We start from the raw sequence: 288,358 nt of genomic DNA, 5'->3' as shown, positions 1-288,358 counted from the left end.
GTAACTCTGCCGCCAGCGTTGTCTGAGGGTGATGTTTTCATCAGCTGATCTACAACGACCTTCTTGAAGGATTCCATTGTGCAACCCTTTGGTGACTCCAAAAGGAGAGAAGGAAATTTTTCCTTGTACCGTGGGTCCAGAAAGGTGGCCCACCAGTATAGGTTGTTGAATAAAATGTGTATCACGCCAGGGTCTTGCCACAGACACTTACACATGAACTGTGCCATGTGGGCCAAGCTGCAAACAGGGAAAGGCTCTGTGTCCCCACCAGGAGCAACAATACCCATCCTCTCCTCATGCTGACTCGTCTCCTCCTCCTCCACCTCCTCTTCTCCAGCTCATCCATGCTGGACAGACATGACGCTGGGGTTGAGAGTCCCCTGTGTAGCGTTGGGAGTCCCCTGAGTAGCACAGAAAAGCAAGTCTTCTTCCTCTTCATCCTCCTCATCATCACCCAATGTTGCCTCAGAATATTGACTGGGCTGTATAGTATCCCCCATTGGGAAATCTGGCTCCATTGCCTCATGCAGAGCACTCAAAGCTTCCTGCCTTTGAGATTATGCAGTGATTGTTTCAAGACACAGTAGTGGGATGGTTAAGCTGATAATAGCCTGATTACCGCTCACAAGGAGCTTGGTGCAGTACTCAAAGTTCTCAAGAACTTCACAAATGTCAGCAATCCACACCTACTCAACAGTTGTTATGTGTGGTGGCTCTCAGTGAGATGGGCATGTTGAAGCTGGTATTCAGCTATTGCCCTCTGCTGCTCATTAATCGTTGCTAACATATAGAATGTAGAGTTCCACCGTGTAGGCAGGTCGCACATGACTCGGTGACCTGGTGAATTAAAGCACTTTTGCAGAGCTGTAAGACCAGCAAAAGCAGAGGAATGTTTTTTGTTTTTTTTTTACCCTGTCAAGTAGATACAGCACGTCAGGGTATGTTTTCATACATTTCTAAACAACTAGGTTCAGCACGTGAGCCATGCATGGCATGTGTACCAGCTTGCCGACCTTTAAAGCCGCCACCAGGTTACGCCCATTGTTGCAAATGACCAGGCCGGGTTGGAGGTGCAGTGGGGAAAGCCACTGATCGGTCTACTCTTTTATACCTTGCCACAGCTCTGCTGTAGTGTGTGGTTTGTGACCTAAACAGATCAGCTTCTGCAGAGCGTGTTGCTGCTTTTGCAATGCACTTCTGCACAGATCCCAGCTTGGCAGTGATGAGGAGGGTAATTCAGCAGAGGATGAGGAGCAGGAGGAGGAGGGGAGAAGCTGGTAAAGGTTGTGCCCACTATTCTTGGCGTGGGTAGGATGTGTGATGTTACAGTTTGCGACTTTGTTCCAGCCTCCACCAGGTTCACCTAGTGTGCCGTGACAGATAAGTATCATCCCTGTCCGCAACTTGGCCACCTGTCTGTTGTTGTTGTGGACCTTTCTGGTTATGGTGCTGGTCAAAGCAAGGTTGAGATTGTTTAACACGTGCTTGTGTAACGCGGTGACGGCACAACAAGCAAAATAGTGGTGGCTGGGGACACTGTATCGTGGGGCAGCCACAGCCAAGAGATAACGGAAACACTGTGTTCCCACAAGCCTAAACGGCAACATCTCCACGGCTAGCAATTTGGCAATGTGCAAGTTTAGGTTTTGTGCTTGTGGGCGCATGGCTTGGTATTTACACTGCCTTTTCAAGATCTCAGGCACGGACGACTGGACACTTCCCCGGGACAAGGAAGTGGATGTGGTTGATGTTTGCTGTGTATGTCCAATTGCACCTTGTGGGCAGGATGTATGAGCACCTGCTTCCTGGACAGCAGATTGTGAAGGACGTAGCACAGGCTTCATGGCAGTGGTTTTACCCGCAGATACAAATTTGGTACCCTGGTGTTCTGCCCACCTACTGGGGTGCTTGGCTGCCATGTGGTTCCGCATACCGGGGGTGCTCGGGTTGCTTTTGCCCTGGCCTCTGCTCAACTTGGTATGGCAGATGCTACAGATTACAATGTTTTTCTCTGAAGGAATTTCAGAAAAAAACTTCCAGACAGCAGCTGAATGCCCCCTTGCCATGACTTGGGCAACAGTGGGGGTGTTCTTGGGAACAGTTGACCCAGTTCTCATTCTAGGCAAACCACTACCCCATGGTGCCTGTGTTGGTGCTACATATCTATCTTCTTCTGTGTTGCTGTTCTGGCTATGCATGTCAACAGTCCAGGTCGGATCAATGTACTCATCATCGATTACTTTGTCTTCCATCTCTTCCTCCTTCCCACTTAAGATTGTAGGCTGAACTGATGGCAACTGTGTCTCATCGACATCAGCCTCCACCTCTGGGGACAGTAAATTATGTTCCTCAAAGTGGCTTTCTTCTGGCCATAGGTCCTCAATTACTTGCGCATCAACGCTTGCCACCTCTTCATGTCCCTCTTCAATGCTGCACAGCGAGAGGCCAGAGCCAACCCAAGGATACGTACAAAACAAATCCTCAGAGTGGCCAAGCTTGGGGTCATATGTCTCCTCTGACTGATGAGGGGGGAGGAAGGAGGACAATGTGATGTGGCTGATCTGGACACTACAAAGCAGGCTGTGAACCCCTAAATATTATGGAAACAGGACTGTTGCTTTACTGCATCAGGCAGCACTGATTGCTACAGTACTGCTTTGTAATTATTTGTAAAAGCTACTAGCAACGTATTAATGTGGCTGATGTGGACAGATGGCACAAGTCAGGCTGTGAACCCTTAAATATTTTGGAAACAGGACCAGTGCTTTACTGTATGAGGCAGCTGTAAATGCTAGAGTACTCCTTTGTAACTATTTGCAAAAGCCACAAGCAACAAGGCAGGCTGTGTTCCCCTAAATATTTATGAATCAGGACCAGTGCATTTACTATATCAGGCAGCACTGATTGCCAGAGTACTGCTTTGTAATTATTTGCAAAACCCACTAGCAACTTATTAATATGGCTGATCTGGACACCACAAGGCAGGCTGTGAACCCCTAAATATTGTGGATAAAGGTCCCAATTCCCTACCTAATCCACAATCTCTCCCTCCCTTTTGTGACTTTGTTCAGTGTTATCAGCTCTTAAAAGAGCTCTTATATTCTGGTTTCTGGACGGTACTATGAAGGTGGTGACACACACTGCTTTAAACACTGTCCCTGTTTATAAATCTGATTTCTCAGGGAGGTTCGTGTCACTGTTCAGGTTTGGCCACCCGGATAAAAATAAAAACGTTTAAAGGAAGCGAAGTGGGGGTTAGAGAAGGACACTTATACTTAAGGAGTTTTTGTGCAGCTGTCACACTGTTTCCAGGTCCGATTAATTCTTAGGGTACTGTCACACTTTAGCGACGCTCCAGCGATCCCACCAGCGATCTGACCTGGTCAGGATTGCTGGTGTGTCGCTACATGGGCTTTATATATCTTTATAGATATATTTATCTTTATATGGGTTTTATAACTTTGCTTGGTTACCCGATATTTACATTGGTTACAGCTTACCGCAGGCTGCCAGACGCCGGCTCCCTGCTCCCTGCAAATTCAGATCGTTGTCAAAAACAGCGATGTGTGCTTCACAGCAGGAGAGCAACGTCCAAAATATGAACCAGAGCAGTGTTTAACGAGCAGCGATTTCACAGCAGGGGCAGGTCGCTGCTCAATGTCACACACAGCGAGATCGCTAATGAGTTCACTGGTGCATCACAAAAACCATGACTCAGCAGCACTAGCGATCTCGCTATGTGAGAAGTACCCCTTATACATAAGCACTGCTCACCCTACCCACCCTCATACTCACCCCATCACCTGACAGCATCTGTGATTGGTTGTGGAGTGTAAAAATAAACAAATAATTTTAAAAAATGGAGTAGGGATCCCTGTATATTAATACCCAGCTCAGGTAAAGCAGGCTGAAGTCCCCAGCTGTGTGTGTTATCTTGGCTGTGTATCAAAATATGAGGGACCTCATGCGGCTTTTTTAAATTATTTAAATAATTTAAAAAAAAAAACAAACAACAGCGTGCGTTCAACCCCAATTTTGATACCCAGCCAAGCGGACAGTTGGGAGTTGGTATTGTCATGCTGGGGAGGCCCATGGCTATTGGGTCCCCAATCTAAAAATAGCAGCCTGCAGCTGTCCCACAACTGTCGCATCCATTAGATGCGCTAATTCCAGTGCTTTACCTGGCTCATCCAGATTGCCCTGGTGCTCTGGCAATCAGGGTAATATAAGAGGTCAATGACAACCGTGATTTCTCAAAAAAAAAAATCACAGCTATCATCGAGTCCTAAGTTAGTAATGGGTAGGTGTCTATGAGATCCTCCATTACTAACCCTGTAAGTAAAAAAAAAATAAACACAAAATATACACACACAAATCTTTTATTAAAAAAACAAAACAAAAAGCACTCTCTCTCTCTCCAATTTTCCAACCCCAATACACCTGTATAGGTCAGACATTATCCACATGAAGTTTCATGACAATCCCGGGTCTCCTGCATCTGAGGTTGCAGTGTGCGGTTACATTAGAAAATGGGACTGAGCACTGCGGCGTCTGGGACACATTGATGGAGCCGCAGCTGTGAGCAGTGATGTCATGTGTTAACCTGATGTCACAGCTGAGGTTCCCACGGTACCCCAGCTGTGACCTTAGGTGAACAAAGCTGTGGTGAATGCACTGAAGTCAGTGACCTCACCTCAGGTGAAGTCATAGAACTCCATGCCGGATTAGGCAATGTATACCCATTGAGTATTTGGTTGCAGACATTTCTGCACCAAATCTGCATATCGTGGCAGAAAAGTGCACCGAAAAAGCATCAAAATCCATGCAGTTTCAGTGCCTTTTTTGACAGGAGATGCAGATTTGGTGCAGAAATCTCTGAACTCAAATACTCAATGTGCACACATTGCCTAACCAAGTAATCCAGCATTCAGTTCACTTGAGGTAACAGCTCGGGTTCCAATGGTACCTCAGCTGAGACCTCAGCTGAACTGACCTCTGATGAACTCAATGACCTCACCTCAGGTGAAGTAATTGAACTCAATGTCAGATTTCCAGATTAGGCAATGTGTGCACATTCAGTATTTGTTTGCAGACATTTCTGCACCAAATCTTCATTTCCAGACGGAAAAACACACTGTTAACGCATGAAAACCGCATTGCATTTTTGCTACTTTTTTTGCCAGGAGATGCAGATTTGGTGCAGAAATGTCTGCAAACAAATACTCAATGAGCACACATTGGCTAATCTGGTAAATATCTTTTGAGGCCTTTCTGTCGGTGTTACAAATACTCAATACATAGCCTAATCCGGAATTGACTTCAATACCTTCACCTGAGGTGAGGTCACGGAGTTCAATGACTTCACCATAGGTCAGTTCACCTGAAGTCACAGCTGGGGTACCGTAGGACAGCAAGTGAACTCACTAACATCATCGCTCGCAGCTGCAGCTGTCAGTGTGTCACTGACGCCACAGTGAGAGGTCATGTTTTCTAATGTGACTGCACACTGCGACCTCAGATGTAGCAGGGCTGGGATAGTTATGGGACCTCGTGTGAATTACATTGGACCTGCAGGGGTATTTTGGGGGTTAATAAATTGAAGAACGAGGGTTTGTTGCTTTTAAAGGATTTTTCTCTTTTTTGGTGTTTCTTTTGATTTACAGGTTTAATAATTAGGGGTCTCATAGACCTCTCCCTATTATTAATATTGGGCTTGATAACAGCTGTGATTTTTTTTTTGACAAATCAACTGTCATTAAGTCCTTCTATTACCCTAATTGCCAATGCACTAGGGCAATTGGGATGAGCAGCAGAAGCAATCACAATGTATGAGCTTCACGTTCCCTAGGGACACTACTAAAATCAACAAAGTAAAAAAAAGTTTTAAAAAATATGAAAAAAAGGATAAAATCACCCCCCCTTTTGCCCCATTGAAAAATAAACAATAATAAAAATATACATATTTAGTATTGCTGTGTTTAGAAATTCCCATTCTATCAAAATCTAAAATCAATTAATGTCATCAGTAAAAGGCAAAGCAAGAAAAGCCAAAACACCAGAATTGCACTGATTTTGGTCACCGCAACATAGCATTAAAATGCAATAAGAGGCGATCAAGACATCGCATCTTATCAAAATTGGTAAATATAAAAATGACAGCTCAAGACATCAACACACAAAAAATAAACCCCATATAGCTGCAGATCCCAAAAAATTAAAAAGCAACGGGTCACGAAAAATAGCGACAAAACAGCACATTTTTTTTTATTTTTTTTTACAAACTACTGATTTTTTTTACCACTTAAAAAAAGTAAAAACTACACGTATGGTATCTACGAACTCGTACTGATCTGGGGAAATAAATTACTAGGTCAGTTTTGCCATATAGTGAACATTGTAAGTGAAAAATCCAAAACACAATTGTGTAATTGAACTTTTCTTGCAATTTTGACGCACTTTGAATTTTTTTTCCTGTTTTCCAAAACAACATCCCAGCAATACTGAAGACAGTCACCTAATTTGCTAATTATGTATATTTGACAAAAAGGCCTATAATTGCAAAATGACATCTACTGTTATTTTTTAACCTTTGTTTTAATAACCGATAGGTTACTCATAAAGGAATTGAATTACAAACCAAGAAAATGCTTCTCATCCGCATAATTCAATGTTCTATTGAAAGAAGCAGATGACAATCTAGTAGGAATAAGCTCACAAGTATGCAAATCGCACATGTGCTCATGTAACTGCCTACTCATCCTGGGATTACAGGGGATTCATGACAGAATTGCATTGCACACTGTCACAATTCTCCTACTTGCAGTCACATGGAGTGGCTGCAGAAATTTATCCATAGCATTTTATACTATACAGTTAGGTCCAGAAATATTTGGACAGTGACACAATTTTCGCGAGTTGGGCTCTGCATGCCACCACATTGGATTTGAAATGAAACCTCTACAACAGAATTCAAGTGCAGATTGTAACGTTTAATTTGAAGGTTTGAACAAAAATATCTGATAGAAATTGTAGGAATTGTACACATTTCTTTACAAACACTCCACATTTTAGGAGGTCAAAAGTAATTGGACAAATAAACCAAACCCAAACAAAATATTTTTATTTTCAATATTTTGTTGCGAATCCTTTGGAGGCAATCACTACCTTAAGTCTGGAACCCATGGACATCACCAAACGCTGGGTTTCCTCCTTCTTAATGCTTTGCCAGGCCTTTACAGCCGCAGCCTTCAGGTCTTGCTTGTTTGTGGGTCTTTCCGTCTTAAGTCTGGATTTGAGCAAGTGAAATGCATGCTCAATTGGGTTAAGATCTGGTGATTGAGTTGGCCATTGCAGAATGTTCCACTTTTTTGCACTCATGAACTCCTGGGTAGCTTTGGCTGTATGCTTGGGGTCATTGTCCATCTGTACTATGAAGCGCCGTCCGATCAACTTTGCGGCATTTGGCTGAATCTGGGCTGAAAGTATATCCCGGTACACTTCAGAATTCATCCGGCTACTCTTGTCTGCTGTTATGTCATCAATAAACACAAGTGACCCAGTGCCATTGAAAGCCATGCATGCCCATGCCATCACGTTGCCTCCACCATGTTTTACAGAGGATGTGGTATGCCTTGGATCATGTGCCGTTCCCTTTCTTCTCCAAACTTTTTTCTTCCCATCATTCTGGTACAGGTTGATCTTTGTCTCATCTGTCCATAGAATACTTTTCCAGAACTGAGCTGGCTTCATGAGGTGTTTTTCAGCAAATTTAACTCTGGCCTGTCTATTTTTGGAATTGATGAATGGTTTGCATCTAGATGTGAACCCTTTGTATTTACTTTCATGGAGTCTTCTCTTTACTGTTGACTTAGAGACAGATACACCTACTTCACTGAGAGTGTTCTGGACTTCAGTTGATGTTGTGAACGGGTTCTACTTCACCAAAGAAAGTATGTGGCAATCATCCACCACTGTTGTCATCCGTGGACGCCCAGGCCTTTTTGAGTTCCCAAGCTCACCAGTCAATTCCTTTTTTCTCAGAATGTACCCGACTGTTGATTTTGCTACTCCAAGCATGTCTGCTATCTCTCTGATGGATTTTTTTTTTTTCAGCCTCAGGATGTTCTGCTTCACCTCAATTGAGAGTTCCTTAGACCGCATGTTGTCTGGTCACAGCAACAGCTTCCAAATGCAAAACCACACACCTTTAATCAACCCCAGACCTTTTAACTACTTCATTGATTACAGGTTAACGAGAGAGACGCCTTCAGAGTTAATTGCAGCCCTTAGAGTCCCTTGTCCAATTACTTTTGGTCCCTTGAAAAAGAGGAGGCTATGCATTACAGAGCTATGATTCCTAAACCCTTTCTCCGATTTGGATGTGAAAACTCTCATATTGCAGCTGGGAGTGTGCACTTTCAGCCCATATTATATATATAATTGTATTTCTGAACATGTTTTTGTAAACAGCTAAAATAACAAAACTTGTGTCACTGTCCAAATATTTCTGGCCCTGACTGTATGTATAAATATTTCAATAATCTAACCACTTTTGTAATGTACTTCAACTAAAAATTCCATACTATTCGCTCTACTCTAACCTCCTGTGTGTTTTTCTTTCTTACTTCAAATATCTATTAATTTGAATCTCCCAGCTTGTACTGGGGAATCACAAGCGAATAATCATGAGGATGCTAGGGTTGCTAGCTTGCGCACTGCTTTCTTTTCCCCCCTGAAATCAGGAGTCATCAAGGGTCGGTGTTGTTGTCACTTGCTATAGCTTCTGATGATATCCTGTTCCAGTGGCAATGATGCAAAAGTGACTGCAACTTGTTTTATACCACCCTACATCCTCTGTCCACACTGTCTCTGTCCCTGGACCAAGACATTATCTGGAGGTGGTGATAGCATCAATGTGACTAATGGTATAATGGGTAGAAAAAGAGCCGGGTTAGACCCGTCGAAGCACTACTATAGAGAACGAAACGGCCGTCATCTAAACGTGCTGTCCTGTCTCACCCCCTCCCCACTTGCCACATGTAACTTCCATGCATGATTAAAGGTCCATTGATTCACACACCAAAAACCGGTGAGTGCTTGCTCTTTTTCTACCCAGTATACCATTGGAATTTGTGTCGGCTTTTTTGAGCGTGCACCTCGGAGCTGTACTATCGTTTTCCACTGGCCAAATTCGTGGTGCTTCATTTACCTTGAACATGCCGGTTCAACACTTCATGTGAATATTAACTAAACCAGTAATAGAAGTAGTGCCCTGCTCACCTTCTCCTCCATCACTGTCGCATCAATGTGACTGACAGCAGGCGATGCTGCTCTCACTCACCCTGCTGCTATCACAGACCCCAGATGACACTCTGTACCTACATGTATGAATGGCACCCTATACAAGTCTATTTGTGTGCAATTTTAATACTAAGCAGTCACCTCCTTCATGGATTGGTAGTTTTGTGACTAGTGGCTACATCATACCTCCAACCATCTCGGATTCAGCGGAACTGTCCCAAATTGAGGGCTTTCCCGCAGTCCCACTGTTCACAGCTCCTCCCGGGACAAGAGCTGTGCATAAATTAAATTCTCATTTGTGCTGGATAACATGGACATATTTGTTGTCCCTGTAATCATAACGACCTGAACAACACAGCGATCAGATTATTTATGGGGATCGGTAAATGGCAAAAAAATGGCGCAATTATTTTTTTTTCTATTAAAACCCATAAAAAAATGTAATAAAAATATAAAAAAAGGAATCACTGAGGCCGTGTTCACACAAGCGTAAATGCTGTGTTTTTTCTGCACGTGTCTGCAGCACGCAATGCAATAACAATTTTCTCTGATTATTGCATGTTTGCTGCGTTTTTCATTCGTTTTCCCTGATGATTGATACATGTTTGGTGCAGATGTGAATCCGGGTTTTTAATGCATTTTAATATTTCAGAAAAGCTTTAATTCTGCGTTTATAAATGAAACAGCATTTTTTTTCACTTCCATTTTTTTCAGACTCCACAAAGAAACCTATAGAGCAGGGGTCAGGAACCTTTTTGGCTAAGAGAGCCATAAACGCCACATATTTTGAAATATAATTCCGCGAGAGCCGTACAATATGTTTTTAAAGGGCCATTGACAGATCAATCGCTCCAATGTTCACTTAGTACAGCAAGGAATGCTCCTCCCTGCTGTATAAAGCCACAACTGGACTGAAACAATGGTACTACACTCTGCTACAAACAGACACACACAACTCTGCTACAAACAGACAAACACACACAACTCTGCTACAAACAGACAAACACACACAACTCTGCTACAAACAGACAAACACACACAACTCTGCTACATACAGACAAACACACACAACTCTGCTACATACAGACAAACACACACACAACTCTGCTACATACAGACAAACACACACAACTCTGCTACATACAAACACACACAACTCTGCTACATACAGACAAACACACACAACTCTGCTACATACAGACAAACACACACAACTCTCCTACATACAGACAAACACATACAACTCTGCTACATACAGACAAATACACACAACTCTGCTACATACAGACAAACACACACAACTCTGCTACATACAAACACACACAACTCTGCTACATACAGACAAATACACACAACTCTGCTACATACAGACAAACACACACAACTCTGCTACATACAAACACACACAACTCTGCTACATACAGACAAACACACACAACTCTGCTACATACAGACAAACACACACAACTCTGCTACATACAAACACACACAACTCTGCTACATACAGACAAACACACACAACTCTGCTACATACAGACAAACACACACAACTCTGCTACATACAAACACACACAACTCTGCTACATACAGACAAACACACACAACTCTGCTACATAGACAAACACACACAACTCTGCTACATACAGACAAACACATACAACTCTGCTACATACAGACAAATACACACAACTCTGCTACATACAGACAAACACACACAACTCTGCTACATACAGACAAACACACACAACTCTGCTACATACAGACAAACACACACAACTCTGCTACATACAGACAAACACATACAACTCTGCTACATACAGACAAACACATACAACTCTGCTACATACAGACAAACACATACAACTCTGCTACATACAGACAAACACATACAACTCTGCTACATACAGACAAACACATACAACTCTGCTACATACAGACAAACACACACAACTCTGCTACATACAGACAAACACATACAACTCTGCTACATACAGACAAACACATACAACTCTGCTACATACAGACAAACACATACAACTCTGCTACATACAGACAAACACATACAACTCTGCTACATACAGACAAACACATACAACTCTGCTACATACAGACAAATACACACAACTCTGCTGCTCTGTGGGGCCTGCACCCGCGGCTCGGCGGGTACAGCACCCGCGGCATCGGCGGGGCCAGCACCCGCGGAATCGGCGTGGGGGGGATTGGCAGGGCATACATCTGGGGGGTTAGAAGCAGCTCACCGGGGCCCATAATGGGGAGGCGGGGAGGGCATTTACCCGATTAGGTCACGGTGGGGAGGGGGCCCACACAGCGCCGGACAGAAGCTCGCCTCCTTCATCTGTGGGACTGAGAAGGCGGTAGCTCCGCCCACAGATGAAATTCAAAACAGGATGTCTGCGCGCCTTAAAGTGACGGCGCCGCAGATTGCTGCCGAGGACTGCGGTCCCCGGAACTCGGCCGGGGGCAGCAGAACTATAAAGGCGAGTGGGCCCCGGCCAAGGGACAGGAGAACTGACGAGGCCGAGTGGGCCCCCCCGGCTCTCCAGGGCCCCGGCATTTGCCCATAGACAGGTAGGAGCCCTGTCTGCGAGCCAGATACGGCCATCAAAAGAGCCATATCTGGCTCGCGAGCCATAGGTTCCCGACCCCTGCTATAGAGTAAAAACCCAACAAAAACCGCACTGTTCAGCGGTGTCTTTAGACGCACCTAGAGCGGAGATTTTATGACGTCACATCCATCTTGTACATTTAGTCTCTGTTTATATGTAGCGCAAATGTCGGGTTTTTTTTGCTGCTTTTTATGCACATAAATTCTGATGTGTTTAATTGTCCAAGGAAAGTGGATCTAATTTCATGAAAAGACGCTGCTGAAATCTGCGGTTTTGGTGCATTTTTTTTAGAGGTTTCTATGTGGAGCTTAAAAAAACACATGGAAAAAACTAAAGTTACTTTTATAAGTGCAGAATTAAAGCTTTTTTGTACTATAAAAATACTTAAAAACGTGGCTTCAAACGCAATAAATAATGGGGAAAAGGCATAGGAAATGCAGCAAAAATGCAATAATCAGAGATTATAATTGTATAATTTGGAGCAGACAACTGCAGAAAAAAAAAACAACACAGGATTTATGCAACATGTGAACACGGCCTTACAGAAACAAAAAAGCAATGTCATAAAGTGACGCTTATATGACGATGAGAAGGTTCTGGCTACTATGCATGAATGAACAATCCGGGGCGTCTGCTGAACATCCCTCACTGCCAAATGGGTGTGGTTTGGGGTGTGGCTAGGAGCGTGGCCAAAATGTGCAGCATGCTTTGTCACCTGCTTTCTGTTCTTCAAAAGTTAGGAGGTATGGCTACATTAGTGTAGCCTCCATCTTTATTAAAGGGTTTTTGCTGTATCCTGTTCATGCATTAGATTTTGTGGCCTGGGCAGGTAAATACTGTTCCCCTTTTATTGCTGTGAATAATTCTTCGATTTTGGGGGGGGATTTTAAATTCCTCTTTTTGTGGTTTAGCTTTTATCTACCTCATACATGAATGTGACTTGCAATTATTTCACGTATGATTAGTTATACAGATTCTTGCCATGTCACTACATTGTTATTGTTTTGCTCCTAAAAATCTAAATTTTTATGATTTTGTCAGTATTTTGTAAATCCACTTTTGGTATTCAACACTGCCTAAATCCCTCTGGGCATGCTCTCAATCAGATTCAAGCATGTCTCAAACAAAATCTGATCTCAGGTCTCTTCTACATGGTCTCAAGGTTGGTGCATACTGGTCAACTCACTGGGGTATGAATACAGCTTTTTTCTTCAACTCTACCCAAAAGTGTTTGATTTGGTTGAGGTCTGGGGATTGTGTGGACCAATCTAACATATCTAATTCATTGTCATTGAATCATTTTTTCATCACTCTTGATGTATCTTTGAGACGTTGTCCTGCTGGAACACTATGTTGTCCTTTTCATACCCATAGTACTAGAGTGTACAATGTAAATCACCTACTAGGATAATCAGATATCGCTCAGCATTGAGATCACCATCGATCCTGGTCAAATATCGAACAGTTTTAGCTGAGAAACAACTCCATATCATCAGGCTTCCTCTACCAAACTTAACAATCCCTTCAATTTCTCGATCTGTTAGCCCCTTTTTTCCTTGTTTCTTTCAGATGCATTTGCACCTATCACAGCCTAATCTATTGACTTTCATCTCATCACTCCAAATCACCCGTTTTGAACTGTCTACTTTTCTTACTTCTTTACAAACTCGAGCTGATGCTTCTTATGATGATGTTGACGTTGAGGCTTCTTCATAATTTTTGGGCCACCATTCCAGACTTCTGTAACATGTGTCGCACGGTGCTTGCATGGATGTCTGTGATCTCACTATTACAAATCATACGAGCCACCTCCACTGTTGTTTGTCGACCCAAATGTAATAGACCTTGTTATGACTTATTGATTCCGATATTTTTCCTTTATGTTCACCTCTTGGCTTTTGAATGGATGGACAGACTTCATTTTGTATTCTTCCAACTTTCATTTCACGTACATGATGCAGTTTGTCAATTTTCTTGGTCGAGAGACCACTATCGATGAGCTGGATGATACTGTTTCTCGGGAAATCTCTTTCATGGCTGCTCCTTCATTTGAACCAGTGACCTTTTGCTTGGGAATCAACCTAATAAAACACTGAGCTACTAGGGAATGTGCAAGATGTTATAATTTGTAATATACAGGAAGAAAAACAAATTCAAACACTAGGAACAAAACAGTAACAAGTGACATGACAAGAATCTGCATAACTAATCATATGTTAAATAGTTGTAAATCAAATTTATGTATGAGATGAAAGTAAATAAAATGAAGGTAGTCTTATGCTCAAATATGTAGTGGATGGTGAAATATGGAGTCTGAAAGTCAAAAGTTCAAAACATTGTTACCCTTTTGTTCATCCCTGTATATATACAGCAAACAGCCTGTATCCTCTATATTATATATAGAGTGTGTCCACCCATATCCTGTCCACCGCCATTAAAAAGTGAATAAAAAAATTGTAGGGCATCATCAATTCAATACGAATCGACACCTTGCATACAGAAATGCTATGATTAGAACGTGTAAAACAAGGCTGCGGACATGAAGCGATACCTCATGGAGACCTTCCTACAAGTCATTGGGTATGGTGGCTGCGTGGAGTGGCCTCCACACTCACCTGACTTGACCCCATTGGACATCTTTCTGTGAGGTCACATCAAACAGCAGGTGTACGTGACTCCTCCACCAACATTGCAGAACCTACGAAGAGGTAGGTAGTGATGGCGCAGCTGAGGTAATCTTGCTCCCCACAGGTGGAGCGAGACCCCGGGGTGACCGTTAAATATGAAAAGATTAAATATGAAATATGAAAAGTCTATGAGGGCAGGCTGTGACGCAAAAGGAATGGAGACGACACCAAGGCTTTGCAATAAGTCTTTTACACACTGTACTGGTTCTCCGTTAACAGCCAGATTAGTCCACGGTATGTTGGGATCCCCAGTGATGGGCATCCGCTAATCCTGAGTATGTCGGAGACCAGTACCGGTTCTCCTTTGTTTGCCTTCCTGGTTATCTCGTCTCCCCTGACTCTCTTTTGCCGGTTCTGCGGCTCCACACACAGTGCCCTGAGCCAGGGGTCGTGGACCCTCAAAGGGAATTCTGCCTGCTTGGCTCCCTGATCCTCTGATACCCCCTTCCAGCAGATTTGTGTGCTGCTTGTGGCCCAAAGGTGCGTACAGCCACCCTGGCCTCCAATGTTACTAGAAAGTCCTGAAGTTTCTTCCTAGCCTAGGGACCGGGACCCCGTTTGTGACAAAATCCCTCCACCGGGAGATGTTTCTTGTGGAACAAGACTTTAGGGGAGTCTGACACCCCTCCCCTAATTCTCTAGGATTCTCTCCTCAACGTCACCAGGGTTGAGGAAAACCCTCAGGGTCTGGACCCCTAGTCGGTCTCCTCCCCGCACCTGACTGACTGACTTTGTCAATGGTCAACTGTCAACTTTCAAACTTAGCTCCGCCCATTTTACCTCAGTCAACTCACTCACCAAGCTCCACCCCCTGGCCGGCTCTAGAGACAGTGCACGGGGCTTAAGTGCCACAACCAGACTACTGGTCGCTAAGCATTAATAGGACCTGCCCCGGTCCTGATCTAATGTGTGAGCTAACAATTGGGTGTCTGCAGGTTTTTGGTGCGTGAACCCATAGATGGCCTCTTTCTTACCCAGGATGGGGCACCACACCAGGTACCAGATCCTCTTTGCACTGAATGGTCACATACAGGGTGTACCACCCACGTTCTCCCCAGTATAGGGTATATTCCACTACATCACCCGGGTACACGTCCCGTCCTGGGTGAGCCTCCTGCAGATAGGATTCAATATCCCACATAGGACTCAAAAATATCTTTACTCAGGGTGGGTTCCCGAATGAATCCCCAACCTTTGTTCAAATTGAAAGTGACAATTTACCCCTGCCTCCGTAGACCTCGTTCGGCAGGTTGGGACTTCCGGAGCACTTTCTTAAAGGCTAGGTTTCGTGACTCCATTTCTGCCCACTGCGCCTTCCACCGTTCCTGCTCCAACCGGTACTGGGTCAACTGCCGCCTGCAGTGAATAGCTATAGCAGTCTGCGTGGGAACGGGTTGCAATAGGGTGGCCAGTTTTCTCCCGCTGACCGGTAGATCGTCCCAATTTAAGTGAGGCAGTGTCTTCTCAGGTGTGCGGGTTGGTGGACTGGGAAGGGGCCCCACCAGGGTGTCTTCCTCTAGTGTGGGGACTGGGAACATTAGCTCACCGGTATCTGCCGCCGCTTCTCCTGTGATGCTGAACTCCTCCTTGTCTCCTGGTGCGTGTCCCGTTTCCACCGCCTCCTTCACCACACTGGTTTGCAGTCCCAGTAACTGCTGCCCCAGCAGCCTCACCTCCTTTCCCAGGAAGTCGAGGTCCAGCACCAGCAGTGGTGCCGGCGTGTTCTATGGTCGTTCGGGGGAACTCGGTGCCACTTCTCCATGGTCCAGTTCACTGCTCCCCATGGCCTTTCCTCCTCCCCAGAGTTCTCCTGACCAGCCATCTTGCTTGACGGAACTCCAGGCCGCACACCTAAGTTTCATTTTTCTTTCTTTAGGGCGGGCACAGGTCTTTGACGTCCAGCTGTGTTCCCGCTCACGAAGGGCGTACGCCTTCCGACCTCCAGCCTGCACATGGCTTCTTTTGTTTTTCAATGGCTGCCACTGTGCAAAGTTTTACATGTTCAGTGCATTAGCACTCAGTATCTAGGCACACAGTGCCTAGTGATGCCGGGCATGATCATCCTGTTCGTGATGCCAAAGTTGACACGCCCAACTCCAGGGGCCGGGGGTACTCGGAACCGGGCCGGACTAGTCCGGAGATGTCAGCGGTGGCGGGGTCCAGCTCTGTGACCCTGGTGGTGTCTTTAAATATTAAGGGGGATGATGATGGGAGTTGTATTTTTAGAGATTTTTAAAGTTCTTGATGCCACATGTGGTTTTGCAGCTATGTGGATCGCCGCTGCGCAGCGTGTTCCCCAGGGTAGGTAGTGACACCAAGGAGCGACGTTCAACGATCGCAAAAACGTCAAAAATCGTGGATCGTTCACACGTCGCTCCTTTACCAAATATCGTTGCTGCAGCAGGTACGATGTTGTCCATCATTTTTGCGGCACCACACATCGCTATGTGTGACACCGCAGGAATGATGAACATCTCCTTACCTGCGTCCACCGGAAATGAGGAAGGAAGGAGGTGGGTGGCATGTTCCGGCCGCTCATCTCCGCCCCTCCTCTTCTATTGGACGGCTGCCATGTGACGTCCACACGAACCCCCCCCCCTTAGAAAGGAGATGGTTCGCTGGCCAGAGCGACGTCGCAGGGAAGGTAAGTCCATGTGACAGGTGTAAGCGATGTTGTGCGCCACGGGCCGCGATTTACTCGTGACGCACAACCAACGGGGGCAGGCACGCTTGCTAGCGCTATCGATACAGATATCGCAGCGTGTAAAGTACCCTTTAGTCTGAGGCCAGTACCGGTTCTCCTTTGTTTGCCTTTCCTGGTTGTTTCGTCTCCGCTGACTCTCTCCTGCCGGACCTGGAGGCATGTGATTGGTATTTAACCTGAATAGATCCATTGCAGACAGCCTATGCAATTATATACAGACTGCCCATGTTATAGTGTTATGATATATGATTAGTGATTGGAATGACATGCAGCACACTTGGATTATACTATCTTGTAAAACTTTAATATACATATTCATTGAAGATGTGTAGCATGTAATCCCTACTATGTATGTAAAACAAACAACTGGATGTTATATGTAATTTTATTAACATTGTGCCAGTGTCTAAGGCACCTATGCCTTTTCCCTGGTATCCGTGTATTTTACCACTGAATGAACAATTGTAAAAATCCTCCTTTTCACGTACTAGATATTTTAATAAAGTTTTTTTATTGCACTTTGCAAAAACTAACTAGGTGTAATGAATCGATCCTGTTTCATATTTACATAACTTTATTTTCATAACCTAAACCAAATTTGGGAGGGTTTCAGCTTTCAAAAGTGTAATTTATAAAACCAATGGATGAATTTAAAGTCAGGTTATAAGCTTTTATGTACATAACATGGATAAGCGACAGAACTTCTGTCAGGGAGTGTGTATATATATATATATATATATATATATATACAGTATATATACACACAGTCATCGGCCTGTATACTGTATGTTATGTATATACGCAAGTGGCTGACAATTTTGTTCAGGGCCTGTCGTTTTGACAGCCTGAAAATGGTGCATGCAGTTTTGTTTAGAGCTGGCAAAAGGACAACTGTGCTGAATAGCGGAGCTGAAAACGGGATGTTTGATTGGTAAGGACGTTTTGCAGAAGTGGAGTTTTTCCAAGCATGGCGGTAAGACTGTGGAAAGTTCGAGGGGTGGAGGAGAAGCTGGGGTGGAGTTTGAGCGGAGTCCCAAGGGGGACCGAAAATGTTGCTCGTATGGGGCCCTGTGATTCGTGGTGGCAGCCCTGCGCAGACCAACTGCTTGTTTGAATGAGCTGTGAAATATTCGGGGCTATATCCACTACAAGACTATGTGCTTTGTTTACACTTACAGTTTGGGCTGATAGAATCCCTTTAATATGTTAATTCAAAACAGATGTTTCATAATCTATAATTCATGATGCAAAAAAAAAATCTTTTTTTTTTTTTCTTCAGCAAATCAAGGTCATTACTGAGTGCACATTTAAAGCAAACTATCAGTGAAATGCCTACTAGAATTCATACATGCATTAATTTACTTCCTTGCCCTACAGACACACCAGTGCATAAATTCATTAGTACTGGCATATGTATACATTTCCTACTGTTGTTCTCAGGAAAACAATGCATTAATTCCCTATCAGAAACCTAAAAAGGAAGCAATTTAATAGAAAAAACTCACTGCTGCCATCAGGTGGCAGATCCTAGACTACACAGAAAACTGGATGACTACTCAGAGCTTTTAATTTACTGTATGGTAAAAAACAAACAAACCTTTTTCATATATAACTGATACATTTTACCTTGAACATTATAGATCTCAATACCATGGTCAGTGTTGCTTTATGTTTTCACTCCAATTCTTTTGACATACAGTGTGTTGCACAAGTGAGTACATCCCCCTTTGAAAAGTAACATCTTGACAAGACTGAGTTTCAGAGAACATTTTTTTTTTAATAAATAATTTTTATTGCCAACTTCGTAGACAATACAAATAATATAACAATAGTGAGAAAATCCAGTACGCAGACTGGGAAAATGGTGAATTAAATTGTTGATCTTACAAACTATACAAAATACCACGAAAATATAATAGCTAAATAAAACAGTGCAATCTTATAACACATATAAATTGTTGGGGAGAAAATCCCAGCATTAACCCCTTCACGACCTTAAACCCACCCATACGTCCTGGCAATCGTTTGGACATCGTGACTGCAGCGATAGTGATTGCATGAAGGTGCTGGCTGTTTATGACAGCATAGCACCGGGATTCATGGCCCCGGGGGACATGACACCACCCCCGCAACTATGATCACTGTGATTGGCTGTTTAATTCTGAACAGCCAATGAAATTGCCTAAAACAATGAGGTCCAGTTATGATTGAGGCAAAAACATTGGTGATGTTAGCAGCCGGACAATGGTGGCGTCACGAAACCCAGCACTGATGGGAGCACAATTGTTCCAATCAGTGAGCATACGTGGTCTGATCTGTCAGTGATCCCACTGCATCACCTCATTCCTGCTTAGAGATGTGAAGAGAACAGTCACTGTTTCCTTTTACCATGTAACTACTGAGTTTTGTGGTGCCACAAGCATTTTTAGGCCTGTGCCACCACTGCTAGTGCTGCTTTGTGAAGATTTTGTTTTTCCCTCTTCCTGACCTGCTTATGTTCCCTTCTTTTTTCTAATCTACTCTGATCCCTCTCCCCCTTTCCATATCCTCTTCCACATCTTCCTCTTCTGCCTCGATCGCTGATCAGTACTTGATTGCTCGTTTTTTTGTAGGTTTTTTTTTTGCACCACATCCGTGCATGCGACCTGCAGTCATGCACTGATCACTGACGCACCTAACTGATGGGCATCCATGCTCGCTTTTGGCTAGGACTTTTTTTCTTGTCCATTTTTCCTTTGTTTTGCACCACCTCCATGCCTGTGTTGTGCAGCTACTGAACCACTGACCAGTGATGCACATCATTGATCGTATCTGTGCTCACTTCGGCTTTGGACTTTTTATTTTCCTGTGCTTTTTTCCCCGTTTTGCATCACACCCGTGTCTGCTTCCTGTTGTCGTTGAATGCTGACCAGTGACGTACATCAATGATCGACATCCAGTTGTTATATTAGGGACAGTAAAAATATACTGTAGTAATCATCGTCTACTACAGTATTTTTTACTGAATAAAGCCACGGTTAAGGCTGCTTTACACCAGACAATCTATCGTGCGATAGATCGTCGGGGTCACGGTTTTTGTGACGCACATCCGGCATCGCTGGCGATGCCGGCCTGTATGACACCTCCTAGCGACGCAGTATCGCTCACAAATCGTGAGTCGGGTACTGCTCGCTAGGTTCCATAATATCGTTTGATTTAGTTGACCATCGTTTCCGTGGTAGCACACGCCGCTCCGTGTGACACCACGGGAACGATGAGCAGCTCACCTGCCTCCCGCGGCCGCCGCCGGCTCTATGTGGAAGGAAGGAGGTGGGCGGGATGTTTACGTCCCGCTCATCTCCGCCCCTCCGCTTCTATTGGCCGGCAGCCGTGTGACGTCGCTGTGACGCCGAACGTCCCTCCCACTCCAGGAAGTGGACGTTCGCCGCCCACAGCGAGGTCGCACGAGAGGTAAGTATGTGTGACGGGGGTTACTGACTTTGTGCGACACGGGCAGCGATTTGCCCGTGACGCAAAAAGGACGGGGGCGGGTACGATCGATTGTGAAATCGCACAATCGGTCGTACCGTGTAAAGCAGGCTTTAGTGTCAGAAAATGTTCCCCCGCATTAATATACTCTGCTGTGCCCCACTCTTAGGACATAAAACAGATGTGTAACATCCCACCTTCCTACAAAGGTCAGTTCTAAATAAGCTTAAACACGGAGTTAGTCTGGATTTTTCCCATGAAGACAAGTTGAAACTATTACACACCATTCTGGTTTGATAAATAATGTCGGTCTTCTTCAAGCAATAATTGACTTCTTATGCTGAAAATGTTTTAATAGAATACAGTGAACCCTGAATTGTGAAGATATCTAACTGCTATTTTCGAATTGTTTTTCATGTTTATGATAAAAAATAAAAAGAATATTGAAAGAAAGAAAATGATTTACATCAGTTGAGGGACAGTAAAAATATACTGTAATAATCGTCTACTGCAGTATTTTTTTACTGAATATAGTCAGGGGTAGCGTCAGTTGTGTGCTCATACACACACACCTGAATAAAATGTGGTTATTTTAAATACAGGCACGGAAAATAGTAACACCCCCTTTGGCAAGTATCACAGCTTGTAAATGCTTTTTGAAGCCAGGCAGGAATATTTCAATTCTTCTTTGAGGGATTTTCATCCATCCTTGGAAAAGTATTCCAGTACTGTGAGATTCCTGTCTTATCTTGCATGCACTGCTCTTTTAAAGTCTAGCCACAGATTTTCAAAGATGTCCAAATCAAGGGACCATGAGGGCCATTGTAAAATCTTCAGCTTGCACCTTTTGAGATAGTTTATTGTAGACTTTGACATGTGTTTAGGATCATTATCCATTTGTAGAAGCGATTCTCTCTTCAACTTCAGCTTTTCTACAGGAAAATTTATGTGAGAGCTGCTTGTAGGATTGCTAGAGGCAAATCAGAAACTGTTATTTTAAAAATTGACTTTTCAAAAATTGACAAAAATTGTCCAGATGAAGGCCAAAGGAGTGACCCTATCAGCCATAGCAAGAGAAGTTGGTATTTCCAAGTCTGTGATTCGAGAATGTTGCATCTTTACAACATCACAAAGTCTTTCAAGTTCCCTAAGAAGGCTTGCTGCCCTTGATAGACAAATGAGGATAGGATAATGTGGAGAATCTCCAAGGGGAATCGTTTCATCACTGCAGCTGGAATTGCTCACCAGTTCAGCACTGAGCAGGGTAAGGATCTGTCTCGTCATACAGTCTCACAACGTTTAAGAGCATTTGGACTGAAAGCCCACTCTGCAACGACCAAACTTCTCATTAGCAGAAAGAATCAAAAGGCTAGACCTTTGGTGAGGAGCATGTTGTGTTGGACAGAGGAGAAGTGGTCCACAGTTCATTTTAGTGATGTAAGCAAGTTTCAAATTGGAGAAAGACTGAACCCAATATGTGTTACGAAGTCAGTGAAAGGTGATAGAGGAAGTGTCATGGTTTGGGAAATGTTTTCTGCAGGAGGAGTGGACCTCTCATACATGGCAGAGTGAATGCAAGTGTTTCAGAACCTTCTTTAACATGTGGTTCCTTGCTTGCACTCATCACTCAATCTGCCAGCAATTTTCATGCAGGACAATGCACCCTGTCACACAGCAAAATCGGTAAAGCAGTTCCTTGAAACAGAAAACATTGAAACAATGAAATGGTCAGCCCAGAGTCCTGATCAACAATAGACAATAGAAAACCTCTGAAAAAACTTTGATATCAAAGTTATGGCCAAGAAATCCACAACAGTCAAAGAATTGTGGAAGAGATTTGAAAATGAGTGGACCAAAATCACACCAGAGCAGAGTGAGAGACTAGTGATGTCCTGTGACCGCAGATATGTTGAAGTCATTCAAAGCAAAGGCCTGTATACTTCCTACTGATTGGTGGCTGTTGTTACCTGCAGAATATTTACTTACTTTTCTCTGTGATACAGTAATTGTTTTTCTCTAATTATGATCACACGTTTTGGGCAAAATAAAGTATTTATGTTGATAAACTTTGGATCTTTTGTAAAACACTGTTCTAGTGGCATGGTGTAGCCCTTACAAAAAAACCTTAAAATGTTGATCAATATAGATTACATTATTTTTGAAAAAAGCAAGTGATCATACATTGTTCTCTAATTTTGATCTCCAGTGTACAAAGCAAATGTCATCTTTAACATTATGCCTTTCAGAGATCATTTAATCTTCAACTTGCTTATCTGTTCACAATAACAGTAAGGGCTCATTCACATGACCGTTCCATCTGTCCTGGTCAGTTCCTGTTTTTTCGTGGACCCACGGACAGGACCATCTTTTCAATGTCTTTTGTGTAGGATCGGATGGCACACGGAAGCACTTCCGTGTGCATCGGATTCTACAAAAAACACATCAGATGCCGTATGTCCGTTCCGTTATTATGGAACATGTCCTATTCTGTTCTGTAATAATGGACCATGACTCAAAACAAGTCAATGGGCCCGCAAAATCCCCGGAAGCCGCACGGAAGCACTTCCGTGTGACCTCCGTCGGGTGCCCGTGCAGTCTGTGTCCCTCTCCCGCACCAGCCCCAAAGCTGCCATCACTGCAGTGTGTCAGCATGTGCCCACACTGCAGTGTCAGCATATGCTGGCACTGCAACGTCAGCATATGCCAGCACTGCAATGTAAGCATATGCCGGCACTGCAGTGCGAGCAGCTGCAGGGATGATGAGCGTTGCCGTCAGGAGGTAAGTAAAGTTCATTACATGTGGTGATGAAGTCCTGCCCTCCTGATGTCAGCATTCGTCACTGACAGCCGCATTCTCACATCACCTCTCGTGGCCAGCCCGAGACTGTGACTAGTAGTGACGTCACGGGCCGCTCGCGATACTTGTGAACGCGGGAGGCATAAAACTCAGTGACCAGCCCTGATGTCAGGAGTGCAGCGGTTTCCATCACCGCAGGTAATGTACCTCGCTAACCTCCTGAAGTCAGCGATGGTCATGCCCTGCAGTGACCTGGGCTGACCTCATGATGTTAGCTCAGGTCACTGCACTGCTCTCCCAGTCAATGGGGAACATTCTGTTCTTCATTGACTGGGGCAGTGAGTATAGATCGTCGTGGGACCCCCTTATTGGATTACGCCGGACCCGGATTTGTTTTTTCTTTTCAATAAATTGGTGAAAGAAGGAATGTGTTGGGGAGTTTTTCTTCAAATAAAAATTTGTTTGTCGTTTATTTTTTTTTTAATTACTGACTGGGTTACTGATGTCGGGTATCCGATAGACGCCGTGACATCAGTAACCTCAGGGCTTGATGCCAGGTGACATTACACATATGGTATCAACCCCATATATTACCCCGTTTGCCACCGCACCAGGGCATCGGGATGAGCTGGGGAAAAAGCACCAGGATTGGCACATCTAATTGATGCGTCACTTCTGGGGCAGCTGCGGCCTGCTATTCTTAGGCTGGGGACGGTCCAAGAACCACGGACCTCCCTAGTCTGAGAATACCAGACCACAGCTGTCTGCTTTACCTTGGCTGGCGATCCAATTTGGGGGGGGCCCCAAGTTTTTTGTTTTAAATTATTTATTTAATTTAAAATAACAGCGTGGGGTGCCCTCTGCGCTGGACGTTCTTCTTTTCTTCATTTCTGAATATTGGCAGCCAAGCCTTCCGTGCGCTGGGTCCAGGCAGAGAGCGGTGATCAGCAGGATCGGTGAGCTGAATTTTTTCTCTTTTTTCAAGTCTCTGAAAATGTTATGCATTTGTCTGATCCAGAATTTAGGGATTCAAATTGGGGAGTTGTGTAGTATGTATAACATACTAGGCATGAGGCACATTTTAATAAGATTCATCCTCCCCAAAGTTGGTAAAGGGAGCTTCGACCATCCCTCTACTTTATCCTTGATTTTACTCATTGGGGGAAAGATTTTGTGCTATATAGTCAGCCGGGTTAGAGAAATTTATGCCCAGGTATTTAAGTTCGTGAACCACTGAAAAATTAAAAAAAGCAGAGGAGGCCCAAGCAGCATCCTGACTCAGAGGCATCATTGCAGATTTTCCCCAATTTATCCTTAGACCTGAATAGACCCCAAACTCCTCAATTATATTTGGGCACACGATAGTAAACTCTCAGCCTTCCCAAGAAATATCAATATGTCATCTGCATAAAGCGCTATTCTTTCTTCTTCTCTTTTGTATCGAAACCCCTCTAGACCTAGATGGGCTCTCACTATACAGGCCAGTGACTCAATAGCTATCACAAATATTTGAGGAGACAGCGGGCAGCCCTGTCTGGTGCCCCTAAAAAAACTCCAATCTATAAGTCAGCCCACCATTTGCTCTCACTCTTGCCATGGGGGCTCTGTAGAACAACTGAACTCAAACTATAATTTTTGGCCCAAATTCCATCTTCTGCAATACCGCCCATATACAGTGAGTACGGAAAGTATTCAGACCCCTTTAAATTTGTCACTGTTTGTTTCATGGCAGCCATTTGGTAAAATCATGGAATATTGCAACCCCAGAGCTCTCAAATGCCATTTGATATCCATAAGGGTGTCTCTCTTTTGTTGCACATCAGCCGAAAAATCTGGAAACTTTTTAGCCTCCCAAGCTGATATCCTGTCACTCTCTAGCCATCTGTACAATTTTATCCCGATCCTTATAGTGAAAGATTTTTATGAGTATAGGATGGGGGCCTATTGGAACTCTATGTGCCCGTTCTACTGCAAACAGTGGAGAAAAGAAGTGCTTGCTAAATGTATCCAGCAGCCGTGTCTCAAAGAAAGTGTCCGGGTTTCTCCCCCATCCACCTTTTCCGGAACTCCTACTAGTCAGATATTACTTCTTCTTTTGCGATTTCCCATGTTGTCAACTTTAACAAAAAGAGCCTGCATTGATTGGGAGTGGGTTTGGATGGTCTTTTTAATCAGTGGTATAGCGCCTTCCATTTCACTGACCCTCCCCTCCACTGCTGTAGTTCTTTCTGCCACCTTCTGGACATCATGACGGGTGATCAAGACTGTTTTCTGAATATGTCCAACTTGAGTGGTCAGGGTGGAAAGGGTAGAGTTGCAGATATTCACAGTGTTCAAGACATCTTGCAAAGATGGAGAGTCGTCCTGAGTGTCCCCACTGCTAGCACGGGGTACTCCCTCCATCCGCTGAGCAGAGGGTGTCCCATCCATTTATTCGCTTAGTGATTGGCTGTGATTGGTTGCAGTCAGACAGCTGTCATTCAGTGTGGGGGTGTGTCTGACTGCAACCAATCATAGGCGCCGGTGGGCGGGGGAAGCAGGGAATACGTGATGGATTAATGAGCGTCCGGCATTTTCAAATGAGAAGCCACCACAGTGTGTACGCTGTGCAGCGCCGCGCCAGAGATCGTGGATCGGTGAGTATGAGAGAGGGGGTGGGAGGGAGAGACCGACATGGACAGAAAGAGAGATAGAGACAGAGACAGAGAGAGAGACCAACTGACAGACCGACCGACAGATGGAAAGAGACCGAAAGACCTGCGTTTATGTCAAAAACACATGCAGAAAGCTAGTAAAAAGCAAGTGAAACGCAATATTTCTTGAAAAATATGCGTTTAGACATTTCTCATTGACTGCAATTTTATTAAAACGCTGCCATAATGGCAAAAACAATTGACATGTTGCTTCTTCAAACGCAGGGATTTTGACAACTTTTCCGCAACTAAAATGCAGCGTTTGTAAATGCATCGTGTGCACAAGAAAGCCATATTTTCCATAGACTTTGCCTGGAAATCAAAACGCATGCAATTTTGCATTAAAACGCTGCAGCTCAAAACGCTGCTGAAACGCATGAAAAAAAGCAAAGTGTGCACATAGCGTAAAGCCTGGCAATAATTGGGCGCAGGGCTTGTGTAATAACGTCACATGAGCCCTGGGAACACAAACGTGTGCACCACTAGAACGACATCAGCTGAGGAGGGGAGTATAAGTTTTGTTTTTTTAACTGGGACAAACATGGAAAAAAAAAGAAGGGATTGTCCAAGTAGTAGACAACCCCTTTTAATGTAGGAGACACAGCTAGCATGTGGAAGAAGGTGCTCTGATCAGATGAGACCAAAGTAGAACTTTTTGAGCTAAATGAAAAACGCTATGGCTGGGGGAAAACTAACTGCCCATCTCCATGGAAGCATCATCCCAACTGTCAAAAGATGTGGCAGCTTCAGCTCTGAGTTTTTTTTAACTCAGTATTTGTAAGTAAAAATCAGGAGACACTTTAAGAAATGGTGCTCATGTTTCTAATATACTTTTCCTCTGATTGTTCTACTTGTGATTTTGGCTTACAAATACTGAGATAAAAAAAAACCCTCACCAAATACTCAATGTGCGTATGTGGCCTCAAAATTTGTGAGTGGAATGTGAAAAAATGTGGAGACGTTCAAAGGATATACATTATTTTTCAACTGCTATACAAACCTGGGTGCTTCCATGGTTAAAGACCACAAAAAAGCAGAAGGCAGAGACAGTGGTGTAAGAAATGTCTGAAGGATCAGCATAAATATAGGGTTTGTTTGGAGTCTTTAAAGGTAATTTATCAGCAGGTTTTGCTACCTTATCTGAGAGAAGCATGAAGTCAGCAGAGACCCTGAATCCAATGATAGATCACTTAGTTTACTGGGTGCAGCGATTGTGACTAGAGATGAATGAACTCGAACAGTAAAGTTCGGTGTTCGTACTGAACAAAAAAAAAAAATCTGTGTTCGAGTTCAGAGTTCAGGTGCTTTACGTATGAAAACCACTTGAACGAGCATCGCTACGCTAAGGTACGCTCATTTCTCGGCCATTGCTAGCTACATGCAGTGTTTGAACGGCTCACATTGGGCGTTCTCGGATGTAGTTTGTACAAAAAACAAACAAACCTGGACCTCACTCCTATGGAAGTGCTTTTTTTACGTCTGCTTGGGTGGAGACTAGAGATGAGTGAACCTGAGGTTTGATGTTCAGAGCTCAGAAATTGACTACTAAAAAACAAAGTTCAAGTGAGTTACGAGTGCAGACAACTCAAGCGAGCAGCACTGTGCATATGGGTGGTGCCACAAACTGCCCAATTACTGACTGCCATTGAGGTTTGGATCAAGTCGGGGTCACAAACTGAACTTCTGTAAGATTTTGGCTGTACCTGCCGAATCGAACTTCCAAAGCTTCGCTCATCTCTAGTTATGACACAATCAGGGGTTTTAGATATAGCAATGCAGCATAGCTGAGAAAGCTAACCCTGCCCACATTAGGCTCTCTATATACAGGGTCTATAGACAGTGAGCTTCTATTTTCAGCAGGGGGCATGCTTGACTAGCTAACCTCTAGTATGGCAAAGTAATCTCCTGAAGCTAAAGCAAACATTGCAGTTAAATAACACAACACAGTGTGATAAGAGACGCAATGCTGAAATCTGTGGGTTAACCATTACATCATACTGACTTCAGATTACATAGCATAAACCTGCCGACAGATTCTCTTTAATAATTGTAACACTTGAGTCAACATAGAATCTGATAACAAAAATATTTGGATACATCTTATCAATATTGTTTGCTTTACCTTGATGGCATCTTATCCAGCTAAAAGTGGTTCTCACAAAAATATCTTGAAGATTTATAAAACTGCCATCATTCACTATATAATGTTGAACCTGTCATTCCGTCTTAGGCCTGATTGCAAGAGGACACGCCCCAGCTACTGATTGGTTTCAGCAGTGCATGAGAGACAAATCACAGGCCATGCCTCTTTACTACTGCAGAACTAAAACTGAGAGAAAGACAAAGGGCCCATTTTTTAAAAAAAAAAAAGAAGATTTCAGTCCCCTGATATACAGTATATTAATTCCCTCAGTATGTAGCACATTACATATATTATTATATCAGTCCCCTCAGTACAACATACATGTGCATTTCAATAACTTAGAATATCCTCAAAAAGTCAATTTATTTCAATAATTCAATACAAAAAGGGAAATGCATATATGTAGAATCATTACTAGGGCTGAGTGGACTCGGACTGTAAAAGTCCGGATCCACACGGTTTCAAAGATGCCTGGGTGCCGGACCCGGTCCCAGGATTTCGTGTTTGATCCAGATTCAGCAATCAAGAAATTAAAAAAAAAGAAAAATAAATAAAACAAGACTGAAGCAAGCGCTTCATACTCACCGAGGCTCGGTGTCATGGCGGCACACTGCTTCCAGGTCGCACATTCACTTCCTGTGCCACGATCGCATACACACACCTTTCCCCGCCCACCGGCCATCCTGTCATCTGTGATTGGTTCCAGTCAGACGCGCCCCCAGTCTATGACAGTGTCTGACTGCAATCACTGGCAGACACTGTAAGCGTGTAAGTACCAAGGTATAGAAATAAATAAAGCAATTGGTGCAGGGTCCCCTGGTATTCTGAGGTATTCTGATACGCAGCACAGATAAAACCTATGGATATAACCCCCCCTTATCTTGGCTGTGTGTCAAAAGAAGAGGAACTGCATGCGGCTTTTTTTAATTATTAATAATAATAATAAATCATTTAAAAAAAAAAAAAAAACTACGTGCGGTCCCCCCAATTTTGATAGCTAGCCATGATAAAGCCAGCTGGGGGCTGGTGTTCTCAGGCTGGTGAGACCCAGCCTAAAAATATCAGCCTCCAGCCGCCTGGCATTGTCTCATCCATTAGAAGTGACAAGCCTGGCGCTTTACCGGCTCTTCCCGAATGCCCTGAATTGGTGGCAATCATGGTAACAAGGAGTTAATAACGCACAGCTGCTAAGCCCTAGATTATTGATGGCACAGGCGTCTATGAGACACCGGCATAATTAATCTGTAAATGAAAGTAAATAAACACAGACTATACAAAGCTGAACGCATCCTGCTACGTTCACTTTGTAGTTGAATTCTTCAGTATAATGGCGTCGGAGTCAACGTGTACATATACCTCCAATTCTGGTGCTGTTTTATTGAAGAGACTGTCTCTGTGAATATCACCAGTCAGCAGTTTGTTTCAGATGATATTTGCAGACACAGTGTCTTCAATAAAATGGCGTAGGAGTTGGAGGTATATGCATGCACTGACTCCAGCCCCTTATTAGTGAAGAATTAATCTACACTGTAATGTAGAACGGCTCACTCACCGGCCGCAAAATTTAAATGAAGGGGAGAAAAACAGTCAGAGGAGGAATGGAAAATAAAAGACCCCACCCACAAAGTCCCTCCCCGTGCTAAATCATCGACACCCGTGCATAGAACAGGTTCAATATTTAGTTGATAACGTGAACTTGTCAGGTTCAATATGCACCCAGAACCACGAGCAGTTCTAGGTGCGCATTTCTAATCCCTGCCAAACTGTCCCTGTATCTAGTAGCATATGTGGCACCCCAGGGTTCAGTTGCCACAAATATACCTGTACCTGGGGCAGGTAAGGATCTTCACATCAGGTAATCCCACAAAACACTTCCACTCCAAGCCTGGAGGGGGAGCTCTACAAGCCGAGTTCAAGTGAAGTCCTCTTTAAATCCAGGTTTGAAGGCGGAGTCAGAGAGACAGTTATTAGTGGGAGGTGAGCTCGAGCGAGGAGAGGGAAGACATCAAAATGGAGAGGGCTGTGCTTAGCCCACATGAGTAGCTGTGTGACAGACTTAGAGATCCAGAAGTGAGGCAAAAGAGGAGTGACCGGGGAGGTGGAGCCAGATAGGTTCATCCCCAAGGAACAGCGCTGATTACCGGACACCGGCGTCTGAGATTTTGAGGGATCTAATCTGCCCAGCAATAAAGACCGGAGGCCAGGGTGACTGCAGATCTCCTGGCCGCAGCAGCACCTGAAGGCAAAGCCGCAACACAGAGCTTAGGGACCGCAGTGAGTACAGCAGTGCCCCTTAGAGAAGCTCCTGCCATCTGCCATACAGAAGAAGACAGTGAGAGAGGGTCAAGGTATAGCTACAGGCAGCCTAGTACCAAGGAGAGATACAACGCAGCAGGGAGGCCTCACAACTAACCTTGCGTAGAGATCCTGAACTGTTCTCAGATTACCCAAAAACTGTCACATCAGAAACTGAACCCCTTTTTAATAACTCCTGCAAGTCAAACCTGGTCAGAGTTAATGAATTGGTGTGATATACTTTATTTCTTTCATCTGAGGAGCCATAGGCAAAGTGGCAGTTGAAAAGGCTGTGAAGAAAAACTGCCATATTTGTGTAAGGCTACAAAAACTGCCCTGGGGATCCCGCTTCACCTACGGGAAGCATAAACAACTGGCTGCCTAACCATCACCCCAGAGGTCTGACCTGCAGCCCCAGTAACCATACTGGAACCGTAAGTGGCGTCACGAAATACTTTTATTTTTTTTTATTATTATTTTTTTATTATTATTATTATTATTTACTGTCTTTTAGCGACCACCAGAGCCACAGGACCGGGCACAGGCCCCCGTGACATAATCCCATTATCCAACACCCGAAACAGAGTACGCCACGGCCCTGGGGCGGGTCACATACATAAAGAGATCTTTAGAAAAAGTATTTCTAAAGATCCCTTATGAGATGCTAATGAGCGCAGGGACTAGTCACAAGAGCATTAGTTCCTGCGTTTATTCCGGCCTCTTAACATGTTAGCACGCCCACAAGGGTGTGCTGACATGCTATTTAATGCCCATTTCCTTGTGTCATCATCGGTGACGCACGTATCTGTGTCCGTTGTCACCGCTTCAGAATGCTGGGTTTATGGTCAGTGCGCAAGATCAGAATTCCCGGCATTTCCGGTCATGCGCAGTTGCGCACTAGACCTTTCTGAAGCCGGCTTCATAGTGCGCATGACCGGAAGTACCAGGTATTCTGATCATGTGCACTGACCCTAAACCTGGCGTTCTGAAGTGGTGACAACTGACACAGGTATGCGCAGTACTGTTAGGCAAGGATTAGAAATATGCATCAAGAACTGCTCGTGGTTTTGGGTACATATTGGACCTGGAACCAAAAGTCCTAATATGTTCAAAAGTGACAAAAAGTCACTACATAAAAACATGAATCTACCTTAAAAAGTGATTCGCTACATATTGATTACACATTGGACCTGACAGGTTCATTTTAATGTGTGAGACAATTTGTAACATACAGATGGAAGAATACAATTTACTGTTTTTACGGCTTCCACGATTGTCATAGAAAATACGTGAGAAGTGAGATATAAATAAAAAGGCAGAGCTGCTACATTGTTTACCCTGTTACATAATAAAACTGTTACAATTACATGTCACACAATCACACTGTGACAATTGCTATAGTTGTATCTTCTCTGGCTGCTAGCCAAATTTTGTGGAGACAGTCATGCATATGACAGTCTATTATACCTATAATGTAATGTCATCAGCAGACACATGTACAACTGTTCTTACATATGTCTTCTTCAGTACATTAATCTGTACATCACAACTATAAATATGTAGTTCAACAAATCCTGACTATAGTCTGGCAGCCATTATAGAACTTTGTAGGGAAAGGCAAAAAGAAGTCCCAGCAATGTGACCCACACCAATCTGACAATTATAACCTATCCAGAGGAAAGGTGATAATTTATGCAGACCTGAATACCCCTTTAAACAATGCTACAAGCACACAACCTATTACTACAAAAATTCCTATATAAGGCTATGTCCCCGCACAAAACTGCATCTCTTGGCAGGAAAAATGCTGTGCCAAAAACAAGTGTTTTTTTGCAGTTTTTTTCATGTTTTTTGTTATGCGTTGAGATAGGGAACACACAGAAACAATTGATACCTCAATTGTTTGATGCAGTTTTTTTCTGCACCAAAATCTGCAAGGAAAAAATCTGCAACTGGGGTACAGCATCATAGACTTTGCTGTGATGCGTTTTTACTTGCTGTATTGATTAAAATCTGGAAGAAAAAAATGCAAGAAAAAAAGCATGAAAAAATTGTGAAAAAAAACGCAGCATGGGCACACGGCTTTATACAGGCAAATAACACCTTACACTAGTAATAGCAAAAGATGTGGCGTAAATGCCACCTGACAAAGAAGAAAGAAAACATGCATCGGGGATACTGCAAAAAAGCAGCGTTTACACTTGTAAGTACATACAAATCGTTTTTATGTCATAGACCAACACTTTTTCTTCTTTTATATTAGAAAGACCAAGGTTCTATTTATCTCTTACCCACTGGGGCTATTTAAAAAGGCTTTGCTTTTTGTGTGCACCAAAAAAGCCGCTTTATTAAGCATTGAATGCCCCAGCCTACGCAGTATCCTTTGTATTTTTACCTATTTTCAGTCAATTATATTGTTTTTTAATATGTTTAAATAAAATGTTTTTTTTTTTTTTTTTTTTAAATTTGGCAAAATATACTTGTTTTTGGCATTTTTTTCTCCATATCTTTTGATATTACAAGCCTAAAACTTGCAGCTAATGATGCCATTTTATGAAACCCCCAACCATCTGGAGGCACCTATACATGAAACAACAGCCATACTCCTGCTGTAAAGAACCAAGTGTAATAATAAGGCGACGATTCTGCTTCTTCTTTCCTGCAATGATCATAGAAATCTAATTTTTTAATGGATGTTTGAGTTGCGAAAGACTTGTGTGTTCCTGCAATTGCCATACACTACAATGGAGATTGCTGCATGCATGACCACCTGATCTCATTGTTTCTGACAGGTTCCCTTTAAGTGCTGATCTCTGTATGACTGAATTCGTATAAAACAAACCTACAGGCATACAGTGCAATGTGAGAAAAAAAAAAAACGCATTGTACTTGGACCAATGTTAGTCAATGAGGCAGACAAGATATGTTAGTTTTTCCTCAGCTTAAATCAGACTGAGTAAAAACTTGCAGCATGCTATGATTGCATATGTCTATTGGACACGACTCGTCAATACAAGACAATGGGTGTAATTAAAAAAATCGGACACCACACACATTTCCATGTGGCACCCGTTTTTCATTGATACATTACCATTCTGTAGCATAGAACAATGTAAATGGTCCTGTAAATGATTGTACTTTAGAGTTATAGGTGTTGAAAAAAAAAACGCATGCCATACAGATGCTAGGTGAGAAAAAAAATTGCACACTCGCATTACACATGGAATAGCTAACAGATTTCATTTGTTCCACATTTCTGGATGAGCATGGGATGATTTTTTTTATATGCCCGTGTGAGAGAACCATTTGGGTGCGTGCCCACGATCAGTGTTACAAACAATGGAAGGAAGAAAAGAATTAATCTCCCGCGCCGCCAAACCAGTCCAAATGATGTAGATAAAATGTGATTTATTGATCAACGTGTTTCAAAGCCCTCAGAGGCTTCTTCATCAGGTCCTGATGAAGAAGCCTCTGAGGGCTTTGAAACGCGTTGACCAATAAATCACATTTTATCTACATCATTTGGACTGGTTTGGCGGTGCGGGAGATTAACCCTTTTCTTCCTTCCATTGTTTGTATCTCCACGTGGGTTCTGCAGCGGCCTCAGGCATTTTATGGTGGTTGTGACTTGCACAACCCCACAAGGTGAGCCTTTCTGACTTGTTTCACCTTTGATTTCAATTGGATAAGACCCTATTTTGTACGATTTCTCTTTCCAGCTCCTATTCATGATCAGTGTTGGCAGTGTTTTAAATGCAGCATGTTTCAGCTGCATCCAAAACGCTGCGAGGTACAGTACAAGAACAGTGGATTGAATTTTTAGAAATCCCATGCCCACTGTGGGTCTACAGCCCACAGCAAAAACTGACCTGCGGTGCGGCTTTCCAAGCCGCAAGCATGTCAATTCTTTGCTGTGGTGTCGCAGGCGTCCTCCACAGGGAGAACATAAGAGAGACACCACAGCCGCCCGAACTCCGATTGTGGGCACGGACAGCAGCGGTCTCCTGTGGAGGAGACTCGCAGCCTAGCAGGTCACGACCCGCCACATCCAAGACGCAGCAGATCCTAATCGTGTGCACATACCCTTAGACTAATTTACATGGGACGATCTCAGCCCATTCATGAGTGTCGATAAGCTAGCTACAAGATAAGCAGAATTTATTAAGGTTACGTGCACATGTTGACTATTTGGGGAGTTTTTTACCTCAGTATTTATAAGCCAAAACCAAGAGTGGGTAATAAATACAGAAGTGGTGCCCGTGTTTCTATTATACTTTTCCTCTGATTTTTCCAGTTCTGATTTTGGATTACAAATACTGAGGTAAAAAACTCACCAAATACTGAATGTGGCCTTATTCTGCAGTTCACACAGGTCAACTGTACAGTTTGTACAGTGAAAAGCAGTTGTTAAAACATGGATTGAAAAAGTGCTGCCTTTATGAATGATTTTTATGCAGGCTTTTCACCTGTCCTTTTATCACCATTATACCTCAAAACCTTACTCCTTCATGTAACAGTTTCCACCACAATGCTCGAGTGGCTGCTTACAAACCTGTGCTCAACCTTATCAAACACTTTTTAAATTAGGCTGCTTTCACACTTGCGTTGTTTTGCATCCGTCACAATCAGTTGTGTGACTGATGCAACCGATGTGTTGCAGATAGTGGCACAACTGATGTGACTGATGCTGCAAAACAACAATCCATTTTGGTTTTTGTTTTTTTTTTACAGTTAGACTATTGCAGACTATTGTGAACGATCAGCTGATCACCTGGCGGCCGGACGATCAGCTGATCGCTCTCAAAAGCCGGCCACCGGCTGATCAGCTGATCACTCTCAAAAGCCGGGCGATAAGCTGATCGTTCAGCCACCAAGAGAGAGTAAATCAATGTTTCTGTGATTAAAAAAAGAAAAGCTGAGCATGCGCAGTGAAAAAATAAAGGATTCCGCCACTCAAAAAACGCTACATGCTGCGTTCCCTCCGCCCGATGGTCACTGACGGTCACCAACAAAACAACTGATGTGCGGGGCGGATGCAACGCAAGACTATCCATTGCAATACACCCTTAATAGAAGCCTATGAGGAATAAACGGTTTCCTGCAATGGATACCGTAATTCCTCAAGGCGTCGGATTGCAACGGATGCCGCACAACGCAAGTGTGAAAGCAGCCTTAAATGGCACATTGACTACAAGCCAGATTTTTCTCATCCAACATCAGTGTCTGACTAGTGGAGGTTATTATTTACCGCAGTAGCGAACCAATTAATACCCAAGGTTTCAGAGTGGGCTTCAAGCTCATATCAGTGTGTTAATAGTGTTCACATACTTTACCATATAGTGAAAGTTAGAACATTTTAATACTTTTGCAAATACATGGCAGTACATACTAATTTGTCCTGGCCCTCGTTCCTGTTATTAAAATTGTGAATTAGGTTTTTAGGGCTCATTCAGAAATAAGCAATTTTTCTAATACACAAATAACAGTCCAAGTTTCATCAGTGTTTGATGTAAGTTTTTACCATCAGAGTTTCATATGTTTTTCTCCTATGAAAAAAAATAAAACTAATGCGGGCTTCTGAAGCTTATTTCTTTAACCTTCACAACCAAGGATATACTGTATATATACGTACTTGGCCGTGTCTGTCCCTTCAATTCAGGCTCAAGTGGTGAACTCGCATTATTCCTCTCATATGTCTGCTGATCTGATCAGCAGATATGTGCAGCTAAGGGCCGTTTCACACATCCGGCATTTCGCCGGATCTGTCATACTCCAGTACAGTGTTAATACTGTACAATGGCATCGCAGCAAGCTCTGGTCACATGCTCTGGTCACATGACAGCATGTGACCGGAGGTTGCCGCGATGCCATTGTACTGTATACACTGTCCTGGAGTGCGCTGTATCCGGCGAAATGCCGGATGTGTGAAACAGCCCTAACAGGTGCGGGTGGATCTCTAATCCACATGTGTCTGTTAACTGCTTAGATGGCACTATTAAACTGTGATAGTGCGATCTAAAGTTCTCCGATGAGATTGCAGCCCTATGACTACCGCTGTCGCTGCCATGATGTGTTTCCTGAGAATGCTGGCATTCACTGGAGATCAGCATTTTCTGCTGATCAGAGCGGTACTGAAGCATCGATCTGATCAGCAGAAGCCATCGGATAGTACAGGCATAAAGTCCCTAAAGGAACTAGTAAAATCAATAACCAAAAAAATGTAAAAAAAAGTTTTAAAAATATGAAAAAAAGAAAAGAAAAACTTAAAGTTCAAATCGGCCCCTTTTACCCTATTGAAAATAAAACAATGATAAAAAAGAAACACATATTTGGTACATCAACATGTTCAGAAATGCCCGATCCCTCAAAATATTGAAACAATTAATCTGATCGGTAAAGGACATAATGAGAAATAATCAAAACTCCAGGATTACGCTTTTTGGTCTCTGCAACATTACATTAAAATGCCATAACAGATGATCAAAACATCGTATCTACCCAAAAATGGCATAAATAAAAATGTCAGCTGAAGACCCAAAAAATAAGCCATCATTGAACCCCAGATCACGAAAAATGAGAACGCTACGGGTCTCTGAAAGTGAAGACGAGACTTTTTTTTAAAAAAAAAACAACAAACAAATAATTGTGGAATTGCACTTTTTTTTTTTACAATTTCACAGCACTTGGAATTTTTTTTCTGTTTTCCGGTACAATATGGGGCAGAATGAATGGTGTCATTCAAAAGTACAACTTGTCCTAGAAAAAAACAAGCCCTCATATGGGTATAGTGATGTAAAAATAAAAAAGTTATGGCTCTTGGAAGAAGGGGAGAAAAATAGCCCCACAGACTATAAAGGTACAAGTTCTGCATGTCTGCCGGGTGATCGGCATGTTTGCACCCTACAGATAATCCAGACTTGGCTTTCCTACAAACACTTGTTCGCTGATTATTGACTTGTGGAACAGGGTCTTTATTTTACGACATTTTCACCTTCCCACTGGCAAGTTTCTAAAATATCATCACTCAGGTCCAGAATAATATCCAGAACAAATATTGTTGTACTAAACAAAGTGTGAAACATTTCTGTTCAACCACATTCTACAGCTGGACTAAGATTTCAATATATGGAATATGACATGGAAATGTCGTAAATAAAGACCATTACACAAGGCAATAATCAGTGAACAAGGGTCCGTAGGAAAGTAAGGTCTAATCTGCTGATTGAGGGCACTGTATTAGCTTCTACACAGCCCTCCCCTAGTGCACAGCTATCACCTAGCACACTGTCTGTATATGCATTTTTGTAATGATTATGAGCACACTGTTGCTTGAAACGTGACGATGTTAGTCATGCCTTGACATTGCATGATGTTTTACATTACATTTTTCTTTAAAGTAGTTTTTTTTTTTTTAATCTACTGCAGATGCTGGACTAATTGCTCTAATCCTTTCTGATGTTCACCTTGGAGCCGGACCAGGTTACCCGAGCACTGCATTTCATCTTAGACCACTGTCACATTGCGTTTTCACCTACGTTCGGGTCTCCGCCTGCAGAAAACGTATATGCCCGAAAATGGTGCAAGACAGAGCACACGCTGACTCCATCTGCTCCATTATAGTCAAAGGCCCCGTCGGCGTATGCGTCTAAAACACGTTTTGCAGGGGGGAGGGGGACTCAGACAGATATCCCAACGGGACCAGTGAACATAGGTGAAAACGCAATGTGAAAGTGGCCTTGCATTCTCCGGTGAGCTGTGTTCTCCATTTGTTTGATACTGTCCTAATCTACACTTCCCTTACCCAGTAGATTGCCCCCACTCTGTATAACGTTCTCACCCAGTATAATCTCCTAATTTAGTACACTGCTCTCAACTAGCACACTATCTTTTCCCAGTACATTGTCCTCATCCTGTAAATTGCCCTCACCCAGCATGCTGCCCTGACCCACAATATTGCCCTCATCCTATATGTTACCCTCACCCAGTATATTGCCCTTACCCAGTACACTGCCTTCATCCTGTACACAGCCCTCGCGCAGTATGCTGCCCTGACCCAGTACATTGCCTCCAACCTGTACATTGCCCTCACCCAGTATCAGGCCCGGAGTTAGAGGGGGGGCCCAAGGGGCCCGGGCCCTGGGCCACCCACCAAGCGGGGGCCTCCCACCAACATAGGGATAAATATCTTAAAACATGGAAAATACACATCTCTTTGCGGTGAACAGTTTCTAATGATAAGGAACATTTAACAAAAGAGAAAGTATTGAAAGAGTAGGGACCTGTCTACGGTCCTAGATGTCAGTGGCTGGCGCAGTCATGACACCTGCGGCAGCATCCACTGACCTGGCTAGCCAGACTTCCTTAGTACCTGTAGCTGTACCTAATCCTTAGCTTATGGCATGCAGCAGCCTACTCCGATCCCAATAGAAGCTTCTAGGCCAGTGATGGCGAACCTATGGCACGCGTGCCAGACAGGGCACGCAGAGCCCTTTCTGTCAGCATGTGCGCTATCGCCTCATTCAGCCACTTTGAACTGTCGGTGTGATTGAGTTGGCAGTTCAAAGCTGTTTTGGAGCAGAGCCAGAGGAGACATTTCTCCTTGCTCTGACACTCCTCCTCTCCTAGGCCGCAGGCCTGTTGCCTAGGAGACGGTGGGAGCGTCAGTAAGTGGCACCGGCGTAATGACGACTGATGGCAGTGCGGGAACTGAGGACCTGACCCAGCGGTGCGCAGCGGTGCTGGAAGGTGAGGGGTTGTTTTTTTTAAACTATGTGCGGCAGCGGCTGTGTCAAGGTGGGGGGGAAACATGGCAGCATGGGAAAAACATGGAAGGATGGGGGAAAACATGGCAGCAAGGGGGAAAACATGGAAGGATGAGGGAAAACATGGAAGGATGGGGGAAAACATGGAAGGATGGGGAAAACATGCAAGGATGGGGGAAACATGGCAGCATGGGGAAAATATGGAAGGATGAGGGAAAACATGGCAGCAAGGGGGAAAACATGGAAGGATGGGGGAAAACATGGAAGGATGCGGAAAACATGCAAGGATGGGGAAAACATGCAAGGATGGGGAAAACATGCAAGGATGGGGGAAAGATGCAAGGATGGGGAAACATGCAAGGATGGGGGAAACATGGAAGGATGAGGGAAAACATGGCAGCAAGGGGGAAAACATGGAAGGATGGGGGAAAATATGGAAGGATGGGGGAAACATGCAAGGATGGGGGAAACATGCAAGGATGGGGGGAAACATGGCAGCATGGGGGAAAATATGGAAGGATGAGAGAAAACATGGCAGCAAGGGGGAAAACATGGAAGGATGGGGGAAAACATGGAAGGATGGGGGAAAACATGGAAGGATGGGAAAACATGCAAGGATGGGGAAAACATGCAAGGATGGGGAAAACATGCAAGGATGGGGAAAACATGGAAGGATGGGGGAAAACATGGAAGGATGGGGGAAAACATGCAAGGATGGGGAAAACATGCAAGGATGGGGGAAACATGGTAGCATGGGGGAAACATGGTAGCATGGGGGAAACATGGAAGGATGGGGAAAACATGGCAGCAAGGGGAAAAACATGGAAGGATAGGGGAAAACATGGAAGGATGGGGGAAAACATGGCAGCATGGGGGAAAACATGGAAGGATGGGGAAAACATGCAAGAATGGGGGAAACATGGTAGCATGAGGGAAACATGGAAAGATGGGGAAATCATGGCAGCATGGGGGAAAATATGGAAGGATGAGGAAACACATGGAAAGATCGGGGAAACATGGAAGGATCGGGGAAACATGGAAGGATCAGGGAAACATGGAAGGATGGGGACAGCATGCAAGGAAGGGGAAAAACATTGCAGGATAGGAGAAACATGCAAGGATGGATGGGGGAAAATATGACAGGATGGGGAAAATATGGCAGGATGAGGGAAAACATGCTAGGATGGGGGGAAACATGCCAGGATGAGGGTACATTTACCAGGAGGGGGGACATTTACCAGGATGGGGTACATTACCAGGAAGGGGGATATTTACCAGGATGGGGGAACATGCCAGAATGGGGTACATTTTCCAGGATGGTGAACATTTACCAGGAATGGGGTACATGGGGTTCAGACGATAACTAACTCAACACAGGTGCTGAAACGTGTGTCCTAATTCATTGGATTATGGCCATACGGAAGTACAACTCAGCCCTTCTGAAAAATACAGAATAGAAACTTTCTTGACTATCATTGATTAGTTAATCGCTTCTCTTGACCGACGTGTTCAAGCATATAAAGATATATCAAACATATTTAGCTTTTTTAAACATCTGAAAGAACTGTCTTCAGACAAGCTTAAGGCCACAGCAGAGCAACTCGTCAGGTCTTATTCAGATGACTTGGACATTACATTTATTGATGAACTGTGTTAGGCCTCTTTCACACGTCCGTGCCTCCGGTACGTGTTTGGTCAGTTTCCTCACGTACCGGAGACACGTACACAAGTAGACCTTGGTTTTTTAATGGACTTGGATACACGTATGTATTTATGCACGGAATGTGTGTCCGTACCGTACATACGTGTGTCCGTGTGTTCCTCACGGCAACATGTCCGTTTTCTCTCCGGCATCACGGGTGTCACACGGAACGCAAACGGGTCACACGTAACGCAAACGGACCACACGGATGTGTTCCGTGTGACACTCACCGGTGAAATCACATGTGTCTGCGAGAAAAAAACCCAAAACATTACTCACCTTCTCCAGCCCTGCCGCTGCTGTCACTTGTTTCCGACCGCCGCTCATTATGCTCATTGAATATTCACTTCACTGCGGCCGGAAGCAGCAGCAGCGGGGAGTCGGCAGGACCGGAGACCGAAGATCAGCACCACGGACAACGAAGCCAGGGACAGGTGAGTAGAAAGTTTCCGTTCTCCTTGTGTTATCATGGATAACACATGGAGAACACACGTGTGCCATAAACACGGCTCACGGAAGGCGAAATGCACCTTTGACACGTCCGTGAAAAACGTGCGTGGTTTTTCACGGACGTGTGAAAGAGGCCTTAGTTTGTAGCATTTGCCAATGTAATCACAGACGAGGAGCCAAAAGTAATCAGCACTGAACTCTTCATGTACAAGCTTATCATGGAAAAGGGTGTGCAGGACACTTTCCTACATATCGAGATAGCTCTAAGGATATATCTAATTTTGATGGTAACATACTGCAGTGGAGAGCGTTCCTTCTAAAAACTCAAATTAATTGAAAACCGATTAAAGACATCCATGAAGGAGGAACGACTTGTAAATTTGGCTATCATGAGCATCGAGTCAAATATACTGCGTGAATTGGACTTTAGTGACATCATTAGTGATTTTGCAGCACAAAAATCAAGGAAAGTGCCTGGATTGTAAAAAATGAATGATTTCTCCTGACTTACGCTGTGTAAATGATTTTTGTAAATAAACTTGCATTCGCTTAATTTTGTGTTACATATTGCAACACCTTGGCCTCCCTCCAAAATAGGCCCTGGGCCACCCACCTCTTAAATCTGGCCCTGCCCAGTATGTTGCACAGACCCTGTACATTGCCCTCATCCTGTACAGTCATGGCCAAAAGTTTTGAGAATGCTACAAATATTAATTTTTACAAAGTCTACTGCTTAAAGTTTTTCTAATGGCAATTTGCATATACTCCAGAATGTCATAAAGAGTGATCAGCTTAACAGCAATTACTTGCAAAGTCAATATTGGCTAAGAAAATGAACTTTAACCCCCAAAACACATTTCAACATCATTACATTCCTGCCTTAAAAGGAGCAGCTAACATTGTTTTAGTGATTGTTCCATTAACACAGGTGTGGGTGTTGATGAGGACAGGGCTGGCGATCAATCAGTCATGATTAAGTAAGAATGACACCACTGGACACTTTAAAAGGAGGCTGGTGCTTGGTATCATTGTTTCTCTTCAGTTAACCATGGTTTTCGCTAAAGAAACACGTGCAGCCATCATTGCTCTGCACAAAAATGGCCTAACAGGGAAGAGTATCGCAGCTACAAAGATTGCACCTCAGTCAACAATCTATCGCATCATCAAGAACTTCAAGGAGGGAGCTTCCATTGTTGCCAAAAAGGCTTCAGGGCGCCCAAGAAGGACCAGCAAACGCCAGGACCGTATCTTAAAACTGTTTCAGCTGCGGGATCGGACTACCAGCAGTGCCGAGCTAGCTCAGCAATGACAGCAGGCTGGTGTGAGTGCTTCTGCACGCACTGTGAGGCGGAGACTGCTTGAGCAAGGCCTGGTTTCAAGGAGGGCAGCAAAGAAGCCACTTCTCTCCAGAAAAAACATCAGGGACCGACTGATATTCTGCAAAAGGTACAGGGAGTGGACTGCTGAGGACTGGGGTAAAGTCATTTTCTCAAATGAATCCCCTTTTCGATTGTTTGGGACATCTGGAAGAAGGGAATTTTGTTACTTACCGTAAATTCCTTTTCTTCTAGCTCCTATTGGGAGACCCAGACGATTGGTGTATAGCTACTGCCTCCGGAGGCCACACAAAGCATTACACTAAAAAGTGTAAGGCCCCTCCCCTTCTGGCTATACACCCCCAGTGGGATCACTGGCTCACCAGTTTTAGTGCAAAAGCAAGAAGGAGGAAAGCCAATAACTGGTTTAAACAAATTCACTCCGAGTAACATCGGAGAACTGAAAAACCGTTCAACATGAGCAACATGTGTACCCGAAACAACCCAAAAATCCCGAAGGACAACAGGGCGGGTGCTGGGTCTCCCAATAGGAGCTAGAAGAAAAGGAATTTACGGTAAGTAACAAAATTCCCTTCTTCTTCGTCGCTCCATTGGGAGACCCAGACGATTGGGACGTCCAAAAGCTGTCCCTGGGTGGGTAAAGAAATACCTCATGTTAGAGCTGCAAGACAGCCCTCCCCTACGAGGAGGCAACTGCCGCCTGCAGGACTCTTCTACCTAGGCTGGCGTCCGCCGAAGCATAGGCATGCACCTGATAATGTTTGGTGAAAGTGTGCAGACTCGACCAGGTAGCTGCCTGGCACACCTGTTGAGCCGTAGCCTGGTGTCGTAATGCCCAGGATGCACCCACGGCTCTGGTAGAATGGGCCTTCAGCCCTGAAGGAACCGGAAGCCCAGCAGAACGGTAGGCTTCAAGAATTGGTTCTTTGATCCATCGAGCCAGGGTGGCCTTAGAAGCCTGCGACCCTTTGCGCTGACCAGCGACAAGGACAAAGAGTGCATCCGAACGGCGCAAGGGCGCCGTGCGGGAAATGTAGATTCTGAGTGCTCTCACCAGATCTAACAAATGTAAATCCTTCTCATACCGATGAACTGCATGAGGACAAAACGAAGGCAAGGAGATATCCTGATTAAGATGAAAAGAGGATACCACCTTCGGGAGAAACTCCTGAATGGGGCGCAGCACTACCTTGTCCTGGTGGAAGACCAGGAAGGGAGTCTTGGATGACAGCGCTGCCAGCTCAGACACTCTCCGAAGAGATGTTATCGCTACCAGAAAAGCCACGTTCTGGGATAGTCTAGAAAGTGAAACCTCCCTCAGAGGCTCGAAGGGCGGCTTCTGGAGGGCAACTAGTACCCTGTTCAGATCCCATGGATCTAACGGCCGCTTGCACGGGGGAACGATATGGCAAACCCCCTGTAGGAACGTGCGCACCATAGGAAGGCGTGCCAAACGCCTCTGAAAAAAGACGGATAGCGCCGATACCTGACCTTTAAGGGAGCCAAGCGCCAAACCTTTTTCTAACCCAGATAGCAGGAAAGAAAGAAAGGTAGGCAATGCAAATGGCCAGGGAGACACTCCCTGAGCAGAGCACCAGGATAAGAATATCCTCCACGTTCTGTGGTTCTTAGCGGACGTGGGCTTCCTAGCCTGTCTCATGGTGGCAACGACCCCGTGGAATAATCCTGAAGACGCTAGGATCCAGGACTCAATGGCCACACAGTCAGGTTCAGGGCCGCAGAATTCCGATGGAAAAAACGGCCCTTGGGACAGTAAGTCTGGTCGGTCTGGTAGTGCCCACGGTTGGCCGACCGTGAGCTGCCACAGATCCGGATACCACGCCCTCCTCGGCCAGTCTGGGGCGACGAGTATGACGCGGCTGCAATCGGATCTGATCTTGCGTAGCACTCTGGGCAAGGGTGCCAGAGGTGGAAACACATAAGGGAGCCGGAACTGCGACCAATCTTGCGCTAGGGCGTCTGCCGCCAGCGCTCTTTGATCGCGAGACCGTGCCATGAAGGTTGGGACCTTGTTGTTGTGCCGGGGCGCCATTAGGTCGACGTCCGGCCTTCCCCAGCGGCGACAGATTTCCTGAAACACGTCCGGGTGAAGGGACCATTCCCCTGCGTCCATGCCCTGGCGACTGAGGAAGTCTGCCTCCCAGTTTTCTACGCCGGGGATGTGAACTGCGGATATGGTGGAGGCCGTGGCATCCACCCACATCAGAATCCGCCGGACTTCCTGGAAGGCTTGCCGACTGCGTGTCCCCCCTTGGTGATTGATGTATGCCACCGCTGTGGAGTTGTCCGATTGAATTCGGATCTGCTTTCTTTCCAGCCACTGCTGGAAGGCTAGTAGGGCAAGATACACTGCTCTGATTACCAGAACATTGATCTGAAGGGTGGACTCCTGCTGAGTCCACGGACCCTGAGCCCTGTGGTGGAGAAAAACGCTCCCCACCCTGACAGACTCGCGTCTGTCGTGACCACCGCCCAAGACGGTGGTAGGAAGGATCTTCCCTGTGAAAATGAGGTGGGATGAAGCCACCATTGCAGAGAGTCCTTGCCGTCTGTGAAAGGGATACTTTCCTGTACAGGGATGTTGACTTCTCGTCTCATTGGCGGAGAATGTCCCATTGAAGTGAACGCAGATGAAACTGCGCAAACGGAACCGCCTCCATTGCCGCCACTATCTTCCCGAGGAAGTGCATGAGGCGTCTTAAGAAGTGCGACTGACCTTGAAGGAGAGTCTGCACCCCAGTCTGTAGTGACCGCTGCTTGTCCAGCGGAAGCCTCACTACCACTGAGAGGGTATGAAACTCCATGCCAAGATACGTTAGTGATTGGGTCGTGACCGGTTTGACTTTGAGAAGTTGATGATCCACCCGAACGTCTGGAGAGTCTCCAGCGCAACATTCAGGCTGAGTTGGCCTGCCTTTTGAGAGGGTGCCTTGACAAGTATATCGTCCAAGTAAGGGATCACAGAGTGTCCCTGTGAGTGCAAGACTGCTACCACTGCCGTCATGACCTTGGCGAACACCCGTGGGGCTGTCGCCAGCCCGAATGGCAGAGCTACGAACTGAAGCTGGTCGTTTCCTATCACGAAATGTAGAAAAACATTGGTGCTCTGTAGCAATCGGCACGTGGAGATAAGCATCTTAGATGTCTATTGAAGCTAGGAAATTTCCTTGAGACATTGAGGCAATGACGGAGCGGAGGGTATCATCCGGAACCGCCTGGCCTCCACGTGCTTGTTGAGCAGTTTTAGGTCCAGAACGGAACGGAAAGAGCCATCCTTGTTTGGCACCACAACCAGATTGGAGGAAAACCGTGTCTTGTTCCTGAAGAGGAACCGGGATTACCACTCCTTCTGCCTGCAGAAGAGCATCTGCTCGGTGGGGAGGTGGGGACGTTCTGAAGAATCGAGTCGGAGGACGAGAACAGAACTCTGTCCTGTGCACGTGGGCACACTGTCCCTCACCCACCGGTCTGTGACCTGTGGCAGCTAAATGTCGCCAAAGGCGAGCGAGTCTGCCATCAACCGCGGATGCGGAAAGATGAGAGAGCTGAGAGTCATGAGGAGACCGCCTTGGTAGCGGTTTCTCCGGCTGCCTTCCTTGGGCGTGATTGAGCCCGGCCGGCAGCTGAGCCCCTCTGAGGCTTTTCAGCCCTTTTGGACGAGGACAATTGGGACCTGCCCGAGCCTGGGAAGGACCGAAACCTCGGCTGTCCTTCCAGGACAGCATTAATAGGGTAAGTCGCAATGCAGACATTGCGAGGTTACGGACGCCCCTGCGGCACAGATGTACTTGTGCTCAAGACCAGCTGCACAAGAACAGCTGAAAAGCTTAGGGTGCCCATACGGCTGTGAATGCCGGAGCAACCGACACGCCGATAGCTTCACAGACAGATTTCAACCAGAGTCCATCTGTCTGTCAATGGCATCTGTAAGTGAAGTCCCCTCTCCACTGCAACTATGGCTCTAGCCGCAAGCCTGGAGATTGGAGAATCCACCTTTGGACCCTGGGTCCAACGCCTGACCACGTCAGGGGGAAAGTGATAACGTGTATCCTTAATACGTTTGGAGAAAACGCTTATCTGGGAAGCGTGGTGTTCCTGGACTGCTTCTCTGCAGTCAGCGTGGCCAGAACAATACTCTGAAGCTGACTCCTCCGCTGGGGGAGCTGAGGGAGAAAAGATCCAACATTCCATTGATGGACGCTATAGGATCATTCCTTATGGCGTCACCATCCGGTGTATCCGGAGTGAGAGCGGTGTCAGGATCAAAGTCCTGATGAGCTACGTCTACCTCATCATACAGAGAGCCTCCTGGGACCCCCCCGGAGCACCGATTTTTAATCCAAGTGAGGGTGGCCAGGGAGCAATGATCCAGATTGCCCATGGCCTGTCCGGACTGCAAGTCTCTATCCCATTGCAACTCCGTCCCTGTCCTTGGACAGGGTTGAGAGGTGGTTCTTTTGGCCACGTCAAGTAGAGACCCCGGCTGACCAAGTGCTACAGGGGAGCATTGCACCCAATGGGGAGCAGTGCCGTGGAACAGTATCACATGCAGCAAAAACAGCATCGAAAGCCTGTGTTGCTTATATGCTGCTGCCGACTTATAGAGCCAAGAATGGCGACCGTACAGTGCAATGTATATCATACAAGCATAAAGTACAAATGAACACTGCAGCACATGCAATACAAGCAGCATAGAAAGCCTGCTTTTCTGCTGCTGTAGACTAGCCATCTAGGGGAATATAGCCCAGAATAGCGACCATACAGTGCAATGTATAGCATACAAGCATAAGTACAAATGAACAACTGCAACACCTGCAATACAAGCAGCATAGAAAAAAACCTGTGCCTCAGCACCCTTGCTTTTCTGCTGCTGTAGTCTAGCCATTCTATGGCGAATATAGCCAAGACTAGTGACCGTACAGTGCAGTGTATAGCATACAAGCATAAATACACATGAACACTTCAGTACGTGCAATACAAGCAGCATAGAAAGCCTGTGCCGTAGCACTCATGCTTTCCTGCTGCTGGTGTGTCGCCATCTAAGAGGGCATATAGCCCGAAATAGCGACCTATGCAGTGTACTTAACTACAAATAGACAAACTGCGGTATTTAGTGTCAGCACCCCAGGTGCCGCTTACCGCCCGCCAATAAGCGGGTGTGTGGTCGCCCTGGTTGCCCAGAGTCCGTTCTCTCAGCTCGGGCTGCAGGAATGGCTGCCGGCGTCCTTCCCCAGCTCGTGTGAGTAGGGGCGGGCCGTGGGCGTGCCCCAAGTCAGAGCGGGAAACCGGCGTCCCACAGTGTCTAGTGAGAGGGCTGGAGCATGTAAATAAGGCTCCAGCCCTCGGCGCTGCTGATTGTACAGCGTCTCTCCCCTACCCTGATTGACAGGGTGGGGGCGGGAACGAAGCTGAGTTAGGCCGCAAAAGCCGGGGACTGGATTTATGAGCGCCGCCGCCGTAAAAGCGCGGTCGGCGCCAAGTCCCCGGCGCACTACAAGTCCCAGCCGCGCCGCCGCTCCCGGAGCGTCCGGCGCGGTAGTTCCCAATAAATAAAGTCACTCAGCTAGGCTGCAGTGACTGTAACCCTTTACTGTCCCCGGCGCACTAGCACACCCAGCAAGTCTGGAGTGTGCTGTGCCTGTGTGTACGGGGACACAGAGTACCTGAATGGTGCAGGGCCATGTCCCTGAACGGCACTCCCGCTCCACATCCAGCAGGTTCAATGGGTCTGTGGATGGAGCCCGGCCTCAGGGCTTTGGGGCCGGTAAGATCCCACTTCCTCAGAGCCCCTCAGGGGGATGGGGAAGGAAAACAGCATGTGGGCTCCAGCCGCCGTACCAGCAATAGGTACCTCAACCTTACAAACCACCGGTGGGGTGAGAAGGGAGCATGCTGGGGGCCCCATATGGGCCCTCTTTTCTTCCATCCGATATAGTCAGCAGCTACTGCTGACTAAACAGTGGAGCTATGCGTGGATGTCTGACCTCCTTCGCACAAAGCCGAAAACTGGTGAGCCAGTGATCCCACTGGGGGTGTATAGCCAGAAGGGGAGGGGCCTTACACTTTTTAGTGTAATGCTTTGTGTGGCCTCCGGAGGCAGTAGCTATACACCAATCGTCTGGGTCTCCCAATGGAGCGACGAAGAAAACAGCTTATTAGGAGAAGAGGTGAGCGCTACCACCAGTCTTGTCTCATGCCAACTGTTAAGCATCCTGAAACGATTCATGTGTGGGGTTGCTTCTCAGCCAAGGGAATCGGCTCACTCACAGTCTTGCCTAAAAACACAGCCATGAATAAAGAATGGTACCAGGATGTCCTCCAAGAGCAACTTCTCCCAACTGTCCAAGAGCAGTTTGGCGCCCAACAATGCCTTTTCCAGCATGATGGAGCACCTTGCCATAAAGCAAAGGTGATCACTAAATGGCTCATGGAACAAAACATAGAGATTTTGGGTCCATGGCCTGGAAACTCCCCAGATCTTAATCCCATTGAGAACTTGTGGGCAATCATCAAGAGACGGGTGGACAAACAAAAACCAACAAATTCTGGCAAAATGCAAGCATTGCTTATGCAAGTATGGACAGCTATCAGTCAGGATTTGATCCAGAAGTTGATTGAGAGCATGGCAGGAAGAATTGCAGAGGTCCTGAAGAAGAAGGGTCAACACTGCAAATATTGACTTGCTGCATTAACTCATTCTAACTGTCAATATAACCTGTTGGTACTCATAATATGATTGCAATTATATTTCTGTATGTGATGTAAACATCAGACAAACACAATTAAAAACCAGAGGGCAACAGATCATGTGAAAATATAATTTTGGTGTCAGTCTCAAAACTTTTGGCCATGACTGTATGTTACCCTCACCCAGTACACTGCCCTCATTGTGTACACAGCTCTCGCTCAGTATGTTGCCCTGACCCAGTACATTGCCCTTATCCTGTACACTGCCCTTGCTCAGTATGCTGCCCTGACCCAGTACATTGCCCTTATCCTGTACACTGCTCTCGCCCAGTATGCTGCCCTGACCCGGTACATTGCCCTCCCCCTGTACACTGCCCTCATCTATTACATTGCCCTCATTGTGTACTCAACCATCGCTCAGTATGCTGCCCTGACCCAGTACATTGCCCTCACCCAGTACATTGCTCTCGCCCCAGTATGCTGCCCTGACCCGGTACATCGCCCTCCCCCTGTACACTGCCCTCATCTATTACATTGCCCTCATTGTGTACACAACTATCGCTCAGTATGCTGCCCTCACCCAGTACATTGCCCTCATTGTGTACACAGCATTCGCTCAGTATGTTGCCCTCCCCCTGTACATTGCCCTCACCCAGTACACTGCTCTCGCCCAGTATGCTGCCCTCACCCAGTCAGTACATTGCCCTCCCCTGTACGCTGCTCTGACCCAGTGCATTGCCCTCCCCTGTACACTGCCCTCACCCAGTACATTGCCCTCCCCTGTACACTGCTCTCGCCCAGTACATTGCCCTCACCCAGTACACTGCTCTCGCCCAGTATGCTGCCCTGACCCAGCGCATTGCCCTCCCCTGTACGCTGCTCTGACCCAGTGCATTGCCCTCCCCTGTACACTGCCCTCACCCAGTACATTGCCCTCCCCTGTACACTGCCCTCACCCAGTACATTGCCCTCACCCAGTACACTGCTCTCGCCCAGTATGCTGCCCTGACCCAGCGCATTGCCCTCCCCTGTACGCTGCTCTGACCCAGTACATTGCCCTCTCCTGTACGCTGCTCTGACCCAGTGCATTGCCCTCCCCTGTACGCTGCTCTGACCCAGTGCATTGCCCTCCCCTGTACACTGCCCTCACCCAGTACATTGCCCTCACCCAGTACACTGCTCTCGCCCAGTATGCTGCCCTGACCCAGTACATTGCCCTCCCCTGTACGCTGCTCTGACCCAGTGCATTGCCCTCCCCTGTACACTGCCCTCACCCAGTACATTGCCCTCCCCTGTACGCTGCTCTGACCCAGTGCATTGCCCTCCCCTGTACACTGCCCTCACCCAGTACATTGCCCTCCCCTGTACACTGCTCTCGCCCAGTGCATTGCCCTCCCCTGTACATTGCCCTCACCCAGTACATTGCCCTCACCCAGTACACTGCTCTCGCCCCGTATGCTGCCCTGACCCAGAGCATTGCCCTCCCCTGTACGCTGCTCTGACCCAGTGTATTATTATTGACTTCACCGCTCGGCTCGCGGCGCGGCGCAGACAGAACACACGTGCACACATAGTAAGATGCGAGGCGCCAATGAGAAGCGGGGACACAGTAGCCAATCAGTGAGTGACAGGGGACCGCCAATAGCCGCGCTCGGTGTATGCGCAGATGTGCCGGGTGGAGGGGCCGCGCTATAGGTGCGCGCTGTCTTCCTGTTGTGTTGTGGGCGGCAGTCGCAGCCCTTCCCTCCCTGGTGATGGCAGCACCGGACCCGGCACCGGGCAGCAGGCGGAGGACACAAAGGCACTAGTACAGCAGCCTCCTCAGTGAGTGTCCTACCTGGTGCACACAGCGCTGCGGTGCACTGCGTCTAGTGGGCACCACCCTGGTGATGGAGAACAATGCAGTGCCATTGTATTGTTCTTCTGGTCACTGCATGTGTTAGTGGTGCTCAGGTACAGGGCACTGATCACAGGACTGGGCCAGGTGAAAAGTGCTGAAGTCTGGATGTGTTATATAGGGCAGTATATAGAACCCACCACAAGGCGCTGTATGGGACATCTGCCTGGAGAAAGTCCATACCTATCGATAAAGGGAAGCCTATTAATCCCGTAACCCTGCGTCCAATAGCCAATATCGCCCCCTGCCACAGAAGCCGCCCTCATTCCAGCCTGAAGGGATGCCTATAGCCCATCAGTCAGGTCTCCAGGGATGTGTCCTATGGGGACAGTGGACGTGCAGCTGGAAAGTTTCAGCTGTGAATATGGTCAGCAATGTTGTGGTGAAGTTATTACAGATTTTTGTCCCAGATTCCAAAAAACCTGTGCCCATTGACATTGCAGTGTGTCTGAATGGGGTTTTAAAAACGTATTTACTTTTATCAAATTTCTGAATATTCTGTGGATTTCCACAAATACAGAGATTTCGGATCTCTCTGTGTATTTGTGACAAAGTTCCAATGCATCTGATCTCATTTTATTAGGTTTCTCGAAAAGCTGTTTCTTCACACAAGATCCTATTTTTTTTTTTTTTTATCATTGCACACTTTGTATTGTATCCCTATTCCAAAGTCAGTCCTGTCTGTTCCCGTGGGCCCCGCGTGGCTCTGTGACTGCTTCTGTGTACAGCAGAGATCGAGAGCCGTCCATCTGACCCTTGAGCCTCCAGCATGCCCTACTGGTATTGTATGCAACATACGTGCTATAAGACATCCACAGCTCCTTATTAGAACCAATGATACCATTGGACTGCTCCTAGGTTACTAAGCGTACGAACGACAAGGGTCCAGCTAGACACAGCCCACAATTTAAAAAGTATATTTCCCCTTAAAGGTGCTGTCCTATCTCTGAGAATTCTGCTATACCCACAGGATATCCCATAAATAGATGCTGATCCCACACCTATCTCAGGAATGGGATCCCATCACCAACTGTCCAGAATGGAGGGGTGGGCACACATGCGCCGCTCTTCATATGTTCTAAAGACTGCATAGCGACTTGTCATCCTCCCATATAAACGGACAGAGAAGTGCACATGCGTTGCCACTTCTCTCCTGACCTCCGCACTCCATGGGGCGCCATTCTCTACATAGATGTGGGCTTCACAGGTATCACGAACTTGTGGCATGCCCTGTGGATTGGTGATTTCTGCTGTGCTACTTTTAAAGCATCCTGTTGTCTAATGGAGGCAACATGAATTTTGTTATTGTCCATACCAACCAATCAGCTTATTGACGCGGTTTTTGGGGGTTTGTTTTAAAAGAGGCAGTGCACACATTGGGATAATGTATGAAGCTCTATGCTTCAGATTTTTTGCTATAAACGTGCCTTTTGCCAGATCTATGATGCGTTTGATATTATTTTTGTACCTCATGAGACAGCGTCTACAAAGGAGCATGGCCCAGAGGTATGAGGAATAGCGTCAAACATGTCTAGCGAGATACACCAAATTTTATTATATCTCTGCGCTCTATATGGTTATAGAGGATAAAACTGATAGAAATAGCTGTTCTCGCCCATCACTGCTCCAGTGCTTACTTAGTGCACTACCCTTGCTCTTTGTAGACAGGCTGAAGCTGTCATATCACAACTCCATACATCGGCATGACCACAGGGTCCATTGATTGACTGCAGTAGTCAAGCACTATGGCAAGGCCCTCACCGCTGCAACCTGTCAAAGACCAAGGCAGTAGCAGAGAGGCAGTGCTGGAGCAGTATAGCAAATGTTGTTTTAGGCTGTGTGCCCACAATGAAGTTTTGGCGCTGCGTCAAGAACGCAGCATATTACAGTTCCAGCTAAATGGATGGGATTTATAGAAATTTCAGCCCACTGTGCTTTTTCACTAAGTGTGAACCGACCTGTGGTGCCTGTTTCAAATCCGCAACATGTCGTCTTCTCTTGCTGGTACTCTGAATTTTATGTGCAGATTTTTTTTTCTCATATACTTGCGTTAAATCAAAGTTAAAATGCACATGCATGGAAGCGCATCACAACCACATAAGTACATAAAAAAAAAAAACGGTTTTTTTTTTCAACCTAAATGCCAGGCTCTATCAGAAACAAAGAGCTTTGTTTAAAACATGAAATATCAACGAGAGGAAAAAAATTGCTTCAAAAACGCAATAAAACACATGTAAAAAAACCTCATGTATCCTAATTTACATAAAATAAAAACTATTGCGGAAACCTCAGTGGTCAGCTCACCCGGAAGGAAGGTCCACGCCACTGCACAGAGGCTGCGGTGTGTCAAAGGGTCAGGAATGAACACGGTTCCTGCAGCAGGAAGTATGTCCTTATGAGTTGCATTGATTAAGGACGTTTGTCCGAAATGCGTTTGACCCTCATTTTTAAATGGTGGTGGTTGGTTGCTTCTGTGTGATTGGATTTAGTTTTTTTTATAAATAAAATATTGGACGTTTTGGAATCTCCTGCTGATGGAACCTCGTTCTTTGCAGAAATTCTGCAACATCAAAAACTCACCAAAAGGGTAGACTAAACCTCTACAACCCCATAGAGTTCCGAACCTCAATAATGGAAAACCCCTTTAATTGTGGAACAACCCGATTAACATAATAGCCTTAGAGCCGTCTTTTTTTCGAGTTTTTGTCTCAGACTGATTATTGCATAGATCGGCAGAGAATAGATGTTAGTATGTAAGGTTACGGATAATATATAATTTGGCTTTTGTTCCCTTGGCAATTTTGTATTTAGATGGTAACTTTTTTTAATGAAAAAAAAATAAAAAAATATATCATAAACAAATGTCACGTTTTCATCTTGTGTTCATCCCACTATCTTTGACTTTCTAGGGTTGTGACATACAGGATGCTGAAGTGCACAGTTTGGTATGAACATACACCATGGCTGCCGCGGATGGTTTGGATCAAGACATTCCATTGTTTTACCTTCCTAAGTTCTGGGCTAAGTGTCTAGTTGGATTCTTGTCATTTGTATGCTTTGCAAATAGCTATAATGGCAGTTTTGTCTTTGATGACTCTGAAGCCATCATTAACAATAAGGTGAGTGATACATGTGTAATTCCCGCTCTTGGAACACTGATGAATTATGAGACCTTGCACTCTGTAATCTCCATAAAAACACATCATAAGAAACTTACCGTAGCTTTTTTTTTTTTTTTTCTGCTCGGCTTTCAATGGGATCTCATGTGAATAACAGAACATTGTAATGTCACCACACAGCTATTTCCTACAGCATTGTGTTTCCAATCAATTTTAGGGATGAAATTTGTCAGTGACCCTGGGGACAATGGTGAGGTGCATTAATTACTGCTTAAATTAGTTTGAAAGCTATTAACTTGCTATAGGGAGCCTTAGGCTGGAGTCACACTTGTGTGTATGAATCACATAGAGGATCACATCGGCTGGTGGCTCTCCTGACAGGAGTGTGTCAGCTTCATTTATTTCTATGCAGCTGATCCGCTCCTCTCAGGAGAGCCGAAGCCAGTCCGAGCAGCGTGATGTATTCCTTGTGCAAGTCACACGCAAATGAGACTCCAGCCTTAAAGGGAACCTGTCACGTGTAAAAACACTGTTAATCTGCAGGTTAATAGCATTTGAAACCTGCCCTACGCCTGCACATTGAACCTTGCTGTCAGGAGGAAGTGAACTTTATTCCCCTCAGTAGTGTTCAGGTTTCAGTCACAGGGGTGGCAATGACGCGGGTTCAGTCACCGCACCCCCAGTACTGACTGACAGCCACTCTGCATTAGAACCAGCAGTCAGTCAGTATAAAGGACGCAATTACAGCCACTGTTCATCATACACAGACGGGTGACTAAACCCGCGGAGGGGGTGTCCCTGTGACTGAAATCTAAACTCTGCTGGAGGGAATAAAGTTCATTTTGTACCGCGGCAGGGTTCAATATGCAGGAGCTGGGCAGGATTCCAACTCTATTAACCTGCAGGTTAATAGCGTTTTTGTATGTGACAGGTTAGTGATAGTTATTCGATTCTAGTGAAACCAATTCTTTAAACTTGATTAAAAATTATCGCTTATTGGCATAAAATTTCAGCCTGTAGTAAGTTGCTACCACCTCGTCAGCACATCACACTAGAGAAGTGGATTTGTCTTTGTGGGTCTAATCTTAAGGTGTAATTCATGCTTTTATGAGCTATTAGCGACTTTCATAGTTACATAGGTTAAAAAAAGACCTAGGTCCATCTAGTTCAACTTTCCTCCACCAATTATACATTTTGTCATTAAGTCATTTATAACCAACAATATTATGTTTACAAGCTGTTATAGTATCTGCCATTACTACCTCTTGTTTTAGGGCATTCCACAGTCTGACTGCTCTAACTGTAAAGAACCCTTTCATATTTACCTACCTCACCGCAACAGTGATCTCTCAAGCAAATATTTGCTTGTGCAATAATGAGCTTGTCCGCATGATAACAATGCAATAACTATTTGCTCATAAATTGCTATCATAAAAAAGATCCTGTCTAATAGGGCTTTAAGTTGCATAGCTAGTTGATTGGTTTTCCAAGGACACTGCGGCTCTAGCTCCCTTCCTACACCTAGTGAACAGGAGGAATTACTGTTCGTACTTCCTAGTCCTGTATACACATTGCTTGTTTTGTGTTGTGTACACAGCCAACAGAAAGGTAAAGATGATAATAAACAATCTGTGCATTCCCCTTGGGAAATCCAGCTGTGTCTGACAGCCGGCTCCCCGCAGCGGCACAATTACATGCATCTGTATTAACCCCTTCACCCCCAAGCCTATTTTGACCCTAAAGACCAGGCTATTTTTTTGCAATTTTGACCAGTCACTTTATGAGGTTATAACTCTGGAACGCTTCATCGGATCCCGGTGATTCTGAGATTGTTTTTTTCGTGACATATTGGGCTTCATGTTAGTGGTGCTTACCCATTTTAGGTGATTCCACGGCAAGTGCTGTCCTAGGGGCCCCGAAGCTGCGTTTCGCGTAGGGCTTCCTCGGGGGGCCATACGTTAGTTCTGTGTGCGGGGCTATATATAGCCCAGTCTAACTGCGGGGCGATTTGTCATTCATTGCGCATGCGCAGCGCGAGCAGACGCCACGAGCCCGTCACTTCCGGTCTCACAATGATGCAGCGGGTCAGGGAAATCCCTAGTGACGTCAAACAGTTCCGCCCACATCATTCACAGAGGCCTTCCGAGACGCGCCACGGCCGCCAGCCAGCGCCACGCATGCAATCACCACACAGACAGACACAGTGCAGAAAGGTAACCAACGTAAGTATAGGTACAGGGAGCATATACAGGAATATATAACAGCCATATCACAAGTTACAACATATTGTCACATATGGAAATAAGGCCATATTGTAGCGGTATGCCAGCAGCATATAGGGGCTTGTTTTCATTCGTTAGAAATGATGACCTCAATTGAAAGAACTGATTCCCAAATTACCTATACAATGAGAATGAAAGAAATAAGAATAAAAGCTAAAAAACACACAGATTAAAACTAAGGACTCAAGATAGCAATAATCTACAAAAGCGGAGCAAAGCTCTGTTGCTCATTCAGACCATAGGGGTTTAATGTACCCAGGATATGGATCCAACGACACTCCCTCTGAGCCAAAATGCGCTTCTTATCACCGCCTCTGGACCCCATCCTAATCTGTCTAATAGGGCTTTAAGTTGCATAGCTAGTTGATTGGTTTTCCAAGGACACTGCAGCTCTAGCTCCCTTCCTACACCTAGTGATCAACAGGAGGAATTACTGTTAGCACTTCCTAGTCCTGTATACACATTGCTTGTTTTGTGTTGTGTACACAGCCAACAGGAAGGTAAAGATGATAATAAACAATCTGTGCATTCCCCTTGGGAAATCCAGCTGTGTCTGACAGCCGGCTCCCCGCAGCGGCACAATTACATGCATCTGTATTAACCCCTTCAGCCCCAAGCCTATTTTGACCCTAAAGACCAGGCCATTTTTTGCAATTTTGACCAGTCACTTTGAGGTTATAACTCTGGAATGCTTCATCGGATCCCGGTGATTCTGAGATTGTTTTTTCGTGACATATTGGGCTTCATGTTAGTGGTAAATTTAGGCCAATATTTTTTGCGTTTCTTTGTGAAAAAAAGCGAAAATTTTGAAAATTTTGTAATTTTCAAACTTTGAATTTTTATGCTCTAAAACCAACGAGACATATGACACAAAATAATGAATAAATAACATTTCCCACATGTCTACTTTACCTCAGAACAATTTTGGGGAAAAAAAAAATTAAGGAAGTTATAGGGGTTCAAAGTTTCTGATCAAGTTCTCATTTTTACAACAAAATTTACAAAGCCACTTTTTTTAGGGACCACATCACATTTGAAGCGATTTTGAAAGGTCTACATGACCCAAAACACCCACAAGTGACACCATTCCAAAAACGGCACCCCTCAGGCTACTCCAAAACTACATTCAAGAAGGTTATTAACCCTTCAGGTGCTTCACAGTAACTAAAGCAATGTGGAAGGAAAAAATGAACATTTAACTTTTTGCAACAAAAATGTTAATTTAGCCTCAAATATTGCATTTCACAAGGGTAGCAGGATTAAATGAACCCCCAAAATTTGTTGGGCAATTTCTTCTGAGCACGCAGATACCTCATATGTGGCGAAAAACCACTGTTTGGGCGCATGGCAGGACTCGGAAGGGAAGGAGCGTCATTTGACTTTTTGAACAGAAAATTAGCTGGAATCGTTAGCCGCACCATGTTGCGTGTGGAGAGCCCCTGAGGTGCCGAAACAGGGGAGCTCCCCCACATGTGACCCCATTTTGGAAACTAGACCCCTCATGGAATTTATCTAGATGTTTATTAACTTTTGTGAAGCCTCCAGGGGATCAAAGTGCTCAATAGAGTTGAGCCGTGAAAATAATAAAAAAAAATTGTTACCACAAAATTGTTACTTCAACCAGGTAGCTTTTTTTTCACAAGGGTATCAGGAAAAATTGCACCATAAAATGTATGGTGCAATTTCTCGTGAGTACACAGATACCTCATATGTGGTGGAAATCAAATGTTTGGGCGCACAGCAGGGCTCGGAATGCAAGGAGCGTCATTCGACTTTTCAAACGCAAAATTGTCTAGGATAATTAGCGTATTCCATGTTGTGTTTGGAAACCCCCTGAGGTGCCGAAACAGTGGAGCTCCCCCACATGTGACCCCATTTTGGAAACTAGACCTCCCATGGCATAGAAAAAAAATCAGGGCGCACGCACGAATGTTCTGCAAAAAAGGGGGGGGGGGGGACTAGGTGGGATGGAAAAAAGAAGTCCTGTCCAAAGTCGAGTACGACTGCAGGACGATTGCTGATCAGGTACCTAATTGTTCAAGTTTTTTTTTTTTTTTTTTTATTTGGGGTGCACAAAAAAAAGCAAAAACTAGAGCAACAATTACGTACCTGATCAGCCAATCACGTAGCTGATCAGCACTTGGCGGCAAGCAGGTGGGGAAGGAGGGGGGGGAGAGGGAGTGGGAGATGCGATTGGGGATAGTTAGAAAAGAGCCACGAACAATACTTACAGGATGGATCAGAACAGCGGCAGATGGGGGGCAGCGGCATATAAAGGGAGCATCTGTGATTGTGAGACGGAGGCGGCTGGGATAGGGTGGGGGCGGATGGGAGAGGGCGCAGTGGATGCAGGAGCGGCAGAGGATGGGGGGATGGGAGGGAAGGGGAGTGGGAGGTGAGATTGGGGATAGTTACCCTACATGATGGATCTAGGCAGCAGGATCACAGGAGATGAAGGAGGCAGCAGCTCGGGGAGGGTGAGAGGTGGGGAGGGAGCGCAGCGCAGATCACGGGGGAGACAGGTGAGCAGAGCACAGATCACGGGGGTGAGAGGTGAGGGAGCACAGATCACGGGGGTGAGAGGTGAGGGAGCACAGATCACGGGGGTGAGAGGTGAGGGAGCACAGATCACAGGGGAGACAGGTGAGGGAGCACAGATCACGGGGGTGAGAGGTGAGGGAGCACAGATCACGGGGGTGAGAGGTGAGGGAGCACAGATCACGGGGGTGAGAGGTGAGGGAGCACAGATCACGGGGGTGAGAGGTGAGGGAGCACAGATCACGGGGGTGAGAGGTGAGGGAGCACAGATCACGGGGGTGAGAGGTGAGGGAGCACAGATCACGGGGGTGAGAGGTGAGGGAGCACAGATCACGGGGGTGAGAGGTGAGGGAGCACAGATCACGGGGGTGAGAGGTGAGGGAGCACAGATCACGGGGGTGAGAGGTGAGGGAGCACAGATCACGGGGGTGAGAGGTGAGGGAGCACAGATCACGGGGGTGAGAGGTGAGGGAGCACAGATCACGGGGGTGAGAGGTGAGGGAGCACAGATCACGGGGGTGAGAGGTGAGGGAGCACAGATCACGGGGGTGAGAGGTGAGGGAGCACAGATCACGGGGGTGAGAGGTGAGGGAGCACAGATCACGGGGGTGAGAGGTGAGGGAGCACAGATCACGGGGGTGAGAGGTGAGGGAGCACAGATCACGGGGGTGAGAGGTGAGGGAGCACAGATCACGGGGGTGAGAGGTGAGGGAGCACAGGTCACGGGGGTGAGAGGTGAGGGAGCACAGGTCACGGGGGTGAGAGGTGAGGGAGCACAGGTCACGGGGGTGAGAGGTGAGGGAGCACAGATCACGGGGGTGAGAGGTGAGGGAGCACAGATCACGGGGGTGAGAGGTGAGGGAGCACAGATCACGGGGGTGAGAGGTGAGGGAGCACAGATCACGGGGGTGAGAGGTGAGGGAGCACAGATCACGGGGGTGAGAGGTGAGGGAGCACAGATCACGGGGGTGAGAGGTGAGGGAGCACAGATCACGGGGGTGAGAGGTGAGGGAGCACAGATCACGGGGGTGAGAGGTGAGGGAGCACAGATCACGGGGGTGAGAGGTGAGGGAGCACAGATCACGGGGGTGAGAGGTGAGGGAGCACAGAGCACGGGGGTGAGAGGTGAGGGAGCACAGAGCACGGGGGTGAGAGGTGAGGGAGCACAGAGCACGGGGGTGAGAGGTGAGGAAGCACAGAGCACGGGGGTGAGAGGTGAGGGAGCACAGAGCACGGGGGTGAGAGGTGAGGGAGCACAGAGCACGGGGGTGAGAGGTGAGGGAGCACAGATCACGGGGGTGAGAGGTGAGGGAGCACAGATCACGGGGGTGAGAGGTGAGGGAGCACAGATCACGGGGGTGAGAGGTGAGGGAGCACAGATCACGGGGGTGAGAGGTGAGGGAGCACAGAGCACGGGGGTGAGAGGTGAGGGAGCACAGAGCACGGGGGTGAGAGGTGGGGGTGCGCGCAGAGCACGGGGGTGAGAGGTGGGGGGCGCGCAGAGCACGGGGGTGAGAGGTGGGGGGCGCGCAGCACATAACGGAGGAGAGGGGGCGCGCGCGCAGCACATAACGGAGGAGAGGGGGCGGGCAGCCGATTGGGGAGAGTGGTGACACTGTGGCAGACGGAGGAGGGCAGCGGCGGATCGGGAGGGGTGGGGGTGCGGCCAGCAGATCACGAGGGGTGGGGGTGCGGGCAGCAGATCGGGGAGACAGGGGTGGCAGATCGCGGAGGGCAGCGGCGGCGGATTGGAAGGTTTGAGGGTGCGGGCAGCAGATCACGAGGGGTGGGGGTGCGGGCAGCAGATCGGGGAGACAGGGGTGGCAGATCGCGGAGGGCAGCGGCGGCGGCGGATCGGGAGGCTTTTCGCCGGTTTCATACAGTGCAATGGCAGCGCGGCAACTTCCGGGTCCCATGCTCCGGTCACATAACAGCATGGGACCGGAGCTTGTCGCCTTGCCATTGCACTGTATACACTCACTGTGCTGGCGTGCTGCAGGGACGACAAGTGACGGGGGCGGTCACCGGCAACAGGTCCATGGTGATTGGAGAGATCGGTCACAAGGCCGATCTCTCCAATCAGAGCTGCTGGAACTGGGGGAGGGTGATCCAGTGAGGTCACCCAGCTCCAGCCAATGGCCAGTGCTACAGCTGCACTGGTCAGGGTTGGATTTCAATGTTTCAGTCATTTTAAATGACTGGAACATTACAGGGGCTGTGATTGGTTGAGCGGCATTCGTCAGCCAATCACAGCCTCCGTAGGTCCGGGGAGGAGGCACCACCCCTCCTGAGGTCAGGTACAGGTCCCCTCCTCCCCGAATCTGCGGTTTATGTTAACCAATCGCAGTCATCGGAGGCTCCGGTGCCGCGATTACGCCATGACGGAAAGATCCGTTCTTGGTCGTTAAGGCCCAGGGCACCATGACTGAAAGATCCGTCCATGGTCGTGAAGGGGTTAAAATAGAAATCTTGCAATTCTCACACTGGCCACTAGAGGGTTTTTTTTTGTTTTGCAAACAGAAACTTCCCATTGCTTCAGGAAATCTACATGTACATTAGCAGCAATAAACTGACTCTGACCACATCTTTTTTTTTTTTTTTTTTTTTATTTATGTATCTAATGAGCTTGTGGAGTTTATTGTGAAGAGTGGGAGAGGACCATAACATAACGTATTGTGACTGATGGATCCTAAGCTCTAAGCTGTGTATAGAGCTGTTACCTGTCATTATAATGCTGCCTCTTAATACATATTGTGATATGGAAAAATGTATTGCCAAAATAAAAAGGGACGTCTAGAGAGCACATAGAGCTGCTGCTTTCCTCTCTGGGAGACCATGAATGAGCAACTGTACTATATTCTCAGAAAGAAGTTGTTTAAAAGCTTTTTTTTTTCCTCAACTGTACAAACCCTCTCTATTTATTTATTTATGTATTTATTTATTTTTTCCATGTTTAGTCTCTAAGACAAAACAAGTATTTTTTTTACTAAAACCTTAAAAAAAAGTTTGTTCTACGCCTGCAGGATATGAATACCTTCTTTTCCTAAAATGGCATTAAAAACTTTTGGTAGCTTTTTGTTTTCCACTGAGCTCTCGCTAATGCTGTCCGGATGCTATTGTTTCCATCCATGGTAATGCTTAGTGACTTTGGTACTTCAGTGACATGAATTATTTATGTGTTGTTTACCCCAACCAAGTTCATGTTTTGTAAACAGCTGGAACATTTTGGCACATGCTTTATCCCTGTATAAATGATGTGTCTTCAAGCAAACAGTATCATTGAGATAAATACGCATAATTTTTAAAGCAAATTGTCACTTTATTTTTAGTATTTGTATTTCTCCCTTAAATTCGTACAGCAGTGAAATAGTTTATGTAGATGACTATACATGTATGGCTGGTTTCAGACGTCCGTGTTTTAGGTACGTGTGACATCCGTTTTTAACACGGATGTCACACGTACCAATGTTACCCTATTGTGCACTCTCACACGGCCGTGTTTTCACACGGACCATGTGGCCTCGCTATTTCACACGGAGTCGTGCCCTTTTCTCCAGCAGCACGGGTGTCACACGGACCGCACACTGATGTGATCCGTGTGACATCAGTGTGGCACGGACCGGAGAAAACACGGGTTTTTAAATAAAAAGATTTTCTATATTTGCCTGTTCCATTGATGCTGGCTCTGCTGCCTCCCACTCCTGACCCCCGCTCATTATTTTCATTGATTATTCACCGCAGTGAGCAGCTGGGAGCAGGGACATCGCGGTGACAGCACTGGAGACAGCACCGCTGAGGACAGCATCGCTGGGGACATCGCTAGTGACAGGTGAGTATCCTGCCAGCAGTGTGTGCAGGCACGTCCAGGAGGTCATCGGATTTCCCAATGAACTCTGATGACCTCCTGATGACACCCCTGCAGCAACTGCACTACAGCGAGTGTCACAACGGTGACTTCCAGAAGTTCATGAGTTCATTGGGAACCCTGATGAGTCCCTGGATATCACTGCACAAACTGCTGTATACTCACCTGTCACCGGCGATGTCCCCGGCGGTGCTGTCTTCGGCTGTGCTGTACCCAGCCTGTCCCCGCGATGCTCCGGCTTCCAGATCCTCCGGCAGTGAATAATCAATGAAAATAATGAGCGGGGGTCAGGAGCGGGACACAGCAGAGCCGGAGACAGCATCGCTGGGTACACGTAAATATAGAACATCTTTTCATTACAGAGACACGTGTTTTACCCGGTACGTGTCACACATATGCAAACATGGATGTCACACGTATGACCATAACCATGCGTGTGACTGGTACCTGATTAAACAAGGACGTCTGAAACCAGCCTTAGAAGTAGAGCATTCTCGGCTATAATGACTAATTCAATTACATAACGGCCTATAGAACTTTGCATACAGCATTTCGATCGCCATTGAAGTCACATCATGATCAGTTTTTGTGTGTTATGTTTAGGATCTCCGAGGAGAGACTACAATTGGGGATCTTTGGCTTCATGATTTTTGGGGCACCAAACTCAGTAGCAATGCAAGTCATAAATCCTACAGACCGCTCACAGTCTTAACATTCAGGTAAGGTATAAGCTTAGCTTTAAAGCAGGGGTGTCCAACCTTTTGGCATCTCCGGGATGGAAGAGAAAAGTTGTCTTGGGCTGCATATTAAATACACAAAACTAACGAATCAGTATGTTCATTGTGGCCAAAGTTGACTCTACCCTGTCCTCCTTCCACCATCGCAGCTCTCTAGCACCAACGCTTTTCATGTACAAAGTCTGTGTCTCCTATGTGACATGTACATAGCAGTCTTATGTCTCCTATATGATGTATATACAGCAGTCATGATGTCTCCTATGTGATATATGAACAGCAGTCTCACATAATACAAAAAGTCTGCTACCCAGCATGACAACTTGGTATGATTATGCACTTTTATATGAATTTTTCTTATTTGTTAAGTTATTCAATGATTAGCCAAATGATTCATGATATACATTTGCTAGCATTATTGTTAGGCTCATCATGACTTCTTATGTACCCATTCTCCCTATATCCATTTATTTGTGCTTACTAGTTCCCTGGGAAAAAAAATATGTGTGTGTGTGTGTGTGTGTGTGTGTGTGTGTGTGTGTGTGTGTGTGTTGTACAGTGCCTTGCGAAAGTATTCGGCTCCCTTGAATTTTTCAACCTTTTCCCACATTTCAGGCTTCAAACATAAAGATAAGTGTTAATGTTATGGTGAAGAATCAACAACAAGTGGGACACAAATTTCGTTCAACTTCACAATTATGGACAGAAATTGTAACGAACCAATCCAAGTCTACGGGTCCGTGAACAACGTGTAACGCTACGGTTCACAAATAAACGTATCCAGGTGTTAGAATGGCCAAGTCAAAGTCCAGACCTGAATCCAATCAAGACTCTGTGGAAAGAGCTGAAAACTGTTGTTCACAAACGTTCTCCACCCAACCTCACTCAGCTCGAGCTGTTTGCAAAGGAAGAATGGGCAAGAATTTCAGTCTCTCGATGTGCAAAACTGATAGACACATACGACTTGCAGCTGTAATTGCAGCAAAAGGTGGTGCTAAAAAGTATTAACTTAAAGGGGACGAATAATATTGCACGCCCCAATTTTCAGTTTATTATTTTTTTTTAAAGTTTAAAATAAGCAATAAATTTCGTTCAACTTCACAATCGTGTCCCACTTGTTGTTGATTCTTCACTATAACATTAAAATTTTTATCTTTTATGTTTGAAGCCTGAAATGTGGGAGAAGGTTAAAAAATTCAAAGGGGCCGAATAGGTTAGATTATATAATATGTCATTGCCGAATTGTTGTCACTCTTGAAATTATTTCAGAAAAGGAAGTAAACATAACCATGCAATATACTGCAACATTGTTCCCATATAATGGTAGTAAGATGAGAGTACCAGCCCCGCAGCCTGGCTTCTCCACACCGGACACACCTTTCCCATTGCTTCTTACAAGGGGTCTTGGGGAGGTGCCAGGCTGTGGTTTGGTACTCTTTTTCTTACTACATTACATATTGACCTGTTTTGGTGACCTCCATTGACGGTGCCATCAAGAGTACACTGCATCCTGAACTCTGCTCGGTCATCCTTATCTAAGAGTTTTTCCACCTAGGTAAATGTGTGCACAGTAATACCAAGTGCTATCATCATTGCCTTGTCAATATAAAACATGTATTATGTGAAATCATGTGATGCAGTAATGTATGGTTAATTCTCCGTTCCTTGTAATGTTTTGCAGGGTCAGTTATGCCCTTGCTGGAGGTTTGCACCCAGTTGGGTTTCATGTAATCAACATTATATTGCATTGCATGGTGTCTGTCCTGATGCTTGATGTATTTTCACTACTGTTCGGTGACAAAACATGTGACAAGGGGAAAAAAATAATATATGCCCCCAAGGCAGCATTACTTAGTGCTTTGTTGTTTGCCGTGCATCCAGTACATACGGAATGTGTAAGTATAATATCCTTCTCTTATAGTTACATAGTGTGGTTGAAAAAAGACTTCTGTCCATCAAGTTCATCAGAGGGTTAGGAAAGGATAAAGGGAATGAGATATGGGTGCATCCATAATGCATGAGCCAGTCTGCCCTAAAGAGCAGGATTTTCCATCATGATTCTCAGTGTCGAGCGACTGGGTCAAGACTCGGCACAAGAATTTTATACCTGTACATAAGTATTTTGTATTATTTTTCTCCTTTAAAAGCATCTAAGCCCTTTATGGAGACCATTAACTGTTCCAGCTGTGACCAGCTTTTGCAGTAGGCTGTTCTATAAGATATATTAATAGTTCTTGGGGTAGAGAAGGCCTGCAACCTATGCAGATTGAACCTTTTTTTTTTTTCTTCTCCAGATAGAGGCAGTGTCCCCTTGTCTTTTGTGGTTTTAGAACAATAATTCAGACGCATACTTTCCTTCCAGCACCGCTGCGGATCTACTGCAGGCCGTTCAGAAGGTCTGTGCCAGCTCTGGAAGCGGTGAGTGCTCAGTTCAGAAGTCACAAGCCCGCTTCAGCCTGTGATTGACTGCAGCAGTCAGCTGACTAGAAGAGCGACATCAGTTGTTTTTCTGCCCACCTAATTTCTAGTTACATTCAGGGCTGTGGAGTCGGAGTCGTGGAGTCAAAGCTCATTTTGGTGGAGTCTGTATAAAATGCTCCGACTCCTAAAATATATAATAAATTGGGGACAGTAGTGCAATGCAGAGTGTGATGAAAATGTTTTCATAGGAATTTGGGAAACTTATGAAATGTCCTATAAATGTCAGTTCTATTCCTGATCTAAGGCTACATTCACACACATCGTTTTTGCTGCGTTTTTTGAGGATACGTTTTTCAGCTGCAAAAGCAGATCCGCTTTTTAAAAAAACGTATCACCTGAAAGGTTGTAGAGCTCATAAATTAATGCTTTCAATAGCAAAAGCAGATTAGAAAACCGCCACACACTGACATGCTCATTCTTTGTGAGGATCCTCACAAAACGCTGTGTCTGAATGTCCTATCTTTTCACCCATTGCCTTTGCTGGGTGCCAGAGTCACTGCATTTCACTGAATTATTTTGCCATCATTGTTCGATATGTTTGTGACAAGAAAGAAATTGTTAGCAAGACACTGGAAGTAAAAGATACTAAAGCTCATCACACCGGCCAGTTTCTCCAGGCCTTAGCGGAAAAAGTTCTGCAAGACTACCAACTCAAAAAAGAACAGGTTCTTTCTATTGTAACGGACAATGCTTCAAGCATAAGTACAATTAAACTGATGACTGAGAGTAATGAACAACAGCTAGAAGAAAATTTAGGATTCAGTATGTGTGAGATGGAGCCACAGTTCTGCTCATGTAACTGAGGAACAAGCAGATATTGCAACAGAAGAACAGCAAAATGATACTTTAGGATTAGATGATCTTGTTGAAGCTGCTTCAAAACACTTTCATATTCATCACATGCGCTGTGTTGTGCACACGCTGCAGCTGGCAATAAGAGAGGGTCTGCAACAGGGACCCCGGTTTCACACATCCGTCTTTTCGCCTATTTGGCAGATGCAGTGCACGCAAGTACAGTGTATATAGTACAGTGGCAGCGCGACAAACAACGGTCACATGCTTGCATGTGACCAGGAAGTTGTGGTGCTGCCACTCTACTGTATCATACTGTACTGGCGTGCGCCACATTCGCCAAACCGGCGAAAAGCTGGATGTGTGAAACTGGGCGGACATGATGGAAATCTGATTGGAAAAGGGAGGAAGTTGGTTATTGCCGCCAGAACCCCTAAGGCTATGTTCACACGTTGCGTTTTTTACCGCGTTTCTGCAGCGTTTTTGGCAGCAGCGTTTTTGGGCAAAAAGGCATGCGTTTTTGTTTTCCAGCAAAGTCTATGGGAAAAGCAGAAATCCTGTCTGCACTTTGCTTTTTTTTCTGCAGCGTTTAATTTGCATATTTGTGGTCAAAAACCATGCTGAAAAAGAAGCAGCATGTCAGTTGTTTTTGCCATTTCTGCAGCGTTTCCTTAACATTGGAGTCAATGAGAAATGGCAAAAAGCAACCAAAATCACAATTCCTGCGTTTTACATGCTTTTTACCTGCTTTTCAACTGCGTTTTTGGCTCCAAAAACGCATGCTTTTCTGGCCAAAAAGTAATGGGTTCTAATGTTCCTTTACACACACACAATAACCGAAAATTTAAATGTAAAAAAATAATAAACTTTAGCTATTTTTCTGTTAAAATCTGCATAACCACTATTATTACATTTAAATTGATAATTTACCATATAATTTTATTAAAAGTTAATTTTATACTTTTTTTCTCTTTTTTTCATTCTTTTTGACTAATTCAACTTTATTTCTCAGTGTCTTGATCTCAAAAACGCATCTGCAGAAACGCAGGTGAAAATGCAGGTAAAAAGCGCTAAAAACGCACCAAAAACGCGGTAAAAACGCATGCGTTTTTAGCGCTAAAAAATGGTCAAAAGCCATTTGGTCAAAAACCAAGGGAAGGAAAACGTGCAGAATAAACTGCAGGTACACCGACGCAACGTGCGGACATAGCCTAAAATTGATTCCATCTTGAAGAGACGTGCTGGGAAAGGGGCAATTGTTGATCAATCCACTCGGTGAGGCAGCACTTATTTAATGACTGAGCGATTGCTTGAACTAAAATCGTTTCTTATAGATATGGTGAACCCTCAAGTTACCTTAAATGAAGGTCAATGGACACAGGTGGCTGAATTGAAGGAATTGCTTAATCACCCATTTTTCGTAACTAAAAAATTACAAGCTGAGGATTTAACTCCTGGCATTTTCATAAGGGAGTGGAGGAACTTGCTATTTTGCCTGTCCCAAAGAGGAGGTTTAATCGCAGATGGCATTTCTGCTTCAATGAAACGGAGAGAGACACAGCTATTGGAAAATAAAATTCTTCTGGCAGCTGTTTATGTGGACCCAAGTCATCATATACTGCTTGATGATCAACCGCTTACTAAAGGAAAAGAAGCTTTGAGTGAGGTAGCAGTTAGGATGAGCGGCTACAGGACTGCCAGGCGCAAGAGGACTTGGGACCTGACAGTGCTACTGCTGCCATATCTTCATCCTCATCAGATGAGGAGTTTAACTTTGACAAGTATTTGGAAGACATGGAGCAGCAAAGTGTTGCCGCAAGGAAAAAGATTTCACTTCGTCTCCTATAGCAGCAGATTGACCAGATTTCAGTAAAATTTTTCACTTGCTCTCAAAGAAATAGAAAAATTCAACCGTTCATCAACTGACTGTGCATGAGGCAATTCCTTTATACCTGGAAATTGTTAGAGATGTTGCCCATGTGGTTACGGCTTTGCCTCCAACCCAAGTTACTGTAGAGAGGTTGTTCTCTAGCCTTATCATTAATAGGTCAGATTTGAGGTAATCTGCGAAGGAGGATCTGATGGAGGCAATTTTATTTCTTAGAACAAATTCATAGACTGCACAAATGTTATTTAGTATGTTTTTGTTGAAAACTGTTTTTTGCCACTTACATAGTGTATTACATAGTGTTATATATAACACACAATATATACTGTATATATAACACTATGTAATGCACTGTAATGTAAGTGGCAAAAAAACAGTTTTCAACAAAAACATACTAAATAATATTTAGTACATCGCTTATATTTAAGTGAAAAATTTATTGTAGTACATTGTGAATATCAGACATTTAATTTTTGTTATGATACAACAATCAAGATATTTAGATAGAACATAAAATATATGTTCATCTAAATATCTTGATTATTGTATCATAAAAAAAATTTAAATGTCTGATCACATTGTGCTACAATACATTTTTCACTTAAATATAAGCAATATATGTGGGAGTCTGAGTCGGAGTCGAAGGTTTGGCTTACCGACTCCACAGCCCTGGTTACATGACTTCTGCAGTGGTGCCAAGACTTTTGAACAGTGTACACCGTTTCCAAAGCTGGTGCAGACGTCCGTAGCAGCTCTCAGGTGAGCATATCTCAATTTATTATTTTAAAAACGTCCCTAAAGATAAAATGTACTTCACTGTCGGACAACCACATTAACCCCTTCAGCCCCGGGGCACTTTCCGTTTTTGCGTTTTTGTTTTTTGCTCCCCTTCTTCCGAGAGCCGTAACTTTTTTATTTTTCCGTCAATCTTGCCATATGAGGGCTTGTTTTTTGCGGGACAAGTTGTACTTTTAAATGAAACCATAAGTTTTACCATATGGTGTACTGGAAAGCAGCAAAAAAATTCCAAGTGTGGAAAAATTGCAAAAAAAGTGTGATGGCACAATAGTTTTTGGGATGTTTTATTCACGGTTTTCACTATATGGTAAAACTGATGTGTGGGTATGATACCTGAGGTCGGTGCGAGTTTGTAGACACCAAACATGTATAGGTTTACTTGTATCTAAGGGGTTAAAAAAAATTCACAAGTTTGTCCAACAAAAGTGGCGCACGTTTTGCGCCATTTTCCGAAACACGTAGCGTTCTTATTTTTTGGGATCTATGGCTCAGTGACTGCTTATTTTTTGCGTCTCGAGCTGATGTTTCTAATGGTAGCATTTTTGCGCAGATGCTACGTTTTGATCGCCTGTTATTACATTTTGCGTAAAACTTGCGGCGACCAAAAAACGTAATTTTGGCGTTTGGAATTTTTTTGCCACTACGCAGTTTACCAATCAGATTAATTGATTTTATATTTTGATAGATCGGGCATTTCTGAACGCGGCGATACCAAATATGTGTATATTTATTTATTTTTTAACCCTTTAATTTTCAATGGGGGGAAAGGGGGGTGATTTGAACTTTTAGGTTTTTTGTTTTTTTTTTTTAATTTTTTAAAACTTTTTTTTTACTTTTTTATTTTATTTTACTAGTCCCCCTAGGGGGCTATAGCGATCAGCAATCCGATTGCTGATCGCTATCTGCTGATCACAGCTATACCGCTGTAAACAGCAGAAATAGTCACTTTCTTTCTTCCTCTGCTCCGTGCCGAGGAAGAATGAAAGTGAAACTTCGTAGCACCAGGCGTCATCACATGACCCTGTGCTACGATGGCAACCACCGAACGTCACGTGATCACTCACGTGACGTCCGGAGGGGGCGGCGGTAAGTAAAAAAGATGGCCGCGCGCATATAGATCTCGCTGCCAGACTTTGGCAGCGAGATCTAAGGGGTTAATGTTCCGGGTGGAATGCGATTCCACTCGGAACATGTAGGCACACATGTCAGCTGTTGAAAACAGCTGATATGTGTGCCGATCCACGCCGCCTGCCCGCGGCAGGGGGCGGGGCTTACCGGGACACGATCCATGACGGATATATCCGTCCATGGTCGTGAAGGGGTTAAAGGGAATCTGTCAACAGGATTATCCCCCGAACTATATGCGCAGGTACCTCTTTCAAAGACTAGTCCAGCAATACCCTTTCGTAGCCAGTCTATTCCTCTGCTATTGAGAAACTAGTTTGATTTGACATGCAAATGATAGGGTAGTGAAGCCTCTCTCACTCCAGCTCTATTCTCTGCCCAGTGTTGCCTACTCCTGCTTGTCTGACACCCTTTATGCTTTGTAACTTCAGGCAGAGGAGCTGTCAGACAAGCAGGAGGAGGCAGCGCTGGGCAGGGAATAGAGCTGGAGTGGCAGAGGCTTCAGGTTTACCTCTTAATTTTCTTAGCAATTAAAACACTGATTTCTTGGTAACTTAAGAACAGACTGGCCATGTAAAGGTATTACTGAACTGGTCTTTGAAAGAGCTACAAATGCATATGAATAGATTGGGGAAGAGAGAAATCCTGCTGGCACGTTCCCTTTAAGTTTAAATAAAACGTTTTTACATTTTTTTTGTTCAATGTGCATCTGTTTATAGATTTCTTCTTTTAGCATGTCTTGTGGCAGTTTTATACATGCCACTGTGTGGTATTAAGGTTTTCCTTTGCTTTCCATGCTTGGTTATCTGTAAATGTATTACTTTTTTCTTTGTAGGTTGCAGGAATTGTTGGCAGGGCAGATCTACTCTGTGCATTATTTGTTGTTTTATCTTTTCTTGGATATAGCAAAGCCCAAATAAGAAGTAAGTATTCATCTTTTATAATAAAATAACTTACGTCGTGAAAGTAACAGTATAAAAATTCATATATTAAGCATGTACTAAAAGCATTGCTAGCAGATAAAACATGTAGAAAGAAATATAGTGGCTTAAGTTGGAAAAATCTGCCATTCACTTGTATTATACTGAGTATTGTAGCGGATTTACTGTGCCAGTCTGCAACAAATGTGTATGTATTTACTTAGCTGATTCTTCCTCCCTGTGGGTTTAGTTGCTTGTTCTTTCTAATTATGTTTTCCTTGCTGTAATATAAATTTGCTGTCACGCAATGATTTCATGATGAGCTTGTAAAGTACTTGTTCTTCTATATGGCAGTCAGTTTGGACATCATGGACATTGCATCTTAATAACATATCTGATATACTTTGAAATTCAGTTTTCATATTAGGTTTATGCTTGTTAAAAATACTTTTCTGTAGTGTAAAGTTATGATGGATGTTTGTTATAAAGGGCCCCATACTTCGACATGGAGTACTGATATACTGTACATATTTTCCTATATTTTATTATTATTATTATTATTATTATTATTATTATTATTATTATTATGTAAAGCTCTTACATGAACAGGGCTGGAGATTGCAGCTGGTGCTTAATACATACTAAAGGGAACCAATCACCAGAATTTTTGTATATAAGCTAAAGCCAGTGCTATACTGGCACTATCAGGCTGATGCTCTACATACAGTGCTATACTGGCACTATCAGGCTAATTCTATACATACAGTGCTATACTGGCACTATCAGGCTGATTCTATACATACAGTGCTATGCTGGCACTATCAGGCTGATTCTATACATACAGTGCTATACTGGCACTATCAGGCTGATTCTATACATACCTGTAGTGGTGAGCTCGGATGTTTAGGTTTTGAAATCCAAGAAAGTAAAATTTATAAAATTTAGTTTTTTGTTGAGTGACAGCAGCAAAGGTGCAGATAATATATTCATCGTTATCCACTCCCCCTGTTAGAATTAGCATAAGTATTATACAAACGATTTACTTTATTAATCTATTTAATTGCCTTATTCTGTCTGTCTGTCTTGCTCTAAAATTATGTCGTTACAGTGACAATCGTCGTATTGGCCGCTCGCCTCGCCTCTGCTCCGCCCCCCACACGGATTGGCGGCTCGACCAGGCTCCGCCCCCCGCACGGATTGGCCGCTCGCCGGCCCCCCTGCACGCATTGGCCGCTCGGCCAGGCCCCTCCCCCTCACACATTGGACGCTCGCCCTGGCCCCGCCCCCTGCATGCATTCCCCGAACCCACATGGAGCCCCGACTCCCAGGTGACTGCTGCACCCCCGGAAGCCCACACCAGCAAGAGAAAGTGGAGAAAAGCCGGATGTGTGAAACCACTAGCTTACCCCGGCTCCCGGCACATGTGTGGCAGAGCCGGTGTAGGCTGGTAATCATGGTACACATCGGGTAACTATAGAAACCGCTTTCCTTAGTTACCCGATGTGTAACATGGTTACTAGCTTACCCCGACTCCCGGCACACGTCAGCACTGTCGCTTTGAATAGTTACTTACCTTTTCTCCACTTTGTCGGATCCGGCGCGCTCCTGTGCACTGTGTACACTACAGTGGCCGCACGACAAGCTCCGATCACGTGTTGTCATGTGACCGGAGCATGTGACCAGGAAATTGCGGCGCGGCCACTGTACTGTACACATACACAGTGTATGGCTGCTTTCAGACGTCCGTGTTTAATCAGGTACCAGTCACACGCATGGGTACGGTCATACGTGTGACATCCGTGTTTGCATGCGTGTGACAGGTACCGGAGAAAACACGGGTCTGTGAAATAAAAATATTTTTTCATATTTACCTGCTTTCTCCGGCTCTGCTGCCTCCCGCTCCTGACCGCCTATCAACACACACTGAGCACACACACTGAGCACACACACTGAGCACACACACACACACATAGCAGCCACACATGGATAAACCGAGCGCATACACACATAGCGCACATGCATGTATACACACAGCACACATGCATGTACACACACACACACACACACACACACACACTGAGCGCACACACATAGCAGACACATGTGGGTACACCAAGCGCATACACACAGCGCACATGCATGTATACACACACACACTGAGCACATATACACACATAGCAGATACACCGAGCGCATACACACATAGCGCACATGCATGTATATATACACAGACACACACACTGAGCACATATATACACATAGCAGACACACATGGATACACCGAGCGCATACACACTACACACATAGCGCACATGCATGTACACACACACACACACACTCTGCTGTGTACTAACCCAGCGATGCGGTCCCCGGCACTGAAGTCCCCAACGCTGTTCCCGCTTCCAGCTCCACAGGGCACTGAATATTCAGTGAGTATAATGAGCGGGGGTCAGGAGCAGGAGGCAGCAGAGCTGGAGACAGCATCGCTGGAGAGAAGTAAATATAGAAAATATTTTTTATTAAAAAGACCCATATTTTCTCCGGTATGTTTTACACTGATGTCTCACGGATCACATCAGTGTGCGATCCGTGTGACATCCGTGATGCCGGAGATGCCTGCATATGCGCGTGCGGGGTCATGAAAAGTCACACGGTCCGTGTGCAAACACGGATGTGTGAGGCACATCATAGAATAACATGGGTACGTGTGACATCCGTGTTAAAAACGGATGTCACACGTACCTAAAACACGGACGTCTGAAACCAGCCTACGGCAGCGCGCCGGATCCGACAAAGTGGAGAAAAGCCGGATGTGTGAAACCACTAGCTTACCCCGGCTCACGGCACACGTGTGCCGGAGCTGGCGTATGCTGGTAACCATGGTACACATCGGGTAACTATAGAAACCGCTTTGCTTAGTTACCCAATGTGTAACATGCTTACTAGCTTACCCCGGCTCTCGGCACACGTGTGGCGGAGCTGGCGTACGCTGTTAACCAGCGTACACATCGGATAACTGGAAACCGGTTTGCATAGTTACCCGATGTGTACCATGGTTACTAGCTTACCCCGGCTCCCTGCCCATTCAGATCGTTGGTCTCCCACTGTCAAACACGCCGATGCGTGCTGCACAGCAGGAGACCAACGAGCAAAAAATGAACCATCATTATTCAAGACTTACTGATTATATTATTATTCAATCTGCTAACCTACATACACATTCTAGACTACCCGATACGTTAGAATCGGGCCGCCTTCTAGTACTAATAATAATAATAATAATAATACTTTGTAGCAGGACCTGTGTGAGGTCATACCCATGTGACATGGTATACAGCTTTGTTGGCTGAGGCCCCGCCCCTTCTGGTCACATGAGTATGACCTCACACAGGTCCTGCAACATACAAAGTGAATCGTTTGTATAATACTTATGCTAATTATAACAGGGGGAGGGGAAAACTATAAATATATTATCTGCTCCTTTTTTGCTGTCACTCAACAAGCAGCTAATTTTATAAACTTTACTTTTCTTGGATTTCAAAACCTAAACATCCGAGCTGACCACTACAGGTATGTAAAGAATCAGCACTGGCTTTAACTTATATATATGAAAATCCTGGTCATTGATTCCCTTTAACATCTCATATGATGCTCAGTAAGAAATTACAACACAATGCAAGGGTAAAAAAGCCATTCAGCATCTGTGAAACACATTGGCACTGATTCATTATTGCTTTGTTCTTTTAGTGACTTTTATATTTACTGTTCATTCAGTATTGACTTTGCGCTTAGTTATGTTAACTTTACTTTGTTTTGGCTGTTTTTTTATATATATATATATACATATATATATATATATATATAGATAGATAGATAGAGATATATATATATATTATAATTTTATTTTATTTTTTTGGGGGGGGAGGGGGGGTTATGATTTTAATTACCCAGATGCTTTTGTGCCATGCGTAATCCAGTACTGCATTGGACTACAACAAAAACCTGTTGGTTTTATATTTGCACAGTTAACGCACCACTCCAGCATGTCTTTGCTTTTTCTCCATCATTGAAGTGGTGTTTAAATTGAAGTCCCCTACCCCCAGCCTTATTCTCAACGTTTTGGCTTCTGCGCCTTCTTCAACAACATTATCTTGTGACCGTAACTTCTGACTGTTCCCAATGCAATTTTATGAGGGCCAGAGTGAGGTTCTCATAGGCTTGCATTGAATTGTGACCTCAGGCTGGCTCCATGAAACACTGGAGGAGTCGGCAGGTCACAATTTGCTGGCTAAGCATTAAAAACAAAAATTTAACACAAAGTTAACTTGTGTGTGCCATTTTTATGAATTGGGAGCAAAGAAAGTAACAAATCATAAGACAGAAAAGTCACTTAAAAAAAAATAATAAAAAAAAGCCCAAGGACATGCAAATGATGAATCTGCCACATTGTTTTTAAAAAACTGGTGCTATCAATATTTTGTAGTTCCACAATCTTGGCTAAAGGCTGCTTTCCATGCTTCAATTAATCGCATTTGCGATCGCACCCGCCCCCATCGTTTGTGCGGCACGGGCAATTTCTTGCCTGCGTCGCACAATGCTGTAACCGCCGTCACACGTACTTACCTTCCAAGCGACCTCGCTGTGGGCGGCGAACATCCACTTCCTGAAGGGAGAGGGACGTTCGTCGTCACAGCGATGTCACACAGTGGCCGGCCAATAGAAGCGGAGGGGCGGAGATGTGTGGGACGTAAACATCCCGCCCACCTCCTTCCTTCCGCATTGCCGGCGGCCGCAGGTAAACTGCAGTTCATGGTTCCCGGGGTGTCACATGGAGCGATGTGTGCTGCCCTGGGTACAATGAACAACAGGACGTTAGATTTTTAGAAAATGAGCAACAAGTCAGCGATGAACGAGAAGGTGAGTATTTCTGCTCGTTCATAGCTGTCACACGCTACGATATCACTAACTATGCCGGATGTGCGTCACTTACGACGTGACCCCGCCGACATCTCGTTAGATATATCGTAGCGTGTATCGTAGTGTGTAAAGCCTGCTTAAAGCTTTTCTGTTTGTCCGATGGTCAATATATTCCACAAATCTAATTTCCAAAATGTGGGCTTTTTATTTGCCAAACAACATCACCATTTCTGAAAACGTGAAACATGTTCCCTAAGATTTCTGCTTTAAAAAGTTTGACTATTGCAGAATATATTTTTAGTGCTGTCAATTTGTTTTCTTTTTTAACCAAATCAAAAGTAAGTTTTGCACAAGATACCTTAAGTGCATGCCGGCTACTTATTCATAGGAAGAACATCTTTCTGACCTTTTTAAATTTTATCATAAAATTCCCGCTGTTACATGAGAACAAAAGATTCATGAGCACCTCTGATAAAAGCCTTGAGACATCCCTAAATATCCACTGCTATTCTTCCAGAAAGACTGACGGGAAAATAAGTTTGTTTATGACGAATAAATGTTTCAGTTAAATGTTACAAGGCGAATATTATGTAAAGTCTCCTGCTGGAGCTTCAATAAAGAGACTTTTTTTTTTTTTTTTTTTCAATCAGACAGAAAATGTTAGAAATGAACTTTTTTTTTTTTTTTTTTTAAAGTGTGATCTTTTAATGTATTTAATTAAATTCAGTTCCATTTTTGTAGGTTTTTCACATAATGTAAAAAAAATAGTTTTTAAAGATACTACTAGGTCTCTATTGGCTACTTATCATCTGGACTTATTGTTTTTGTAAATAATGTAAGCTTCTAAGCTATACAATACTAATAAAAAGGATATGCTTCTGCAATAGTTTGTATACCCAAGGGGTACCGTATTTTTCGGATTATAAGACGCACCCAGGTTTTAGAAGTGTATAATAGGGAAAAAAACATTTTGAAGCAAAAAATGTGGTAAAATATTTAATAACCTAAATAACACTGTAATATTTCACTAATGTAACTGTAAACAACTCAACAGCAGCATTGACAACCATTATTTCTGACTTTGAGCTTTAAGTCCAGAAATTCCTCTAATTATCAGGGAAATCCCAAGAACTCCTCATCACTACTATCCGAATGATACTGTTATGGGGGGGATCTGCTGCTGACGCTGTTATGGGGGGGATCTGCTGCTGACACTGTTATGGGGGGATCTGCTGCTGACGCTGTTATGGGGGGATCTGCTGCTGACGCTGTTATGGGGGGATCTGCTGCTGACGCTGTTATGGGGGGATCTGCTGCTGACGCTGTTATGGGGGGATCTGCTGCTGACGCTGTTATGGGGGGATCTGCTGCTGACGCTGTTATGGGGGATCTGCTGCTGACACTGTTATGGGGGTTCTATTCATGTCAAGTGGTTTATTATTACAATATCTTCTTGCCTATAAGTAGAACTATAACTCCAAGCATGTCCTGTATGGCATGCTTGGAGTTCTAGTTCAGCACAGTAATGTGATTTTTACTATAATATACGGTACTTTATTAGGGGGAGGGGGTACTTATACTTTATTGTACTGTAACGGTTAACCTCTTACCGGAGCAGACTCCAGCTATGATAATGATGTCAATTAAGCCTGGCCCTGTCGCCGCATCAGAAACCAGGAAGTACGGTAACAGTGATGAAGAGGCAGTGCCAGTGGGGAGGAGGGAGGGCTGTGCTGTCCTGGAGGAGGAGACTGTCCACCGTACTGAGCGCAGGTAACGTGCAGCGGCAGTCATTTCATCACCATTCCGTGATGATGATACACTAGCCGCCGCCAGCACCGCTCCCGCCGCCAGCACCGCTCCCGCCGCCAGTACCACTCCCACCGCCAGCACCGCTCCCGCCGCCAGCGCTGATCCTGCTCTGGAATAGCAAGTAGACATCTCTACAGCAGCTGCTGGATGCCGGCGGTTGCGGAGAGACCATGTGTGCCGGCTATTACAGAGCAGGAACTACCGTAAATAATGCAGTGTCTGCTCCCCATGTCCACTCTCAGCGCCATCCCTTTGCCACTCAAGCCCCATATAATCCACATATAATACACTATTCAGACCATAAGACGCACCCCCCACTTTTCTCCAAAATTTGGAGGAAAAAAAGTGCGTCTTATGGTCCGAAAAATACGGTAATAAACAAAACCTAAGCCTAGTGTTCAGCAGTGTTTTATTGCTTGGCATCTCTTAAAGGTGGCCCCTCCAGTGGCGTAGCAAAGGAGGGGGCGGTCCGTGTCAGGGGGCGGCATTTTGGGGGTAAAAAATAGAAAATAGCTTTTTTTTTTCTTCTATGTTTTTCTAAGTAATAAAAGGCTGAGTAAGATTTGCCGCCCCCGCTTGACCTTGGGCTGCATATAATTTACATATTAGCTTATAGAAAAGGGCCATCCGCAGCTGCATTCCTGAATATCTTTAAATTCCATTCATAGTAACGAGGTTAAGCACGCCCAATGCAGCCCCACTACGCTGCCAGCTTCCTCTCTGATTGGCTGCACGTGCTAGCGAGCTGGGTTCGCGCCGCACAAAGAAATCCAACTTTGATTGTAGTTCCATGAAAAATAACTATTTTGATGGCTTTCCAGATTTTTGAATGTTTCTGGATTATCAACAGCCAAGGAGGGGGGCGGCAAATTTGATGACCGCCCCGGGCGGCAAAAGCCATTGCTACGCCACTGGGCCCCTCGCTTCTATATCTCCTATGTGGTGGGTATCCCTCCCACCAATGCCACCGCCATTATAATTCGCCTCCTATACAGTGAAATAGGCAGCAATTTTTGTCATTAAATATTTTAAGTAGGTGCATGACAACTGAATCTGTACCACAGATGTGCGTTTTTCTATCACTTTTTTAATTTCATACAAAAGTTCCTGGCAAATTTAGCCAAACCTTTTGACATATAGTTGCGTCCGCTTCTCTTTTTTTTTTTTTTTTTCAACTGAAAGACAAAGGAAAAGCAATAGAATTGCAATTACCTGCCATTTATTTTTACATACTTGGTGACCCCAGTACTACAGTTAAACTTCCACAAAGAGTTTTTTTGGTAGGTTCTTGTCACTATATATTTTCACTGCACTAAAAATCCAGCGTCTTACAATTCCAGCAAAATAGATGGGATTTATAGAATTGTTTGGGTTTTTTTTCTGACCAGTGGTACAGTTTTTCAAGGGAACCAATCAGGATTTTCGTATATAAGTTAGTGCCAGTACTGCACTGGCTTTATCAGGCACATTATCTACATACCATTAGTGGTCAGCTCGGATGTTTAGGCTTTCAAATCCAAGAAAGTGAAGTTTAAAAATTTGTCAGCTTTTTGAGTGACAGTTTCACCGCAGCAGATAATAACAGGGTGGGTTATGCACATGGATTCCCACCTACCTGCTTGTTGTTCCTCCCTCTCTCTGTGGGTCTATGCTAATTTTTCTAGTCAGTAAGATGGCGTCGGAGTTGGCGCCTGCGCATAGCGCTTATCTCCGGCGCCATCTTTCTGAAGCCCATGTTGCCTCTTGTTACCAGGTGTCCTGGGGTGGCACGGTATCTGGGGGCGGCAAGATGTCCTATTCTGCAGGTAATCGCTAAGATCATCTGATCTCCACTCCTGTTGTGACCGCGCGTGCTGCCGCGGTCACAACGAGAGCTGAAGAAGCAAGGTCGCATGCGCCACCCTCTCAGCCACAAGAATATAATAAAGGGGTAAGGCTGCTTTCACACTTGTGTTGAACGGCATCTGTTGCTATCTGCCGCCTTGAGGAATTACGGTAACCGTTGCAGGAAACTGTTTTATTCCTCATACTCTTCTATTGGCTACGGATAGCAACGGATGGTCTTGCGTTGCATCCGCCCCTCGGCGCATCAGTTGTTTTGTCGCTGATCGTCGGGCGGAGGGAACGCTGAATGTAGCGTTTTTTGTTGCTGTAAAAACAACGCTATCCGCAGGATTCCGTTGGGATGGTATTCTCAGGATGGGGAGCCGCATGTTATGGGGAGCCCTCCAGCCTAAAAATATCAGCCAGTAGCCGCCCGGAATTGCCGCATCCATTAGATGCGACAGTCCCTGGACTCTACCCGTCTCATCCCGAATTGCCCTGGTGCGGTGGCAATCGGGGTAATAAGGAGTTAATGGCAGCAGCCCATAGCTGCCACTAAGTCCTAGGTTAATCATGGCAGGCGTCTATGAGACACCCACAATGATTAACCTGTAAGTGAAAGTAAGTAAACACATACACCCGAAAAAATACTTTATTTGGAATAAAAGATGAAAAAAACCCTCTTCAACCACTTTATTAATCCCCAAATACCCCTCCAGGTCCGGAATATTCCACACGAGGTCCTGCGACGCATCCAGCTCTGCTACATGAAGCTGACAGGAGCGGCTGTAGAACACCGCCACCGTCAGCTCCAGGCAGCAACTGAAGGGAGTTGCGCTGTCAGCGGGGACGTCACTGAGGTAGTGTGTGCGGTGATGATGGGAGTGGTAGTGCCGGTGTGTGTGCAGTGATGATGGGGGGGCTCTATCGGCTTAACGCAACGCGTTATTTCACAGGAATCCGTTGCCTTTATATCACACTATTTACAACGCATGCGTCACACAACGCATTGTGACAGATGACATTCAACGCAAGTGTGAAAGTACCCTAACATGGGCTTCAGAAAGATGGTGCCGAAGATAAGCGCTATGCGCAGGCGCCAACTCCGACGCCATCTTACTGAATAGAAAAATTAGCATAGACCCACAGAGAGAGGGAGGAACAACAAGCAGCTAGGTGGGAATCCATGTGCATAACCCACCCTGTTATTATCTGCTGCGGTGAAACTGTCACTCAAAAAGCTGACAAATTTTTAAACTTCACTTTCTCGGATTTGAAAGCCTAAACATCCAAGTAGACCACTATGTCAATTTCTCTTGGCGGTATGCTCTTTTATGTGCAGATTTTCCCCATAGAATTGGATTATATACAGGAAACATGCCAGTAAAGAAAAAACAAAATGCTTGTGCATCTTGAAAGCATTTTTGCTGCAGAAAAGCACTAAAAATAGCATGTAATCCACACATGACTGTATCAAAATTTTGTGAAAAGCAAATAACAGGAAAGCCGCCTAGTTTAAAACATACAGTATACCACAAAGTGAGTACACCCCTCACATTTTTGTAAATATTTTCTTATATCTTTTCATGGGATAACACTGAAGATATGACACTTTGATACAATGTAAAGTAGTCAGTGTGCAGCATATATTATAGTGTAAATTTGATGTGTCTTCTAAATAATCCAAAACACGGCCATTAATGTTTAAAGAACTAGAAACTAAAGTGAGTATACCCAAAGTGTCAATTCTTTGTGTGGTCACCAGTATTTTCAAGCACTGCCTTAACTCACTCTTGGGCATGAGGTTCACTAGAGCTTCACAGGAGCCACTGGAATCCTCTTCCTCTCCTCCATGACGACATAACGTAACTGATGTATGTTCGAGACCTTGCGCTCTTCCACCTTCTTCAGTTGGAGGATGCCGCACAGACGCTCTGGAAGATGCCGCACAGATGCTAATTAGGGTTTAGATCAGGAGACTTGCTTGGCCAGACTAGCACCTTTAGGCCGGAGTCACGCTTGAGTGCCTCACGTGTAACTCGTGTGAGTCTCTCATTGTATCACCCGTCACGGCCGCACACTCTCCGGACATGAGCGTGTCACCTGCATAGAGATATTTGCAACCAACCTGCTCCTGTCAGGAGAGTGTGAGTCTGTGTCGGGTGATTCAATGAGGGACTCGCGTGAGTTACACGCAAGGCACTTGCAAGTGTGGCTCCGTCCTTACCCTCAGTTTCATTAGCAAGGCAGTGATCGTCTTGAAGGTGTTTTTTTTTTTGGGTCGTTATCACTGCCCTGCTGCCCAGTTTCCGAACGGAGGGGATCATCCTTGATAAGGTGACCCCTGGATGGGTCACAACTGTTGCCAGTGATAACCGAATGCGAAGAAGTGCCCGGTCACCCCCTCGGCTTCTCTTAACCTTAATGAGATACAGACAAAGACTGGTATCTGCACATAAGGCAAGAGTGTGCGCTCTGAACTAACGTTTATTGTACATACAGGTTTTTATCAAGCTAATAGGGGCGTAGCTATGTCGTGTACAAAGGCATAACTTTCGTTTCTCGGCAAAGCATAAGTAAGTTTCACTTCTCAGCAAGGCATAAGTAAGTTTCATTTCTCCTTGGCTAAGTACAAGTCTTATCTGTCCTTGGCAGAATATAAGTTTATCTGGCCTTGGTTCTTCTCAGCGTCTGAAGCATAAATGGGTCAGTCTGTGCTCTTTGCAAGCGGCGTGGGTGTCTGTCCATTCAATTTTAGTTAACTCTTTCCTCACAATCCCCTCTTTGGCGTGCGTGATGGGACTGGATCCTATCGAGAAGCTGGAATAGCAGGCTGGTCACCGGATGCTGTCCAAGCCGCGGGTTGCCTGGGGATGTGAAGTCTTCAAATCCACATCCGGGTACTGAGCCTGCATACCTCCCGACAAGAGTCACATCATATTACGCCAAGGTGATTCTATGGGAAATAGCAGAAAAAAGTATGTGTTAGTAATTATTCAGCACCAATATGAAATTTCTATCTTTGCATTCCTTCACGCAGCAGGAAAACAAATCCATTAACAATTTAAACACCACATAGGCCACTAATAGACAGAGTAGTACTTGGAATACTGATTGCAGTATTCCCATTGGAACGCCTCCTATTCCCTTAAACCAGTTTGCGGTGTTGAACATTAGGCCCTAGAAAGGAGGTACACATAGAAATACTTATCAGCAGTATTAGGCCTTCCTGCAGTGACTGGCGTGGACCCATGTCGATCTTCCCTCTAATTTGACGGAGGTCGGTGTGGTCAGCTGGACAGTCAAAGGCCCTTCGAATCGTGGCTCGAGGGTCTTTCTCACGTGCTTCTTCAGGTAGACCCGGTCACCAGGTTTTAGAGAGTGGGTTCCTGAAACTGCATCAGGATCGGGTAGAGAAGAATAAACCCTTTGGTGGGTTTCAGTTAGTTTCTGCTGCAGGGAGATAACATAAGAGGTTAGGCTATCACATTGCAGGTGTAATTCCTGCGGGAAGTAGCATCCTAATCTAGGTGCACCTCCAAAAAGTATTTTGAATGGTGAGAGCCTGTGCTTTCCCTGCAAGTGTGACTCCGGCCTTACCCTCCGTTTCATTAGCAAGGCAGTGATCGTCTTGAAGGGGTTTTTTTGGGTCATTATCACTGCCCTGCTGCCCAGTTTCCGAATGGAGGGGATCATCCTCTACTTCAGTATGTCACAGGACATGGTTCCAGTAATCCATGTCCTTAGTCTGCTTGTCTTCGGAAAATTGTTTGCAGGCTTTTTTTTTTATCATCTTTAGAAGAGGTTTCCTTCTGGGAAAATAGCCAAGCAGACCAATTTGATGCAGTGTAATGTCTTAGCACTGACAAGCTGAACCCCCCCACCACACACACACACACACACACACACACACACACACACACACACACACACACACACACATACTTCTGGATATGACGCTGAGCACGCGCACTCAATTTCTTTGGTCAACCATGGCGAGGCCTGCTATGTGTGGAACCTGCCTAGTTAAACCGCTGAATGAGCTGCAGCACGGTGGCCAAGAGCAGTTTCAGGATGTTGGCTATCTTCTTAGCCTAGGCTATTTTTATATAAGGCAACAATTCTTTTTTTTTTTTTTTCAGATCCTCAGAGAATTCTTTGCCATGAGATGCCATGTTGAACTTTCAGTGAAAAGTATGAGAGAGCGATAACACCAAATATGACATTCACACCCTAGACGTTGTAACAATAATTAGTCGTATGACACCAGGGAGGGAAAATGGCCAACTGGGCCCAGTTTAACCGTCTTCACGTACAGGTGTACTCCCTTTTATGTATTGCATTATTTAGAGGACACACCAAATTTACAGTTATATAAGCTGTACACTGACTACTGGACATTTCATCAAAGTGTCATATCTTCAGTGTTGTCCCATGAAACGGTATAATAAAACATTTACAAAAAATTGAGGTGTTTATTCACTTTAGTTATATAATGGAACAAAAATACATAAAGAAACTGTAGGAACATAAACGAGTTTATTTGTACCACAGTACCTTGATTTAGCTAATGGGTACAGAAACTGACCAAATAATCATCGTTGGAGCTTGGCCTGATGTTTTCTGTCCATCCATAGAGAAATTGCATGTGAAGTTTAGGCTGCAGTATGAAGTTTGCCTATATTATCATCACTATCGCTTCTCATTACTGGACTAGAAGACTGTAAAAAGGTTTCCTTGTAATAACTTTTCCTTCCCCATCGGTGTACACATTTGCTTTAAATAATGAACTCTGATGTTGCTAATCTTCCTTAGATCCAGCTGTGACGCTGATGCTATAGCTAATCGCTGGGCTCGGTGGCTCGTATTGTCTACATTGATATCATTATTTTAGGTTACCAAAAGCTGATATATGAGGGAACAGTTATTCCCAGAAAACCCCTTCAAACTGGGGAATACTAGGGTTCAAGTTTACTATTGAGGACTTTACCTTTTAGATACAAAATTGTCATTTTAGCTATTTGTGTAATTACATACATGAGGCAACTGTTCCGATAACTGGTTACTATTATTTTCACATAACTGAACCATATAGATTTGAAGAACAAAGCTGTCTTCAGGGCCAAGGTGCGGAGCGTTCTGCTTTTTCTCTCCGTTTGTCTCGTCCTATGAGCTTGTTTATTGATCTGTTATAGCATGAGGCAATCTAATTCTCTACATTAGTGGGTGAGATCTATGCTACTTACTTCCAAAACATTTCACTTAATAACAGCATGTTTTGCCTGTTTTTGAAGCGATTGATTCTTCATACAGGTGTACATCAAAGATATATGTAGTCACACGTGTAATTTCCAGCGTCGTGCTGAGAACATGTGAGTGTATCTCTGCGGAGCGCTCTAATGTAGGACTACAAAGCCAGCCAGCCTGCCACAGTAACATTACAGCTGCTAGATTTATTTTTTTTTCACAAATAATTTTCTAAACTTACTGATGTGTGATTATTGTTCAAAAATGAGATTTTACAACTAATTAAGGTTTGTTCTTTCTACAGTTAATAAAGAAGAACATACCTCTGTGTTCTGGGTGCTGTGTAGCATTGTGCTTGCCGCGATTGCCATGTTGTGTAAAGAACAAGGAATAACGGTTTTGGTAAGGAAAAGTACATTTGGTAAACTTACTGCCCAAAACCAAAACTGCGGTAAAATGATATAGAAAATTGTCATTCGTTAGTCACAAAAACCCTTGTTCCTGTTGAAGATCTATGAACCCATTCTCACTATGCAGCCTCATACAGTCATAATAACACCAAAAATTGTTTGATTTATTAATGTCGAATTTAAATATTTTAGATTCTTTATTTTTCCATTCAGGCTGATGGTCTCTGGAAGTAACAAAAGATTATTGTCTTTCCTAGGGCCTGAATGCTGTTTTTGATGTCTTTGTAATCTGCAAGTTAAACATGCTGGAATGTATCCAGAAGGTACGGCACAGGGACAAAACCCCAGAGGTGAGTGTATTCAATTTCCCATTCCCTATTCAGAGCAGATTCTGGGCTCCTCAGTTACTGCACAGTGTGATCTCATGTCTGTCGCTCAGTTTCATTCTTGAAAGAAGTCCTTTTATTGTAGGAAAAAAAATCCCTTCTGCCCTTTGATTTTGATGTTATTGTGGGAATACATAGTCAATCTCATTTTGCTAGGAAGTAGCAAAAGCCATATTTGCAAGGTGTGGTTTACGAAGTTACTTGCAATAAAACACTATTTTTATTTGAACATGGCACAAGAATAACCATATTTCAAGAATAGAAAGGAAACTAGTTCATGGTGACCCAGTATATGTAAACCCGTGCAGAGGCGGCTGCTGATTGTCATGTATCTCAGGTATCCGCTGTGGAAGAATAGGACAGAGATCTTTGTAGGATGATGCAGATGTAACATGCTATGAATACTGATATGTTCTGTACTTTCTCTCCTTTCTGTAACAGAATTTTTTATTCTTAAAAAAAGGCTTACTTTCACGAATTAGTCTTCTGGCTGCTGGGGGTGTATGCATGCTATATGTACGATGGAGTATCATGGGCACAGGACCTCCTGCCTTTACTGATGTTGACAACCCAGCATCTTTTGCTGAGACCCTTCTAGTAAGAGTAAGTACTAAGCTTCAGTTATTCTCCATGGGAATTAGTCCAGAAGGTGTTGTTTTATTTTGTTTTTGTTTTTTTTTTTTCTTATTTTGTAATCAAAAGTATTATATAAAATTAGATATAGAACAACCAAAGTACAGATTTGCCAAAGGAGAAAACCATTTTGATGGTTTTCATCCCCCCCTCCACAATCCCCTGCAGGGCATCAAACTTTATTAATCATAAATCGCGGACATATAAAGTGAATAATGTATAAGCTAACAGGACTAAACAAGAAAACTGAGCAAGAATAATCCGCCTCCTTCCCTACTCCACTAACCTGGGCTAATGAGCTAGGGGCCTTACCAGTGAGCTGCACTTTCATGACCTAGGCTGTGAGCTCCAGTAGGTTACTAAAATCCACTTATTTCACATTAATCAAGTTCATTCAACACTCATTCCTATACATATCCTTCTAGCAATGCTAGAGTTCATACTTTGTATTAAAGAACCATACCGAGGTTAGATCAATAATAAAGCCCTATAAAAACAAAAAAACAAACCCAATTGATTAGAATAGTTTATTATCATAGCAGAAAGTATTCTTACGCTCCAGTTTATAAATTAAGAGGTCATCACTAATAGGGGTTCTGGATATTACTCTATTTTATTTTATCAAAATCATTCCCGAAGTTTTTGTTCTTTTTTTGCTCCTGCCAAAATTGAATTCTATATAATTTTATCAATAAAGAACTGTAGCATTATAGGAGTTATCCTGTTTAGAACCCAAATTAAAATAAAATCCGTGTATACTGACCTTCTGATTGACGCTATGCCAGCGACGTCTGCGCTGCTGTTCCCTGCGGTGACCTGACTTTTGTCACAAGGCGACTGCAGAAAATGAGCAGTCACTCGACAGTTGCACCTTTTACGATTTCATGAGACTGCATCGTCCACCCGATGGAATATTAATGGGCTGCAGCCAAACAGCGACCACTCATAGACTGCACTCAGCATGTGACAAAACAATGTCACATCACCAACGCCGATATAGCTGGAACCGGGCCACTGCAGGAGGGGAGTATACATTTTTGTTTGTGTTTTTTTTTTTGTTTTTTTATTCAGATCATGAATTGATTTACTGTACAATCCCTTTAAGAGAGTATTAATAGATGTGAGTTTTGCCTCAAGTTTGTAAAGAGTAGCCAAACTAGCTCTACACTCCTGCCTCCAGGGAGGGGGCACACTTTCCAAAGCTCTGTTGAGCATCCATGCCTTATGTCCCAGACCCCAATAATCTGTGGGCAATTAAATGGCCTAAAAATAGGGCAAAAGTTTGGTGATTCTTTAATGTTGCAGCTGCATTACCTTTTATTTTAAATTAGTTTAAATCTGGTATGTAATATGGCTGCCAAATGAATTCAAGAAAAAAAAAATACAATGGCACAATTTGGACAGAAGTGATCAAAGACTTAGAACAAACAAGCCTCACAATTTTTATATTAAAATTATCAAATCCACATTGAAATCTGCAATGTAAAGCAATAATACAGATCTATTTAAAGGGAACCAGTCACCAAGATTTTTGTATAGAATGTAAAGCCAGTGCTGTACTGGCACTATCAGGCTGATTCTCTAGATACCTGTAATGGACAGCTTGGATGTTTTAGGTTTTGAAATCCAAGAAAGTAAAGTTTATAAAATCAGCAGCTTTTTGAGTGACAGCAGCTGAGGATCAGATAATATCTGAGGAGGTATTTATCTCCTCCCCTTGTTAGAATTCGCATAAGTATTATACGACCAACCTAGCAGGACCTGTGGTTAAGTCATACTCATGTGGCCAAAAGGGTTGGGTCCTCAGCCAACAAAGCTGATATCAGGGAGCAACATTTTTCTGTTGGTCGAGGCCCTGCCTCTTCTGGTCACATGGGTATCACCTCACACAGGTCCTGCTAGGTATGGTTCCCAGTTTCTTTGGTCTTCTCTGGTGTCGGGACATGACACCCTAGCATTTAGATGATCTCTACATAAAGAGAAAACTTATTGTATTGTCTAGTAATGGGCATGTTTGGTGCCACTTGTATATGAATTGGCAATGTTAAGGATGCGGTTATGTGAATACTTGTTTCTTTTTTGCATGTATATTTGTGTGGCTTTGTGATCAATAGAAGGATACAGGTATAAGACTACTTTGAGTGGGGATGTAATATTGATTTATGCTAGGATGCCAACCTCTGAGGGTAGGAAGGGCACTTATTTATGTTATAAAAGGGACATCTTTATATTTTTTACCTTTTTGCTCAGTCTTCTTATCCCAAATGGTACATTCTCTAAACGGTCTAATGTTAGCAGTGGGGTACTGCAGGCATCTGTGTTAGGAATGATTCTTTTTAATCTCTTTATTAATTACTGTGTGGATGGGATTGAGAGTAAAGTGTCAGTCTTTGCTGGTGACACCAAACTATGTAGGATATTAAAAACTGACCTTGATAGTACAATATTACAAAAAGATCTGGATAAGATGTCAGAAAGGGCAGACACTTGGCAAATGAGATTTAATCTTTGATAAATGTAAAGTAATGCACCTAGGACGGAGTAATCCTATAGCTGCGTATACATTAAATGGAAGTAAACTCGGGACTACAGAAAAAGAGAAGGACTTGAGTATTCTCACTACAAATAAGCTACAAATAAGCTGAGCAGCAGTACTCAATGTCAGGCAGCAGCTACTAAAGTGAACAAGATTATAGTGTGTATAAAAAGAGAGATTAGATCCCGTGATCCCAATGTATTGTTACCCCTCTATAAATCACTTGTAAACAACACCTAGAATATGGGATCCAGTTTGGGGCTCCAAATTTTACAAAGGATATTGAGATGTTAGTCAGTTTAAAGACGGGAAACTAAATTATTACAGGGAATGGAAGGCCTGTCATATGATGAGAGGTTGCAAAAGTTGGGCTTGTTTAGCTTGGAAAAAAGAAGTTTCAGATATGATAGCATTTATATGTATAAGTACATGTGTGGTCAATACAAAGGACTCGTGCATGACTTATTCCTGCTAAAGACAATACTAAGACCCAGGGGACACTCACTCTGGGTGGAAGAAAGGCAATTCCGGCAGCTAAAGAGGAAAGGTTCTTTACGGTTAGAGCAGTCAGACTTTGGAATGCCCTACCTCAAGAGGTTGTAATGGCAGATACTATAACAGCTTTTAAAAAAGGGCTGGTTGATTTCCTCAGTACACAACCTTGTCGGTTATAGATGATTTAGTGACAAAAAATGTATAATTGGTGGCGAAAGGTTGAACTAGATGAACCTAGGGTTTTTTTTTCCAGCTTATGTAACTATACCTATTAATACTGTTTATCACAGACATTTTTACACCTAACTTTTGTATGTTGCAATCAGTTGATCCCTGGTATCTGGTCCTATGTTTTACTCTGTTACCTTACAATTTTAGATTGCTATATCTGTGTTACTTCTTTTTATGGCGGGGTCCATTGTGGATTTGTAAAATTTTAATATAAATCTAAATGTTAATATTTTCATATACTTTGGTATCTCTGTTTTTACCAGTGATTTTCGTAGCGTCCTATTAAAGTATGAGTAATTTGTATTCTAATAGGTAGACCATGAAATGAAAATAATATAGAAGGATATAAATGTACTTAATAAAATAACCACAGCCCAGTGTCTACTGCTTATTGTCCATAAGTCGCACTCATGTGATACAGATTGTGAAAATATCAGCAGACACATAAAATATATTAATAACCGAGGCCTAGGGGCCGTGTGTGCTGGGCCATCACCAGCCTAGTGTGGTAGAGACTCTATGTGGCTGTGCACTATGCTGTGAAGAAGGTTCTATATCAGATGTATATTACAGTGATAATGTGAAGGCCAGTCCGACCAATCATGTAGCACAGTTTTACATTTCTACAGGTATTTTGCAGCTGTTCCTCCACCATATCATTTGTGGTCATTATTCTTTAGAAACAGCACATTTCTGTAGTTAACCTTGACTGTCTGTTTTTATCTGAATCATTACATTCTGTTTATTTGCGGTAAATGATGAAAATCTAGCACAAACCAAACCGTTTTGTCTGATATTTTGAGAATGAATTGTGTAATTGCCCAATTTATTCTAATGACTGTATTCAGGGGAATATTTACATTATGCTTAAATATTGCACAAAACAAAGTACAATTTTTCATAAAATATGTAAAATAAGTTTTAGAAAATCACACATTTCTCAATAGACTGAAAAGATCGGGATTTAGTAAATGGCACTTTTTCCAATTTCATTTCCATTAGACTTTGATTTTGTGTAATAAAAGGTGGTACTGTACATTGATTTTTCTTGTTCACGTATGCAGGAGAGTGCACCTGTACTGATAATTCTGTTAACACTGTATATGAGACATGGAATGATTTTTCTCTTAATGACAGGTAATAAACTATAATTACTATTATTCCTTAAATGGATGGCTACTGCTGTGCCCATGGTGGCTCTGCTTTGATTGGTCAATGGGCTGTATACCTCTTATTAAATCTCTCAGCGATTCTCGGATAATGGCACCAGCAGCACTTTGGTTCTGCTTGTTTGGCTTAATGTACCAGGCATTATTCTCCAGTAATGGCCAAACGAGAAGGTGAGTTTTCCGTATATTTGGAATAATGGAAGCATGTCTTTTTTTTGATCAGTAGGGAGCCTGTAACTCCTGAAACTCACATTTCTAGACACAGCTAATAAATGATAGCATAATTTTATTGCTTCATATTATAAAGTCTCCTGTCGTCTGGCTCATCCACTGCTTGCAGAAATGAACAGTCTACCATATTATGACTTGACAGTGTAATGCTCCTCTTTTCTTGTCTTCCGATTCTTCAAGGATGTTTCCTAAAATCAAATATGAAGCAAATGCATCTGTTCTGCTTTAGAAAATGTAATAGAACTTAATGAAGGAATAGATATAAGCATAAAACTTTAGTTTGTGTTTAGCACATAGCATTGTAAGTATATGCTACTGTTAGTAGAAAGTGTAGGAAAGAACAGATACTTCTGCTCCATAGTTGACCTCAGAAGACAAGCCTAATCATTACCACAGCACATTCAAGTCTTTATATACTGTCTTATGCTCTTTCTAAGTGTCCTTACTTTTTTGTCATAACAGAATCCTCACCATGGGCTTGGGATTTCTCATAATACCTTTCCTTCCTGCAAGTAACTTGTTCTTTCGTGTTGGATTTGTTGTTGCTGAAAGGGTCCTCTACTTGCCTAGTGTAGGATATTGCATATTACTCACTTATGGCTACTGTAAAATCTGTAAACACTTGAACAAAAAGGTAAGATTTATACAACATGGTAAGATTTGTTAAGTTTTGTGACACGCACATGTGCGCATAGAATGTAATGCGCGGTGATCTTTAGCAATCATGGAATGTCTCCACAATCTGTAATTAGCGGTAGTAGATGAGTATAAGGGCTCTTTTCCACTTGCGTACCGCTTCCGATGAGAGCACATGCTAATGACCCTCTACTGCGTGCGTCAGCCGAGGGTCATGCGACTGTGATGCAATCTTGGGATCGTATCACAGCTGTGGAGAAGAGGGAGGGAACACTTTCTCCCCGTCTCCTCCGTTGTCTGTCTCTGCCTATATCGCACTGCAGTCACAATTCATGCGAGTGCAGTGCGATGTTTGACACGCTTCCATAGGCTTATATGGGGGTGCGTGAGCGGAGACTCCCTGCCAAACGCAGCATGCTGCAATTGCACCGAGAGCACGTTTTGTGACGAGAAATAAAAGGCAAGAGGACACTGTCCAATAGTTTTGCACTGGTGCGAGTGCAATTCAATGTTTTATCGGATTGCACTCGCACATGAAAATCGCTCTAAGGCTACATTCCCTTGAATATTTGAGTTTTTGATGTTGCAGATTTTTTTGTATCAAATAGCTAAATTAGGTTACTTGTGTTTTTCATTGTGTTTTTTTGTTGTGTAAATTTTACATGCGTTATCTTATTTTTTCTTTTTTTAGCTGCGGTTCTTTACCTCTTCTTCGTATGTCCTGCTGTAACTAAAACTGATTTTGTTTTGCAATCTTTCTGTTACTGAGCTTTGAAAATTCTTTTATTGATCATAATATGCAAATTATATCTGTTTCTATTGCATTTTGATTGCGGAAATACAATAAAATGCATAGGTATTTTTATCTTTAATTTTAAAATTCCTATGTTCACCGCAAGTAAAATATATCTTTGTACCGTGTTAGCCAGTAGAGATAAAAAAAATTGTTTAAAAGAACTGAGAGTCCTCAGTGGTTGATACCTTTTAATGGCTAACTGAAAAGATGCAGCAAAATTTATGGCCACAACAGTTTGCCCCCTGCCATAGAGATCGTTCTGTTTTATATAACTTGTTTTTGTTTTGTTTTTTTTTGTTTTTTTGTGTTTTTTGTTTTTTTTTTGCACTATTCTAAGTCCTGTTGTGTATAAATATGTGACTCTTCAGATTGTGTGTTATACCATGCCTGATGAAGAGACCTGAGTAGTCTCGAAAGCTTGCAATTATTACCATCTTTTCAGTTAGCCATTAAAAGGTATCAACCACTGAGGACTCTCAGTTCTTTTAAACAATTTTTTTATGTTCACCGCAAAAGAAATTGAGATGTTGAAAATTTCAAAATTGCACTGCAGGTCAATGCACAGTGGGCACGACATTTTTATAAATCCCATCCACTTTGCAGGAACTGTAATACGCTACATTTCTTCACACAAAAATACACTACAGATTTCAAATACCAGTGTATTTGGTATAAAATTAAACTTTACCTGTCAGTTCATATCGGTGACTAGTCTTTGCTTGGACTTGTCATATTCACTGTCTTGATACTGATTTCTGCTTTCTGTAGTAAAGTATTATTCCAGTTGCAATGTGTGTGTGTCAGGTATGTGTTGTCCTGGATAACTTTCTACTGCAGCATTAAAACATTTTTTTTTTATTTTTTATTTTTTTAAGAAACTTGTTACTATGTTTGTTCTTGGGCTGCTCACCCTCTATCCTCTGCGCTGCATGTATCGAAGTAACCAATGGAAAACTGAGGAGCTTCTATTCCAAAGTGCACTTGACGTGTGTCCTCTAAATGCTAAAGTAAGTCAGTACAGCTCCTTCGATGCCGTAAACACATTTTCATCAAAACATAAAAGCCAACTTTTTATGCTGCGCTCACATAGACCTGGATTATTGTGTTTGTGCATTTCTTTAAATGTTTTTTTAACTCTCTGGATTTGCAGATCTTACATGTTAGATATTTACATGAAAAAGCATGCATTCTCATTGTGTTGCATTTTGATTTGTTCTTTTTGAAGCATTTTTCTTTAGAAGTGAAGGTTTTAATTTGGGGAAATACAGAAAAAGCCAGAGTGGGGAAAACCACAGAAACCATTCAAAAGTGATAGGAAACACCCAAATGGGTATGTACGTTATAAAACATACTGTATATTACCAAAATTGAGTACACCACACAGTTTTGTAAGTATTTTATTATGTCTTTTTATCTTCTCATGGGATAACACTGAAGATATGACCTTTTGATACAATGTAAAGTAGTCAGTGTGCAGCTTGTTTAACAGAGAAGGCATGGTGTGCCCTCTAAATTACTCAACACACAACCATTAATGTCTAATGTCTAAAACACTTGCAACAAAAAAGTAAGTACACCCCATAAGTGAAAATGGCTAAATTATGCCCAATTATCCATTTTCCCTCCCTGGTGTCATACTACAAGTTCTTAGGTTTGAATGGGGAGCAGGGGGTTAAATTTGGTGTTATTGCTCACACACTCACTCATACAGGTCACTGGTAGTTCAACATGGCGCCTCATATTAAAGAATTATCCGTGGATTTTAAAATAAGAATTGTTACTCTGTATAAAGATGGCCTAGGCTATAAGGATATTGCCAACACCCTGGAACTGAGCTGCAGCCCGGTGGACCAGAGCATACAGCCGTCAAGCAGGACAGGTTGCACTTAGAACAGGCCTCACCTTGGGTGAACAAAGAGGTTGAGTGCACGTGCTCAGCGTGAGATCCAGGGGCTGTTTTTTCAGAATAGATGTATGAGTACTGAGAGCATTGCTGCAGCGTTTAAAGGACTTCGGGGGGGACTTAGGACGGGGGGGGCAGCCTCCCAATGCTCAGACCATACACCGCACACTGCATAAAATTGGTCTGCATGCTTGTCATCCCAAAAGAAAGCCTCTTCTAAAGAAAATGCACAAGAAAGCCTGGAAATAATTTGCTGAAGACTAGCTGACTAAGGATATGGATTTCTTGAACGGTGTTTCCTATGGTCTGATAAAACCAAGATAAACTTCTTTGGTTCAGATTGTGTCACGCATATATGGTGGCAACCAGGTGAGGGCTACAAAGACAAATGTGTCTTGCCTACAGTCAAGCATGGTGGGGGGAGTGGGAGTGTCGTGGTTTGGGAGTGTATGAGTACTGCCGGTTCTTTGAGTGAACCATGAATGTCAACATGTACTTGGACATACTGAAGCAGGGCAGTATTTCAACATAACTCTAAGACACCTGCAAGACTACCGCTGTCTTGCTAAAGAAACTGAGGGTAAAGGTTCTGGATTGGCTAATCATGTCTCCAGACCTAAATTCTATTATTTGTGGGGTATCCTCAAACTGAAGATGGAGTGCAAAGGTCTCTAACATCCACCAGCTCCGTGATGTTGTCATGGAGGAGAGGAAGAGGATTCCAGTGTCTCCTGTGACACTCTAGAAAACTCCATGCCCAAGAGCATTAAGGCAGTGCTTGAAAATAATGGTGGCCACACAAAATGTTGACACTTTGTACACAATTTGGCCATTTTCCCTTAGGGGTGTACTCACTTTTGTTGCCAGCTGTTTAGACATTAATGGCTGTGTTTAGTTATTTAGAGGGCACACCAAATTAACACCAGTATACAAATATCTTTAGTATACATATCTTCAGTGTTGTTCCATGAAAAGATATAATCAAGTATTTACAAAAATGTGAGGCATGTAATTTTGGGATATAGTGTATCTAAAAAACCTAATCAGTTTATTGATAAAGGAAAAACAAAATGTAATTTACAAATAACATATCTTCAACTTCCACAAGTGGGGCAGCTGTCGAAGAGTAGTCTGTTTTAGGCCGTGTGCACACCGTGTGTTTTTTCTCACGTTTTTTAGTGCAGTTTTGTCACAAAACTGCATGCAAAGTCGATGAGAAACCTTAAGTGCAGTGCACGTGTGGTTTTTATTCTTGCCTATTTGGTGCAAAAAATTATAGCGTGTCAATTATTTCAGCGGTGTTTACCATTGAAAGCAATGATATAACATTGCAAACATGAGTTACTGCTCTGCGTTTTTCCTGACGAGAGATGCAGAAAGGATGCAGAAATCTCTGCAACCAAATACGCAATGTGTGCACATAGCCTAAAGGCCAATTTACACACAACGATATCACTAACGAGATATCGTCGGGGTCACGGTGTTTGTGACGCACATCCGGCCTCGTTAGTGATGTCGTTGTGTGTGACACCTTTTTGCGATCGTCGTCGTGTACACGTCGTTCATTTTTAAAAAATCTTTCCTCGTTTGGAACACAGGTTGTTTGTCGTTCCTGTGGCAGCACACATCGCTATGTGTGACACTGCAGGGACGAGGAACAACATCGTACCTGCGGCTGCCAGCAATGAGGAAGGAAGGAAGTGGGCGGGATGTTCCGGCCGCTCATCTCCGCCCCTCCACTTCTATTGGGCGGCCGCTTAGTGATGCCGCTGTGACGCCGAACGAACCTCCCCCTTAAAGGAGAGCTTGTTCGGCGGCCACAGCGACGTCTGTGAACAGGTAATTGCATGTGACGCTGCCGTAGCAATATTGTTCGCTACGGCAACGATCATCCTGTGACGCGCCACCGACGTGGGCGGGAGCTATCGCTCACGACATCGCTAGCGATGTAACAGGGTGTAAAGCCCGCTTTAACGTGTTTTTAATTAGGTTGTTCTTGTGAGGTGTTATCTTTTTGTGTTTTTTTTTTTCATGAATAACTTTATTAGCTTTTTGGATGTTTTGTATGGTCTGCTTAGCTTTTTTGTGTAGTGGGTGAAACCTAGGCTGGAAAAACTGCACAAATTCATACAGTTTTGATCCTTTTTCACGTTACATATTCAAAAATGGCTCAAAATAATGAAAATTGAAACACAACTACACACAGAACAACATATACAGCCCTTTACACAGTATTTCAGTTAACACGTCCATTTTATAAACTCAATGAAATTTATTGTGTTACCAAAAGATGATTGTTAAAATTGATTTATTTTCCGTTAGGGGTCATGTTAAAGCAGATCTGTCAGCAAATTTCACAATACAAACTGTATACCTTTATTGAATAGGTATCTTAGACCAGATGGGACTGATGCATATAATTTGAAAATCCATGTCAAAAAGGTTATATAATTCTGATATTAAAATGACCATTTTATGGATACAGCTAAAGAGTGGGAGAGCTCATGAGTTCAACTGTAATCAGTATCTGCTCAGTGATCCTGACTGACAGCTGCAGCCTGTACTGTGAGCAGTGTGAGATAGCAGCAGGAGGGATACAGACAAGCGGTCAATCAGTCAAGGTGGGTGGAGATTATGAAAGTTTAAACGGAAGGTATCGTAAAAAAAAAAAAAATAATAATAATGTTTAAATGTTTTGTTTAAATATTATTATTTTTTTTTTTAAATTGTGCAAAATATAAAAAAAAAAAATTAAAAAGTTTGATATTTTCCACTGTTAAACACTAGGGGGAGCAGCTTCTGAAATCCTACTGAATTTCCACTGTATAAAAAACTCAGATTACAGCCTGCCGTAAAGTGGAAGGAGTCTGCTCTCCTGTGTGTGATGTCGCCTCCCCCCTCCTAATCTGAGTGTTTACAACAGATAACAGAGAATGACATGTAGGGACACAGTGCACAGCCATTTTCATGGTGACCAGAAATGCCTAAAGTGTCACCAAGGACAGCAGGAGTATCACACAGGATAGGATTAGATACACGGCTCAGCAGACAGCATCACCCAGGACAGGATTAGATACACTGCTCAGCAGACAGTAGCACACAGGATAGGATTAGATACACGGCTCAGCAGACAGCATCACCCAGGACAGGATTAGATACACGGCTCAGCAGACAGAATCACAAAGGATAGGATTAGATACACAGCCCTGCATACAGTATCACCGGTACACACACAGGTACTCACATGCAGTGGCGCGCGTACACACACACACACACACACACACACACACACACACACACACACACACACACACACACACACACACAATCACCCCTGATTGCGACCTTGTGCCACACACACACACACACACACACACACACACACCTTTCACATCATTCCTCCCTGTGACCTCCGGTGGGCGCGCCAGGCAGCTGTGCTGCATGCCATCCTCCCCTGCGTCCGGCCGACATTTCACACATCCGATCGCATACACTCACACATCCGATCGCATACACTCACACATCCGATCGCATACACTCACGATATCGCACATACCTGTACAATCGCGCGCGCACACACACACACACCAGCGGCGGGCAGAGGTGGGGGAGCTGCGACAGCGGGGACTTGGGAGAACGGAGGGAGGGGGGTGTCATTGGAGACGGTAACAGCGGCAGTAGTAGCTGGGGCAGAGCAGGGGCTGGGGAGAACGGAAGGATGGGATGTCATCGGAGACAGTAAGTAGGGGAGGGGAGGCGGCCCGTACTCACACATCCCGGCGGTTGACAGGGGTAAAGTGGAGCAAACAGCACACGCTGTGAGCTCCACAATAATGGCGCTGAACTCCTCCCTCTTGTGTTCTGGACAGTCCAGGGGGCGCGTCCACGTCACAGCACACGCCCACTGTAACGTATGGCAAGGGGTCGGAGTCCGACTATCAGAGTCTATGCACAGGGGCTGCCATAAAGGAAGGAGTTACTGTCGTTACACACAAGGCAAATCCAGCATGGCAGCCCCCAGTGCCTCCAGTAAAATAAGAATTACATAAAAACTAAAGCTGCGATTTTCATTTTGTATTAGAAATACTTGATTTCATAATCACTATTTTTAATACAAAAATAAAAAACCGCGATACCTTCCCTTTAATTCAGTCTTAAAGGATTATACAACCATTCTGACATTCTCAAAGGAATTACTGCATTCTTATCAGTTTTAAAACTTCTATTCAATACTGTATGCAGTTTGTATAGTGTAATCTGGTAACAAATCCGCTTTAATAAAAACCTAGCTGTAGTACCCGGGATAGTCACTATCTCTCTTCGAGTTTCTGTCTGTCTCTGTCTGTATCAGTTTCTCTGTTTGTCTTTGTATCAGTCTTTCTGTCTGTGTCTCTCTCTTTCTCTGTGTCTGTCTTTCCCCCGTCTGTCTGTTTGCCCGGACTGTCTGCCGGGCTGTCTCTGTCTGCCTTTTTCTGTCTCTCTCTCTATCCGTCTCCCCACCGACCGACATTTTATTACCTCACACATAAGCTTCTTTTACTAACAGTCTATTTTGTTCCTATAGCAACCACTGACAGTTGCTATTAAGGGTAAGAACGCTCTTTGCTTTTTACCTGCTTTTTACCTGATTTTTGAACTGCAGCGTTTAATGCCAAAATGGATGTGTTCTGCTTTTCAAGCAAAGTCTATGGGAATTTGGTTTTCTAAACCGCTCTATGCAGTTCAAACTGCAGCCTTTTTGTGGCAGAACTTTGGTCAAAAACTCAGCTTTGCAGTGCAAAACCCAAATGGCAAAAACAATTGTTTTTGCCATTTGGGTTTTGCACTGCAAAGCTAAGTTTTTGACCAAAGTTCTGCCACAAAAAGGCTGCAGTTTGAACTGCATAGAGCGGTTTAGAAAACCAAATTCCCATAGACTTTGCTTGAAAAGCAGAACACATCCATTTTGGCATTAAACGCTGCAGTTCAAAAAGCAGGTAAAAAGCAAAGTGCGTTCTTACCCTAATAGCCCGTATCTCCCACCTCCATTCAGATTAATGGAGGCAGGATTTTGGAGACTAATTGTAAAGCGCGGGGTTACATTTTCCCGTCCAAACATAGTCTATGACGTTTCCTGAGTCACATGGAGTGTCTGCAAAATGTCATGATTGTAAATGCGACGGTGTGTATTCCTTCAGCGGACACACACACACACACACACACACACACACACACACACACACCACACACCATACATGCATGCATATACACACACACACTCAGCTTTATATATTAGATATTCTAGTATGCTTTATTTGTCTTGTATGCTGCCTAACACATTAGCATTGGTTATTTTTTTGCAGACCTGCCAACAACAGTATGTGGCTTAAGCTGCATTTACACAGCAAGATAATGGTGAAACGAGCAATTTTAACACTTGTTAACTATTTTCTTTCAGTGTAAACATGTTGCTTAGCTCCTGCTGAACAAACCAAACACTTGATCATCTGGTGAAATGATGTTTGCGCACCACAAAAGATCCGCAGTGCACTGTTCTGTGTAAACGGAATTTGCTATGTTATCCATGAGTTCTATGACAGATCGATCAATGCAAAAACAAGAATGAAAATAATGAGCATAAAAGCCATCCAACAAGGTGTACACAATCAGGATGGTCCATAACTCTAGTGACTCAACTGGCTATGTGCCATCAGGCCTCACAATAGATGAGGGGGTATTGCAAAATGTGGACCTGACTATATTTTATCCCTGCCTATAGAAAGTTAAATAGACAAGATGCACAGACCGAAGGGGAGTGGCCTCTCCCATAAATGTACCAACTACAAGAGATTACAACAAAACCGAAAAACTGGGCCAGCATATCTGTTAGTATAAGTGCATTGTACAGATGCACATCAATACTCTGGCGATTAACAGACAAAACCTAGAATAAAAACACTGAATATATACTATGCAGCAAGTGAATAAGTACCATATTTTGCCCTTCCGACAGCACCAGCAGAGAGGGGTTCTCCCACCTAGGACCGGAAACCCACTAAAAGTGCTGCACCCCTCCCCCGCATCAGCTCAGTTTCCTGTTCTAGATTCGAGATCTCACAAGCTGGTGGCTTTGCATGTCCCAGGGCTTAATCGGCGCTGGAAGTACGGCTTACCTGCCGTAGCGCCGGAGATCGGACTTGGAAGCAGCTCGCCAGGCCAGTGTGCCTCTGTAGTGGTGGGCGCAGGCATGGAAGGGTCGAACAAGATCCTCTTCCTGACGTCGCCCCAGGCCTGCATACATGCACGGCTTTCATTGTCCTGCGAGTTGCCCTGTCGCAAAGCGCGCTGGGGCGAAGAACTGAAAGTGAAGTGTCGGCGTTGCGTCCTGATGACATAGTAAGGTGCCAGATGTGGCCTCCAATGCATGCACAGTAGCCGCAGGATGGCGCGGCTAATCGCTAAATGCCTCCACATGGCGAACCGGTGCCTTTTTTTTTAAAGGGACCCTGCAGGGGTAACTATTCATGCCTCATCCTATGATGGAGGATCAGCAGGGCCAGGAAGAGCAGCATCAGTGACAGCAGCAGGCTCTGCCAGAAGGCAGTGGAGGTAGTCCCGCTAACAGCACCAGCAAGAGAACCAGGGAGTCCTGGAAGGTTCAACCCTGTGAGCTCGTCCAGTTCCATTGAGGATTAGTGATCTCAGATGTATTCCTTTTTAATAGGGTCCCCTTGTCTTATGTTTCCCTTAGGAGAGGCCTAGGAAACGGATGGAGAAATTAAGGAACAAGGAGTATGCCATATGTAAGAGCCCACTTCCCCATGGGGTATAGAAGGATTTGTGTATGTTATATACAGTGCCTACAAGTAGTATTCAAACCCCTGCAGATTTAGCAGGTTTACACATTCAGAATGAACTTGGCATTGTGACATTTGGACTGTAGATCAGCCTGGAAGTGTGAAATGCACTGCAGCAAAATTGTTTTTTTAAATTGTGAAAAGTTTATTCAGAGGGTCATTTATTATTCAACCCCTCAAACCACAAGAATTCTGTTTGGTTCCCCTAAAGTATTAAGAAGTATTTCATTCACAAAGAACAATGAGCTTCACATGTTTGGATTAATTATCTTTTTCCAGCCTTTTCTGACTAATTAAGACCCTCCCCAAACTTGTGAACAGCACTCATACTTGGTCAACATGGGAAAGACAAAGGAGCATTCCAAAGCCATCAGAGACAAGATCGTGGAGGGTCACAAGGCTGGCAAGGGGTACAAAACCCTTTCTAAGGAGTTGGGCCTACCTGTCTCCGCTGTTGGGAGCATCATCCGGAAGTGGAAGGCTTATGGAACTACTGTTAGCCTTCCACGGCCTGGACAGCCTTTGAAAGTTTCCACCCGTGCCGAGGCCAGGCTTGTCCGAAGAGTCAAGGCTAACCCAAGGACAACAAGGAAGGAGCTCCGGGAAGATCTCATGGCAGTGGGGACATTGGTTTCAGTCAATACCATAAGTAACGTACTCCACCGCAATGGTCTTCGTTCCAGACGAGCCCGTAAGGTACCTTTTTACTTTCTAAGCGTCATGTCAAGGCTCGTCTACAGTTTGCTCATGATCACTTGGAGGACTCTGAGACAGACTGGTTCAAGGTTCTCTGGTCTGATGAGACCAAGATCGAGATCTTTGGTGCCAACCACACACGTGACGTTTGGAGACTGGATGGCACTGCATACGACCCCAAGCATACCATCCCTACAGTCAAGCATGGTGGTGGCAGCATCATTCTGTGGGGCTGTTTCTCAGCCAAGGGGCCTGGCCATCTGGTCCGCATCCATGGGAAGATGGATAGCACGGCCTACCTGGAGATTTTGGCCAAGAACCTCCGCTCCTCCATCAAGGATCTTAAGATGGGTCGTCATTTCATCTTCCAACAAGACAACGACCCAAAGCACACAGCCAAGAAACCCAAGGCCTGGTTCAAGAGGGAAAAAAATCAAGGTGTTGCAGTGGCCTAGTCAGTCTCCTGACCTTAACCCAATTGAAAACTTGTGGAAGGAGCTCAAGATTAAAGTCCACATGAGACACCCAAAGAACCTAGATAACTTGGAGAAGATCTGCATGGAGGAGTGGACCAAGATAACTCCAGAGACCTGTGCCGGCCTGATCAGGTCTTATAAAAGACGATTATTAGCTGTAATTGCAAACAAGGGTTATTCCACAAAATATTAAACCTAGGGGTTGAATAATAATTGACCCACACTTTTATGTTGAAAATGTATTAAAATTTAACTGAGCAACATAACTTGTTGGTTTGTAAGATTTATGCATCTGTTAATAAATCCTGCTCTTGTTTGAAGTTTTCAGGCTCTAACTTATTTGCATCTTATCAAACCTGCTAAATCTGCAGGGGGTTGAATACTACTTGTAGGCACTGTATACAGGAGACCTTCAGTAGAGAGGCCCCGAACTTCGCCTCAAGTTTAAAATCTAATATTAGGGCAGAAGTTATAGAATCCTTTAAGCAGTTAGGCAAGCTAAAAAAGGATAAGGGAAGGATCACCAATTCTGAAAGATAGTTCCAGCTCAGGATCAAATCCTTCCTCCCCCTTCTCTTCTTCCTACTCCTCATCTTCAGATGAAGGGGTAGGTGGCAGGCCATGCTTCCCATTTGCAGAGACTAGTCGTCTGATTAAAGCAGTAAGATCCACTTAAAGCAGTAAGGTCCACTATTGAGCTGGTGGAGGCTATAGGGCCGGAGTCATTAGAGGACGTAATGTTCGGGAGATTGGAGCAGAGAAAGACATTCATTTTCGGTGAACGAGAAAATTAGGCAACTGGTAGAGGAGCAGTGGAGAAGACCAGACAAGAGTTGCCTTGTCTTCTTTATTGAAAAGGAAGTACCCCTTTGAGGAGGAAGCCTCAAAGTCGTGGGATAAGAGCCCCAAAATCAATGTAACCGTTGCAAAATCTGCCAGAAAATCCACCCTGCCCTTTAAGATCTAGGGAGCCTGAAATGTCAATTGGACTAAGCGGGCTTTGTGCAAAATCGACTACTGTCTAACTCTGCTAGGAGGGCCCTATGGCTGATGTGTTGACCGGGAGACACCCAGTCTAATACTAGGCTATGTTCCCGTACGTTGGAGAATTCGGCAGCGCTCTGAATGACATACTGGCGAAAGAGTGAGAGAGGAAGAAATGCTTTCCCAGTTTCCCGGTCACCACTTTAAAAAAAAAAAAAAACAACAAAAAACTAAACAAAACTGTTTTTTCAAGGGAAAAAATAGATCAGTAGGAAACCTCCCAAAGATCAAGGAAACTGGGGAGATAGGCTCCGGTTTTATGCTCAGCGGCCCTTCCTCAGAAGTAAAAAAATCCTCCCAGTGATGCCATCATCTAGGTGTGGGGAAGGCTATCTTCATTTCTTCTGGCCTGGCAAAAGATATTGTCCAAGATGGACTGCTTAAAACTAGAATTCCTCTCGCCCCCCTCGGGGGTCTTTTATTTATAACATCCATCAGGAAGTCACAAGACAGTCAACTCGCTCTGGAGGAGGAAGTCATGGCACTAGTGCCGAAGATTGTCGTGACGGTAGTCCCCAAAGAACGAGAAGGGATGGGATTCTATTACCCTCTTTTTCTAATTAGGAAACCAGACGTATCCTACAGGGTCGTCATCATCAACTTGAAGGGACTAAACAGGTTCCTGGTTCACCATCCCTTCAAGATGGAATCTATAAGAACTGCAATAAAGCTTCTGTTTCTGGATTGAATCATGGCGCTGTTGGATCTAAAAGATGCCTATTATCACATCACATCCCAATCCACAATGATCACCAGAGGTATCTCAGAATAGCAGTGCCCGTAGGTCAGAATTTGATGCATTTTCAGTTCAGAGCCTTGCCCTTCGGTCTCTCTATGATGCCAAGGGAGTTTACAAAAGTTATAGCAGAGATGATGGGCCCATGTGTCCCGCCACTTTTTTTTCTTTCATTTTTGTTTGTTTATTATTAAATAGTACCATATCTGGACAACTTCCTGGTGGAAGAGACAATCCTTTCCGGGACTGCTTCTGGACACCGTATCCCAAATCTGTCTCCTTCTGGAGGAGAATAAATACAAGGTGACAATGTTGGTGGCCTCAGCCATAGAAAATCCACTTGTCCCTCAGAAAGTCCATGCCCCTGTTGGTTTCACTCACTTCATTCATTCCTTTGGTCTTATGAGTCCAACTTCACTCCCATTATCTGCAGGGGGAAGTATTAAGGGCAGAGAGGCAAGCTAAACCATTCCCCAAGGACCTTACATTCCCTCAGATGGTGGTTGTGATAGGACAACCTGTCGGTGGGAGTTCCGTGGGTGGCCCCGATAACAGACACAATCATCACGGATGCAAGCGCATTAAGTTGGGGAGCTCACCTATAGGGGCAGGGGGGAATAGAATTCTCAGGGGAAAAAGGGAGTTCCTCCAATTTAAAGGAACTCTGGATAATAGAAAAGGCCCTAAAAAAAGTTTACCCCAGGGCTTGCGAGTGCTCCATGTTTGAATACTGTCCGACAACCAAGTTTCAGTTGCTTATGTGCAAAACCAAGTGGGTACAAGGTCTCAGTCACTGATGGAGACAACTCAGGAAATATTCATACCTGTACAGCGCCATCTTTTCTCCGTCACGGCTCTCCACATAAGGGAGAGAAAATTATACGGCAGTCTTTGTGAGTCGACATCCAATAAGGCAAGGGGAGCCCGGTAATCTCTCAGATTAAAGAAAGGTGAGGGGTTCCGGATGAAGATTTCTTAGCTTCCTGTTCTCTCTGGTTGCAAAGAGATTTTGTTCACTAAACCCCAACGACAACCCCCTTTCAGTAGGCTACTTCCGTGTTTCCTGGGTTTCGGACCTCCTTTATGGCTTTCACTCTCTCCTGTTGATTCCATAGATTCTGAGGAAGATAAGGGAGGACAGGGCGAGAGTGACACTAATTGCCCCATTTTGGCCAAAGAGGCAATGTTTTGTATTTTTGGGGGGGTAAGATGAATGTCAGTGTGTCCCCCCTCCCCTTGGTTGCTGCCTGCCAAAAACCTCCGGATGTACTCTCTCATGGTGCAGTATATGATCCTCAAACTTCAGGCCTGCATTTGACAGCCTGGATTTTGATAGGGACCTTCTAATAGACATGGGTTTTCTCAGGGTTTAGTTTCCACCCTCTTGAAGAGTAGGAAGCTAGGGACCACTAGAATATATGCTAGGATCTGGAGGAGATTTCACTCAAGCACAGGGAAGGCCCTGAGAAGTGACATACCGATTTAAGTTTATCCTAGAGTTTCTACAAAAAGTGTAGCGTTGCTATTGACGATCAGTAGTCTTAGGGGCACTTTGCACACTACGACATCGCAGGTGCGATGTCGGTGGGGTCAAATTGAAAGTGACGCACATCTGGCGGCGCAGGCGATATCGTAGTGTATAAAGCCTTTTTGATACGATTAACGAGCGCAAAATCGTCGTAATCGTATCATCGGTGTAGCCTCGGCCATTTCCATAATTTGGAAATGACCGATGTTACGATGATGTTCCTCGTTCCAGCGGCATCAAACATCGCTGTGTGTGAAGCCGCAGGAGCGAGGAACATCATCTCCTACCTGCGTCCTGCGGCTCACGCCAGCTATGCGGAAGAAAGGAGGTGGGCGGGATGTTTACGTCCCGCTCATCTCCGCCCCTCCGCTTCTATTGGCCGCCTGCCGTGTGACGTCGCTATGACGCTGCACGACCCGCCCCCTTAATAAGGAGGTGGGTCGCTGACCAGAGCGACTGCGCAGGGCAGGTGAGTGTATCTGAAGCTGGCGTAGCGATAATGTTCGCTACGCCAGCTATCACCATGATATCGCAGCTGCGACGAGGGCGGGGACTATTGTGCTTGGCATCGCAAGCTTCGGCTTGCGATGTCGCAGTGTGCAAAGTGCCCCTTAAGGTACACACATCTGCCCTAGGGCCTCTGTATATTGTGTAATTACAATCTCGCTGTCAACAGTTGGGTGAGAAGATTTGTGAAATTCTGTAGCAGATCCACTCCGGTGCCTTCCTCCAGAGTTCCTCCCTGCGATTTGAATTTAGTGTTGGAGGCGCTAACTAAGAGTCCCTTTTGAGCCCCTTCAGGAGACTTTGATTAACATACTCACCCTTAAGATCGTGTTGCTAGTTGCACTAACATCAGCCAGGAGAATCAGCGACATACAGGTCTTATCTATCATCCTTCCATATACTCAAATTCTGGAGGATAGGGTAAAAACAGACCTGGCATACTTAGGGGAACTTTGCACATTACGACATCGCATGCCAATGCTGCGATGTCGAGTGCAATAGTCCCCGCCCCCGTCGTACGTGCGATTATCTTGTGATAGCTGCCGTAGCGAACATTATCGCTACGGCAGCTTCACATACACTCACCTGTCCTGCGACGTCGCTCTGGCCGGCAAACCGCTCCTTTCCTAAGGGGGCGGTTCGTGCGGCGTCACAGAAACGTCACACAGCAGGCGGCCAATAGCAACGGAGGGGCGGAGATGAGCGTGACGTAAACATCCCGCCCACCTCCTTCCTTCTCATAGCAGCCGGGACGCAGGTAAGGTGATGTTCCTCGCTCTTGCGGCTTTACACACAGCGATGTGTGCTGCCGCAGGAACGAGGAACATCATCGTACCTGTCGCTGCACCGGCATTATGGAAATGTCGGAGACTACACCGATGATACGATAACGACGCTTTTGCGCTCCATCGTATCAAAAAGGTTTTACACACTACGACATCGCAAGTGACGCCGGATGTGCGTCACTTTCGATTTGACCCCACCGACATCGCACCTGCGATGTCGTAGTGTGCAAAGCCGGCCTTGCATAAGTGGCACAAATTTTGCACATCACAAGAGATAATTGTTCCCTCTTTTTGAGCTTCCTCACGGAATCGCAAAGAGAGGCTTCACACATTAGAAGTTGAGATGCAATTAAGGTATGGAGAAGGAGTCTGGCACTTTTTGTATCCTTTCAAGGGGCTAGAAAGGGCCTAACAGCCTCAAAAATTACACTAGCTAGGTGGGTTAAGGAGGTCATTAGATTGTCTTACGAAGTCAATAACATCTCTGTAAAAGAGGGCATTATGGCCAATTCCATCAGGTCTGTGTCGACTTCCTGGCCGGAGATGCCAATCGACCAGATAGGTAAGGCTTCAACTTGGTCTTTCCCTTCTACATTTTATACAGTGCCTACAAGTAGTATTCAACCCCCTGCAGATTTAGCAGGTTTACACATTCGGAATTAACTTGGCATTGTGACATTTGGACTGTAGATCAGCCTGGAAGTGTGAAATGCACTGCAGCAAAAAAGAATGTTATTTCTTTTTTTATTTTATTTTTTTTTTTTAAATTGTGAAAAGTTTATTCAGAGGGTCATTTATTATTCAACCCCTCAAACCACAAGAATTCTGTTTGGTTCCCCTAAAGTATTAAGAAGTATTTCAGGCACAAAGAACAATGAGCTTCACATGTTTTGGATTAATTATCTTTTTCCAGCCTTTTCTGACTAATTAAGACCCTCCCCAAACTTGTGAACAGCACTCATACTTGGTCAACATGGGAAAGACAAAGGAGCATTCCAAGGCCATCAGAGACAAGATCGTGGAGGGTCACAAGACTGGCAAGGGGTACAAAACCCTTTCCAAGGAGTTGGGCCTACCTGTCTCCACTGTTGGGAGCATCATCCGGAAGTGGAAGGCTTATGGAACTACTGTTAGCCTTCCACGGCCTGGACAGCCTTTGAAAGTTTCCACCCGTGCCGAGGCCAGGCATGTCCGAAGAGTCAAGGCTAACCCAAGGACAACAAGGAAGGAGCTCCGGGAAGATCTCATGGCAGTGGGGACATTGGTTTCAGTCAATACCATAAGTAACGTACTCCACCGCAATGGTCTCTGTTCCAGACGAGCCCGTAAGGTACCTTTACTTTCAAAGCGTCATGTCAAGGCTCGTCTACAGTTTGCTCATGATCACTTGGAGGACTCTGAGACAGACTGGTTAAAGGTTCTCTGGTCTGATGAGACAAAGATCGAGATCTTTGGTGCCAACCACCCACGTGACGTTTGGAGACTGGATGGCACTGCATACGACCCCAAGAATACCATCCCTACAGTCAAGCATGGTGGTGGCAGCATCATTCTGTGGGGCTGTTTCTCAGCCAAGGGGCCTGGCCATCTGGTCCGCATCCATGGGAAGATGGATAGCACGGCCTACCTGGAGATTTTGGCCAAGAACCTCCGCTCCTCCATCAAGGATCTTAAGATGGGTCGTCATTTCATCTTCCAACAAGACAACGACCCAAAGCACACAGCCAAGAAAACCAAGGCCTGGTTCAAGAGGGAAAAAAATCAAGGTGTTGCAGTGGCCTAGTCAGTCTCCTGACCTTAACCCAATTGAAAACTTGTGGAAGGAGCTCAAGATTAAAGTCCACATGAGACACCCAAAGAACCTAGATAACTTGGAGAAGATCTGCATGGAGGAGTGGGCCAAGATAACTCCAGAGACCTGTGCCGGCCTGATCAGGTCTTTATAAAAGACGATTATTAGCTGTAATTGCAAACAATAGTTATTCCACAAAATATTAAACCTAGGGGTTGAATAATAATTGACCCACACTTTTATGTTGAACATTTATTAAAATTTAACTGAGCAACATAACTTGTTGGTTTGTAAGATTTATGCATCTGTTAATAAATCCTGCTCTTGTTTGAAGTTTGCAGGCTCTAACTTATTTGCATCTTATCAAACCTGCTAAATCTGCAGGGGGTTGAATACTACTTGTAGGCACTGTAGATACTATAGACTGCATCTATCCTCCATGGCAGACGTAATGTTTGGGAGAAGGGTACTACAAGTGGTGGTCCCTCCCTAGGTGTTGGTTCTATCTGTTTAAAGGCAACCTGTCTGGACATGGTGCTGGGGAGACTGGTACAGAAGGATTGGAAAAGGTGTAGAGCACACAGGATTAACAATGCATGGTGACACAGCTGACTGAAGGGTTGTGAGGAAAGGGGGAGTCTTACAGTGACCTGAATAGAGTACAAGATACACTACCTGCTGAGGAAAGTGGTAAGAGGTTGGACTGCAGGCCACCTAAAGGGATGTAAGGGAATGGAGGTACTGGTTAGTGGCTGGTGGTGGTGCTTGGACGTACAGGTATGGCGTCAGGTGCAGATGACTAAGTACCTGCATTGGATACCTGTACGTCGTGCTGGCCAGCCAGGAATGGTACACTTGGACATGGCAGCAGTATTGAGGAGGAAAGGGGATGTTGGTAATGTGGGTACCTTTTCATCTTCAATACTACTGCCACTTCTTAATTGTACCATTCCTGGCTGACCAGCCCAATATACAGGAATCTGGTGCATGTACGTCTAGTCATCTGCACCTGACACCATACCTGTACATCCAACCACCACCATCAGCCACTAACCAGTACCTCCATTGCCCTTACAGAATTTTTGGTGGCCCGCAGTCTTACACTGCCCGCTGAGGAAAGTGGTATCTTGTACTCCATTTAGGTCGCTGTAAGTCTCCCCCTTTCCCCACAATCCTTGAGTCAGCTGTGTCGCCATGCGTTATTAATCCTGTGAGCTCTACACTTATTTCAGGTCCTTCTGTACCTGTCTCCCCATTTATTCTCCTGGCACCTCCCTGACACCTGGTTCATTCGACATACATCCTTTTCAGGTACCAATTCTCTTGTGGATGACAGCAGCTTTACCCTTGTGTTTGGTAGCACAGTAGTCCTCATTTTTATATGTGACAGGCTCTACGTGGATCCTGCTGACTATCCTACACCTCCGCACCAGCACCCCCCACACAATTACCGCTATCTTTGTGGACCAATCAGTCCATCAAAGTTCTTCCCAGAACTTATTGTGTTAAAATTTGTTCCTATTCATGTAATAAATACATTTTTTAAAATGTAATTTTACACTTTTTGTTTTTTTTGGTACTTTTTTTATTGATATTTTTACTGATCATCTGAGAATAATCAGGCATCATCTCTCATCTACATATACATATTATTTATCTTCTCAAAACTTCACTATTTCACATACCCCTAATCCAACACATTCCCTTCCATCACACTTCCCCCTCCAAAACCAGACCCAGTGAGCGCTAGTGTCCTTTTAGTTATTCATTTTAGAGTCCTCATTTTTAATGCAAAACAAGATTATAACTGTTTTATTATTTACTCAATTACATTGAATGTTTTTAATAATCCACAGGTGCACTATAATATAGGTAAAAATTTAGCAGATCGAGGCCTTCAAGGAGATGCCATTAAGTACTACAGGGAAGCTATAAGGTAATATATCTGTTTATAATAACACCTTTTATCATGTAGATCCTTTTTCACACACACACACACACACACTGGTGAGCCCCCACATAGGCTTTCAATGATAAAGGGGTTGTTCACTATTCGGACAACCGCTTCTCAATCCTTATGTTTCCTCACAGTAAAATTATAACACCTATACTTATTTTCATGGGGGGAACCATAGATATTGAAAACGAGCAGTGGACAAACTCTTTAATGGTGTCAACCAAGTTTTTTGTTTTTTTTTGGGGGGGGGGGGGTTTTATTTATTACATCAGAAATATAGAAAAGATGGATGGTACGGACAACACAATTATATCTCCAGCATACAAGTAAGGAGTCTGCCTTTATTTACCAACTATTGAATACAGAGGTGAGGTTTTTAATTAGTGTGTAGCTTGACAACTGCTGTATCCCACTTACTAGGGTGCCTGGAGAACAGTAGCCCTGAGAGGAAGTAAAAATTTTCTGGAGTGGTTAAGTAGGAATTGATTAGCTGTATTATGTGGAATCCTTAAATTTATTATACTTTCCATCTGCTGCATTGGTATCAGAGCATACTCATTTGAAGCACAGATGAGCTAATCCTCTCACTGCCATCAACGATGACCTATGTCTCCCAAACTATAAGGATAAGCTGCTACAGGAGATTGTTCTGACAAGCCCAACACTCAGGAGACCAGTACAGGTATAGGAGAGGAGGGGATCAGTATGAGGTTGTAGTAGGGGTTATTGTCCACTACACTATTTTTCTGTAAACGAGTGCCCTCTACAGTCCCTGACAACAGTTCTGTCGCTTATCCATGTTATGTAAATAAAAGTTTAGAACCTGACTTTAAATTCATCCACTGGTTTCATAAATTACTCTTTTGAAAGCTGAAACCCTCCCAAATTTGGTTTAGGTTATGAAAATAAAGTTGCTGCAAAGCTGAAATATTGATCATTTAATGAACACAGAAAGGTCAGATTTTGGCAATATAAAAGTTTTGCGCCTTGTCATATCATGCACCCAATCCTAGTTTACATCCTCATCTGTGCTCATTAAATGATTGCTTAATTAGTGGGTGTGTATAAAAAGAAACCCAGCACCCCAGACCTTCAGTTGATCTGCAACTTGACCGCTGACAACATGCCAAAAATCCACCCTGTGAACAAAGCCTTGATTATCAAGAGGCTGAAGACCAAATCCACTGCCGAGGTGGCAGGCACCTTTTAATCTGTCTCAGCATAAAGTACAAAGAATTAAAAAAAAAAAAAAAAAAAAAAAAAAATTTGAAGAAACTGGAGATGTTTTTGACAAGTCCAGGTCTGGCAGACCGCACAAGACAACTGCTCAGGAGGAACGTTTGTTGGTTAGAAAATCCAAAGCCAGCCCCTCTTCCACTGCAGCAGATCTCCAAAAGGCCTGGTCACCTCAAGTCCCTTTGTCAACTAAAACAGTTTGTAGGATTCTGTCTCGAAATGGCCTGCATGGTCGAATCAGTGCCCAGAAGCCAGCACTAAACAAAAGGCAATTATAAAAATGTGTGGCATTTGCCAAGTCCCACAGCCTGCTGAACAGATGGACGCTGGAAAAGTGGCAAAAGGTGGATTTCTCTGATGAATCTTCAGTTGAATTACACCACAGCCGCTGCAAATACTGCAGGAGACCTACTGGAGCCCGTATGGCTCCAGAAAACAGTTAAGTTTGGTGGTGGAAAAATTATAGTCTGTGGTTACATTCAGTATGGGGGTGTGCAAAACATTTGCAAAGTGGAAGGCAATATCAATAGCCTAAAATATCAAAAAGTATTAGCTACCTCTTACATTCCCAATCATAAAAGGGGTAAAATTCTGCAGCAGGATGGTGCTCCATCTCATACATCCATCTCTACAACAAAGCTCCTCCTGGCAAAGAAGATAAAGGTGGTCAAGGACTGGCCAGCCCAGTCACCAGACATGAAAATCATTGAGTATGTTTGGGGTAGGATGAAAGAGGAAGCTTGGAAGACAAAACGATCATCTGGGAGTCTTGTAAGACTGCATTCTTTTCTATTCCTGATTTACTTTATCAATAAATTGTATGAATCATTGTTGAACTGCACGGATGCAGTCCTTCAAGATCATGGAAGTCACACAAAATATTAAATATGGCTCTAATAGCACCACAACTTCATTCACCAATGTTATGCAACATATCTTTGTATTAGAAGTTATTTGTTTGAATTTCACATTACTTTCTGTGGGCGACAAAACTTTTGTCTTGCCAAAATCTGACCTTTCTGTGTTCATTAAATGATTAATATTTCAGCTTTGCAGCAACTTTATTTTCATAACCTAAACCAAATTTGGGAGGGTTTCAGCTTTTCAAAAGAGTAATTTATGAAACCAATGGATGAATTTAAAGTCCGGTTATAAGCTTTTATTTACATAACATGGATAAGCGACAGAACTTTTGTCAGAGACTGTACATATACCTTTTATACCAGGTCAGTTCCCTCCTACATTTCAGTTTTACAGTGGGTAGGTGATCTCATCGACCACTGTTGGATCCCTTTGTGAACAATATTACCATTTGTGCATTCTCCATCACTGTAGACAGAGCGCTGAAGAAGCATTGTATACACAGTAATAGAAAGCACTAATGGCGCTTACTTCTTCAGATACAGTTGTTATGTAATCCCTGGGTATAGGGAAGGAACAGGAGCTGCTGGGTCATATGATACCAATACAGCTGTACTATGCAGCCTGCAGTATTCTTTTAAATAAGATGAAATAAAAACATGTAAATATTGAAATGCTCCTCCCTCAAAAATTTCTCTGATCTTATGAGGGGCACGATGTGTAAAAAATGAGTAATGTTTTACCTGGTATTTTTTCAATTTAATAAATAAAAATGCCACTGTCATTCCAAACCGTTGTTACTAGCCTCGTGCCTGGTTGAAAAAAAAAACAACAAAAAAACAACAAAAAAACCCCAAGAAACTTATGTGCCTGGTTAGAAACAGGGGTAAATAGTCTGGTTTTGAACTGATTAAGATTATATTGTCTGGGAAGCAGATGATGGCGTTTTGATATGAGCTGTATATGTAGAATTATCTCTGCACTATATTGCATTTTATGTGGGTTCATATTAGTACAATTAATCTAAAAATTCACTACTGCTACTGACATGGTTATTGGGATGATGTCATCCAATTTTTCATTAATGTCCGCCATTTTGGCCCTTCCAGGTATATACTGTATGTCTCCCATCCTGGTGTATATGATCCCCATACTGGTATATATGGCCCTCATCATGGGTCCATCCTGGTACATATGCCCCCCCACATCCTGGTACATATGTGCCCTCCCCCCCTCATCCTGATACATATGCCCCCCCATCCTGGTACATATGTATGTGTCCCTATCCTGGTATAATGTTCCCCATCATGGGCCCATCCTGATATATACAGGTGCATCTCAATAAATTAGAATATCATCAAAAAGATGTAGTTCAGTAATTCAATACAAAAAGGGAAACCCATATATTAGGCTACATTCACACGACCGTTCCGTTTTAGCGGTCTGCAAAAAACGGTCATGTTTTTTCACGGATGCATCAGTGCGGCATCCGTGTGACAACCGCATTCGTACCGTTTCATTCAGTATACGGTCCGTGTGACTTCCGTCTTTTTTTGCGGACCACAAAAACAAAAAAACGGAAGTAGAGTTACATGCAGTTCAGGGTATCTGGCCAGATGCTGGTCCCCATATAAAGTCTATGGGGAACAGAATCTGGTGCAAAGGGGTAGGAGCAAGTGCTGCATACTCACTGATCACTGGTACGGCTGTCACACTGCTCCCACAGCAGCCTTTGTCCTGCCCGAGCCAGCCGCTCATTAGGCTCATACATATTCACTCCTCCCCCATCTGTGATTGGCTACAGTCAGACGCGCCCCCACGCTGAGTAACCACTATCTGACTGCGACCAATCACAGCTGCTGGTGGGCGGGTCTATATCGTACAGTACAATACAATTTTAAAAAAACAGCGTGTGCTCCCCCCCCCCCCCCCCAATTTTGATACCAGCCAAGACAAAGCCTCACATATGCTGGCTGGTATTCTCAGGCTGGGGAGACCCACGTCATTGGGAGCCCCCCCTCAGCCTAAAAATAGCCAGCAATCCGGCCGGAATTGCCGCATCAATTAGATGCAACAGTCCCGGGATTTTACCCAACTCATCCCAAATATCCTGGTGCGGTGGCAAACTGTAATATATAGGGTTAATACCAGCTGTGTAATGTCACCTGGCATCAAGCCCTGGGGTTAGTGATGTCACGGCATCTATCAGATATCCGACATCACTGACCGAGTCAATAATGAAAAAAAATAGAAGACAAACACATTTTTATTTGAAAAAACACTCCCCAACCCATTCCCTCTTTCACCAATTTATTGGAAAGAAAAAAACAAATCCTGGTTCGGCGTAATCCAATAAGGGGGTCCCACAACGATCCATACTCACTGTCCCAGTCAATGAAGAACAGAATGTTACCCATTTGCTGGGAGAGCAGTGCAGTAACCTGAGCTAACATCAAAAGGTCAGCCCAGGTCACCGCAGGGGATGACTAGCACTGACTTCATGAGGTTAGCTAGGTACATTACCTACGGTGATGGAAGCCACTGCACTCTTGACGTCAGCACTCGTCACGGAGTTCAATGACTGCCACGTTCACATGCGAAGTATCGCGAGCGGCCCGTGACATCACCACTAGTCAAAGTCTTGGGCCGCCCGCGAGAGGTGATGTGAGAACGTGGCGGGCATAGAAATCTGTGACAAGCACTGATGTCAGGAGTGCAGGAATTCATCATAGCAGGTAATGAACTTTACTAACCTCCTGACTGCAACGCTAATCATCCCCGTGGCTGTTCGCGCAGATGCTGACGCACTGCAGTGCGCGCAGCAGCAGGGCTGACGTGGGAGCAGGGCACAGACTGCAGGGGCACCCGATGGAAGTCACATGGAAGTGCTTCCAGGGATTTTGCTGACCTATTGACTTGTATTGAGTCATGGTCAGTTATTACAGAACAGAATAGGACATCTTCCATAATAACAGAACGGACATACGGTATTCGATCTGTTTTTTTTTTTTTTTTTTTTTTTTGTAGGATTGGAAGCACACGGAAGTGCTTCCGTGTGCCATCCGATCCTACACAAAAGACAATAAAAAGATAGTCCTGTCAGTAGGTCCGTAAAAACAGGAACTGACCAGAACAAGTGGAACGGTTGTCTGAATGAGCCCTTCTATATAGTCATTACAAACAGAGTGATCTATTTCAAGTGTTTATTTCTGTTAATGTTGATGATTATGGCTTACAGCCAATGAAAACCCAAAAGTAATTCTCAGAAAATTAGAATATTATATAAGACCAGCTGAAAAAATATTTTAAACTCAGAAATGTTGGCCTACTCTTAGCTCACCTTATAAATTCAAAAATTCCCTTACCCACATTTATAACAATAACAGCTACAATCTCTGCATGGAAACAACTCAATAGGATGTTATGTAAAAATAAAAGTGAACTTGTAGACATCAGGACAATCTCAATTGAAGTTTTTGAAGTATTGGTCCCTAGGCTTGACTTAGCAACATGGAGAAAGTATAATATAAACAGTTTTAATGATATTTCATGTAATAGCTTATTACCTTTCTAGATAATTAGTTATAAATTTAATCTCCCTTTAAATGATCTGACAAATTGGACACTCCTTAACCACTACTTATTGTTAATTAGTAATTAGATTGGAAAACTAGCAACATTTATGCCATTATTAATGAAGACCTCCAATTTGATAAAAGATCAAATATTCTGGACTGGGAGAAAGATCTTGGTCAGACTTTTCAACTGGAACAGTGGGAAAAATCATTGAATTTAACATTATCTAACACTTTCTGTGCCACGTTGCAAGAAACTTATTTTAAGGTGCTTTCATGCTGGTATTTTACTCCTCAAAAGCTACACAAAATTTCCGTATCTAACTCTCCTTCGTGCTGAAGAGAGTGTGGAGAAAATTTTCATATTTTTTGGAGTTGTCCAGCTTTAAAAAAGATGTGGGAAGATGTGTGTGATCTAATAAATAAAGTTAATCACAGACTTTCATTCTTTCCCCCAACTGGCACTATTGTTAATTGGTATAGAAGAGTTTAAAGACCCATGCAGACATATAATTTGACATATTCTACTTGTGGTAAAACATCTTATTGCTTCAAAATCGAGACCGGTAGAGGCACCTTTCATAATAAAAATTATTGAACGGATATCATCACATAATTCGTATGAGTATAGTTCTGCATTGAAAGAAAATAATAACTTTTTGAGGTACAAATTGAGACGGTCTTTATGGGCGGAAACATTTATGCCTGATCTGCATATAACTTAGCCTTCTGACATGTAATGATTATTATTTTACATGTATATTATTGTTTTTGTTGTTCCAAGTACGTTGGTGACAAAACGTTTGATGTTAGTACTTTTGAAGCATTGGCCATAAAGGCGACACTTCACTGTTGGTTTTTCCTTTTTTCCTTTATGTCTATTCCTGTTCCCTTTCCCTAATTCCTCCCTTATTCCTTGTATTTCTTGTATTAAAATTTGTAAAATGTTAATAAAAAGATGCAAACACGGAAAGAAAAAAAAAAACAGAAAAATGTTGGCCTACTGAAAAGTATGTACAGTAAATGCACTCAATACTTGGTCGGGGATCCATTTGCATGAATTACTGCATCAATATAGCGTGGCATGGAGGAGGCGATCAGCCTGTGCCACTGCTGAGGTGTTATGGAAGCCCAGGTTGCTTTGATAGCAGCCTTCAGCTCATCTGAAAACAACACCTTGGACCACTGAGCAACAGTCCAGTTTTTTTCTCCTTGGCCCGGGTAAGACGCTTCTGGCGTTGTTTATTGGTCATGAGTGGCTTGACACAAGGAATGCAACACTTGTAGTCCATCTCCTGGATACGTATGTGTGTGGGTGGCTCTTGAAGCATTGACTTCAGCAACAGTCCACTCCTTGTGAATCTCCCCTAAATTTTTGAATGGCCTTTTCTTAACAATCCTATCTAGGCTGCAGTTATCTCGGTTGCTTGTGCACCTTTTTCTACCACACGTTTTCCTTCCACTCAACTTTTCATTAATATGCTGGGATACAGCACTCTGTGAAAAGCCAGCTTTTATAGCAGTGACCTTTTGTGGCTTACCCTCCTTGTGGAGTGTGTCAATGACTGCCTTCTGTACATCTGTCAAGCCAGCAGTCTTGCAGTATAGCCTACTGAACCAGACAAAGGGACCATTTTAAACGCTTAGGAAGCCTTTGCAGGTGTTTTGTGGTAATTATTCAAATTTTCTGAGATAACGACTATTGGGGTAAACCTTGGCTGTAAGGCATGACCATCAACATTAACAGAAATAAACACTCGAAATAGCGCACTCTGTTTGTAATGACTATATATGTTTCCCTTTTTGTATTGAATTATTGAAATAAATTTGAAGCAAGCAGGGGAAGGATCCAGCTCAGACTCCAAGGATTTGAATAAAAGGCATTTTTTTGAACTTGTTTAAAAAAAAAAATAAAATATATATATATATATATATATATATATATATATATATATATATATATATATATATATATATATATATATATATATATATATATATATATATATATATATATATATATATATATATATATATATATATCCAAAAGAAGGTATAATGACACCGGCTGTTTACACTGACAGATGGTAGATGAAGAAAAAACTACGCGTTTCGGCGGTACGCCTTCATCAGGCATATCACCAAAACAGTTTTTTTTTTCATCTACCATTTGTCAGTGTAAACAGCCGGTGTCATTATACCTTTTTTGGATATATTTTTTTTAAACAAGTTGAAATAAAGAAATGCCTTTTATTCAAATCCTTGGAGTCTGAGCTGGATCCTTCCCCCGCTTGCTTCATGTCTATATACGGCTGGCTGGATATTTATCTGGAGGAAGTAATCAGGCTGACTCCTACTGTGGTGAGCGGTTTGTTTGTTCAGTGTCTACAATTACTGAAATAAATTAACTTTTTGAGGATATTCCAATTTAATGAGATGCACCTGTATGTTCCCCATCATGGGCCCATCCTGGTGTGTGTGTGTGTGTGTGTGTGTGTGTGTGTGTATATGCATGTATGTATGCATATGTGTATAATATGTAATATATTATATCTCCCGTTATGCTGCACAGATTAAAAAAAAAAGTAAATTTATACTGGTACCCCCCCCCCCCCTCCTCCCATCCCTCTCCTTTGTTGAGTGGCATCACTTCTTCTGATGCTGGCAACTGACTGCAGCGTGTAAGCGGGGCAGCGCACGATGTCACTACCTTGCGACCACAGTCGTACGCCAACATCAGCTGCCGGCTAATCCAAAATGAATATTCACGGTTACCCACACCCAAAACTATGGGCGTGGGGAGCAGTGAATATTCATTCTTTAACAGCAGTCACACATGTTAACTGCAGCTGCCGCTGCAGCCTCCCTCTGCCTCCTGTGACCCTACTTCACCGCCGCCATCACCAGAAAGCCAGGTACATCTGGACCAAAAGATGCACCCTCCCACTCGCCCCTAAAATTTTTTGGGGAAAAAAGTGCATCTTATAGTTAAAAAAAACAACAAAAAAATTAAAATAAAATCCGCTATATAAAATAAAGGTGTACTTTGAAATGCATAGCAGTGAGCTGTGATTTGATTGTGGTTTGAATAAAGACTGATTCCTTTGTTGCATACTATGTCTTCAGTTATCTAAAGTTTAATGCACAGTTTAATTTTAAGACAAATAGGTTTTGAATGAAATACAAAATCTGCAGTATCAATTGATCACACTTATTGAAGTGTATAAGCATCTCTAAGTATGCAAACTATGCACATAATACAATCACTTCTTTTAAAATAGAAAAAATAGTATAACGGGGATCATGTTTGGTGTAGTTCCCGTCCTGTCTGATATTGTCCCAGCTATATTGAGTAGTAGTATTGCAACATTGTCGCATGTTTACATGAGTTGTATCAAAAACCTGACCTGTTTATATTCTTGGTAAAACTTAAAATTTCCAGGTTAAATAAAAAATATGTGCATGCAATGAATAATCTTGGAAATATACTGAAAGAAAAAGGTGAACTCCATGAAGCAGAAGAACTCTTATCTCGAGCGGTGTCAATCCAGTAAGTAAAATTTCGGAAATAGTGACAAGTAAAACTTAGATCTCATGGGCCATTTATTTAATTATTTTATACATTTCTGCCATAGATCAGATTTTTCTGCTGCATGGATGAACCTGGGGATTGTACAAAACAGCCTTAAACGCTTTGAAGAAGCTGAGAAAAGCTATTTAACTGCTATCAAATACAGAAAAAAATATCCTGATTGTTACTACAACCTAGGACGACTGGTAAGTGTCTACTCTTGATATTGCTTTGTGAATACATTGTAGAGTTTTTGAAATATAGTAGTGTAAGAGAGGGTTTTATTTTCCATGGTGACCATACAAATAAAAAAATGAAAGCCAACAAAAATATTAGCCTGGCATATTAGGGTGAATTTCCCCCGCCCTCTTCTCCTGCTTACTTTACGTCTGACCTAATGATACCAAATACTTCCTTGCTTATTCAGTAGCCATGTTTGGTACGTCTGACCACAGTTCATCTGTTCTTTTGAAAAATAATTATGTGGTATATAGTGGCAAGTAATTTGTAGCCCTTTTGACCTCACTGAAGTTTGTTTTAGGCCGGTGTCAGACTTGCGAGTGCCTCGCGTTGCATCACCCGGAACGGACTTTCACACTCCTCACAGGAGCGGGTCGGTTGCATAGAGATGCATGCAACCGACCCGCTCCTGTGAGGAGACTGCGGCCGTGCCGGGTAATGCAACACTAGATACACGCGAGGCACTCGCAAGTGTGACATCGGCCTTACTTCATTATTAGCTTACTTATGCAACCGATAGATTAACATGGCTCTCTGTCTGGGTGGCTTGCTTCTGATCTTTTAGGAGCTACTCTACTATGATTGATAACTGCAAAAGGATTGAAGGGATGGGACTCAGCACCAATACTATATGATAAAACTTGGAAGCTTTATTTCAATATTTAAAAGCGGTCACAGGTCATCCAGAAAAAACGCCGTGCGGCTAGGCTTGACGCGTTTCGGACAGAGAGGGGGAATTTAAAAATTTAAAAACAGTCCTTAATCATAAGCCATGGCTTATGATTAAAGGGGTTATCCGGCTTCTTTTGAGTTTTTTTCATTATTACCCTATGGGGCTACATTGGGGCAGGTAAGTAGATAGTGAGCACTTACCTGCCCTGCTGTCAGCCCCTCTCCCCCGGCTCAGAGTGGTCATGTGACCGCTCCTGCCGCCATTTTGCTGCTTACGGTCATTTCATGTCTACATGGGCAGGGCCATGTTGACATGCAAATCTGGAACAGCATGTCGCCTCCCTGCTGGGCTGTACAGTGTGTGGAGTAACCGCCCCCGTTCCCTGCACCCTCCCACACATTCCCCTGCACCCCGTACTCTGCCCACAACCTCCCATACACTCCGTAGTCTCCCTCCCCCGCCTCCTGTGCCCAGCTACGTGCGCCCTGAATTCCAGCCGATTCAGTGTCCAGTGTTTGCCCCCCTCTGCAGTATAAGCTGCTTCTCATCCTGCAGTGCGTGCAGCCGCGGGGATGACGAGCGCTGCTTGTCATCACTGCCCGTGCAGTCTGTGTCCCGCTCCCTGCCAGCCCCGCAGCTGCCCACACTGCAATGTCAGTGTCTGCCCGCAGTATTAGCAGCTTCTCACGCCGCGGGGCTGGCAGGGAAGCGGGACACTGACTGCTAAAGGTGGTGTCACACACAGCAACAACGACGTCGCTGCTATGTCACCATTTTCTGTGACGTTGCAGCGACGTCCCGTCGCTTTCGCTGTGTGTGACATCCAGCAACGAGCTGGCCCCTGCTGTGAGGTCGCCGCTCGTTGCTGAATGTCCAGCTTCATTTTTTGGTCGTCGCTCTCCCGCTGTGACGCACAGATCGCTGTGTGTGACAGCGAGAGAGCGACGAAATGAAGCGAGCAAGGAGGGAGCAGGAGCCGGCATCTGGCAGCTGCGGTAATCTGTAACCAAGGTAAACATCGGGTAACCAAGGTGGTTACCCGATATTTACCTTCGTTACCAGCCTCCGCCGCTCTCACGCTGCCAGCGCCGGCTCCTGCTCTGTGCACATGTAGCTGCAGTAGGCATCGGGTAATTAACCCGATGTGTACTGTAGCTAGGAGAGCAAGGAGCCAGCGCTAAGCAGTGTGCGCGGCTCCCTGCTCTCTGCACTGTGACATGTAGCTGCAGTACACATCGGATTAATTAACCCGATGTGTACTGTAGCTAGGAGAGCAGGGAGCCAGCGCTCAGTGTGCGCGGCTCCCTGCTCTCTGCACATGTAGCTGCAGGTTAGATTAGATGAGATAATTACCTGCTGTGACGATCTCCTGCCTCCTGACGTCACTGCGGTCACTGCCTTCTCTGCCCGTCTCGCGGGCGGCCCGAGACTGTCACTAGCAGTGACGTCACGGGCTCTCGCGATACTGCGTAGAACGCGACGGACATAGAAGTCAGTGACAGCGCTGACGTCAGGAGAGCAGGAGATCCTTACTGCAGGTAATGATCTCATCTAACCTCCTGACGGCAGCGCTCGGCATCCCCTGCAGTGACCTGGGCTGATCTATTGATGTTAGCTCAGGTCACTGCACGGCTCTCCCAGCCAATGGGGAACATTTTGTTCTTCATTGACTGGGAGTCTCATTGACTATGGTATGGATCGCCGTGCGACCCCCTTATTGGACTACGCCGGACCCGGATTGGATTGTTCTTGTCAATAAATTGTTGAAAGAGGGAATGTGTTGTCTATTTTTTATTTCTTACTGACTGGGTTGGTGATGTCGGGTATCTGATAGACGCCTGACCTCACCAACCCCAGGGCTTGATGTCAGGTGACATTCCACACCTGGCATCAACCCCATATATTACCCCGTTTGCCAACGCACCAGGGCAACGGGATGAGTTGGGGCAAAGCGCCAGGATTGGCACATCCAATGGATGCGCCACTTCTGGGGCAGCTGTAGCCTGCAATTTTTAGGCTGGGGAGTGTCCAATAACGGTGGACCTCCCTAGTTTGAGAATACCAGACCACAGCTGTCTGCTTTACCTTGGCTGGTGATGCAATTTGGGGGGGACCCCACGTTTTTTGTTTTAAATTATTTATTTAATTTTAAATAGCGTGGGTTGCCCTCTGTTTTGGATTACCAGCCAAGGTGAAGCTGCCAGCTGTGGTCTGCAGGCTGCAGCCGTCTGCTTTACCCTAGCTGGCTACAAAAGATAGGGGGGACCTCACGTCGTTTTTTTTTTTTTAATTATTTATTTATTTATTGGCTAAATACAAGGCTAAGCACCCTTTAGTGCCACATGAAAGGCACTAAAGGGTGCCAGCTTAGAATATGCGGGGGGGGGGGGGGGTAGGACATTATATTGGTCTTTCTCATCTATTATCTATCCCTCTATCTATCCCTTCATTCATTCATCCATCCCTCTATTTATCCCTCTAGCTATCTGTCTCTATCTATCCCTCTAGCTATCTAGCTGCTTCCGTTTTTTTGCAGTATGAAAAAAAATAGGAAGGTACGCAGATGACACACGGACCATATGCGGAACGGATGCCACACAGTTGCATCCGTGAAAAAACATGACCATTTTTTTGCAGACTGCAAAAACGGGGCAGTCCTGTGAATGTAGCCTAATCAAGAGGCTTATGAGGGTGATGTATTTAATTAGAAAAAACTGTGTTTTCTTGGTGTATGTGTTTTATTTACTGTCACTTACAGATAACTAAGGGGGGGTGGTGTCTCATAGACCCTGACGATTAATATCTGGCTTGGAGGCAGCTGTGGGCTGTGATTAACTTCATATTAGCCTGATTGCCACCGCCCCAGAGCAACCAGGAAGAGCCAGGTAAAGTGCTGGGATTGTCACATCTAATGGATGTGACAATCCTGAGTGGCTGCAGGCTGCTATTTTTAGGCACGGGGCGGCTCAATAAATAGGGGTCTCTCCAGCCTGACAATACCAGCCCCCAGCTTTTGTGGTTTATCATGCCTGGGTACCAAAATTCGGGGGGACTGAATTTCGTTTATTTTTAAATTATTTTTGTAAATCAAGAAAAAAGCCGCATGCAGTTCCTCTTATTTGGATACACAGCCAAGATAAGCGCACGGCTGGGGGCTGCATACTGGAGCCATATGCTTTTTCTGTTCTTGGTGTCATAATATGGGAGAAAAACACAGTGAAAAATTGTATGCGTTTTATACCACAATAATGATCCGCAGAGTTGAATTGCTTTCCCGCTCATCAACCATCTTGGCGCCCGTGATTGGTTGTAGGCAGATGCTGTCACATACGCTAAGGGTGCGTCTGACTGCAACCAATCACAGGAGACAGGACAGCCGGAGGACAGAGAAAGCAGTGCATATGAATGAGCAGTAATTAGCGGTCCAGCAAGTGAAGGAGAAGCCACGGGAGCAGTGTACAGCTGCAACGGAGCCTCGGTCAGTATGAAGCGCTTTCTTCTTTTTTTTTTTTTACTTTACTATTAATTTTTAATTTCACAAGTGCCTGATCCTGATCACACATCCGGAATCCAGGTCCTGGTTCTGCCCAACAATAGCCTCTGATACTCTGAAAAGAGGGCTGTTTACCCCTACACTGACTGATAGAACGAGTTTTTTCAGTAGCTACTCTGAAAAGATGACGCAAAGTTTCGTGAACCTCCATTTTCAACAACCCACAAAGTACAGTTTCATCAACACAGTATGATAGCCCCGACACAACTCACCACATTTTATAATGGCTCACACACAGTATAATGCGCTTTACATAGACATCCAAATACTATAATGTCCCCCTCATACAGTCCAGCAAACTATATTTTGGCCCCTACACAGATCAAAACAGTATAATGGCTGCCCCACCTAATGATTAAAAAAATTACTCCAATCTTCACAGCAGGTGTCCTGAATGTTCGGCACTGGTCTGCAGAGGGTGCGTTGAAGTGACATCATTGTGCCCTCTGCACTGAGACATCAAAGCTCATAAGCACCGGGAGAATAATGGAGGAGGGAGCCGTCAGATCATTGCTTTCAATTATATTGGCATTTATCGTTCAGTTGAACGTGCAATACAGGACGGAGGAGGGTCCAGTGCAGGCCCTGGAACTGGCCCCCTGACTCACAGGTCCCTTAGTAGCAACGTGGTCTGCCGCCATGAGCGGTACACAACTGTATATTCAATTTTAAATAAATATATATATAATATATAAAGCTGAGTGTGTGAGTGTGTGTGTGTGTCCGCTAAAGGAATCCGCACTCATTTACAATAACGTTTTTTTGCACAGATGACCCATGTGACCCAGGGAACGTCGTAGACTACGGTTTCACAGGAAAATTTAACCCTGTGCTTTACAGTTACTCTCCAAAAAACATGACTCCATTAAAGTGAATGGAGCCTGGAACTACAGTTTATTAATCTCAGCTGTGATTGGTTACTATAGTAACAAAGGACAGTGTTAGTATAAGAGGTAATAAGATGTCAGTGGGGAGACGAATAGAGAGAGACAGACAGGGAAAGAAAAGAGACGGAAAGCTAGAGACAGACAGACAGACTGTGAATGAGACAGACGGTGAACGAGACAGTGCGGAAATGAAAGCCACCTCACAGACCTGCATCATGCTAGTAGTGACATAGGCATGCTGTGATGTATGACAGCATGACCAAAATATCATGTAGCCCAAGGAAAAAATAGTGGTCAAGATTTTTCACAAAAATCTGCAGTAACTATATTTTATTGTAGATGATGATGATTATTATTATTATCGCACCATTTCTTGCTTGCTGCTACACAGTGTAGATATGTGAATCCTCACGTCACATGCAGCAGACACAGTTGTCGACAGTCAGAATGAATGGTCATGTGACCACTCGTATGCAATCTGCACACTCTACATTCGGAGCCCAATGTGTCAATTCATATAGTGACACATAGAGGGATAAGCCTGGAGAATCTATGTGTATGTATATATATGTATATATATATATATATAATATAATATATATACACATAACTATATGACACAAACCACGCCCACACACACATGTACCATACATACATGGCGTATATATCTACTATAGACTCACATTGGGTGCTATATATAGTCTGCCTTAGGCCCGTTTCACACGTCAGTGAAAAACAGTGACGTTTTTCACTGGCGTGTAAAACACTCACATGTCCCTTGCGTGTGCCATGATTCACGGCACACGTGGGTTGTCTAAGTGCAATCCGGGCTCCGTTCTCCGTGGCCCGTGATTGCACTTAGTAATCAACTCACCTGCTCCCGCTCTCCATGGTGCTGATCGCTCCCGCGGTGCAGCATCCGGCCGGCGCTGACCCCCGCAGCAGCTGCTTCCGGGTCAGCTGTGTCGCGCATCATGAATATGCGCGACAATAATGAGCCGGCTCAGAAGCAGCAAGCTGCACAGGCTGCAGAGGACATCGCTGGACGCCGGGTGAGTTAAAATGTTTTTTATTTTAAAAGCACGTTTTTTTTCTGGCATGTGTTTCACGGACCACACCACTGCGTGATCCGTGGGACATCAGTGATGCCAGAAAAAAATGGACATGTCTCCGTGCGGCAATCACGGACACGCAGGTACGCCGCACGGAGACACGTGCAGTGAAAAATCACTGATGTGTGAGCAGACCCATTCATTAGAATGGGTCTGCGTATGTCAGTGATTGTGGTACGTTTAAAAAAAAAAGCACAAACGTCCCAGAATCACTGACGTGTGAAAGGGGCCTTACACAGTATTCATTTATCTATAAGGGGTGAGGAACATGTAACAACTCTTTCTGTTACCATTGTTGATGGGATGTGAGCTGATTGCTGTGTCACAGATGAGAGAAGCTGGATCTCTGCTCTGTCACATGCTGAGAGGTCAGGTGCTGGGCAGAATACTGACAGCAATTGAATGTGCAGAGGGAGGGCAGGGGGCGTTTCTGGACACTGAGGCCGGGCAGGGGGTGGGGCTGGACACTGAGGCTCGGTGGTGCCAGCTCTGACTGAGGTCTGGCAACCAAGAATACAGGAAATTGTCATGTTTGTTGGAGCTGAATGTAAACAAGGAGCTGCAGAGAATAAAGGGTGAATTCAAGAGGAACAAAAGTTAGAAAACTAAAAATAACAATGTAAGGGTGATTTATATGACAATAGAGCACAGATTAGCTTACAATTTTTTTTGGAGTGTATGTCGGATAACTCCTTTAAGGACAGTTTTTAAATTCCCCCTTTCTTTGTCGCTCCATTGGGAGACCCAGACAATTGGGTGTATAGGCTATGCCTCCGGAGGCCGCACAAAGTATTACACTAAAAGTGTAAAGCCCCTCCCCTTCTGCCTATACACCCCCCGTGCTCCCACGGGCTCCTCAGTTTTTTTGCTTTGTGCGAAGGAGGCAGACATGCACGCATAGCTCCACAGATTAGTCAGCAGCAGCTGCTGACTATGTCGGATGGAAGAAAAGAGGGCCCTTAACGGGGCCCCCAGCATGCTCCCTTCTCACCCCACTCTTGTCGGCGGTGTTGTTAAGGTTGAGGTATCCATTGCGGGTACGGAGGCTGGAGCCCACATGCTGTTTTCCTTCCCCATCCCATTTAGGGCTCTGGGTGAAGTGGGATCCTAATCGGTCTCCAGGCACTGAGACCGTGCTCCATCCACAGCCCCTGGGGACTCTGCTGGATAAGGAGCCGAGTATCGTCAGGGACATGGCCCTGCTACTTTGAGGTACTCTGTGTCCCCGTGGGGACCGCGCACAGAAACACTCCAGCATTGCTGGGTGTGTTAGTGCGCCGGGGGACCGCGGCGCTGACCCGCACTTGTGCCATCACACGCTGCAGCGTGGCTGGGTGTGTTAGTGTATTGGGGACTACCGCGCTGACCGCCGCTGCCATTGTTATACATGCGGCGCGGCTGGGACTGTTAGTGCGCCGGGGACATCCGCGCCGACCGCGCTTATACGGCGGCCGCGCTTATAACTATAGTCCCCGGCTTTTGCGGCCTAGTCTCATTTTCTTCCCGCCCCCAGGCCTGCCAGTCAGGGGAAGGGCGGGACGCTGTACAGAATGTCAGCACTGAGGGCTGGAGCATGCTTTGCATACTCCACCCCCCTCACTGTGCACAGTGGGGCACCAGTTTCCCGCACTTTCTGGGCACGCCCACGGCCCCCCTCCTCTCCTCAGGACGCCGGCAGCCATTCCTGTCAGCTCTTCTGACGCTGGAGGGGGGAGGCAAGCTCTGGGAGACCCAGGCAGGGATTCTGGTGGCCACACAACCGCTTTGAGCGGCCGGTAAGCAGCACCTCTGGTGCTGGCCCCACTTGTGCAGAAGTGTACTTATAGATTATATGATTATAGGCTATATTTTACACTGTATAGTGCACGGTTGATTTTGGCTATATACCCCCCTGGGTTGCTCAGGGGAGACAACAGCATGGCGCCCACAAGAAGCAGGGGTGCCAAAACACAGGCTTACTATGCTGCCTGCGCCGCATGTACGGCTTCACTACCGGCAGGTTCCACTGACCCTCATTGTGTGCACTGCTCGGCCCCTGTGGCACTTACTCAGCCGGAGCCTCTGCTAAGGGTGGCCCAGGGGGAACCACCTGCTAACACTGTCCAGGTGACAGGGACGGAGTTTACAGTTTTTACTGAAAGGCTTTCTGAGACTATGGCTAAGATACTAGAAGCTTTGCAGTCCAGGACCGGTATCTCAGACCATGGGCACTGTGGAATCATTGCCACCTGGTTCCCCTCAGTTGGAACAACCATGTCCCCCCGGGGTGTCTCATAGATCCCAGGGTGAGGTCTCTGACACGGACCGCAGTCCCAGACCGCCTAAGCGACCTCGCTGGGAAATTCCCTCGACATCATCACATTGTTCAGGGTCTCAGCGGGAGGACTCTCTGTATGATGAACCGGAGGTAGCTGATCAGGATTCTGATCCTGAGGCCGCTCTCAACCTTGATACTCCTGATGGGGACGCCATAGTGAATGATCTTATCGCGTCCATAAATCAAATGTTGGATATTTCTCCCTCAGCTCCTCCAGTAGAGGAGTCAGCTTCTCAGCAGGAGAAATTCCGTTTCAGGTTCCCCAAGCATACAACGAGTATGTTTCTGGACCACTCTGACTTCAGAGAGGCAGTCCAGAAACACCGGGCCTGTCCAGATAAGCGTTTTTCTAAGCGCCTTAAGGATACACGTTATCCCTTCCCCCCTGACGTGGTCAAGGGCTGGACTCAGTGTCCCAAGGTGGATCCTCCAATCTCCAGACTGGCGGCTAGATCCATAGTTGCTGTGGAAGATGGGGCTTCACTCAAGGATGCCACTGACAGACAGATGGAGCTCTGGTTGAAATCCATCTATGAAGCTATCGGCGCGTCTTTTGCTCCAGCATTCGCAGCCGTATGGGCACTCCAAGCTATCTCAGCGGGTCAAGCGCAAATTGACGCACTCACACGTACGTCTGCGCCGCAAGTGGCTTCCATAACATCTCAAACGTCGGCATTTGCGTCCTACGCTATTAATGCTGTCCTGGACTCTGCGAGCCGTACGGCGGTTGCAGCCGACAATTCGGTGGCAATACGCAGGGCCTTGTGGCTACGGGAATGGAAGGCAGATTCGGCTTCCAAAAAGTGCTTAACCGGTTTGCCATTTTCTGGCGACCGTTTGTTTGGTGAGAGATTGGATGAAATCATCAAGCAATCCAAGGGAAAGGAAACATCCTTACCCCAGGCCAAACCAAACTTGCTCCAACAAAGGAGGGGACAGTCGAGGTTTCGGTCCTTTCGGGGTGCGGGCAGGTCCCAATTCTCCTCGTCCAAAAGGCCTCAGAAGGATCAGAGGAACTCCGATTCATGGCGGTCTAAGTCACGCCCTAAAAAGACCGCCGGAGGTGCCGCTACCAAGGCGGCTTCCTCATGACTTATGGCCGCTTCACAACGCATCCTCGGTCGGTGGCAGGCTCTCCCGCTTTTGCGACACCTGGCTGCCACAGGTAAAAGACTGTTGGGTGAGAGACATTCTGTCTCACGGTTACAGGATAGAGTTCAGCTCTCATCCTCCGACTCGATTCTTCAGGACATCTCCGCCTCCCGAGCGAGCCGATGCTCTTCTGCAGGCGCTGGGCACTCTGAAGACAGAAGGGAGTGGTGGTCCCTGTTCCTCTTCAGCAACAGGGTCACGGTTTTTACTCCAACCTGTTTGTGGTTCCAAAGAAGGACGGGTCTTTCCGTCCTGTCCTGGACCTAAAACTGCTCAACAAACACGTAAAGACCAGGCGGTTCCGGATGGAATCCCTCCGCTCCGTCATCGCCTCAATGTCTCAAGGAGATTTCCTTGCATCGATCGATATCAAAGATGCCTATCTCCACGTTCCGATTGCTCCAGAGCATCAGCGCTTTCTGCGCTTCGCCATAGGAGACGAACACCTTCAGTTCGTGGCACTGCCGTTCGGCCTGGCAACAGCCCCACGGGTTTTCACCAAGGTCATGGCTACAGTAGTCGCGGTCCTCCACTCTCAGGGTCACTCGGTGATCCCTTACTTAGACGATCTGCTGGTCAAGGCTCCCTCTCAAGAGGCATGCCAGCACAGCCTCACCGCTACTCTGGAGACTCTCCAGAGTTTCGGGTGGATCATCAATTTTCCAAAGTCAAATCTGACACCGGCCCAATCGCTGACATATCTTGGCATGGAGTTTCATACCCTCTCAGCGATAGTGAAGCTTCCGCTGAACAAGCAGCGCTCACTACAGACGGGGGTGCAAGCTCTCCTTCAAGGTCAGTCACACCCCTTGAGGCGCCTCATGCACTTCCTGGGGAAGATGGTGGCAGCAATGGAGGCAGTCCCTTTCGCGCAGTTTCACCTGCGTCCTCTTCAATGGGACATCCTACGCAAATGGGACAGGAAGCCGACGTCCCTCGACAGGAACGTCTCCCTCTCTCAGGCGACCAAAGCTTCCCTTCGGTGGTGGCTTCTTCCCACTTCATTATCGAAGGGGAAATCCTTCCTACCCCCATCCTGGGCGGTGGTCACGACTGACGCGAGTCTGTCAGGGTGGGGAGCAGTCTTTCTCCACCACAGGGCTCAGGGTACGTGGACCCAGCAAGAGTCCTCACTTCAGATCAATGTTCTGGAGATCAGGGCAGTGTATCTTGCCCTGAAAGCGTTCCAGCAGTGGCTGGAAGGCAAGCAGATCCGAATTCAATCGGACAACTCCACAGCGGTGGCTTACATCAACCACCAAGGGGGAACACGCAGTCGGCAAGCCTTCCAGGAAGTCCGGCGGATTTTGATGTGGGTGGAAGCCACGGCCTCCACCATCTCCGCAGTCCACATCCCAGGCGTGGAAAACTGGGAAGCAGATTTTCTCAGTCGCCAGGGCATGGACGCAGGGGAATGGTCCCTTCACCCGGACGTGTTTCAGGAGATCTGTTGCCGCTGGGGGATGCCGGACGTCGACCTAATGGCGTCCCGGCACAACAACAAGGTCACGGCATTCATGGCACGTTCTCACGATCACAGAGCTCTGGCGGCAGACGCCTTAGTTCAAGATTGGTCGCAGTTTCAACTCCCTTATGTGTTTCCTCCGCTGGCACTGTTGCCCAGAGTGTTACGCAAGATCAGGGCCGACTGCCGCCGCGCCATCCTCGTCGCTCCAGACTGGCCGAGGAGGTCGTGGTACCCGGATCTGTGGCATCTCACGGTCGGCCAACCGTGGGCACTACCAGACCGACCAGACTTGCTGTCTCAAGGGCCGTTTTTTCCATCTGAATTCTGCGGCCCTCAACCTGACTATGTGGCCATTGAGTCCTGGATCCTAGCGTCTTCAGGATTATCTCAAGAGGTCATTGCCACTATGAGACAGGCCAGGAAACCAACGTCCGCCAAGATCTACCACAGGACGTGGAAAATATTCCTGTCGTGGTGCTCTGCTGGGGGTTTTTCTCCCTGGCCATTTGCATTGCCCACTTTTCTGTCCTTTCTTCAGTCCGGATTGGAAAAGGGTTTGTCACTCGGCTCCCTTAAGGGACAAGTCTCTGCGCTCTGTGTTTTTTCAGAAGCGCCTGGCCAGACTTCCACAGGTACGCACGTTCCTGCAGGGGGTTTGTCACATCGTCCCTCCTTACAAACGTCCGTTGGAACCCTGGGATCTGAACAGGGTGCTGATGGTTCTTCAGAAACCACCGTTCGAGCCAATGAGGGATATTTCTCTCGCACGCCTTTCGCAAAAAGTGGTTTTCCTAGTAGCAGTCGCTTAACTTAGGAGAGTGTCTGAGCTGGCAGCTCTGTCATGCAAAGCCCCCTTCCTGGTGTTTCACCAGGACAAGGTGGTTCTGCGTCCGGTTCCGGAATTTCTCCCTAAGGTGGTATCCCCCTTTCATCTCAATCAGGATATCTCCTTACCCTCTTTTTGTCCTCATCCAGTTCACCAATGTGAAAAGGATTTGCACTTGTTAGATCTGGTGAGAGCACTCAGACTCTACATTTCTCGTACGGCGCCCCTGCGCCGCTCGGATGCACTCTTTGTCCTTGTCGCTGGCCAGCGTAAAGGGTCACAGGCTTCCAAATCAACCCTGGCTCGGTGGATCAAGGAACCAATTCTCGAAGCTTACCGCTCGAAGCTTACCGTTCTGCTGGGCTTCCGGTTCCCTCAGGGCTGAAGGCCCATTCTACCAGAGCCATGGGTGCGTCCTGGGCTTTGAGGCACCAGGCTACGGCTCAGCAGGTGTGTCAGGCGGCTACCTGGTCGAGCCTGCACACTTTCACGAAACACTATCAGGTGCATACCTATGCTTCGGCAGATGCCAGCCTAGGTAGGCGAGTCTTTCAGGCGGCGGTTGCCCACCTGTAGGACGGAGCCGTTCCGGCTCTATTATGAGGTATTATTTACCCACCCAGGGACTGCTTTTGGACGTCCCAATTGTCTGGGTCTCCCAATGGAGCGACAAAGAAGAAGGGAATTTTGTTTACTTACCGTAAATTCCTTTTCTTCTAGCTCCAATTGGGAGACCCAGCACCCGCCCCTGTTTTTTTGTGTACACATGTTGTTCATGTTGAATGGTTTCAGTTCTCCGATATTCCTTCGGATTGAATTTACTTTAAACCAGTTTATAATTTTTTTTTCCTCCTTCTTGCTTTTGCACCAAAACTGAGGAGCCCGTGGGAGCACGGGGGGTGTATAGGCAGAAGGGGAGGGGCTTTACACTTTTAGTGTAATACTTTGTGCGGCCTCCGGAGGCATAGCCTATACACCCAATTGTCTGGGTCTCCCAATTGGAGCTAGAAGAAAAGGAATTTACGGTAAGTAAACAAAATTCCCTTCTTCTCTGTCCGAAACGCGTCAAGCTTAGCCGCAAGGCAGCCGCACGGCGTTTTTTCTGGATGACCTGTGATCGCTTTTAAATATTGAATTAAAGCTTCCAAGTTTTTATCATATAGTATTGGTGCTGAGTCCCATCCCTTCAACCCTTTTGCTGCTGTCTTGGACTACGGACCTGCCTGTCCAGGGGATTGCGGGCATCCATTGCAGCCTGGAGGTTATCATATGGGTGAGCTGAAACCTACATTTTCTCTCTATGATTGATTTGATCAGAGTTAATTGCAGCCCTTAGAGTCCCTTGTCCAATTACTTTTGGTCCCTTGAAAAAGAGGAGGCTATGCATTACAGAGCTATGATTCCTAAACCCTTTCTCCGATTTGGATGTGAAAACTCTCATATTGCAGCTGGGAGTGTGCACTTTCAGCCCATATTATATATATAATTGTATTTCTGAACATGTTTTTGTAAACAGCTAAAATAACAAAACTTGTGTCACTGTCCAAATATTTCTGGCCCTGACTGTATATCAAACGGTCTAAGCTGTGTAGTAGTAATTTACAGTGTAATGCTACATACACACTTCCGTTGTACACACCCATGTACGGTGTGTTGTTTTCTCTTTTTTACCTCAGGCTGCACATTGACCTATTGAGTTTCTTTTAATATCATTTTATTTGGTTTTGAACATAAAGAAATACAAGAATTGTTTAGCAACAATGAGTACATCGTTTTTACGTCGTACAATGTATGGTAAAAATACATGGCATCATGATTCTCCTCATTGGTATGATTTACAATGACACCAAACTTATCCAGTTTTCCTTATTATTTTTGCACTGAAAAACAATCAGAAATTTAAAAAAAAAAATTTGGAGGGTTATCGCCATTTTCTGACTCCTGTAATTTTTTTATTTTTCAGTCGATGAAGCTGTACAAAGGTTTATTTTTTGCAGGTAGAGACATCATTTTTACGGATACCATTTTGTGATAGATACACAACATTTTGACAACTTTTTAGAGTCCCTCCCTCCAAAAAAAATAAATTGAAATTTTGTTGTGAATATTTGTCTGTTTGCTAATTGGGTTAACTATTTTTAGATTTTGATAGATCAGACTTTTGTGAACACTGATTAGGTTTATTTTTTTATCTTTACTTTTCATGGGGAGGGGGAAGGAATGATTTAAACTATAATGTGGGTTTTGTTTCCTTTTTTTTCTAATTATGTATTTCCTTAGAGGATTTCAACCTGAAATTGCCTTATCACTTGCACTATATACGGCAAACCATATTATTGCTGAATATAGTAAAAATCAGTGTCCTCTGAAGCCCAACCATGGAGCTCTCAGATGACAATCACGGAAGTCTTCAACAGACTCCCGTCTGTCATAGCCACCCATCGGCACTTTGTGATCACATCAAGGGAGCGCTAATTGATGCATAGAGCGATGCACCCATATGGTATATAACCCATGGTATATTTGGATTGGTACCAGTTGGCACCTCATGAGGAGTTTGTACACTGATTCTTTAGTTAGTGTTAATTGAATTACATGAAATATTGGACTAGGCCAAGTCCTATTCTATGTCTTGTCTTGTATTATCACCCTAAGGTCATACTCCCATTTAAATTGCCTTGAAAAATTATTCCTACCCTGTGGACTTTTCCATTTTTTTTTCCCTTCTTTTCAGGTTGTACTTGCAAATGCAAAGCCCCACTCTAGATTTTTTTTTCTTTCTTATTGCAGAATTGGAGTGTTGCTGTTACATGTAAGTCCCCTGACCCCTGTCTTATACTCTCCTGCCGCTGTGTTCATCTTTTTACAGCGACACTCCAGTCAGTGTGCGGCGATTTGTGACCTGCCAACATCTCCAGTGTTTCATGGAGAATGTCACTTCAATGCTTTTCTATGAGAGCCTCATTCTGGCCTCGTTAAGGCTCTCATAGAGTTGCATTGGGCGCTTGTGACATAAATTCTGACTTCCAGTTAGTCAGACGTTATGGCACTAGATGGTGCTGCAGGACTGAAGCGGTGTAGAAAAAAAAACGATGTAGCCACCGAAGGGTGATTATAAGACAAGTGGCAAAGAACTTGCATTTAAAACACCACTCCAGCACTGATGAAACAAACGCTGGAGTGATGGTTTAAATATATTTGTTTGGGATTTTATGTGATCCACCAACACTAATTAGCAAGTATTTGTGAAATGTAAAGGAAATGATAAATGGTTTTCTAAATATTTTAAAAATATAAGTGAAAATATGACATGAAATTGTATTCAGCCCCGCTGAGTCCAATACTTTGTAGGAACTCTTTTTTTCCTCTTTTTCGCACCTCTTTGAAAAATAGCTCTAGCTCAGTGAGATTGGATGGTGATTGTCTGTGATCTGCAATGTTCAAGTCTTGCTACGGATTCTCAACGGGATTTAGGTCTAAACTTTGACTGCTTTGCTTAAAAAAAAAAAAGTGCAATTCAACAATTGTTTCTTGTTTCCTGCGCTTAGTCAACTTAGGGGATTTGAATACTACTATTACAGTATTGCTGTATATAGGAAAAATCAGTCTCGTATGAATACTAATCACAGGCTTAGTTTCATAGAAGCACTGTCATGACCCTTATAACGAGTACTGTCTAATACGTATGCATTCTGAATAGTGTGTGCAATGCAAGTCAATGGGGAATACTCGCCATGTAACGAGTAACCCGAATGCCACACTATTCGTGCGAGTAGCGAATAGTACGGCAATCTGGTTACTCGTTACATTGCAAGTATTCCCCATTGACTTGCATTGCACACACTATTCGGAATGCATACGTATTAGACAGTACTAATTACGAGTATCGCGAATCCGAGTATTTCAAAACTCTCATCATTACTGTCAAGTCAACCCATTGGCGTGTCACAGGTGTGCCGATGGGCGATATAGAATATTATTTCCCAAAATTGCACTGTAAATGCCACTGTCTTAGATTGACAGTGGCATTTAAGAGGTTAACCACCACTGTGCAGTGCGCTGCTTCATGCCTGGCTGTTAGAGACAGATGATGGCAATAAGGCTAAGCCACACGGCATGAAAATCGTAGTGAGGGGAATACGATGTTTTATCGCATTCCACTCGGACCAATATTAGCCTATGTCCCACCACCCATGAGCGATTATTTTCTCAGCCCTAATCGAACCGAGTCTTGTTTCTCTTGCACTGCACTCGCAGTACACCGGTGTACCGTGCGTGAGTGCAGGACGAGAATGGCAATAGCCGGCAACGGAGGAGAGAGGGAGATAAATCCCTCCCTCCCCTCCGCAGCACCTGTCCGCCCCTCCTCAGTGCCAGCCCGCCCCCCGCAGCTGAGGTCCGATCGCATGATCGGACCTCAGTCGCAGTGACACTCAGCTCCTGCTGTACTGCCAGCATGAGCCGAGTGTCGTGCGAGGATCGCAGTAGATCCCCGTGTGGCCCCGACCTAATCAGTTATTTACCGGCAAAAATGCAAGCTCCGTTTCTGAGCCCGAATCAAAGTCAGTAGGCCGACATGGCACACCAGAACGTAAAGTGTTGTTATGGGTTTAAAAACTGATGAGAAAAAAAAAGATGCAACATGGATGACAAGCAAGACAAAAATGGTCGATTTTACAAGAATGTAAAACTGGACACAGATGAGTGAATGTAGCCTTTATGGAGTTTGTTGAAAAAGACTTATCTAGTATCGGCGCTATTTGATCCAGCCTAGAACGCCTTAGATGCATTATCCCTAGTTATCTGCATTGTATATGTGCAATGATCCACAAATTCCTTCTCCATTGTTAGCGGAAGATTAACAATGTGTTCTTGCTACTGATAAACGATATTTATATTATCAAGAATTCATTTCATGAGTCAGTACATCTCTTCTGTGGTTTAATCTGTTTACAAGCTACAATTTCTAAGTATTATTTAAACCTTTTCTTTTGAAAAAAAGAAAATGGGAATTTTAAAGTTTAACCATGAAATTTAGTTTGAAAGCATTAATGCTCCCAATTAGGACTTGCCTGTAGTTGGTTAATTTTTATTTAGGGAGGTTGAACACTTGATGCCTCATACAAAGTTCAGTGCAAGCGTTTATCAATTAAATCCTTAAGTTGCAAAAGTTATGGTACACCGCAAGAAAAATGGAACAAGGTGCAGAACGTTACGGGTTTTAAATTTCCAGTTTAGTTACAACAAACGTTAACCATTTATGGCAACGTGAAAGAAAACCTCACACCAAAGTGCTAGAAACCTTTTCTGGGCTATTCTACTTCTAGACCCCTACATATGGGAAGAATATTGGGGAGGTGAGGGGGTATAATTAGTGATACAATGTCAGAGTACATGCTCTATGCTCAATTAAAGATATGGTCCACTACAAAGCATAGTGGCCACTTCGATTTAAAGCTGGGAAAGAAGGCTTTTTCTAAATACCTTCTTTTTCCAATACAGCCTGTGAGCAGCGCTATCACTTTCCGTTCATCCCCGTCACGTCAACCATGCTGTAGTGACCTCTGATGTCCGGTGATGTCATGTCAACTTCCTGAATTGGAAATTGATCCGGCATCACTGGGGCGGGACCCATTCTCCCTGAGTGACTGGGCTGTGGGTGGAGTTTCAAGATCTGCTTTTATGAGTATGCAAGTTCTAAACTGGATCTTGGTAGATTAAATATGTCACTTCACTGGAAAACAAGTTGGTACGGTCTTTAAGGATAAACAAAAAAACAAGAGTATTTCTCTGGTCTTAGTTTTTCAAGATTCTGGGTATATTAAATATTCTATTTTGTCTTCTTCTGTTTCATTTCAGTATGCAGATTTAAACAGACATATGGATGCACTCAATGCCTGGAGAAATGCTACATTTCTGAAGCCACAGCACAGTTTAGCTTGGAATAACATGATCATACTGCTTGATAATACAGGTACACCATTCCATTACTGCTGATTATAATGGATACGAGAGATTCAGCAGCATAAAAGCTCATTCAGGTGTCCATGCACATCGTTCTGATCTTGGATGACAATACATGGAGTAGCGGTGGTTCTCCCAACCCAAGCGTGCAGCCTTATAGAAGTGTGTGAAGCTGTCATGCTCTGGCTAGGAGAGCCACGGCCACTCCATGTATTGCAGTCCGAGATCGGACCAATGTGCACGGATGTCTGAACAAGCCATAGTGGCTCTAATCTCGTAAATGTAGTCCAATTAATAGGTGTAATCTTGCTTTATAGAGATTCTCTGTAAAATGAAAGGCAAGTGTGGGTTTCTGTATTTTACATTTCTATTAAATGAAAAATCCTGTATTTTTATTATGTTTTCCTTTAATATCTGTATACTTGCTGTATTTTTATGTTGTACGCTGTAGATAGGTGCACATATAATTGAGCTGGTTAGCAGATTGTGTTGAGGAGTCAATTAGACAACAATAGTACAGTACAAGTATGTCCTTATGAATTCCATCTACTACAGTTAAACAAATTCCCTTCCTTTTCTGCGATTATGGGTCTGATAGAAAAGTAGCTTTGCCATCACAGGTGTTGGTTCACCTTCTTTCCTGTCCCTGAACACCAGAAGAACTATGGCCTATTTAGATGAGCTAATAATCAAGGAACAAGCGTTTGTAGGAATTCTTGTTATTAATTTGGCCTGTCTACACAGGCCGGAAAACGCCCAAAGGACAAGCAATGCAAGTTCACTGGGTGTGATGATTATTAATCAGGCGTAAAAATCTTTAATGGCAGTATATCGTCTTTTGAAAACAGGAGATGTTCTGCTAACAACATTGATATTCGATGAATACGGAACGATCATGAACATTCTTTCTGTGCACATAGAACACTTGTTGGTCTCTCTAAAAAGTAAACTACTACTAATCTGTTTGTAAATGACCAATCTGCGGTAATTTAACAACTTGTTTCTTGCCATGTAAACTCCTCATTAGGTAAGAATATTACATTACTTCAGACTACAAGCAACCAGATAACATTAACACTTCCCTTCCCTATACCCCGTGACAAGGGTCTGACAAGCAGGTAGCTATACACTCCCTGACAGAAGTTGTGTCGCTTATCCATGTTATGTAAATAAAAGCTTATAACCTGACTTTAAATTCATCCATTGGTTTTATAAATTATTCTTTTGAAAGCTGAAACCTTCCAAATTTGGTTTAGGTTATGAAAATAAAGTGGCTGCAAAGCTGAAATATTGATCATTTAATGAACACAGAAAGGTCAGATTTTGGCAAGACAAACGTTTTGTCGCCTTGTCATATAATGCACCCAATCCTAGTTTACATCCTCACCTGTGCTCACTAAATGATTGCTTAATTAGTGGGTGTGTATAAAAAGAAACCCAGTACCCCAGACCTTCAGTTGAACTGCAACTTGACCTCTGAAAACATGCCAAAAATCCACCCTGCGACCAAAGCCTTATTTATCAAGAGGCTGAAGACCAGATCCACTGCAGAGGTGGCTGGCACCTTTTAATGTGTCTCAGCGTCCAGTACAAAGAATTAAAAAAAGATTTGAAGAGACTGGAGATGTTTTTGACAAGCCCAGGGCCGGCAGACCCCGCAAGACAACTGCTCAGGAGGAACATTTATTGGTTAGAAAATCCAAAGCCAGCCCCTCTTCCACTGCAGCAGAGCTTCAACAGGCCTGGTCACCTCAAGTCCCTGTGTCAACTAGAACAGTTTGTAGGATTCTATCTCGAAATAGCCTCCATGGTCAAATCAGTGCCCAGAATGCCCTGGAAAAGTGGCAGAAGGTTCTCTGATGAATCTTCAGTTGAATTACACCACAGCCACCACAAATACTGCAGGAGACCTACTGGAGCCCGTATGAATCAAAAATACACCCATAAAACAGTTACGTTTTGTGGTGGAAAGATCATGGTCTGGGGTTACATTCAGTATGGGGGTGTGCAAAACATTTGCAAGGTAGAAGTCAATATCAATAACTCATACATCCATCTCTAGAACAAAGTCCTCCTGGCAAAGAAGATCAAGGTGCTCAAGGACTGGCCAGCCCAGTCACCAGACATGAACATGATTGAGCATGTTTGGGGTAGGATGAAAGAGGAAGCTTGGAAGACAAAACCAAAGAATCTAGATGAACTCTGGAAGTCATGCAAGACTGCATTCTTTGCTATTCCTGATGACTGCATCAATAAACTGTATGAATCATTGTTGAACCGCAAGGATGCAGTTCTTCAAGCTCGTGGAAGTCACACAAAATATTAAATATGGCTCTAATAGCACCACAACGTCATTCACCAATGTTATGCAATATACCTTTGTATTAGATGTTAATTATTTGTTTGAATTTCACATTACTTTCTGTGGGTGACAAAACTTTTGTCTTGCCAAAATCTGACCTTTCTATGTTCATTAAATGATCAATATTTCAGCTTTGCAGCAACTTTATTTTCATAACCTAAACCAAATTTGGGAGGGTTTCAGCTTTCAAAAGAGTAATTTATAAAACCAATGGATGAATTTAAAGTCCGGTTCTAAGCTTTTATTTACATAACATGTATAAGCGACATAACTTCTGTCAGAGAGTATAGCATCCAGGGCTGTGGAGTCGGAGTCGTGGAGTCGGAGTCGGAGTCGGAGCTCATTTTGGTGGAGTCGGAGTCGGAGTCGGTATAAAATGCACCGACTCCGACTCCTAAAATATATAATAAATTGGGGACAGGAGTGCAATGCAGAATGTGCTGAATATTTTACTAAATAACAACATTTAGTATAATGCTTATATTTAAGTGAAAAATTTATTGTAGTACAATGTGAACATCAGACATTTAATTGTTTTTATGATACAATAATCAAGATATTTGGATAGAACATAAAATATTTATTGGAATACAACTTTAGAACACAAAAAAACTAATAAATTGTAAATATGTAATATATATAATATATATATATATATATATACAGTGTATATACACACACACAAGATATATATGTAATCTACTGTATATTACATAGTGTATTACATATTTACAATTTATTACAGTTTTTTGTGTTCTAAAGTTGTATTCCAATAAATATATGTTATGTTCTATCCAAATATCTTGATTATTGTATCATAAAAATTATTAAATGTCTGATGTTCACATACACATATTCATGTACTACAATAAATTTTTCACCTAACTATAAGCAATATATGTAGGAGTCGGAGTCGGAGCCGGAGTCGGAGTCGGTGCAAGAGAATTTGAGGAGTCTGAGTCGGAGTCGGAGTCGAAGGTTTGGCTTACCGACTCCACAGCCCTGATAGCATCTATAACTCCCCAAAGATGCAACCCACACCCCCACAAACAAATCTGTCAGACAGGTAGCTCTAGCATCCATCACCTCCATCATTATTGCCACACACCCTGCCCCTGCCCCTGAGGACAACCGGCCAGGCAACATTAAATGGACTGTTGGCACAAAATTACTGTTAACACCAAGTACAGGCGCTTGGTACATCATGGCGGGGTCAAACAATTAACTGCTCCTTCCCACCAGCTTGTTTTCCATATACCTCCGCTGTTCTCTGGCTCTAGGAAAGCCAGAGCAATCGATCAAAGAAGAGGAGGCGAATAGAGGAAAAACAAGCAGAGCAAAAGGTGCACTTAAACTTTTGGACACTCCCTTTTAAATCTCCGATATAAGCCCATCTGAAACCCCTACCTGATTGACTGACTGAGGTGCATTATTTCTGGTAGTAGGCATTGTGTGGAACTTCACTAATTCCAATACTTATTCGTCTGCTTGATATTTCCACTTATGGGATACAAGAGTAGCGCTGCCCCAGTATGTTGTGCTTGCTGCAGTACTCGCTGATCTGTTTGTACCCCAGCCATTACTGCTGCAATGCCGGACGCACACCGCAGGTCGATCAGTGACACGGTGTCTTTGAGTACTGGAAGTTTATCCTGCACTTTTTTTTTAAAACCAAATTTTTATTTCTTTTCTTGTAATGGTAAAATAGGGTACAGAATGAAGAAAATAAGGGTCAACAAATCAAAATATCAAATAACATAGTCTCTACAATGTATCGATCAAATATTTGTCACGGTCATCAAATTTGCTCCTTTCCCTTCTTCGTCAATGTATATTTCCATTATTCAGTCTCCGCTACCCCCCTTCAGCATTCCTTGATAACTTGTTACAAACATTACTTATAAACACTATCCCTCCCATCCCCCCCTCCCCTCTCCATGCGACACAACCCAGAATTTGGCCAACTATACTTTCAGCTCGCACAGGGACCCTGACAGGTCTTCCTTCATGTACCATTCCGTAGACACAAATGTGGACATTATTTGTATTATTTCTTCTCTAGAACATATAACGCTTATGAACTTTCTCCATTCCAAGGTTTACAAAATTCAGCCTCTATATCCCAGTCAGAATACCTACTTGTTCATTTAATCCAATCGACTACATGTCTTAAGATACAGGCCAAATTGTACCCCCTGATGTTAGGTAGTCTGATCACTCCATTTTCCGTTGATAACATTAGCTTTTTGGCACTAATCCTTGGCCTATATCCCTTCCACAAAAAAACGTGAGAACGCTTTTGTCAATCTGTTCACATCCGAGTGTTTAAGAAGCAATCAGATTGTCTGCATTGGATAGAGAAGCTTGGAAAAGCTCATCATTTTTATTAGATGATTTCTTCCCAGAAGAGTCAACGGCAAATTTGCCCAACCTTGCAGTTCACGTTCAATTTTCTCGATCAAAGGGGAATAATTTAATGAATATATGGTCTTAGTATCCCTCCCAACCTGTACTCCCAAGTATTTAATTGTATTTCTAGCTATTGGAATGTCACATAATGCACCCCTCTCCTCCTCCGCTCTCTTTTTGTCCAAGAAGAGAATTTCACATTTGTTTTTGTTAAGTCTAAACCCTGCTAACCTCCCAAACTCCTCAATTTGTTCTATGACTCTACTCAATTGCGTTTTAGGTTTGCTCATGAACAGGATTATATCGTCAGCAAACAAGGCTGAGTACAATGACTTCCTCCCTACCTTGATCCCTTCAAACCACCCCCCCTCATTCAAACGTCTAGCCAGTGGTTCAATAGCCAAGTTAAACAATAGTGGTGACATCGGGCATCCTTGCCTGGTTCCTTTCATCAAAGGAAATGTTTTTGACAGAAATCCCGGGGTACTCACTCTTGCCTGAGAATTTGCATAAAGGACCCTAACAAAATTCCTAAAAGGTCCGTGTAAGCCCAGGTGATCTAATACCTGTTCCAGCCATGACCACCTCACATTGTCAAAGGCTTTCTCCGTGTCCAAGGTGTTCAAGGCTGGATGCCCCTCCCCCCCTTCTCTCCTCTGCTTTGCTACATCAATTGCTAGCATTACTTTCCTAATGTTTGTCACCACTGAACGTCCTTTAACAAAGCCAGCCTGGGGGAGATCTATAATCTCTGGCAATACTGCCGCTAACCTATTTGCCATCAACTTCGCTAATATTTTTAGGTCTTGATTAATCAGCGAGTTGGGCCTATAACTAGATGGGTCTTCTAAATTCTTTCCTCCTTTAGGAATGAGCTTTATATAGGCTGTATTAAGTGTACCAGATATTCTTTCCCCGTCCATTATCTTATTGAATAACTCAGTATAGGTGAGATTTGATCCTTCATAATTTTGAAAAAACTGCCGCTAAAGCCATCTGGTCCCGGGGCCTTTGTCGTTTTTAACTCTCCTATAACCTGTAGCATCTCCTCCGTCACCTCTTTATTCAGAGCCTGTAAATTTTCCTCCGTGAGCGTTGGCATTTTTGTTCCTTTTAACCACTTATTTCCTTCTCTCCTATCATCTAACCCCTCCTCTTTATATAAACCTGCATAGAAGTCACCAAGAATGTCGTTTATCTCTTTGGGATCTGTCGTTTTACTCCCCACAGCGTTTCTCAGTGTCATAATATGTGTCATCGGTCGTCGTCCCCTTGCCAGATTTGCCAACAACTTCCCTGCCTTGTTCCCGAAACGATTCAACTCTGCCTCTTGTTGTGTCCTGTACATACCTTCTTTCCTTTCTACCCAGTTCTCAAAATTGCCCTTCGCCTTCACCCACTTTGCTTTTTTCACCCTTGATGGTTTTTCTAAGAAGTCAGTATATGCTTCCCTGACTGCCCGGCTAGCCTCCTGAAACTTTACTCGTGCCTGTCATTTCGCCTTTGTCGTATATCCTATCACTTTTCCTCTCAAAACTGCCTTAGCCGTCTCCCAATACAATAGTGTTTCCCCACTGTGCTCTTGATTTGTCAATGTATAATCCACCCACCATTCTCTCAGTATTCTATGGAAGTTCTCGTCCAAAGTCAAGGGGAAGCGCCATATATAATCCTGTCCTCTCTGAACTTTGTCAGCTATACTGACTACTACTGGGCTATGATCCGATATTACCATAGTCTCTATAACTATCTCTTCTACCCTCTGCAATAAATTCTCACTTGTCAGCGAAAGGTCAATCCTTCACCAAAAGTCATGTGGGTGGGAATAGTGTGTAAATTCTCTCTCTTGCGGGTGATATAATCTCCAGCAATCCTGTAGTGTAGTTGTATTTAAAAATGCTCTCAGCGACCCCTCTGTGTTCCTCCCCTGCTTCCCCTGACTCCTTCTGTCTTCTTCCTGAGAAACCACTGTATTGAAGTCTCCCCCCACCAATTTACATATATCCCCATCCAGCAAAATCTTATTAGCTATATTTTAAAAAAAAAAAAAAACAAACCTTTGTTCCGTATTGGGTGCATATATATTGTGGATACTAAAAGTGCCTTGAGTACCTGAAATCTTTATATGTATGTATCTTCCTTCTTCATCTGAATCTTGTGTTTCCAGCTCGTGTGCAAAGTTTTTATTGATCAAAATAAGAACCCCTGCTTTCCTACCTTTTGAGGCCGACCCATATACCCTTCCCACCCACATCTTGTTCATACGGAAGAACTCATCCTTTTGCAAGTGCGTCTCCTGTAATAAAGCAATATCAACCTTAAGCTTCTTGAGATGACGTAGTATCATATTTCGTTTGTGCGGCGATCTGAGTCCCTTAACATTCCACGTAATGAGCTTAACCATAATCCCCAAAATCAACAGTTCCTTTTTCAGGCCGTGTCGCATGGATTCCCCAACTCTCTTCCCCTCCCCTCCCCCAACGGTATATAACCCCTCCCATCCCCAACTTTACAAATACAATTAACGTCTTCCATTTTTTCTGAGATGATTGAGACTCCTTTCAAACCCCTGCTTCAAGTCAAGCTCTCCATGAAGCCACCCCACTAAGTCACCTCTCCCCCTCTATTGGCTATTAACTCCTTGCCCCTAAACAGCCTTTATAAATTTATCAAGCTCCTAAAACCGTCATTAAGAGAAGAAAAAGAGAGAGAAAAAAAAAAGCATTAGTAGATGATAAAAGGGAAAAAGTGATAAGCATGAAAAAGAGAGAAAAAGGGAGCGAAAGAAAAAGAGAGAAGAAGAGAAAAGGAGGTAGGCGAGACTTTAGAGAGTTAAGGCACATTTGTCACCATACGGCTCCATTCAGCAGTCCCAAATTAAGTCCTTGTCTTGCCTGCTTGTTCATGAGCTGCTGCCGCTTCCTCTTTTCCCAGCTGAAGTCGCCATCTGTCGCTTTTCCTTCGGACTGGCTGGTCTGGGTCTCGATTGACTCCACTCTGGCTTGTTGTCGGGTCTAACTGCAGATGTTATGTTTGCAGGATCTGCATGTTTCGGATCAGTGAAAGTCCCTTCTTTTCCATTCTTCTCCTGTCGCCGTGTTCTCCCCTACTGTAGTATCTCTCGCTCCGCCTCTGAAAGATCCCGAAAAGTCTTTGTGACCCCATCTGCTCCTCTTACTCTTAGTATTGCTGGGTATAAAAGCTGAAATTTAATGTTTTTGTGATGGAGGGAAGTGCAGATCTAGCTAAATGCTTTTCTTTTTTTGTATGACTTCTGCCGAATAGTCGCCAAATAATAGAATCTTGTGTCCCTGAATGCATAGTGCCTGTTTCCTATTCCTGAAGGCCCGTAGAATTTCTTCTTTATCTTTGTATTCCAGGTATTTTATAATAACCTTTCTTGCTCTGGACATTTCACCTTGCCTGGAGGTATTATCATTGTTACTGTGACCATCTCTTTGCTCCCTTATGGGTCCCACTCTGTGCGCTCTTTCTACACGGCAGCTATGTGGTAAGCCTAAAGCCTGGGGTAATTCTTTTTCACAGATTGAGTCCAAATATTTTGTTGTCACTGTCTCAGGCAGACCCACCAGCCTTAAATTATTCCTCCTAGATCTGTTTTCAAGATCTTCTATTTTATCCTTCATAAGCTGAGCATTAGTGTTTAGCTCCTTAAATCTGCCCTCCAATCTTGTCAGATTCTCTTCAGCATCAGAAACTCTTTGCTCTACCTCTGTCAGTCTCATATCATGGTGCGCCACATCCTCCTGCAGCGCAGCCAAAGCCTTCTTCACTGAGGCTGCTATTGCCTCTCTGATTTATGCTATCAGATGATCTGCCACTTCTTTTGCCAGCCTTTTGTAATCAATCTCATATCTTTCCCCCAAGCCCAATGTCTCTGTACCACTCTGCATACTCTGAATTCTTCTGTTATCTTGGCCTCCTGCACATTGCTGCAGCTGCCCTTGTGGTTCCTCTCCCTCCTCCCCCTCCTTCCTCCTCACTGTCGGCGCCATGTTAGGCTACTTTCACACCTCCGGTTTTTGCAATGCGGCACACTCCGGCACTTTGCAGGAAAATCGCAACCGTTTTTTTTTGCTGCCGGTTGCGTTTTTTCTGCATAGACTTTAATTAGTGCCGCATTGTGCCGCAAGGCCTTGCGTTCCATCCGGTTTTTGCCGCATGCGGCAGATTTAGCCGATGCGGCGGCCGGATGGAACGTTGCCTAGCACGTTTTTTCGTGCGGAAAAAAAAAACCGCATCGCGCCGCATTCGGCCGATGCGGCGTATTTTTCAATACATGCCTATGGCGGCCGGATGCAGCGCGATGCGGCAAAAACCGCATCCGGCCGCCGCATGCGGTTTTTGCCACTGCGCATGCTCAGTAGCATGCCGCAAGCGGCAAAAACCGGCCGGGCCGCATGGGAAAAACTTATGCAAAGGATGCGGTGTTTTCACCGCATCAGTTGCATAGCTTGCACAGCCGGATTGAGCCGCAGAGCTCAAGCCGGATGTGTGAAAGCAGCCTTATCTCCACTCACCCCCTCCTCCCTCTGCTCTGGGCTTGAATGGTGTTCCTCCACTTCTAAGGAGATAACGATCCATGCACTGACAGCTGGTAATTCAGTGCAGCCTCTCTATGTTGGTCTAGGGTGCTGTTTGCTTCTGTAGGTCGCTGTATATTGCAGGGGCTGTATGGAGCTGCTCCTTCTCCCTCCTCACATCTCAGTGCAGGAACAGGAAGTCTATCCTGCACTTTAACAGGACAGCACTAAGTGGCACTGAATGCAGGTCAGATGTGGCAATAAGCAGCGACCCAAATTATTGGTGGTGCCACGCCCTGTGGAAATCATATCCATATTGACTTAGAGACTTTTGGCAATTATGTGCCAGTCCCGACTATTTTTGTGCAAATTCCAAGTTGCGCAAAAATAGTACAACTTAAGGTGTTTTACACTTGAATTCTATCACTTTAATGAATTTCCCTTATGGTTTGTGGTGACTGATTTGTAAAAACACGCTGTTTTGGGCTGTGTTTTGATGTGGTTTCTTGGTTTGTGGTTTTTTTTTTATTTCGATATAGGATATATCAATATAGTGTAGTTTTGATCATTTTTACACTGCAAAATCATCACCAAAACACCAAGATAAAAATGTGGGTGGGTTGCTTATTTGAGCTAAGAAAATGACCCAAAGAATTGGCATAGCATTCCTTTTTTTCATTTTTTTTTATCACATGTGGAAAAGACAAAAAGCAACTTGCATCATTGTTGGTGCATTTTCTGATTACAAAAAAAAAATCTGCTTGCAACAGGCTTCCCATTTATTTTGAATGTGGATTTTTCGCTCTTAAAACCACATTAGAAACTCTCTGATCAAACCTGAATGTTCACATTTCCTTTTAAGGGGGTTATTTGGTTAAAAAGAAGTTATCACTTATCTTATGGGACCTGAACCAATTGGCAAATCCTGGAACTTTTATCCTTGACTGGGAACGTTTGTCTGTTACGGTGGTGTGGCACCGCCACTTCATTCGTTCTCTATGCGGTTGCTGGAAAAAGCAAAGTGCAGCTCTCGACAGCCTCATAAATAGAGCGCAGGTTGAGCTTGTAAATTGCAGCTCCATTGCAATGGAAATAAAAGATAACCATTCTACCGATTTGGTGCAGATAGGTGATTTTTTTTTGTTTTTTAACTGGATAACCCCTTTAATAAATGACTAATTGTATTAGCATAGAATCTAACTGCACATTTCCTGAACACAAAATGTTATATGTAGTCTTGAAATCTGTTTTGTTTTCTCCTATGATTAGGCAATCTAGCTCAAGCAGAAGCTATAGGAAGAGAAGCCTTAAAACTATTACCGCAGGATCATTCGATTACATTTTCATTAGCCAATGTGCTTGGAAAGGCGCAGAAATACAAGGTCTGTCCGAGATAATGTGCCCTAATGTTCATGTCGATCTGTCCTTGTGGTTCGGTGCTGTAATCTCCAAGCTCATGTGGTCCTTTAGTACATTTGGTCCATAGGTGTGTTATGTGTTGTCTTTTATGTGGTTAGTATGGTATGACTGCAGTGTAGAGCCCTCCGCAGATCGCTTGTCTGACATTATGGCCACATGAGGGCAGTGTTCTTTTGTTGTCTGGTTGAGGTTTCATTGCTAGTAACGACTGATTTAATAACTACAGATAATCACATAAATGCTTGAACAACATAGTGCACTTTCTATTGGGATTAGAATTTTATGATAAGCTATATTTATCAACAAAATGTATCTAAATTATTAAATAAGTGGAAGCATATTCAGGCTCTTCTTTTTGAATAATGCATTTTTTTGTTGTCTGAGTAACCGTACAGGTTTTTTTTTTTATTGTCTTATTCCAGGAGTCTGAGGATTTGTTCCTCAGAGCCATTGAAGCTAACCCCTCGTCTGCAAGTTATCACGGCAATTTGGGTAAGAGCTTTTTCCGAGTCCGTCATTTACATTTTAAAACAGAATAAACTGTCACACTGTCGACACATATATACTGCGAGATTATTTTCCTATTGATGGAGTGGAAAATTAATTATCAAACAATGTCAAGAATGAAACGTCAAAAGGCATATGTTTAACAGTCCATTCTCACTGTGTAGTAATTGAAAAGGGTAAAATCAATTTCAATCAAAAATACGTGCGCACAAAAGGCCCACCTATCGGAGTGAAGCCATTCCATTATGCGGAGATGACTGTTAGCACTGTAAAGGCCTCCTTGTGCAGACTCTTTGTTTAGGAGCCGCATGAATAGAATTAAAAAATGGAAAGAGGCCCTTTGAGGCCTGCTCTTTCTTACAGCACAATCCTGTCAAAGTTTTCAGGGCACGCTGTGTTAAAATGCTTCTGAAAGGCAGCAGCATTGTGGTGCAAGTGGACATGGCTAAACACAGATGCTCCTTAGGTCAATCATGTTATTTTTGGGGGTGCCCTTGATGAGATGATTAGCTCCACTTATTACATATTTCCTGTATTATTAAGCAGCATTTATGGCAGATTATACAGAATAGAGCAACGTCCATATTATTCTTCCACTTCCCAGCATTTTCTATTGTTACCCATTTTACTGTCAGTGTTGTCTATTTCTTAGTTAATTATTTCCTAAATTCTAACTTAGTGCAGTGAGAGAACATCCAGCAACAAACTTGACCAGATTAGAGAAGGCTAAAGGCCAATATGTCCCGATAAGTATCAGATTTATTAAAAGAGCGTGTGATGAGGTTGCTCAGTGATTTATATATAGTGTGTGCATAGAGGAATTATTGGCAAATGCGGTGCACCTACCCAGGTAGACAGATCACGTCTGATGATGCTGACAATGTACCAGACGGGAGGAGAGGAGCGGACTGCAGATCAGCCATGCAGCTGTGTTTGAATAGCACTCTTAATTGAAGCCATCAAGCTCAGCAGTCTATGTAGTACATCTCATTAGGCTACATACACACTGCGCTTCTCAGCATTCATCATAGCTTCACTTACACATTGTACTAGGGAGTTTGATGAACACAGATTGTGCTACTAAACGTAAAATGGGACCATATGTATTCTGTGTGGAAACCGCACAAATAAAAACCATATTCACCCGTAGCAATTTTCCACTTGAATTTTAGGGAACGAAAAAAAAAAAGCAGATATTGTTATAGTGACAGCAAAATGAATGAGACTATTAAATTCTCATTCACTTGTAGTATTTTTCCATATTTTAGACCTGAAGTGTATTTTTTCTTTTTTCTTTTAAAAACATGTCAGTTCTTTCAGAGTTTTTCAGGGGTTTTTTTTCCCCCACCATCTGCGATCAAGGAACTGATTAGCACAAAAAACAGCAACATAAAACATGCGCAGAAAGCTCATTCAGCAAACTCACTGAGCATCAGAAGTCCACAGATTAAAGTGAAATTGCCACTGTGCTTTTCTAGCAGCTGTCAGCATTTTTCCTGTATGTAAACATACACTTAGGCAGGGTTCACACAGCCTTTGGGGGTTTGGACATTATTTTCACATTTTATAGTTTATTATTATTATTGTTGTTATTATTATTTATTATTATTATTATTATTATTATTATTATTGTTGTTATTGCATGATTCAAGCGTTTTAATCCCCATCATTTTTAACCCCTTCTCCACCTGGTGATTTTCAGATGGTCAACACAGCCGTATGAGGTCTTTTTTTGGTGGGACGAGTTGTACTTTTGAATGAATGCATTACGTTTACCATATCATGTACTACAAAATGGGGGAAAAAATTCTAGTATATTATATATTTATTTAGTAACTACGTACTCCTACTGACGTGGAAAATCATACTACAAGGTCAGTTTTACCATATAGGGAGCGTGGCAAATAAAGGAACCCAAAAAACAATTGTGCAATTGCATTTTTTGCAATTTCATCACACTAGAATTTTTTCCCCCATTTTGTAGTACATGATATGGTAAACGTAATGCTTTTATTCAAAAGTACAACTCGTCCCACCAAAAAAAGACCTCATACGGCTGTGTTGACCATCTGAAAATCACCAGGTGGAGAAGGGGTTAAAAATGATGGGGATTAAAACGCTTGAATCATGCAATTATTTTGTTGATACTAGAGGTATTGTCATTATAAATGTTGTTGTAGAAATAAATATAAAATAATATATATAATATATATTATAAAATTAAAATTTGCTTTTGGCACCATTTTCAGAGTCGAATACAGAAAAAAAGCAGCACATTGCAAGTATGGTGCTCGAGGAAGGGACGAAGTCCTCAATGTCACAAAATATAAGCTCAGCACCAAATGATGAGAGACACAAAATTCATGAATGCTGCAAGAAGTGAAAATGTTTTATTTCAATTCGGCACACAGTAAAAATCCAAATCTGACGTTTCGACCTATTCTAGGTCTTTGTCAAGGATATCTGGGGAGGGAACCAGGCTATGGAAATGTCCAATAGCGTTCAGGCGTAGGGCTGGGTGGAGGTATGGCAACATGTGCTGCAAGGGATCCACCACATGTATGAAGCGCCAGATATCCTTGACATAGGTCGAAACGTCGTATTTGTTTTTTTTCTGTGGTGCCAAATTGGAATAAAAGATTTTCACTTTCATGAATTCCATTTTCAGAGACACGTAATGTTTTCATTTTTTGGGATCTGGGTCTGTGTGATGGGTTATTTTTTGCACCCTTACCTGATGTTTTTACTGATACCATTTGGTTTGATCACCTTTTTTTGCATTTTATTGCAATGTTGCAGCGTCCAAGAAAAAACGTAAATCTGGAGATTTGATTTTTTTTTTTCCCATTACGCTGTATACCGATCAGATTAATTTGTTTTTTATATGTTGATAGATCAGACATTTCTGAATGCAGCAATACCAATGTGCATTTTTATTTTTTCAATGAATCAAAAACGGGGTGATTTGAACTTTGTTTATAAAAATCTGAAAAAACAATTCACGTTTTATTGTATCTACTAGTCCCCTTAGGGGATTTGAAGCTACGATTATCCGATCGCCTGTGCTGTACAGAGCAATGCATCAGCTGAAATCCTGATCTATAAACACTGGCGTTTCAGGTAGTTCATTATGATACATGAGTTATCAGCCTCCGATTGGTGCGGGGAATAGCACGCTCCCTGTTAGTGCTCGTTAAATCCAGCTGTCTGCTAATAACCAGTTACATACCACTGTTAATTTCTGAGTTCTACCCGTGACTGTTAAAAGCACATGTCGACTGACGTGCAGAGAAAGAAGCGGGCTCTGTGTGCTAGCTCACATCAAAGGCAGGGTCTCTAAGTACAATAGGCAGCTTGGTTGTTTCCATACGCTTCATAGACTGTCAGTGGGGCAGCAGTGTGTAAATTTAATTATTGCTGCATTCATGTGGATGGGAGACCACGGTTTCCCATCCTTACATTTGTGGAGATTGGGTCATCACTAATTATAACATTTATTACCTATACAGTGAATAAGGGATAAATATTAAAGATAAGACTACCTATTCAAGGAGTTAGATTTTGCCATTTGATCAGTGTTTGCATTCACCATTTCATCTTGTATATATTTCAGCCGTGCTTTACCATCGCTGGGGACGTCTTGACTTGGCCAAGAAATACTATGAAGTTTCTATGAAGTTAGATCCGTCTGCCTCTGGGACCAAGGAGAACTACAATCTGCTGAAACGAAAGCTGGAGCAGCAGGCAAACAAGAGGCAAATGTAACAAGCCCAACAGGAGCAACATAATGTGAATGGTCTATGGACTGTGGCAGAGATACACCTGATAGAAACTGGATGTACATCTCCTGTCTCTTGATGCAGAAAATATTCTTTAGCAAATGTACAATAATGGACGTTTTCTAGATGTAGGTGGGAGCATTTGTATGGTTACCCCAAATTACTTTTACTATTTATTATTAAGGGGTCGGGATAAGAACAGAGCCAGTAAAGGTCTTGTTCTGATGAACCCTTCTGTATATTGTGCACCTCTTTATATCTTTTTACTACAATGTTTTGCACCAGTCCGGACTGTTCGCTGCTACACTCTGGTAGATGTAGAACACATCTGAACAAATTTCTTATTGCATTATTTATTTCTCTTGTATTTTATATGCTGCATGTACCATTGTGGCTTTTCTTTTTTTCCTAAGAACACTTTTTTTTTAGGAGAATCAAGCTTTAATTTGTGTGTTGCAAATCCAGCCATTGTCTATATATCCCATGCACCCAGCCTTACATTGTGTGACGTGGAAGATTATGTATTTATTTAGGTAGGCCGCTAACTTGCACAGGTCAGTTTGATAATGTGTTTTTTATGCATAAATGTGTAATGTCATAGGAAAGATAAAATATGTTTCTTAAGAGCTATGCATCTAAGCCAGGACACATGCGGTACTGTAAACCTTGCGTTGTTTCTGTTACGATTTCAGAGTCTGTTATTAACTTTCAGGCTCTCTTTAAATATTTTGGCCTCAAGTAATTTAATTTTTTTTCTTTTTTGCGTTGGAGTATTATACCCCATATTCGTCAAAATGGTGCTCAATGGAGTAGATTCAGCAAGTGTCTAATTCTTAGAGCAACCTTAGACTAGACAGTCTTAAAATGCTCCAAATGCATTAAATTGGTTCATGCTGTTTAAAACTCTAATTTTAAGACTGTCTAATGTACATTTATGCTACCTATTTGTTAACCTACTTTGTGCCAAAAACACACAAAATGTCATTTATGACTCGCACCTTTTTTTTTTTTTTGCAAATTATGCCTGAATTCTGCCAGATTTAGTTCAATACATATGCCTCACTGTTTGATTAGTTTTGTGCAAATGCAAACACACTTTTTTTTTTCTTTTAGCCTTCAGAGGTTTTTTTTTTAATAAAACACGAATCTTTTCAATATGCTTTAAAAAAAATTAGACCTTTTTATACGCCACTTGTTCAATTTTTCAACATTTAAAAAATTCAGAAAAAATTAGCCAAAAAACATTTAATGAAAACACTGCCCTCCTTAATAAAGAAACACAAAAAAAATTGAGGACTTAAAAAATGGTGCAAAACCATAATAGATTTAGTGAAAACAAAAAATGCCTAAAAACCAAACTGTTACAAAAAAAAAAGGCTTAAAAAGAATGATGAATCACGGTCTTTGTGTGCCATTTCCTTAGGCAGCAGTATACATATGTTGTAGGCCATTGTTCAGCACCGCACTACAAAATCGGTGATACAGCTGGATCTCCATACTTGTATAGTAATCCAAATCACAGACCATAGTAGAGAAGGGCTGATTGCGCATATTGATTCATACCACAGCACGGACAGTTTGTATGTTTTTGTGTTTGTAGTTTTCTCTGGGTACTCTGGTTTCCTCCCAAACATCAAAAACATACTGATAGAGAATTTAGATTGTCATCACTGTCCCCATTGGGGCTCACAGTGTCTCTAAAGTGCAGTGGAATATGTTGGCACTATATAAGCAAGTATAATAAGTAACATAAGAAACCAAGTCCTTTTAAAGTGATAAGTGTGTTTTGTCCTGGTCTTTATCTCTAGCTTTATAGTAATTCCTTAGCTTGTTTGGAGATGAAAGCGAGTCCTATCAAGCATCAGGAAAATATGTTCTGTGGCATTCTTTGTGCAGATGTCTTTACTTTTATACCTGCACCATGAACCTTAACATTTATTATAGATAATCTGTTACTCTGTAAAACCCAGTAAGGGTGCATTTCAAACATTGTTAAAACCTTGTGGTTTGTCACTTTCATATTGTTACATATGATTTACCATTAGACTGTTACTATTTTCCATTTGTTGTACATTAAAAAATAAAATTCAAATATGGAATTGTTTTAGCTTTTTTTAAGGTGGAAATAACTCTGGGAACTAGAAAACCGCTCCACCTATAAACGTAATAGGTATTCAAGGTTAGAGCTGATAAGAATACAATCCTAGTACACTGTATGCTATTTCTCAATTTAATATAATCTTATGACCGCTCTAACACTATCACATTTCCTCTCTTTAGTTATCACATACAACCTTTAAGCCATAAGTGTAGGTGTGTAGGGGAGGGAGGAAGGAAAAAATAGTAATTATGTTGTTGCCTGTGATCATTTTTGGAAACTCCTGAACAACAAAAAAGATGCAATCATGGAAAGGTTGGACTACTAAAAGACTGGCATTTAGAAAAATGCAACGGTTAGATATTGGCTCATATTTACAAAGTATAAATTCGGCAGTTGGAAAGATTTGAGACAAATATGTTTAAAAGGAACTGGTCACCTTATTTGTCCCTTATAAGCTGCGGCCACCACCAGTAAGCCTTTATATACAGCATTTTAGAATACTGTATATAAGTACTCAGACCGCTCTGTAGAACCAGCTTATTATACTCACCTGCGGGGCGGTCTGGTCCGATGGGCATCGCTGGTGTCGATCCGGCGCCTCCCATCTTGTAATAGCCGTTCTCCTTCCCTACTCCGTGTGGCTGACACGTCCCATGTCATCCACACAGAGGCCCCCTTTGTATTCCTGCACATGCACACTTCTCTCTACCCTGCTATTTTAATTTTATTTATTTATTTATTTATTTATTTAGTATTTTAATGCTCATATGTGGGCGGTCTTTGACCTTTGCCTGCACATTACAGTACTTTGTTCTGCCCTCCGTAGGACTGAGAAAAGTGCACTTGTGCAATGGAGATCTCTGTGTGGATGACGTAGGACGCGGCATCCACACAGACATGGAAAGAAGAGAGGAGGCGCCAGATTGAGACCAATGTCGCCCATCGGACCCGACCACCCCACAAGTGAGTGTAATAAAAGATGTTTTTTTACGTTGTACAGAGAAGTCAGGGCACTCATATACAGCATCCTAGAATACTATATATTAGAGCTTACTGTTGGTGGCCACAGCTTATAAGGGGAAAAACCTGGTGACAGGTTCCCTTTAAGAAATTTGAAGCATTTTTAGTTGTCTGAATATTGGAAAATTAAATATGTGAGCAGGTATAGTTTGCCCAAAGTTTCCACCATTTCCTATTCAACGTCAGAAATATGGCCCACACTACACCTCCTTAGAGAAAACACCCACTTCCATTTGGTAATGGAAGGAGAAAAAGGTTTAATTTTGACATAAAATGTTGAACATAATTATTTGCGATATGTAAGCAACAGTGTATTTCAAACACTGATGTAAACTGATTTGTAAATATAGACCATTGCCCAATATTAGCTTATTATCAATATATACACATGCAAATGTAATTCTAGCATAATATCAAACACTCTTTAAAAATATCACAGCTGAGTTAAATATTTTCTGCGTGTCTTGTTCATCTCAATGGGGTTTACAGAAATCCATGTTTCCGTGCAAATGAATTAGTGATTTTCAGTTGCTGAATTTCTGCCACAAATTGGTCGTATTTGAATATACCATAACAAAATTCCACACAAGGACACGTTAAGCCACAGAAGCATATGAGTTGGAACAAAATGACCAAACAACTATACACAAGCCTAAACTTATCTCCATTATTTGTATAATAAAAAGATAGAGATGTGTAAGGTACATTGCTGTTGGGACTTTTGAGCAGTGAAAGCATGGTCTATGGGGCATTCAGCTAGGTTCACAAAATGTGATTGCGCTTTGAATTTTGTCCTAAGTTTTCCAAAATTGTGATAGAAATGCATAGATTGTGCTGGGTTTTTTTTTGTTTTTTTTTTTTTTTTGAATGTTGTGTTTGCACTAGTGAGGCAGAATAAATAAACGGTCATGAAATATTGTTACTGGATAGGCTTTGTTTTCTAGCAAAATGATTTCTGGTGTGGGGATAATTGTAGGTTATCCTTACCCAAACTTGTCCTACAGAAGTCAACAGCGAAATACAGGCTGTTTAATGCATCCTACATTCTCTGTATAAGGACACGCTCACACGAGCATGAAAAACGGATGAGTGCAATGCGAGAAAATCTCACACTGCACGCTGACCAATGTTGGTCAATGAGGGAAAGCAGTTGGTCAGCTTTTCTCACATCCAGATTCTAGATGCAAGAGAGGTCGCAACATGCTACGATTTTCTGTGAGAGACGTATCACTCGCACCCATTCAAGTGAATGGGTGCGAGAGAAACATCGGACTGCACTCGGATGTTATCCAAGTGCAGTGCGATATACGCACAGGCTGACAATGGAGGCGATGGGGGGGATGATAAACCCCTCCCTCTCCTCCACAGCGTCCCCCCTCAGCTTCAAAGCTGTGACTCGATTGCAAGATCGGGTCACAGTCGCATGACTCTCGGCTCATGATTGCAGCAGAGTCTGAGCCGGGGGTCATTATCATATCGCATCCGATGCTATATGTTTGTGTGAGTCCAGCCTAAAGGAGAGTCAGGATGGCCTGCCCTACATTTTGGATTATAACAGCTGACTCTATCAGTATTTTGAAAGTCTAAGATATGTATTTCCAGAGCCATGAGGTTTGAGTTTAAGGGGTCCATGATACGGGGACTCAAAAAGAACATTAAAATGAGAATCCCCATGCCATATAGTGCCCCTCAGGGCCCTTATTAGGCAAAAAATTGTGTCAAGCCAATTCATTTGCTTATTCTAAATCAAATACTGAATGAGTGCACTGTGCTGTATGGTAAATCATTAATGTTTTGTGTTATGCAGTAGTAGGAGACACACACCCATATTGTGTAACGTGCTATTATAAAATGTAGCTGGATCTACAGACAGGCTGTGACATACAGATCACTACCTAGTAATAAATGCAATCAAAGGAGAATGGCAGGTGAGTGTCTGAGTAGAAGTACGGTATAATAGTTATGTAGTATTATTTACTGCTAGACTAATTGTTATGCATGTATTTTACTCACCATCTGCACTCGCTGCCTCGATATACTACTTGTTACAGGATTCAGCTGCAAGTTTCTACTGGATTATTCTGTCCTCTGTCGTGTTACATTAACATAAGCCAGCATGGCCAACATGTCTATCATGAGATCTGCTGTTCTGTAAGCTCTGCATTACTAAAGCAAGCTGCCTGTCTAGGAACTGTTTTATGTAGCATCTTAGCCAATGAGTAATGACATTATTTAGGAGTATACAGTTATCAGCACTGTTTCCATTAATTATGATAAAAAGAATGTTTTCAGTAATATTTGCTATAACCTGTGCAAAACAACATCCTGAGCATATGCCACGCAGATTTTTGCTTTTTATTTCTCATTCACTTTTAGAACGGTGAGACCACACATTCAGGTTTTGGTTTTGTTGAGGCTCTCTGAGGCATTTTGAAGTCAAAATCGCAGGTGGATCATAAAGGGGAAAAAAAAAAAAAGTATAAAAGACAGATACGACTGCTCCTCTTTTCACCCGAAAGCCAAATATACCTAACTTTTTGTCAGTAGTGTATGTGTCCCTGCTATGTACTGTGTAATGGCTGTGTCTGATCATACCACATCTCTTGGGCACAGTAAGAGAGTATACAGAGGGCAGCATGGGATTGCAAAGTATTTTTTTTTTTAAGTCCCATCCAATTGTGTCATTTATTATTTCAAGATCTGTTTATTAAAATGAACTTTAAAGTTAAAGAAGTTTTGCTATAAACAAAGTTAACAGCTTCATAGGTTTAAATAAGGCTGTTTAGTTTGGGTTAGGAGACTAGAAGTAAATGATAAAGTCGCAGTCTACTTGTAGCATGATATGCAGATATCTGAATTCTTCCTTATACTTTTAGTAAAGTGTATCCATCATCTGTTTTATACGGTTTATAATAATAATAATGGAAATAAATGATAAATAATAATGGAAACTAAAATGGCTATTCACATGGACACTTTTTCATGCCAGTCTTCAAAACCGTAGCATATGCTATTTTGATTCATGGATAGCATATGCACATATTTGGAAAGAGCTGAACCGCTTATCGTCAGAGCCTGTTTTCACCTTCCTGATGGCAAAATTATACAATTCTGACCAGTGTCACTTTATGATGTAATACATGGAACAAAAATATAAACACACTTGTTTTTGCTCCTATTTTTCATGAGCTGAACTGAAATATCTAAGACGTTTTCTATGTACACAAAAGGCCTTTTTTCTGTCAAATATCTTTCACAAATTTGTCTAAATCTGTGTTAGGCCGGTTTCACACATCCGGCTTTTCACTTGTTTGCCGGATCCGTCGCTCTCCCGTACAGACAATACAGTACAGTAGTAACAGCGCTGTAACTTCCGGGTCACATGCGCCGGTCACATGACAGCATGTGACCGGCGCTTGTTGCGCTGTCACTGTACTGTAGTCACTGTATGGGAGAGCGCCGGATCCGGCAAACAAGCGAAAAGCCGGATGTGTGAAACCGGCCTTAGTGAGCACCTTTTCCGAGATAATCCATCCACCTCACAGGTGTGGCATATGAAGATACTAATTAGACTACATGATTATTACACAAGTGTGTCTTTGCCTGGCCATAATAAGAGACCACTCTAAAGCCCCCATCACATTTAACGACTTACCAGCGCTCCTGAAAATGATGCGACCTGATAAGGAGCGCTGGTAAGTCGCTGGGAGGTTGCTGCTGAGATGTCACACAGTCAGACCTTACCAACGACTCAGTAACGATACAGGACGTGGGAACTCATAACACAGAGGAATGACTGCACAGAGAGTGCACTGTGCGCACCAAAATGTCTTCCCCCAAATCCTAACCTCTCCAGTCTGGAGGGACTAAAGAAATATTACGTGTTTATTCACAAGAGGCTTATTGTAAGGATAATAACCTCCTTTTACTTTATAGAACAAACATTTACATAAAAACCGTTATACAGTAGCGACCTCTATAACGATCTCTGCTGTCATTGGGACCCTGTCACACAGTGTCGAACATAGTGATGTGTCCTGCCCAGCAGGACATCGCCTTTGAAGAAAATGGTCCAGGACATTCAGCAGCAACCGGCGACCGCACAGCAGGGGCCAGGTTGTTACTGGATGTCACACACAGCGACATCGCTAGCAAGATCGCTGTTGCGTCACGAAAACCGTGACTCAGCAGCGATGTTGTTAGCGATGTCGCTTAGTGAGACGTGGCCTTAAAATATGAAGTTTTATCACACAGCACAATGCCACAGATGTCGCAAGTTTTGAGGGAGCGTGCAATTGGCATGCGTATTGCAGTAATGTCCACCAGAGCTGTTGCCTGTGAATTGAATGTTCATTTCTCCACCATAAGCAGTCTCCAAAGGAGTTTCAGAAAAGTCGACAGTACATACTGTATAACCGGCCTCACGACTGCAGACCACGTGTAACCACTAGCATCGAGCGAGTACATGACTATTCATATTTCCTATACTCCTATCGAGTACTATCTAATACTTGCATATTTGTTCTGAATAGCGTGTGCAATGCAAGTCAATGATGAAAAAGTCACAATGTAACAAGTATCCCAAATGCCGTACTATTCGTGCGAGTAGCAAATAGTGCAGAATTTGGTTACTCGTTAAGAGTATTCCCCATTGACTTGCATTGCACACGCTATTCGGAACAAATATGCGACTATTAGACAGTACTCGTTATGAGTATAGTGCGTATGAATAGTTAGGTACTCGTTCAACTCTAGTAACTAAACCAGCCAAGAAGCTCAACATCCAGCGTCTTCACCTCCAAGATCATCTGAGACCAGTCAGCCGGACAGCTACTGCAACAATTTGTTTGCTTAACCAAAGAATTTCTGCACAAACTGTAGAGAAACTGTCTCAGGGAAGCTCATCTGCATGTTCGTTGTCTTCATCGGGGTCTCCAGCAGAATGCAGTTTGTCTGCATAACAGACTTGAATGGGTAAATGCTCACATTTGATGCCGTCTGAAGCTGTTCTCTTCACCGATGAATCAGTTTTCACTGTACAAAGCAGATGGCATTGTGGTCATTACTAGATGCTGATTGGTTTTCTGGCCCCGCAGAACCTCCCCCCCCCCCCCCCTTCCACCTCCAAATACTGTAAAACTGTACATTTTAGAGTGACCTTTTATTGTGGTCAGGCAAAGGCACAACTGTGCAATAACAATGATGTGTAATCAGCATTTTGATCTGCCACACCTGTGAGGTTGGATGGATTATCTCCACATAAGAGAAGTGCTCACTAAGCATACTTTCACACTTGCGTTGTTTGGCATCCGTCACAATGTGTTGTGTGACGCATGTTATGGATGCATTGTAAATAGTGTGATAATAAAGGCAATGGATTCCTGTGAAATAACACGTTGCGTTAGTTTTCTTTAGCTGAGAGAGACCCCATCATCACTGCAAACACCGGCACTACCGCCCCCATCATCACCGCACACACACTGGCACTACCGCCCCGATCATCAGCACACACACACACCGGCACTACCGTACCCATCATCACCGCACAAACCCAGGCACTACCGCCCCTATCATCACCGCACACACCCCGGCACTACCGCACCCATTATCACGGTACACACGCAGGCACTACCTCAGTGACGTCACCACTGACAGTGCGACTCACTTCATTTGCTCTGTGGAGCTCACAGTGAGCGGCGGTGTTCTACTGCTGCTCTTGTCAGCTTCCGATGTAGCAGAGCTGAAAGCGTTGTGGGACCTCGTGTGGATTACGTCGGACCTGGAGGGGTATTTGGGGATTAATAAAGTGGTGAAAGGGTGATTTTTTGTCTTTTATTCCAAATAAAGTATTTTTTTGGGTCTATGTGTTTATTTATTTTCACTTACAGGTTAATCATTGGGGGTGTCTCAGACGTCTGCCATGATTAACCTAGGACTTAGTGGCAGCTATGGGCTGCCATTAACTCCTTATTACCCCGATTGCCAACGCACTAGGGCAATTCGGGACGAGCCAGGTAGAGTCCCGGGACTGTCGCATCTAATGGATGCAGCAAGTCCGGGTGGCTGCTGGCTGATAATTTTAGGCTGGGGGGCTCCCCATAACATGGGGCTCCCCATCCTGAGAATTCCAGCCTTAAGCCGTGTGGCTTTACCTTGGTTGGTATCAAAATTGTGGGGGACCGCACGTCGGTTTTTTTAAAATGTATTTTACTGCACTACATAGACCCGCCCACCGGCGGCTGTGATTGGTTGCAGTGAGACAGCTGTCACTCAGCGTGGGGGCGTGTCTGACTGCAATCAATCATGGGTGTCGGTGGGCAGGGGAAGCAAGGAATACGAGACGAAATAATGAGCGGCCGGCATATTCAAAAGAGAAGCTGCCAGAGCAGTGTGACAGCTGTGCAGAGCCGCGCTGGTGATCGGTGAGTATGAGAGAAGGGGTGAGAGGGAGAGACCGATCGAGAGAGAGAGATCAGGAGTGATTTTAAATGATATAGAACGTTCTGCTGGACATGCAGAGCATGCTCAGTAGAACGTCACGGAATCCAGCACTGAAATCCGTTGCCAAATGCATGGCGACGGAATCCAGCACCATAGACATTCATTATGCGTTTTTTTACAGCAACAGAAAACGCTACATTCCTTCTGCCCGACGATCACTGACTGTCACCGACAAAACAACTCATGCGCCGCGGGGCGGATGCAACGCAAGACTATTTGTTGCAATCCGCCCTTAATAGAAGCCGATGAGGAATAAACGGCTTCCTGCAATGGTTACCGTAATTCGTCAAGGCGGCAGATTGCAACGGATGCCGAACAACGCAAGTGTGAAAGTACCCTTACACAGATTTAGACAAATTTGTAAACAATATTTGAGAGACAAAGGTCTATTGTATACATTGAAAAAAATCTTTCAGTTCAGCTCATGAATATTAGGAGCAAACACAAAAGTGTTACATTTATATTTTTGCTCATTATAATTCTGGAATGCTTCAATGGATCACAGTGATTCAGAGATTGTGTCACTAAAAAAAACCATTGTACTTGATGTTGGTGGTAAATTTAGGTTGAAATTTTTTATGTTTTGTGTATGTTCAAACATTTTGAAAATTTCACACAAACTTAACTCTTTGGTTTAAAGGCATAAAAATTAATGTCACACAAAATAGTTCATAAATAATATTTCCCACAAGTCTACTTTACATTTGCACCGTTTTGGAAACATAATTGTTTTTTATTAGGATGTTAGAAGGGTTAAAAGATTATCAGTAACTTCTCATTTTTCCAACAAAATTTGCAAATCAAATTTTTTTAGAGACCACATCATATTTGAAGAGACCTTGTGAGGCCTAGGTGACAGAAAATACACAAAGGTGACACCTTTTTAAAAACTGCTCCTCTCAATGTGCTCAAAACCACATTGAGGAAGTTTATATGAACTTTTTAGGTGATTCAAAGGAATTAAAGCAATGTGGTAGGAAAAAAATAAACATTTTACTTTTTCACACAAAAATGTTGCTTTTGCCCATTTTGCATTTTCATAAAGGTAACCAGAGAAAATAGACATGCAATTTGCCCTGAGTACACAGATACTCCATATGTGGAGAAAAAATACTGTTTGGGGGCATGGAACAGCTCAGAAGGGAATGAGCACCATTTGACTTTTTGAGGACAAAATTGACTGAAATAGATTGTGGACGCCATGTCGCATTTGCAGAACCACTAATGTACCTGATCAGTGGACCTTCCTCACAAGTGACATTTTAGAAACTAGATCCCTCAATGAATTTATTTAGAGGTGTGGTGAGCATCTTGAACCCACTGGTGTGTCACAGAATTTTATAACTATGAGCCGTGAAAATGAAAAAAAAATTCCCACAACCATGTTGCTTTTGTCCTAAATTTTTAATTTTCATAAGGATAACAGGAGAAAATGGACTGTATAATTTGTTCTGCAATTTCTCCTGCATATACCATTACCTCCATATCATATGTGGTGGAAAACTATTTGTTTGGTGCACTACAGAGATGGAGCGCTATTTTGGCTGGAATAGATTGCAGATGCCATGTTACAGTTGGAGAGCCCCCAACACAGCAAATCAGCATAAACCCCCACAAAGTGACCCCATTTTGAAAACTAAATTAAAATTTCACATTTTGTCAATACAATGTTGCTTTGGCCTCAAGTTTTCAATTTTCAAAAGGGTAGTAGGATAATACGAATACATATTTGTTACACAATTTCTCACAAGTTCGTAAATATGGCACCAAACTGTGTCACACAATTTCTGCTGAGCATGGCAATGCCCTATTTGTGGCTGTACAGTACTGCTTAGCCATACGGCGAGACTTGTGAGGGAGGGAAGGAGCGCTGATGGACTCTTGGAGCACAGATTGTCCTTGAATATTTTGCAAACGTCGTATACAAAGCCCCTATTTGCCAGAAGAGCAAATCCCCCCTCAACCCTAAAATGTACCCATTTTGGAAATTACACCATTTGTGAATTTATCCAAAGGTGTAGTGACTATTTTGACTCCATGGGTGTTATCCAGAAACAGGCAGCAATGGAGGTTGCTGAGGGAACACTGCAAGTCTAGCAATGTAGCGCCAGTACATTGTAGTGCCCATAGACGATGCCCAGCTTGAGGATGTAAAGACACGGTATCTGGTAATTTAAGTGGTTTCTCCTCACTATAGAAATGTGAAACATGTGAACGCTAGATATGATTTAGGCACATTGTGGGGCTCAGAGCAGAGAAATGCAGGTGTATACTTATTAAAAGGTGCAAAGTATTTATAAGGGTAAAGCAAAATGTTTGTCACTTTACCCTTGTAAATACCCTGCACTTTCCAATTTATTGATGTATACACCTGCATTTTTTTTTCTCAATATAAAATATTTTTGGTAACTTAAGGAGTGTGCAGAGAATTCTCAATTTGACCCCCTTACGTTTGCACCTCAACCTCCTACCATTTGCACAGCGAACACTTCTTACAGTTTGCTGAATCAAGTCACTGGCCAGTATTTTTTAGTCCAAGACGCACACATTTGTTCTTCATAGGTTCTAATTTTCTTAACCATATTATCTTGCTCAATTTCTCCCATATTGGTAAATTCCACTTCAGTTTGCTCTTTATTCATAAAATATCAACAGAGTTAATTGTCTGACAAATTTATTGACATCTAATAGTGTTTTATAAACATCAAAGTCCTTAGTTGGAGAGTACATAAGACCTTTCGACAACGCTTTAATTTGCGGTGCATCTCAATAAATTAATTATGCATCTCAATAAATTAATTATCCAGTGAAATACAAAAACAAAAAAGGAAACGCATATATTATATAGAGTCATAACAGGGTGATACATTTCAAGTGTTTATTTCTGTTAATGTTGATGATTATGGCTTATAGCCAATGAACACCTAAATGTCATTATCTCAGAAAATTAGAATAATTACCACAAAACACCCGCAAAGGCTTCCTAAGCGTTTAAAATGGTCCCTTTGTCTGATTCAGTAGGCTACACAATTATCCGGAAGACTGCTGACTTGACAGATATCCAGAAGGCAGTCATTGACACACTCCACAAGGAGGGTAAGCCACAAAAGGTCATTGCTAAAGAAGCTGGCTGTTCACAGTGTGCTGTATCCTAAGCAAATTAAGGGAAAATTGAGTGGAAGGAAAAAGTGTGGTGCACAAGCAACCAGGATAACTGTAGCCTTGATAGGATTGTTAAAGGGATTATCCAGGTTATTTTGCTTTTTTTTATTATTATTATTATTTCAGTATTGGGCTACATTGGGGCGAGTAAGTAGATAGTAAATACCTACCTGCCCTGCTGTCATCCCCTCTCCCACGGCTCAGAGCAGTCATGTGACCGCTCCTGCTGAGATTTTGCTACTTCCTGTGATGTCACTTTGACAAGAAACGGGCATCACAGATGACTTCATGTAGCCACCCTGCTGGGCAGGTACAGTGCGCTGGAGTCCACGCCCCACATTCCGCACTCTCTCCGCAACCTCCCATGCTACTGCTGTGGAGCCCGTGAGCTGGGGGACGGGCCTGGCGGCAGCTGTCCACGGTGTCCCCGCCAGCACCGGACCCCCTGCTCAGAATCACAAGTTCAAATGTATCGGCATCACAGATGCCAATACATTTGAAAACACTGATGAGTGGAAATGCTGCGCTGCTTCTCATCATTGTCTCGCTGTATGTGCTCTCTGACGGTTCAGTACAGCGGTGACGTCACTACTGTGCTGATATGGGCAAAGCACAGACAGCGAGGGAACGAGGAGCAGCAGCAGGGACCGAGGAAAAGTGAGTATGTGTTTCTTCCCTACACAGTGAAGGCTATAATGGCCTGCAGAGTGATGTGTGTGTGGGGTGGTGCAGAGCAATGTGTGGAGTGGATGCAGAGCGATGTGTGTAGGGGGCAGAGCAATGTGTGTGGGGGTGCAGAGGCCTGTGTGGGGGGTGCAGAGCGATGTGGGGGGAGGTGCAGTGCCCTGTGTGGGGGGGTGCAGAGCGATGTGGGGGGGTTTAGAGTGATATGGGGGGTGGAGATCGCTATGTGGTGGGGTCTGCAGAGCCCTCTGTGGTGGGGTGCAGAGCCCTATGTGGGGCTGTTATTTCCAATGCTGTAGTGATCAGAGGTCAGTGCTGGGCAGAATACTGACAGCCAATAAGTGTGCAGAGGGTGGGCTGGACAGTGAGGCTTGGTGGTGCCAGCTCTGACTGTGAGGTTTGGCATAGTAAGATTTCATGTTTGGTTGAGCTGCATGTAAATAAAGTGTCTACATAGAATAAAGGGATAATTCAAGAGGAACAAAAGTTAGAAAACAAAAAAAATAATGTAGAGTGTAGATCAGGGGTCTCAAACTCGGCTGGGTGTATGGGCCGCACAGACGAAAAAAAAATAATTTGGGGGCCGCATTCTTTGCAAGACAAAGAGACATTTTTATTGGTACCATATATTTTTTTTTTTACACACCTTTGGATCATTGATTTTGAATATTTTTCACTTGTTTATTATAACAAATGTGCACATTCTTTGTTTAAATATTAAAAGTGAATAATTTTGATGGTAAAAAAAAAAAAATGTCATGCCTTATTTTGAGTTTTGTGTTTTGTTTTTTTACATTTCATCCCTTTCTTGTAACTAATAGTGTTACAATTAGCTCTATATAGAAATTTTGGCCAACATCTTTTAGTAATGTTCCCCATCTTGTTGTAATGTGCCCATCCTTGTCCCTTTGTAGTATTGTGCCCCATCCTAGTCCCCATCCCACAGTAATGTACTGATCCTTGTCCCCATCCTATAGTAATGTTCCTTAACCTTGTCCCCATCTTGTAGTAATGTGTCTCATCCTTGTCCCCATCTTATCGTAATGTGCCCATCCTGTAGTAATGTGTCCATCCTTGTCCCCATCTTATTGTAATGTTTTCCCATCCTTTTTTTCCCCTTGTAGCAATCTCCCAATCCTGTAGTACTGTTCCCATCATATAGTTGTCTCATTCTGTAGTAATGTGCCCATCCTACAGTAATGTCCCCATCCTATAGTAATGTGCCAACCTTGTCCCCATCCCATAGTAATGTCCCCATCCTATAGTAATGTCCCCATCCTTATCCCTATACTATAGTAATGTTCCCCATCCTTGTCCCCTTGTAGTAATGTCCCCATCATATAGTAATGTCCCCAGCCTTGTCCCCATTCTATAGTAATGTCCCTATCCAATAGTATTGTGTCCATCCTTGTAATGTCACCATCCTTTAGTAATGTCCCCATTCTATAGTAATGTGCCCATCCTGTAGTAATGGGTCGGGGGGGGCAGTGGCGGCGGCACCTGAAAGTGGGCAGTGGCTGTAACTTACCGATTGCTCTCCTCAGCTTCCATAGATGCTGCAGTGAAGGTGAGGGGAGCTTTCTCCGGCCCCAGATCCACAGTGATTGGAGAGATTGGTCACAAGGCCGGTCTCTCCAATCAGAGCTGGGGGCGGGTCAAACAGAGGTCACCCAGCTCCAGCCAATGATCTGTGCTACAGCTGCACTAATCATGGCTGGATTTCAATGTTTCAGCCATTTTCAATGGCTGAAATATTACAGTGGCTGTGATTGGCTGACGAACGCCGCTCAGCCAATCACAGCTTCCGTAGGTCCGGGGAGGAGACACCACCCCCCCTGAGGTAGGGCAGAGGTCCCCTCCTCGCCGAATCTAAGCTATTTGCAGCGATCACAGCCACCGGGGCTTCGGGGCTGCGATTTCACCATGACGTACTGGGTAAGTCATGGGTCCTCCCGCTATGGGGTTAATCTGCTGCCCTTCACATACACACAAAAAAAACCAAACACCATTCTTCTCACCTGTCCCGCATTCCCTCGGCTGCCTCATCTCTGCTTCTTGCTGTCTGCAGGCCTGTGCCCCCGGTGACTATTGCAGCCGATGCAGGGGCCGCAGCCCCTGTGAGCAGCGCCGGCAAAACATTTGACATAATGCGCAGACAGTGGCTGTGGCCCCTGCACTGGCCGCGATAGTGAACAGGGGCACGGGCCTGCAGGCCGCACGAAGCAGCCTAAGGGGCCGCATGTTTGAGACCTCTGGTGTAGATATTAATAGTGTAGGATGTTTAAGATGACAATACAGCACAGATTAGCTTAAAAAAAAATTGGAGTTTATGTCAGACAACTTTAAGAAAAGGCCATTCAAAAGTTGGAGGACATTCAGAAGGAGTGGACTGCTGCTGGAGTCAGTGCTTCAAGTGTCACCACACACAGACGTATCCAGGACATGGGCTACAACTGTCATATTCTTTGTGTCAAGCCACTCATGACCAATATAAGCCAGAAGCGTCTTACCTGGGCTAAGGAGAAAAAAAACTGGACTGTTGCTCAGAGGTCCAAAGTGTTGTTTTCAGATGAAAGTAAATTTTGCATTTCATTTGGAAATCAAGGTCCCAGAGTCTGGAGGAAGAGTGGAGAGGCCACAATCCAAGCTGCTCGAGGTCTAGTGTGATGTTTCCACAATCAGTGATGGTTTGGGGAGCCATGTCATCTGCTGGTGTAGATCCACTGTGTTTTATCAAGACCAAAAATCAACACAGCCATCTACCAGGAAATTTTAGAGCACTTTATGCTTCCCTTTGTCGACAAACTTTTTGGAGATAGAAATTTAATTTTCCACAGGACTTGACACCAGTCCACACTGCCAAAAGTACCAATCCCTCATTTAATAACCCCAGTATCACTGTGCTTCCTTGGCCAGCAAACTCGCTTGACCTACAGGACATAGAGAATCTATGGGGTATTGTCAAGAGGAAGATGAGAGACACCAGACCCAACAATGCAGACGAGCTGAAGGTTCTATGAAAGCAACCTGGGCTTCCATAATACCTCAGCAGTGCCACAGGCTGATCGCCTCCATGCCACACCGCATTGATGCAGTAAATCATGCAAAAGGAGAGCTGATCAAGTACTGAGTGCATTTACTGTACATACTTTTCAGTAGACCAACATTTCTGAGTTTAAAATCATTTTTTCAGTTGGTCTTATATAATACCAGAAGGTGGCCCGATTCTAACGCATTGGGTATTCTAGAATTTATTGTGTAGTTAATGTATAATTTTTGTTATATATATAGATGTTGTGTGTAGTTACCAAGTGTTTGTGTAGGGCGTTGTAAATGTTCTTGGTGATGTCTGGGTGTGGGGGTGTGTGAGAGTGGTGTTGTTTGTGTGTTGCGTTGTGTGTGTTGTGTTGTGTGTGGCGCACTGTGTGTCTGCAGCTTTTTATGTGTGTGGTGCTGTGTGTGTTGCGCAGTTTGTGTGGGTGTGTTTTGGGGGAGGTATGTTTTGTGCAGTGTGTGTGTAGGAGGAGTAGTCCTGGAGGTGAGTAGTATAATAGGAGGAGTAGTCCTGGAGGGAGAGGAGTATAATAGGAAGAGTAGTCCTGGGGGGAGAGGAGTATAATAGGAGGAGTAGTCCTGGGGGGAGAGGAGTATAATAGGAGGAGTCGTTCTGGGGGGAGAGGAGTATAATAGGAGGAGTAGTCCTCGGGGGAGAGGAGTATAATAGGAGGAGTAGTCCTGGGAGGAGAGGAGGATAATAGGAGGACTAGTCCTGGGAGGAAAGGAGGATAATAGGAGTAGTCCTGGGGGAGAGGCGTCTAATAGGAGGAGTACTCCTGGGGGGATAGAAGTATAATAGGTGGAGTAGTCCTGGGGGGAGGTGTCTAATAGGTGGAGTAGTCCTGGAGGGGAGGTGTATAGGTACCCAATGTGTGTGGGGGGCGTGGCCCAGTGGGCAAAGTGTGTTTAGGGCGTGGCCAAGTAGGCAAAGTGTGTGGGGGGCGTGGCCAAGCAGGCAAAGTGTGTGGGGGGCGTGGCCGAGCGGGCTAAGTGTGTGGGGGACGTGGTCGAGCGAGCACAGCGTGTGGGGGGCATGGCCGAGCGGGCACAGCGTGTGGGGGGCGTGACCGAGCGGGCACAGCGTGTGGGGGGCGAGACCGAGCGGGCACAGTGTGTGGGGGGCGAGACCGAGCGGGCACAGTGTGTGGAGGGCGTTGCTGAGCGGGCACAGTGTGTGGGGGCATGGCCGAGCGGGCACAATGTGTGGGGGCGTGGCCGAACGGGCACAATGTGTGTGGGGCGTGGCCGAGTGGGCACAAGGTGTGGGGGCATGTCCGAGCGAGCAAAGTGTGTGGGGGCGTGGCCAAGTGGGCAAAGTGTGTGGGGGGCGTGGCTGAGCGGGCACAGTGTGTGGGGGGGCGTGACCAAGCAGGCACAGTGTGTGGGGGGCATGGCCGAGCGGGCACAGCGTGTGGGGGGGCGTCGAAAAGCGGGCACAGCGTGGGGGGCATGGCCGAGCGGGCACAATGTGTGGGGGCGTGGCCGAGCGGGTACAGTGTGCGAGGGGCGTGGCTGGGCCGAGCCTAGCAGCCAATGCATGTGGGTGCGTGGCCGAGCCAAGCCGAGCGCCCAATGCGTGCGTGGAGTGGGGTCGGCCCGAGCTGAGCGGCCAATGCGACGGTTGTCACTGTAATGACTCATTTTGGAGCAAGACAGACAGACAGACAGAATAAGGCAATTATATATATATAGATTCTAATTTTCTGAGATAATGACTTTTGGGTTTTCATTGGCTGTAAGCCATAATCATCGACATTAACAGAAATAAACACTTGAAATAGATCACTCTGTGTCTAATGACTCTATATAATATATGCGTTTCCACATTTGTATTGAATTACTGAAATAAATTAACTTTTTGAGGATTTTCTAATTTATTGAGATGCATTTGTAGCTTAACATATTTATTATTGTGTTTTCTACAGTCTTGTCTGTTGCTGAGGGCATCTTTTTATGACCTTCCCCTCCTCCTTGTTGTCCTCTGTTGTTTTTTGAAAGGGGAGGGAACTATGTGTATTTTAATTTTGCCTTCTATTATGGGGAGAATTTGTGTAAATTAGGTTACTTGCATTTTCTCATTGCGTTCTTGCCCCTGTTTTTTTGTCTCTTTTTGATGTCATTCTTTAAATAAAGCTGCTTTGTTTTTGATCTTTCCTAGTTTTTGGCTTTGATAAACTATATTGATATAGTCGTTTCCGGGCTATGTGCATTTTTTATGTATTTCTAGAAGGATGCACCTCAGATCAATTTACGCTAAGTAAAAAAAACAAAAAAACAGTGGGGATGAGATTTCTATAACGCTCATCCACTCTGCTGGAATGGTAAGATGATTAGTTTTCGATGCAGCTCTTGTTACAGATCGGGTATAGATCGGGTCCAGGGACTGAAAAAAAAAAGCACATTATCAAAAAACATTCTGATCATACTTACAGGTCCCATGACGCGTCCTGCAGACTCAGCCTCCCGGCGCTTCTGCTTCCACGTCCGTCCAATCATTGCTGTGCTGCCCGGTAACCAGCACTGACTACTAAAGGACCTTCAATGACGTCATAGCCATGTGACCCAGTCACGTGTGAATGCTGTGTAACCTCATTGGCTACAGACTGGTCACATAACTATGACGTCTCTTATGTCCTGGTAACTTTGACTGTTACAGTGCTAGTGTCGCATTGGCATCACCCGGTACGGCCACACATTCTTCTGACAGAAGCGGTCGGCGCTCGTGTCTGGGGAGAGTCAGTCCATTCGGGGAGATGCCCATGCGAGACGGCACAAGTCACATATAAGTGGAACTCCGGCCTCACTGTCAGCCTGCATCTCACTATGTATAGCCGCTGCTGTACAGAGTGCTGTAGCAGAGTTTACATTGTTCATTGCTCTCTCTGCATCTCACTCTGTATAGACTGTCTGTACAGAGTGATGAAGCAGAGGTGACATTGCTATACCTGTGAACTACGGATTTTTTTATAATAAAGATGGAGTCTCTAAATGTTTTTTTGTTTTATTTCTAATAAAAAAATGTTTCATAACATGCTATGACGTCACAGAAAGTCCTTTGGTTACCGGGCGGCACAGTGATGATCGTACTCGGAAGCAGAAGTGGCAGGAGACAGAGTCTGCAGAACGCGTCACGGGACCTATAAGTATAATGACAATGTGTATTATTAACTGTATTCTTTATTTTACAGCCTCCTCGCCCCATCACATAACTGTAAAGTTCAAGATCGGTGATCGGACGCAAGATCGTGTTATCTCGATCCCGATCTTTACAAAATGATCAGGCGAGTCTCCCCGATCCCGACAATCGGGTGGATCGCCCATTACTAGTCAACTAGCAATTCAAAGAGCTATCTCTTTACAATAAGGTGAAAACTAAGGTTCCAGTATCAAAGCTTCTAAGAAAACATATATTGTTGCTGCTACTTTTCCAATAAATTTATATTCACTTATTTTTTGTGGGTACAGTTTTCTTTGCCTCATTAAGTCATCCCATTCAATAAACCTCTAAGACCTTACCCCAGGGGTTGTCAACCTTCGCCACTTGTGAATCTACAACTCCCAGCAGTCCATGACAGAAGCAGACTGGAGCTTGTTGATGCCGATAGGCAATACATTTGTACTACAGTTTTATTATTCTGCTCCATCAGTTTAGCTAAATGATAGCCTAAGCTGTAAAAGTAGTAGGCTAAAATATGTATTGTCTCTTTAGTGGCTCAGGGTGATGCTCTGTATTTGCTTTACACTGCAGCCCTGCTTGTTCACGTAAACTAAAAGTAGGTAAAACTAAAAGGAAAGAAAAAAATGTCACCAACATTCATGTAGAGCCTTATTTAATTACATCTGCCACCTCCTTATTGTCTGCTTATAATTTCAACTATCAGAAGTAACATATACTATGTAATTTTTGATAATGTCAATACCTTTTTCCTTCGGATGTGAGTCGGATGCATGACACTTGCATTCAGAGATTTTACCTATCAGCTGTATATGATGAAAATGTATAAAACAAGCAGTCCTTGGGGAGGTTGTAGTTGGCAAGCAGGTAACATTTTGGGTGAAGGAATGGCCATAAAAAAATAATAAAAGGGCTACTCTGTCCATTATAAAAAGGCAATGTGTCCTTTTAATGATAATTTCCTTGTAAGTATTTCCTGTGGTGCACTGCGCAATTGTTCAGCAACTTCCATTTCATGGTGTTTAAGAAGAAACATTTTAAAGGGATTACACTTTTAAGAAAACTCTTTTCATTTATGCGTTAAAAATACCATCAAAAGAGTAATTTTGTAGAAGCCTACAAGCAATTTACTCTGTGATGCTCTTGTTTGTTTTTACAGACTAGAGTTCATAGTTTCTGAGAGAGCCACTGCTGAGAAGGGACCATAACCCTTCGATTTCAAAGAAAGACCTCATTCCTTGGCTGCAGCTTGGAAAGGTGGCTTGCCATTAACTTTTGAGAGACCCAGTAAGGTTTCGTAAGGGTCATTCAAAGCAGGAAACTCTTGTCTGTGACATAAAAAAACTGTACATAACAAAACGAAAACTTTAAAGAACCAACAGGATACGATTCCAAGAGTGTGTTTTTGCACGTTGACTAGTATTAACTCTTCCTTCCCTGTGGGAACTGATTGTATATTACATAATAATACAGGAAAGTTGTGCGGTCAGTATATGGTTAATGTTCAACTAAAGGAACAAGTGGCCCTAGCTATTTTTTTTTACATTCAGACAGGCAGCACTCAAAGTTCAGTATTCTTGTTTTTTCACCTGTTTCCTTATAAGAGACTTCTAAAGAATGAATATTTAAGTGTGGTCACTGAGCCAAAAGAAAACATTTTTTTGTCTCAAGAGACAATTCAAGTCTTGGAAAAAAAAGTCAGCCCTAATATGTACAGAAGAGTGTTTATTTATCCTGAATGATATAATGAAACATGAATTAGTACAAGGGTGAAAAATAATTGTAAGAAGCATATATTACAAAAATAAAGCCTAGGAATGTCTTCAAAGAGTTTTTTACTACAGGTCCACCTTCTGAAGTCTATAGCGATCAGCTCTTATCACTTAGCAGCCAGGACAATGGACAATATGATAGATACCAAATGTGAGAGCCATTTTTTTACGCAGCTCTGAATGTCTACATATCCTAACAGAGTATATGGACAGGCATTGACTCTGCGAGACCACTCCTTAAGGCCTCATTCAGATGTCCATTTTTCACATATGTATTCTGTCCGTGGTTGTCAAGGATAGAACGCGTACCCATTAAAGTCTATGTCTGCTGCAGCTCCTGTCACCTCCATGCTGGAAGCGACGCTGGAGGTCCGTGGATTACGCCGGATATGGAGGGCTTTTTGGGGCTTATTAAATTGGTAATGAGGGAATTTGTTTGTGTTTTTTATTTCTAATAAAGGATTTTTTCGGGTGTGTGTGTTTATTTATTTACTGTAACTTACAGATTAATCATGGAGGGTGTCTCATAGACGCCTGACATGATTAATCTAGGATTTAGTGGCAGCTATGGGCTGCCATTAACTCCTTATTACCCCGATTTGCCAACGCACCAGGGCAAATCGGGAAGAGCCGGGTACAGTCCCAGAACTGTCGCATATAATGTATGCGGCAATTCTGGGCGGCTGCTGGCTGATATTGTTAGGCTGGGGGGCTCCCCATAACGTGGAGCTCCCCATCCTGAGAATACCAGCCTTCAGCCGTATGGCTTTATCTGGCTGGTATTAAAATTGGGGGGGACCGCACGCCATTTTTTTTATTTATTTATTTATTTCACTGCACAGTATAGACACGCCCACCGGCTGCTGTGATTGGGTGCAGTGAGACACCTGTCACTCAGCGTGGGGGCGTGTCTCACTGCAACCAATCATAGGCGCCTGTGGGCGGGGAAAGCAGGCAATACGAGATTGTTTAATGAGCGGCCGGCTTTTTCAAAATAGTAAAAGCCGCCGCAGCAGTGTGAATGCCGTGCAGCGCCGCGCCGGGGATCGGGGAACGGTGAGTATGAGAGAGGAGGGGAAAATGACCGACAGACTGTGAGAAAGGGACAGAGATAGTGACAGACCGACAGAGAGAGAATAGAGACCGAGAGGGAGAGACCGACTGACAGAGAATAGTGATTGACAGACATTGTGAGACATCGCTCGTTTCCAGTGTTTTAGGAAACATGCGAGAAATGTATTTAGAAAATCGGATGTCACTAGGATGGTGTGAGTGCCGTCCAGTGACATCCGATTATTTACACGCTCCCATAGACTTGCATTGGAGAAACTCGCAGTAGAAACTCGCAAAAAAGCAGCATGCTGCGATTTTTTTCTCAGTCCGATTTGGACTGAGAAAAAAATCGCAGATGAGAGCTGAATCATTCACTAACATGTGTCCGATTCCAATGCGAGATTTTCTCGCATTGCACTACTGCGAGAAACTCGCAAGTGAGAAGCAGCCCTTACACTGTACTGATTTTTCGCTAGCATTTCTGGTAAAAGTGGATCTGAAATGCCCTTCTCTACCTTTCCATCTCCAGGTGTCTGATAGACAATGAATAGTTCTCCTGGGTTTCAACCAGACCTCTTCAACTGGACATTTTAGAGCCCAATTCTTGACATCAGTGGGGGCCCATTAGTTAGACCCGTAGCCATCAGCAAGTTAACAATAAAACACTATACATGGGCCAATAATACTACTTTACAAGGTAAAGTAACTGAATAAGTACTATTACTGAACCAAAAAAACATGATCGCAGGTCGTGGATGAGTTCTCATGATAGCCAAAGGTCAGTTGATGACCCCTGTGTTTGTCATCTCAGTACTACTATGGATTCCAGTCTGTGGCCAGTGTTTATATGAGACTGTTTGTTTTTTCTCTATATACAGCAATGTTGTGGCTTTGCTGTATATAGAACAAGTGATCAGACAATTGCAGATTCAAGCCACCTAAGGGGACTATTAAATACCATACAAAGTAGAAAATAAATGTTTTGAAATAAATAAAATAAAAAAATATAAATAGTTCAAATCACCCCTTTTACCACATTAAAAATGAATAGATAAATAAATAAAAATACACATTTGGTATTGCTATTTTTGTAAAAGCCCAATCTATTAAAATATAAAATATTAGTAAATAGCATAACGAGAAAAAAAATAAATAAAATTTTTACCCCTGATGAAGCCACTTAGTGGTGATTTGCCTGGGGATTGCACCCCCTATTGTACACTTCATTTCTGTCTCTTCAAATAGTTGCTATGTTAACAGTTTAATAACGCTGACATTATTTAAATTGCCTGTGAGCGATGGAGAAATAAAGGAAAATAGAAAGAAGCCACAATTATTCTTTTTTTTTTTTTTTAATAAAGTTTACTATTGAACAAAACTAAGAATAATACTTAACCCTTTCAATGAACACTGTGAAAAAAAAAATAAATGTGGCAAAAACTAGGCTTTTTCATCAAAGAGCCCGAGAAAAAGTGGAATAAAAAGTGATCATAAAATGAAATATAAATAAGTATGGTGTCTCTGAAAATGTCATCTCAAGCCAAAATACAGCTTCATCGGCAAGAAAATAAAAAAAGCAATAGCTGTCAGAATATAGCAATGCAAAATAATTTTTTCTAGAATTTTTTATTTATTGTGTGAAGGAAGCAAAACATACAAAAAAAACAACAAATAAATGTGGTATTGCTGTAATCATACTGACCAAAGGAAAAAAGCTGTCTTTTAACTTTTACCAAACAGTGGATGACTTAAAAAAAGAAACTTAAAAACATTTTCTGAATTGCTGTTGTTTGTTTATTCTGCCTCACAAATATTGGAATAGAAAACAATGAAAAAACGTTGTGTGTCCGAAAATTGTACCTATAAAAAAGTCAACTCATCCAGCAAAAAAACAAGACCTACCATGACTGTCGGCATTAAAATTAAAAAGTTATAGTTCTCAAAATATGATTAATGATGCAATAAGTTTTTTGAAGCTTTGTTTTAGCATGTGATAGTGGCCAAACATAAAAACCAGATATAAACCTGGTGTCGGTGCGATTGCAGCGATACCAGTCTCATCACTTATAACGCACGGTGAATGGCATAAAAAATAACTAAAATAAATTCTTGACTTGCTGTCGGTTTGTTTATTCTGCTTCCCAATTATTAATTATTAAAAAGCATCCGGGTGCCGGACCTGGGCCTGGAGTTCCGGCTAATGATCTGGGTCCGGGACTCGAGTAATACAAAAACATAAAGGAAAAAAATAATAAAGCAAGCGGTGCTATACTTAGCAAGCCTCCAACGCGGATGGAACTGCTCCCACAGCCACCCATTCACTTCCAGGGCTCATGCATATGCACTGCTTTCTCCGACAACCATCGACATCTGTGATTGGTTGCAGTAACAGCCTGGCTGAAGCTTCCAATCACAAACCCAGTCTGCGGGTCTTTATCGTGCAGTAAAAATAAAGAAATGAAAAAAAAATTGTCATAGGGTCCCCCCCCCCACCCTATTATAATACCCAGCACAGATAAATCATACAGCTACAAGCTGCAGCCCCCAGCCGTGCGCTTATCTTGGCTGTGTATCAAAATAAGAGGTACCACATGCGTTTTTTTTTTTATTTATTTAAACAAATAATTTTAAAAAACAACAGCCTGCGCTACCCCCCAATTTTGATACCCTGCCATGATGACCAACAGCTGGGGGCTGGTATTCTTAGGCTGTGGAGACCCATGGTTATTGGGAGCCCCCAGCCTAAAAATGGTAGTCTGCAGTTGCCCACAAATGCCGCATTCTTTTAATGCGACAATTCCAGCGCTTTACCCGGCTCTTTCTGATTGCCCTGGTGCGTTGGCAATCGGGGTAATAAGATGTTAAACCACAGCTACTACTAAGCCCTAGATTAATAATGACAGGCGTTTGAGGACCCCCTTATTACTAATCTGTAAGTGAAAGTAAATAAACAACCACCGAAAAAATCCATTATTTGAAATAAGACAAAAAACACCCTTTCACCACTTTAACCCCAAAACACCCTTTCACCACTTTATTAACCCCCAAAACACCCCTGTAGGTCCAACGTAATCCACAAGAGGTCCCACAATTATTCCAGCTCTGCTACATTACTGAAGGCACAGCGCGTGATCATGGAACATGACCACCCACTGTGAGGATCAGGCAGAGACTGAGCTGCAATCAGCAGTGACGTCACTCAGGTTAGTAGCGGTCACAGCTGGAGGTTCCCACGGTCCTCCACCTGTCATCACAAGTAACCTGAGCCCAGGTGAGCTCAATGAATTCACATTGAGTTCACAGACCTGCATCTCCTGGCAGAAAACTGCATTTTTTTTTTTTTTGCCAAGAGATGCAGATTTTGGGCAAACAAATGCACAAAATTGGTTTTCACACCTTTTGGGTGCAGTTTTCTCCCAGGAGGTGCAAATTTGGTGCTGAAATCTAGTGCAGACATTTCAGTATCAAATTTAAATTTTTTCACCTAGGGCAGGCTCCAGGATTTCATGGGCCCTGGGTGAGAGGGTCTCAGTGGCCCCATGCACTCACTTATACACAGATATATGTCCACATACAGGCATATGTACACATACATATTTGAAGACAAATTCACAAAAACACATATAAACAAAAATCTATACACAGTCATATACACTGACATATATGGATATACATACATCATACATGCACACACAGACACATTGGAGATATTTTTAATATGGGGAAACCAGTAGCAGCCACACTCACCTCCTCTCCTTGTCTCCCATTCAGCTTCTCCGAAGCATGGGAGCACTGCGTGATGGCCGTCACTAAAAGACAAGGCTGCACACAGTTCACACAGACTGCTGTATATACTGTACATCAAAAGAGGGGCTGGGGGCATACACGTAACTAAAGGGTCATACACATAACTTGGGTGGGAAGGTATACACTTCTGGGGGCAATATATCTCTGGGGGCTTACATGTTACTTGGGTGGGGGCATACACCATGGAGGGGCATACATGTTACTGGTGTGGAGGGGAATATATAGCACAAGGTGGGCATACAAGTTACTGGGATGGTGGGGTGGGGCATATAGCACCAAAGAGCATAATAATATTTATTCCTTTATATAGCGCTACAGGACCTTTCAAAAGTATTCGGCCCCTTTGAATTTTTCAACCTTTTCCCACGTTTCTGGCTTCATACATAAAGATTAAAAAATTTTTTTAACTTTTATAAAAAATAATAAACTGAAAACTGGGGCGTGCAATATTATTTGGCCCCTTTAAGTTAATATATTGTAGTGCCACCTTTTACTGCGATTACAGCTGCAAGTCGCTTGGTGTCTCTATCAGTTTTGCACATCGAGAGACTGAAATTCTTGCCCATTCTTCCTTTTCAAACAGCTCGAGCTGAGTGAGGTTGGATGGAGAGCATTTTTGAACAGCAGTTTTCAGCTCTTTCCACAGATTCTCGATTGGATTCAGGTTTGGACTTTAACTTGGCCATTCTAACACCTAGATATGTTTTTGTGAACCATTCCATTGTAGATTTTGCTTTATGTTTTGGATCATTGTTTTGTTGAAAGACAAATCTCCGTCCCATTCTCAGGTCTTTTGCAGACTCCAACAGGTTTTCTTCAAGAATGGTCCTGTATTTGGCTCCATCCAACTTCCCATCAATTTTAACCATCTTCCCTGTCCCTGCTGAAGAAAAACAGGCCACCACCATGTTTGACAGTGGGGATGGTGTGTTCAGGGTGATGAGCTGTGTTGCTTTTATGCCAAACATATCGTTTGGTATTGTGCCCATAAAGTTCGATTTTGGTTTCATCTGACCAGAGCACCTTCTTCCACATGTTTGGTGTGTCTCTCAGGTGGCTTGTGGCAAACTTTAAACAACACTTTTTATGGATAACTGTGAGAAATGGTTTTCTTCTTGCCACTGTTCCATAAAGGCCAGATTTGTGCAGTGTACGACTGATTGTTTTCCTATGGACAGACTCTCCCACCTCAGCTGTAGATCTCTGCAGTTCATCCAGAGTGATCATGGGCCTATTGGCTGCATCTCTGATCAGTCTTTTCTTTGTTTGAGATGTAATTTTTTTTTTTTTAAACTTTGAATTTTTATTGAGATTTTCAATTTACGTTTTTCATACATAAAATAAAACATAAAATTCAGAATTCTTATCGAACCTAGACAAACAGTGACAGGACAGGTGAGGAGGGTTAGGAGGGGAGAGGAGAAATAGGAGGGAAGAGGGAAGGGTTTCAAGAGTCCATGCTCCTTCCATAGGACCCATAGGCCTCAGTCTCACAGATCCTCCTGTCCCGCAAAGTAGTCCCATGGTGCCCACACGGCCTGGAAACGGTCAACTGTGTCATGCAATAGTGCCGTGAGATGTTCCATGCGTCTAACGTCCAGTAACCTATACTTGAGGCTCTGGAGTGAGGGTGTCCCTGGCTGCCTCCAATTCTTTGCAATTAAGCATCTGGCCGCCGTAAGGATGTGGGACAAAAGCTTAGAGGCCGTTTTTCCCAATCCCCCATTCCCAAGACCCAGAACATAGATCAGGGGATCAAGATCAACCTCTATATATAGTACTTTATGGATCAACCCTCTAACCCGCTCCCAGAAGGGGACTATCCCTGGACAGGACCAGAATATGTGCAGAATGGTGCCCCTGCCTCCCCCGCATCTCCAGCAACAAGCCGGTATGGAGGGGTCTATGCCATGAAGGAAATCTGGAGTGTGGTACCAAAATAGCAAAATTTTATAGATATTTTCCTTATATAGTGTGCATATTGACGTCTTGGCAGCGTTTCCCCAGATTGCTGCCCATTCCTGAGGAAGTATCCGCCTTCCCAATAGAGACTCCCATTTCCGCATGTATGGAAAAGACCCCTCGGGCCCCTCCCGTGACTCAGAAAGCAAAATGTAAATTTCCGAAATTAGTCCCTTAGTATCAGTGCCCCTTCTGCAAATTTTCTCAAAATCTGTGGGAATCGAGGCCCCTGCCCTGCCAAACAAGGAGCCAGCCAAGTCTCTGATCTGCAGATATTGGAAAAACTCTCGATTAGAGAGAGAGAATTTATCTCTAAGGTACTCAAAGGAATGGATCTGCATTGTACTTCCATCTATAATGTCTGCAAATCTGAATAGACCTGCCTTGAGCCAGGGGTGCACCATGTCCGACTCCAGACTGCTTGGGAGCAAGGGTTGGTATATGAAGGACACCAGAGGGGAGCAGGGGGATGCCAAAGGAAATCTTCTAATGCAAAATGCCCAGAGGTCCCTAGTGAACTGCATCGGTCCAAGAAGAGGGGGGGGCGAATCACACCGGGCCGGGGGCCACAGGAGCGTGTTTGGATGTATAGGCGCCAGCCAAAGTTTTTCAATCTCAGTCCACCTGTTGTATGCCCAAAGGGACACCCAACAGGGAAACCTCCTAAGATGGGCCGCCCAATAGTATTTTAGGATGTCCGGGACAGAAAGCCCCCCCCTGTTTCTCCGAGCCATCAACACCTCCCTGGCCACCCTATGACGTTTGTTACACCAAATAAATCTAAGGATAGCCGCCTGAAGGGACTTCAGCTCCTTTATTGGTACCTTAACTGGGAGGGTTTCAAAGAAATATAATAATTTTGGGAGCAAGCTCATTTTAACCGCCGCAATGCGCCCCATCCACGAAAGAGGGAGGGGCAACCACTTGCTCAAAAGATTTCTCAGCTCTCGGAAAAGGGGGGGGAAGTTAAGGTTATAGAGGGAATCATAAGTAGATGTGAGGTTAACCCCCAGGTACTTGACCGCATCTGTCTTCCAACGAAACTTAAAATTCAAACGCAGGTAATCCAGGGCCACCGGGTCGAGATTCAAGGGCATTGCCTCCGTTTTGCTAGAGTTGATCTTATACCCCGAAAGGCTCCCGTACCTACCCAAGGTGCACATTAAAATTGGAAGGGACACATGGATGTTAGTAAGTGTAATGAGCACATCGTTGGCAAAAAGCGAGATTTTAAACGGTTTATTCCTGACCAGGACCCCCGAGATGTCTGGGTTGCTCCTGACCGAGGCCGCGAGGGGCTCTATGCATAGCACAAAAAGGAGGGGGGACAGGGGGCACCCCTGCCTGGTGCCATTGGAGATGAGAAAAGGCTTAGAGATGTGGAGGGGGAGTTTGATAGAGGCCGTAGGAGCGCTATACAGGGACTTCAAGGCCCGCATAAAGCCACCCGAGATCCCAAAGACCTCCAGTGTCTTGAAGAGAAAAGGCCACGCAAGGCGGTCAAAAGCCTTCTCTGCATCTAGACTCAACACCAACGCCTGTTGCTTCGTCCGATTTGCCACATCCACCAGGTCTATGACCTTCCTGGTGTTGTCACCCCCCTGACGGCAAGGGACAAAACCCACCTGGTCTTTATACACAAGTTGGGGCAACCATCGATTAAGCCTGGCCGCCAAGAGCTTGGTGAACATCTTCAAATCGGAGTTCAAAAGGGCTATTGGTCTATAATTAGCACAGTCCAATGGGTCCCTGGGTGGCTTGGGCAGGAGGATTAAATGGGAGTGTAGCATGGATGGAGGGATAGGGTCACCCTGAAGGAAAGAGTTAAACAAGGCGGCCATGTGTGGGAGGAGCTCCGCCGCAAACACCTTGTAATAAAAATAAGTAAAGCCGTCCGGGCCCGGTGACTTCCCGCCAGGCAGGGCTTCCAGAACTTGCTCCAGTTCCTCTGTAGTAATCTCTTCATTCAAAGCCGCGGCTGCTCCGCAAGGCAGTGAAGGGAGCTCAAGGGCCGAAAAATAGTCCCCAAGTGCCCCAGCCCCGCGCGAAGCCATGCCCGGGGGAACCGGAAGGTTATAAAGCTTGCTGTAGTAATTGAAAAAAATGTCAGCTATTGAAGCGGGGTGATAGTGGATAGTGCCCTTTTCGTCGCGCAGAGCCTGAGGGCATGAGGATGTAGCGCGCTCCTTAAGCTGCCTGGCGAGTAAGGTATGAGCCTTATTACTCCTTTCATAGTATCTTTGTTTGGAAAAGGTTAGCAATTTTTCTGCTCTGCCAATTGCCAAGTCTCTCAACTTTTCCCTAAGGCTGATGACTCTCCTAAGAATAGTCAGTGATGGGGCAGCCGCCAGTCTCCCCTCCTGTAGCTTAAGATGGGCCGTTATAGAGTCCCGCTGACTTGTGGCATTCTTTTTAGCCCTGGCGCCCTCTCTAATGCATAGTCCCCTCATCACTGCCTTGTGAGCTTCCCAGAGTGTTGCCGGCGACGTGACCGTGCCCGTGTTCAACTGAAAGAATTCGACCAGTTGCTTATTTAAAAAGGCCCTAGTGTCGGGATTTTGATCAGAGATTCATTAAGGCGCCAATGCTGAGGCCTAGGTCGAGGACCATCTTTCTTGAAGTCCATTGTGAGTGGGGAATGGTCTGACCACGTAATGGATCCCATCTCCACCCGCTCAAGACGCCCCAGCAGCTGTGAGTCAATTAAAAAATAGTCTATTCTGGTGTGCGTCTGATGCGGATGCGAGTAGAAGGAAAAGGCCTTCTCTCCCGGGTGGTCCACCCTCCAAGCGTCGTATAAAGCGCCTGATCTAATGAGCCTACGAAAGTCCCGGGACAAATTTTTCAAAGCACCCGATGGAGGGTGTCCACCCACAGAGAGTCTGTCGGCCACCTCCGAAAAGGGGATGTTAAAGTCTCCCCCCAACACCGTAGAGGCCGGTGCCAGTCCGCCTATCAGATCGAGTATTTTCTTAAGAAAGCGTATCTGCCCTTCGTTAGGTGCATAAATGTTGGCCAGTATGTGCGGGGATCCCCCCAGTTGGCCCTCCAGAATCACATATCTACCCTCTGGATCGCAGTGAGAACCCGTAATTTGTAGAGGACAACTGGAGGATATTAAAATAGCAACTCCCCCCCTCTTGGAGCCCGAGTAAGCCGAGTAATGGATGGGAAAGCGGTGGGACGCAAATTTGAAAGTGTTTGATTCCACAAAATGTGTTTCTTGGATAAAGGCTATGTCTGCACCTGATGTTTTCAGTTCCTGTAGCAGCAATTTCCTCTTACGGGGTGAATTCAGACCTTTTACGTTAAGAGAGATAATGCGGGTCATATCTAAAACTTAGAAGTAAGAAAAAGCTAATGGCACACCTATACCGTCGGGGGCATGACTTCCCCTGTGAAGCCGGCCAGAGGAGACGGTCCATACGACAAAGGGCCGCAGCTCCCAGGGACTCTAGAAGGGGTGGTACCTGAAAGGACACATAAGGAAAAAACATCGGGGAGGGGGGAAGACAAGGACAAACATAGAAATGAACATGAATTAAGAACATTAACCAAAATGCATAAACCTTAGGCATAGATTCCCGGGGGGTAAACCCGGAAGGGAGAGACCTAGAGGGAGGTTCCCCAACCCGTCTGGGCTGAGAGAGCCACCCACCTCACTCCCCAGTAGCCCTCCCACGGGGGTCAGTCCAGTGGGCACGGGCCCGTGCCTAAAGGAAACAAGGGAGGAAAAAAAAAAAAACAAACAAAAAAAACCTCAACCACTAACTCCAAGTAAGGGGACCGGGCTCCCGCCAACCCCCCTACCCCCCACGGCATCATTGTGGCTACAGCCCCCCCCCCCTTATGCAGCTCAACAGACCCAGAGGGCCGCAGATGACACAATGGACAGTCAGAGGCTTGCTGTAGAGAGAGTCACAGTATCACAAAGCATGCTCAGCCACTGGAACTCAGAGGGTATAAGAAATAGGCACCAACCAGGTTAAGGAGTGTCCTCAACGCCGAGCCGGGGAGGGGAGCGACCCGCGGCCCCTACCTCCTCTCCCCCCCAAAGCCCCACGCCCTCCACCCCTCACCTTGGACCACACGGGAGGGGGCGGACCTTCCAACCTTTGCAAGTCCCAATCTGGGATACAGACCGCTGGAATGTCCAGTGCTTCACAGAACAGAGTGGTATCTGCTGGAGTGCGAAGGGTCGCCGATTTACCCCCTCTGCGCGCTGTTAGTGCAAACGGGTAACCCCAGCGGTATGGAACCTGGTGCTCCTTCAGGCTCGTGAGGAGGGGTTTGAGGTGCCGCCTTTTCTGGAGTGTGATGCGAGAAAGATCCGGGAAAAGCTGGATTTCCTTGCCATTGAACACAGATACCGTGCGCCTCATTCTAGCCTTAGCCATGATCAGTTCTTTGGTGGAGAAGTCGTGGATGCAACAAATGATGTCCCGGGGTTGGGTGGATAAATTCTTCGGCTGTAAAGCCCTGTGTGCCCTGTCCAGCTTGATGATGTTAGAAGGGGGAGCGTCCAACACTTCATTAAAGATGGATTGTAGTATGGAGTTTGTGTCCTCGGGCCCATCTGACTCTAGGACCCCCCTCACACGGACATTGCAACGGCGTCCTCTGTTGTCGAGATCCTCTATGTGAGACTGCATATCCTCCATAATTTTTTGTTGCGATGTTGCCAGTTTGTGTAATTCTGATACATGGGATCTGGTGATGTCATGCTCTTCCTCCAGGGATTCAATTCTGCCAGACAATTGCTGCAAATCTCTCCTCACTTCAGCTATTTCTGACCTGCAAGTTGCTTTAACCTCATGTATGAGGCATTGAAAGTCCTCTTTAGAAGGAAGTTTACTTATGAAATCATGCATGTCCTTATAGAAGGTGTCTGGCCCTTTAAGGTGAGCACCTGCAGTAATAGACACTGGAGTTTTAGTCTGGTGCTGGGGAAGCTGGGGAAGTTGATCTCCACACCGAGGCCCAGAGGGGGGAAGCAGGCTGCTCTGTTCCCTGATATTACCAGCTGTAGCTGCAGTCCCTTCTTCTCCCGGCAGTGGGGAGGGCTGCCCCCCGACCTCCACCTTATCTCCCACAGCCACTATGTGCTCCTGGGCCTGCTGCTGCTGTGCCTGAGGATCCGATGCAGTGCAGGGCTGTTGGATCTGCTGCAGGGATTCCTCCACTCCCCCCTGTGTCCCCGCTCACCCACTCCTCCTTCTCTTGCTGCTTAGCAGGCCGGGCCAGTGCCTCCATTTCCCCTCCATGTTCCTGGAAAGATGGCGTCCGGGCCTCCCCTGGACCCTGTTCCAGGCCCAAGAAAGTATCCAGCGCCGTGGTGTGCAGCGGGGGGGCCACCGATGCCTGCTGCGATGGTTTAATCCTCCGTGGTCCCATCCTGAGAGCCGGTGAGTAGGTTTATGCTTATGATAAGTGCTGATTTAGCTGAGGGTCAACAGGAGCTCCTCTTCCCCACGTCCACTCAGCTCAGCATCCTGGACACGCCCCCCGTTTGAGATGTAATTTTTGAGGGACAGCCGGGTCTTGGTAGATTTTACAGTGGTATAATAATCCTTCCATTTCAATATAATCGCTTGTACAGTGCTTCTTGGGATGTTTAAAGTTGTAGAAATCTTTTTGTAACCAAATCCGCCTTTAAACTTCTCCACAACAGTATCACGGACCTGCCTGTTGTGTTCCTTGGTCTTCATGATGCTCTTTGTGCTTTAAACAGAACACTGAAACTATCACAGAGCAGGTGCATTTATACTGAGACTAGATTATACACAGGTGGCTTACACCGATTACAACTCAAAAATATCTCCCGGATCCGTGCTTTTCTTAACCAAGAATCTTCAAAAACATTAGTGCATGCCCTCATCATCTCCCGCCTCGACTACTGCAACCTCCTGCTCTCTGGCCTCCCTTCCAACACTCTTGCACCCCTCCAATCTATCCTAAACTCTGCAGCCCGCTTAATCCACCTCTCCCCTTGCTACTCCCCAGCCTCGCCACTCTGCCAATCCCTTCACTGGCTTCCCATCGCCCAACGACTCCAGTTCAAAACATTAACCATGACATACAAAGCCATGCACAACCTGTCTCCTCCCTACATCTGTGACCTAGTCTCCCAGTACCTACCTGCACGCAACCTTAGATCCTCACAAGATCTCCTTCTCTGCTCCTCTCTTATTTCCTCTTCCCACAATCGTGTACAAGATTTCTCCCGTGCATCCCCCATACTCTGGAACGCTCTACCTCAGCACATCAGACTCTCCCCTACCGTGGAAAGCTTCAAGAGGAACCTCAAGACCCACCTCTTCCAACAAGCCTACAACCTACAATAGCCCTCAGCCCAGTAGACCACTGCGCAACCAGCTCTGTCCTCACCTATTGTACCATCACCCATTCCCTGTAGACTGTGAGCCCTCGCGGGCAGGGTCCTCTCTCCTCCTATACCAGTCTGTCTTGTACTGTTAATGATTGTTGTACGTATACCCTCTTTCACTTGTAAAGCGCCATGGAATAAATGGCGCTATAATAATAAATAATAATAATAATAATCATCATCAGTCATTTACGATAACATTGGATCATTCAGAGATCCTCAATGAACTTCTGGAGTGAGTTTGCTGCACTCAAAGTAAAGGGGCCGAATAATATTGCACGCCCCAGTTTTCAGTTTATTCTTTTTTACAAAAGTATAAAATAAGCAATAAATTTCATTCAACTTCACAATTGTGTCCCACTTGTTGTTGATTCTTCACCATAACATTACAATTTTTATCTTTATGTTTGAAGCCTGAAATGTGGGAAAAGGTCGAAAAATTCAAGGGGGCGAATACTTTCGCAAGGCACGGTATTAATTTCACACCACTTTACGTACATTGGCAACACTGCCCCCATTGGGGCTTACAATCTAGAGTCGCTATTAGCATGTCATTGGAATGTGGGAGGAAACTGGAGTACCGGCAGAAAACCCACGCAAACACGGGGAGAACATACAAACTCCTTGCAGATGTTGTCCTTGGTGGGATTTGAATCCAGGACACCAGTGCTGCAAGACTGCTGTGCTAACCACTGTGCCACCCATGTTACTGGGTGGACATACATATTAATGGGGTGTGGGGGTATACAGCACCGGGGGGCATTCAGCGCTGGAGGTGGGCATACACGTTACTGGGGTGAAGGTATACAGCAGTGGGGGGAAACAATACTAGAGTGGGGCAAACAGCACTGGGCGGATACGCGTTACTGGGGTGGGGGCATACACCTCTGGGGGGTCATACACATTATTGGATGGGAGGCAATCAGCTCTGGGGGTGGGAGCATACAGCATGGGGGGGTTCATTTGGCTTTGTGGAGGGCAAACACTTTACTGGGGTGGGGGAATACACGTTACTACAGGCTCGGTGTCAGCACCCAGGTGAAAAATCAAAAGAATCATATGTTAAGAGGCCAAAATGGTTGAGACGCAGGAGTATAATGGAACCGACTGGGTGCGTGGGCATAGAGGGATGCTGGCGCTGTGGCTCCTCTTCACATGTGAGACAAGAGCGCATTGCGCGCCAGCTCCTCCCGCAGATGGACTTAAATGCACCTGCACACAGTGTTCAGCAGTGAATGCTGCATGTCAGTGCTGATATAAAGGGCCAGTAGCCAGCTAGCCCTGTTCTCACCCCAGCATGCATGAAAAACGGATTGAAAAACCACAGCAAATGCATTAAAAAACTTGTGTTTTCTGCCTAGAGATGAAGAAATTTCTGCAAATAAAAAGCGCACATGTAGCCAAAAAGTGACAGTGGTCAGAATAGTAAGATTGTGCCTGGTCAGGAAAACGAAATCCGACTTTGGTGCTAAGGGGTTAATATTGTGGTCTTATTACCGACCAAAGTAGGTTATTTGGCTGAAAGTAAATAATTTTCCCATTATCCCGATTGAGGAAATAAATAAGTCATTATGTTCCCAAAAAAGAGAAGATATGATACAATACAGCGGCAACAGAATAAAAAGCTACAGAAAGCTAGTTATGGCTCAGAATGTGGCAACATGTCACTATCCGCCCGGTCCTGATGGGGTTAATGTGCCCTCCAGGTCCATTCTCCCGCCCAAAGTGACATGTGGCAGTAGAGAAAAGTGTGCGGGCCAGTGAGCAGAGGAGCCGAGCACTGGTGGCCATGGGTATAGCACGGTACGGCTCCACCGTGACACACTGCACGGAGCCCGGGCTGTAAACCTCGGCCCGCGCTGCACCATACCCCAAGCTGCGCTCTCCCTCAGCGGCTGGTCACGTGGTGCCCGTAGGAAGGAGGAGGAAGTGGCTGCGGCCTGAGGAGACTCTTCTCCGCCGTGAGATTTGGGTAACGATCTACTCTGTGCTGCACTGACCCGTGCCCTGCACTCTGCCCTCACCTGCACACACTGCACCTACTGATAACCGGGAGAGCAGCCGCCCACGGCAGTGACTTTCTCCCTTCACTCTTTCCTCGTGCACTATGCACCTCACACACAGTGACTGCTTCCTCATGCTCTGCACCTGAGCCCCGGTCTATCCTGGCGATTTGTGTAGCTGCCATTATGTCTGGTGCGGGTTTCCTACTCTGAAGGAGCCATGGACTGTACCTGGATTCTGATTTTAATCTTTGTGTCCACGTTGCTTTTTACCTGCTTTTTTGCTGCTTTTTCAACTGCAGCGTTTAATGCCAAAATGGATGTGTTCTGCTTTTCAAGCTTAGTCTATGGGAATTTGGGTTTCTTGTGCACACTTTGCTGTTCAAAATGCTGTCTTTTTGTGGCAGAAATTTGGGCAAAAACTCAGCTTTGCAGTTCAAAACCCAAATGGCAAAAACAACTGACATGTTGCTTCTTTGAAAAGCTGAGTATTTGCCCAAATTTCTGCCACAAAAAGACAGCATTTTGAACAGCAAAGTGTGCACAAGAAACCCAAATTCCCATAGACTATGCTTGAAAAGCAGAACACATCCATTTTGGCAATAAACGCTGCAGTTGAAAAAGCAGCAAAAAAGCAACGTGGGCACAAAGCCTTACTCTCTTTCCTTACTCTCTTTCCTTACTCTCTTTTTGGTGGTGACCATCTTTGCAGACGGGCACAAGAGCGCAGTGTACAGTCCCGATCCATCAATCCATTTTTCTATGTAGCTAAAGCCGGGTTCACATCACAGTATTTGGCACGACACTGGCTCTGTCATGGTTGCCATTTGAAGTCCTGAAAATAAAGGGGTTCAGGCTAGTGATGGGTCATTAGGGATCGATCCTAGACAAACAAAACTGCTCCCTGCTGTGGAGGACAGAAGCCGCCACTAAATTCTATTAATGGCTCTCACGGTGTAAAATTACGCTGTTCCAAAGATGAAAAACCAGTCCATCGGAGCCAAACCCTGCCCACTGATCAATTGATTGGTTACTTGTAAGTGGGTGTGGTTTAAACCGTGGGTGGAGTTTTAGCCACATTAACATCATTGTACATAGGTTTACCTGGGGTGAACTCATATTTAATAGGGATCCATTTAGGGACTAAAAGAAACATCTTTTTTGGTGAGTGGAGCTAAGTGAGCCAGATCACCAAATACGCCAGACTGCCAATCACTAGTTCAGGCGCATTCACCAACGGAGTCGCCTTGTGTTCATCTTTTTGAGACGGGTACAAAAATATGGTCAACTTTGTTCTTGATCCCACTTCTCAAAGGCCAACACTGCCGATAATGATATCAGACAAAGGGATTGTCGGCTGCATTAAAGGGGCAGTGCCTGAATCGCTTGTTTCAGGGATTCACAACAGAGCCACAGCCTGTGCCAAGTGCCAAATGGTAATGTGAACCCGGCCTACCTTCCAATTAGGAACAGGAGCAAAAATAAGAGCTGATCACGTTCTGTAATAATAGTGCAGTGCATGGAATCCAGGAGTGTTCAGGCAAACGGATTTCTGGCAAAATCAGAACACAAAAAGAAAAATGTCGCCACAGCCATGAAATGTGAGATGGAAAAACTTTCTTCTGCATTAAGACATGGATTAAAAAATGTAGAACCACATCATGTCTATTGCTTTGGGGACACATACTGGATATTAACTGTTAAAGCCACATACACACATGGCATGAACTGATTTCTAGATCATTCATATATGTATAATGTGTTCTTATGTTTTCATTTTCATAATGAATTTTCATATGTAGGCAGTATTCTAGTTTTGTAATTCTGTGGATTTTTTTCTCCTTTTGATTCAATTATGGAGATCACATGATATGTCTTCCCTTGTAAACGTGTGATGTTTTTTGATTGGTTTATTTCTGTTTAAATACCTTTCCCTTAGGCCGGTTTCACACATCCGGCTTTTCGCCGGTTTGCCAGTTCCAGCGCACGCCAGTACAGTGTATACAGTACAGTAGCATCGCTGTAACTTCCGGGTCACATGCTCTGGTCACATGACAGCATGTGACCGCAGCTTGTCGCGCTGCCACTGTACTGTATACACTGTACTGGCATGCGCCGAAACCGGCAAAAAGCCGGATGTGTGAAACCGGCCTCAGTCCCTTGTGTCATCCTGTGACTAAGGGCATTTGTCGTACTGGAAATGTGTCAGGAATGCTGGGTACTATGTGGTTCTACATTTTCTAATACGTGTCTTACAGAAAACCTGTCAGTTGCAATATGCACCCAGAACCATGAGCAGTTCAGTGTGTATATTGCTAATCCCTGCCTAACCCTCCCAGTCTATAGTAGCATAGATAAAGAGATCTTAGAAAAAGTACTTCTAAAAATCCTTTGGTATGCTAATGAGCACAGGGACTAGTCGCAAGGGTGTTATTTCCTGCCCACAGGGGTCGTGCTAACATGCTATTCAATGCCCATTGCCCAGCGTCTTCAGCGACGATGCACGTACCTGTGTCTGTTTGCACAAAATTTAAAACCATATGTTATTTTGAAGAATTTGGCACATAGAAAGTCAACAACTATCACAAGAGAAAAAAAGAAAAGGGACTTAAAATAATGAATCAAGGATTATGGGCTTTTTTGCTTATGTAGAAGTATGGACACTGGTGGGAAAAAAAGGGAGTCATTTTTTTCAACCCCATTTGTGTCATGTCAAAGGGGTTGTCCAGGTTTGTAGACCAAAAAACACCCTCTTTAAATATTATTATTAAAGGTTAAAAGTCAATATTACTGCGAGAAGAAACTACTAGAATTATTCTTCTATTCAGACCAAAGTCAGGTGAATAGGATACAAAGCACACACATCTAGTGCATGGAGAGTGGGGTATAGCTTATGTAGGCTGTCGTCTCAAATGTGATATGCCGTACTAATGGTAAGTAATAGGACACAAGGAGGGAAACGGGAGGTGGGCTAGCTGAGGCTAACTATACCCTCCTTGTCTTCTACATACCAGCAGAGGTGCTCCATAATTTTTTGGTTTGGGTGCCCCCCCGCTCCGCATCAGCTACCCATAATCTATCCCTGATACTATTGTTGCAAAAAAATGGCACCTGTCACCAAAAATACACACGTGCCAACACAGTCTCAAGTCAAACAATAAGGTATAAATAATCTCCATCAATAGGATGATAATAGTTACTCACTCACACAGCTACACAGCAATAAAGCTGCCGTGGCCTTCATAAATAGACAGTGAGTGAAAAGAAGAGACTACACAGAAACAACATAAATATGCTGCAGGCCTAAAAATACCAATATCTAAGATCCCAGCCAAGGGTAAATTATCTGCTGGGATCTTCCAGAGAAGTTTCCCCCTCATTTCTCAGGGTTCATTAGGGGACATTCAATGGACTGATAGTTCCGTGGACATAAAAGCCAATCTTACAATATGCTCCTATAACCAAAGTAGGCACTACAATGAGCCAGATGAGCAGTCCCCAAGTTGAGACTGTCTTAAGCCCGTAATGCAGTGACGGGATGCCTCGCAACTGGATGTTTTACACTCCTCACCAGTCACATGGAGAGTGGTGCAAAAAACAGTTTTATCCATTTAACGCTATGTTCACACAGTGCGTTTTTTCAGATTTTTTTTTTTCAGCAGCAAAAATTATTTCTTGGCAGTAAAAAAGCTGCCTTATTTGTTGTGATTTTGTGCATTTTTGATGTCATTTGTCTACAGTACATGTTTTTGTTAAAGGGAATCTGTCACAAGGTTTTTTCCACCTAATCTGAAAGCAGCATAACATAGGGACAGAAACCCTGATTCCAGCGATGTGTCACTTACTGGGCTGCTTGGGGAAGTTTTGATGATAATCTACTGATGATTAAACAGTGATTTTATTAGAGGACTACTTGGCGTGCTGCCAGGTACTTCAGCATATTCATGAGCTCTGTATAACTGCTAGATCTGCAGGAGAGGGAAACATTGATTTTATCAAACGCCTCAGTAAGTGACACATAGCTGGAATCGGGGTCTCTGTCTCTTCATTATGCTGCTCTCAAATAGGGGAGCAAAAACCTGCTGACAGATTCCTTTTAAAGTTAGAATATGTTGATTAGTGGTCAAACTACTCCGTGCGCAGGACTTCAGGACATACCAGCAAGTCTGATCGGTGAGCTGGATTTTTTTCTTTCTTGTGTCCTTTTAAAGTTAGTTGCATTCACCGAAAATGCAGCAAAAAACAAAGCTGCGTTTTATTCCCTTTCATTGCTTTCAATGGTGAAAAAAGCAGTAAAAACACTGAAAGAACTGACATGCTGCTTCTTTAAAAAATGCAGCAGTTTTCAATTGTAAAAAGCAGCTTTTTTAGTATGTATTTGCATAAAACCAATGAAAATAAAGCATGCAAAAAATGCAGCAAAAAAGCATATGTGAACATAGCCTAAGGGTTAAAGGAAACCTGTCACCAGATCTTTACCTATTAAACTAAAAGAATCACCTTCTGCAGCTCCTGGGCTGCATTCTATGAAGGTGCACCTTGACTCCCCTTCCAGACCCCAAAAATAACTTTATAAAACTTGGCCGTCAGTTATGCTAATTACCTGTGTTGGCCAGATGGGCGGGCTCATTTGCTGCTCCTGTTCCCCCTCCTGCAGCTGATCGCCATCCTCCTTTCTTGATTGATGGGATGATGCCTCAGTCGTCATCCTCGTCGCATTTTCAAATCTCGCGCCTGTGCAGTTAGGAGCAGAAAATGAGCCCGCCCATCTGGCCAACACAGGTAATTAGCATACCTATCAGCCAAGTTTTATAAAGTTATTTTTGGGGTCTGGATGGGGAGTCAGGGCCAAGGTGCACCTTCATAGAATGCAGCCCAGGAGCTGCAGAAGGTGATTCTTTTAGTTTTTAATAGGGAAAAATCTGGTGACAGTTTCCCTTTTAGGCTGGACTCACACGAGCGTATGGCATCCGATGCGAGAGCATCGGATGCGATATGCTAATGCCCCCTGGCTCAGGCTCTGCTGCGAGTCTGAGCCGAGTGTCATGCGACTGTAACCCGATATTGCGATCGGGTCACAGCTGTGAAGCTGTGTGCGGGCGCTGCGGAGGAGAGGGAGGGGTTAATCCCTCCATCTCCTCCACTGTCAGCCTGTGCGTATATCGCACTGCACTGGGATAACATCCGAGTGCAGTCCGATGTATCTCTCGCATCCATTCACTTGAATGGGTGCGAGAGATACGGCGGTAGCAGCAAAACGCAGCATGCTGCCGCTTTTCTCGCATCCAGAATCTGGATGCGAGAAAAGCTGACCAACAGCTCAACCTCATTGCCTAACATTGGTCAGAGTGCAATGCGAGAATTTCTCGCATTGCACTCGTCCGATTTTCACGCTCGTATGAGCGTACCCTTAACCCCTTCAGCCCCCAGCCTGTTTTCACCTTAAAGACCTGGCCATTTTTTACATTTCTGACCAGTGTCACTTTGACAGGTTATAACTCTGGAACGCTTCAACGGATCCTGGCAATTCTGAGATTTGTTTTTTCGTGACATATTGTACTTCATGTCAATGGTAAATTTAGGCCGATATTTTTTGCGTTTTATTTGTGAAAATTTTGGAAATTTGGCGAAAATTTTGAAAATTTTGCAATTTTCAAAATTTGAAATTTTATGCCCATAAATCTGTGAGATATGTCACACAAAATAGTTACTATATAACATTTCCCACTTGTCTACTTTACACCAGCGCAATTTTCGAAACAAATTTTTTTTTCCGTTAGGAAGTTAGAGGGGTTCAAAGTTCATCAGCAATTTTTCATTTTTCCAACAAAATTTACAAAAAAAATTTTTTAGGTACCACATCACATTTGGAGTGACTTTGAGAGACCTAGGTGACAGAAAATACCCAAGTGACCCCATTCTAAAATCTGCACCCCTCACACTGCTCAAAACTACATCCAAAAACTTTATTAACCCTTTAGGAGCTTTACAGCAACCAAAGCAATGTGGAAGGAAAAAAATGAAAATTTTACTTTTTTACACAAAAATGTTACTTTAGCCATAAAATTTAGCATTTTCACAAGGGTATCAGGAAAAATGCACCATAAAATTAATTGTGCAATTTCTCCTGAGTACACCGATATCTCATATGTGGGGGAAATCAATTGTTTGGGCGCACGGCAAGGCTCGGAAGAGAAGGAGCATCATTTGAATTTTTGAAAGCAAAATTGTCTGGAATAATTCGCAGATGCGATGTTGCGTTTGGAGACCCCCTGAGGTGCCTAAACAATGGAGCTCCCCCACAAGTGACCCCATTTTGGAAACTAGACCCCTCATGGAATTTATCTAGATGTTTATTGAGCACTTTGAACCTCTGGGGGCTTCACAAAAGTTAATAACTTTGAGCCGTGAAAATAAAAAAAAAAAAAATTACCACGAAATTGTTACTTCAACCAGGTAGCTTTTTTTTCCACAAGTGTATCAGGAAAAATTGCAACATAAAATGTATTGTGCATTTTTTCCTGAGTACACAGATACCTCATATGTGGTGGAAATTAAATGTTTGGGCGCACAGCAGGGCTCGGAAGGCAAGGAGCGACATTTGACTTTTCAAACGCAAAATTGTCTGGAATCGTTAGTGGATGCCATGTTGTGTTTGGAGACCCCCTGAGGTGCCTAAACATTAAAGCTCCCCCACAAGTGACCCCATTTTGGAAACTAGACCCCTCATTGAATTTATCTAGATGTTTACTGAACACTTTGAACCCCTGGAGGCTTCACAAAAGTTTAGAATGTTCAGCCGTGAAAATATATATATTTTTTTTTTTACCATGAAATTGTTATTTCAACCAGGTAGCTTTTTTTTTCCACAAGGGTATCAGAAAAAAATGCACCATAAAATGTATTGTGCATTTTCTCCTGAGTACACAGATACCTCATATGTGGTGGAAAGTAATTGTCTGGGCACACGGCGGGGCTCAGAAGAGAAGGAGCGCCATTTCACATCAAAATTGGTTGGAATTATTAGCGTACGCCATGTTGCGTATGGAGACCCGCTGAGGTGCCTAAACAATGGAGCTCCCCTACAAGTGACCTCATTTTGGAAACTAGACCCCCATGGCATAAATCTACATGGGTAATGAGCACTTTGAACCCTCACGTGCTTCATACATTGAGGCATTAAAACAAAAAAGTACTTTTTTTTTTCCACAAAAATGTTATTTTAGGCTCAATTTTTTAATTTTTACAGGGGTATCAGGATAAAATGGACCGCAAAATTTGTTGGACAATTTGTTCTGAGTACGCTGATACCTCATATGTGGCAGAAAACCACTGTTTGGGCGCACGGCAGAGCTCCAGAGGGAAGGAGCGTCATTTGACTTTTTAAATGGAAAATTAGCTGGAATTGTTAGCCGCACCATGTTGCGTTTGGAGATCCCCCTGATGTGCCCAAACAGTGGAGCTCCCCCACATGTGACCCCATGTTGGAAACTAGACCCCCCCCCATACAAAGAAATATTAGTTTGGCAAAATAAAAAATACAGACGTCAGTAAAAAAAAAAAATATATAGAGCGCCTGCAACTGACACTAAAGCAAGTGCCACACGTGAGAGCAATGCACAAATCTCGCATCGCATCACCCGACACAGCCGCACACTCCTGTCTGGAAGAGAGCGACCATGCCGGATGATGCGGAGTGAGGCTTGTGCATCGCTCTCACATGTGGCACTGGGCTGACCCTTACAATATTCAGTAAAAAATACTGTAGTTGACGATTACTACAGCATAATTTTACTGGCCCTACACTAAGTTTATTTGTATTTCTTTCTTAGTTTACATAAAAAAAATTAGGATGAATGCACGGATGTGCTGCAAAAAAGGGGGGGGACTAGGTGGGATGGAAAAAAGATGGATGGAGGATAGAAGAGGGCGCAACGGATGCAGGAGCAGCGGAGGATGGGAGGGCGCGGTGGAGGATGGGAGAGGGGGCGGCGGAAGATGGGAGAGGGGGCGCGGTGGAGGATGGGAGAGGGCGCGGCGGATGGAGGAGCGGCGGAGGAAGGGGGGGCGAGGGGAAGGGTGGAATGGGAGTGGGAGGTGAGATTGGGGATAGCTACCTTACAGAATGGATCTAGGCAGCAGGATTGCAGCAGATCCGGGAGGGGGGAGAGGGGGCAGAGGATTAAGGGGATGGGAGAGAGCAGGCAGCAGATCAGGGAGGGGGCAGAGGCTGATGGGGGAGTGAGGTGGCAGATGCAGGGGCGACGAGGCTGATGGGGGAGTGAGGTGGCAGATGCAGAGGCTGATGGGGGAGTGAGGTGGCAGATGCAGGGGCGCAGCGGCAGATGCAGGGGCGCAGCGGCTGATGGGGAGAGTGCGGCGGCTGATGGGGAGAGTGCGGCGGCTGATGCAGGGGCGGTGGAGCGGCTGATGGGGAGAGTGCAGTGGCTGATGGGGAGAGTGCAGCGGCAGATGCAGGGACGGTGGAGCGGCTGATGGGGAGAGTGCGGCGGCTGATGGGGAGAGTGCGGCGGCGCGGCTGATGGGGAGAGTGCGGCGGCGCGGCTGATGGGGAGAGTGCGGCGGCGCGGCTGATGGGGAGAGTGCGGCGGCTGATGGGGAGAGTGCGGCGGCTGATGGGGAGAGTGCGGCGGCTGATGGGGAGAGTGCGGCGGCGCGGCTGATGGGGAGAGTGCAGCGGCTGATGGGGAGAGTGCAGCGGCTGATGGGGAGAGTGCAGCGGCTGATGCAGGGGCGGTGCAGTGGCTGATGGGGAGAGTGCAGCGGCAGATGCAGGGGCGGTGGAGCAGCTGATGGGGAGAGTGCGGCGGCGCGGCTGATGGGGAGAGTGCGGCGGCTGATGGGGAGAGTGCGGCGGCTGATGGGGAGAGTGCGGCGGCTGATGGGGAGAGTGCGGCGGCTGATGGGGAGAGTGCGGCGGCTGATGGGGAGAGTGCGGCGGCTGATGGGGAGAGTGCGGCGGCTGATGGGGAGAGTGCGGCGGCTGATGGGGAGAGTGCGGCGGCTGATGCAGGGGCGGTGCGGCGGCTGATGGGGAGAGTGCGGCGGCTGATGGGGAGAGTGCGGCGGCTGATGGGGAGAGTGCGGCGGCTGATGGGGAGAGTGCGGCGGCTGATGGGGAGAGTGCGGCGGCTGATGGGGAGAGTGCGGCGGCTGATGCAGGGGCGGTGCAGTGGCTGATGGGGAGAGTGCAGCGGCAGATGCAGGGGCGGCGGCGCGGCTGATGGGGAGAGTGCGGCGGCTGATGGGGAGAGTGCGGCGGCTGATGGGGAGAGTGCGGCGGCTGATGGGGAGAGTGCGGCGGCTGATGGGGAGAGTGCGGCGGCTGATGGGGAGAGTGCGGCGGCTGATGCAGGGGCGGTGCGGCGGCTGATGGGGAGAGTGCGGCGGCTGATGGGGAGAGTGCGGCGGCTGATGGGGAGAGTGCGGCGGCTGATGGGGAGAGTGCGGCGGCTGATGCAGGGGCGGTGCAGTGGCTGATGGGGAGAGTGCAGCGGCAGATGCAGGGGCGGCGGCGCGGCTGATGGGGAGAGTGCGGCGGCTGATGGGGAGAGTGCGGCGGCTGATGGGGAGAGTGCGGCGGCTGATGGGGAGAGTGCGGCGGCTGATGGGGAGAGTGCGGCGGCTGATGGGGAGAGTGCGGCGGCTGATGGGGAGAGTGCGGCGGCTGATGGGGAGAGTGCGGCGGCTGATGCAGGGGCGGTGCGGCGGCTGATGGGGAGAGTGCGGCGGCTGATGGGGAGAGTGCGGCGGCTGATGCATGGGCGGTGCGGCGGCTGATGGGGAGAGTGCAGCGGCAGATGCAGGGGCGGCGGCGCGGCTGATGGGGAGAGTGCGGCGGCTGATGGGGAGAGTGCGGCGGCTGATGGGGAGAGTGCGGCGGCTGATGGGGAGAGTGCGGCGGCTGATGGGGAGAGTGCGGCGGCTGATGGGGAGAGTGCGGCGGCTGATGGGGAGAGTGCGGCGGCTGATGGGGAGAGTGCAGCGGCTAATGGGGAGAGTGCAGCGGCAGATGCAGGGGCGGTGGAGCGACTGATGGGGAGAGTGCAGTAGCTGATGGGGACAGTGCAGCGGCAGATGCAGGGGCGGTGGAGCGGCAGATGCAGGGGCAGTGGAGCGGCAGATACAAGCAGGCAGCAGAAAGAAAGCAGTGGCGTCAGATGCAGGGGGGGGCGCAGCGTGAGAGCAGTGGCGTCAGATGCCTCCATGCATCTGACGCCGCTGCGCCCCCCCTGCATCTGACGCCACTGCTTTCTTACTGCTGAGTAGCGGCGTAACATGCAGGGGCGCAGCCGGAAAGTAACAACGTCACATGCAGGGGGACAGTAGCGGCGTCAGATGCAGGGGCGCAGCGGGAGAGCAGGGGCGAAGCACATGGAGCAGGGCAGCGGTGGATCGGGGGCTGTGACTCACAGATGGGCACCCGCAGGGATCGCTCTCCTCAGATTCCACGGAGGGAGAAGCTAAGGAGAGCGATCTCCTACAGCGAGCTCACCCGGTCCCAGATGCACGGTACTGCTTGGAGAGATGGGTCACAAGGCCGATCTCTCCAATCAGAGCTGGGGGCGGGTGCAGTAAAGCACACTGAGCTCCAGCCAATGGCCAGTGCTGCAGCTGCACTGACATAGCTGGATTTCAATGCTTCAGCCATTTTCAATGGCTGAAACATAACACTGGCTGTGATTGGCTGAGCGGCGTTCGTCAGCCAATCACAGCCTCCGTAGGTCCGGGAAAGAGCCACCACCCCTCCTGAGGTCAGGTACAAGTCCTCTCCTTCCCGAATCTACAGTTTTTTAAAACCGATGGCGGTGCCCGGTGCTCTGGTGCCGCGATTCCGCCATGACGGATGTATCCGTCATGGGTCTTTAAGTACCAGGGCACCATGACGGCTAGATCCGTCAAAGGTCGTGAAGGGGTTAAGATGTAACCCCAACAGCAGTAACAGCCAGGGCTCTGGAGTCGGTAAGCCAAACCTACGACTCCTCAATCTTCCTGATTCGGACTCGGACTCCACTCCTCCCTCATACATGACTCATATTTGTAACAAGTAAAATATATCTTTGTACCGTGTTAGCCAGTAGAGATAAAAAAAATTGTTTAAAAGAACTGAGAGTCCTCAGTGGTTGATACCTTTTAATGGCTAACTGAAAAGATGGTAATAATTGCAAGCTTTCGAGACTACTCAGGTCTCTTCATCAGGCATGGCATATGCCATGCCTGATGAAGAGACCTGAGTAGTCTCGAAAGCAAGCAATTATTACCATCTTTTCAGTTAGCCATTAAAAGGTATCAACCACTGAGGACTCTCAGTTCTTTTAAACAATTTTCATATTTGTAATAAATTTACTGTTGTAAAATGGTAACATGAGGCTTTTAATCATTATTCTGATGCAATAATCAAGCTGTTTAGATAGACCCCAAATCTGACAATTAGTTTAAGGCTAGAAAACAACCTCTCTTCACTAACTTGGGTTGGTAGCAAAGCAGTAACCACATGGGCAACATCTCTAACAATTTCTGTGTAAAGGAATTGCCTTATGCACAGTCAGTTTTGATGAACGGTTGAACGTCTTTGAGTGCAAGTGAAAATTTTTCCTGAAATATGGCCAATCTGTTTCCTATAGGAGTGAAATCTTTGAATCTTTTTCCCTGCGGCAACGCTTTACCTGCTCCATGTCGTCCAAATACTTTTCAAAATTAAACTCATCATCTGATGAGGCTGAAGATACGGCAGCAGCAGCACTACCAGGATCCAAGTCGTCTTGCTTTTGACAGTCCTGTAGCCCACTCATCCCAACTGCAACCTCTGTCAGAGATTCTTTTTCTTTAGTAAGCTGTTGATCATCCAGCAATATACGATGACTTGGGTCCACATACACAGCAGTTGCCAGAAGAATTTTATTTTCTAATAGCAGTAGCTCTCCATTTTATTGAAGCAGTAATGCCATCTGCTATTGAACTTCCTCTTTGGGACAGGCAAAACAGCAAGTTTTTCCACTATTTTATGAAAATGCCAGGAGTTAAATCCTCAGCTTGTAATTTTTTAGTCACTGTAAATGTATGATGAAGCAATTTCTTCAATTCAGCCATTGACCTTTATTTAGTGTTACCTGAAAGTTGACCATGTCTACAAGAATGGGTTTCAGCTCAATCATTAAATAAGTGCTGCGCCACCAAGTGGCTTCATCGACAATTGCCCCTTTACAGCACGTGTCTTCAAGATGGAATCCATTTTAGGCCTGAAACACACTTCCGTTAAAAACACGCACGTGCCGTGAGACATGTATTTACCCTGCGTGTTGCGTGTGGTAAGTACGTGTCTCGGGTACGTGCGGTCCACGTGTTTTCTACGTGTGCTATCCGCGATAGCACACGTACAACCGGTAATTTGCATACTCACGTGGTCCGCGCTGCTGTCCGTGGTGCTGATCTTCGGTCTCCAGCCCTGCTGACTCCCCGCTGCTGCTGCTGCCGGCCGCAGTGAAGTGAATATTAAATGAGCGGCGGTCGGCAGCAAGTGGCAGCAGCGGCAGAGACAGGAGGGCTGGAGAAGGTGAGAAAATGTTTTGGTTTTTTTTTCACTGACATGTGTTTTCTCCGGCGCGTGTCACACGGGACCGCATCCACACTACATCCGTGTGGTACGGGTGCGGGCCGTGTGACACCCGTGCTGCCGGAGAAAACGTGGACATGTCAGCGTGTAGAAAAACGCACACACTTACAAATGCACACGAACACACGTGCCGTGTGGTTTTACGTGTGTGTGTCTGCTACAATAGGGTAGCATTGCTGAACGTGTCTATGTGCCGCCGGTACGTGCAAAAAATGGCAAACACGTACCGGCGGCACGGATGTGTGTCTGAGGCCTTATGGGTTTTGGCAGCAATAACCAGTTTCCTCACTTTGCCAATCAAGCATGTTCCTCTTGCAGACTATCTTATTTTCAGCTGCAGCGAGTGCACAACACAGCGCATGTGATAAATAGGAGAGAGATGTGGAGCAGCTTCAACAAGATCATCTAATGCTAAAGGATCATTTTGCTATTTATTGAAAGTTTAAACTTACTTTAAGGCTGGAAACACACTTACCGTATGCGTGTAAAATCGGTCCGACTTGCATGAAAAAAACTCGGCCGATTTTAGTTCACGTTAGGTCAGTGTGCGATGCTGTTTTTTAATTGTTTCCAGGCTAGCAGAGCGTGTGTGATCCTTTTTTTTTTTTTTTTCTCAGCAGCTGTCATCTGCCATTCAGCTCTGCTACATGGCCGCTGACAACAGCCACAGACAGAGCCATGTAGCAGAGCTGAATAGCCGATGACAGCAGACACAGACAGAGCCGCATGATCAGAATGAAGTCGGATGAACGTCACCCGACTTCATTGTCATTCCGCGGCTCTGTCTGTGTGGCATGGCCTGATTTTCGGTCACCGGTGAAGGTCTCACCGGTGACCGTAAATCCCCTGAGTGACCGCAGTGAGCCGCGCGATCAGCGGTGCCGTCACTGAGGTTACCCGCGGCCACAGCTGAAGTCCCGCTGAGATCTGTGGCCGCGGGTAACCTGAGTGATGTCATCGCTGATAGCGAGACTCACTTAAGGCGCTGCGGGGAGCTCACAGAGAGCGGTCGTAGTCTGTGACCGCTCTCTGTCAGCTTCCGATGTAGCAGAGCTGACAGCGTCGAGGGACCTCTGTGGATTATGTCGGACATGGAAGGGTATTTGGGGTCTTGAATAAAGTGGTGAAAGAGGTTGGTTTTTTTTGTTATTTATTTCAAATCAAGGATTTTTGGGTGTATGCCTTCATTTTCTTAATCTTACAGGTTAATCATGGAAGGTATCTCGGGGAGACGCCTGCCATGATTAATCTAGGACTTAGTGGCAGCTATGGGCTGCTGCCATTAACTCCTTATTACCTCGATTGCCACTGCACCAGGGCAATTCGGGATGGCCAAGTACAGTCCCGGGACAGTCGCATCTAATGGATGTGGCTATTCCGGGCGGCTGCTGGCTGATTTTGTTAGGGTGGGGGGCTCTCCATAACGTGGGGCTCCCCATCCTGAGAATACCAGCCTGCAGACGTGTGGCTTTACCCTGGCTGGTATTAAAATTGGGGGGAACCGCACGCCGTTTGTTTTAAGTTATTTTTTTTTTTACTGCATTATATAGACCCGCCCACCGGCAGCTGTGATTGGTTGCAGTGAGACAGCTGTCACTCATCGTGGGGGCGTGTCTGACTGCATCCAATCATAGGTGCCGGTGGGCTGGGAAAGCAGGGAATACGAGATTGAATAATGAGCGTCCGGCTTTTTCAAAAGAGGAGAAGCCGCCGGAGCAGTATGAGCGCCGTGCAGCGCCGCGGATCGGTGAGTATCAGAGAGGGGGGGAGAGGGATAGACCGACATGAACAGAGAGAGAGAGAATAGAGACCGACTGACATTAATCGCATGTTTCTCAAAACACTGTAAATGAGTGAGGTCTCTCAATGTCGGTCAATCTCTATGATTGTCCGACATTGTGAGACCTCACTCATTTCCAATGTTTTGAGAAACATGCGATTAATGTATTTAGAAAAACGAATGTCACTAGGATGGTGTGACATGCATTTTTTTTTCACGCTCCCATAGAGTTGCATTGGAGAGACTCGTGCGATTTTTCTTTTCTCAGTCCGATTTGGACTGAGAAAAAAATAGCAGATGGGAGCTGCCTCATTATTTAACATGTGTCCGAGTGCAATGCGAGAATTTCTCGCATTGCACTACTGCGAGAAAATTGCAAGTGAGAAGCCGGCCTAAGAAGTACTTATCTTGCTTTCCTCTTCACTCGAGAGTCTCTAGCAGTCCTGAGATGATTGCAGGCACTCTTTGGCTCTTTTTTTTTTTCTACTCTTCTGAACTAAAAGTCTAAAGGGGGCTTTACACGGTAGCGATATTGCTAGAAATTTCTAGCAATAGCGACCGTGTAAGTACCCGCCCCCGTCGCGCATGCGATTGTTTGTGATCGCTGCCGTAGCGAACATTATCGCTATGCAGCGTCACACATACTTACCTGGTCGGCGGCGTCGCTGTGACTGCCAAACAATCCCTCCTTCAAGGGGGAGGGACGTTCGGCATCACAGCGACGTCACCGCAACGTCACTAAGCGGCCGGCCAATCAAAGCAGAGGGGCGGAGATGAGCAGGACGTAACATCCCGCCCACCTCCTTCCTTCCTCATTGGGGCCGGCGGCAGGTAAGGAGACGTTCCTCGCTCCTGCGGTGTCACACACAGCGATGTGTGCTGCCGCATGAGCGATGAACCACGACGCTAAACAACCCTTACCGATTTTTTTACTTTGGGACGACCTCTCCATGGTGAACGATTTTCACCATTTTTGAGGTCGCCTAAGGTCGCTGGTAAGTATTACACGCTGTGATATCGTTAATGACGCCGGATGTGCGTCACTAACAACTTGACCCCGGCGACCAAACATTAACGATATCGTAGCGTGTAAAGCCCCCTTAAATTATTTGATCAGGAATAGAACAGACATTTATAGGACATTTCCAAATTCTTATGAAAAAATATTCATCACATACTGCATTGAACCACTTTACCCAATTTACTATACTGTATATTTTAGGAGTCGGTCCATTTTATAGGAACTCCAACTCCACCAACATGGACACAGACACCAACTCCACAGCCCTGGTAACAGCAGTATGTGTACTTATATACTTTTATTTATCTATATAGAAATGCCCAGCAGTTTGCACTAGCCTATACCGACGAACACCACCAGCACAGCATAGTTTTCTCTTGTAAGGCTATGCGCACATGTTGCTTTTTTGCTGCTTATTGAAATGCATTTTTCCTTGCAGATTTTACTCAATACTGCAAGGAAAAACGCATGACCGCAAAGTCTTTAAGAATCCTGACTTGCTGTTCACATGTTGCTTCTTTTTTCGTTGCAGAAAAAATCTGCAGCATGTCAATTCTTTCTGCTTTTTTTTTACTTTGATTATATAATCCACTGCAGTACTTGAGCAATCGAGCGAGTACAGCACTGACAGTTCACTTCACACGTCATGCATACGGCATGGTCTGTGAGGCGATCCGTAGCTCAGTAACCTGGTGACGACCCAGGGTTGCAATTTTAGCGATCTGGTCCCTAGGATTGCATTTTCGGGATCCGATTTTTAGGGATAGATTAGCGATTCCTCTCCCTACCTCCTGAATGCTGCAATCCTATTGATCGCAGTAGTCAGAGGATTAAAATGCCTGGAGCGGGGTGGGCACCGCTTCATGCAGTGACAGCCGGGTCACTGTAACATCAGCTGGAAACCCAGTGGTGATCGCGGTGATACAGTGCACGAACCCCCGCGATCGCCATGACTAAAAGAAAAAAAAAAACAAAACAAGAAAAACACGCAAACGCATTAAAAAATACACAATTTTTCTGCTGTGCTTTTTCTGCCAAAACATGCAGTTTTGTGTGTAGATAATCTGCTATGTGTACACATACCCTAAAGATATGTACCCACGTTACAGATTTGTTTGTACCTAAAACTGCATCTCTTGGTAGGAAAAATGTTGTGGGAAAAAACAGTTTTGCGTTTTTTGATGCGTTTTCAATTTGTTTTTTTTATGTATTGTGATAGAAAATCCACTGGGAAAAAAAGCAGAAACAATTGACATGTGAATTGTTTTGTGCAGTTGATTCTGCACCAAAATCTGCAAGAAAAAATCTGCAACATGTACTTCAGCATTCTCATAGTCTCCGCTGGGATGCGTTTTCCCTTGCAAATTGATTACAATCTGCAAGAAAAGAAACACATCAAAAAACGAAGTGACTGGACACAAATTTTGTATTTTCCAAAACTACAGCCAATCAATTGTTGGTATGTAGTGATGAGGTGACCCATGGATGATGGGAATCGACGGAAAGTTTGGTTGGAGACCCGAACTTGGTGCTCTAAAATGGTCGTAGTAAGGGCTAGGGGGCTGCAAAAGGAAGCAGAATGAGTGCAATTGTCCTGCAAACAAATGTGGATAGGGAACAAATAAATAAAAAAAATGACATGGGCTCCCTCCTATTTTTTTAAAACCAGCCAAGGTAAAATAGAAAACTGGGGATTGGTATTATCAGGCTGGGAAGCCCCATGGTCATTTGGCCGCTCCCAGCATAAAAATAGGACACAAGGTCCATGAAAAAACACTACCATGTGAATATAAAATTATTAAAATAGGTACATGTTGCATCTGTGAAAAATGAATATAAAGTGTGTGTAAATGAGGCCTAAGGGTATATCCGCATGCTGCATTCTTGATTTGACAAAAAAAAATGCACCCTCTGGCAGACTTGACGACTGTAAACACTGCGTTTTGTATAAAAAAAGCGTTAAAAACGCATACGTTTTCAATACGTTATTGTCAGTGCGTTTTTTAAAGGAGGAATAAAATATGATAGTATAGGATAATTGATAGCTAAAATAGATAGAAGAAATAGAATAGATAGAAATAACATATAGAATAAATAATAAAAAAGAATAAATAGAAAGAAATAACAGAATAGGTTGATAGAGGGATAGCTAGCTTGGACAGCTGTTTTTTTAATTATTTTGGGGTAAAGAAATGACGTGGGGTCTCCCCCATTTTTCATATCCAGCACAGGAACAGCAGCTGCAGGCTGCAACCCTCAAATGTCTGCTCTACCTTGGCTGGTTATGAAAAATAGAGGGAATCCCACACTTTTTTTTTAATTAAAAATAAAATAAAAAATGATATGGGTTCCCCCATTTTTTCTAAAACTAGCTAAGGTGCAGCAGACAACTGGGGGCTAATATTATTAGGGTGGGAAGGCCCATCATTATTTGGCCCTTACCAGCCTAACAATAGCAGCCCACAGCCGCCCCAGAAGTGGCACATCCATATGATGGCGCTGGACTCGACTCCGTTGCCCTGGTACAGTGGCAATCAGGGTTATAAGGAGATAATCGCATCCCACAGCAGCCACTAAGCCCTAGATTTAGTCATGGCAGTCGTCTATGAAACCACGCCCCCATCACTAATCTATAAGTGAAAGTAAATAAACACATACACCCCCAGGTGTATTTGGAATAAAATACAAAAAAAACCCCTTTCACACTTTAACCCTTAAACACCCCTGCAGGTCCGAACTAATCCACACGAGGTCCCACAGCGATTCAGCTCTACTACATCCCTGTCCTGTCACAGGAGCACTGTAGAGCATGACTGCCCGCTGACAGCAGACAGAGCTGCGCAATGAGAATGAACTCTGGTGAACCACTGACGTCAGTGCCGCGACAAAGGCAGTAGTGCGGGGAAGTTGTGACGTCAGATGTTCACCCGAGTTCATTCTCATCGCATGGCTCTGTGTCGCAGCCTGACTTGCGGTCACAGGTGAAGGACTCCAGCTGTGACCAGAAATCACCTGAGTGACGGCACCGCTGATTGCGCTGCTCACTTCAGTCACTCAGGTGATTTGCCGTCACAGGTGGAGGACTCCAGCTGGGGCAGCGGCTAACCTGAGTGACGTCACCGCTGATAGCGTGACTCACTTCAGTTGCTGCTGGAACTCACAGCGAGCAGTTTTGTTCTATGGTGTTCTCTGTGAGTGTCAGATGTTGCAGTGCTGGAAGCGTCGTGAGACCTCGTGTGGATTACGTCGGACCAGGAGGGGTGTTTGGGAGGCGTAATAAAGTGGTGAAAGAGGATGGCTTTTTTTGTTTTATTTCAAATGAAGGGAATTTTGTTACTTACCGTAAATTCCTTTTCTTCTAGCTCTTATTGGGAGACCCAGACGATTGGGGTATAGCTACTGCCCTCCGGAGGCCACACAAAGCACTACACTAAAAAGTGCAAGGCCCCTCCCCTTCTGGCTATACCCCCCCGTGGTATCACGGGTTCTCCAGTTTTAGTGCCAAAGCAAGAAGGAGGAAGCCAATAACTGGTTTAAACAAATGAACTCCGAATAACGTCGGAGAACTGAAAAACCGTTCAACATGAACAACATGTGTACCCGCAAACAACAAAAAAATCCCGAAGGACAACAGGGCGGGTGCTGGGTCTCCCAATAAGAGCTAGAAGAAAAGGAATTTACGGTAAGTAACAAAATTCCCTTCTTCTTCAGCGCTCTATTGGGAGACCCAGACGATTGGGACGTCCAAAAGCTGTCCCTGGGTGGGTAAAGAGATACCTCATGTTAGAGCTGCAAAACAGCCCTCCCCTACGGGGATGTCACTGCCGCCTGCAGGACTCTTCTACCTAAGCTGGCATCCGCCGAAGCATAGGTATGCACCTGATAATGCTTGGTGAAAGTGTGCAGACTCGACCAGGTAGCTGCCTGGCACACTTGTTGAGCCGAAGCCTGGTGTCGTAATGCCCAGGACGCACCCACGGCTCTGGTTGAGTGGGCTTTTAGCCCTGAAGGAACCGGAAGCCCCGCAGAACGGTAGGCCTCTAGAATTGGTTCTTTGATCCATCGAGCCAGGGTGGCTTTAGAAGCCTGCAACCCCTTGCGCGGACCAGCGACAAGGACAAAAAGTGCATCGGAACGGCGCATGGGCGCCGTGCGGGAAATGTAGATTCTGAGTGCTCTCACCAGATCTAGCAAACGTAAGTCCTTTTCATACCGGTGAACCGGATGAGGACAAAAGGAAGGCAAGGATATATCCTGATTAAGATGAAACGAGGATACGACCTTAGGGAGAAACTCCGGAATGGGGCGCAGCACTACCTTGTCCTGGTGGAACACCAGGAAGGGAGCCTTGGATGACAGAGCTGCCAGCTCCGACACTCGCCGAAGCGATGTGATCGCATCAAGAAACGCCACTTTCTGTGACAGGCGAGAAAAGGAAACTTCCTTCAGAGGCTCGAAAGGCGGCTTCTGGAGAGCAACTAGTACCCTGTTCAGATCCCATGGATCTAACGGCCGCCTGTACGGGGGCACAATATGACAGACCCCCTGCAGGAACGTGCGCACCTTAGGAAGACGTGTTAGACGCTTCTGAAAAAACACGGATAGTGCCGAGACTTGCCCTTTAAGGGAGCTGAGCGACAAGCCCTTTTCCAACCCCGATTGCAGGAAGGAAAGAAAGGTGGGCAATGCAAATGGCCAAGGGGATACTCTCTGTGCAGAGCACCAGGATAAGAAAATCTTCCACGTTCTGTGGTAGATCTTAGCAGACGTTGACTTCCTAGCTTGTCTCATTGTGGCTACGACTCCTTGAGATAATCCTGCGGACGCTAGGATCCAGGACTCAATGGCCACACAGTCAGGTTCAGGGCCGCAGAATTCTGATGGAAAAACGGCCCTTGGGACAGTAAGTCTGGTCGGTCTGGCAGTGACCACGGTCGACCGACCGTGAGATGCCACAGATCCGGATACCACGATCTCCTCGGCCAGTCTGGGGCGACGAGTATGACGCGGCTGCAATCGGATCTGATCTTGCGTAACACTCTGGGCAAGAGTGCCAGAGGTGGGAAGACGTATGGGAGCCGGAACTGCGACCAATCTTGAACTAATGCGTCTGCCGCCAGAGCTCTTTGATCGCGCGACCTCGCCATGAATGCCGGGACCTTGTTGTTGTGCCGGGACGCCATTAGGTCGACGTCCGGCACTCCCCATCGGCGACAGATTTCCTGAAACACGTCCGGGTGAAGGGACCACTCCCCTGCGTCCATGCCCTGGCGACTGAGGAAGTCTGCTTCCCAATTTTCTACGCCTGGGATGTGAACCGCGGATATGGTGGAGGCTGTGTCCTCCACCCACATTAGAATGCGCCGGACTTCTTGGAATGCTTGCCGACTGCGCGTCCCTCCTTGGTGGTTGATGTATGCCACCGCTGTGGAGTTGTCCGACTGGATTCGGATCTGCTTTCCTTCCAGCCACTGTTGGAAGGCTAGTAGGGCAAGATACACTGCCCTGATTTCCAGAACATTGATCTGAAGGGTGGACTCCTGCGGAGTCCACGTCCCCTGGGCCCTGTGGTGGAGAAACACTGCTCCCCACCCTGACAGACTCGCATCTGTCGTGACCACTGCCCAGGATGGGGGCAGGAAGGATCTTCCCTGAGACAATGAGGTGGGAAGGAGCCACCATTGTAGAGAGTCCTTGGCCGTCTGGGAAAGAGAGACTTTCCTGTCCAGGGACGTTGACTTCCCGTCCCATTGGCGGAGAATGTCCCATTGAAGTGGGCGCAGATGAAACTGCGCAAAGGGAACTGCTTCCATGGCTGCCACCATCTTCCCGAGGAAGTGCATGAGGCGCCGTAAGGGGTGCGACTGGCCTTGAAGGAGGGATTGCACCCCTGTCTGTAGGGACCGCTGCTTGTTCAGCGGAAGCTTCACTCTCGCTGCTCGAGTATGAAACTCCATGCCAAGATACGTTAGCGACTGTGACGGTGACAGATTCGACTTTGGAAAGTTGATGATCCATCCGAACGTCTGTAGAGTCTCCAGCGTAGCATGTAGACTGAGTTGGCATGCCTCTTGAGAGGGTGCCTTGACAAGTAGATCGTCTAGGTAAGGGATCACCGAGTGTCCCTGAGAGTGCAAGACTGCTACCACCGCCGCCATGACCTTGGTGAAGACCCGGGGGGCTGTCGCCAGACCGAATGGCAGAGCTACGAACTGAAGATGGTCGTTTCCTATCACAAAACGTAGAAAACGTTGATGTTCTGTAGCAATTGGCACGTGGAGATAAGCATCTTTGATGTCTATTGAGGCAAGGAAGTCTCCTTGAGACATTGAGGCAACGACAGAGCGGAGGGTTTCCATCCGGAACCGTCTGGCGTGCACATGTTTGTTGAGCAGCTTTAGATCCAGAACAGGACGGAACGAGCCGTCCTTTTTTTGGAACCACAAAGAGATTGGAGTAAAACCCTCGCCCTTGTTCCTGAGGCGGTACAGGAACCACTACTCCTTCCGCTCTTAGGGAGTCCACCGCCTGCAGCAGGGCATCTGCTCGGTCTGGATGTGGGGAGGTTCTGAAGAACCGAGCTGGAGGACGAGAACTGAACTCGATTCTGTACCCGCGAGACAAAATGTTTGTCACCCACCGGTCTTTGACCTGTGACGTCCAAATGTCGGAAAAGCGGGAGAGCCTGCCCCCAACCGGAGATGCGGAGGGGGGGGGCTGGAAGTCATGAGGTAGCCGCTTTGGAAGCGGTTCCTCCATTTGCTTTCTTGGGGCGTGCGTGAGCCCGCCAGGAATCTGAGACTCTTTGCGTCCTCTGAGTCCCTTTGGACGAGGAGAATTGTGTCTTGCCCGAACCTCGAAAGGACTGAAACCTCGACTGCCACTTTTTCTGTTGAGGTTTACTTGCTCTGGGCTGTGGTAAGGAAGAGTCCTTACCCTTGGACTGTTTAATGATGTCAGCCAATGGCTCGCCAAACAGTCTATCTCTAGATAAAGGCAAGCTGGTTAAACATTTTTTGGAACCAGCATCTGCTTTCCAGTCCTTTAACCACAAGGCTCTGCGCAAAACTACCGAATTGGCGGACGCCATTGAGGTGCGGCTGGTAGATTCTAGGACCGCATTGATAGCGTAAGACGCAAACGCAGACATCTGCGAGGTAAGGGACGCCACTTGCGGCGCCGCTGGATGTATGATAGCATCCACTTTTGCTAAACCAGCTGAAATAGCTTGGAGTGCCCATACGGCTGCGAATGCTGGAGCAAACGACGCGCCGATAGCTTCATAGACAGATTTTAACCAAAGGTCCATCTGTCTGTCATTGGCATCCTTAAGTGAAGCGCCATCCTCCACTGCAACTATGGATCTAGCTGCAAGTTTGGAAATCGGGGGGTCTACTTTTGGACACTGGGTCCAGCGCTTGACCACATCAGGGGGGAAAGGAAAACGTGTATCCTTAGAACGTTTAGAGAAACGCCTTTCTGGATGAGCGTCGTGTTTCTGGATTGATTCTCTGAAGTCAGAGTGATCCAAGAAAGCACTCAATTTACGCTTGGGATAGAGGAAACGAAACTTCTCCTGCTCTGCAGCTGCCTCCTCTGCAGAAGGAGCTGGGGGAGAAATATCCAACAGTCTATTGATGGCTGAGATAAGATCGTTTACCATGGCGTCCCCATCCGGGGTATCCAGATTGAGAGGGGTTCCAGGATAAGACTCCTGATCACTCTCTTCAGACGCATCACAGGGCGACTGATTGCGCTGAGACCCTGAGCAGTGTGATGACGTTGAGGGTCTTTCCCAGCGAGCTCGCTTAGGGTGGCTGGGGCTATCATCTGAGTCATAATACTCAGCCTGGGAAGCCGGGGACCCCCTTGCAGTCTGGACTAATTCCAACTGAGGGGGATTAGAGGACAGAGACCTCGCCGTGTCCATAGACTGAGCCCCAGACATGGATTGCAAAGTTTCAAGGATCTTTGCCATAGTCACAGACATTCCATCAGCAAAAACTGCAAAGTCTGTCCCTGACACCGGGGCAGGACTTACAAGCGTCTCAGCCTGGGTCACTACCCCTCCGGACTCCGGCTGGCGAAGCAGCACCGGATCTGAGCATTGCACACAATGGGGGTCTTTGGAACCTGCTGGTAGAGCAGCCCCACATGCAGCACACGCAGTGTACACAGCCCTAGCCTTGGCAGCCTTGCGTTTTGTGGATGACATGTTGCTGCCTCCTCAGAGCGATCTGGGGTATCCAGCCAGGAAGCGACCTCACAGTGCAAGAAATAACTAAATATATATATCTGTTGACACAGTACACCAATACACACTGAGGCACTAGAGGGGCCATCCAAAAGCCCCCTAGTCCAGGACTCCCAGAGCCTTGCGTCCTTCCTCCAGCCAGACTGCATGTAATGGCTGCCGGCGTCCTGGGAGAGGAGGGGGGGCGGGCCCTGGGCGTTCCTGGCTAAGAGCGGGAAGCCTGCTTCCCTCTGTGCCTAGTGAGAGGGCTGGAGCATGTAAATCAGGCTCCAGCCCTCGTCGCTGCTGCGAAACAGCGTCTCTCCCCTACCCTGATTGACAGGGTGGGGGCGGGAACGAAGCGGAGCTAGGCCGCAAAAGCCGGGGACTGGATTTATAAACGCCGCCGCCGTAAAAGCGCGGTCGGCGTGTCCCCGGCGCACCACAAGTCACAGCAGCGCCGCCCGGTCCAGTGGGGGTCGGCGCTGCGTTCCCACAACACAAAGTCCCCCAGTAAACTGTAGGAACACTAACTCCAACGTTACGGTCCCCGGCGCACTACAACACCCAGCCAGCCCGGAGTGTGTCTGTGCCTGCCGGGGACACAGAGTACCTGTATGATGCAGGGCCTTGTCTTTGATTGTACTCCTGCTCCATATCCATCAGGTTCAACTGGGTCTGTGGATGGAGCCCGGCGTCAGAGCTTAGAGGCCGGCAGGATCCCACTTCCACAGAGCCCTACAAGGGGATGTGGAAGGAAAACAGCATGTGGGGCTCCAGCCCCTGTACCAGCAATAGGTACCTCAACCTTACAACACCATCCACGGGTGAGAAGGGAGCATGCTGGGGGCCCTATATGGGCCCTCTTTTCTTCCATCCGAAATAGTCAGCAGCTACTGCTGACTAAAATCTGTGGAGCTATGCGTGGATGTCTGACCTCCTTCGCACAAAGCTTGAAAACTGGAGAACCCGTGATACCACGGGGGGGTATAGCCAGAAGGGGAGGGGCCTTGCACTTTTTAGTGTAGTGCTTTGTGTGGCCTCCGGAGGGCAGTAGCTATACCCCAATCGTCTGGGTCTCCCAATAGAGCGCTGAAGAAAAAGGATTTTTTGGTGTTTGTGTTTATTTACTTTCACTTACAGATTAGTGATGAGGAGGTGTCTCATAGATGCCTGCCATCACTAAGCTAGGACTTAGTGGCTGCCATGGGCTGCCATTAATTCCTTATTACCCCAATTTGCCACCGAACTAGGGCATTTGGGATAAGCCGGGTACAGTTTCGGGACTGTTGCATCTAATAGATGCGGCAATTCTGGACGGCTGCTGGCTGATATTTTTAGGCTGGGGGCTCCCAATAATGTGGGTCTCCCCAGTCTGAGAATATCAGCCCCCAGCTGTGAGGCTTTATCTTGGCTGGAAATCAAAATTGAGGGGGGGGCCGCATGCCGTTTTTTTTTTTTTTTTAATTATTTATTGTACTCACTGTATGATATAGACCCGGCCACAGGCGGCTGTGACCGGTTGCAGTCTGACAGCTGTCACTCAGAGTGGGGGCGTGTCTGATTGCAACCAATCTTAGGCACCGGTGGGCAGGGGAAGCAGTGAATATGAGATGAGCCTAATGAGCAGCTCCTTTCAGAAGCAGGAGAGACCACAGGAGCAGTGTGACAGCCGCGCAGCACCAGTGATCGGTGAGTATGAAGCGGAGAGAGGCAGAGAGAGAGAGAAAATAGAGAAAAGTTGGTTACCTGCATTTTTGTTAACAGAAATGCATCCAAAGGCAGTGCAAACGCACAGCTAAACATTTTGGTTGCGTTTTGACACAATGGGTCAATGGGTTGAAAATGTTCACAAAACGCAATGAAGGAGTGATATGCTGCTTTTTTTTTTTTTTTTTTTAGGCAACGATTTTTACAAGTATTTGACAAACAAAACGCTGCCGAATAAAAAGCAATGTGAGCATGGAATTTCTTATTTATCATAGACTTTGCTGGGGAAGCAAAACACATGCATTTTGTCAATGACATAGTGCAGTTTAAAACACAACCAAAACGCAAGAAAAAACGCAACGTGCGCACATGGCCTAATACTGTATGTTGTAGAACAGACCTGGGAAGGGGCGGCCCGCGGGCCACATCCAGCCTGCCTACTATCTGTGACCGGCCTGCTCGTCTTAGGTCAGAGTTTGAGGCGTGGTGCCGGTTTTTCTCCTGCCAGGCGGGAACTTTTCAAATGACACATGCGCGCCGTACTGCCAACATCAGGGTGTGCGTGTGTCACAGAGAAAGGTCCCGGGCAGGGAACAGAGGACAGATTCCTGCGTTCCGCTGCTACACTGTGCAGAGCTTCAGGATCGCTCCCTGCCCTTGCTCGCCGATCAGTAATGATGGCAATCTGACCTGTTATCCGGAGCTCCAGGCTTCGCGGGCCCTGGCCAGATCGCCCTCATCACACACTGCGTGCCAGGCAGGGAGCAATCCTCAAGCTCAGCACAGTGTAGGCAGCGGAACGCAGGAATCTGTCCTAATTTTTCTACCCGCCACCTTTTTCTGTGACACGCGCGCCCTGATGTAGTCAGTACGGTGTGCGTGTGTCATTTGAAAAGTTCCCGCAACTGGAGCTCCCAATTTCATCCATGCCAGTTTTCAACAAATTCACAAAAAATAGTCTTACAGCTGCACTTTGTGACATATTGAAGTTTCAACATTGCACAGTCTTAAGCATTGCACAGTCTTAAGAGGGTATTACACGCATCGATATCGCTGGTGTAAGCACCCGCCTCCGTCGATTGTGCGTCACGGGGAAATCGCTGCCCGTGGCGCACAACATCGTAAGGAGCCGTCACATGGACTTACCTGCCCTGCAACGTCGCTGTGTCCGGCGAACCGCCTCCTTTCTAAGGGGGCGGTTCGTGCGGTGTCACAGCAACGTCACACTGCAGCCGCCTAATAGAAGCGGAGGAGCGGAGATGAGCGGGACGTAACATCCCGCCCACCTCCTTCCTTCCGCATTCCCGGCGGCCGCAGGTAAGCTGTACTTCGTCGCTCCCGAGGTGTCACACGTAGCGATGTGTGCTGCCTCGGGAACGATGAACAACCGGGGACCTTTACAATCAACGATATTTTGAAAATGAACGACGTGTCAACGATGGACGATAAGGTATTTTCCATCGTTAACACTCGCTCGTTGCTGTCATACGCAACGACGTCGCTAACTGTGCCGGATGTGCGTCACGGAACCCGTGACCCCGGCGATATATCGTTACTGCATGTGACGGGGCCTTAAGGCTACCTGAAATATTGTTGGCATCCTAACTACTAGAGATGAACAAACTTTTCAAGGTTCAAACAGTTTGACAAACTTATCTGAACCCCATTGAATTCAGTGGGAGGCAAAGGCAAAACTAAAGACATAGACAACACCTTCAGGGAGTCCAAAATCTGCCAAAACAGCTCAACCAGTTTTACAGTGGAGCTCTACCATTGTGGCATAACCATTAGCTTCCTAGACTATTAACATAAGACATATTGAGGTGGATGAGTGACAGGTGTAGGCGTGATGGGCTGAGAGCCTTCATAGCTCATGCAACAGCTCAAACTGTTTTTCTGGTCAGCCAAACTCAGGTGGCACCAATATTAGCTTTATAGACTGTTATTGCTAGACACATTTAAGGATAGTAACAGAGGTAGATGAGTGAAAGGTAGCGGCATGCTTGTCAGTCTGGGAGCCCTACTGCTACAGACAACACAACAAGGAGACCCAACTAGGAGTCCCCATCCCCATTTCCAAAAATTAGGGCCAGACACCAGGAAAGTGGCATTAATTGCCTCAGAGTACAAATAGTATAATGGCGCAGCATGGATGCAAGGGATAGGGCCTGGCCCAGCATTTCTCTATTTCAAACTGCTGGATACGTAATGGGGTTCTCTGATACTAATAAACATTTTAAGCTATGGTTATTGGGCACTCCCCAGCCTAAAAAAAAAAGCACGCTGCAGCTGCCCCAGAAGTGGCGCATCCATTAGATGCGCTAATCCTGGTGCTTCGCCTCAGCTCTTCCCATTGCCTTGGTGTAGTGGCAAACGAGTTAATCTATGGGATTGATGCCAGCTGCTAATTACTAGCTGGCATCAAGCCGTGATATTAGTAATGGGTATGGTGTCTAGCAGACACCCCCCTTACTAATCCAGTACTTGTATATGTTAAAAAATACAAAAAAGCATTTTCAGAATAAAACCCCCCGACACAAGGTCTCATTCACCAATTTAATAGAAAACAAATTCTGAGCCATAATCCACAAGGAAGTCCCACAACGTTCTTCCAAAGCGTCCCAGGTCATCAAATCAGTACGGTATCACTGGATGTCTGGTGTGGGTATGTGGCTCCGCCGCTCACCTGACCTCTCCCCACCCCAGCCCCCTAAAACACTTCCTCCCCCTCCCCCACTGATCATACAGCACTACTTTCCTAGCCAATGTCATAATAGCGTAGAAGAAAAGCATTAATGCAAACGCAAAGAGTTTACAAGCAAAGGTTGAATTTTGCCCTTTTGAGAAAAGTGGGAATCTGAATGGGCAAGGCTTGTGTCGAAATTGAGATTTGTGAACCTTTTTGAGCAAGTTTGCTTATCTCTAATCCTAATTACATCATATCTAAAGACCAAACTGCCAGCTGGAGTGGTGTACTAAACATAAGAATCTAAGCATCTTTAAAGAGGACCTTCCACCACAATTTTCACATTAAACTTCGCTAGGGGCGTGCACTTCCTCTTTCTAACACTGACCAATCAAAAGCAGGCAGTGCCACACTGGAGCAAGATGAACCAGCCCCACCAATGGTATTGACAAATAGTCTGCTTTCCTCACTGCAGATTGATGATATGCTGGATCACCGCAGAGCAGGGTGTGATAAATTGACAGCTTTCATCTCATTTCTGCACTGTGTGGCGAGGGGCAGTACTGCAGAAATTGAGCGCAGCGCGCTCAGCTGATCTTTAGCAGTTGAGCACATCCTTTGAACCCCTTACTGACATATGACATACAGTTAAGTCATATACCAGCTCCCTGACTTTGTGGGCTCACAAGCTGAGCTCGCATCTTTCCTGGCTGATGAATGTGCTATTCTGCCATCAAGGGCTGTAGGTGGAGCAGAGGTCTGCCTGCAGCAGTTAACTTCACATCATCGTATCCCCGAGGTCACGGAGCTCGGGGGTCAGGCATGGGGAACAGCAGTCCGCAATAGCGCCTCTCACAGGCACTTTTGCCAACATAAGGTATTTGAGAGAAAAATTGTTTCTCAACATAATATCGATCTAGAAAATAAAAAATATGGGTGAACCACGCTTTAAGGCCCCTTTACACACTGAGACTTTCTAGCGATCCCACCAGCGATCCCAACCTGGCCGGGATCGCTACAAAGTCTCTGGTGAGCTGTCAAACAGGCAGACCTGGCCAACGACGCAACAGCGATCCGGACCTGCAGAACGACCTAGCTAGTCATTGGGGACGTTGTAAAGCAGCTTTTTGAAAGGGAAGTCGCTAACGAAGTCGCTGTAAAGTCCCCTTTACACACTGAGACTTTCTAGCGATCATGCTGCACAGCGGGAAACAAAGGACCAAAGAATGGTCCTGAACGATTTGTAGCAATCAGCAACTTCACAGCAGGGGCCAGGTCGCTGATGTGTTTCACACACTGCAATGTCGCTGGGGAGGTCGCTATAACGTCACAAAACCGGTGACATTACAGCGATGTCGTTTGCGATGTTGCAGTGTGTAAAGCCACCTTTAAAGGGTGAACCTAGCTTTATTGTGAATTTTGGGAAGCTGAATGAACAAAACAGCAGTTGAAAAATAGCTTTTTAAAATATTTTTTTATAATTTTGATATGGTATCAGTGATGATAAAACGTATCCTTTGATCAGTATGATTACAGTGATAATCAGATTTTGGCTATGTTCCCACAAGGATTACTTGGTTTTTGATGTTGCAGATTTTCTACACTAATCTATATAAATTAGCTTACTTTTTTTGCAGCAGCAGAAAACGCAATGAAAAAAGCAACACATTAAGAACACATGTAATCTGCACATGGCTATCAGCAAAATTGTGAAAGCCAAGTACCAGGGAGTATTTAAAAACAAAGTTACTTATTTAAAACATAGTATAGGAAAAAGAGACCAAAAAAGCAGCATCAAAAATGTGCTAAAAACGCATGACAAAAACCCCCAAGTAACAACACATCTGAGGCTAGGGCCCCACTTTGCTTTTTACCTGCTTTTATGCTGCTTTTTCAACTGCAGCGTTTAATGCCAAAATGGATGTGTTCTGCTTTTCAAGCAAAGTCTATGGGAATTTGGTTTTCTTGAACCCACTTTGCAGTTCAAAAATGCACCTTTTTGTGACATGTCAGTTGTTTTTGCCATTTGAGTTTTGAACTGCAAAGCTGAGTTTTTGCCCAAATAGGCGCATTTTTGAACTGCAAAGTGGGTTCAAGAAAACCAAATTCCCATAGACTTTGCTTGAAAAGCAGAACACATCCATTTTGGCATTAAACGCTGCAGTTGAAAAAGCAGCAAAAAAGCAAAGTGGGGCCCTAGCCTAATCTCTCTCATAGGTGCAGAAATGCTTCAGAAAACATGCAAAATAAAAAACTCACCAAATACTCGTTGTGGGAACATAGCCTTAAGGCTAGGTTAACATTGATCATGTGCCCTACACTGAGCACTTCAGAGTAATTGTCTGAATTTACAAAATACATGATTCGGACACTATAATTCACTATAATAAGGCAGACAGAGACACTTTGGACTCCGTAGGACCTCTTTTTTTATTTTGTCTTTTTAGAGGAGCACAGTCGAATCTGCTTTTGTGCATGGCTAAAAAGGTGTGGCCCCCACTGGGAAAGAGGCCAGATGGAGCCTAAAGTGACTCCATCTGCCTCATTATAGTGAATGGTTCTGTTGGAGTATCTTCTGTATCCTGTTTTTTTTTTAGTAATTTAGTTGGAAACCCTGATGTAATTGCTCAGCGTAGCGTACAGGATTTAAAAAAAAAAAAAAAAGTGAACCTAAAAAAAACCCATTACAAATAAAGCAGCCATACTTACCAATACCTGGTCAGAATACTAGTATACTGCAGAAGTGTTATAATATAATAGGCAACAGTAGAACAGGTGCACAATTCTGCTGAACAACCACTGAAACACCATGGAAGACTTGGCTTTTTGTGATGTATTTTTTTTTTATTTGATGTCTTTTTCAGTGAAATGCTGTTAAATGTAAGCTGAGCCTTATTGCAATTTTTTTGAGGCAGAGTAAGGAAATAGCAGTTCAAGAATTGCATATATTTATTTCTTTTGTATGATGTTCATGCGGTATAAATAATGAGAACTTTATACTTTGGATAAGTAGGACTTCAGCAATATCCGATTTATATAGGCTTTGCTACTTCTGCACACTAAATAATTTTGTAGAAAAAATAATTTGGTTGATGCATATTCCGAAAGCTATATGTTTTTTTATTTTCTTGCCTACAGAGTTGGGCTAATGCATGTTGTTTTGTAGGAAGAGATGACTTTTTCAGTGATGCAACTTTTGAATTGAGTTTATTTCACCTTTTGTGCAGCGAGATGATAAATAAGCAGCATTCTTGTACTTTGTTTTTATTTATTTTGTAAGGTGTTTTTAGAGTGTGGCAGGTATATAACTTGGGCATTTGTTTGTGTCAATACCAAATGTCTGCTTTTATCTGTTTTTGCATGAAAAAATGCTTTTTGGGGGTGACACCTTTTGTGCTTTTACGTTTTGTTGGGGTTTTCTTTTAGTAGTTTTTGTTATAGTTTTACTTTATTTTTAAATTTTGTGTTTTACTTACTTCCTCTATGGTACATGACCATTTTATAGTCTGATTGGTAAACGAATAACTTTTGCAATACTTACATTAGTGTTACATTGACAAGAGTCCTGTTTGGACCCTGCTTATGGAAGTAGCTAGCAGGCCACAATACCTGACAGACTCATTGGTCAGTTGCCTTGACAACAATCTGCACATTGTAGTGAAATTTGGCATTGGAGTGAGAGAGGCAGGCCCCCTCCCTTTCACATCCTTCGAAATGCCATGGTCACTATCGACCATGGTATCCAGCAGGGTAAACCGCAATGGATGAACACTTTGCTGGAACGCCAAGGCAAACCTGACTTACTGACATGTCATGTGTTGGGAATCGGTTAACAAGGGGAAAATTGTATTGTCCAGACTACAGGTTCTGAAAAGCTCTAAAATAGAAGGTCTTTTGGAGGTGTTCCCAGTATGCAGTGGCTAAAACTCCCAAGACGTATTTATGTCTGTGGAGAGTGAAGGCTTGTCTGTCTAATCCAGGTCTATTGTAGCAAGATGAACAAGTAATGGCTGTCCATTCTGACCCTTGTCCTCCCCATCAGAAGTAGAGCATGGAGCAATACCAGAAGGTGACCTGGTCTAGTAAATCGTTTACTTCATGTGGATGGGTAACATGCTTATTCGTCACATGAAGTAGAGATGGCATCAGTATGAGCTATGGGTTGAAAGCTTGTTAGTAGAGACAGTTTAGTGCTCTTGTTTATGTTATGCTGAAAAACATTTGGTGCTGTCATTTATGTGGATGCAAAATTGATACATACTCCCTATTGATCTCCAAGAGTCTTTGACTTTTTATGTAAAGGTACCGTCACACATAACGAAATCGCTAGCGAGATCGCTGCTAAGTCACCGTTTTCGTGACGCAGTAGCGATCCCGTTAGCGATCTCGTTATGTGTGACACCTACCAGCGATCAGGCCCCTGCTGTGAGATCGCTAGTCGTTGCAGAATGGTCCAGGCCATTTTCTTCAAAGGCGATGTCCTGCTAGGCAGGACACATCGCTGTGTTTGACACTGTGTGACAGGGTCACAGTGACTGCGCAGATCGTTATACAGGTCTCTACTGCGACCTGTATTGTTCCTGCATCGCTGGTAAGATCTGACTGTGTGACATCTCACCTGCGACTTACCTGCGATCCCTATCAGGTCGCATCGTTTCCGGGATCGCTGGTAAGTCGTTGTGTGTGACTGGGCCTTAAGACTCAACCTGAGACTAATCACTACTTTATCTGATCATTGTTTCATCACTGCCTTTTAGTCTTTTATCTGTAGTAATTCTTGTTACTGTTGCTCAAATTTCTCACCCTTAGAGAAATACTGAGGTTATTTGACTATATGTCACTTTTAGAGATGGTTGAACCCGCAGATGTTCAGGTTTGTCAAGTCTGTGACGGACTTGACCCCTGATGCTGAACCCTATATATGTCTAATGGACTCGAACTTAAGTGTTACGTTATAAACTAGTGTTAGTAAGGGCTAGAGGACTGAAAAAGTAAGCAAAATGGAGATTAAAGCAGAACTTAGGCTATGTGCGCACGTTGCGTTGTGTCCATGCTGAAAAATCTGCAGTGATTTGGCAGTGCATGTGCGCTTCAAATCGCTGCAGAAACACTGCGTAATGGATGCAGTGTGCCTGCAGAATAGATGCCGATTTCATGCGCTCTGGATGCTGCCTCTCCCATAGACAGATTGGGAGCAGCATCCAAAGCGTACGAAATAAGTGACGTTACTTTTTTGAGCGCAGCAATTTGGATCACAATTTCAGCATGCTAATCGCTGCGCTCTCAAACGCAATGCTCAGATGGATTAGGCACAATCTTCATAGATTGTGCTGGGGACGAGGGCGCATGCGTTTACGTTGCAGTTCAATGTGCAGCGTAAACGCATGAAATTTCGCAATGTGCACACATAGCGTTAACGAGTTTACACATGGCTGTCACACTGTTTCTGTGTCTACTGATTAAATCTTATGAATACTCACTTCTTCCCGCCTACTCTCTGTGACATCGTTTGTGATTGCTTGCAGTCAGACTGCTGGTGTGCCGGCGTCTATGATTGGTTGTTCTCATACTAGCTGCCTAGGTCCCTGAATTTTAAGTGTGAAAATAAATAAATAATTGAAAATAAATGGCGTAGGGTTCCCTGTATTTTGATACCCAGGGCAGATGAAGCAGACAACTCGAAGCTGCAGCCCCCACCTGTGTACATTATTGTGGCTTTGTATCAAAATATGAATGACCCATGCAGCTTTTTTACAATTATTTAAATAAATAATTTAAAAAAGACAATGTGTAGTTCCCCCCCCTCCACCCCCCCAAATTTGTATACCCAGCCAAGAAATAGCAGACAGGTTAATGGGCACTCCCCAGCCTAAAATTAGCAGCCCGCAGCTGCCCTAGAATTGGCGCATCCATTAGATGCGCCAGTCCTGGCACTTTGCCACTGCATCTGAGCCAGGTAATCAGGGTAATATAAGTAGTTAATGACATCTGTGATTTCTCAAAAAATTCCATCTGTCATCAAGCCCGAGGTTAGTAATGGGGAGTGGTCTATGAGACCCCCTCCATGACTAATCGTGTAAGTAAAAAGTAAACACAAAATATAAACAAGAATCCTTTAAAAAAAAAAATAACAGAAAAACACTTTTTCTAATTTATTAGCTCCAAAAACACCCCTGCAGTTCCGACATAATTGACACAATGATGTCCCACGACGATCTCTATTCTGCTACACCCTGAAGTAGCAGTGCGCGGTCACATTAGAAAACACGATCAAGTGCTGCGGGCCACACTGATGGAGCTGCAGCTGTGAGGGTGGTGACGTCATCGAGTTCACCTGAGGTCACAGCTGACGGTTCCCATGGTACCCCAGCCGTGAACTCAGATGATTTCATCTCAGGTGAATTCAAATTCAGAGTCTGTGCATGGATACTAGGGGTCCGGTACAGACCACGAACTTTACAGTTTGGGTTCACCCATCACTAGTCGTTGTAAAGCTCCAGTCTATTTCAGGACTCCAATTTTCAACTGTATCATAGAGAAATGTGTGTGCCGTATAGTTCTGTATGTTCTGTCCTTTTTTATTTTGTTTTTTTTTTTTCCAGTCTAGCTATAAAACACAAGGGGGTTACTGCAGTGGCTGTATGCAATAACACTGAGTTTTTGCATTTCTTAATTGGATACATTAATGTTCATCAGCACTGTCTTAGATGTATGCCTTTTTGTGCTTTCTCACACTTCATTTTCTATGTGCTTCCTTCCTGCATTTCACATTTATTAGTTTTGACATGTAAACTCTTAGATTTGAACCATTTTATTCAGACTTTACTTTTCTGATTCAGAGTGAACATGAGTGCCTTAATCCTCTTATGAGAATTAATTGCATGTTTTAGTCATCACCTCTGACCCCTCTATAGTCCCTTCTAGGGCAGGCGTCTTTCTAACACAGCCTTGTTGGTTACTAAAAACATAACTCTCAAGGAAATGATCGTTTTAGCAAAAGAGAAGACACAGCTCTTTGTTATCAAAATAACAGACCTCATAATGGTCGGATTTATAGGTAGAAGGTAACACGGCAGCCAGAGTCACAGACTATCAATGCTAGTAGAGGAAACCCAGCAGGTTGATTGAGCAGCGTGAGATCAGTACATGAGTATGAGCTATTTAGAATTTACTCACATAATATGTAAAATAAAAAGGGGTGTGGAAAACAATGATAAGAGAATTGTCTCGTTATTCCCTTTGGGGATTCTGTTTTGAATACTATGATGTCGCTGTACAAACTATTGTTGCTCCTGAGCGGTCTGTGAAAAATGAAGCCTTGGTGAATGACTGCTCTACAGCTTTGTCTTGGACACACAAGATAAAAAGATACGTTCAACAGGAGAAACTGTATCCTCATTCCTGCTTTACATATTTGATATTTGTCGGGCTCAGATATCCGAACATTTGTTCCAAAAGTCAGCAATGTTCGGTTTTGTTCTGTAACGGTTTGTGGCTTTTTTAATATTTTACTATTATTTTGGCTACTATAGTGGTGCTATATGATAAAAGGGGGAGATCTCAGAGGAGCGGCAGATTTTTTTTTTTCTTAACTTTGTGTGGATGTTCCTGCAGCCAATCAGGGCACAGAAAAGGTCCATAACGTTCAGACACAAGGGTTTATGTCATTGGCTGCCTAAGTCACCTGTCCCTCTGCATATAAAAAGTGGACATGCAGCGTCAGTGTTATTTTGTGATTGCTAAAGCTTAGGGAAGGTGCTGTCACCGCTGCTGCTAAACAGCTTAGCTCCAGGTCCAAATTGCAATTTGTGCATCTAAATAGGGAAACATCTGTGTTCCAGCTCCAAAATGCTAATTCTTCTTTTAAATAGGGCCAAATCTGTGCTGCACCTCCAAATTGCTATATCTGCATTTAAATAGGGCCAAATTTGGGTTTTAGTTAAAAAAAATGCTATTTCTGCTTTTAAATAGGGCCAAATCTGTACTCTAGCTCCAAATTGCAATTTGTGCATCTAAATAGGGCTATATCTGGGTTCCAGTTCCAAATTGCGATTTGTGCATCTAAATAAAGCCACATCTGTGACTCCAGCTGCAAATTGCGATTCATGCATCTTCATAGGGCCACAGCTGTGTTCCAGCTCGAAATTGCTAGTTTTGCATCTAAATACTGAAAAATCTGTGCTCCAGGTCAAAAATGTCATTTAATCACCTAAATAGTGATTGTTCATTTAGTGGTAGGTGACTGACAGATGTAGGGTAAGGGTTGCGAAACAGCTGCTTAAAAGAGGAAAAGGGGATATCGGACATGAGTGGGAAATCCCAAGGTCGTGGTAGAAAGGGGAATAAGGGGAATAAGTGTAGTGTTCAAGGTGTACGTGGGGTAGGTTATAAAGTTTCTGAAAGCTCTACTGAATAATACAATGGCTTATCCTAGCCAAAGACAACTGACAACTTCTATTACTTCACGGACTACTCCACTCCCTTTCTTTGGCAGCCGCACAGCTGTACGACTTGTAGATGAGGACCAGAAAGAGCATGCACTACAGTGTGCAGCAAGTGCTGCATCAAGTGGTCTCTCCTCCTCTTCCTCAACTTCACACACAGCACACTCCTCAGAGGTGGCACCCCAATTACCCTTGTTTTCTCTAGCGTTACGACTCTCCAACTGCCCAACTAACTGTGGGGATCCACAGATGAACAAGTCTGCAGAGCTTTTCAAACATTCTATTCCATGAGCATCAGAAGTCTGCTTCAAAGATTCCCAGACTAAAGAGGAGGAAAGCATCTGCACCGATGCCCAAAATCTTTATCAGTTGAATCTGAGGTCAGACGAAGTAGGGTCTTACAGAAAAAGCCACAGCCACACCATGATTTACCAGATACATATATGACCAGGGGGCGTGACGAAGGCTTCATAGCCGAAACGGCCGTCGGGAAGGACGCGGATATACACCTCTCTCTGACCACCATTGCTTTCCAGGTAAAAACGTACCACTGGCCTATTATACTTATATATAGCCCTGGAACTTTATTCCTCTGAGTGTCTTGACATGCTATTGCCACTCTTTGCCATGACATTGTCCTAATTAGATTAGGGACCCTGTTGGATGGGAATTTTGAGGAAATTTTCCTCCCCACTAGTTATTATCAGGGACTCAGATGGATGGATGGGTAGGGAAGGAAATTTTTCCTCTCTATTAGATAGTGACATGGCCCTACCTGGTTGTTAATGGTGCTCACAGTTCCATTATATATTTATCATTGTGTAAATTACATGTAATATAAGAAATAATTGATGGTACATGATTTTATTATATTATGGATTGACTAATATATCAGTTCATAAGGAATCTGTGTTAATTGCATGTATATTCTGATCAGTGATTGGTGTCCGCGCCCCCACTTGTTACGTGCCGCCCGGCACCTACCCCTATGCCAATAAAGATTTCACCTTTGCACTTTTGATTTTTGGAAGTAGGGTCTTAGCAGAATCCAGACCCTCGTCACTGCCTGTGGCCATTAGCGGTCCTGGTTCTGCAGTTCACAGAAGGGTTGCCTAGCCTGGGCCCTTTTTAAGACCGCAAGGGATGACCCAACTTTTGTTATCTGCCAAGTTCGTAAACTATGACTCAGTAGGGGGCAAAAATTCCAATAATTTGACTACTACATGCATGAAGCTGCATATCCTCTACCAACATATGTTACTCTGTCAATCTTACTGTGTGCTAAATCGCAGCCTAGCAGGCATAGTCAACAACCGGCTGCCCCATTAACCGCACCTGCTGCTTCTCCATTACCATCAAAAGTGTTCTCACATAGGTCTCAGACCACAGAACCTCCACTTGTTTACCTGCTACAGTCGCGGTGAGTGCGAGCCCGTCAGCTCTTATGTAAGTGGATATGCCTGGTGTTTTTGATCTGAGACACCGAGCATACCACATATTTCTCAATCCACCCTAACACCTCCGCCCCCTCACAGTCCACCAATTTTGTCTTGTACACCCTACTCCACCCTCTTTCAGTACAGCAGCCAGCCCTCGGTCCCACAGCTGTGGTCACGTAAAAGATAATTTCCTCCTACACATGTCAAAGCTAAGAGATTGAACTTCACTATATCTAAACTGTTAGCCACGGAAATGTTGCCTTTCCGCCTGGTGGATACAGATGGTTGCCAAAACCTGATGGCTGTTTCAGTCCCCCAGTACCAGTTGCCACTGCGTCTCTAATAAAGTTGTGCCTACGCTACACCAGCATGTCACAGACATCACCCTTTCTTTGCAAAACTCTGACAGGGTGCATTTTACTACTGACACCTGAACGAGCAAGCATGGCCAGGAGTGTTACATCTCACTCACTGGGCACTGGGTAAATCTAGTGGCTACGGGCGCAAGGGGCTGCTCCACAAGTCTTGGAATCCCCAAGGCTTGCGGGACAAACCTCTGTATCTGCAGGTGCATCTCAATAAGTTAGAATATCAAAAAGTAATTTATTTCAGTAATTCAATACAAAAAGGGAATTGCATAAATTAATTAGTCATTACAAACCGGGTGATCTATTTCAAGTGTTTATTTCTGTTAATGTTGATGATTATGGCTTACAGCCAATGAAAACCCAAAAGTCATTATCTCAGATAATTACATTATATAAGACCAAGTGAAAAAAAATATTTTAAACTCAGAAATGTTGGACCTACTGAAAAGTATGTACAGTAAATGCACTCAATATTTGGTTGGTTATCATAATGCATGAATTACTGCATCAATTCAGCATGGCACAGAGGCAATCAACCTCTGGCACTGCTGAGGTGTTATGTACGCCCAGGTTGCTTTGATAACAACCTTCAGCTCGTCTGCATTGTTGGGTCTGGTGTCTCATCTTCCTCTTGACAATACACCATAGACTCTGTATGGGGTTTAGGTCAGGTGAGTTTGCTGGCCAATCAAGCACAGTGATACTGTGGTTATTAAAACAGGTACTGGTAATTTTGGCAGTGTGGACAGGTGCCAAGTCCTGCTGGAAAATGAAATTTCCATCTCTAAAAAGCTTGTCAGCAGAGGGAAGCATAAAGTGCTCCAACATTTCCTGGTAGATGGCTGTGCTAACTTTGGTATTGATAAAACACAGTGGACCTACACCAGCAGATGACATGGCTCCCCAAACCATTGCTGATTGTGGAAACTTCACACTAGACCTCAAACAGCTTGCATTGTGGCCTCTCTACTTTTCCTCCAGACTCTGGGACCTTAATTTCCAAATGAAATGCAGAATTTACTTTCATCTGAAAACAACACCTTGAACCACTGAGCAACAGTCCAGTTCTTTTTCTCCTTGGCCCAGGTAAGACGCTTCTTGCGTGGTGTATTGGTCATGAGTGGCTTGACACAGGGAATGCAACAGTTGTAGCCCATGTCCTGGATACATCTGTGTGTGTGGTGGCTCTTGAATCACTGACTCCAGCAGCAGACCACTCCTTGTGAATGTCCTCCAAATTTTTGAATGGCCTTTACATAACAATTCTATCAAGGCTGCGGTTATCCCAATTGCCTGTGCACCTTTTTCTACCACACGTTTTCCTTCCACTCAACTGTCCATTTTTATACTTGGATGCAGAACTCTGTTAACAGCCAGCTTCTTTAGCAATGACCTTTTGTGGCTTACCCTTCTTGTGGCCTGTGTCAATGACTACCTTCTGGACATGTCAAGTCAGCAGTCTTCCCCATGATTGTGTAGCCTACTGAACCAGACTAAAGCCCGCTTTACACGCTTCAACATATCTCACAATCCGTCATTAGGGTCAAGTTGTAAGTGACGCACATCCGGCATCGCTTGTGAGGTATCTGCATGTGACACCTACGTGCGATAAGGATTGAACGCAAAACCCAAAACACATCGTATCTTTGTCTAGAATTGAACGTTTTGTTGCACGAACCTAGTCAATTGAAACGTGTGACATCCCTCTTACGATTTTGATGTCTGAGGCTATGTGCGCAGGTGTGCGCTCTGCACCGCAGCTTAAAAAAGGTCCGCTTCAGAGCGCAGCTTTATCTGGCTCTAAAACCAGCCAGATAAAGCCATACGCCTGAAGGCTAGTATTCTCAGGATGGGGAGCACCACGTTATGGGGAGTCCCCCAGCCTAACAATATCAGTCAGCAGCCGCCCAGAATTGCCGCATACATTAGATGCGACAGTTCTGGGACTGTACCCGGCTCTTCCCGATTTGCCCTGGTGCATTGGAAATCAGGGTAATAAGGAGTTATTGGCAGCCCATAGCTGCCAATAACTCCTAGATTAATCATGTCAGGCGTCTCCCCGAGATACCTTCCATGATTAATCTGTAAGTGACACACCCGAAAAAATCCTTTATTAGAAATAAAAAACACAAACATATACCCTCGGTCTCCACTTTAATAAGCCCGAAAAAGCCCTCCATCCAGCTAATGAAGGGAATAGCGCGATCAGCTGAGCTGTTACTGAGGTTACCCGCTGTCACTGGATACAGCGGTGGCCGCGGGTAACCTCAGTGACGGCTCAGCTGATCGCGCGGCTGTTTTCAGTTGCTGCGTGGAGCTGACACGAGCGGTGGTGTATTCTGCAGCTCCGGTCACCTCCATGCAGCAGAGCTGGAAGCGACGCTGGACCATCCTGGATTACGCCGGACATGGAGGGCTTTTTCGGGCTTATTAAAGTGGTGAACGAGGGTATATGTTTGTGTTTTTTATTTCTTATAAAGGATTGTTCGGGTGTGTGTGTTTATTTACTGTAACTTACAGATTAATCATGGAAGGTATCTCGGGGAGACGCCTGACATGATTAATCTAGGATTTAGTAGCAGCTATGGGCTGCCATTAACTCCTTATTACCCCGATTGCCAACGCACCAGGGCAAATCGGGAAGAGCTGTGTACAGTTCCAGAATTCCGGGCGGTTGCTGGCTGATATTGTTAGGCTGGGGGACTCCCCATAACGTGGAGCTCCCCATCCTGAGAATACCAGCCTTCAGCCGTATGGCTTTATCTGGCTGGTATTAAAATTGGGGGGACCGCACGCCGATTTTTTTTAATTATTTATTTCACTGCACAGTATAGACACGCCCACCGGCTGCTGTGATTAGGTGCAGTGATCGTGCGGCTCTTTCTGTGTCTGCTGTCATCTGCCATTCAGCTCTGCTACATGGCTGTCTGTGGCTGCTGTTAGCGGCCATGTAGCAGAGCTGAATGGCAGATGACATAGTAAAAACGCATCCCTACACATTACACACGCTTGGCAAGTCAATAAATAAATAAATAAAAAAAAGGGTGCCCAATGCATACGTCACAGAACACATGATCTAAAGGATCGCACACAAAATTGATCAATTTAACATAGACTTCTAACGCATGTGTGACAGCAAATGAACGACCTATGTGCGATCTCATTAGATCACATATGCGATCTGGATGTGTCACATCGCAAACGTGATTGCACAACAAATTGCAACGTGTAAAGCAGGCTTAAGGGACCATTTGAAATGCTTGGGAAGCCTTTGCAGGTGTTTTGTGGTAATTATTCTAATTTTCTGAGATGACTCTGGTTTTCATTGGATGTAAGCCATAATCATCAACATTAACAGAAATAAACCCTTGAAATTGATCACTGTGTTTGTAATGATTATATATTGAATTACTGAAATAAATTAACTTTTTGATGATATTCTAATTTATTGAAATGCACCCGTATCACTTCCTCCACTGCTTCTGCCTTCTCTAAGGTCTCCACCTGCGCCCTCAAGCTCTCCCTTAGGCTATGTGCGCACATAGCTTTTTTATACTATGCGTTTGTGTGTTTTTGGCTGCAAAAAACGCACAAAAATGCACCCACGGCAAAAAACGCACCGGTACAAACGAATGCGTCTTTACCGCGTTTTGGTGCATTTTTGGTTGCTGTTTGCTGCATTTTTCCAATGCATTGCAAGGGTGAAAGACACAGTAAAATGCAGGAAAGAATTGACATGTCCATTTTTTTGTAGCTCAAAAACGCAGCTAAAGAAAAAAGTGTGCGGACAGCAAAAATGAAAGTCATAGACTTTGCTGGGGAAGCAAAGTCATGCAGTTTTGAGCCCAAGAACGCACCTGAAAAATGCGCAAAAACGCTCAGTGCGTACATAGCCTTAATGTAACACACGTTCCAACAGTGCAAAGAGAATCCATCCCACCTCCATCCAGCGCTGCCAGGGGCAAACTGACACACGTGCCTTGCATGGCTCACGTCCTATTCCAGCCTGGAAGAGCTGCTGCATAAGGCATAGTTGGTGTGTTCTGACTTCCGCTGTTCGCACCCTATGGCTCATCGACTTGCATTGCTACAGAGGTCTTTCAGCCTATTAGTTAACCAGTTGATATGTGATGTGCCGACATGGTGGAATTCCACTCTTCACATGTTGCATCAACTGTGGCAGCAGCGACGAGCCGTGGTGCAGTATGCCATTAGGTGTACACTGGGCCAACATGATGCGTTTGTGGGGAAAACCACAGTTGCAGAGTGTGCACAAATTAAGGATCTCTGCATCCTTCTGCAGAGTTTAGAAATGACTACTAAGATAGTGCTGAAAATGCAGTCATCAGAATCACTGTTCCAGTCATATACATGCTAAAGCAGACTTTGAATAGTCTGTGAGAGGAGGTAGTATTCCCAGAGAAAGAGGAGGATGCGGAAGGGAAAGCAATATCTCTAAGGTTCAGACTGTCGTCACACAGGCAGGTGGCAAGGGAGGGTGGAGAACAGTGATCAAGGTGGGCTTAGGGTACTAAACAAACTGTTAATAGAAGGGTAGAAGCCCCGAAGAAATGGATGAGGAGGAAGAGGTGATGGGCTCGCAATAGTTAGGGGATTAAGATATTGATCCTCTCTCTGTTGTCCATGGTTGGTGGGAGGGAAGGAGGAAGCAAGCTGAGTGTTAACCTGCCATCAACACAGCAAGGACTTGGACCTCATGGAAGCGCCAGACAGATTAGCGCCTTCTTATACTATCTGCAACCTGATTTCAGAAATCTGGCTGACTACTGGGTTACTTCTCTGTTAGATCCACTGTAGAAGAGTAAATTTTGCCAGATGCTTTCCCCCCCCCTCGAAAGGGACGTGCGCATGCTGGAGTATGGAAAAAAGCTAGTACACAATCTTAAAGTGAACCTGTCAGGTGCAATATGCACTCAGAACCACAAGCAGTTCTGGGTGCATATTAGTAATATCTGTCAAACTGTTCCTGTATACACTAGCATAAATAAACAGATCTTTAGAAAAACTATTTCTAAAGATCATTTATTATATGCTAATGAGGCCATTAACTAGTCGAAAGCCGGCCCACATAGCATCTTAGCACGCCCCTGTTGGCGTACTAACATGCTAATATATGTGCAAGGGCATTGAAGATGAAATGTGGCTGGGTCTTTCAGCATGATAATGAAATCAAGCACACCACCAGGGCAACGAAGGAGTGGCTTTGTAAGAAGCATATGAAGATCCTGCAGTGGCCTAGCCAGTCTCCAGATCTCAACCCCATAGAAAGTTGAAAGTCCGTGTTGCCCAGCGACAGGCCCAAAACATCACTGCTCTAGAGAAGATCTGCAAGGAGGAATGGACCGACATACCACCAACAGTGTGTGCCAACCTTGTGCAGACTTACAGAAAAAGTTTGACTTCTATCATTGCCAACAAAGGATATATAAGAAAATATTGAGATGAACTTTTGTTATTGACTAAATACTTATTTTCCACCATAATTTGCAAATAAAATCTTGCAAAATCAGACAAGGTGATTTTTCTGGATTTGTTTTCTCATTTTGTCGCTCATAGTTGTGGTCTACCTATGATATCAATTACAAGCCTCTCTAATCTTTTTAAGCGGGAGAACTTGCACAATTGGTGGCTGACTAAATACTTTTCCCCCCCACTGTATTGGTATCTATCAATTCTATACCACTACATCAATTTTTATCTTCCATGGATGACATTAAAAAAAAATACATCCGTTCATCTCATTTCACAAAACAAAAACAATTAAATATGATAAAAAAAATTGTATGTATGTATCCCACAATGGAATGAATAAAGCCAAAAGCACATTATGTAAAACACTAGCTCTCATAGAGCTCCATCAACATAAAATGTAAGTTATGACTCAAAATATGAAGGTTATATAGAGAGTAACCCTGGCACACCAAGAACTACAAAAATTATGCTGTGCTTGAAAATTGTTTTTATTATAAATGACTCAAACAAAAATCGGACCACCGAACGTTTCCGGCACACATTGCCTTTTTCAAATAAGGTTTAGGGTACGGAGTCAAGGAACATGAGCACAGAGTTTAAATTCAACAACCAGAAAATAACAGGCTGAAGGGGCCACGAGTATGTGTACTCACACCACGTATTGAATCACCTTGTAATAACGTCCTACATGGATGAGAGGCAGTGCAGAACAGCATATTACATATAACCCAGGAGTGGGGAACATTTTTTCTGCTAAGGGCCATTTAGATTTTTGTACCATTCAGGTGCCTCACAAAATTATCAACTTGAAAATTACCTAGCTACATTTGGTAAAACAATGAATTAACTCACCCCTAATGTCATGGCTGGAATTGCTTGTCCTTAGTGAGGCTGCGATGTTCGGTGGTATTGATGTTGTTGCTTTTCACAACTGCTTTTCCAGGTTTGAGTCAATCTTGAGCACAGTCAACTCTTTGTGATAAGTTTTGTAAAGCACATACGTCACATACGAGATGCCAGGACTGCTGTATGTATTATATATGATTTTTTTTTATATATATGTGTATGTGTATATACATTATATACATTACAGGAGGGGACTGGGGCAGATGCATCACTGGGGAAGAATGGGGCCATATACATTACTGGGGAGAGCTAGGGTATATACAGTGAGGAGCAAAAGGGGTTAACATTGTTTTGAACTTTTACTTTGAGGCTCCACATCTCACCATCCACTATATCTTTGAGTGTAAGACTACCTTCATTTTATAGACAATCATCTTGGTTATCTCATACATACATTTGTCTTGCAACTATTTAGTATATGATTAGTTATGCAGATTCTTGTCATGTCACTGCATTGTTACTGTTTTGCTCTTGGTCTTTTACAATTTCTTTTTGTGTACTAGAAATTACATTGGTTCGAATTGAGGAACATCCATGAAGAAAATTTCCCAAGAAAAGAGAAACTGCATTATGTGATGTCACATCCTTTAAACTTTTTTTTTTCTTTTAAATCTCCACCCCACCCTGTAATAGTATGGATTGGGATTAAGAGTGTTGTAGGCTTGAAACGCGTTCCATCTACTATATCCCATATCACCATGGGGATTTTTAATACTCAGGATCTGACTTTCTAAATCTTTTAATGCATACCTAATAATTTTTTATACCATTGGACGTGGATGCTGGAAACCTTCCTTCCTTGCTCAAATGTATGTATGTATGACATAGCCAAGATGATTGTCTATAAAATGAAGGTAGTTTCACACTCAAAGTTGTAGGGGATTTTGAGATATGGTGCCTGAAAGTCAAAAATTTAAAACTCTGTTACCCTTTTGCTTATCAGTGTATATCACTGAAAAAGCTGGGGACATATATCACACTGAGGACAGTGGGGCTGCAACTGCTCTCTTCATCTGTGGGACGAGAGCACATTGCGCACTAACTGACCCCAGAAAGTACATCCTTAGGCTGGCACTGGCCTGCATGAGGACATATTGCTTCAATGCATTCACACACAGCGTTCATTAGTTGCCATTTAATTCCATTTGGTGTTCTTTTTGCAGCACATTAGTTGGTAAAATGAATGGTTGGTTAATAAACATTTGCATGCAATAGTAATAATATCGGAAATTTTGCAAAATTACTTATATCAACTCCATATAGGTAACATGTAGACCATATACTGTATGTACCAAGCTGCTTGTTATACCGTAGAAGTCAGGCAAATTGGAGGCTTTGCAATATCATTATTTTCTGCAAATCCAATTTTTGAGAAAAATTCCGCAAACCTGGTGAATTCAAATTTCAAAAGATTCAATCATTACTAGTAACTAGTTAAAAAATTAAGCATCCAAAGCTGTTTTTAACATTTTTTTTGTTTTCTTACATTTCTAGAAAGGAAAATGCACGATATCTTTGTGTATGGAACCCTTAAGAAGGGACAACCAAACTATCACATTATGACAGATCCAAACCATGGAAAAGCTGTATTTAAAGGCATAGGAAGAACAATAGATAAGTATCCACTGGTGATAGCTCACAAAGCAAATATACCATTCCTTCTGAATATTCCAGGAAAAGGCCACCATATTGCTGGAGAAATATATTCAGTTGATGACCAGATGCTACAATTCCTGGATGAATTTGAAAGCTGTCCAGACATGTACCAACGCACTATTAAGAGGATTGAAATATTGGAGTGGGGTGGTAAAGATGATTCACCTGAGGGGAGAGCAGCTGCTAACACCATAGAGTGTTTTGTCTACAGCACTACAAGTTACCTGCCGGAGTGGCTCAATCTCCCGTACCTTGACTGTTATGATTCCTATGGGACACACGGCCTTCGTTATATTAATCGTCTGGACAGATAACTGTAGTCATAAATACAGTATTCACTGTTCAAATGTGATTGCAACCTCTTGACTGTGAATCTAATTATTCATTTTTATTTTTTTTTTTACAAAGAAATACTCTTAATTTTAAATGAACTTGAATGTTTTGAGATATTAGTAAAATTAAGAATACATTATATGAATGAAGCATTGTTCATCATTTACTGTGGCAAAAAAAATAAAATTTATCACAAGTTCCCATTGTTACGCTTTTTATTCTAAGTCCATTAAATTATTTGAAAAATGTTTTTTTGGATAAGATTTTCATAGCTATTACAACAAATCCTGTTGTGTGGAGAGGTACTGACCTGTACACAAGCTTAATAAAATTATCTTATGCCTGTTGCTGCCATCTGTATAAAGAAATTACTAAAAGAATTAGAATTATAGTCCATTTTCAAACACAGAAAATGCCACATAAATGTTTGGTGAGTAAAGTAGATGATTACATCCTAAAAATTCTGTAGCACTTTGTATGTCATTGTATATCGTATTCTATCATAGAAGCAATGACTGCTTCGCTTGTGGGAGCAATGTATTAAATATTTGCTCATTAATTTCAAAGCTTAACATGTAATGACACATCCCCCTCCAAATAATGTGTATGTCAACAGCTTAATCTAAATTAAAAAAAAACAAACAACATGCTGCTCACAAAGGTTTATAGGAAGCATACTTTTCTTAAAAAGGATATTCTATTACCTACTTTTCTGTATTCCATAGGCTTGCTGTGGTTAAAAATATACTTTTCTCATCCACTGCTACCTCTCCACCTCTACCCCAGATCTTTAACAAGATGCAGCAGTAATATCACAGCTAGAGATAAGAAGTACCGTAATATTCGTAATCGCTACACTCATAACGAGTACTTTGTAATACTCGCGCATTCGTTACGAATAGCGAGTACAATGTAAGTCAATGGGAAATGCGAGTAATTTTCTGCTGGACCCAACAAAGGGCCTGAGGAAATGGATGGGAAAGTTATGAAACTGAATGGGGAGAGCCTGGAGAATATGCCTGCATGCATTTCTGACTCCCATATGGTTTCTGGGAATAAGGATGTCACAGTACTATACTTTTTGAATTGCCTCTTTTTTCTAACTCCGTTGGTCCCATATCTAAGGTTATGGATGGTTTTCCCATATGGGCTAGATCTTTTAGGGGCCTTATTGGTGCCTCTGCTAAACATCATAATTTCTCTAGTAGTCACTTTGTAACTGCTGTTTTTCTTTAGCGCATATGCGTTATATATTGTGTACTACTTTAATTCTTTGTGGAATCGCCGCTGTCGTGGTGCTAAACAAAGTAATCCATGTGAATTTGGGCGGTGTTTTACTTCCCTGGAATAATGGGCGTATCTATAGCGGCCGTCTTATCATGTGACCTGGCCATGTGTTTGTCTAGCCTGACGCTTCTGCGTCCCATTGTGGAATGCGGGAGTCACTTCTCCACAAGCATGATCGCACTTGCGTCACTATTATGTGACTTTAATCATATTATCGCGACCATATGCGCTCCACTTTGGAGCGCGGAAATCAGACGCATCTGCGACTGGATATGATCTCAGACGCGATAATCATATGGCACTGACGCCATTATGTGCATATGGAAGCGTCTGGCATGGGACTATTACAGGTAATTCATTTGTTTATTGATTGACATTTGCAGTTAATTATTAATTATCTCAATGGGTATATAGTTGTGGGTGGGCTAACTTCCAGTGTACCAGTTTATCATTGCACACCCAGGTTTTTTGGACCTAACATACAGGTCTGGTACCTGGTCCAAGCTGTACCTATCCCTGCCATTGCAGGTTGATATACAGTCCCCCTTTTTCTCTCTCCCCTGATGAACTCTCCCTATTGAGAGGGAAATGCGTTGGGAGGGTGTTTCTTTTTGATATGGTTGCGGGGCAGACAGCTCACTAGGGTGCTGCCCTTGTTAGGGCGGAAGCTTTACATGGGGCACAACAAGGGTTGTTTGTACATGACAAATTGAGACTTTACCCCGGTGTTTCCAGCCTGCCTTGTTTGTGTATGCTTGGTATCCTTGCCTGTGGAGAAAAATCGGGTGAGATTATTCCATTTTTGTATTTCTGGCACCTTATTTGTATTTTTGCACTTGCACTTTATTGTCATTTTATTGTCATTTTAGTGATAACTAGTAAAAGTTAAGTTTTAGTCCCTGCTATTGTTACTACCTCTCCACCAGGCCAACTAGGTCGTCAGCATTCAAGGGGTTTCCCTGGGCAACCCAAGTCTGCACTGGCTTCGGAAGGGAGTGAATAAACCTGTCCATTACGACCCGCTCCACCATCTGCGCTGGGGTGGAGGACTCTGGCTGCAACCATTTTTGTACCAGATGCAATAAGTCAAACATTTGCGAGCGAGGGGGTTTGTCGCCATGATATGCCCACTGGTGGACCTGTTATGCCCTAACAGTCATAGTCACACCCTGGCGTGCCACAATTTCAGCCTTTAGTTTGTCATACTCCTTAGCGTCCTGTACAGCAATTTCATAATGGGCCTTTTGTGGCTCTCCACTTAAATATGGTGCCAATACCTCCACTCCCTGCTCCGGCGGGAGTTTTTCTCGTTCAGCAACTCTCTCAAACACAGTCAAGAAAGCCTCAAAATCATCCCCCGGAGTCATCTTTTGCATAGCTCGCCTTACCGCCTTCTGGACATTAGCATCATCACCTGGACTGGTCGCTCTGCCACGGATTACCTCTGCCAGGACGTCCATCTGCCGCTACTGTTGCTGCAGCTGCTGCTGAGCCAATTGCTGCTGCTGTATCCACAGCTTGTTCGACTCCTGCTGGGCCAGCTGCTGTTGTTGTTGGGCCTGCACCAGGTGCTTAATCAGGTCATCCATGGTGTCTGACCATGTTCCCTGGCTCATGGCTGCCTTAACACAGGACATCCAGCTCCTCTGCAGCAGGTATAAACGGCCCGGGATTCTTGCACGCAGTCTGCACCACTTGAGGTAGAGCCACTCTCTCAGCTGTAGGAGATAGATGCAGGAACATCTCACGTGTCGGTTTTCACCTGGTTTATTATCATCAGCCACAATCCATTTACAAAAGACAGAACTTATTCCTCCAGCACAGGAAAATACAGAGCACCCCCGAGTGTGTCCAGAGGCCTGGTTTTTACCTCTGGGACCACACCCTGAAGTGGAAATATGGCGAACAGCCATCCCACCCATCTCTTTAGCTGTCCACTACAAACCCGACCAGGTAGTACAAATTAACCCTCTCAGCACCTAATATGCTGGAGTACTACATCCGGGTTCACATCACTGATTGCAGCAGTCACAGCGACACATATCTCCCCTCATGCACATCACCAGTGATCACATCACAATATATTATATATATATATATATATATATATATATATATAAATAACATACCATATTTTTCGGATTATAAGACGCATGTTTCCTCCCAAAAATTTGAAAATGAGGGTTGCGTCTTAAAATCTGAATATAGCTTACCTTGGGGGACTGTCTGTGCGGCTCTGTGTGAGGATGACTGGGTGCGTGCTGCCTGGTGCGTGCGGGCAGCCGGGAGCCTGGCGCCAACGGCTGGCTGCCTCTCTGTCCCAGCGGCCGGCTGTCTCTCTGTGCGGGTGGCTGTGCGGACTGCGGTAGCTGTGCTGAGGGTGTCCCAGTCTGTCCGCGGTCCTGGCTTCAAATGATGGCGCCGGGAGTCAGCGCGTGCGCAGATGAAGCTATTGGATGAGAGCTCCATCTGCGCACGCGCCGCTCCGGGCTCTATCATTTGAAGCCAGGACCGTGGACAGACTGGGACACTTGCCGCACCAGCCTGCTCCACCACTGACCCACCGCTGCCACCATTGACCCGCCGCTGCTGCCAGCACAGTCTCTGCCTACTGTGACCCCACTCTGCCACCGCTGCTGCCCACCTTTTTTTTTTTTCATCTAAACTCGTGGTGCGTCTTATAATTCGGTGCATCTTATAAAACAAAAAATATGGTGTGTACATATAGATAGATAGATATACACAGTAAGGAAAAAAAAGTATTTAGCCAGCCACCAATTGTGCAGGTTCTCCCACTTAAAAAGATGAGAGAGGCCTGTAATTGACATCATAGGTAGACCACATCTATGAGAGACAAAATGAGAAAACAAATCCAGAAAATCACCTTGTCTGATTTAGCAACTTTTTTTTGCAAACTATGGTGGAAAATAAGTATTTGGTCAATAACAAAAGTTCATCTCAATATATTGTTATGTATCCTTTGTTGGCAATGACAGAAGTCAATTTTTTTCTGTAAGTCTTCATAAGGTTGGCACACACTGTTGGTGGTATGTTGGCCCATTCCTCCATGCAGATATTCTCTAAAGCAGTGATGTTTTGGGCCTGTCACTGGGCAACACAGACTTTCAACTCCCTCCAAATGTTTTCTATGGCGTTGAGATCTGGAGACTGGCTAGGCCACTCCAGGACCTTCATATGCTTCTTACGAAGCCACTCATTAGTTGCCCTGGCAGTGTGCTTGGGATCATTATCATGCTGAAAGACCCAGCCACGTTTCATCTTCAATGGCCTTGCTGATGGAAGAAGGTTTGCACTCAAAATCTCAATATACATGGCCCCATTCATTCTTTCATGTACACAGATCAGTCATCCTGGTCCCTTTGCAGAGATACAGCCCCAAACCATGATGTTGCCACCCCCATGCTTCACAGTAGATATGGTGTTAATTGGATGCAACTCAGCATTCTGTCTCCTTCAAACACGATGAGTTGTGTTTCTACCAAACAGTTCTACTTTGGTTGCATCAGATCATATGACATTCTCCCAATACTCATTTGGATAAGTCAAATGCTCTCTAGCAAACTTCAGACGGTCCCGAACATGTACTGGCTTAAGCAGGGGAACACATCTGGCATTATGCTGGTCATTCACTAGGTCCCCCCGTGTGGTTCTGGGATTTTTGCTCACCTTTCTTGTGATCATTTTGATCCCACGGAGTGAGATCTTGCGTGGAGCCCCAGATTGAGGGAGATTATCAGTAGTCTTGTATGGCTTCCATTTTCTTATTATTGCTCCCACAGTTGATTTCATCACACCAAGCTGCTTGCCTATTGCAGATTCAGCCTTCCCAGCCTGGTGCAGGGCTACAATTTTGTTTCTGGTGTCCTACGACATCTCTTTGGTCTTCACCATAGTGGAGTTTAAGAGTGTGACTGTGTGAAGTTGTGGACAGGTGTCTTTTATACTAAGTTCAAACAGGTGCCTTTACTACAGGTAATGAGTGGAGGATAGAGGAGCCTCTTAAAGAAGAAGTTACAGGTCTGTGAGAACCAGAAATCTTGCATGTTTTTAGGTGACTAAATACTTATTTTCCACCATAATATGCAAAAAATAAATCTTGCCAAATCAGACAAGGTGATTTTCTGGATTTTTTTTCTCATTTTGTATCTCATAGTTGCATAATTGGTGGCTGACTAAATACTTTTTTTCCAAACTGTATACACACACAGTATATGTATAGTCTATTAGTCCTTTTCATGGGACAACACTGAAGATATGACACTTTGATACAATCTAATGTAGTTAGCTTACAGCTTGTAGAACAGTGTAAATGTGGTGTGCCCTCTAAATAGCTCAACACAGCCATTAATGTCTAAAACTGGCAACAAAAGTGAGTACACCCCTTAGTGAAAATGGAGAAATTGTAACCAATTAGCCATTTTCCTCCCTGGTGTCATGTGATTCATTAGTGTTACAAGGCCTCAGGTGTTAATGGAGCAGGTGTGTTACATTTGATGTTATCACTCACACAAACTCTTATACTGGTCACTGGAAGTTCAACATGGCACCTCATGGCAAAGAATTCTCTGAGGATCTGAATAAAAGAATTGTTGCCCTACATAAAGATGTCCTGGGCTATAAGAAGATTGCCAACATACTGAAACTGAGCTGCAGCATGGCGGCCAAGACCATAGAGCGATTTAACAAGACAGGTTCCACTCAGAACAGGCCTCGAAATGGTTGACCAAAGAGGTTGAGTGCGCATGCTCAGCATAATATCCAGCGGTTGTCTTTTCAAAATAGACGTATGAGTGCTGGCAGCAATGTTGCAGAGGTTACAGGGGTGGGGGGGTTAGTCTGTCAGTGCTAAAACCATATGCCGCACATTGCATCAAATTGGTCTGCATGACTGTCGTCCCAGAAGGAAGCCTCTTCTAAAGATGATGCACAAGAAAGCCCAAAAACAGTTTGCTGAAGACAAGCAGACTAAGGAAATGGATTACTACAACCATATCCTATAATCTGTTGAGAAAAAGATATGCTTTTTTGGTTCAGAAGGTGTCAAGGGTGTGTGACGGCAACCAGGTGACGAGTACAGACAAGTGTGTCAGTCAAGCATGGTGGTGGGAGTATCATAGCTTTGGGCTGCATGAATACTGCCGGCTGTAGGAAGCTACAATTCATTGAGTGAACCATAAATGTTGATATACAGAAGAGAGCATGGTGCTTTTCCTTCATATTCCAACATCATAACGACCCGAAACACAGCTCCAAGACTACCACTGCCTTGCTAAAAAAAACAGTGTAAGCATATCTCAAGATCTAATCCCTAATGAGCATCTGTGGAGCATCCTCAAATGGAAGGTGGGGGGAGTGCAAGGTCTCTAGCATCCACCAGCTACGTGATTTCATCCTGGAGGATGGAAAAAGATTGTAGTGGCTGCTGTGAAGCTCTCTTGAACTTCATGCACAATAGAGTTAAGGCAGTGCTTAAAAATAATGGTTACCACACAAAATATTGACACTTTGGGCACAAGTTGGCCATTTTCACAAATAATGGAAATGTCGGACCCTACACCGATGATACGATAACGACGCTTTTGCGCTTGTTAATCATATCAAAAAGGATTTACACACTACGATATCTACTGCGATGCCGGATGTGCGTCACTTTCGATTTGACCCCACCGATATCATACCTGCGATGTCGTAGTGTGCAAAGCCCGCCTTAGGCTTGTACTCACTTTTTTTGCCAGTGGTTTAGACATTAATGGCTGTCTGCTGAGTTCTTTACACACTTGTCACTTCTGCTTGCGAGATGTGGAATGCAGAGATGCAGCTGTACTGGATACACAAAAGGCTTTAAGAATTCCTATGTCTTCCCACACAGGGGGAAAAAAACCCAATGTGGTAATTAGACCTAGATAAGTCACAATAGGTGGGTGTATATTTCACAAAAACATATATGGTATATACCTATACAATTCAAATAATGTAGACTAAGGAAACAAATCTCTTTGCTACATATCTATAATGAAGAGTCATAAGACTCTTAACTAATAAATGTTATTTTGGCAGGATAACCTGTATAAAAGAGTAAGACAGTGTATTTCTGAGTTAAGATGAATGTACGATATCAATAGGCTCAAATGGGAGGGAGAGGTGGGCAGTTTTGGGGAAAAGAAGGGAGGCAATGAGGCCCTAACAAAGAACCATACCCTAAGCTGGACCCCACAGATCTATTGCCTACCTAGCAACGGAGGTCGGCGTGCTAAATGTCACGTTATGGCAAGCCCACCCAACGCCAGCTGTCCCTATCTGGCCTTATCTCACCCTATCACAGAAAACATATAAAGGGTTTTGAGGGTTGGTATTAACAGACGTTCTCTATTTCGTGGTGTGAGCTAAGAAGAAGGGTGGGCAAACATCTGAGAGATTAGAAATCAGAGGGAGACCCCTTTAGCTAATCACATAAACCAGGTCCATTCGAGAAGTATCAGGGTACTTACATTTATGATTTTTGATGTTGTGAAACCACCCATACGGGAAGGGAATTGAGACTGACTCATACTTGACCGTGCGGCACATTGGATCTAATCCCTAAAAACACAGACACCTACTGGACTTAATGAAATACTCATGTTTGCATTTTTTTGTGATAGGGTGAGATAGGGTCAGCCGATGTTGAGTGAGGACACCATGACATGACACTTGGGCGCCAACCTCTGCTGCTAGGTAACATATAGATCTGTGAGGGTCCAGCTTAAGGTGTATGGTTCATTGTTAGGGCCTGTCCATCCGTCATTTCCACCCTTTTCCCCCCAAACCTCCAGTTCTTTATCCTCCTCCCACCCATTTGAGTCCATCGATATCATACACTCATATTAAAACGGACCATCCAGCAGGATTTTGCTATATGACGTAAAGGCAGTACCATACAGGCACTAAGATCCTGAATGCAGGCATACCTGTTATAGAAAGATGTGATGCTTTATTGATTAAAGCACTTTAATCAAAGTTGCAGAAAAGCACTGCACTTTGATTGATATGTGCAACATGTGCAGGTATTTGTGGGTTGGGTTCTCACGCTTATTTCTCCTCCTTCGTTGTCCTCCTGACTTGCTCCATTTTCTGTATTTGAATATTGTGCCGCCCTGTCATTGCTGTAGTTGACGGCATGTGCGCATTGCCACAGTACTGAGATCTTCATTAAAATGTCGTCAAAATCCGCATATGCGTGTATTGCGATCTCTGGTGCCATTTTATTGAATACACTGTGGTGAAGACTGAGAAGAATTGGCACGTGCACAAAGGTTAGAAAAAAAAAAATAAAAACCTGCGCACGTGCCAATATTTCTCATAGTCTTCACCGCAGTGTGTTCAATGAAATGGCGCCGGAGATCGCTGTTCGTAAGTACTGTGGCAATGCACACGAGCCGCCAGCAATGCAGTGGTATACATCAGTCAATGAGTAAACTTGAAAACCAGTTCAAAGGTTATTCAATGTCCCAGATCTCACAAGATGTACATGGTTCATTAATTTTACTTGATTGCGTATATTTTGTTTGTACTCTAAAATGAAAGGATATATTTAAGTATTAGTGCATCATTACTGAAGCATTGGAGAAATGATTATTTATATATCTGAACTGATGAGAACACTATATTCTTGAAGAGTCTGTGTGGTGTCTTGTACATGGTTTAGCAAAGAACAATAACTTGCACAGTTGGGCTCTCTTCTCAAACCATACATACATGTGAATTGAGTAAGTGGTTTATATCAAAATACACATATGTGGAACTATGGTTATAAAAGGAGCAGGTCACCTGTGTGTACAACCATTGGATATTATCATGCTATTTATCCCTTGACTTGATGTTAAGTCTATGGCTAAACTAGTGTTCATGATAGTACAGTAGACATTAGTTTATTAACCAGGAGCTTATCCATTTTCTTTTTCACATTGTAAGAATTACTTGTCAAAAGCTCTTCACATGCCTGAATTTAAGAAATTCTTTAAAAAGTAGTCAAATTCTCCATATTGATGTGAAGTCTGATTTCCAGTTATCAGGATTGTATTGCATAATATCATTAAAACATAACTTTTAATGCATATTATTGAATACCCAAATAAAAATGAACAGATGGACATTTCTCTTCAAAACCTTCATAAGAAGTTGATTCTTTGTTTTACAGTTAGCCAAACATTTCACTAGAGGAAGTGCCTGCAGGGTCTTTACTAGAGTTGAGCGCGGTTCGTGGTTCGAGGTTCTCCAGTTCTAGGCTCGAGTGATTTTGGGGGCTGTTCGAGACCGAACTAGAACTCGAGCTTTTTGCAAAGCTCGATAGTTCTAGATACGTTCGAGAACGGTTCTAGCAGCAAAAAGCAGGGCTTTTTACAGCTACAGTGTGCAGGAGCCATCGCTGGCAGCCTGCCAGAAGCTGGTAACCAAGATAAACATCGGGTATCCAAGCAAAGCGCTTTGGTTAGTAACCCGATGTTTATCTTAGTTACGTGCAGGAAGCCCACACTTCCCCGCTCAGCTCGCTCCACCCCCTCCTGCCCGCGGCATGTACACATATACACACACACACACACACACACACACACACACACACACATGGTCCCGCTCGGCTTACCTGCGGTGATGAAGTCCCGCCATCCCGACCTCAGCGCTGTCACTGTCCTCCATGGCCGCCGCTTGTTACATCACCTCTCGCTTCCGACCCGAGACTGACTAGCGGTGACGTCACGGGCCTCTCGCGATATTTGGCTGTGAAGGCGGCGGTCATTGAACTCAGTGACAGGGGCTGTCAGTGTGCTGGAGATCAGCGCAGGTAATGTACCTCGCTGACAGCAGCACTTGTCATGCACTGCAGTGACCTGGGCTGACCCATTGATGTTAGCTCAGGTCACTGCACTGCTCTCCCAGCCAATGGGGAACATCCTGCTCTTCATTGACTGGGACAGTGTGGATCGTCATGGCAACCCCTTGGATTACAGCAGACTTGGATTTGTTTTTCATTCTAATAAATTGGTTAAAGAGGGAATGTTTTGGGGAGTGTTTTTTCAAATAAAAATGTGTTTGTCATCTATTTTTTTTTATTACTGACTGGGTTGGTGATGTCGGGTATCTGATAGACGCCTGACCTCACCAACCCCAGGGCTTGATGCCAGGTGACATTACACATCTGGTATTAACCCCATATATTACCCCGTTTGCCACCGCACCAGGGCGCGGGATGAGCTGGGGCGAAGCACCAGGATTGGCGCATCTAATGGATGTGCCACTTCTGGGGCGGCTGCGGCCTGCTATTTTTAGGCTGGGGAGAGTCCAATAACCATGGACCTCCCTAGTCTGAGAATATCAGGCCCCAGCTGTCTGCTTTACCTTGGCTGGTGATCCAATTTTGGGGGACCCCTACGTGTTTTTTTTTTAAATTATTTATTTAATTTAAAATAACAGCGTGGGGTACCCTCAGTTTTGGATTACCAGCCAAGGTGAGGTTGCCAGCTGTGGTCTGCAGGCTGCAGCCGTCTGCTTTACCTTAGCTGGCTACAAAACTAGGGGGAACCCTACGTCATTTTTTTTTTTTCATTTTTTTGGCTAAATACAAAGCTAAGCACCCCTTAGTGCCACATGAAAGGCACCAAAGGGTGCTCCACTTTTTCTCCACTTTTTCTCCATTTTTTCTCCACTTTTTCTCCACTTTTTCTCCACTTTTTCTCCATTTTTTCTCCATTTTTTCTACATTTTTTTCTCCACTTTTTTCTCCACTTTTTTCTCCACTTTTTATCCACTTTTTATCCACTTTTTCTCCACTTTTTTCTCCACTTTTTCTCCACTTTTTCTCCATTTTTTTCTCCACTTTTTCTCCGTTCTTTTTCTATGTTCGGTCTACCCATTAGCTCTGCCATGCATAGTGTAGCTCTACACCTACTGCACATGTTACTTTATGATTGACATCTCTTTCGTACCAGAGCTGTCTAAGCCTACTCTGACCCCATATTTGTCATTACTATATTGTCCTTGTACTGTATTATGACATTTGTATCATGTGTTTCATTTCTTGCTGTGTTGCAATTTTTTTGCTGCATCCCAATTGTACCTCTACATTGTTCGAGTTTATGTTATTGTTCTCTCACTCTTATGTGATAATGATTATTGTCATTTTTCATGATTACATGCAGATAAGTCCAATCTGACAAAGGCTCAGGCCGAAACGTCATTTGTAACTTGTTTTGGACAAAAACATATATGCTTATGAAATTTTTTTTCTTAATACGGACCAATAAAGAGTGATTTTGCATTACTATCCATTGTGACTTACTGACTTAGTCTGGGAGATTTAGAGTGCCGAGGTTACTCACTAATTTTATCTATTATTACCTCTGAGCACCTATATACCAGTGAGCAGAGCTTCCTCTACAGTAGTTCTCCTGATTAGGCATGCCCCATGACCTCATGAGCAGGGCACTGCAGCTTTGGTAGCAACCATTACGACATGGACTCTGCTGCTGTGGACCCGAGAAGAGTGAGTGCAGATTCATTGCACCCACACTCCTCACATGAAGGGTCCGCACTCCTAGAAAATGGGGGATACATTCCCTGAGTGTCTCCCCCCATATTCTAGACAGTCCAGAGTCGTCGTGGGACCCCTTTATTTTTTTTCTTACAATAAATTGGTGAAAGAGGAAATGTTTTGGGGACTGTTTTTTCAAATAAATTTCTTTTGTCGATTTTTTTTTTTTTTTTTTTTTTTTTTTGTTAGTACTGACAGTTTATGATGTTGGGTATCTAATAGACGCCATGACATCACAAACTGCTGGGCTTGATCTCAGGTGACTTTACAGCTAGTATCAACCCGATTTATTACCCCGTTTGCCACTGCACCAGGGCACGGGATGAGCTGGGGTGAAGCGCCAGGATTGGCGCATCTAGTGGATGCGCCACTTCTGGGGTGCCTGCGGCCTGCTATTTTTAGGCTGTGAAGGCCCAATAACTATGGACCTTCCCACCCTGAGAATACCAGACCACAGCTGTCCGCTTTACCTTGGCTGGTGATCCAATTTGGGGGGGACCCTACTTTTATTGTGTAATTATTAATCTTTATAAAATAATTATAAAAAAGAGCCTGAGGGGACCTCCACATTGGATCCCCAACCACGGTAAAGCTGCCAGCTGTGGTTTTCAGGCTACAGCCGTCTGCTTTACCCTAGCTGGCTATCAAAAATGGGGGGACCCGTCGTCATTTTTTTTTTTAACTATTTTTTAAATAGAAAAAATTAATGGGCTTCCCTGTATTTTGATTGCCAACCAAGGTAACGGCAGGCAGATGGGGGTGGCAACCCATAGCTGTCTGCTTTATCTGCGCTGAGAATCAAAAATACCGCGGAGCGCTATGTCATTTTTTTAAAGATTTATTTTTACAGCACTGTGATGTCCAGCAATCAAAATACAGGGAAGCCCATTTTATTTTTAGTTATTTAAATAAATAATTAAAAAAAAATATATATGGGCTCCCGCTGCATTTTTTGTATTGCTAGCTAAGGGTAATCCAAGCAGCTACTGGCTGCTAACCCCCACTGCTTGGTGTTACCTTCACTGGCAATGGAAAATCCAGGGAAGCATTTTTTATTTTTTTTGCCAAAAAACTACAAAAAAAGGACGTGAGCTTCGCCATATTTTTGTATGCTAGCCAGGTATAGCAGGCAGGTGCTGGAAGAGTTGGATACAGCGACAGAAGATGGCGCTTCTATGAAAATGCCATTTTCTGAGGCGGCTGCAGACTGCAATTCGCAGCAGTGGGGCCCAGAAAGCTCAGGCCAACCTGTGCTGCGGATTCCAATCCACAGCTGCCTAGTTGTACCTGGCTGGACACAAAAATGGGGCGAAGCCTACGTCATTTGTTTTCTAATTATTTCATGAAATTCATGAAATAATAAAAAAAGGGCTTCCCTTTATTTTTGGTTCCCAGCCGGGTACAAATAGGCAACTGGGGGTTGGGGGCAGCCGTACCTGCCTGCTGTACCTGGCTAGCATACAAAAATATGGCGAAGCCCACATAATTTTTTCAGGGGGCAAAAAACTTCTGCATACAGTCCTGGATGGAGTATGCTGAGCCTTCTAGTTCTGCAGCTGCTGTCTATCTGTATGGAGAAGAGCAGAGAGCAGCTGCAGAACTACAAGGCTCAGCATACTCCATCCAAGACTGTATGCAGAATTTTTTTGCCCACCAAAAAAATGACGTGGGCTTCGCCATATTTTTGTATGCTAGCCAGGTACAGCAGGCAGCCACGGGCTGCCTCCAACCCCCAGTTGCCTATTTGTACCCGGCTGGGAACCAAAAATATAGGGAAGCCCGTTTTTTTTAATTATTTCACTTATTTCATGAAATAATTAAAAAACAAATGACGTGGGCTTCGCCCCATTTTTGTGTCCAGCCGGGTACAACTAGGCAGCTGGGGATTGGAATCCGCAGCACAGGTTAGCCCGAGGTTTCTGGGCGCCTCTGCTGCGGATTTCAGTCCGCAGCCGTCCCAGAAAATGGCGCTCTCATAGAAGCGCCATCATCTGGCGCTGTATCCAACTCTTCCAACAGCCCTGGAGCCGGGTGGCTTGTTGGGTAATCATGAGTTAATACTGGCTTTGTTTTACTAGCCAGTATTAAGCCAGAGATTCTTAATGTCAGGCACGTTTGACCCGGCCATTAAGAATCTCCAATAAAGGGTTAAAAAAAAACACCACACAGAGAAAAAATACTTTAATAGAAATACACAGACACATTAGAGACTCCATCTTTATTACCCCCTGTCAGCCCTCCACGATCCTGCTCTTCTGTCTTCTTTCTTTCTAGTGTAGTAGTAGTGACGATTGTAGTGAGGATGAGGTGCACCAGCTCATCACTTGGGGCTGGGGAACCTCATCCTCACTACAATCCTCACTACAATCGTGAAGCAGCGTGCAGCCTTCACTCCGTGAGTGATCAGTGCTGGCTGCTAGCGGTAACAGCGGTAACGCTGACAGACGCGTTACCATAGCAATGGTGCTCTCGGAGCCGCGGTTAGCGGTGACGTCACCGCTAACTGCGTTGCTATGGCAACGGTGATCTCTGTTAATGACCGGCTGTGTCAGCCGGTCCCTAACGGAACGGGGAGTCGACCGTGTGCTAGAACATGTTGCCGGTACACGGCGATACACATATGTGCACCGTGTACTGGAGAGATGCACTCGCAGGTCCTACATGACGCGTCATAGTCATGTGACCAGTCTGTAGCCAATGAGATAATACCCACGTGACTGGTCACATGGCTATTTTGACGTCACGATAGGTCCTGCATCTCTGCTGGCAGAGCAGGTCACCGGGAGGATTAAGCGATCATCGGATGGAATAGCGGCAGGAGACAGTGCAGAAGGGATCGCGGGGACCGGAAAGTGTTATGGCAATGTTTATTAACTGTTTGTGTACATTTATAATGCATTTTTATGTGTTTGTGATTGCCTCCCATTATAGCCTATTGATTCGAGTTCGGTTCGACGAACCGAACTCGAACGGGACCCCCGTTCGGCGAACCGACCTCGAGCCGAACCGCGACCGGTTCGCTCATCTCTAGTCTTTACTGCTTTTGGTAAATCTTAGTTGCTTCTTTTTTGACTAGTGATCCCACGACAACCAGCAATTGTCTAATAAAAGCTATGAAGCCTGGTTCTGATGTTAGCGCCCGTGGGAAAATCCAGGTTTGTCGTTGCCCTCCGCGATACCCTGTGAGAGCGGTGAGGCCATGCAAGATTACTGATATCATCACTGCTTTAGTCAGTGGTGAATGAGGGACTGTGTCTTGTTTTTATTTGACCTTTCTCTTTTTTTTTTTTCAAAACAATTTTTATTGATTTTACAAATTCTATACAATATCGTATCATAAGAAGTATGATTTTCAGGTTACATTGACATAAAATAAGTCAAAATTATAAAATCCGAACATAACATCATGAAACAAACCCTTGAGCCCCTGTGCCATTCTTTAATATTTCTAATGTTGATGCCGTGCCTTGATCATGCCATACCATCTTCCTTTGTCCTTCACCTTAGTCCCCACTAAGTAATCCTCAACTTTCCCAAGCTGCCCTGCATTTCATTCAGAAGGTACCACTCCGTATGCCTAAAAGGTGCCACTAAATGGTTTATTTCTTCCTGTTTGAAATAAACTTCAATAAAAGTTTTCCATCTCCCAAAAAACTTGGTAGTCTTATTGTCTTTGTCCCTTTCTGCTTCTAGTTTCTTCATCCTCAAAAGATTATGTAGTTCCCCGATGACTTCCCCTGTGGATGGAGCCTCCTCCTGTATCCAGTGCCTTAGGATGCACCTTTTAGCTATCATGGCTATGTCATGTATGATTGCAAATGTCTTTTTGTCCTGAGGATTCAGTCCCCCTCTAACTCCACCCTCAAAGAAGTGAAAAATCCACACCATTAACTCTGATTTGCAGGAAATTCTCCATGTTGTCTGGGCTAGTGCTCCGACTTGATTGCAGAACCTCTTTATCGTCCTGCATTCCCACAGGCCATGTAACGTCTGTTTTTTCTTTGTGGCACTTAGGGCACCGTGCCTCTCTGCCTGGTATGTTGAAACCCAAAACCGCCCTGTGTAATATCCTAAATTGCGTGTCTCTCCAGCTCTCATTGGTGACTTGTTTCCGCATCTGAACCCATCCTTTCAGTATGACCTCCACCACTTCTTGCCCTTTCAATTATTTTTTCCATGCTAAAAGTGTACGACTATCTTCCCGGGATATTAGCACACCTCTAAATGTTCGGTATATTCGAGAGACATTTAAATTTGTTACATTGCCTTCCATAAGCTCGTCAATCATACTCTTGTTCAGTTCCCTTCCAATCTCACCCAGCCCTCTAATTATTCCATGTTTCAATTGTTCGTACTGAATAATGTGGAAGCCATTGAGGTTGTATTTATCAAGCACTTCCCGACCTGTCATCCACCTTCTCTCTTCCACATTCATAACATCTATCATTCTCCTAATGCCCTTCTCTTTCCATTTGAGGAATAGTTTATTCTCTCTCCCCTGGGGGAAGTTTGGTGATGCCCAAGGATTTAGGTATTTTGATACCTTCCATGAAAGTCCCAATTTCCGTCTTACAAATCTCCAGGCCAACATGGTGTCTCGGAATATAACTGAGTTTCTTATGTGACCTTCAACCTTGGACAATGGGGAGTGAAGAATAGACGTCAGATCCCATGGTTCTACATACTTGAGTTCCGTACCATAATCCGAGTGTCTACTCGTTCCTCTCAGCCAATCAATCACGTGTCTCATGATGCACACAACGTTATACCCTCTGATGTCCAGAAAATGTATCCCTCCCTCCTCCACAGACTTCATCAGCGTACGTAGCTTTATTCTGGGTTTCCTTCCCCTCCAAATAAAATCTGCATACACTGAGTTGAGTCTGTTGACATCCTTTAGTGTTAACAATAATGGAATCGTTTGGAAGGGGTACAGCAGCCTAGGGAAGATCATCATTTTTATGAGGTGGCATCTTGCCAATAATGGCAGGGGTAGTCCCTTCCAGCCCTTCAATTGATTTATGATTTTTCTGATCAGTGGACCATAGTTCATTTTATAAATTGATTGCACCGTCCTTCCTATATGCACTCCCAGGTATTTGACTGATGATTGTGCTACCGGAATTCCATTCACATGCCCCTCACTTAAGATACCCCCAGCTGGCCCTTGATCCCCGCTCAGGAATAGCAGCTCACATTTCTTTTTATTTAATTTAAAACCTGAAAAGGCGCCAAATTTTTCTATCATGCTAAGTGTCCGGGGCAGGTCCGCACCAGGGTCCCCCATAAATAAAATCACGTCATCAGCAAAGAGCGCTATCTTCATTTCTGCTCCCCTTATGTTGATCCCTTTGAAACTATTATGACCCTGCAGCACTCTTGATAGGGGTTCAATTGCCAGGTTAAATAATAGGGGGGATAGCGGGCATCCCTGTCTCGTCCCTTTCATCAGGGGGAACACGTCGGACAAAAAACCCGGGGTGTGGATCCTTGCTCCTGAGTTGGCATATAGGCTGTTAATATAGAGTCTCATCTTACCCAAGATCCCTGCGGCCTCCATCACCTTGTCTAACCAGCTCCAGTTAACATTGTCGAACGCTTTCTCAGCGTCGAGTGTGACTAATGCAGGACTTGCCCTCCCCTTCGTGCGCCCCAATCTAACTGCGTCAACCACTAAAATCGTCTTCCTAATGTTGGTCACCGCATTTCTCCCTTTTATAAACCCTATTTGATGTTCTGAAATTAACCTAGGTAAGACCGTGGCCAATCTATCAGCCATGATTTTAGACATTATTTTTAAGTCCTGGTTGACGAGCGAGATGGGCCAATAGCTCGAAGGGTCGTCCAGGACCTTGGTTCCCTTAGGTATTAATTTAATGTATGCTATATTAGCATTTTTAGGGATTTCTGTTCCCCCCAGAATCGCATTAAAGACTGAAGTTAGGTCCGGTGAGATCAGATCCTTGAGGGCTTTATAGAATTCGCTGTTGAAACCATCGGGCCCTGGAGCCTTATTAGTACTAAGTTCCCCAATTGTTTTTGAGACCTCCTCCTCTGTAATATCTGCGTTTAAGGCTTCCAGTTCCTTCTCCGTTAAGCTGGGTATTTGGGCTTGTCTTAGCCACTCCGCCTCATCAGTCATGTCGTTATGTCCTGGTCCATACAACTTTCTGTAATATTCTCCCAGCACCCTATTAATTTCCTTGGGATCCGATGTCACCCCTCAACCCTTTGTTTTCATTGTAGAGATTACCGTCATCTTTCTGTTGCCCCTTGCTAAATTTGCCAGCATCCTCCCCGCCTTATTCCCAAATCTATGGAGATCAGCCTCTTTATGTGACCAAAATAATTATTCCTTTTTTTTTTGCCCAGTCGTCAAAGTCTCTCTTGGCCGCCAACCACCTATCTTTTGCCGTGATAGATCTGACTGCCAAATAATTAGTATACGCTAGTCGCATTGCCTCGCTGTGATTGTTGTATTTCACGTTCATCTTTCGTTTGACCATGGCCGCATACCCCACCAAACGCCCTCTCAAGACCGCTTTCGCCGTTTCCCAGAATAATACTGGGGTCGTCCTATGCTCCTTATTATTTTCTGAGAACTCTTCCCACCATTCCTTTATTATCTTGTGAAAATTGTCCTGTCTGAGGAGAAATGACGGGAATCTCAATATAATGTCTAATCCTCTCTTGAATTTCTCTCTAAGGCCCACTCTCACCGGACTGTGGTCTGAGATCAGCATACTCTCAATCATGCAGTTCTGCACACCGTTTGCCAGTTCCAAAGACAACCAAATCTGATCTATACGAGACCAACTGTTATGTGGATGAGAGAAGTGCGTATACTCTCTGTCATGTGGGTGAGTTAGTCTCCAAATGTCTTTTAGTCCTTACATCCTCCAATGAAACCTCTCTGTGGGCTGAGCCCTTGTCCCCGTGTCCCAACTCACCCTCTCCCTTACTCCTGTCCTCCGCTGAGTCTGGCACTGCATTGAAGTCCCCCGCCACTATAATGTTAGGTTCCTTGTCTGAGAGAATTATGGTTTTTATGGTGTCATGGAACTAATTCTGTTTCGAGTTTGGACCATAAACATTATATATACTGAGCGTTCCCACTGGACTGGTAATTGTTAAATGCTGCCATCTTCCTTGATCATCCTCTTCCTGAGCCACCACTTCATGACTAAGCTGTTTGTTTATCAAAATCATTGTGCCCGCCTTCCTTCCCTGTGCCGCTGCCCCATATACTGAACCCACCCAATATTTTTTCATGCGGAAAAAATCTTCCCTCCCTAAATGGGTTTCTTGTAGTAGAGCAATATCAGTTTTTAGTCTTTTCAAGTGTCTTAGTATCATTGCTCGCTTGTTAGGCGATCTTAGGCCCTTAACTTTCCACGTTGTTAGTTGCACCATGTTTGTCTAAATGGTTTGCTCTTGTCGATACTGCCCTTCAAGGCCTCGACTGTAAGAGAGACACGACTGTCAACAATGCCCTCACAAGTGGTTCCTCCAGAATTACATTTCTTTTCCCCAACTCGTAAATAAACCCCTATACAACCTATGAAAAATAAAAATCCTATAACGACAGAACAGGTTTTCCCTTTATAGGGACTTTCGGCTCTTTTTGCCATGTTAGTGACTTCCCTTCTTCCTGGCCAAAATATGAGTCTCCCTAATCACCCCCCTGATAAACAAATTCTATGTTTTTTCTCCCGAGTAAAACACCACAACCTTAAGTATTATGCAAGGATTAAAACAATATATCGTATATAGTAAAACCTTAGCGAGAGTTCATCTGCTGGCTTAGTCCTGGTTTTGTGGGACCTTCCTTTCAACCCGTTTGGATCCACTGTATTTAGATCTGAAAGACAATCCAGAGAGAGAGAAGCAGAGCAGAGAAAAGAGAGAAGAAGAAGAGAGAGAAGAGGAAAAAGAGAGAGGAGAGGAAGAAAAGAGAGAAGAAGAAGAAGAGAGCAGAAGAGGAGAGAGAGCAGAAGAAAAAGAGAGAAGAAGAAAAGAAGGCAGAAGAAGAAAAAGAGAGAGGAGAAAAAGAAGGAGAGAGAGAAGAAGAAAAAGAGAGAGGAGAAGAAGAAGAGGAGAGGAAGAAAAAGAGGAGAAGAAGAGGGGAGAAGAAGAAGAGAGAGAAGAAGAAAAGAGGGGAGAAGAAGAAGAGAGAGGAGAAGAAGAAGAGAGAAGAGAAAAAAAGAGAGGAGAAGAAGAAGAGAGAGAAGAAGAAGAAGAGAGAGGAGAGGAAAAAAAGAGAGGAGGAGGAGAAGGAGGGGGGGAGAAGAAGCAGAAGGAGAAAGAGAAGCAGCAGGAGAAGAAGAAAGAAGAAGACGAAGGAGAAGAAGAAGAAGAAAAAGGAGAAGAGGAAGGAGAAGAAAGAGAGGAAGCAGAAGAAGAACCTCTCATCCTCTCCTCTCCCCCGCCACCGAAAGTAGGAAAAACGATTGGTTCCCTCTTTGTCCCCCTCACACCGGCCCCTCCCTCTCGGCCCGCTCTCCCTCTTTGGTCAAGGGGAACAGAGAAGAACCATTAAAAGTCAGTTCAAGAGTCATCACGTGTCTTGGTGGCTCTCAAGAGTGATGCTCCCTGAAGCCCGGTCTGGGGCTGGGTTGCTGAGCTGGACTCCGATTCCCCTCTCCGTTGGTCTCAGGTTGTGTTTGCCTGCTGTGTTGTCCACCCTCTCTTCCTGAACCTGTAGGGGAGCCTTTTCTGTAATTTCCTCCTTCATTAGATCTCCTCTCCTGAGCCTCTGCCCGGCTTTTGTCGTGTTCTGACATAAGGATGTTTTACGCTTCCTTGTGGTCTTTATAATATGAGAATGATCCATTGGAGTTCCTAACCTTTAGTATGGCTGGATAAAGTAGTTGGCATTTTACTCTTTTACTGTACAGAAATGTGCACAGTTTGCTGAAGTCCTTCCTCCGCTTGGATACATCAACCGAATAGTCCCCAAAGATCAGCAGTCTATTTCCTTGGTATTGTAGGGGCCGTTTACGTTCTCTAAAAGCCTTCAATATTTCTTCTTTGTGCTTGTAGTCAAGGTACTTGACTATCACCTGTCTGGCTCTTGGCGGGGATTTACTGCTTGAGCTTTGTCCTTCTCCTTTGTTCATCTCTTGCTGTCTCAATGGTCCCACTCTGTGGGCCCTTTCCACTCTAAATTTCGCTTTTATACCCAACGCCTGTGGTAGTTCCACCTCACAAATACTGTCTAGCTGCCCCAGTGATACCGATTCTGGCAGCCCCACAATACGAAGATTGTTTCGTCTCGACCTGTTTTCTAGATCCTCTGCCTTGTCCTTCAGGTATTCATTAGATTTTATTAAAGTTGCTATTTGTTCTTGCATTGTCGAGATTGCCTCCTCAGAATTAGAGATTCTCTGCTCTGTTTCTGTCAGTCTATTTGAGTGATCAGTCAATTGCTTCTGCATGGCGGCTAATGAAGTTTGTATGGCTGCCTCTATGGCTATTTTTATTTCCTTAGACAGATGAGATGTCACCTCTATTGCCAATTTTTTATAATCCACATGGATCTCTTGTACTTGCTTATTTTGGCCAGCAGGTGGTGCCGTTTTCTTAGACCTTCTTGTTTGTGTGGAGCCTCTGCCTCCCTCTGCCGTCATATAGGGCTGAGGTGTCAGTGGGTCTTGCTGCTTTTTGCTTCCTTTACCAGGAATGGCAGAGGATGAACTCCTCCTGTAGTGAGGTTGTCCCCATTTGCCTCCTCTCTCCCTCCTTTGCTGGCATGCATCTTCCTCCGGTCCTCCTGATCCTCCACTGCCCACCTCCACATCGCCGGCCTCCTCCTCTCTCAGCTCTCCCTCCATATCTCCCTCATCCTCCCACTGTGAGCTGCCCTCCTCTGACCCCTGCATCCACCTTTCTCCCGCTCCGGATTCCTCTGCCTCCTCAGCCGTGTCCTCTGTTACTCTGCCGCTCCGGCATGAATCCATCTCGTCTCTCCCCTGCACCTCTGGCTCCGCCCCCGACAGGCTCGCCAGCGCCATGTTCATTGCATCCACTTCTTTCCCAGCCGCAGCGTCGCCGCTCCTCCCGGGTCCCTCACTGCTTCCAGCGCTTCTCAGCAGGTAACGATCCATCGCTGCTGACCTCCGCTTTCCTGCTGTGTGACTTTCGTCTTGTTCCCGGAGGCAGGGGGGCTTCTTTCAGACTGGTTTTTCCAGGGGGTGGCGGGAGCTTCTCCCTCAAGCCTCCACCTCAGCCAGGACCGGATCCGGAAGTCTAGACCTTTCTCTTTTTATGACTTTCTGATTCCCATTATTGGACTACATCTGATTCCGTGGACTACTTCTGATCTTCATGTCTTAATGTTTTGGTTTTTTTTTGTTTTTTGTAAACATATTGGTGAACAGGGGAGTCTAGGAGCGTTTTTTAAAATAAAATATTTGTCTTTTGTTTGTGTCTTTTTTAACCCCTTTACCCCTTGGCGATTTTCCGTTTTATTTTTTTCCTCCCCTTCTTCAAAGAGCCATAACGTTTTTATTTTTCCATCAATATAGCCATATGAGGGCTTATTTTTTTGAGGGGCAAGTTGTACTTTTAAATGACACCATTCATTCTGCCCCATAATGTGCTGAAAAATGTAAAAAAAATTCCTAGAGTGGTGAAATAGCAAAAAAAAGTGCAATTGGCATGCTTGTTTGTTGTTTTTTTATTTACCATGTTCACTGTACTGTAAAACTAACCTGGCATATGATACCCCAGATCAGTAAAAGTTTGTAGATACCAAACATGTATAGTTTTACTTTTATCTAAGTAGTGAAAAAAAATCTGAAATTTGTGTATTTAAAAGAAAAAAAAACCCAAACAACAAAATTGCACTTTTGTTGCCATTTTCCAAGACTCATCATTCTCATTTTTTCGGGATCTGGGGCTCAGAGACTGCTTATTTTTTTTCACACTACGCCTTTACAGATCGATATTATAATTTGATACATCGGGCATTTCTGAATGCGGCGGTACCAAATGTGTATTTTTTCATTGATTTTTTTAATACATTTTTTTTTTACATTTTTTTTATTGATTTTAATACTCCCACTACGGGACTTTATGACTACACAGTCCAATTGCTTTTCCTAATCAGAACGATGCTTCAGCATCGCTTTGATCAGCAGAAACGTTGTGTTCCTGGGAGTGCCGGCGCTCTACCGGCATTCACAGGAAACACGTCTTGGCAGCGACAGGGGTCATCCTCTGACCCTACGCTATCATAGCACCCCATTGGCGCCCTGTGATCGCATCACGGGGCCACCGATAGCGGCGGGGAACAGATCGATCCCTGCCAGAGTGTGTTAGATCATGCTGTCAGGTTTTGACAGTGCAAGCTAAGGGGTTAACAGGCATGGGTCAATCTCTGATCCACCCACGCCTGTTAGCCAAACATGTCTGCTGGTCAGATCAGCATACATGTACAAATATGACCGAGGTAATGGGAAGCAGGCAACCTAGGACATAAATATATGGCCAAGGTCGTGAAGGGGTTAACTCTTTATTTGCCGGATTAGTAATGGAGGTGTCTGATAGACGCCTCTCCAGTACTAACATCTGGGCTGAATGCCTGTTGTCAATTCACGGTGCTCGATAGACAAAAAGGGGAGAAGAGCGCCCTGGGGAGGAGTTAAGCCCAAATTGCTATTAGTCCTACTCCTCCCCTGAATGATGAAATGCACAAACTATGGATTTTAGAGAGCATAATCTAACTCTAAAGTTTAGATGAGAAATTTGAGAACGATCTAATAAAGAAAAAAGCGGCTAAATTTATTCGGGATCACGTCTTATCCAAAGATGAAGTCTCATTACATAGCCGGGGTCTTTCATTCTGTTCGGATTCCCCCCTAAGGGCTTTTCCCCTTTATTTGGATCTCAATTAATTTTTTTGCAAACTAACTATACAGAGGCATTTCATCATTCAGGAGAGGAGTAGGACTAATAGCAATTTGGGCTTAACTCCTCCCCAGAGTGACTCTGTGCAAAATGAGTTCATACATGTACCAGTGAAGGCAGGATCCAGTCATTTCTACCCTCTGTACCATAAAGGCCCCGCCTGGAGACCTTCCAACAATTAATCTTGAAGGATGTTTGATCCTTGGCAGCCTCAAAGAACAAAAGGGACAATTTAAGCAGAGCAGAACGTAATGCTATAACATCTCTTCGCAGTAATAAAAACATTATTATCAAAAGTGCAGATAAGGGGGGGGATAGTGCTTATGAATAGGACTTGGTACACAAATGAGGGCAATAAAATACTTGGTGATCCTGATTACTATGAGCTACTTAATCAGGATCCCTCTGTTAGCATCTTTTTGGAATATAAAAATATGATCAAATTGGCCCATTTTAATAATATTCTAAATAAAAAAGAAATGAGATTCCTTGACATCACACGATTTAAAATTACTTATTTTTATTTTTCCCAAATTAGTTTTATAATTTCTGGTAGACAATCTATCACATGTAATCTGTCACATTATATTGATTTATTTTTTACAAAAGTATGTAATGCAATTGCCATCTTATTTGAAAGATTCCTCTCAACTGATAAATGAATTAAGCAAGTTGTCTCCATTAGGAGATTTACAGTTAGGTCCAGAAATATTTGGACAGTGACACAATTTTCGCGAGTTGGGCTCTGCATGCCACCACATTGGATTTGAAATGAAACCTCTACAACAGAATTCAAGTGCAGATTGTAACGTTTAATTTGAAGGTTTGAACAAAAATATCTGATAGAAATTGTAGGAATTGTACACATTTCTTTACAAACACTCCACATTTTAGGAGGTCAAAAGTAATTGGACAAATAAACCAAACCCAAACAAAATATTTTTATTTTCAATATTTTGTTACGAATCCTTTGGAGTTAATCACTGCCTTAAGTCTGGAACCCATGGACATCACCAAACGCTGGGTTTCCTCCTTCTTAATGCTTTGCCAGGCCTTTACAGCCGCAGCCTTCAGGTCTTGCTTGTTTGTGGGTCTTTCCGTCTTAAGTCTGGATTTGAGCAAGTGAAATGCATGCTCAATTGGGTTAAGATCTGGTGATTGACTTGGCCATTGCAGAATGTTCCTCTTTTTTGCACTCATGAACTCCTGGGTAGCTTTGGCTGTATGCTTGGGGTCATTGTCCATCTGTACTATGAAGCGCCGTCCGATCAACTTTGCGGCATTTGGCTGAATCTGGGCTGAAAGTATATCCCGGTACACTTCAGAATTCATCCGGCTACTCTTGTCTGCTGTTATGTCATCAATAAACACAAGTGACCCAGTGCCATTGAAAGCCATGCATGCCCATGCCATTACGTTGCCTCCACCATGTTTTACAGAGGATGTGGTGTGCCTTGGATCATGTGCCGTTCCCTTTCTTCTCCAAACTTTTTTCTTCCCATCATTCTGGTACAGGTTGATCTTGGTCTCATCTGTCCATAGAATACTTTTCCAGAACTGAGCTGGCTTCATGAGGTGTTTTTCAGCAAATTTAACTCTGGCCTGTCTATTTTTGGAATTGATGAATGGTTTGCATCTAGATGTGAACCCTTTGTATTTACTTTCATGGAGTCTTCTCTTTACTGTTGACTTAGAGACAGATACACCTACTTCACTGAGAGTGTTCTGGACTTGAGTTGATGTTGTGAACGGGTTCTTCTTCACCAAAGAAAGTATGCGGCGATCATCCACCACTGTTGTCATCCGTGGACGCCCAGGCCTTTTTGAGTTCCCAAGCTCACCAGTCAATTCCTTTTTTCTCAGAATGTACCCGACTGTTGATTTTGCTACTCCAAGGATGTCTGCTATCTCTCTGATGGATTTTTTCTTTTTTTTTCAGCCTCAGGATGTTCTGCTTCACCTCAATTGAGAGTTCCTTAGACCGCATGTTGTCTGGTCACAGCAACAGCTTCCAAATGCAAAACCACACACCTGTAATCAACCCCAGACCTTTTAACTACTTCATTGATTACAGGTTAACGAGGGAGACGCCTTCAGAGTTAATTGCAGCCCTTAGAGTCCCTTGTCCAATTACTTTTGGTCCCTTGAAAAAGAGGAGGCTATGCATTACAGAGCTATGATTCCTAAACCCTTTCTCCGATTTGGATGGGAAAACTCTCATATTGCAGCTGGGAGTGTGCACTTTCAGCCCATATTATATATAATTGTATTTCTGAACATGTTTTTGTAAACAGCTAAAATAACAAAACTTGTGTCACTGTCCAAATATTTCTGGACCTAACTGTATTAGCACAATAGACGTCTCCTCTTTATATAGCAACATTTCACACACTTTGGATATCACCGTCATTAAAAAATTTCTTGACACTGACCCCCTGATGCAACATGAGCAGAATTTTTTTTGTTGACAGCTATTATATTCATCTTGACTAATAATGTTTTCATGTTCGAAGCCAAATATTACCGTCAGAAGAGAGGCTGTGCGATGGGGATGAGATTCGCCCCCAGTTATGCCAACTTATTCATGGGGGCATTTGAGTCCATTCACATTGCACAGTCTGCCCTTCCCAAGGGACACGTCATTTTTTGTCGTCGTTTTATTGACTATTTATTCTTTATTTGGAAGGGCATCAGGGACAAAGCAAACAAATTCAAACACTATTTGCCCGAAGGGCAACAAGAGGTACCCTAACTAAAGACCTAATCATATAAACTTTGTTAAATCATATAAATGGACAAAAGTTAAAATTGGCAGGTGAGAAGCCAATTCCGTATAAGATAAGTGCGGCCGCGGACCGACACTACTCTGGATAAATTCCTAACGTAATATGGCTGGCTATCACCTACACTGCCTGTTAAAAACTAACAGCTAATAGCCTCCCCGACATGTTTCGCCATGACTGGCTTCATCAGGGGGCTGAGGCTATAGAACTCTGAAAACCGGTTACATCCCCTTTTCAAACCTCTGATGGTGACCTCACCATAGGGCTACCAATAGTGGTGGACTCCAGTGGCCAAATCAAATTCAGGATAATTTCCATTCACACTTCAATTGGATGTGATTGAGCACTGTTATGTGTTCTACGCTATGATTTGCCAATATATCAGTCACTCATAAGTAAGCACCTATCAAGGTGACCGATATAACTCCAGGCATTTCCACAGTTTAATATGGCTTTATGTCTCCCTCTATAATAGGGTTGTTAATCAGTCAATCAATAAAGTCCACCAATGAATAGCTTCACAGCAGGTAAACCTGCCGCCTATCAGAACAAGCATTCGGGAGCTAAGTTCGATCACATGACATTCATCTCCTTCACAATGAACTATGGGTAATCCCACAATGATCTATGGGTAATCTCACAGTTGTAAACTGAGCATGCTCATGGACTTAGAAAATATTAGATGCAGAGAGCGAAACAACGCATACACGTACAGATGTACACTGAGCATGCTCATGAACTTAGAAAGATCAGATGCAGAGAACAAGCGGAGCATGCTCATGGACTTAAAAAATATCTCACAGATGTAAAATGAGCATGCTCATGGACTTAGGAAAACCAATACAAAGGACAAAAACAACGCATGCTCATGGACTTAGAAATTATCTCACAAATGTAAACTGAGCATGATCATGGACTTAGGAAATATCAGATACAAAAAGCCAAACAACGCATACTTATGGACTTTAAAAATATCAAATACAGAGAGTGCAAAGTGCATACTCGTGAACTGGGAAAATATCAAAGAAGAAGAGCGAATAGCGCATGCTATTTAGCGCACACTTAGTCTCCAATAAAAAGGGGAAGGGGGAGGGGAAATTCCCTCATGCAGCGCGTGCTCATGGACTTAGACAATTTTCCATTGTGCACGCTCATGATAGAAAATTGTCTAAGTCCATGAGCACGCGCTCATCAAATGCCCCTATGAATAAGTTGGCGTAACTGGGGGCGAATCTCATCCCCATCGCACAGCCTCTCTTCTGACGGTAATATTTGTCTTCGAACATGAAAACTCTTCTTATTTGATATTTTCCCAGTTCACGAGTATGTACTGTGCACTCTCTGTATTTGATATTTTTAAAGTCCATAAGGATGCGCTGTTTGGCTTTTTGTATCTGATATTTCCTAAGTCCATGATCATGCTCAGTTTACATTCGTGAGATAATTTCTAAGTCCATGAGCATGCTCCGCTTGTTCTCTGCATCTGATCTTTCTAAGTTCATGAGCATGCTCAGTGTACATCTGTACGTGTATGCGTTGTTTCGCTCTCTGCATCTAATATTTTCTAAGTCCATGAGCATGCTCAGTTTACAACTGTGAGATTACCCATAGTTCATTGTGGGATTACCCATAGTTCATTGTGAAGGAGATGAATGTCAAATGATCGAACTTAGCTCCCGGATGCTTCTTCTGATAGGCGGCAGGCTTACCTGCTGGGAAGCTATTCATTAGTGGACTTTATTGATTGACTGATTAACAACCCTATTATAGAGGGAGACATAAAGCCATATTAAACTGTGGAAATGCCTGGAGTTATATCGGTCACCTTCATAGGTGCTTACTTATGAGTGACTGATATATTGACAAATTATAGCGTAGAACACATAACAGTGCTCGATCACATCCAATTGAAGTGTGAATGGAAGTTATCCTGAATTTGATTTGGCCACTGGAGTCTACCACTACTGGTAGCCCTATGGTGAGGTCACCATCAGAGGTTTGAAAAGGGGATGTAACCGGTTTTCAGCGTTCTATAGCCTCAGCCCCCTGATGAAGCCAGTCATGGCGAAACATGTCGGGGAGGCTATTAGCTGTTAGTTTTTAACAGGCAGTGTAGGTGATAGCCAGCCATATTACATTAGGAATTTATCTAGAGTAGTGTCGGTCCGCAGCCACACTTATCTTATACGGAATTGGCTTCCCACCTGCCAATTTTAACTTTTGTCCATTTATATAATTTAATAAAGTTTATTTGATTAGATCTTTAGTTAGGGTATCTCTTGTTGCCCTTTGGGCAAATAGTGTTTGTATAATTACCCCTACTCTGACCGAGTGTGACAATCAGAGGTTAGTGTTTGAAGCAAACAATTTAGTCTCCCAACTTAACAGCAACACCTGGGGTCTTGTCTTCACTGCTGCGATTTCTTCCAGTGCCCTTCAGTATTTGGACCTTTTGGTGAGATTGGATGAGCGGGGGGTCCACCTCAACTCGCTTCAAGCAGGTAGATGTGAATAGCTACTTGAGGTGTGACAGTGGACACCTCCCCTGTTGGATCACCAACATCCCATATGGCCAATACTGGAGGGTAAGGAAGAACTGCACCACTGATAATGAATTCCTCCAGGAATCACAATTATTGCGTGACAGATTTTTACAAAAGGGACACCCATCTAAATTGTTGAAAGATGCCTTCAGAAAGACTGTTAATCTCTCCCAGGATTCCTGCGTAAATAAGATTACTGGCACTGGAAAAAATAAATCTGAATTTAGCAAGTGGAGTTTTATTACCACTTTTTGCCATTCCAGGATCATGATCCATGATTTGTTCAAAAAGTTAGTTTATATTGAAAGGCGATCCCTTGTTCATGATTATATTCCCACTAAACCCTGTATCATTTACCGCAAGAATGTCAGTCTACGTAATCTGGTAGCCCCTAGTAATTTGACTTCTAACATTTTACCCATTACTATAATGACAATATTGGATAAAGGGTGCTTTTGTTGTAACATTTCGAGATGCCTTTGTTGTGAAGTGATTGGGGACAATGTTCAAACTTTTACTTCCCGCACAACAGGATTATCCTACCCAATCAAATTTAGACTTACTTATCAAAATAATTATGTAATCTACCTGCTGGAATGCACATGCGGCTTACAGTATGTAGGACGCACTGTGCAGGCCATGCATGATAGATTGAACAAACATAGATCTAACATACGTAACGGTTATCAACAACACAATGAGTATAGGCACTTCATCATTATGCACCATAGGGACCCCAAACAATTAAGTTTAGTCATTATTGACCAAGTGACGAATTCTGAGTCAGATCGACTTGAGAGACTAATAAAACGTGAGAGTTTCTGGATATACAAAATAGGGAGTTTACATCCTGAGGGTCTTAATTTGATCATACTAAGCATTTTATGCCGAGCTACAGTGATCTTATTATCACCCTTGGGAGTACTTATCAAATTGATTAGTGATACATCAATAACAATATTAATATTTTTCTTATTGTGTCATTATTGTTATACTGCGATCCAATTGTAGAATAATTATATATTTCTTACTACACTTTTATGATCTATTTTTAACAATGTTTTAGTTCATGTTATTTTTGTTATTTTACTTTTGTTCTTTGCTATCCATAGCGTGATTATATCTGGTTTTCATGGATCACTAATTGTTTGATATGATAGGGTTAATAATATTGGTTTAAATTGGTTTACATTAAATATCCACCTAATGAAGATAGTACCTATCAAAATGCGTTGTGGCATGAAAATAAACTTCTGAAGCTTTTCAAGTGAGAGTTCCTCATCCTTCATCCTTAGCGCTCCGTCGGACCATGTAATACCTCTAGTTGTTGTCAATTCACAGCTGACATCAACCCCAAAATAATTATCCAGATTGCCAATGCACCAGAGCAATCAGGAAGATGCACCACTTCTGGGGCAGCTGCAGGCTGCTATTTTTAGGCTTGGAAGAGACAGATAGCCATGGCTCTTAAACCCTGATAATATCAGCCCCCAGCTTTCTGCTTTACTATGGCTGGTATGAACACAGCAATCCTCCAACGAGGGATACCACTTAGAATTATGATAATCAAGCAATATTAAGAGGCATAAAATATAACTTTTAATCTATTTATGATAAAAGCTTTTTCGACAAAAAGTAACCCAAAGCTCTCTGGACTGCTGATACCTCAGCTGCAAATACAACCTCCAGGGAGCCTATGATATATAACAAAATAAACACAACATACATAAAATATTGAATGTGATAATCTCACTCAGGAAAGAGACAGTGGTCCCATATATGAGTGCAAAAAAAATTATCAAAATTAACTCAATATAAGAAAACCATATAGTGCAAGGTGGTCCTCAAAGAGGAATACACCAATGAAAAAACTTATTTTAAGAATGAGTTGTAAGCGATCTCACCCATTCATCGCAGCTTGGGGTATACAGGATTTCCTCTGTATGGGTCCTCACAGCATCCAGCTGACCCTATAATATCCCTGAGGAAACTAGTAATGTCTGTTACCCCAATAGCTTCCGCCCTTACAAGGGCAGACCACATCTAAGTCTCTCTTAGTGCCCCTACAATGTTCCTGGCCCTCGTCCCGACGCGTTTCATCTCTCTAGAATCATCAGGGGACTCCGGCAACACATAAGAGGTCAGAGGTCCTAAGCCCAAGCTCACATAGCACACTGAGGAGCTGGGGCGAGTAAAACAGAGGGTATATAGGCATTGTAGAGCCAATCATAGAATGCATTTAATTAAGAACCTTACCAAAAACTGGTTTTATCCCCAGGTGTTAACATTCAGCCATTATGATCACTCTCCACACTGTTTCTTATCAGCACCATGTGCGAGCACATGGTCCTAGATTGGGGATGCAGCGTGCATTCCACCAAGAACTAAACATCCGGTGTATAATCACATCCGGAATCACCCCATAGGGCGTGCCAGTGGGTATGTCATACACAATGTCCCAGTGCATTACAGGGGAATCCAGCGTGACTGTCACGTTCGGACCTTTCTGGTGGGCGTCAATCAGCGCGTCACACATACAGAAGGAACGCCCCCCAGATTTTCTGCGCAGGCTCCATAACGTTGGAACGCATATATCCGCGCTCTACGTAAATAGGGGAGGTGCCGCGCATGGAGGGACGTCACAAGAAAATCAGTGTGAATGTCGCGTCCAGGCCTTTCTGGTAGGCGTGCCTAACGGCATGTCATGCATATGTAATGAACGCTCCCAGATCTTCTGCGCAGACTCCACCATTGGAGCGCATATATCCGCGTTCCACATTACAGGGGAGGTGCCGCACCTGGTGGGGCGTCACACAGCACGTAATAACATATAGGTGGGAATATATAGTGTGTGCAAGGGACTTGTCTGGGCTATGAGACAGGGCAGAAAAATCAGAGGATTAAGCGCCATCAATCCCACACAAACCCCCAGATCGAGCCCCCATATCCACAACATCAAAACTCAACAAGAGATGGAAAAAAAAATTCCGTACTCCATCTATTTTTCCAAATTCAGCAGATCGACAGCTATTACGCCTCATGGATTACATAGGGGAGATTCATAGTAACCTGTTGTATATTGTATATGCTGGCTGAAAATAGGGGGATAAGTTATTATATTGATGTATAGCAATTGGCATTCTATTATACAGTTAGGTCCAGAAATATTTGGACAGTGACACAATTTTCGCGAGTTGGGCTCTGCATGCCACCACATTGGATTTGAAATGAAATCTCTACAACAGAATTCAAGTGCAGATTGTAACGTTTAATTTGAAGGTTTGAACAAAAATATCTGATAGAAATTGTAGGAATTGCACACATTTCTTTACAAACACTCCACATTTTAGGAGGTCAAAAGTAATTGGACAAATAAACCAAACCCAAACAAAATATTTTTATTTTCAATATTTTGTTGCGAATCCTTTGGAGGCAATCACTGTCTTAAGTCTGGAACCCATGGACATCACCAAACGCTGGGTTTACTCCTTCTTAATGCTTTGCCAGGCCTTTACAGCCGCAGCCTTCAGGTCTTGCTTGTTTGTGGGTCTTTCCGTCTTAAGTCTGGATTTGAGCAAGTGAAATGCATGCTCAATTGGGTTAAGATCTGGTGATTGACTTGGCCATTGCAGAATGTTCCACTTTTTTGCACTCATGAACTCCTAGGTAGCTTTGGCTGTATGCTTGGGGTCATTGTCCATCTGTACTATGAAGCGCCGTCCGATCAACTTTGCGGCATTTGGCTGAATCTGGGCTGAAAGTATATCCCGGTACACTTCAGAATTCATCCGGCTACTCTTGTCTGCTGTTATGTCATCAATAAACACAAGTGACCCAGTGCCATTGAAAGCCATGCATGCCCATGCCATCACGTTGCCTCCACCACGTTTTACAGAGGATGTGGTGTGCCTTGGATCATGTGCCATTCCCTTTCTTCTCCAAACTTTTTTCTTCCCATCATTCTGGTACAGGTTGATCTTTGTCTCATCTGTCCATAGAATACTTTTCCAGAACTGAGCTGGCTTCATGAGGTGTTTTTCAGCAAATTTAACTCTGGCCTGTCTATTTTTGGAATTGATGAATGGTTTGCATCTAGATGTGAACCCTTTGTATTTACTTTCATGGAGTCTTCTCTTTACTGTTGACTTAGAGACAGATACACCTACTTCACTGAGAGTGTTCTGGACTTCATTTGATGTTGTGAACGGGTTCTTCTTCACCAAAGAAAGTATGCGGCGATCATCCACCACTGTTGTCATCCGTAGATGCCCAGGCCTTTCTGAGTTCCCAAGCTCCCCAGTCAATTCCATTTTTCTCAGAATGTACCCGACTGTTGATTTTGCTACTCCAAGCATGTCTGCTATCTCTCTGATGGATTTTTTCTTTTTTTTCAGCCTCAAGATGTTCTGCTTCACTTCAATTGAGAGTTCTTTAGACCGCATGTTGTCTGCTCACAGCAACAACTTCCAAATGCAAAACCACACACCTGTAATCAACCCCAGACCTTTTAACTACTTCATTGATTACAGGTTAACGAGGGAGACGCCTTCAGAGTTAATTGCAGCCCTTAGAGTCCCTTGTCCAATTACTTTTGGTCCCTTGAAAAAGAGGAGGCTATGCATTACAGAGCTATGATTCCTAAACCCTTTCTCCGATTTGGATGTGAAAACTCTCATATTGCAGCTGGGAATGTGCACTTTCAGCCCATATTATATATATATATAATTGTATTTCTGAACATGTTTTTGTAAACAGCTAAAATAACAAAACTTGTGTCACTGTCCAAATATTTCTGGACCTAACTGTATATTTTCATAGTAGAGATAGTCCAATCAGGCCCAAACATAGCAATTGATACATATAATTGGGTTCCAGATTTAAGGAGATTGATCCATTACCATCAATCCTGAACTATCTGGATTACATTTTTATCAATAACAATAAACCAAGGCTACCTTTGGCAGTAATTATCCACACAGATCTATATGAAGCTGGAAAATTGTAAATGTTCATTTAACCCTTGTAGAGATAGAGTACCTAGGGTGAAAATCCATTTTGTTTCTCTTTGGAGTACTTTCCTGTCCCAATTTCCTCCCCTTTTGGGTTTTGGGATTAAATCGATACCTGTAAAACGTATCACTGAGGGATCACCACCATGTTTGGCCCAAACATGTCTAGCCAGTGGTTTATCTCTTTGGTGCTCAATATCACCAAGGTGGTCACCCACCCTGCGTCTAAACTCGCGTATGGTCTTACCCACATACTCGAGTCCACAGGCGCATGTGGCCTTGTATTTCACTCCCTGGCTGCGACAATTGATGAAGTGGCGTATCTCAAAAGTTCTATTGAGGACATTACTTCTAAAGTTTTTCCCACCTTCCAAAAAGGGACATGTAATGCATTTAGAACATTTATAGCATCCCTTCACCTCTCTGGACAGCCAGTTTGTCTCCTGACTTCTCTCAAAATGGCTGTGCACCAGCCTATCGACGAGGGATTTTCCCTTTTTATAGGTAATCAGTGGTCGCCGGGGAAGTGAGGGGCCTATATCTGTCCATCAACAGAACTGGCCAAGGGCGCTCCAGAATTTTCCGTACTTCAGTCGCCCCATTGTCATATGTGGTGATGAACCGTGTGGTACTATCCTCAGTATTTAGTCTCTGTCGATTAGCCAGTAGCTCCCCTCTGGGGGTATTTCTGGCTTCATGATAGGCCCTTTTTAAAATTTCTTTAGGATAACCCCTTTCTGTAAACTTGTCACGGAGTGTCCTAGATTGGCTCTCAAAGACTCATTTATCCGTACAGTTCCTCCGTAAACGGAGGAACTGGCCTTTCAGGTCTATACCTCTTGAATTTTTTTGTATGAGAATGTCTAGGAAGGGGAGTGATTCTTCCTCAATGACGTGGGTAAATTTGAGGTTGATGTCATTCCGATCTAGACCCGCTACATAGTCAGATAGCTCCTTATTTGAGCCAGTCCATACTATCAGTATGTCATCTATGTAGCGGGCCCAAACCTCAAATTTAGATGTTACCTCCCTCATCTCCTCGACAAAAACTTGTGTCTCCTCCCACCAACCCAGGAACAAATTTGCGTATGAGAGAGCACAAGGGCTCCCCATAGCGGTGCCCCTGAGTTGGTGGTAGATCCGCCCATCAAAAGTGAAGACATTCCTCCTTAAACAAAAATCCAGGAGTTTGAGAATAAAGTTGTTGTGATCAAGAAATTGACAACCACGCGTGCTTAAAAAATATCGCACTGCCTCTAAACCCCTGGTATGAGGTATCGAGGAATAGAGCGCGTCCACATCCACACTTCTAAGGAGAGCCCCCTCATTAACCGAAATCCCCTCCAGCTTTCGCAAGAGGTCAGGAGTGTCCTTCACAAATGATGGCAGACCTGACACAAATGGCTGGAGGATTTTGTCGAGGTATATGCCACAGTTCTGGGTCAAGCTGTTAATCCCAGATACAATGGGCCTCCCCTTCAATGGGTGGAGGCCCTTATGTATCTTAGGCAAGCAGTTGAAAGTCGCCATCACTGCGTCCTTTTGATACATAAATTCATACTCCGTTTTGTTAATCACTTGTGTCCGAAGACCCTCATCCAAAATATCCTTAAGCTCTTCCAGATATAAGTTCAAAGGATTTGAGGAGAGTTTCTCATAGCCAGTTTGATCACTCAAAATATGCCTATACATCTCCACATATTGATCCACATCCATGACAGCCACATTGCCACCCTTGTCGGAGGGTTTAATGACATTGTGGCTGTCACGTTCCAAATTTCTCAGGGTCTCCATTTCCGCCCTTGACAGATTAAACGGTGTATAACAAGAGGATTGTGAGATATTACAGATTTCACGAGTCACTAATTCCTCAAAAATGTCGATGGCTGATTGGTCACCCAGGGGAGGGGGAAATTTTGTACTCTTGCACTTAAGATCAGTAAAAGGCCCTTAGCCCTGCAGGTTAGGATCTGTGACACCAATACTTTCTAATAACCTAATGTCAGGTAAAAGATCTATAGGGATATCTAGATCCTGACATAGTTTTGTATCCTGTCGCAGGAAGTGTTTCTTCCATCTTATTTTACGTAGGAACAGATTCAAGTCCTTGACGTATTGAAAGGTGTTAAAATTAGAAGTAGCTACGAAGGAGAGACCTTTTTTAAGAATATCAATTTCAGCTGAATTCAAAATCCTTTTAGATAAATTAATAACCTGAATATTGGAGGTTACTTTTTGAATTGTTGGAATCGGCTCCTGAGGGGGTACGGTTCTAAAAAAGAGGTAGGTGAAAAATTACCTGTCCTCTCTCTCGATCTCTGACCTTTCCTACCTCTTCCTCTTCCCCAATTCCTTCTGTTCCTTTGTCATCTGTAGCCTTCGCTATCTGAATAATCAGTATCTGTAGATGATGGTTCAACCTCCGTTACTTGACCACCTGTCTGATTTACAGTTACCTGATAGGCCCGGTTATCCTTGAAATCAGCGAAATCTCTCAAATATTGTTTATGCTTCCTCTCCTTCATCCTGTATTGAAACCTTTCAAGCTCGTCTTTCAATTTGTTCTCTTTAGTGGCAAAATCTGGCTCACCTGCAAATTTTTTAGTAATCTCAATACTTTCTTTTAGTTTGTCATCCAAATGGGAGAGAGTTGTGTTTTCTTCAGCAAGCATCAGCTGCATTAGGCGTATTGAGCTGTTGGTTGCTTCTCTCTCCCAGTTGGTGACAAAGTCAGGATTCCTGTATCTTGATCCTGCTGTGAGATGGATTCTAAGGCCACGTGGGACAATTCTGGCCTTAATATAACTCTTAAGGCTTTTTGCTTCCCACCATAAAACCACCTGATCCTTATACACCTGTGTCAATTCTTTAAATGCCGCTCCATAGGAGGGGGTGTACTTTTTCTGGACAAAACCCTGGTCAGAAAAAACCTGTTGTGCTTCGGCCAGCCATTCAATTGTGTTGAGTCCGGTAGACAAAAAACCTGCCATGCCTTGTATATTAATATAATATGAACACAGCAATCCTCCAACGAGGGATACAACTTAGAAGGATAATCAAGCAATATTAAGAGGCATAAAATATAACTTTTAATCTATTTATGATAAAAGCTTTTCTTCGGCGCTCTATTGGGAGACCCAGACGATTGGGTGTATAGCACTGCCTCCGGAGGCCACACAAAGCAACTACACCAAAAAGTGTAAGGCCCCTCCCCTTCTGGCTATACACCCCCAGTGGGATCACTGGCTCACCAGTTTTCTGCTTTGTGCGAAGGAGGTCAGACATCCACGCATAGCTCCACTGTTTGTAGTCAGCAGTAGCTGCTGGCTCTATCGGATGGAAGAAAAGAGGGCCCATATAGGGCCCCCAGCATGCTCCCTTCTCACCCGCGGTTGGTGCTTGTAAGGTTGAGGTACCTATTGCTGGTACAGAGGCTGGAGCCCACATGCTGTTTTCCTTCCACATCCCCTGGAGGGCTCTGTGGAAGTGGGATCTTGCCGGCCCCCAAGCCCTGGGGCCGGGCTCCATCCACAGACCCATAGAACCTGCTGGATTGAGAGCGGGAGTGCCGTTCAGGGACAAGGCCCTGCAACTTTCAGGTACTCTGTGTCCCCGGCAGGCACGGACACTCTCAGGGCTTGCTGAGCGTTGTAGTGCGCCGGGGACAGTGGCGCTGTACGCTGGGGGTTAGGTCACTGCAGCTTTGCTGAGTGACGTTGTGTGTTGGGAACTACTGCGCCGACCGCTCCTGGAGCGGCGGCGCAGCTGCGACTTGTGGTGCGCCGGGGGCTTTGCGCCGACCGCGCTTTTACGGCGGCGGCGCTTCTAACTTTAGCCCCCGGCTTCTGCGGCCTAGCGCCGCTTCGTTCCCGCCCCCACCCTGTCAATCAGGGTAGGGGAGAGACGCTGCTCAATGGCAGCGCCGAGGGCTGGAGCTTTATTTACATGCTCTAGCCCTCTCACTAGGCACAAGGGGAAGCAGACTTCCCGCTCTTCGTCGGTGTACGCCCAGGGCCCGCCCCCCCTCTCCACAAGGACGCCGGCAGCCATTACACATGCGATCTGGCTGGGGAAGGGCAGCAGGCTCTGGGAGACCCAGACTAGAGGGATTTCTGGCGACCACACACCGCTCCTAAGCGGGCGGTAAGCTGCACAGTAGTGCTGGCCCCACTAGTGCCTCAGTGATATATTAGTGTACTTTTTTCTTGGTACCATATATATATATATAGTTGCACTGTAAGGTCGCTTCTTGGCTGGACACCCTGTACTGCTCTGAGGAGGCAGCAACATGTCATCCGCAAAACGCAAGGCTGCCAAGGCACGGGCTGTGTACACTGTTTGTACTGCATGTGGGGCTGATCTACCGGCAGGCTCCAATGATTCACATTGTGTGCAATGTTCAGTCCCAGTGGCACTTCGTCAGCCAGAGCCTAATGTGGTGGTAGCCCAGGCAGAGACGCCTGTGAACCCTGCCCCGGTGACGGGGACAGACTTTGCAGTGTTTGCTGATAAAATGTCTGAGGCTATGACAAAAATCCTGGAGACCTTGCAGGCCAGGCCAGTTCCTCAGACCATGGACACTGCTGTGGCTATGCTCTCTAGTCCCCCTCAGTTGGAACTAATCCGTACTTCAAGGGGGTCTCAAGCATCACAAGCTGAAGTCTCTGACTCAGATGACAGTCCCAGGCAGCCTAAGCGAGCTCGCTGGGAAAGACCCTCGACGTCATCACACTGCTCAGGGTCTCAGCGAGAAGAATCTCTCTGTGATGAGACTGAGGACGGTGATCAGGATTCTAATCCTGAGGCCCCTCTCAATCTGGATGCCCCTGATGGTGACGCCATGGTTAATGACCTTATATCGGCGATTAATAGACTGTTGGATATTTCTCCCCCAGCTCCTTCAGCAGAGGAGGCAGCTGCACAGCAGGAGAAGTTCCATTTCCTGTATCCAAAGCGTAAATTAAGTGCTTTTTTGGACCACTCTGACTTCAGAGAATCAATCCAGAAGCACGACGCTCATCCAGACAAGCGTTTCTCTAAGCGTTCTAAGGATAACCGTTATCCTTTTCCCGCTGAAGTGGCCAAACGCTGGACCCAGTGCCCAAAGGTGGATCCCCCAATTTCCAAGCTTGCGGCTAGATCCATAGTCGCAGTAGAGGATGGTGCTTCACTTAAAGATGCCAACGACAGACAGATGGACCTTTGGTTGAAATCTGTCTATGAAGCTATCGGCGCGTCGTTTGCTCCAGCATTCGCGGCCGTGTGGGCACTACAAGCTATTTCAGCTGGTTTAGCACAGGTGGATGCTATCATGCATCCAGCAGTGCCACAGGTGGCGTCCCTAACTTCGCAAATGTCTGCGTTTGCGACCTATGCTATCAATGCTGTCCTAGAATCTACGAGCCGTACCTCTATGGCGGCCGCCAACTCTGTGGTTTTGCGCAGAGCCTTATGGTTAAAGGACTGGAAAGCAGATGCTGGTTCCAAAAAATGCTTAACCAGCTTGCCATTATCTAGAGACAGACTGTTTGGTGAGCCATTGGCTGAAATCATAAAACAGTCCAAGGGTAAGGACTCTTCCTTGCCACAGCCCAGAGCAAGTAAACCTCAACTGAAAAAGTGGCAGTCGAGGTTTCGGTCCTTTCGAGGCTCGGGCAAGCCCCAATTCTCCTCGTCCAAAGGGACTCAGAAAGGACAAGGGAGCTCAGATTCCTGGCGGGCTCACTCACGCCCCAGGAAAGCAAATGGAGGAACCGCTTCCAAGGCGGCTACCTCATGACTTTCGGCCTCCTCCCTCCGCATCCTCGGTCGGTGGCAGGCTCTCCCGCTTTTGCGACATTTGGCTGTCACAGGTCAAAGACCGGTGGGTAACAGACATTTTGTCTCGCGGGTACAGAATCGAGTTCAGTTCTCGGCCTCCACTTCGGTTCTTCAGAACCTCCCCACACCCCAACCGAGCAGATGCCCTGCTGCAGGCGGTGGACTCTCTAAGAGCAGAAGGAGTCGTGATCCCTGTCCCCCCTCTGGAACGGGGGCGAGGATTTTACTCCAATCTCTTTGTGGTTCCAAAAAAGGACGGCTCCTTCCGTCCTGTTCTGGACCTAAAACTGCTCAACAAGCATGTGAACGCCAGGCGGTTCCGGATGGAATCCCTCCGCTCAGTCATTGCCTCAATGTCCCAAGGAGATTTCCTAGCATCAATAGACATCAAAGATGCTTATCTCCACGTGCCGATTGCTACGGAGCACCAACGCTTTCTGCGCTTCGTGATAGGAGACGAACATCTTCAGTTCGTGGCTCTGCCATTTGGTCTGGCGACAGCCCCCCGGGTGTTCACCAAGATCATGGCAGCAGTGGTAGCAGTCTTGCACTCTCACGGACACTCTGTGATCCCTTACTTGGACGATCTACTGGTCAAGGCACCCTCTCAGGAGGCATGCCAACTCAGCCTGAATTTTGCACTGGAGACTCTCCAGGCGTTCGGGTGGATCATCAACTTCCCAAAATCAAATCTGTCACCGACCCAATCACTAACGTATCTTGGCATGGAGTTTCATACTCTCTCAGCGATAGTGAAGCTTCCGCTGAGCAAGCAGCGGTCACTACAGACAGGGGTGCAGGCTCTCCTTCAAGGTCAGTCGCACTCCTTAAGACGCCTCATGCACTTCCTCGGGAAGATGGTGGCGGCAATAGAGGCGGTTCCGTTTGCGCAGTTTCATCTGCGTCCACTTCAATGGGACATTCTCCGCCAATGGGACGGGAAGTCGACATCCCTGGACAGGAAAGTCTCCCTTTCCCAGACGGCCAAGGACTCTCTGCAGTGGTGGCTCCTTTCCACCTCATTATCACAGGGAAGATCCTTCCTACCACCGTCCTGGGCGGTGGTCACGACAGACGCGAGTCTGTCAGGGTGGGGAGCAGTGTTTCTCCACCACAGGGCTCAGGGTACGTGGACTCAGCAGGAGTCCAGCCTTCAGATCAATGTTCTGGAAATCAGAGCAGTGTTTCTTGCCCTACTAGCCTTCCAGCAGTGGCTGGAAGGGAAGCAGATACGAATTCAATCGGACAACTCCACAGCGGTGGCATACATCAATCACCAAGGAGGGACTCGCAGTCGGCAAGCCTTCCAGGAAGTCCGGCGCATTATGATGTGGGTGGAAGCCACGGCCTCCACCATATCCGCAGTTCACATCCCCGGCGTAGAAAACTGGGAAGCAGACTTCCTCAGTCGCCAGGGCATGGACGCAGGGGAATGGTCCCTTCACCCGGACGTGTTTCAGGAAATCTGTCGCCGATGGGGAAGGCCGGACGTCGACCTAATGGCGTCCCGGCACAACAACAAGGTCCCAACATTCATGGCACGGTCTCGCGATCAAAGAGCTCTAGCAGCAGACGCCCTAGTGCAAGATTGGTCGCAGTTCCGGCTCCCTTATGTGTTTCCACCTCTGGCACTCTTGCCCAGAGTGCTACGCAAGATCAGATCCGACTGCAGCCGCGTCATACTCGTCGCTCCAGACTGGCCGAGGAGGGCGTGGTATCCGGATCTGTGGCATCTCACGGTCGGCCAACCGTGGGCACTACCAGACCGACCAGACTTACTGTCCCAAGGGCCGTTTTTCCATCGGAATTCTGCGGCCCTCAACCTGACTGCGTGGCCATTGAGTCCTGGATCCTAGCGTCTTCAGGCTTATCCCAAGGGGTCGTTGCCACCATGAGACAGGCTAGGAAGCCCACGTCTGCTAAGATCTACCACAGAACGTGGAGGATATTCTTATCCTGGTGCTCTGCTCAGAGAGTGTCTCCCTGGCCATTTGCATTACCTACCCTTCTTTCTTTCCTCCAATCTGGGTTAGAAAAAGGTTTGTCGCTCGGCTCCCTTAAAGGGCAAGTCTCGGCGCTATCCGTCTTTTTTCAGAAGCGTCTAGCACGACTTTCTAAGGTGCGCACGTTCCTACAGGGGGTTTGCCATATAGTTCCCCCGTACAAGCGGCCGTTAGATCCATGGGATCTGAACAGGGTACTAGTTGCCCTCCAGAAGCCGCCCTTCGAGCCTCTGAAGGAGGTTTCACTTTCTAGACTATCACAGAAAGTGGCTTTTCTGGTAGCGATCACATCTCTTCGGAGAGTGTCTGAGCTAGCAGCGTTGTCTTCCAAGGCTCCCTTCCTGGTCTTCCACCAGGACAAGGTAGTGCTGCGCCCCATTCAGGAGTTTCTCCCGAAGGTGGTATCCTCTTTTCATCTTAATCAGGATATCTTTTTGCCTTCGTTTTGTCCTCATGCAGTTCATCGGTATGAGAAGGATTTACATTTGTTAGATCTGGTGAGAGCACTCAGAATCTACATTTCCCGCACAGCGCCCCTGCGCCGTTCGGATGCACTCTTTGTCCTTGTCGCTGGTAAGCGCAAAGGGTCGCAGGCTTCTAAGGCCACCCTGGCTCGATGGATCAAAGAACCAATTCTTGAAGCCTACCGTGCTGCGGGGCTTCAGGTTCCATCAGGGCTAAAGGCCCATTCTACCAGAGCCGTGGGTGCGTCCTGGGCATTGCGACACCAGGCTACGGCTCAACAGGTGTGCCAGGCAGCTACCTGGTCGAGTCTGCACACTTTCACCAAACATTATCAGGTGCATACCTATGCTTCGGCGGACGCCAGCCTAGGTAGAAGAGTCCTGCAGGCGGCAGTTGCCTCCCCGTAGGGGAGGGCTGTCTTGCAGCTCTAACATGAGGTATTTCTTTACCCACCCAGGGACAGCTTTTGGACGTCCCAATCGTCTGGGTCTCCCAATAGAGCGCCGAAGAAGAAGGGAATTTTGTTACTTACCGTAAATTCCTTTTCTTCTAGCTCTTATTGGGAGACCCAGCACCCGCCCTGTTGTCCTTCGGGATTTTTGGTTTGTTTGCGGGTACACATGTTGTTCATGTTGAACGGTTTTCAGTTCTCCGATGTTACTCGGAGTGAATTTGTTTAAACCAGTTATTGGCTTTCCTCCTTCTTGCTTTTGCACTAAAACTGGTGAGCCAGTGATCCCACTGGGGGTGTATAGCCAGAAGGGGAGGGGCCTTACACTTTTTGGTGTAGTTGCTTTGTGTGGCCTCCGGAGGCAGTGCTATACACCCAATCGTCTGGGTCTCCCAATAAGAGCTAGAAGAAAAGGAATTTACGGTAAGTAACAAAATTCCCTTCTTCAGACAAATAGTAATCCAAAGCTCTCTGGACTGCTGATACCTCATAATGGCTGAATGTTAACACCTGGGGATAAAACCAGCTTTTGGTAAGGTTCTAAATGAAATGCATTCTATTATTGGCTCTACAATGCCTATTCACCCTCTGTTTTGCTCGCCCCGGCTCCTCAGTGTGCTATGTGAGCTTGGGCTTAGGACCTCTGACCTCTTATGTGTTGCCAGAGTCCCCTGATGATTCTAGAGATGAAACGCGTTGGGACGAGGGCCAGGAACATTGTAGGGGCACTAAGAGAGGGTTAGATGTGGTCTGCCCTTGTAAGGGCGGAAGCTATTGGGGTAACAGACATTACTAGTTTCCTCAGGGATATTATAGGGTCAGCTGGATGCTGTGAGGACCCATACAGAGGAAATCCTGTATACTCCAAGCTGCGATGAATGGGTGAGATCGTTTACAACTCATTCTTAAAATAAGTTCTTACATTGGTGGATTCCTCTTTGAGGACCACCTTGCACTATATGGTTTTCTTATATTGAGTTAATTTTGATAATTTTTTTGGCACTCATATATGGGACCGCTGTCTCTTTCCTGAGTGAGATCACATTCAATATTTTATTATGTATGTTGTGTTTTTTTGTTTATTTTGTTATATATCATAGGCTCCCTGGACGTTGTATTTGCAGCTGAGGTATCAGCAGTCCAGAGAGCTTTGGGTTACTATTTGTCTAAAAAGCTTTTTATCATAAATAGATTAAAAGTTATATTTTATGCCTCTTAATATTGCGCCACCATTTGCCTAGCACACATAGGTCCATCACCTTGTTGGCCTGTGTTGATCCCTGCCACTGCAGGTTGATCTCTCCCAATTTTTCCTCTGCCTTCCCTGAGGAACTCTCATTACTGAGAAGGAAACGCGTCGGGAGGAATTGTTTGTTTTTTTGTTTTTTGGTTGTGGGGCAGACATTCCACTTGGGTGCTGCCCTTGTCAGGGCGGAAGTTAATTCACGGGGCACAACAGGGTTTGTAATATACCTGTCTACCTGATCCTTCCGGCCTGTGACCTTTCACCTTGGGACCGATGTGCAGTCCAGCCCATGGATGAAGCTTGGGTGAGATCAAGCCTATGCGCTGCCATGTGGCACTTTGCTGTTGTTAGCACAATTTATGCACAAGCACCTTATTGTTGTTATTACTGATTTTATCTATGTACTAGTAAAAGTTAAGTTTTAGTCCCTGCTGTAATTCCTCTTAATATTGCTTGATTATCATAATTCTAAGTGGTATCCCTCGTTGGAGGATTGCTGTGTTCATATTATATTAATATACAAGGCATGGGAGGTTTTTTGTCTACCGGACTCAACACAAATGAATGGCTGGCCGAAGCACAACAGGTTTTTTTCTGACCAGTGTTTTGTCCAGAAAAAGTACACCCCCTCCTATGGAGCGGCATTTAAAGAATTGACACAGGTGTATAAGGATCAGATGGTTTCATGGTGGGAAGCAAAAAGCCTTGAGAGTTATATTAAGGCCGGAATTGTCCCACGTGGCCTTAGAATCCATCTCACAGCAGGATCAAGATACAGGAATCCTGACTTTGTCACCAACTGGGAGAGAGAAGCAACCAACAGCTCAATACGCCTAATGCAGCTGATGCTTGCTGAAGAAAACACAACTCTCTCCCATTTGGATGACAAACTTAGGCTATGTGCGCACGTTGCGTACAGTCACTGCAGAAATTTCTGCAGCGACCTGAAGAGCACATGTGCGCTTTAAATCGCTGCAGAAATGTCCGTAGTGAAAAAAAAAAAAAGCCGATTCCATGCGCTCTGCCTGCAGCTCCTGCCATAGACAGAGCAGGAGCTGCCGGCAAAGCGCACGGAAGAAGTGACATGTCACTTCTTAGAACGCAGCGCTTCGGCAGAAGCCGAAGCGCTGCGCTCTAAAACGCCACGTGCGCAATCTCCATAGACTGTGCAGGGGACGCAGGACGCATGCAGTAAAGCTGCGCTACAAAGCGCAGCGTAACTGCATGTATTTACGCAACGTGCGCACATAGCCTAAAAGAAAATATTGAGATTACTAAAAAATTTGCAGGTGAGACAGATTTTGCCACTAAAGAGAACAAATTGAAAGACGAGCTTGAAAGGTTTCAATACAGGTTGAAGGAGAGGAAGCATAAACAATATTTGAGAGATTTTGCTGATTTCAAGGATAACCGGGCCTATCAGGTAAGTGTAAATCAGACAGGTGGTCAAGTAACGGAGGTTGAACCATCATCTACAGATACTGATTATTCAGATAGCGAAGGCTACAGATGACAAAGGAGCGGTAGGAAAAGGGGAAGAGGAAGAGGTAGGAAAGGTCAGAGATCGAGAGAGAGGACAGGTAATTTTTCACCTACCTCTTTTTTAGAACCGTACCCCCTCACGAGCCGATTCCAACAATTCAAAAAGTAACCTCCAATATTCAGGTTATTAATTTATCTAAAAGGATTTTGAATTCAGCTGAAATTGATCTTCATAAAAAAGGTCTCTCCTTCGTACCTACTTCTAATTTTAACACCTTTGAATCCGTCAAGGACTTGAATCTGTTCCTACGTAAAATAAGATGGAAGAAACACTTCCTGCGACAGGATACAAAACTATGTGAGGATCTAGATATCCCTATAGATCTTTTACCTGACATTAGGTTATTAGAAAGTATTGGTGTCACAGATCCTAACCTGCAGGGCTAAGGGCCTTTTACTGATCTTAAGTGCAAGAGTACAAAATTTCCCCCTCCCCTGGGTGACCAATCAGCCATCGACATTTTTGAGGAATTAGTGACTCGTGAAATCTGTAATATCTCACAATCCTCTTGTTATACACAGTTTAATCTGTCAAGGGCGGAAATGGATACCCTGAGAAATTTGGAACGTGACAGCCACATTGCCACCCTTGTCGGAGGGTTTAATGACAATGTGGCTGTCATGGATGTGGATCAATATGTGGAGATGTGTAGGCATATTTTGAGTGATCAAACTGGCTATGAGAAACTCTCCTCAAATCCTTTGAACTTATATCTGGAAGAGCTTAAGGATATTTTGGATGAGGGTCTTCGGACACAAGTGATTAACAAAACGGAGTATGAATTTATGTATCAAAAGGACGCAGTGATGGCGACTTTCTACTGCTTGCCTAAGATACATAAGGGCCTCCGCCCATTGAAGGGGAGGCCCATTGTATCTGGGATTAACAGCTTGACCCAGAACTGTGGCATATACCTCGACAAAATCCTCCAGCCATTTGTGTCAGGTCTGCCATCATTTGTTAAGGACACTCCTGACCTCATGCGAAAGCTGGAGGGGATTTCGGTTAATGAGGGGGTGCTCCTTGGAAGTGTGGATGTGGAGGCCCTCTATTCCTCGATACCTCATACCAGGGGTTTAGAGGCAGTGCGATATTTTTTAAGCACGCGTGGTTGTCAATTTCTTGATCACAACAACTTTATTCTCAAACTCCTGGATTTTTGTTTAAGGAGGAATGTCTTCACAAAATGAAACAAAATGGATTTTCACCCTAGGTACTCTATCTCCACAAGGGTTAAATGAACATTTACAATTTGCCAGCTTCATATAGATCCGTGTGGATAATTACTGCCAAAGGTAGCCTTGGTTTATTGTTATTGATAAACATGTAATCCAGATAGTTCAGGATTGATGGTAATGGATCCATCTCCTTAAATCTGGAACCCAATTATATGTATCAATTGCTATGTTTGGGCTTAATTGGACTATCTCTACAATGAAAATATATAATAGAATGCCAATTGCTATACATCAATATAATAACTTATCCCCCTATTTTCAGCCAGCATATACAATATACAACAGGTTACTATGAATCTCCCCTATGTAATCTATGAGACGTAATAGCTGTCGATCTGCTGAATTTGGAGAAATAGATGGAGTAGGGAATTTGTTTTTCCATCTCTTGTTGAGTTTTGATGTTGTGGATATGGGGGCTCGATCTGGGGGTTTGTGTGGGATTGATGGTGCTTAATCCTCTGATTTTTCTGCCCTGTCTCATAGCCCAGACGAGTCCCTTGCACACACTATATATTCCCACCCATATGTTATTACGTGCTGTGTGACGGCCCTCCAGGTGCAGCACCTCCCCTGTAATGTGGAACGCGGATATATGCGCTCCAATGGTGGAGTCTGCGCAGAAGATCTGGGAGCGTTCCTTACATATGCGTGACGTGCCGTTAGGCACGCCTACCAGAAAGGCCTGGATGCGACATTCACACTGATTTTCTTGTGACGCCACTCCATGCGTGGCACCTCCCCTATTTACGTGGAGCGCGGATATATGCGTTCCAACGTTATGGAACCTGCGCAGAAAATCTGGGGGGCGTTCCTTCTGTATGTGTGATGCGCTGATTGACACGCCCACCAGAAAGGTCCAAACATGACAGTCACGCTGGATTCCCCTGTAATGCACTGGGACATTGTGTATGACGTACCCACTGGCACGCCCTATGGGGTGATTCTGGATGTGATTATACACCGGATGTTTAGTTCTTGGTGGAACGCACGCTGCATCCCCAATCTGGGACCATGTGCTCGCTCATGGTGCTGATAAGAAACAGTGTGGAGAGTGATCATAATGGCTGAATGTTAACACCTGGGGATAAAACCAGCTTTTGGTAAGGTTCTTAATTAAATGCATTCTATGATTGGCTCTACAATACCTATATACCCTCTGTTTTGCTCGCCCCGGCTTCTCAGTGTGCTAGGTGAGCTTGGGCTTAAGACCTCTGACCTCTTATGTGTTGCCGGAGTCCCCTGATGATTCTAGAGATGAAACGCGTCAGAACGAGGGCCAGGAACATTGTAGTCGCACTAAGAGAGGGTTAGATGTGGTCTGCCCTTGTAAGGGTGGAAGCTATTGGGGTAACAGACATTACTAGTGAACTCCTGTATACCCCAAGCTGCGATGAATGGGTGACTCATTCTTAAATAAGTTTTTACATTGGTGGCTTCCTCTTTGGGGACCACCTTGCACTATATGGTTTTCTTATATTGAGTTAATTTTGATAATTTTTTTGGCACTCATATATGGAACCACTGTCTCTTTCCTGAGTGAGATTATCACATTCAATATTTTGTTATGTATGTTGTGTTTTTTTGTTTATTTTGTTATATATCATAGGTTCCCTGGATGTTGTATTTGAAGCTGAGGTATCAGCAGTCCAGAGAGCTTTGGGTTACTATTTGTCTAAAAAGCTTTTTATCATAAATAGATTAAAAGTTATATTTTATGCCTCTTAATATTGCTTATCATTTACTATGGCTGGGTATGAAAAATAGGGTGGAGCGCAAGCCCTTTTTTTCAATTATTTGTTTAAGACATGGGTCCTCCCCTATTTTTGATAATCAGCCAAGTTAAAGCAGACAGCTGGTGGCTTGTATTATAAGGCAGGGAAGGCCCATGGACAGTGGCCCCTTCCCAGCATGATATCAGCTTCCAGCTGTTTGCTTCAACTTTGGCTGTTTAGCGAAATAGAGGAGAGATCCCACATCATTTTTTTTATTATTTAATTAAAGGCTGGGGAGGGCAGTGGAATGAATGGGAACAGTAAAGAACATGCTATTCACATTTGCCAAGTGCTGACTACTGCTCACATTAGATCAGCTGTGTCTCACTGAGCACAGCATTGAGCTGCAGTTGTAGTCAGTAGGCTGCAAATGTGAATAGCTGTTCTTTATGTTCCAATTCATTCGGGTCCTGTTTTCTATCATTTCAATGATTTCTCTGCCCTCCCCAGCCCTAAATAATAATAAAAATAATTATAATTAATTTAAAAAACATGTTCGGCCTCCGAGCTTGAATGCAGACTTCCCTGGGAAGCCTGTGTTTGTTACACGGAAACTAGGTATCAGGTATGAACGTCGAACTTTACCATTCGGATTCGCTCATCACTAGCAAAAACCATGGAATGCTTCAACATAGCTCAATGATTCATGATTGTTTTTTGTGACATATTATACCATATGTTAATATGGGTAATAAAGGAGTTAATACCAGCTTTGTATTGTCAGATGGTACTAAGCCCAAAATTCATGGTGTCCCACCTAATTAGACATGGCCACCATAAATTTCTAGTAAACAGTAAAAAAAAAAAAACACAACACTGAGTTTTTTTTTCAATTAGAAATAAAACAATAAAAAAAAACCATTTAGAGACTCCATCTTTATTATAAAAACAATCCTTAGTTCGATATAATCCACAGGGACAGCAATGTCAACTCTGCTGCATCACTCTGCACAGACATAGTCTATACAAAGTGAGAAGCAGAGAGAGCCATGTCAGCTCTGCTACATCGCTCTATACAGAGCAAGAAGCAGGCTGACCGTAAGGGTATGATTGCACTTGCGTCTCGCATTGTATCACCCCGCACGGACTGATCGCAAGACAGGAGCATCTCAGCTGCATGGACATACATGCAGATGACCAGCTCCTGTCGGGAGATTGTGTTCCGTGATGCGATGCGACACTCGCACAGTGACAGTCAAAGTTCAATCGAGTCAATGAACCATGGACCCGGGTGAACCCTGATGTCACCGCGAGCACGGCTAAAAACAGCCGATGACTGCCGAGTGATGAGCAGTTCAGGGAATATCCCCGGACCTTTGATAACATCATAGTCATGTGACCAGTCTGTAAGCCAATGTCTGTACAACATTCTGGTCCCATGGCTATGACGTAATTGAAGGTCCTGTAAGTCCAGTGCTGGTTACCGGGCGGCACAGTAATGATCGGACGCGGAGGCAGAAGTGGCCGGGACACAGTCTGCAGGATGCGTTGTGGGACCTTTAAGTATAATCATAATGTTTTATAATAATGTGCTTTCTTTTTACAGCCCCTGGACCCAATCTATACCTAATCTGTACCACGAGCTTTCTAGGAAAGCTCGTGATCGTGCGATCAGATAGCCCATCACTAGCCAAGACGTATGAAAGCTGTGATTAAAAATCATGGTTACTCCACAAAATATTGATTTCTGAATTCTTTCAGAGTTAAAACATTGGTATTGTTGATCTAAATGATTATGAACTTGTTTTCTTTGCATTATTTGAGCTCCAAAAGCAATGCATTTTTTTGTTATTGTAACCATTTCTCATTTTTAGAAAATAAATACAAAATGTATTGCTTGGATATTCAGAGACATGTCAGTAGTTTATAGAATAAAAGAATAATTTTCTTTTTACTCAAAAATATACTTATAAAGAGAAAAATCATTAATTTTTGCCAAAGCTATATATACGAGAGATATTATATATACGGTATATATATGGTGTGTATATATATATATATATTATATATATATATATGGTTTATATATATATATATGGTATATACATATGGTATATATATGGTATATATGGTGTATATATATGGTATATATGGTGTATATATATGGTATATATGGTGTATATATATGGTATATATATATATATATATATATATATATGGTATATATA

General features: G+C 44.5%; 1 protein-coding gene across 6 annotated transcripts; it reads left to right on the top strand.

The window, feature by feature from the left end:
- The first annotated feature begins 51,388 nt into the window (after positions 1 to 51,388).
- On the top strand, positions 51,389 to 237,731 carry TMTC4 (transmembrane O-mannosyltransferase targeting cadherins 4). Of its 6 annotated transcripts, none has more exons than XM_075336704.1 (18): positions 51,389 to 51,497; positions 54,480 to 54,689; positions 63,978 to 64,093; positions 65,790 to 66,003; positions 72,028 to 72,115; positions 86,217 to 86,314; positions 86,580 to 86,672; positions 87,150 to 87,311; positions 91,741 to 91,943; positions 92,466 to 92,637; positions 94,311 to 94,442; positions 111,595 to 111,674; positions 120,810 to 120,917; positions 121,003 to 121,144; positions 139,026 to 139,140; positions 149,715 to 149,827; positions 150,287 to 150,356; positions 237,041 to 237,731. In XM_075336704.1, the coding sequence occupies exons 2-18, from the start codon at positions 54,531 to 54,533 to the stop codon at positions 237,514 to 237,516; spliced, it is 2,541 nt and encodes an 846-aa protein (XP_075192819.1). In that variant the 5' UTR covers positions 51,389 to 51,497; positions 54,480 to 54,530; the 3' UTR covers positions 237,517 to 237,731. The 6 variants fall into 6 exon arrangements, with proteins under 6 accessions (XP_075192819.1, XP_075192814.1, XP_075192815.1 ...); XM_075336699.1 differs by lacking the exon at positions 237,041 to 237,731 and adding an exon at positions 153,985 to 156,242; XM_075336700.1 differs by lacking the exons at positions 51,389 to 51,497; positions 54,480 to 54,689; positions 63,978 to 64,093; ... (12 more) ...; positions 149,715 to 149,827; positions 150,287 to 150,356 and adding an exon at positions 159,115 to 159,199 and having other exon boundaries at positions 237,041 to 237,730.
- Positions 237,732 to 288,358: the final 50,627 nt, after the last annotated feature.

Source organism: Anomaloglossus baeobatrachus, chromosome 2, assembly GCF_048569485.1.
Source record: "Anomaloglossus baeobatrachus isolate aAnoBae1 chromosome 2, aAnoBae1.hap1, whole genome shotgun sequence".
NCBI classification, from domain to species: Eukaryota; Metazoa; Chordata; class Amphibia; order Anura; family Aromobatidae; genus Anomaloglossus; species Anomaloglossus baeobatrachus.
This window is presented reverse-complemented; position numbering and strand designations above follow the sequence as displayed.

Excerpts from the sequence above, each read along its gene's own strand:
- TMTC4 (XM_075336704.1), top strand. The coding sequence starts at position 54,531 with ATGGCTGCCGCGGATGGTTTGGATCAAGACATTCCATTGTTTTACCTT. Across the intron at positions 92,638-94,310 it reads GTAAACACTTGAACAAAAAG|AAACTTGTTACTATGTTTGT; the intron begins GTAAGATTTATA and ends TATTTTTTTAAG. Across the intron at positions 139,141-149,714 it reads CATACTGCTTGATAATACAG|GCAATCTAGCTCAAGCAGAA; the intron begins GTACACCATTCC and ends TCCTATGATTAG.